This window comes from Pelodiscus sinensis, chromosome 2, assembly GCF_052426305.1.
Source record: "Pelodiscus sinensis isolate ZL-2025 chromosome 2, ASM5242630v1, whole genome shotgun sequence".
NCBI classification, from domain to species: domain Eukaryota; kingdom Metazoa; phylum Chordata; order Testudines; family Trionychidae; genus Pelodiscus; species Pelodiscus sinensis.
This window is the reverse complement of record NC_143053.1, coordinates 932,932-1,208,632: the sequence shown is the minus strand read 5'-3', so window position 1 is coordinate 1,208,632 and position 275,701 is coordinate 932,932. Positions and strand designations below refer to the sequence as shown.

At 66.7% G+C, this 275,701-nt stretch overlaps 1 protein-coding gene across 2 annotated transcripts; it reads left to right on the top strand.

Moving 5' to 3' along the window:
- Positions 1–76,397: 76,397 nt before the first annotated feature.
- On the top strand, positions 76,398–275,480 carry LOC142825942 (microtubule-actin cross-linking factor 1, isoforms 6/7-like). 2 transcript variants are annotated; one of them, XM_075918188.2, is made up of 38 exons: positions 76,398–77,225; positions 81,566–82,141; positions 84,156–84,326; positions 87,585–87,730; positions 99,198–99,357; positions 100,173–100,257; positions 111,374–111,585; positions 132,691–132,810; positions 135,016–135,129; positions 135,267–135,485; positions 140,479–140,682; positions 146,140–146,371; positions 147,546–147,772; positions 147,899–148,021; positions 153,732–153,833; positions 154,148–154,249; positions 154,532–154,678; positions 165,918–166,073; positions 167,333–167,530; positions 169,746–169,874; positions 172,624–172,776; positions 180,293–180,448; positions 183,461–183,646; positions 183,736–183,855; positions 185,026–185,195; positions 196,218–196,377; positions 200,343–200,540; positions 200,914–201,039; positions 207,303–207,446; positions 225,234–225,422; positions 230,885–230,999; positions 237,101–237,264; positions 256,427–256,589; positions 258,898–259,052; positions 264,937–265,011; positions 265,225–265,342; positions 270,802–270,959; positions 271,080–275,480. In XM_075918188.2, the coding sequence occupies exons 2-38, from the start codon at positions 81,635–81,637 to the stop codon at positions 271,320–271,322; spliced, it is 6,147 nt and encodes a 2,048-aa protein (XP_075774303.2). In that variant the 5' UTR covers positions 76,398–77,225; positions 81,566–81,634; the 3' UTR covers positions 271,323–275,480. The 2 variants fall into 2 exon arrangements, with proteins under 2 accessions (XP_075774303.2, XP_075774302.2); XM_075918187.2 differs by lacking the exons at positions 76,398–77,225; positions 81,566–82,141 and having other exon boundaries at positions 82,180–84,326.
- Positions 275,481–275,701: the final 221 nt, after the last annotated feature.

Genomic DNA, 275,701 nt, shown 5'->3' with positions numbered 1-275,701 from the left:
CCCCCTCCCCTGGGTCCCAGCACTGCGGTGCCTCCGCGCCCCCCTCCCCTGGGTCCCAGCACTACGGTGCCTCCTCGCCCCCCTCCCCTGGCTCCCAGCACTGCGGTGCCTCCGCGCTCCCCTCCCCTGGGTCCCAGCACTGCGGTGCCTCCGTGCCCCCCCCCCCGGGCTCCCAGCACTGCGGTGCCTCCGCGCCCCCCTCCCCTGGGCCCAGCACTGCGGTGCCTCCGCGCCCCCTCCCCTGGGTCCCAGCACTGCGGTGCCTCCGTGCCCCCCCCCCCCGGGCTCCCAGCACTGCGGTGCCTCCGCGCCCCCCTCCCCTGGGCCCAGCACTGCGGTGCCTCCGTGCCCCCCCCCCCGGGCTCCCAGCACTGCGGTGCCTCCGCGCCCCCCTCCCCTGGGTCCCAGCACTGCGGTGCCTCCGCGCCCCTCCCCTGGGTCCCAGCACTGCGGTGCCTCCGCGCCCCCCTCCCCTGGGTCCCAGCACTGCGGTGCCTCCGCGCCCACTCCCCTGGGTCCCAGCACTGCGGTGCCTCCGCGCCCCCCTCCCCTGGGTCCCAGCACTGCGGTGCCTCCGCGCCCCCCTCCCCTGGGTCCCAGCACTGCGGTGCCTCCGCGCCCCCTCCCCGGGCTGCCAGCACTGCGGTGCCTCCGCGCCCCCTCCCCCGGGTCCCAGCACTGCGGTGCCTCCGCGCCCCCCCCCGGGCTCCCAGCACTGCGGTGCCTCCGCGCCCCCTCCCCTGGGTCCCAGCACTGCGGTGCCTCCGCGCCCCCTCCCCCGGGGTCCCAGCACTGCGGTGCCTCCGCGCCCCCCCCCCCGGGCTCCCAGCACTGCGGTGCCTCCGCGCCCCCCTCCCCTGGGTCCCAGCACTGCGGTGCCTCCGCGCCCCCTCCCCTGGGTCCCAGCACTGCGGTGCCTCCTCGCCCCCTCCCCTGGGTCCCAGCACTGCGGTGCCTCCGCGCCCCCCTCCCCTGGGTCCCAGCACTGCGGTGCCTCCGCGCCCCCCTCCCCTGGGTCCCAGCACTGCGGTGCCTCCGCGCCCCCTCCCCTGGGTCCCAGCACTGCGGTGCCTCCGCGCCCCCTCCCCTGGGTCCCAGCACTGCGGTGCCTCCGCGCCCACTCCCCCGGGTCCCAGCACTGCGGTGCCTCCGCGCCCCCCTCCCCTGGGTCCCAGCACTGCGGTGCCTCCGCGCCCCCTCCCCTGGGTCCCAGCACTGCGGTGCCTCCGCGCCCCCTCCCCTGGGTCCCAGCACTGCGGTGCCTCCGCGCCCCCTCCCCTGGGTCCCAGCACTGCGGTGCCTCCGCGCCCCCTCCCCTGGGTCCCAGCACTGCGGTGCCTCCGCGCCCCCCTCCCCTGGGTCCCAGCACTTCGGTGCCTCCGCGCCCCCTCCCCTGGGTCCCAGCACTGCGGTGCCTCCGCGCCCCCTCCCCTGGGTCCCAGCACTGCGGTGCCTCCGCGCCCCCTCCCTGGGTCCCAGCACTGCGGTGCCTCCGCGCCCCCTCCCCTGGGTCCCAGCACTGCGGTGCCTCCGCGCCCCCTCCCCTGGGTCCCAGCACTGCGGTGCCTCCGCGCCCCCTCCCCTGGGTCCCAGCACTGCGGTGCCTCCGCGCCCCCCTCCCCTGGGTCCAAGCACTGCGGTGCCTCCGCGCCCCCCTCCCTGGGTCCCAGCACTGCGGTGCCTCCGCCCCCCCTCCCCCGGGCTCCCAGCACTGCGGTTCCTCCGCGCCCCCCTCCCCTGGGCCCAGCACTGCGGTGCCTCCGCGCCCCCCTCCCCTGGGTCCCAGCACTGCGGTGCCTCCGCGCCCACTCCCCTGGGTCCCAGCACTGCGGTGCCTCCGCGCCCCCCTCCCCTGGGTCCCAGCACTGCGGTGCCTCCGCGCCCCCTCCCCGGGCTCCCAGCACTGCGGTGCCTCCGCGCCCCCTCCCCCGAGTCCCAGCACTGCGGTGCCTCCGCGCCCCCCCCCCCCCGGGCTCCCAGCACTGCGGTGCCTCCGCGCCCCCTCCCCTGGGTCCCAGCACTGCGGTGCCTCCGCGCCCCCTCCCCCGGGGTCCCAGCACTGCGGTGCCTCCGCGCCCCCCCCCCCGGGCTCCCAGCACTGCGGTGCCTCCGCGCCCCCCTCCCCTGGGTCCCAGCACTGCGGTGCCTCCGCGCCCCCTCCCCTGGGTTCCAGCACTGCGGTGCCTCCGCGCCCACTCCCCTGGGTCCCAGCACTGCGGTGCCTCCGCGCCCCCTCCCCTGGGTCCCAGCACTGCGGTGCCTCCGCGCCCGCTCCCCTGGGTCCCAGCACTGCGGTGCCTCCGCGCCCCCTCCCCTGGGTCCCAGCACTGCGGTGCCTCCGCGCCCCCCTCCCCTGGCTCCCAGCACTGCGGTGCCTCCGCGCCCCCTCCCCGGGCTCCCAGCACTGCGGTGCCTCCGCGCCCCCCTCCCCTGGGTCCCAGCACTGCGGTGCCTCCGCGCCCCCCTCCCCTGGGTCCCAGCACTGCGGTGCCTCCGCGCCCCCTCCCCTGGGTCCCAGCACTGCGGTGCCTCCGCGCCCCCTTCCCTGGGTCCCAGCACTGCGGTGCCTCCGCGCCCCCCTCCCCTGGGTCCCAGCACTGCGGTGCCTCCGTGCCCCCCCCCCCGGGCTCCCAGCACTGCGGTGCCTCCGCGCCCCCTCCCCTGGGTCCCAGCACTGCGGTGCCTCCGCGCCCCCTCCCCTGGGTCCCAGCACTGCGCTGCCTCCGCGCCCCCTCCCCTGGCTCCCAGCACTGCGGTGCCTCCTCGCCCCCTCCCCCGGGTCCCAGCACTGCGGTGCCTCCGCGCCCCCTCCCCTGGATCCCAGCACTGCGGTGCCTCCGCGCCCCCTCCCCTGGGTCCCAGCACTGCGGTGCCTCCGCGCCCCCTCCCCGGGCTCCCAGCACTGCGGTGCCTCCGCGCCCCCCTCCCCTGGGTCCCAGCACTGCGGTGCCTCCGCGCCCCCTCCCCTGGGTCCCAGCACTGCGCTGCCTCCGCGCCCCCTCCCCTGGCTCCCAGCACTGCGGTGCCTCCTCGCCCCCTCCCCCGGGTCCCAGCACTGCGGTGCCTCCGCGCCCCCTCCCCTGGCTTCCAGCACTGCGGTGCCTCCGCGCCCCCCTCCCCTGGGTCCCAGCACTGCGGTGCCTCCGCCCCCTCCCCTGGCTCCCAGCACTGCGGTGCCTCGGCGCCCCCCTCCCCTGGCTCCCAGCACTGCGGTGCCTCCGCGCCCCCCCGGGCTCCCAGCACTGCGGTGCCTCCGCGCCCCCCCCCCCCGGGCTCCCAGCACTGCGGTGCCTCCGCGCCCCCTCCCCTGGGTCCCAGCACTGCGGTGCCTCCGCGCCCCCTCCCCTGGGTCCCAGCACTGCGGTGCATCCGCGCCCCCCTCCCCTGGGTCCCAGCACTGCGGTGCCTCCGCGCCCCCTCCCCTGGGTCCCAGCACTGCGGTGCCTCCGTGCCCCCTCCCCTGGGTCCCAGCACTGCGGTGCCTCCGCGCCCCCTCCCCTGGGTCCCAGCACTGCGGTGCCTCCGCGCCCCTCCCCTGGGTCCCAGCACTGCGGTGCATCCGCGCCCCCCTCCCCTGGGTCCCAGCACTGCGGTGCCTCCGCGCCCCCTCCCCTGGGTCCCAGCACTGCGGTGCCTCCGCGCCCCCACTCCCCTGGGTCCCAGCACTGCGGTGCCTCCGCGCCCCCCTCCTCTGGCTCCCAGCACTGCGGTGCCTCCGCGCCCCCCCCGGGCTCCCAGCACTGCGGTGCCTCCGCGCCCCCCTCCCCTGGCTCCCAGCACTGCGGTGCCTCCGCGCCCCCCTCCCCTGGGTCCCAGCACTGCGGTGCCTCCGCGCCCCCTCCCCTGGCTCCCAGCACTGCGGTGCCTCCGCGCCCCCCTCCCCTGGCTCCCAGCACTGCGGTGCCTCCGAGCCCCCCTCCCCTGGCTCCCAGCACTGCGGTGCCTCCGCGCCCCCCTCCCCTGGGTCCCAGCACTGCGGTGCCTCTGCACCCCCTCCCTGGGTCCCAGCACTGCGGTGCCTCCGCGCCCCCCTCCCCTGGGTCCCAGCACTGCGGGGTCCCAGCACTGCGGTGCCTCCGCGCCCCCTCCCCCGGGTCCCAGCACTGCGGTGCCTCCGCGCCCCCTCCCTGGGTCCCAGCACTGCGGTGCCTCCGCGCCCCCTCCCCTGGGTCCCAGCACTGCGGTGCCTCCGCGCCCCCCTCCCCGGGTCCCAGCACTGCGGTGCCTCCGCGCCCCCCCCCCCCGGGTCCCAGCACTGCGGTGCCTCCGCGCCCCCTCCCCTGGCTCCCAGCACTGCGGTGCCTCCGCGCCCCCCTCCCCTGGGTCCCAGCACTGCGGTGCCTCCGCGCCCCCCTCCCCGGGTCCCAGCACTGCGGTGCCTCCGCGCCCCCCTCCCCTGGCTCCCAGCACTGCGGTGCCTCCGCGCCCCCCTCCCCTGGGTCCCAGCACTGCGGTGCCTCCGAGCCCCCCTCCCCTGGCTCCCAGCACTGCGGTGCCTCCACGCCCCCTCCCCTGGGTTCCAGCACTGCGGTGCCTCCGCGCCCCCCTCCCCTGGGTCCCAGCACTGCGGTGCCTCCGCGCCCCCTCCCCTGGGTCCCAGCACTGCGGTGCCTCCGCGCCCCCTCCCCTGGGTCCCAGCACTGCGGTGCCTCCGCGCCCCCTCCCCTGGGTCCCAGCACTGCGGTGCCTCGGCGTCCCCCTCCCCTGGGTCCCAGCACTGCGGTGCCTCCTCGCCCCCTCCCCTGGGTCCCAGCACTGCGGTGCCTCCGCGCCCCCCTCCCCTGGGTCCCAGCACTGCGGTGCCTCCGCGCCCCCTCCCCTGGGTCCCAGCACTGCGGTGCCTCCGCGCCCCCTCCCCTGGGTCCCAGCACTGCGGTGCCTCCGCGCCCCCTCCCCTGGCTCCCAGCACTGCGGTGCCTCCGCGTCCCCCTCCCCCGGGTCCCAGCACTGCGGTGCCTCCGCGACCCCTCCCCCGTGTCCCAGCACTGCGGTGCCTCCGCGCCCCCCTCCCCCGGGTCCCAGCACTGCGGTGCCTCCGCGCCCCCTCCCCTGGCTCCCAGCACTGCGGTGCCTCCGCGTCCCCCTCCCCTGGGTCCCAGCACTGCGGTGCCTCCGCGACCCCTCCCCGTGTCCCAGCACTGCGGTGCCTCCGCGCCCCCCCCCCCCCGGGTCCCAGCACTGCGGTGCCTCCGCGCCCCCTCCCCTGGGTCCCAGCACTGCGCTGCCTCCGCGCCCCCTCCCCTGGGTCCCAGCACTGCGGTGCCTCCGCGCCCCCTCCCCTGGGTCCCAGCACTGCGGTGCCTCCGCGCCCCCTCCCCCGGGTCCCAGCACTGCGGTGCCTCCGCGCTCCTCCCCTGGGTCCCAGCACTGCGGTGCCTCCGCGCCCCCTCCCCCGGGTCCCAGCACTGCGGTGCCTCCGCGCCCCCTCCCCTGGGTCCCAGCACTGCGGTGCCTCCGCACCCCCCTCCCCCGGGTCCCAGCACTGCGGTGCCTCCGCGCCCCCTCCCCTGGGTCCCAGCACTGCGCTGCCTCCGCGCCCCCCTCCCCTGGGTCCCAGCACTGCGGTGCCTCCGCGCCCCCTCCCCTGGGTCCCAGCACTGCGGTGCCTCCGCGCCCCCTCCCCTGGGTCCCAGCACTGCGGTGCCTCCGCGCCCCCTCCCCTGGGCCCCAGCACTGCGGTGCCTCCGCGTCCCCTCCCCCGGGTCCCAGCACTGCGGTGCCTCCGCGACCCCTCCCCCGTGTCCCAGCACTGCGGTGCCTCCGCGCCCCCCTCCCCCGGGTCCCAGCACTGCGGTGCCTCCGCGCCCCCTCCCCTGGCTCCCAGCACTGCGGTGCCTCCGCGTCCCCCTCCCCTGGGTCCCAGCACTGCGGTGCCTCCGCGACCCCTCCCCCGTGGTCCCAGCACTGCGGTGCCTCCGCGCCCCCCCCCCGGGTCCCAGCACTGCGGTGCCTCCGCGCCCCCTCCCCTGGGTCCCAGCACTGCGGTGCCTCCGCGCCCCCCTCCCCCGGGTCCCAGCACTGCGGTGCCTCCGCGCTCCTCCCCTGGGTCCCAGCACTGCGGTGCCTCCGCGCCCCCCTCCCCCGGGTCCCAGCACTGCGGTGCCTCCGCGCCCCCTCCCCTGGGTCCCAGCACTGCGCTGCCTCCGCGCCCCCCTCCCCTGGGTCCCAGCACTGCGGTGCCTCCGCGCCCCCTCCCCTGGGTCCCAGCACTGCGGTGCCTCCTCGCCCCCTCCCCTGGCTCCCAGCACTGCGGTGCCTCGGCGCCCCCCTCCCCTGGCTCCCAGCACTGCGGTGCCTCCTCGCCCCCCCCCCGGCTCCCAGCACTGCGGTGCCTCCGCGCCCCCCTCCCCTGGGTCCCAGCACTGCGGTGCCTCCTCGCCCCCCTCCCCTGGGTCCCAGCACTGCGGTGCCTCCGCGCCCCCTCCCCTGGATCCCAGCACTGCGGTGCCTCCGCGCCCCCCTCCCCCGGGTCCCAGCACTGCGGTGCCTCCGCGCCCCCCTCCCCTGGCTCCCAGCACTGCGGTGCCTCCTTGCCCCCCTCCCCCGGGTCCCAGCACTGCGGTGCCTCCGCGCCCCCTCCCCTGGGTCCCAGCACTGCGGTGCCTCCGCGCCCCCTCCCCTGGGTCCCAGCACTGCGGTGCCTCCGCGCCCCGTCCCCGGGTTCCCAGCACTGCGGTGCCTCCGCGTCCCCTCCCCCGGGTCCCAGCACTGCGGTGCCTCCGCGCCCCCTCCCCTGGGTCCCAGCACTGCGGTGCCTCCGCGCCCCCTCCCCCGGGTCCCAGCACTGCGGTGCCTCCGCGCCCCCTCCCCCGGGTCCCAGCACTGCGGTGCCTCCGCGCCCCCTCTCCTGGGTCCCAGCACTGCGGTGCCTCCGCGCCCCCCTCCCCTGGCTCCCAGCACTGCGGTGCCTCCGCGCCCCCCTCCCCTGGGTCCCAGCACTGCGGTTCCTCCTCGCCCCCCTCCCCGGGTCCCAGCACTGCGGTGCCTCCGCGCCCCCTCCCCCGGGTCCCAGCACTGCGGTGCCTCCGCGCCCCCTCCCTGGGCTCCCAGCACTGCGGTGCCTCCGCGTCCCCTCCCCGGGTCCCAGCACTGCGGTGCCTCCGCGCCCCCTCCCCTGGGTCCCAGCACTGCGCTGCCTCCGCGCCCCCCTCCCCTGGGTCCCAGCACTGCGGTGCCTCCGCGCCCCCTCCCCTGGGTCCCAGCACTGCGGTGCCTCCGCGCCCCCTCCCTGGGTCCCAGCACTGCGGTGCCTCCGCGCCCCCCTCCCCTGGCTCCCAGCACTGCGGTGCCTCCTCGCCCCCCTCCCCTGGCTCCCAGCACTGCGGTGCCTCCTCGCCCCCTCCCCTGGCTCCCAGCACTGCGGTGCCTCCTCGCCCCCCTCCCCTGGCTCCCAGCACTGCGGTGCCTCCGCGCCCCCTCCCCTGGGTCCCAGCACTGCGGTGCCTCCGCGCCCCCTCCCCTGGCTTCCAGCACTGCGCTGCCTCCGCGCCCCCCTCCCCTGGGTCCCAGCACTGCGGTGCCTCCGCGCCCCCTCCCCTGGCTCCCAGCACTGCGGTGCCTCCGCGCCCCCCTCCCCTGGGTCCCAGCACTGCGGTGCCTCCGCGCCCCCCCCCCCGGGTCCCAGCACTGCGGTGCCTCCACTCCCCCACGCCCGGGTCCCAGCACTGCGGTGCCTCCGCGCCCCCCCCCCCGGGTCCCAGCACTGCGGTGCCTCCGCGCCCCCTCCCGTGGGTCCCAGCACTGCGGTGCCTCCTCGCCCCCTCCCCCGGGTCCCAGCACTGCGGTGCCTCTGCGCCCCCCTCCCCTGGGTCCCAGCACTGCGGTGCCTCCGCGCCCCCCTCCCCTAGGTCCCAGCACTGCGGTGCCTCCGCGCCCACTCCCCTGGGTCCCAGCACTGCGGTGCCTCCGCGCCCCCTCCCCTGGGTCCCAGCACTGCGGTGCCTCGGCGCCCCCCTCCCCTGGGTCCCAGCACTGCGGTGCCTCCGCGCCCCCCCCCCGGCTCCCAGCACTGCGGTGCCTCCGCGCCCCCCCCCCCCGGGTCCCAGCACTGCGGTGCCTCCGCGCCCCCCCCCCCCGGGTCCCGGCACTGCGGTGCCTCCTCGCCCCCTCCCCTGGGTCCCAGCACTGCGGTGCCTCCGCGCCCCCTCCCCTGGGTCCCAGCACTGCGGTGCCTCCTCGCCCCCTCCCCTGGGTCCCAGCACTGCGGTGCCTCCACGCCCCCTCCCCTGGGTCCCAGCACTGCGGAGCCTCCGCGCCCCCTCCCCTGGGTCCCAGCACTGCGGTGCCTCCGCGCCCCCTCCCCTGGGTCCCAGCACTGCGGTGCCTCCGCGCCCCCTCCCCTGGGTCCCAGCACTGCGGTGCCTCCGCGCCCCCTCCCCTGGGTCCCAGCACTGCGGTGCCTCCGCGTCCCCCTCCCCTGGGTCCCAGCTCTGCGGTGCCTCCGCGCCCCCTCCCCTGGCTCCCAGCACTGCGGTGCCTCCGCGTCCCCCTCCCCTGGGTCCCAGCACTGCGGTGCCTCCTCGCCCCCCTCCCCTGGGTCCCAGCACTGCGGTGCCTCCACGCCCCCCTCTCCTGGGTCCCAGCACTGCGCTGCCTCCGCGCCCCCTCCCCGGGTCCCAGCACTGCGGTGCCTCCGCGCCCCCCTCCCCTGGCTCTCAGCACTGCGGTGCCTCCGCGCCCCCCTCCCCTGGCTCCCAGCACTGCGGTGCCTCCGCGCCCCCTCCCCTGGCTCCCAGCACTGCGGTGCCTCCGCGCCCCCTCCCCTGGCTCCCAGCACTGCGGTGCCTCCGCGCCCCCTCCCCTGGGTCCCAGCACTGCGGTGCCTCCGTGCCCCCCTCCCCTGGGTCCCAGCACTGCGGTGCCTCCGCGCCCCCTCCCCTGGGCCCCCGCACTGCGGTGCCTCCGCGCCCCCCTCCCCCGGGTCCCAGCACTGCGGTGCCTCCGCGCCCCCTCCCCGGGTCCCAGCACTGCGGTGCCTCCGCGCCCCCTCCCCTGGGTCCCAGCACTGCGGTGCCTCCGCGCCCCCTCCCCTGGGTCCCAGCACTGCGGTGCCTCCGTGCCCCCTCCCCTGGGTCCCAGCACTGCGGTGCCTCCGCGCCCCCCTCCCCTGGCTCCCAGCACTGCGGTGCCTCCGCGCCCCCTCCCCTGGCTCCCAGCACTGCGGTGCCTCCGCGCCCCCTCCCCTGGCTCCCAGCACTGCGGTGCCTCCGCGCCCCCTCCCCTGGGTCCCAGCACTGCGGTGCCTCCGTGCCCCCTCCCCTGGGTCCCAGCACTGCGGTGCCTCCGCGCCCCCTCCCCTGGGTCCCAGCACTGCGGTGCCTCCGCGCCCCCCTCCCCCAGGTCCCAGCACTGCGGTGCCTCCGCGCCCCCTCCCCTGGGTCCCAGCACTGCGGTGCCTCCGCGCCCCCTCCCCTGGGTCCCAGCACTGCGGTGCCTCCGTGCCCCCTCCCCTGGGTCCCAGCACTGCGGTGCCTCCGCGCCCCCCTCCCCCGGGTCCCAGCACTGCGGTGCCTCCGCGCCCCCTCCCCTGGGTCCCAGCACTGCGGTGCCTCTGCGCCCCCTCCCCTGGGTCCCAGCACTGCGGTGCCTCCGTGCCCCCTCCCCTGGGTCCCAGCACTGCGGTGCCTCCACGCCCCCTCCCCTGGGTCCCAGCACTGCGGTGCCTCCGCGCCCCCTCCCCTGGGTCCCAGCACTGCGGTGCCTCCGTGCCCCCCTCCCCGGGTCCCAGCACTGCGGTGCCTCCGCGCCCCCTCCCCTGGGTCCCAGCACTGCGGTGCCTCCGCGCCCCCTCCCCTGGGTCCCAGCACTGCGGTGCCTCCGCGCCCCCTCCCCTGGGTCCCAGCACTGCGGTGCCTCCGCGCCCCCTCCCCTGGGTCCCAGCACTGCGGTGCCTCCGCGCCCCTCCCCTGGGTCCCAGCACTGCGGTGCCTCCGTGCCCCCTCCCCTGGGTCCCAGCACTGCGGTGCCTCCGCGCCCCCTCCCCTGGGTCCCAGCACTGCGGTGCCTCCGCGCCCCCTCCCCTGGGTCCCAGCACTGCGGTGCCTCCGCGCCCCCTCCCCTGGGTCCCAGCACTGCGGTGCCTCCACGCCCCCCTCCCCCGGGTCCCAGCACTGCGGTGCCTCCGTGCCCCCTCCCCTGGGTCCCAGCACTGCGGTGCCTCCGCGCCCCCTCCCCTGGGTCCCAGCACTGCGGTGCCTCCACGCCCCCCTCCCCCGGGTCCCAGCACTGCGGTGCCTCCGCGCCCCCTCCCCTGGGTCCCAGCACTGCGGTGCCTCCGCGCCCCCCTCCCCTGGCTCCCAGCACTGCGGTGCCTCCTCGCCCCCCTCCCCTGGGTCCCAGCACTGCGGTGCCTCCGTGCCCCCTCCCCTGGGTCCCAGCACTGCGGTGCCTCCACGCCCCCCTCCCCCGGGTCCCAGCACTGCGGTGCCTCCGCGCCCCCTCCCCTGGGTCCCAGCACTGCGGTGCCTCCGCGCCCCCCTCCCCTGGCTCCCAGCACTGCGGTGCCTCCTCGCCCCCCTCCCCTGGGTCCCAGCACTGCGGTGCCTCCGCGCCCCCCTCCCCTGGCTCCCAGCACTGCGGTGCCTCCTCGCCCCCTCCCCTGGGTCCCAGCACTGCGGTGCCTCCTCGCCCCCCTCCCCTGGGTCCCAGCACTGTGGTGCATCCACGCCCCCCTCTCCTGGGTCCCAGCACTGCGGTGCCTCCGCGCCCCCTCCCCTGGGTCCCAGCACTGCGGTGCCTCCGCGCCCCCCTCCCCTGGGTCCCAGCACTGCGCTGCCTCCGCGCCCCCTCCCCCGGGTCCCAGCACTGCGGTGCCTCCGCGCCCCCTCCCCCGGGTCCCAGCACTGCGGTGCCTCCGCGCCCCTCCCCTGGGTCCCAGCACTGCGGTGCCTCAGCGCCCCCTCCCCTGGCTCCCAGCACTGCGGTGCCTCCGCGCCCCCTCCCCCGGGTCCCAGCACTGCGGTGCCTCCGCGCCCCCTCCCCTGGGTCCCAGCACTGCGGTGCCTCCGCGCCCCCCTCCCCGGGTCCCAGCACTGCGGTGCCTCCGCGCCCCCTCCCCTGGGTCCCAGCACTGCGGTGCCTCCGCGCCCCCCTCCCCTGGGCCCAGCACTGCGGTGCCTCCGCGCCCCCTCCCCCGGGTCCCAGCACTGCGGTGCCTCCGCGCCCCCTCCCCTGGGTCCCAGCACTGCGGTGCCTCCGCGCCCCCCTCCCCTGGGTCCCAGCACTGCGGTGTCTCCTCGCCCCCTCCCCTGGGTCCCAGCACTGCGGTGCCTCCTCGCCCCCCTCCCCTGGGTCCCAGCACTGCGGTGCCTCCGCGCCCCCCTCCCCTGGGTCCCAGCACTGCGGTGCCTCCGAGCCCCCCTCCCCAGGGTCCCAGCACTGCGGTGCCTCCGCGCCCCCTCTCCTGGGTCCCAGCACTGCGGTGCCTCCGCGCCCCCTCCCCCGGGTCCCAGCACTGCGGTGCCTCCGCGCCCCCTCCCCTGGCTCCCAGCACTGCGGTGCCTCCGCGCCCCCTCCCCTGGGTCCCAGCACTGCGGTGCCTCCGCGCCCCCCTCCCCTGGGTCCCAGCACTGCGGTGCCTCCGCGCCCCCTCCCCTGGCTCCCAGCACTGCGGTGCCTCCGCGCCCCCTCCCCTGGGTCCCAGCACTGCGGTGCCTCCGCGCCCCCTCCCCTGGCTCCCAGCACTGCGGTGCCTCCTCGGCCCCCTCCCCTGGGTCCCAGCACTGCGGTGCCTCCTCGCCCCCCTCCCCGGGCTCCCAGCACTGCGGTGCCTCCGCGCCCCCTCCCCTGGGTCCCAGCACTGCGGTGCCTCCGCGCCCCCTCCCCCGGGTCCCAGCACTGCGGTGCCTCCGCGCCCCCTCCCCTGGGTCCCAGCACTGCGGTGCCTCCGCGCCCCCTCCCCCGGGTCCCAGCACTGCGGTGCCTCCGCGCCCCCTCCCCTGGGTCCCAGCACTGCGGTGCCTCCGCGCCCCCCCCGGCCTCCCAGCACTGCGGTGCCTCCTCGCCCCCCTCCCCCGGGTCCCAGCACTGCGGTGCCTCCTCGCCCCCTCCCCCGGGTCCCAGCACTGCGGTGCCTCCGCGCCCCCTCCACTGGCTCCCAGCACTGCGGTGCCTCCGCGCCCCCTCCCCCGGGTCCCAGCACTGCGAGCCTCCACGCCCCCCTCCCCTGGGTCCCAGCACTGCGGTGCCTCCGCGCCCCCCTCCCCTGGGTCCCAGCACTGCGGTGCCTCCGCGCCCCCTCCCCTGGGTCCCAGCACTGCGGTGCCTCCGCGCCCCCCTCCCCTGGGTCCCAGCAGTGCGGTGCCTCCTCGCCCCCTCCCCTGGGTCCCAGCACTGCGGTGCCTCCGCGCCCCCCTCCCCTGGGTCCCAGCACTGCGGTGCCTCCGCGCCCCCCTCCCCTGGGTCCCAGCACTGCGGTGCCTCGGCGCCCCCTCCCCTCGGTCCCAGCACTGCGGTGCCTCCGCGCCCCCTCCCCTGGCTCCCAGCACTGCGGTGCCTCCGCGCCCCCTCCCCTGGCTCCCAGCACTGCGGTGCCTCCGCGCCCCCTCCCCTGGCTCCCAGCACTGCGGTGCCTCCGCGCCCCCCCCCGGCTCCCAGCACTGCGGTGCCTCCGCGCCCCCTTCCCTGGGTCCCAGCACTGCGGTGCCTCCGCGCCCCCTCCCCTGGGTCCCAGCACTGCGGTGCCTCCGCGCCCCCTCCCCCGGCTCCCAGCACTGCGGTGCCTCCGCGCCCCCTCCCCTGGGTCCCAGAACTGCGGTGCCTCCGCGCCCCCCTCCCCTGGGTCCCAGCACTGCGGTGCCTCCGCGCCCCCTCCCCTGGGTCCCAGCACTGCGGTGCCTCCGCGCCCCCTCCCCTGGGTCCCAGCACTGCGGTGCCTCCGCGCCCCCCTCCCCTGGGTCCCAGCACTGCGGTGCCTCCGCGCCCCCTCCCCTGGGTCCCAGCACTGCGGTGCCTCCGCGCCCCCCCCCCGGGTCCCAGCACTGCGGTGCCTCCGCGCCCCCCTCCCCTGGCTCCCAGCACTTCGGTGCCTCCGCGCCCCCCCCCGGCTCCCAGCACTGCGGTGCCTCCGCGCCCCCCCCGGGCTCCCAGCACTGCGGTGCCTCCTCGCCCCCTCCCCCGGGTCCCAGCACTGCGGTGCCTCCGCGCCCCCCCCCCCGGGTCCCAGCACTGCGGTGCCTCCGCGCCCCCCTCCCCGGGTCCCAGCACTGCGGTGCCTCCTCGCCCCCTCCCCTGGGTCCCAGCACTGCGGTGCCTCCGCGCCCCCTCCCCTGGCTCCCAGCACTGCGGTGCCTCCGCGCCCCCTCCCCTGGGTCCCAGCACTGCGGTGCCTCCGCGCCCCCCTCCCCTGGGTCCCAGCACTGCGGTGCCTCCGCGCCCCCTCCCCTGGGTCCCAGCACTGCGGTGCCTCGGCACCCCCCTCCCCCGGGTCCCAGCACTGCGGTGCCTCCACGCCCCCCTCCCCTGGGTCCCAGCACTGCGGTGCCTCCGCGCCCCCCTCCCCTGGGTCCCAGCACTGCGGTGCCTCCTCGCCCCCTCCCCTGGGTCCCAGCACTGCGGTGCCTCCGCGCCCCCTCCCCTGGGTCCCAGCACTGCGGTGCCCCCGCGCCCCCTCCCCTGGCTCCCAGCACTGCGGTGCCTCCGCGCCCCCCTCCCCGGGTCCCAGCACTGCGGTGCCTCCGCGCCCCCCTCCCCTGGGTCCCAGCACTGCGGTGCCTCCGCGCCCCCTCCCCTGGGTCCCAGCACTGCGGTGCCTCCGCGCCCCCCTCCCCTGGGTCCCAGCACTGCGGTGCCTCCGCGCCCCCTCCCCTGGCTCCCAGCACTGCGGTGCCTCCTCGCCCCCCCCCCCTGGGTCCCAGCACTGCGGTGCCTCCGCGCCCCCCCCGGGCTCCCAGCACTGCGGTGCCTCCGCGCCCCCTCCCCTGGGTCCCAGCACTGCGGTGCCTCCGCGCCCCCCTCCCCTGGGTCCCAGCACTGCGGTGCCTCCGCGCCCCCTCCCCTGGGTCCCAGCACTGCGGTGCCTCCGCGCCCCCCTCCCCTGGGTCCCAGCACTGCGGTGCCTCCGCGCCCCCTCCCCTGGGTCCCAGCACTGCGGTGCCTCCGCGCCCCCCTCCCCTGGGTCCCAGCACTGCGGTGCCTCCGCGCCCCCTCCCCTGGGTCCCAGCACTGCGCTGCCTCCGCGCCCCCTCCCCCGGGTCCCAGCACTGCGGTGCCTCCGCGCCCCCTCTCCTGGGTCCCAGCACTGCGGTGCCTCCTCGCCCCCTCCCCTGGGTCCCAGCACTGCGGTGCCTCCGCGCCCCCTCCCCTGGCTCCCAGCACTGCGGTGCCTCCTCGCCCCCTCCCCTGGGTCCCAGCACTGCGGTGCCTCCGCGCCCCCTCCCCTGGGTCCCAGCACTGCGGTGCCTCCGCGCCCCCCTCCCCTGGCTCCCAGCACTGCGGTGCCTCCGCGCCCCCCTCCCCTGGGTCCCAGCAGTGCGGTGCCTCCGCGCCCCCCTCCCCTGGGTCCCAGCACTGCGGTGCCTCCGCGCCCCCCTCCCCTGGCTCCCAGCACTGCGGTGCCTCCTCGCCCCCTCCCCTGGGTCCCAGCACTGCGGTGCCTCCTCGCCCCCCTCCCCTGGGTCCCAGCACTGTGGTGCATCCGCGCCCCCTCCCCTGGGTCCCAGCACTGCGGTGCCTCCGCGCCCCCTCCCCTGGGTCCCAGCACTGCGGTGCCTCCGCGCCCCCCTCCCCTGGGTCCCAGCACTGCGGTGCCTCCGCGCCCCCTCCCCTGGGTCCCAGCACTGCGGTGCCTCCGCGCCCCCTCCCTGGGTCCCAGCACTGCGGTGCCTCCGCGCCCCCCTCCCCTGGCTCCCAGCACTGCGGTGCCTCCTCGCCCCCTCCCCTGGGTCCCAGCACTGCGGTGCCTCCGCGCCCCCCTCCCCTGGGTCCCAGCACTGCGCTGCCTCCGCGCCCCCTCCCCCGGGTCCCAGCACTGCGGTGCCTCCGCGCCCCCTCCCCCGGGTCCCAGCACTGCGGTGCCTCCGCGCCCCCTCCCCTGGGTCCCAGCACTGCGGTGCCTCAGCGCCCCCTCCCCTGGCTCCCAGCACTGCGGTGCCTCCGCGCCCCCTCCCCCGGGTCCCAGCACTGCGGTGCCTCCGCGCCCCCTCCCCTGGGTTCCAGCACTGCGGTGCCTCCGCGCCCCCCTCCCCCGGGTCCCAGCACTGCGGTGCCTCCGCGCCCCCCTCCCCTGGGTCCCAGCACTGCGGTGCCTCCGCGCCCCCCTCCCCTGGGCCCAGCACTGCGGTGCCTCCGCGCCCCCTCCCCCGGGTCCCAGCACTGCGGTGCCTCCGCGCCCCCTCCCTGGGTCCCAGCACTGCGGTGCCTCCGCGCCCCCCTCCCCTGGGTCCCAGCACTGCGGTGTCTCCTCGCCCCCTCCCCTGGGTCCCAGCACTGCGGTGCCTCCTCGCCCCCCTCCCCTGGGTCCCAGCACTGCGGTGCCTCCGCGCCCCCCTCCCCTGGGTCCCAGCACTGCGGTGCCTCCGAGCCCCCCTCCCCAGGGTCCCAGCACTGCGGTGCCTCCGCGCCCCCTCTCCTGGGTCCCAGCACTGCGGTGCCTCCGCGCCCCCTCCCCCGGGTCCCAGCACTGCGGTGCCTCCGCGCCCCCCTCCCCTGGGTCCCAGCACTGCGGTGCCTCCGCGCCCCCTCCCCTGGGTCCCCGCACTGCGGTGCCTCCGCGCCCCCCTCCCCTGGGTCCCAGCACTGCGGTGCCTCCGCGCCCCCTCCCCTGGCTCCCAGCACTGCGGTGCCTCCGCGCCCCCTCCCCTGGGTCCCAGCACTGCGGTGCCTCCGCGCCCCCTCCCCTGGCTCCCAGCACTGCGGTGCCTCCTCGGCCCCCTCCCCTGGGTCCCAGCACTGCGGTGCCTCCTCGCCCCCCTCCCCGGGCTCCCAGCACTGCGGTGCCTCCGCGCCCCCTCCCCTGGGTCCCAGCACTGCGGTGCCTCCGCGCCCCCTCCCCTGGGTCCCAGCACTGCGGTGCCTCCGCGCCCCCTCCCCCGGGTCCCAGCACTGCGGTGCCTCCGCGCCCCCTCCCCTGGGTCCCAGCACTGCGGTGCCTCCGCGCCCCCTCCCCTGGCTCCCAGCACTGCGGTGCCTCCGCGCCCCCTCCCCCGGGTCCCAGCACTGCGGTGCCTCCGCGCCCCCTCCCCCGGGTCCCAGCACTGCGGTGCCTCCGCGCCCCCTCCCCTGGGTCCCAGCACTGCGGTGCCTCCGCGCCCCCCCCGGCCTCCCAGCACTGCGGTGCCTCCTCGCCCCCTCCCCCGGGTCCCAGCACTGCGGTGCCTCCTCGCCCCCTCCCCCGGGTCCCAGCACTGCGGTGCCTCCGCGCCCCCTCCACTGGCTCCCAGCACTGCGGTGCCTCCGCGCCCCCCTCCCCTGGGTCCCAGCACTGCGGTGCCTCCGCGCCCCCCTCCCCCGGGTCCCAGCACTGCGGTGCCTCCGCGCCCCCTCCCCCGGGTCCCAGCACTGCGAGCCTCCACGCCCCCCTCCCCTGGGTCCCAGCACTGCGGTGCCTCCGCGCCCCCCTCCCCTGGGTCCCAGCACTGCGGTGCCTCCGCGCCCCTCCCCTGGGTCCCAGCACTGCGGTGCCTCCGCGCCCCCCTCCCCTGGGTCCCAGCACTGCGGTGCCTCCTCGCCCCCTCCCCTGGGTCCCAGCACTGCGGTGCCTCCGCGCCCCCCTCCCCTGGGTCCCAGCACTGCGGTGCCTCCGCGCCCCCTCCCCTGGGTCCCAGCACTGCGGTGCCTCCGCGCCCCCCTCCCCTCGGTCCCAGCACTGCGGTGCCTCCGCGCCCCCTCCCCTGGCTCCCAGCACTGCGGTGCCTCCGCGCCCCCTCCCCTGGCTCCCAGCACTGCGGTGCCTCCGCGCCCCCTCCCCTGGCTCCCAGCACTGCGGTGCCTCCGCGCCCCCCCCCCGGCTCCCAGCACTGCGGTGCCTCCGCGCCCCCTCCCCTGGGTCCCAGCACTGCGGTGCCTCCGCGCCCCCTCCCCTGGGTCCCAGCACTGCGGTGCCTCCGCGCCCCCTCCCCCGGCTCCCAGCACTGCGGTGCCTCCTCGCCCCCTCCCCTGGGTCCCAGAACTGCGGTGCCTCCGCGCCCCCTCCCCTGGGTCCCAGCACTGCGGTGCCTCCGCGCCCCCTCCCCTGGGTCCCAGCACTGCGGTGCCTCCGCGCCCCCTCCCCCGGCTCCCAGCACTGCGGTGCCTCCGCGCCCCCTCCCCTGGGTCCCAGCACTGCGGTGCCTCCGCGCCCCCTCCCCCGGGCTCCCAGCACTGCGGTGCCTCCGCGCCCCCTCCCCTGGGTCCCAGCACTGCGGTGCCTCCGCGCCCCCTCCCCCGGCTCCCAGCACTGCGGTGCCTCCTCGCCCCCTCCCCTGGGTCCCAGAACTGCGGTGCCTCCGCGCCCCCCTCCCCTGGGTCCCAGCACTGCGGTGCCTCGGCGCCCCCCTCCCCTGGGTCCCAGCACTGCGGTGCCTCCGCGCCCCCTCCCCTGGGTCCCAGCACTGCGGTGCCTCCGCGCCCCCTCCCCTGGGTCCCAGCACTGCGGTGCCTCCGCGGCCCCTCCCCTGAGTCCCAGCACTGCGGTGCCTCCGCGCCCCTCCCCTGGGTCCCAGCACTGCGGTGCCTCCGCGCCCCCTCCCCTGGGTCCCAGCACTGCGGTGCCTCCGCGCCCCCCCCCCGGGTCCCAGCACTGCGGTGCCTCCGCGCCCCCCTCCCCTGGCTCCCAGCACTTCGGTGCCTCCGCGCCCCCTCCCCCGGGTCCCCGCACTGCGGTGCCTCCGCGCCCCCCCGGGCTCCCAGCACTGCGGTGCCTCCTCGCCCCCTCCCCCGGGTCCCAGCACTGCGGTGCCTCCGCGCCCCCCCCCCCGGGTCCCAGCACTGCGGTGCCTCCGCGCCCCCCTCCCCGGGTCCCAGCACTGCGGTGCCTCGGCACCCCCCTCCCCCGGGTCCCAGCACTGCGGTGCCTCCCCGCCCCCCTCCCCTGGGTCCCAGCACTGCGGTGCCTCCGCGCCCCCTCCCCTGGGTCCCAGCACTGCGGTGCCTCCTCGCCCCCCTCCCCTGGGTCCCAGCACTGCGGTGCCTCCGCGCCCCCCTCCCCTGGGTCCCAGCACTGCGGTGCCTCCGCGCCCCCTCCCCTGGCTCCCAGCACTGCGGTGCCTCCGCGCCCCCCTCCCCGGGTCCCAGCACTGCGGTGCCTCCGCGCCCCCTCCCCTGGGTCCCAGCACTGCGGTGCCTCCGCGCCCCCTCCCCTGGGTCCCAGCACTGCGGTGCCTCCGCGCCCCCTCCCCTGGCTCCCAGCACTGCGGTGCCTCCTCGCCCCCCCCCCCTGGGTCCCAGCACTGCGGTGCCTCCGCGCCCCCCCCGGGCTCCCAGCACTGCGGTGCCTCCGCGCCCCCTCCCCTGGGTCCCAGCACTGCGGTGCCTCCGCGCCCCCTCCCCTGGGTCCCAGCACTGCGGTGCCTCCGCGCCCCCCTCCCCTGGGTCCCAGCACTGCGGTGCCTCCGCGCCCCCTCCCCTGGGTCCCAGCACTGCGGTGCCTCCGCGCCCCCCTCCCTGGGTCCCAGCACTGCGGTGCCTCCGCGCGCCCCTCCCCTGGGTCCCAGCACTGCGCTCACTGCGCCCCTCCCCGGGCCCCCTCCCCCCCAGCACTGCGGTCCTCCCGCGCCCCCCTCCCCTGGGTCCCAGCACCGCGGTGCCTCCGCGCCCCCTCCCCTGGGTCCCAGCAGTCCCAGCACTGCGGTGCCTCCGCGCCCCCTCCCCCCTCCCGGCGCCTCCCCTGGCCCCTCCCCCCCAGCACCTGCACTGCGGTGCCTCCGCGCCCCTCCCCCGCCCCTCCCCTTCCCAGCACGGCGGTGCCTCCGCGCCCCTCCCCTGGCTCCCAGCACTGCGGTGCCTCCGCCCCCCCTCCCCTGGCTCCCAGCACTGCGGTGCCTCCGCGCCCCCCCCCGGCTCCCCCAGCACTGCGGTGCCTCCGCGCCCCCTCCCCGGGTCCCAGCACTGCGGTGCCTCCGCGCCCCTCCCCTGTCCCAGCACTGCGGTGCCTCCGCGCCCCCCTCCCTGGGTCCCAGCACTGCGGTGCCTCCGCGCCCCTCCCCCGAGTCCCAGCACTGCGGTGCCTCCACGCCCCCTCCCCTGGGTCCCCAGCCCCTCCTGGCTGCCTCTCCTCCCCGCCCCCTCCCCTGCGGGTCCCAGCCCCAGCGGTGCCTCCGCGCCCCTCCCCTGGGTCCCAGCACCGCGGTGCCTCCGCGCCCCCTCCCCTGGGTCCCCACACTGCGGTGCCTCTCCGCGCCCCTCCCCTGGGTCCCAGCACTGCGGTGCCTCCCCGCCCCCTCCCCTGGGTCCCAGCACTGCGGTGCCTCCGCGCCCCTCCCCTGGCCCCAGCACTGCAGTGCCTCCGCGCCCCTCCCCCGAGTCCCAGCACTGCGGTGCCTCCACGCCCCTCCCCTGGGTCCCAGCACTGCGGTGTGTGCCTCCGCGCCCCTCCCCTGGGTCCCAGCACTGCGGTGCCTCCGCCCCCTCCCTGGCTCCCAGCACTGCAGGTGCCTCCGCGCCCCCTCCCCGGGTCCCAGCACTGCGGTGCCTCCGCGCCCCTCCCCCGGGTCCCAGCACTGCGGTGCCTCCGCGCCCCCTCCCCTGGCTCCCAGCACTGCAGTGCCTCCGCGCCCCTCCCCGGGTCCCAGCACTGCGGTGCCCCCGCGCCCCCTCCCCTGGGTCCCCCCACTGCGGTGCCTCCGCGCCCCCCTCCCCTGGGCCCCAGCACTGCGGTGCCTCCTCGCTCTCCCCTGGGTCCCAGCACTGCGGCGCCTCCGCCCCCTCCACTGGGTCCCAGCACTGCGGTGCCTCCGCGCCCCCTCCCCTGGGTCCCAGCACTGCGGTGCCTCCGCGCCCCTCCCCTGGGTCCCAGCACTGCGGTGCCTCCTCGCCCCCTCCCCTGGGTCCCAGCACTGCGGTGCCTCCGCGCCCCTCCCCTGGGTCCCAGCACTGCGGTGCCTCCGCGCCCCTCCCTGGGTCCCAGCACTGCGGTGCCTCCGCCCTCCTCCCTGGGTCCCAGCACTGCGGTGCCTCCGCGCCCCCTCCCCGGGTCCCAGCACTGCGGTGCCTCGGCGCCCCTCCCTGGGTCCCAGCACTGCGGTGCCTCCGCGCCCCTCCCCTGGGTCCCAGCACTGCGGTGCCTCCGCGCCCCCTCCCCTGGGTCCCAGCACTGCGGTGCCTTCGCGCGCCCCTCCCTGGGTCCCAGCACTGCGGTGCCTCTGCGCCCCTCCCCTGGGTCCCAGCACTGCGGTGCCTCCTCGCCCCCTCCCCTGTCCCAGCACTGCGGTGCCTCCGCGCCCCCTCCCCTGGGTCCCAGCACTGCGGTGCCTCTGCGCCCCCTCCCCTGGGTCCCAGCACTGCGGTGCCTCTGCGCCCCCTCCCCTGGGTCCCAGCACTGCGGTGCCTCCTCGCCCCCCCCCCTGGGTCCCGGTGCCCAGCACTGCGGCCTCCTGCCCCCCTCCCCTGGGTCCCAGCACTGCGCAGACTGCGGTGCCTCCGCGCCCCCTCCCCTGGGTCCCAGCACTGCGGTGCCTCCTCGCGCCCTCCCCTGGGTCCCAGCACTGCGGTGCCTCCGCGCCCCCCCCTGGGTCCCAGCACTGCGGTGCCTCCGCGCCCCCTCCCTGGGTCCCAGCACTGCGGTGCCTCCGCGCCCCCCCCCCGGGTCCCAGCACTGCGGTGCCTCCGCGCGCCCCTCCCCTGGGTCCCAGCACCGCGGTGCCTCCGCGCCCCCTCCCCTGGGTCCCAGCACTGCGGTGCCTCCGCGCCCCCTCCCTGGGTCCCAGCACTGCGGTGCCTCCGCGCCCCCTCCCTGGGTCCCAGCACTGCGGTGCCTCCGCGCCCCCTCCCCTGGGTCCCAGCACTGCGGTGCCTCCCCGCGCCCCCTCCCCCGGTCCCAGCACTGCGGTGCCTCCGCGCCCCCTCCCCGGCTCCCAGCACTGCGGTGCCTCCGCGCCCCTCCCCGTCCCAGCACTGCGGTGCCTCCGCGCCCCCTCCCCTGGGTCCCAGCACTGCGGTGCCTCCGCGCCCCTCCCCGGGGTCCCAGCACTGCGGTGCCTCCGCGCCCCCTCCCCTGGGTCCCAGCACTGCGGTGCCTCCGCGCCCCTCCCCTGGGTCCCAGCACTGCGGTGCCTCCGCGCCCCCTCCCTGGGTCCCAGCACTGCGGTGCCTCCGCGCTCCTCCCCTGGGTCCCAGCACTGCGGTGCCTCCGCGCCCCCTCCCCCCCAGCACTGCGGTGCCTCCGCGCCCTCTGGGTCCCAGCACTGCGGTGCCTCCGCGCCCCCCTCCCCTGGGTCCCAGCACTGCGGTGCCTCCGCGCCCCCTCCCCTGGGTCCCAGCACTGCGGTGCCTCCGCGCCCCCCCTCCCCGGGTCCCAGCACTGCGGTGCCTCCGCGCCCCCCTCCCCTGGGTCCCAGCACTGCGGTGCCTCCGCGCCCCTCCCCTGGGTCCCAGCACTGCGGTGCCTCCTCCCCCCTCCCCTGGCTCCCAGCACTGCGGTGCCTCCTCGCCCCCTCCCCTGGGTCCCAGCACTGCGGTTCCTCCGCGCCCCCTCCCCTGGGTCCCAGCACTGCGGTTCCTCCGCGCCCCCTCCCCTGGGTCCCAGCACTGCGGTGCCTCCTCGCCCCCTCCCCTGGGTCCCAGCACTGCGGTGCCTCCGCGCCCCCTCCCTGGGTCCCAGCACTGCGGTGCCTCCGCGCCCCCCTCCCCAGGGTCCCAGCACTGCGGTGCCTCCTCGCCCCCTCCCCTGGGTCCCAGCACTGCGGTGCCTCCGCGCCCCCTCCCCGGGTCCCAGCACTGCGGTGCCTCAGCGCCCCCTCCCCTGGGTCCCAGCACTGCGGTGCCTCCGCGCCCCTCCCCTGGGTCCCAGCACTGCGGTGCCTCCGCGCCCCTCCCCTGGGTCCCAGCACTGCGGTGCCTCCGCGCCCCTCCCCTGGGTCCCAGCACTACGGTGCCTCCTCGCCCCCCCTCCCCTGGCTCCCAGCACTGCGGTGCCTCCGCGCCCACTCCCCTGGGTCCCAGCACTGCGGTGCCTCCGCGCCCCTCCCCTGGGTCCCAGCACTGCGGTGCCTCCTCGCCCCCTCCCCTGGGTCCCAGCACTGCGGTGCCTCCGCGCCCCTCCCCCGGCTCCCAGCACTGCGGTGCCTCCGCGCCCCTCCCCTGGGTCCCAGCACTGCGGTTCCTCCGCGCCCCCTTCCCTGGGTCCCAGCACTGCGGTGCCTCCGCGCCCCCTCCCTGGGTCCCAGCACTGCGGTGCCTCCGCGCCCCCTCCCCTGGGTCCCAGCACTGCGGTGCCTCCGCGCCCCCTCCCCTGGGTCCCAGCACTGCGGTGCCTCCGCGCCCCCTCCCCGGGTCCCAGCACTGCGGTGCCTCCGCGCCCCTCCCCCGGGTCCCCAGCACTGCGGTGCCTCCGCGCCCCCTCCCCTGGGTCCCAGCACTGCGGTGCCTCTGCGCCCCTCCCCTGGGTCCCAGCACTGCGGTGCCTCCGCGCCCCTCCCCCGGCTCCCAGCACTGCGGTGCCTCCGCGCCCCCCCCTGGGTCCCAGCACTGCGGTGCCTCCGCGCCCCCTCCCCTGGGTCCCAGCACTGCGGTGCCTCCGCGCCCCCCTCCCCCGGGTCCCAGCACTGCGGTGCCTCGCCCCTCCCCTGGGTCCCAGCACTGCGGTGCCTCCGCGCCCCCTCCCCTGGGTCCCAGCACTGCGGTGCCTCTGCGCCCCCTCCCCTGGGTCCCAGCACTGCGGTGCCTCCGCGCCCCCTCCCCTGGGTCCCAGCACTGCGGTGCCTCCGCGCCCCTCCCCTGGGTCCCAGCACTGCGGTGCCTCCGCGTCCCCTCCCCTGGGTCCCAGCACTGCGGTGCCTCCGCGCCCCCCTCCCCTGGGTCCCAGCACTGCGGTGCCTCCGCGCCCCTCCCCTGGGTCCCAGCACTGCGGTGCCCCCGCGCCCCCTCCCCCTGGGTCCCAGCACTGCGGTGCCTCCGCGCCCCCCTCCCCGGGTCCCAGCACTGCGGTGCCTCCGCGCCCCCTCCCTGGGTCCCAGCACTGCGGTGCCTCCGCGCCCCCTCCCCTGGGTCCCAGCACTGCGGTGCCTCCGCGCCCCCCTCCCCTGGGTCCCAGCACTGCGGTGCCTCCGCGCCCCCTCCCCTGGGTCCCAGCACTGCGGTGCCTCGGCGCCCCCCTCCCCTGGGTCCCAGCACTGCGGTGCCCCCCGCGCCCCTCCCCTGGGTCCCAGCACTGCGGTGCCTCCGCGCCCCCTCCCCTGGGTCCCAGCACTGTGGTGCCTCCGCGCCCCCTCCCCTGGGTCCCAGCACTGCGGTGCCTCCGCGCGCCCTCCCCTGGGTCCCAGCACTGCGGTGCCTCCGCGCCCCCTCCCCCTGGGTCCCAGCACTGCGATGCCTCCGCGCCCCCTTCCCTGGCTCCCAGCACTGCGGTGCCTCCGCGCCCCCTCCCCTGGGTCCCAGCACTGCGGTGCCTCCGCGCCCGCTCCCCTGGGTCCCAGCACTGCGGTGCCTCCGCGCCCCCTCCCCCGGGTCCCAGCACTGCGGTGCCTCCGCCCCCCCTCCCTGGGTCCCAGCACTGCGGTGCCTCCGCGCCCCCTCCCCTGGCTCCCAGCACTGCGGTGCCTCCGCGCCCCCTCCCCTGGCTCCCAGCACTGCGGTGCCTCCGCGCCCCCTCCCCGGGTCCCAGCACTGCGGTGCCTCCGCGCCCCCTCCCCGGCTCCCAGCACTGCGGTGCCTCCGCGCCCCCCCCCCCTGGGTCCCAGCACTGCGGTGCCTCCGCGCCCCTCCCCTGGGTCCCAGCACTGCGGTGCCTCCGCGCCCCTCCCCTGGGTCCCAGCACTGCGGTGCCTCCGCGCCCCCCTCCCCTGGCTCCCAGCACTGCGGTGCCTCCGCGCCCCTCCCCTGGGTCCCAGCACTGCGGTGCCTCTGTGACGTACTAGGCCGGGTCTTGGCACCGCTCAGGGCGAATCGCTCAAACCAGGCTCCTCGCAGCCCCCGACTGGAGACCTTCCCAACAGGCCACACTCCAGCCCCACCGAGCGCTCCAGCTGCCAGTCCCAGCAGGAACCTCACGAGCAAAACCCCTCGGACACCCCAGCTCTCCCTGTGCCCCCCCCAGCCCCGGGCCTGACGGGGGGGGTTCTAGAACCCAGTCCCACCTACCCGGACGGGTTCTCCGGGTCCCAAGGAACCAGCCCCAGATCCCCGGTCAGTTCCCACGCTGGATCTTCCCCACGAGATCACGCTGGGCCCGTCCTTTAGCATCCACCCCCTGAGGGGTTATTAACGAGAGAGAGGGAAGGCGGGACTGAGGCTGTGAAGGCGAATCCGTCGCACACACCAGGCACCCAGCTCTGGACGCAGGCTCTCAGCAGAGATGCTACAAGCTGCCGGCTTAGCAGTGTCTGGTGCCCATCCTGTGCCAGGGCGGGTCGGCCTCCTTCCCGCTCGCTGCCCCGCAAGGCTGCACCTGGGATCAGGAGCGAGATTACAGCCGAGACGGAGACGTCCCGGGGGTCTCCCAGACTGGAGCGGGTCACGTGGTGCATGACTCACATGCCGGCAGCCTTGAGATACTGACCGGTCTGCAAGTTCCCAGCCGCCTCCCTCAGGTGTGAATCGGCCTCACCGAGAGCCAGTGTCCCTGGGGCCGGGCTAGTTCGCACAGTCACTGACTGGACAGCCCCTCCCTACAGCAGGGACACCCAGCGCACCAGCCCAGAGCCCGTGTCCGTAGCCCCCAGGCCCCACACCGGCACACGGGCAGACACAATCCGCAGGACGGAAGCTCCCTTTGACCCGCACAGGCCCCGCTTTCCCGGGCTGGGTGGGGAGTGAAAGCTGGGCCAGGCCGGGTTCGGGCAGGCGCCGGGGGGCGCAGCCGCCAGAGCCCCCGGCAGGAGCAGTGAGTTCCGGCTCAGTCCTGGTCCAAAGGGCGCGCCCCCACCCTGGGCTCACTGCACACCCGAGCCAGGACCTTGGGAAGGGGCGATGGCAGCCAGGCAGTGGCCCTGCCAAGCGGAGGCTCTGAGCTGTGAGAAGCCCCCAGCCACTGGTGTCTGCAAGAGCCAACTCCTGCAGCGTCTCCCTGTGGGGCACAGGCCTGCCCCTACTCAGCCCTCTGGGCCAGAGACGTGCACGTTCTCTGCCCCACACCCAGGCAGGCGCAGGCTCCTCCCTGCCCCCCCACCCCACAGGCTGAGCTAGTGTCTCCCCTGCTGCTTGCTGCTGGGGGCCGCTGGGCCGGCCCTGAGCCCAGCCCCGGGACCCGGCAGGGCAGGGGTGAGCTGGGACTGTGGGGCTGGGCTTGCTGCTGGCTGTGTCCGATGCAGCCTTTGTTGGGAACAAGTCTGGACTGCCTCAGTTTACCTTACCGCCTGCCTGGTGCAGGGCAAGGCACGATGCCAGCCAAGTGGGGGCAGGGCGCCTGGGGGCCCCAGGGTGCCAGGGCTCAGGCTGCTTGGCCAGCCCCGCTGCGCTATGAACTGCACCCAGAGCCAGCCCCTGTCAGCCCCCACCCCGCCCTTCAGAGCCAGGCTCACCCCCCACCGCGACTCGCTTGGGGGAAGGGCGTGTTGGGGCCACAGTTCCCTCAACTCCAGCCCCCCACAGCGCCACCTCCCAGCAAGACACCCCTCTGGGCCCAGCCCCTCTCCCCCCATGCCTTTCAGGCCAAATCCCCTCCCCTCTCCCCCCCCATGCCTTTCAGGCCAAATCCCCTCCCCCCCCAATCCCCATGCCTTTCAGGCCAAATCCCCCCCCCCATGCCTTTCAGGCCAAATCCCCCCATGCCTTTCAGGCCAAATCCCCTCCCGCCGCCAATCCCCCCATGCCTTTCAGGCCAAATCCTCTCCCCCCCCCCATGCCTTTCAGGCCAAATCCCCATGCCTTTCAGGCCAAATCCCCCTCCCCCCGCCAATCCCCCCATGCCTTTCAGGCCAAATCCCCTCTCCCCCCCATGCCTTTCAGGCCAAATCCCCTCCCCCCGCCAATCCCCCCCATGCCTTTCAGGCCAAATCCCCTCTCCCCCCATGCCTTTCAAGCCAAATCCTACCCCGCCAAACCCCCCATGCCTTTCAGGCCAAATCCCCTCCCCCCGCCTCCCCCATGCCTTTCAGGCCAAATCCCCCTCCCCGCCAATCCCCCATGCCTTTCAGGCCAAATCCCATCCCCCCATGCCTTTCAAGCCAAATCCCCTCCCCCCCACCAACCCCCCTCCATGCCTTTCAGGCCAAATCCCCTCCCCCAGCCATCCCCCCATGCCTTTCAGGCCAAATCCCCTCCCCCCGCCAATCCCCCCCATGCCTTTCAGGCCAAATCCCCTCCCCCCAGCCAATCCCCCCATGCCTTTCAGGCCAAATCCCCTCCCCCCACCATCCCCCCCATGCCTTTCAGGCCAAATCCCCTCCCCCAGCCAATCCCCCCATGCCTTTCAGGCCAAACCTCCCCACACCAATCCCCCCATGCCTTTCAGGCCAAATCCCTCCTCCACACCAATCCCCCCATGCCTTTCAGGCCAAATCCCCTCCCCCACCCCAATCCCCCCCATGCCTTTCAGGCCAAATCCCCTCCCCCCCACCAACCCCTGCTCCAGGCCAACCTCCCCCCGCCAATCCCCTCCCCATGCCTTTCAGGCCAAATCCCCTCCCCCCAGCCAATCCCCCCCCCCCATGCCTTTCAGGCCAAATCCCCTCCCCCAGCCTCCCCCCCCATGCCTGCCAAATCCCCTCCCCCAGCCAATCCCCCCATGCCTTTCAGGCCAAATCCCCTCCCCCCAGCCAATCCCCCCATGCCTTTCAGGCCAAATCCCCTCCCCCCAGCCAATCCCCCCCCCATGCCTTTCAAGCCAAATCCCCTCCCCAGCCAATCCCCCCATGCCTTTCAGGCCAAATCCCCTCCCCCCAACCAATCCCCCCCCCCCATGCCTTTCAGGCCAAATCCCCTCCCCCAGCCAATCCCTCCCCCCGCCCGCCGCCTTTCAGGCCAAACCTCCCCACACCAATCTTCCTCCCTAGCCCTTCAGGCCAAATCTCCCCCAGCCAGCTTTCGGGCCCCCAAGCACACAAAGTAACACCTGAGCCAGTCCCCACCCCCGTGAGTCCCCTCACAGCCAAACTGTTCCTCCCTCCTCTGGCCCGACCCCAGCCCCACAGCCCTGAGCCCCCCACCCCACAAAGCGGGGGGGCCTAGAATATACACCAGGCGGGCTGGGCACCCCGAGAAGGTCACGTTGTGACAAACGGCTCAGCCCCAGCCTGGGGTCCTCCCTGCACGGCACCCAACCAGCCACAGCGAAAACGTCCAGCTGCCCCCCCGGCCCGCAAGGAGCCTCCCTGACATACCCCAGTGCCCCCCAGCCCCCTTACACAGGGGAGAGGTGATAACCCATCTCCCACCTCCCCTAGGACACCCCAGTGCTCCCTGTGCCCCCCAGTCCCCCCTCACACAGGAGAGGTTCTAACCCATCCCCCACCTCTCCTCAGACACCCCAGTGCTCCCTGTGCCCCCCAGCCCCCCTGACACAGGGGAGAGGTTCTAACCCATCCCCCACCTCCCTCAGACACCCCAGTGCTCCCTGTGCCTCCCCAGCCCCCCTCACACAGGGGAGAGGTGATAACCCATCCCCCACCTCCCCTCAGACACCCCAGCGCTCCCTGTGCCCCCCAGCCCCGCTTACACAGGGGAGAGGTTATAACCCATCCCCCACCGACACCCCAGCTGCACAGAGTGGGTTGGATGAGGCAGGGGAGCGTCATGTGGTTCGGCTTCTGCTTTTGGATGCAAAGGAGCCAGTAACAGCAGCTCAGATACACGCTTGTAAACTTCATTATGCACAGAGCAGTAAAGGAAAGCGGCGCAAGGGGACACAGATCTAGCTGAATACACAGGATAGTTCGTTCAGACAATCATATAACTCCCACACCTAGGGCAATACCCCGGACACTTGATTTTAAGGGTAGAGAGATGCTGCACTTAGTTCTGTACATCACACAGGTTCACCACTACGGGTTTATGATTATCAGATGATTAGATGATTGTCAGAGGGGAGCTCATGGCCTTCTTGTTTCCCCATGTGCAGAGGCGTCCACACTGCATCGGCTGGTAGGCACAGGCACAGCTCCTGCAGTAAGTTAGTGGGGACCCCTGACCCAATGCCTCCCACCGATTGTCTTTCCTACACCTACTTTTATAGCAAAGCAAAACTTGCCGTGGGCAGTCTAGTGCGATCTACCAATTACTTCTGTATTGTGTGTGTGCACACCCTGCTAATCCAACTACACTCTTCATTGAGCGTTCTATGGCTGCATCCGTGATTTTGCTCGTCAGGGCTGTAAGGCCGCAGTACTGGGTTACTCCCAATACTCTTGCCTCGGTGTCTCTATGCCAGTACTCTCAGCGCACTCTTGTTTCACACACTCCTGATTCTCAAAGGTCAACCATTGTCCTGGCCCAAGCGCTTTCATGCACTAGGCTCAAATAAGGCCTAGTTGGCCTTATCAAAAGCCTTGCTTTGATCAAGGTAGCCATCGCTAGTCCAGTCCATACAGGGCCACATACCACAGACATTATTCTGGTCAAGATGGGGTTGTCCAGGCTCCCCTGCAGGGAACAAAAACGAGACGTGGCTGGACGGGGGGGTTGGCAAGGCAGGAAGGGGAGAGGGGACCCAGGTGGACGGGGCGGGTGGGCGAGGCAGGGAGGGGAGAGGGGACCCAGCTGGATGGGGCGGGTGGGCGAGGCAGGGAGGGGAGAGGAGACCCAGCTGGACAGGGCGGGTGGGCGAGGCAGGGAGGGGAGAGGGGACCCAGGTGGACAGGGCGGGTGGGCGAGGCAGGGAGGGGAGAGGGGACCCAGGTGGACGGGGCGGGTGGGCGAGGCAGGGAGGGGAGAGGGGACCCAGCTGGATGGGGCGGGTGGGCGAGGCAGGGAGGGGAGAGGAGACCCAGCTGGACAGGGCGGGTGGGCGAGGCAGGAAGGGGGGAGGGGACCCAGGTGGACAGGGCGGGTGGGCGAGGCAGGGAGGGGGGAGGGGACCCAGGTGGACAGGGCGGGTGGGCGAGGCAGGGAGGGGAGAGGAGACCCAGGTGGACAGGGCGGGTGGGCGAGGCAGGGAGGGGAGAGGAGACCCAGGTGGATGGGGCGGGTGGGCGAGGCAGGGAGGGGAGAGGGGACCCAGGTGGATGGGGCGGGTGGGCGAGGCAGGGAGGAGAGAGGGGACCCAGGTGGATGGGGCGGGTGGGCGAGGCAGGGAGGGGAGAGGGGACCCAGCTGGACAGGGCGGGTGGGCGAGGCAGGGAGGGGAGAGGAGACCCAGCTGGACAGGGCGGGTTGGCGAGGGAGGGAGGGGAGAGGGGACCCAGGTGGACGGGGCGGGTGGGCGAGGCAGGGAGGGGAGAGGGGACCCAGCTGGAAAGGGCGGGTGGGCGAGGCAGGGAGGGGAGAGGGGACCCAGGTGGACGGGGCGGGTGGGCGAGGCAGGGACGGGAGAGGGGACACAGGTGGACGGGGCGGGTGGGCGAGGCAGGGAGGGGAGAGGGGACACAGGTGGACGGGGCGGGTGGGCCAGGCAGGGAGGGGAGAGGGGACACAGGTGGACGGGGCGGGTGGGCGAGGCAGGGAGGGGAGAGGGGACCCAGCTGGATGGGGCGGGTTGGCGAGGCAGGGAGGGAAGAGGGGACCCAGGTGGATGGGGCAGGTTGGCAAGGCAGAGAGGAGAGAGGGGACCCAGCTGGACAGGACGGGTTGGCGAGGGAGGGAGAGGAGAGGGGACCCAGCTGGACAGGGCGGGTTGGCGAAGCAGAGAGGAGAGAGAGGACCCAGATGAACAGGGTGGGTGGGTGAGGCAGGGAGGGGAGAGGGGACCCAGGTGGACGGGGCGGGTTGGTGAGGGAGGGAGGAGAAAGGGGACCCAGGTGGATGGGGCGGGTGGGCGAGGCAGGGACGGGAGAGGGGACCCAGGTGGACGGGGCGGGTGGGCGAGGCAGGGAGGGGAGAGGGGACCCAGGTGGACAGGGCGGGTGGGCGAGGCAGGGAGGGGAGAGGGGACCCAGCTGGACAGGGCGGGTGGGCGAGGCAGGAAGGGGAGAGGAGACCCAGCTGGACAGGGCTGGTAGGCGAGGCAGGGAGGGGAGAGGGGACCCAGGTGGACAGGGCGGGTGGGCGAGGCAGGGAGGGGAGAGGGGACCCAGGTGGACAGGGCGGGTGGGCGAGGCAGGGAGGGGAGAGGGGACCCAGGTGGACAGGGCGGGTGGGCGAGGCAGGGAGGGGAGAGGGGACCCAGGTGGACGGGGTGGGTGGGCGAGGCAGGGAGGGGAGAGGGGACCCAGGTGGACAGGGCGGGTGGGCGAGGCAGGGATGAGAGAGGGGACCCAGCTGGACAGGGCGGGTGGGTGAGGCAGGGAGGGGAGAGGGGACCCAGGTGGACAGGGCGGGTGGGCGAGGGAGGGAGGGGAGAGGGGACCCAGGTGGACAGGGCGGGTGGGCGAGGCAGGGAGGGGAGAGGGGACCCAGGTGGACAGGGCGGGTGGGCGAGGCAGGGATGAGAGAGGGGACCCAGGTGGACAGGGCGGGTGGGCGAGGCAGGGAGGGGAGAGGGGACCCAGGTGGACGGGGTGGGTGGGCGAGGCAGGGATGAGAGAGGGGACCCAGGTGGACAGGGCGGGTGGGTGAGGCAGGGAGGGGAGAGGGGACCCAGGTGGACGGGGTGGGTGGGTGAGGCAGGGATGAGAGAGGGGACCCAGGTGGACAGGGCGGGTGGGCGAGGCAGAGAGGGGAGAGGGGACCCAGCTGGACAGGGCGGGTGGGCGAGGCAGGGAGGGGAGAGGGGACCCAGGTGGACAGGGCGGGTGGGTGAGGCAGGGAGGGGAGAGGGGACCCAGGTGGACGGGGTGGGTGGGTGAGGCAGGGAGGGGAGAGGGGACCCAGGCGGACAGGGCGGGTGGGCGAGGCAGGGAGGGGAGAGGGGACCCAGGTGGACAGGGCGGGTGGGCGAGGCAGGGAGGGGAGAGGGGACCCAGGTGGACAGGGCGGGTGGGCGAGGCAGGGAGGGGAGAGGGGACCCAGGTGGACAGGGCGGGTGGGCGAGGCAGGGAGGGGAGAGGGGACCCAGGTGGACAGGGCGGGTGGGTGAGGCAGGGAGGGGAGAGGGGACCCAGGTGGACAGGGCGGGTGGGCGAGGCATGGATGAGAGAGGGGGCCCAGCTGGACAGGGCGGGGTTCGTAGAGACGGCTGGAGGATGTCATGTGCAGAGGAGGAAGCTGGGAAGGGCCTTGCTCGGGGAGGAGGTGGGCGAGGGACGTAGTGAGACCTAGTAGGGAACATGCTGTGGAGACTGGCGGGAGGGGGGGGCAGGTTCCAGGGAGCTCCATGGAAGATGTAGAACTAGGGGAGCCCGAGAGGGGGAGCAGACTAGGATGAGCGAAGAAAAATAGCAGATTGGGGTAAACGTAGGTATGGTGGAGGCAGGTTTGGGGCGTACCACTGTCAGGGCAGAGCTGGGGAGGTAGCTTTGTGGGGGCAGGAATGGGGGTAGTACTCCGAGGGGAGGACTGGGAGCAGTGTAGCTGTGCGGGGGCAGGAATGGGGGTGGTATTGCGAGGGGAGGGCTGGGAGCAGTGTAGCTTTGTGGGGACAGGAATGGGGGTAATACTGCGAGGGGAGGGCTGAGATCAGTGTAGCTCTGCGGGGGCAGGAATGGGGGTAATACTGCGAGGGGAGGACTGGGAGCGGTGTAGCTGTGCGGGGGCAGGAATGGGGGTAGTACTGCGAGGGGAGGGCTGGGAGCGGTGTAGCTGTGCGGGGGCAGGAATGCGGGTAGTACTGCGAGGGGAGGACTGGGAGCAGTGTAGCTCTGCGGGGGCAGGAATGGGGGTAATACTGCGAGGGGAGGGCTGGGAGCGGTGTAGCTGTGCGGGGGTAGGAATGGGGGTAGTACTGCGAGGGGAGGGCTGGGAGCGGTGTAGCTGTGCGGGGGTAGGAATGGGGGTAGTACTGCGAGGGGAGGACTGGGAGCGGTGTAGCTGTGCGGGGGCAGGAATGGGGGTAGTACTGCGAGGGGAGGGCTGGGAGCAGTGTAGCTGTGCGGGGGAGGAATGGTGGTAGTACTGCGAGGGGAGGGCTGGGAGCAGTGTAGCTCTGCGGGGGCAGGAATGGGGGTAGTACTGCGAGGGGAGGACTGGGAGCAGTGTAGCTCTGCGGGGGCAGGAATGGGGGTAGTACTGCGAGGGGAGGGCTGGGAGCAGTGTAGCTGTGCGGGGGAGGAATGGTGGTAGTACTGCGAGGGGAGGACTGGGAGCAGTGTAGCTGTGCGGGGGCAGGAATGGGGGTAGTACTGCGAGGGGAGGGCTGGGAGCGGTGTAGCTGTGCGGGGGCAGGAATGGGGGTAGTACTGTGAGGGGAGGACTGGGAGCAGTGTAGCTCTGCGGGGGCAGGAATGGGGGTAGTACTGCGAGGGGAGGGCTGGGAGCGCTGTAGCTCTGCGGGGGCAGGAATGGGGGTAGTACTGCGAGGGGAGGGCTGGGAGCAGTGTAGCTCTGCGGGGGCAGGAATGGGGGTAGTACTGCGAGGGGAGGACTGGGAGCGGTGTAGCTCTGCGGGGGCAGGAATGGGGGTAGTACTGCGAGGGGAGGGCTGGGAGCAGTGGAGCTGTGCGGGGGTAGGAATGGGGGTAGTACTGCGAGGGGAGGACTGAGAGCAGTGTAGCTCTGCGGGGGCAGGAATGGGGGTAGTACTGCGAGGGGAGGGCTGGGAGCAGTGTAGCTGTGTGGAGGCAGGAATGGGGGTTGTACTGCGAGGGGAGGGCTGGGAGCAGTGTAGCTCTGCGGGGGCAGGAATGGAGGTAGTACTGTGAGGGGAGGGCTGGGAGCAGTGTAGCTGTGCGGGGGCAGGAATGGGGGTAGTACTGCGAGGGGAGGGCTGGGAGCAGTGTAGCTGTGCGGGGGCAGGAATGGGGGTAGTACTGCGAGGGGAGGGCTGGGAGCAGTGTAGCTTTGTGGGGGCAGGAATGGGGGTAGTACTGCGAGGGGAGGGCTGGGAGCAGTGTAGCTGTGCGGGGGCAGGAATGGGGGTAGTACTGCGAGGGGAGGGCTGGGAGCAGTGTAGCTTTGTGGGGGCAGGAATGGGGGTAGTACTGTGAGGGGAGGGCTGGGAGCAGTGTAGCTGTGCGGGGGCAGGAATGGGGGTAGTACTGCGAGGGGAGGGCTGGGAGCAGTGTAGCTGTGCGGGGGCAGGAATGGGGGTAGTACTGCGAGGGGAGGGCTGGGAGCGGTGTAGCTCTGCGGGGGCAGGAATGGGGGTTGTACTGCGAGGGGAGGGCTGGGAGCAGTGTAGCTGTGCGGGGGAGGAATGGTGGTAGTACTGCGAGGGGAGGGCTGGGAGCAGTGTAGCTCTGCGGGGGCAGGAATGGGGGTAGTACTGCGAGGGGAGGACTGGGAGCAGTGTAGCTCTGCGGGGGCAGGAATGGGGGTAGTACTGCGAGGGGAGGGCTGGGAGCAGTGTAGCTGTGCGGGGGAGGAATGGTGGTAGTACTGCGAGGGGAGGACTGGGAGCAGTGTAGCTGTGCGGGGGCAGGAATGGGGGTAGTACTGCGAGGGGAGGGCTGGGAGCGGTGTAGCTGTGCGGGGGCAGGAATGGGGGTAGTACTGTGAGGGGAGGACTGGGAGCAGTGTAGCTCTGCGGGGGCAGGAATGGGGGTAGTATTGCGAGGGGAGGGCTGGGAGCGGTGTAGCTCTGCGGGGGCAGGAATGGGGGTAGTACTGTGAGGGGAGGACTGGGAGCAGTGTAGCTCTGCGGGAGCAGGAATGGGGGTAGTACTGCGAGGGGAGGGCTGGGAGCAGTGTAGCTGTGCGGGGGTAGGAATGGGGGTTGTACTGCGAGGGGAGGGCTGGGAGCAGTGTAGCTCTGCGGGGGCAGGAATGGGGGTAGTACTGCGAGGGGAGGGCTGGGAGCGGTGTAGCTGTGCGGGGGCAGGAATGGGGGTAGTACTGTGAGGGGAGGACTGGGAGCAGTGTAGCTCTGCGGGGGCAGGAATGGGGGTAGTACTGCGAGGGGAGGGCTGGGAGCGGTGTAGCTCTGCGGGGGCAGGAATGGGGGTAATACTGCGAGGGGAGGGCTGGGAGCGGTGTAGCTGTGCGGGGGTAGGAATGGGGGTAGTACTGCGAGGGGAGGGCTGGGAGCAGTGTAGCTCTGCGGGGGCAGGAATGGGGGTAGTACTGCGAGGGGAGGGCTGGGAGCGGTGTAGCTCTGCGGGGGCAGGAATGGGGGTAGTACTGCGAGGGGAGGGCTGGGAGCAGTGTAGCTCTGCGGGAGCAGGAATGGGGGTAGTACTGCGAGGGGAGGGCTGGGAGCGGTGTAGCCCTGCAGGGGCAGGAAGGGGGGTAGTACTGCGAGGGGAGGGCTGGGAGCGGTGTAGCTGTGCGGGGGTAGGAATGGGGGTAGTACTGCGAGGGGAGGGTGTGACGGCGCGTTGGGGGTTCCCCGTCTCCTGCACCCCGAAATGGCACAAACAGACTGCACCAGCCAGTGGAATTGAGGGTGGTTTATTGCTCCTCCAGCACAGCGCAGCACAGATGTAATCTGGTTACAGGAACTGGGCTAGGATGCCTCAGGCCCCCTTGAGATGGGGGAGACTGGGCCCCTAAACTCCAGCCCCTTCCCCTAGGCTCTCCTCCATGCCCTCCGACAGCCAGCAACCAACTCACTCACTTCCAGCCCTGCCCCCCAGCCAAGGCAGCATTCCACCTTCCTTTGTTCCTCTCCATGGGGGGTGTCTGGCCACTGGTTTGCATAGTGACTCATCCTGTTTTGCTGGGTCGTGGTACCCAGGGCAGCCAGTGGGGGTTCCCCCAGAGCCAGCAGCATAGAAACCAGCCAGGTACCCCCACTACGTCACAGTTCTCCCCCCTCCGAGAGCGAACTGAGCAGGGTCACTCCGCTCGTGACCTAGGGAAGTTCGGGTCCTCTGCGTGGGAACCCGCCCCGGGGACATGGGTGCTCCCCTTGACTCAGGCCGGCCGTGGCAAGGCCCCACATGAGCTGGCTTCCCTCTGTCCACTCGCCGCCCCGCTCCAGGGCGACTGGCACAGGCCTGTCCTCGGGGGTCACACCCACCCTTCCGCTGGCCTTGATCTCTGGCCAGGGTCTCTCGGGCCGGGGCCATGAGCCCAGTGAGCCTTCTCTGGACAGCCAGGGCGGCTTCCACCCCCGAAGCTCCATCCAGGGAGGTCTTCCCCTCCCATAACTCTCTCAGCAAGCCCAGAGGGTCTATCTGGGGTAGAGACCCCCAAGCCGCTTTCCTCCTGTCTTGGGCCTTCCCGCCCCTCTGGCAGGAGTCACAGGACCGGCAGTACCGCTGCACGGCTGTAAAGATTCCCGGCCAATAGAAGTGCTGGAGCAGCCTCAGCCGGGTGCTCCGGATCCCCCGGTGGCCCCCAACGGGGACATCGTGGGCCAAATACAGCAGCTTGAGGCGATACTTTCGGGGGACGACCAGCTGCCGCTCTACCCTCCATGCCCTCGCCTTCCTGGGGGGAAGCCACTCACGGAACAGGAGCCCACGCTCCCGCAGGAATCTCTCCTGGCCACCTCTCCCCCGGGGCTGAGCTGCATGGAGGCCAGCCTGGTCCCTCAGCCTCTGCAAGGAGGGGTCTGCCTGCACCTCAGCCTGGAATTCAGCTGCTGAGGCAGGGATCGGGATCTGTCCCCCACCTCTGCCTAGGTCCGGAGTCCCAGCCTGGCTGGACCCCGTGTCCACTGGGATGGGACCCTGAGGACGCTGCCAGGAGTCCTTCCCTGGACCCACGTTGTCGGCCCCCCGCTGGCTCTGGCTCCGGGTAGGGACTAGAGCCCGCTGGGATCCATGGGGCCACTCCTCTAGGTCATTCCCCATCAGCACCTCGGTGGGCAAGTGCGGGTGCACCCCCACTTCCTTGAGGCCCTCCTTGGCCCCCCATTTCAGATGCACCCTGGCTACAGGCACCTTAAACGGGGACCCGTCTATGCCCTTCAGGGTCAGCTGCGCGTGGGGTAGTATCCGCTCCTGGGCCACTATGTCGGATCGGGCCAGAGTCACCTCCGCCCCCGTGTCCCAGAAGCCCGTCACCTTCCTACCATCCACCTCCAGGGGTATGAGGCACTCGCTCCGCAGGGGCCGTCCTGCCCCCACCCGGTACACGGAGAAATCCGCCTCCTGAGAATCAGACCTCCCAGGGGAGGTGCACTGAGCATCCTTCCCCTCTCTCTGAGCTGAGGTTTGCCTGCCAGCCCCTGCCTCTGGGGCAGCCTGCCCTTCCTCCCGCCCCAGCCAGTTAACCCTGGAAAGTCCCCGGTCCTGGGACCTGGTGCACTGAGCCCTCTTGTGGCCTTTTTGCCCACAGCGCTGGCAAGTTAGGCTTTGGGCTGTCTCTGTCCAGGCCCTGGCTGGTTCTCTGGGGCGCAGACGACCTGTTCCTTGGTCTCGCCCCGTAGTTGACTCCCTCCGTCGCTCAGCCGAGATCCGGTCTCTGCGCGGTTCCCTTTCTCTCCGGGACTCCCGTTCACACCCGGACCGGCTCTCCGTGAACTCATCCGCCAGTCTCCCGGCCTCCTGGGGGTTCTCTGGTCTCCGGTCCTTGAGCCACAGCCTCAGTTTGGGTGGGCACGCTTCATAGAACTGCTCCATCATGACCAGCTTGAGCAGCTCCTCTGCGGTCTGGGCTCCGACTCCAGACACCCACTTGCGGCAGTATTGCGCCAGGCGGGAGGCCAGGTCCACATAGGTCTCCCGTGGCCCTTTCTGTACCCCCCAGAACTTCTTCCTGTACATCTCGGGGGTCAGCCCGAACTTGTGCAGCAGGGCCTCCTTGACTCGGTTGTAATCCCCGGGCTGTAGGTCCTCCAGCTGACTGAGCACTCCGGCCGCCTCCTGGCTCAGTGCGGGGATGAGCTCCTGCAGCCAGTCAGCTGGGGGAACCCGTTGCAGTCCACAGGCCCTCTCAAAGGCACTGAGGAACCCGTCTATGTCACCCATGTCCTTCAATTGGGCCACCACGGGCCTCTCCAAGCATCTGGCAGTCCTGGGACCCTGGGGCCCATCCACACTTGGCGCAGCCGGTGCCCCGCCGGTTCTCCGCTCTGCCATGGCCAGCTCATGCTGCCGCTGCCTCTCTCGATCTTGGCGATCCCTTTCTCGGTCCTCTACTTCCAATTCCTTGATCCGCAGCTGGATCTCCAGCCGCCGCAGCTCTGCTTGGCTGGCCCCTGCCCTAGATGGGCTGCAGCTTGCAGGCCTCCTGGGGGCAGCTGTCTCATCTCTCCTGTGGGTTCCAGCGCTCCTCCCCCTCTCTGAGCCTGACACACTCTCAGGGGGGGTCTGGCTGCTTCCCCTGGGGACAAGATCCTGGCCCTGTGGCTGGTCGTTCTCTTCTAGCTGAGCAATCAGCTGGGCCTTGGTTGCTTTCTGCACAGGCCAGCCCCTCTCTCTGCACAGCCCCACCAGCTCTGCCTTCAAGAGTTGGGCGTAGGCCATCTGCCCGCTGGGCCCCTTGGTGCAGACTCACCAGTCTAGTGCTGCAGCGCCCCACGATTCCCAGGAACCGCTTCGCTCTGTCTCCAGCACGCCTGGCTCCAGGGCTCTTGCTTCTACTGCGCCTTGTCGCTTGCCGCTGGAAGCTCCATCCACGGGGTGCAGTGCATCCCACCCCTGACACCAGTGTGACGGCGCGTTGGGGGTTCCCCGTCTCCTGCACCCCGAAATGGCACAAACAGACTGCACCAGCCAGTGGAATTGAGGGTGGTTTATTGCTCCTCCAGCACAGCGCAGCACAGATGTAATCTGGTTACAGGAACTGGGCTAGGATGCCTCAGGCCCCCTTGAGATGGGGGAGACTGGGCCCCTAAACTCCAGCCCCTTCCCCTAGGCTCTCCTCCATGCCCTCCGACAGCCAGCAACCAACTCACTCACTTCCAGCCCTGCCCCCCAGCCAAGGCAGCATTCCACCTTCCTTTGTTCCTCTCCATGGGGGGTGTCTGGCCACTGGTTTGCATAGTGACTCATCCTGTTTTGCTGGGTCGTGGTACCCACGGCAGCCAGTGGGGGTTCCCCCAGAGCCAGCAGCATAGAAACCAGCCAGGTACCCCCACTACGTCACAGAGGGCTGGGAGCGGTGTAGCTGTGCGGGGGCAGGAATGGGGGTAGTACTGCGAGGGGAGGGCTGGGAGCGGTGTAGCTGTGCGGGGGCAGGAATGGGGGTAGTACTGCGAGGGGAGGGCTGGGAGCAGTGGAGCTGTGCGGGGGCAGGAATGGGGGTAGTACTGCAAGGGGAGGACTGGGAGCGGTGTAGCTCTGCGGGGGCAGGAATGGGGGTAGTACTGCGAGGGGAGGGCTGGGAGCAGTGTAGCTCTGCGGGGGCAGGAATGGGGGTAGTACTGCGAGGGGAGGACTGGGAGCGGTGTAGCTCTGCGGGGGCAGGAATGGGGGTAGTACTGCGAGGGGAGGGCTGGGAGCAGTGTAGCTCTGCGGGGGCAGGAATGGGGGTAGTACTGCGAGGGGAGGGCTGGGAGCAGTGTAGCTCTGCGGGGGCAGGAATGGGGGTAGTACTGCGAGGGGAGGGCTGGGAGCAGTGTAGCTGTGTGGAGGGAGGAATGGGGGTTGTACTGCGAGGGGAGGGCTGGGAGCAGTGTAGCTCTGCGGGGGCAGGAATGGGGGTAGGACTGTGAGGGGAGGGCTGGGAGCAGTGTAGCTGTGCGGGGGCAGGAATGGGGGTTGTACTGCGAGGGGAGGGCTGGGAGCGGTGTAGCTCTGCGGGGGCAGGAATGGGGGTTGTACTGCGAGGGGAGGACTGGGAGCGGTGTAGCTCTGCGGGGGCAGGAATGGGGGTAGTACTGCGAGGGGAGGGCTGGGAGCGGTGTAGCTGTGCGGAGGCAGGAATGGGGGTTGTACTGCGAGGGGAGGGCTGGGAGCAGTGTAGCTCTGCGGGGGCAGGAATGGGGGTAGTACTGCGAGGGGAGGGCTGGGAGCAGTGTAGCTGTGTGGGGGCAGGAATGGGGGTAATACTGCGAGGGGAGGGCTGAGATCAGTGTAGCTCTGCGGGGGCAGGAATGGGGGTAATACTGCGAGGGGAGGACTGGGAGCGGTGTAGCTGTGCGGGGGCAGGAATGGGGGTAGTACTGCGAGGGGAGGGCTGGGAGCGGTGTAGCTGTGCGGGGGCAGGAATGGGGGTAGTACTGCGAGGGGAGGACTGGGAGCAGTGTAGCTCTGCGGGGGCAGGAATGGGGGTAATACTGCGAGGGGAGGGCTGGGAGCGGTGTAGCTGTGCGGGGGTAGGAATGGGGGTAGTACTGCGAGGGGAGGACTGAGAGCAGTGTAGCTCTGCGGCGGCAGGAATGGGGGTAGTACTGCGAGGGGAGGGCTGGGAGCAGTGTAGCTGTGTGGAGGCAGGAATGGGGGTTGTACTGCGAGGGGAGGGCTGGGAGCAGTGTAGCTCTGCGGGGGCAGGAATGGGGGTAGTACTGTGAGAGGAGGGCTGGGAGCAGTGTAGCTCTGCGGGGGCAGGAATGGGGGTAGTACTGCGAGGGGAGGGCTGGGAGCGGTGTAGCTCTGCGGGGGCAGGAATGGGGGTAGTACTGCGAGGGGAGGGCTGGGAGCAGTGTAGCTCTGCGGGAGCAGGAATGGGGGTAGTACTGCGAGGGGAGGGCTGGGAGCGGTGTAGCCCTGCAGCGGCAGGAAGGGGGGTAGTACTGCGAGGGGAGGGCTGGGAGCGGTGTAGCTGTGCGGGGGTAGGAATGGGGGTAGTACTGCGAGGGGAGGGCTGGGAGCGGTGTAGCTGTGCGGGGGCAGGAATGGGGGTAGTACTGCGAGGGGAGGGCTGGGAGCGGTGTAGCTGTGCGGGGGCAGGAATGGAGGTAGTACTGCGAGGGGAGGGCTGGGAGCAGTGGAGCTGTGCGGGGGCAGGAATGGGGGTAGTACTGCAAGGGGAGGACTGGGAGCGGTGTAGCTCTCCGGGGGCAGGAATGGGGGTAGTACTGCGAGGGGAGGGCTGGGAGCAGTGTAGCTCTGCGGGGGCAGGAATGGGGGTAGTACTGCGAGGGGAGGACTGGGAGCGGTGTAGCTCTGCGGGGGCAGGAATGGGGGTAGTACTGCGAGGGGAGGGCTGGGAGCGGTGTAGCTCTGCGGGGGCAGGAATGGGGGTAGTACTGCGAGGGGAGGGCTGGGAGCAGTGGAGCTGTGCGGGGGTAGGAATGGGGGTAGTACTGCGAGGGGAGGACTGAGAGCAGTGTAGCTCTGCGGGGGCAGGAATGGGGGTAGTACTGCGAGGGGAGGGCTGGGAGCAGTGTAGCTGTGTGGAGGCAGGAATGGGGGTTGTACTGCGAGGGGAGGGCTGGGAGCAGTGTAGCTCTGCGGGGGCAGGAATGGGGGTAGTACTGTGAGGGGAGGGCTGGGAGCAGTGTAGCTGTGCGGGGGCAGGAATGGGGGTTGTACTGCGAGGGGAGGGCTGGGAGCGGTGTAGCTCTGCGGGGGCAGGAATGGGGGTTGTACTGCGAGGGGAGGACTGGGAGCGGTGTAGCTCTGCGGGGGCAGGAATGGGGGTAGTACTGCGAGGGGAGGGCTGGGAGCGGTGTAGCTGTGCGGAGGCAGGAATGGGGGTTGTACTGCGAGGGGAGGGCTGGGAGCAGTGTAGCTCTGCGGGGGCAGGAATGGGGGTAGTACTGCGAGGGGAGGGCTGGGAGCAGTGTAGCTGTGCGGGGGCAGGAATGGGGGTAATACTGCGAGGGGAGGGCTGAGATCAGTGTAGCTCTGCGGGGGCAGGAATGGGGGTAATACTGCGAGGGGAGGACTGGGAGCGGTGTAGCTGTGCGGGGGCAGGAATGGGGGTAGTACTGCGAGGGGAGGGCTGGGAGCGGTGTAGCTGTGCGGGGGCAGGAATGGGGGTAGTACTGCGAGGGGAGGACTGGGAGCAGTGTAGCTCTGCGGGGGCAGGAATGGGGGTAATACTGCGAGGGGAGGGCTGGGAGCGGTGTAGCTGTGCGGGGGTAGGAATGGGGGTAGTACTGCGAGGGGAGGGCTGGGAGCGGTGTAGCTCTGCGGGGGTAGGAATGGGGGTAGTACTGCGAGGGGAGGACTGGGAGCGGTGTAGCTGTGCGGGGGTAGGAATGGGGGTAGTACTGCGAGGGGAGGGCTGGGAGCGGTGTAGCTCTGCGGGGGTAGGAATGGGGGTAGTACTGCGAGGGGAGGACTGGGAGCGGTGTAGCTGTGCGGGGGCAGGAATGGGGGTAGTACTGCGAGGGGAGGGCTGGGAGCGGTGTAGCTGTGCGGGAGTAGGAATGGGGGTTGTACTGCGAGGGGAGGGCTGGGAGCAGTGTAGCTCTGCGGGGGCAGGAATGGGGGTAGTACTGCGAGGGGAGGGCTGGGAGCGGTGTAGCTCTGCGGGGGCAGGAATGGGGGTAGTACTGCGAGGGGAGGGCTGGGAGCGGTGTAGCTCTGCGGGGGTAGGAATGGGGGTAGTACTGCGAGGGGAGGGCTGGGAGCGGTGTAGTTGTGCGGGGGCTGGAATGGGGGTAGTACTGCGAGGGGAGGACTGGAAGCAGTGTAGCTCTGCGGGGGCAGGAATGGGGGTAGTACTGCGAGGGGAGGGCTGGGAGCGGTGTAGCTGTGCGGGGGCAGGAATGGGGGTAGTACTGCGAGGGGAGGACTGGAAGCAGTGTAGCTCTGCGGGGGCAGGAATGGGGGTAGTACTGTGAGGGGAGGGCTGGGAGCAGTGTAGCTGTGCGGGGGCAGAAATGGGGGTAGTACAGCGAGGGGAGGGCTGGGAGCAGTGGAGCTGTGCGGGGGCAGGAATGGGGTAGTACTGCGAGGGGAGGACTGGGAGCAGTGTAGCTCTGCGGGGGCAGGAATGGGGGTAGTACTGCGAGGGGAGGGCTGGGAGCGGTGTAGCTCTGCGGGGGCAGGAATGGGGGTAGTACTGCGAGGGGAGGGCTGGGAGCGGTGTAGCTCTGCGGGGGCAGGAATGGGAGTCGTACTGCGAGGGGAGGGCTGGGAGCGGTGTAGTTGTGCGGGGGCTGGAATGGGGGTAGTACTGCGAGGGGAGGACTGGAAGCAGTGTAGCTCTGCGGGGGCAGGAATGGGGGTAGTACTGCGAGGGGAGGGCTGGGAGCGGTGTAGCTGTGCGGGGGCAGGAATGGGGGTAGTACTGCGAGGGGAGGACTGGAAGCAGTGTAGCTCTGCGGGGGCAGGAATGGGGGTTGTACTGCGAGGGGAGGGCTGGGAGCGGTGTAGCTCTGCGGGGGCAGGAATGGGGGTAGTACTGTGAGGGGAGGGCTGGGAGCAGTGTAGCTGTGCGGGGGCAGAAATGGGGGTAGTACAGCGAGGGGAGGGCTGGGAGCAGTGGAGCTGTGCGGGGGCAGGAATGGGGGTAGTACTGCGAGGGGAGGACTGGGAGCAGTGTAGCTGTGCGGGGGTAGGAATGGGGGTAGTACTGTGAGGGGAGGGCTGGGAGCGGTGTAGCTCTGCAGGGGTAGGAATGGGGGTAGTACTGCGAGGGGAGGGCTGGGAGCGGTGTAGCTGTGCGGGGTCAGGAATGGGGGTAGTACTGCGAGGGGAGGGCTGGGAGCGGTGTAGCTGTGCGGGGGCAGGAATGGGGGTAGAACTGCGAGGGGAGGGCTGGGAGCAGTGTAGCTGTGCGGGGGGCAGTAATGGGGGTAGTACTGCGAGGGGAGGGCTGGGAGCGGTGTAGCTCTGCGGGGGCAGGAATGGGGGTAGTACTGCGAGGGGAGGGCTGGGAGCGGTGTAGCTCTGCGGGGGCAGGAATGGGGGTAGTACTGCGAGGGGAGGGCTGGGAGCGGTGTAGCTCTGCGGGGGCAGGAATGGGGGTAGTACTGCGAGGGGAGGACTGGGAGCGGTGTAGCTCTGCGGGGGCAGGAATGGGGGTAGTACTGCGAGGGGAGGGCTGGGAGCGGTGTAGCTGTGCGGGGGCAGGAATGGGGGTAGTACTGCGAGGGGAGGGCTGGGAGCGGTGTAGCTCTGCGGGGGCAGGAATGGGGGTAGTACTGCGAGGGGAGGACTGGGAGCAGTGTAGCTGTGCGGGGGCAGGAATGGGGGTAGTACTGCGAGGGGAGGACTGGGAGCAGTGTAGCTGTGCGGGGGCAGGAATGGGGGTAGTACTGCGAGGGGAGGACTGGGAGCAGTGTAGCTGTGCGGGGGCAGGAATGGGGGTAGTACTGCGAGGGGAGGACTGGGAGCAGTGTAGCTGTGCGGGGGCTGGAATGGGGGTAGTACTGCGAGGGGAGGGCTGGGAGCGGTGTAGCTCTGCGGGGGCTGGAATGGGGGTAGTACTGTGAGGGGAGGACTGGGAGCAGTGGAGCTGTGCGGGGGCAGGAATGGGGGTAGTACTGCGAGGGGAGGGCTGGGAGCGGTGTAGCTGTGCGGGGGCAGGAATGGGGGTAGTACTGCGAGGGGAGGGCTGGGAGCAGTGTAACTCTGCGGGGGTAGGAATGGGGGTAGTACTGCGAGGGGAGGGCTGGGAGCAGTGGAGCTGTGCGGGGGCAGGAATGGGGGTAGTACTGCGAGGGGAGGACTGGGAGCAGTGGAGCTGTGCGGGGGCAGGAATGGGGGTAGTACTGCGAGGGGAGGGCTGGGAGCAGTGTAGCTGTGCGGGGGCTGGAATGGGGGTAGTACTGCGAGGGGAGGGCTGGGAGCAGTGTAGCTGTGCGGGGGCAGGAATGGGGGTAGTACTGCGAGGGGAGGGCTGGGAGCAGTGTAGCTGTGCGGGGGCAGGAATGGGGGTAGTACTGTGAGGGGAGGGCTGGAAGCAGTGGAGCTGTGCGGGGGCAGGAATGGGGGTAGTACTGCGAGGGGAGGACTGGGAGCAGTGGAGCTGTGCGGGAGCAGGAATGGGGGTAGTACTGCGAGGGGAGGACTGGGAGCGGTGTAGCTCTGCGGGGGCTGGAATGGGGGTAGTACTGCGAGGGGAGGGCTGGGAGCAGTGGAGCTGTGCGGGGGCAGGAATGGGGGTAGTACTGCGAGGGGAGGGCTGGGAGCAGTGGAGCTGTGCGGGGGCAGGAATGGGGGTAGTACTGCGAGGGGAGGACTGTGAGCGGTGTAGCTCTGCGGGGGCTGGAATGGGGGTAGTACTGCGAGGGGAGGGCTGGGAGCAGTGTAGCTCTGCGGGGGCTGGAATGGGGGTAGTACTGCGAGGGGAGGGCTGGGAGCGGTGTAGCTCTGCGGGGGCTGGAATGGGGGTAGTACTGCGAGGGGAGGGCTGGGAGCAGTGTAGCTCTGCGGGGGCTGGAATGGGGGTAGTACTGCGAGGGGAGGGCTGGGAGCAGTGTAGCTCTGCGGGGGCTGGAATGGGTGTAGTACTGCGAGGGGAGGGCTGGGAGCAGTGTAGCTCTGCGGGGGCTGGAATGGGGGTAGTACTGTGAGGGGAGGACTGGGAGCAGTGTAGCTGTGCGGGGGCAGGAATGGGGGTAGTACTGCGAGGGGAGGGCTGGGAGCAGTGTAGCTTTGTGGGGGCAGGAATGGGGGTAGTACTGCGAGGGGAGGGCTGGGAGCAGTGTAGCTCTGCGGGGGCTGGAATGGGGGTAGTACTGCGAGGGGAGGGCTGGGAGCAGTGTAGCTGTGCGGGGGAGGAATGGGGGTAGTACTGCGAGGGGAGGGCTGGGAGCGGTGTAGCTCTGCGGGGGCAGGAATGGGGGTAGTACTGCGAGGGGAGGACTGGGAGCAGTGTAGCTCTGCGGGGGCTGGAATGGGGGTAGTACTGCGAGGGGAGGGCTGGGAGCAGTGTAGCTGTGCGGGGGCAGGAATGGGGGTAGTACTGCGAGGGGAGGAGTGGGAGCAGTGTAGCTCTGCAGGGGTAGGAATGGGGGTAGTACTGCGAGGGGAGGGCTGGGAGCAGTGTAGCTCTGCGGGGGCAGGAATGGGGGTAGTACTGCGAGGGGAGGGCTGGGAGCAGTGTAGCTGTGCGGGGGCAGGAATGGGGGTAGTACTGCGAGGGGAGGAGTGGGAGCAGTGTAGCTCTGCAGGGGTAGGAATGGGGGTAGTACTGCGAGGGGAGGGCTGGGAGCGGTGTAGCTCTGCGGGGGAGGAATGGGGGTAGTACTGCGAGGGGAGGGCTGGGAGCAGTGTAGCTGTGCGGGGGCAGGAATGGGGGTAGTACTGCGAGGGGAGGAGTGGGAGCAGTGTAGCTCTGCAGGGGTAGGAATGGGGGTAGTACTGCGAGGGGAGGGCTGGGAGCAGTGGAGCTCTGGGGGGGCAGGAATGGGGGTAGTACTGCGAGGGGAGGGCTGGGAGCAGTGTAGCTGTGCGGGGGCAGGAATGGGGGTAGTACTGCGAGGGGAGGGCTGAAAGCAGTGTAGATCTGCGGGGGTAGGAATGGGGGGTAGTACTGCGAGGGGAGGGCTGGGAGCGGTGTAGCTCTGCGGGGGAGGAATGGGGGTAGTACTGCGAGGGGAGGGCTGGGAGCGGTGTAGCTCTGCGGGGGCAGGAATGGGGGTAGTACTGCGAGGGGAGGGCTGGGAGCAGTGTAGCTCTGCGGGGGCAGGAATGGGGGTAGTACTGCGAGGGGAGGACTGGGAGCGGTGTAGCTCTGCGGGGGCTGGAATGGGGGTAGTACTGTGAGGGGAGGGCTGGGAGCGGTGTAGCTGTGCGGGGGCAGGAATGGGGGTAGTACTGCGAGGGGAGGGCTGGGAGCGGTGTAGCTGTGCGGGGGTAGGAATGGGGGTAGTACTGCAAGGGGAGGACTGGGAGCAGTGTAGCTGTGCGGGGGCAGGAATGGGGGTAGTACTGCGAGGGGAGGGCTGGGAGCGGTGTAGCTCTGCGGGGGCTGGAATGGGGGTAGTACTGTGAGGGGAGGGCTGGGAGCAGTGTAGCTCTGCGGGGGTAGGAATGGGGGTAGTACTGCGAGGGGAGGGCTGGGAGCAGTGTAGCTCTGCAGGGGCTGGAATGGGGGTAGTACTGCGAGGGGAGGGCTGGGAGCGGTGTAGCTGTGCGGGGGCAGGAATGGGGGTAATACTGCGAGGGGAGGGCTGGGAGCGGTGTAGCTGTGCGGGGGCAGGAATGGGGGTAGTACTGCGAGGGGAGGGCTGGGAGCAGTGTAGCTGTGCGGGGGCAGGAATGGGGGTAGTACTGCGAGGGGAGGGCTGGGAGCAGTGTAGCTCTGCGGAGGCTGGAATGGGGGTTGTACTGCGAGGGGAGGGCTGGGAGCAGTGTAGCTCTGCAGGGGCTGGAATGGGGGTAGTACTGCGAGGGGAGGGCTGGGAGCGGTGTAGCTGTGCGGGGGCAGGAATGGGGGTAATACTGCGAGGGGAGGGCTGGGAGCGGTGTAGCTGTGCGGGGGCAGGAATGGGGGTAGTACTGCGAGGGGAGGGCTGGGAGCAGTGTAGCTGTGCGGGGGCAGGAATGGGGGTAGTACTGCGAGGGGAGGGCTGGGAGCAGTGTAGCTCTGCGGAGGCTGGAATGGGGGTTGTACTGCGAGGGGAGGGCTGGGAGCAGTGTAGCTCTGCGGGGGCTGGAATAGGGGTAGTACTGCGAGGGGAGGACTGGGAGCAGTGTAGCTGTGCGGGGGCAGGAATGGGGGTAGTACTGCGAGGGGAGGGCTGGGAGCGGTGTAGCTCTGCGGGGGCTGGAATGGGGGTAGTACTGTGAGGGGAGGGCTGGGAGCAGTGTAGCTCTGCGGGGGTAGGAATGGGGGTAGTACTGCGAGGGGAGGGCTGGGAGCGGTGTAGCTCTGCGGGGGCTGGAATGGGGGTAGTACTGTGAGGGGAGGGCTGGGAGCGGTGTAGCTGTGCGGGGGCAGGAATGGGGGTAATACTGCGAGGGGAGGGCTGGGAGCGGTGTAGCTGTGCGGGGGCAGGAATGGGGGTAGTACTGCGAGGGGAGGGCTGGGAGCAGTGTAGCTCTGCGGGGGCTGGAATGGGGGTTGTACTGCGAGGGGAGGGCTGGGAGCAGTGTAGCTCTGCGGGGGCTGGAATGGGGGTAGTACTGCGAGGGGAGGACTGGGAGCGGTGTAGCTGTGCGGGGGCTGGAATGGGGGTTGTACTGCGAGGGGAGGGCTGGGAGCAGTGTAGCTCTGCGGGGGCTGGAATGGGGGTAGTACTGCGAGGGGAGGGCTGGGAGCAGTGTAGCTCTGCGGGGGCTGGAATGGGGGTTGTACTGCGAGGGGAGGGCTGGGAGCGGTGTAGCTGTGCGGGGGCAGGAATGGGGGTTGTACTGCGAGGGGAGGGCTGGGAGCAGTGTAGCTCTGCGGGGGCTGGAATGGGGGTAGTACTGTGAGGGGAGGGCTGGGAGCAGTGTAGCTCTGCGGGGGCTGGAATGGGGGTAGTACTGCGAGGGGAGGACTGGGAGCGGTGTAGCTGTGCGGGGGCTGGAATGGGGGTAGTACTGCGAGGGGAGGACTGGGAGCGGTGTAGCTCTGCGGGGGCTGGAATGGGGGTAGTACTGCGAGGGGAGGGCTGGGAGCAGTGTAGCTCTGCGGGAGGACCAGCGGGGGTAGCTCTGGAAGGGCAGCACTGGGAGGGGAGGGGCAGGATTTTGTGGGGTGTCAGGGTGTGTCCGTGGATCCTGTCCCTACACCCCCGTCCGCAGTCCGCTGTGACTCTCAGACGGCAGGTAGAAGTGGAGGTTTCTCGGTTCTAGGGTGCCCGTGTAGCCTGGGACCCAGGGCAGGAGCAGTATTCATCTGGGGAGAAGGGTCCCGGATCCTTCGCCCTCCTGTTCCTGCTCTAAGCCCAGACTGCCCCTTCCCCCAGGCCCTCCCGCAGCCTGGGGCAGCCCCCTCGCCCTTCGGCTCCCGTCCCGGCAGGAGTTCTCTGCTGGGTCTGGCCCGCAGGTGTCTGGGCCCCACACATCTGGTGAGTCCTGCCCAGCCTCCCTCTCCGTGCGGAGTGTGCTGCAGAGATACACACACACGCCCCCCACGGAGCACAACACAGCAAAGAGTGGATGTACCTGGAGGGGGTAGCCCTGCGGAGGGCAGGGTGGGAGGGGTAGTGCTGTGCAGCTCAGGTGGGGGGCTGTCTACTTTCGTAGGCCTGTGTTTCTGTCTGGCTGTAGCGTGTTCTGTGGCATGTTCTGTGGCGTGTTCTGTGGCGTGTTCCCAATGATTCGCCGTCGATGTGATTTGGGACCAGACACCTGGGGGGGGCAGACTGAGAAGGTAACAACTCTTGCCCAGGAAGAGAGACAAAGGAGATATCCGGGGGCTGGGAACTAGGCGTTCTCAGCTGGGCTAGGAGGAGTGCGGCGGCTTAGAGCAGGGAAAGAGGGTGAGGAGCCCGGGTGCCCCTTCCCCCAAGGGGAATAAGGCGTCTGCTCTCGGTGCCTGTGCTGTGTCCCCGAGAACCAATAACCCTTCTACTCTACCGGCCGGCAGAGAGTCCCGCCTGGCTGCGGACGGGGTGCAGGGTCGGGGGCTCCCCGATGCGCCGTCCCAGTGGTGGCAGCGGTGGGATACACTGCACCCCGTGGATGGAGCCTCCGGCAGGAAGTGACTGGGGCGCAGTAGAAAGAAGGGGCCTTGCAAGAACAAGCGCGCTGGAGGCAGAGAAGCAGTTCCAGGAAGCAGAGGGGCACGTGGCTTAACCCGAGTGTGGCCGAGAGGGCGTGCCCCCCAGGACGGGCAGTGGTGCTCAGGGACCCTGGCACACGGAGGGGTTCTTCCTGGGAGTCCCGGCGCTGCAGCATCGGCCAGTGAGTCTGGGGTTAACTGGGTGGGGCTGGAGGAGGAGCAGGTTGCCTTCAGCTCAAGGGGAGGAGGCCTCTTGGGGCAGCTCGTCAGGGAGCCCTGACGTTCCAGGGGTTGGAGTCTCCGTGGGGCAGGGTGGCCCCTGCGGAGCGGAGCCTCGTGCCTCTGCAGGTGGGTGGCAGGGAGGTGACAGGCCACTGGGACACGGGGCGGAGGTGACGCTGGCCTGGCCCGAGGTCGTGGCTCCAGACCGCATGGTGCCCAGCGCCCAGCTGAGCCTGAGGGGCATGGACGGGAGCCCGTTCAAGGTGCCCGTAGCCCGGGTGCATCTGAAGTGGGGACTAAGGAGGGCCCCAAGGAAGTGAGGGGTGCACCAGCGCCTGCTTGCTGGGGTGCTAATGGGGGGTGACCTAGAAGACTGGCGGAAGGACCCCACAGTGCTATGGTCGCTACCCATAGCCAGAGCTGGCGAGGGCTCCCTGCAGGGGGCACAAGGCCCCATCCCAGAAGACCATGGGCCCTAGGGGGCTGGGCTCAACAGAGCTGGGACCCCAGTCACAGGCAGTGGGGGGAACAGGTCTCTGGCCCTTTCACATCTGCGGAACTCCAGGCCAAGGTGCAGGCGGATCCCCCCTTGCAGACGCTGAGAGACCGGACTGGCCTCGGTGCAGCTCAGTCCCTGGGGGGGTGGCCAGGAGAGGTTCCTGTGGGAGGGGGGATTCCTGTACCGGGAATGGCTCCCCCCAGAGAAGTTGGGGATGGGGGGGTGTCCAGTGGCAGCTGGTGGTCCCCCAAAGGTATCGCCGCAAGCTGCTGTACCCGGCCCTTGACGTCCTGTTCTCGGGGCCCCAGGGATCCGGCGCCCCCGGCTGAGGCTGCTCCAACACTTCTCCTGGCCGGGGGTATTTGCAGCCGTGCAGCGGCACTGCCGGGCCTGCGACTCCTGCTGGGGGGGGAAGGCCCAAGACGGGAGGAAGCTGCCTTGAGGCACCTGCCCATCCTAGGGGCACTTTTCCAGAGGGTGGCGATGGATCTAGGGGGGCCTATGGGCCGGGCGACCCGGACAGGGGAGAAATACGTCCTGCTGGTGGACTTTCCTACCCGGGGCTGGATTAAGGGGGGTGAGCTGAGCAGCTGCCAGGGGCACCAACCTATGGGGGGTGCCTGATGGCAGCTGTAAGGGGCGCAGTGCGACGGGGGCGGAGCCGCGCATGCGTCTCGCGCCCGCTGCCCGGGGCTCAGAAATGGCTCGAGCCACCCCTGCCACTGCCCCGGGGCCGTGGCCCTGCCCCTAGCGAGCAGACACGGTGGCAGACGCGCCGCTGGCCCTTTTCAGCAGGGGGGTCCCCCAGGAGTCCTCACGGACCAGGGGTCCCACTTCATGTCGGCCCCGCTCCGGTGCTGGTGGGAGACGCACGGGGCCCGGCTCACCTGGACCCCAGCGTATCATCCCCAGACCAACGGGCTGGTGGGGAGCTTCCAGGGGACCCTGAAGCAGATGCTGGAGGCCTCCATGCACCGGCACGACTGGGACGAGTACCTGCCATGGCCAGCTCATGCTGTCGCTGCCTCTCTCCATCCTGGCGGTCCCTTTCTCGATCCTGGCGCTCCTTCTCTCGATCCTGGCGGTCCCTTTCTCGATCTTGGCGCTCCTTCTCTCGGTCCTCTACTTCCAATTCCTTTATCTGCAGCTGGATCTCCAGCCGCCGCAGCTCCGCTGGGCTGGCCCCTGCCCTAGATGGGCTACTTGCAGGCCTCCCGGGAGACGCTGTCTCATCTCTCCGGTGGGTCCCAGCGCTCCTCCCCCTCTCTGAGCCTGACACACTCTCAGGGGGGGTCTGGCTGCTTCCCCTGGGGACAGATTCCTGGCTCTGTGGCTGGTCATTCTCTTCCAGCTGGGCAATCAGCTGGGCCTTGGTTGCTTTCTGCACAGGCAAGCCCCTCTCTCTGCACAGCCCCACCAGCTCTGCCTTCAAGAGTCGGGCGTAGGCCATCTGCCCGCTGGGCCCCTCGGTGCAGACTCACCAGTCTAGTGCTGCAGCGCCCCACGATTCCCAGGAACCGCTTCGCTCTGTCTCCAGCACGCCTGGCTCCAGGGCTCTTGCTTCTACTGCGCCTTGTTGCTCGCTGCTGGGAGCTTCATCCATGGGGTGCAGTGCATCCCACTCCTGACACCAGTGTGACGGCGCATTCGGGTTTTCCCATCTCCTGCACCCCCAAAGTGGCACAGACAGACTCCACCAGCCAGTAGAACAGGGGAGTTTATTGCTTCTCCAGGATACAGCACAGCACAGATGGCATCTGGTTCCAGGGCAGGCCTAGGATGCCTCAGCCCCCTTGAGATGGGGGAGCCTGGGCCCCTAAATCCCAGCCTGTTGCCTAGGCTGCTTCCTCCATGATCCCTGACAGAAACTAACTCCCTCTCTTCCAGCCCTGCCCCCCAGCCAGGGGCAGCTTTCACCCTCCTTTGCTTCTCTCCCTGGGGGGTGGCTGGTCAGACAGGTTTGGATCCCCCTTTGCATAGTGACCCCCCCCCCCCGATGGGCCATGCTACAGACAGCAGAGGTCACCCACAGCCCACTGCCTAGCACAGCAGCCAGCAAGGAACCCCCCTACGCCACACACAGCGTCTGGTCCCCGCCCCTCGCGTTGTTCAGACTCCTCCACCTAGCTCAGGGGTCAGGCGGCTGGGCCGTGCCTGCGGCCCCCCTCACAGCCCACCCCCCTGGGCCCTACACACACACACACACACAGAGTCTCTGCAGGCCGGCACAGGCCAGTAGGGGTCACACAGCACAACACGGCCACCAGGGAATGCCTGACCAGAGCCCAGGGCCACCAGAGTGGACAGCCCCCCCACACTACGTCACAGCACGGAAGGGGGTTCAGGGCCCGTGAGCCCTTCCCCCCAGAGCGTCTGCTCGCAGAGTCTGGCCTCACATGGGTCCTGCGCCGCGCGGTGACCCTTCCCCTCGGCTGGCTGCCTGAGTCGCGTCTGGCTGCGGACGGGGTGCGGGGTTGGGGACCCCCCGACGCGCTGTCACATCCGGGGCACCTGGCACCGGCCACTGACCCCGCCCAGACGCTCCGCTGTTCATCCTTGCTCCAGGCTGGCAGCAGCGAGGGCCCAGCCTGCAGGCTCCAGGCAGGGCTCTGGCTGCTCCGAACCCGGCAGGATGGCAGCACACTCCCGCCGGCGAGGCCACGGACAGGCGAGGGCAGCAGCGAAGCTGAAGTAGGATGGAGATAAGAGGGAGGGTCCCCGGGGCCTTTTGCACCTTCTGCCCCATGGCGGGAATCCCAGGGCTCTCCCTAGGCTGGAGTCTGGCGTCCCATGGGCCGTCCGGTGCCCATGACTGTCCCTGCAGGACTCAGCTCTGTGCAGGGGGGCCCACGGCCCACGGGCTGGTCCGACCCTTCCCAGGAACATCCAGCCAGCCTAGCCGGGTCTCTCCACGGGCCATCGTCAGCTGTGTGTTTCCTGAGGGGCCGGCTCACCCGAAGCGCCGCCCCACGGCCGGCTGGCTGCACGCTGTGTGGGCGTCACCCCAGGCTCGGACGCGCCGCACTCCAGATACAAACGTGGCACAGGCGCGGCTCACAGGTGGGGCCCACGCTCGGCCCAGCCGTCCCCGGGCAGGACCCCTCTCCAGTGCGACAGGCCCTTCTCGGGGAGCCCCTCCCCTCCAGCCCGGGGGCAGGGAGACAGCCCTTTCCCAGGGCCCACTCCAGTGCGGCCACCCTCTCTCGGGGGGCCCCTCACCTGGGGGGCCGCCCCTCCGCCTCCGGGACGGCGCCTCTCAGGGCCTGCAGCCGCCTGCCTCCGCTGTGAGCCCCTCGAGGGGGGCCGCCTCCCCCTGGACCCCTGGGACTCCACTCCCAGAGGGGCTAGCGCGCCCCTGTTCTGCAGCCCGCAGCGACGCCCAGCAGGAGGGCTGAGCCCAGACAGAACACTGCCGATGGCATGTACGAAATCAGGCTTCTCGTGGAAATGCTCCGCTGCTCCGGTCGGGCAGAAGTCCAGTGCAGACAGCCCAGATTTGTTTTGCGCAAAAGCGCGTCGAGATTGGCACGGACGCTTTTCCGCAAAAGGTGCTTTTAACAGAAGAGCATCCGCGCCAGTCCAGACGCAGCCGAGGGGCGATGGAGCTTTGAACACAGCAACAGCCTCCCAGCCCCCACGTCAGTCTGTCCTGCAGCCAGCGGAGTCCTGCCTGCTCTGCCCTCAGCCCCCCAACACAGCCCCCGGCTCCCAGCAGAGCCCCAACAGCCCCTCCCCCACCAGTGTCTTCTCCCAGGTAAGAGGGTCACCTGGGACCCTCCCCCCCCCCACGTCCAATGTTCTCCCCTGGCTGGGACCCGCTGGGCCGGTCACCGGGGTCCCCCCCCTGCAGCCCCTTGGCTGGCGTCTGGCCAGACCCAGCCGTGTCCTCTGAGCAGGACCGGGGGCACCAGGGCGCCAGTTCTGGGCTGTTCTCTGAAACAACAAACCCCGCCCCCTTGTCACTTTAAACCAGTAACATCCGGGCACTGAGCCCCCCTGCATGCAGCCCCCCAAACCCCCCTCCCCCTTGTCACTTTAAACCAGTAACATACGGGCACTGAGCCCCCCTGCATGCAGCCCCCCGAACCCCCAAACCTCCCTCCCCCTTGTCACATTGAACCAGTAACATCCGGGCACTGAGCCCCCCTGCATGCAGCCCCCCAAACCTCCCTCCCCCTTGTCACATTGAACCAGTAACATCCGGGCACTGAGCCCCCCTGCATGCAGCCCCCCAAACCCCCCTCCCCCTTGTCACATTGAACCAGTAACATCCGGGCACTGAGCCCCCCTGCATGCAGCCCCCCAAACCCTCCTCCCCCTTGTCACATTGAACCAGTAACATCCGGGCACTGAGCCCCCCTGCATGCAGCCCCCCAAACCCTCCTCCCCCTTGTCACATTGAACCAGTAACATCCGGGCACTGAGCCCCCCTGCATGCAGCCCCCCGAACCCCGAAACCTCCCTCCCCCTTGTCACTTTAAACCAGTAACATCTGGGCACTGAGCCCCCCTGCATGCAGCCCCCCGAACCCCCAAACCCCCCTCCCCCTTGTCACATTGAACCAGTAACATCCGGGCACTGAGCCCCCCTGCAAGCAGCCCCCCGAACCCCCAAACCTCCCTCCCCCTTGTCACATCGAACCAGTAACATCTGGGCACTGAGCCCCCCTGCATGCAGCCAGCCCCCGAGCCCCCAAACCTCCCTCCCCCTTGTCACTTTAAACCAGTAACATCCGGGCACTGAGCCCCCCTGCATGCAGCCCCCCAAACCCCCCTCCCCCTTGTCACTTTAAACCAGTAACATCCGGGCACTGAGCCCCCCTGCATGCAGCCCCCCTGAGCCCCCAAACCTCCCTCCCCCTTGTCACATCGAACCAGTAACATCCGGGCACTGAGCCCCCCTGCATGCAGCCCCCCAAACCTCCCTCCCCCTTGTCACTTTAAACCAGTAACATCCGGGCACTGAGCCCCCCTGCATGCAGCCCCCCGAACCCCCAAACCTCCCTCCCCCTTGTCACATTGAACCAGTAACATCCGGGCACTGAGCACCCCCCTGCAGCCAGCCCCCCAAACCTCCAAACCTCCCTCCCCCTTGTCACATCAAACCAGTAACATCCGGGCACTGAGCACCCCCCTGCAGCCAGCCCCCCAAACCTCCAAACCTCCCTCCCCCTTGTCACATCGAACCAGTAACATCCGGGCACTGAGCACCCCCCTGCAGCCAGCCCCCCAAACCTCCAAACCTCCCTCCCCCTTGTCACATCGAACCAGTAACATCCGGGCACTGAGCCCCCCAAATCTCCCTCCCCCTTGTCACATCGAACCAGTAACATCCGGGCACTGAGCCCCCCAAATCTCCCTCCCCCTTGTCACATTGAACCAGTAATATAAGGCAGATCACTGAGCGCCCTGTGACAGGTTTTGTCTGGGCATGAGTCTGGGGCCTCTCCAGCGAGCAGGACCCCGGCCCAGCGAGCCCCCTGTCTCGACTGTACGGACCCTAAGGCTGGGCGCGAGCCACCGTCCAGACCTGCCGTTAGGGCGGAAGGTGCTCTGCAAGCCCCCGATTCCCGACTGCTAGTCCCGGGAGCCTCAGTTTACCTTCGCCGACTGTTGGCTTGTTGTTCGTGTCTGCTGTACTTCTCTTTTGCTTCGCCTGCCTGGCTTGCCAGAGGCCTTTCCAGGGCGGCCTGGGGGCTAGGGGGACCCGGGCCCGCCCTCTCCACCGGGTCCCAGCCCGGGGCCCTAAGGGTTCGGGCAAACACCCTCACCCGGCTGACAGGGTCCCACCCTGTAACGTGTCAGCCCACGGCCTCCAAAATGGCCTTGCCCCGGGCTGTTTCCTAGCCACCCTCCTGGTTGCTGCCTCCTCCTCCGGTGCGCCATCCCTTACCTCCTCCTGGGTTCTCCCGGTCTCTCCCCTGGTGAGAGGGTCGTCCGTTGCCACCGCGGAGGGAGGAACTGCCTCGACTGCTTCCCCCTCTCTGGCTGCCTTGGAGGCTGCTTTTGGGCATGTCTGCACTAGCCCCCTAGTTTGAACTCGGGTGGTAATGTAGGCAACCGGAGTTGCAAATGAAGCCCGGGATTTGAATTCCCCAGGCTTCATTTGCATAAAGCCGGGCGCCGCCATTTTTAAATGTCCGCTAGTGTGGACTCCGTGCCACGCGGCTGCACGTGGCACGGACTAGGTAGTTCGGACTAGGCTTCCTATCCACGAGGAGTAACGGTAGTTTGGAATAGGAAGCCTAGTCCGAACTACCTAGTCTGCGCCGCGTGTAGCTGCGGGCACGGAGTCCGCACTAGCGGACATTTAAAAATGGCGGCGCCCGGCGAGATGCAAATGAAGCCCGGGAAATTCCAATCCCAGGCTTCATTTGCAACTCCGGTTGCCTACATTACCAGCCTAGTTCGAACTAGGGGGCTACTGCAGACAGACCCTTTTAGCCTCCCGCCGGAGACTGAGTCCTCGGACCCACGCCCGGCGTCCTGCCGGCGGGGTGTCCGGCTCAGGCCAGTGGCGCGTCCACCCGGCTCTCCTGCGTCAGCCCCCACCGCCCGGTCCCCGGGGACTCGCGGGGCTGCCTTTCCGGGCTGGCTGCCCCTGGCACAGCCCCCCCGCCCGCGGCGATCGCCGGCACAGGCGCTGTCCACCTGTCGGTGCGAGTGCGGGCCACTGCCGGCCCGTCACACGCCCCCTCTGCATGCAGCTCCCCTTTGAACCCCCAAAGATCCCCACTTCCTCCCAAGGACGTGCCTCCAAAGCGCAGCACCCTTCCCAGCCCGTCAGAGCCTTGCCACAGGCCGTGTGCAGGGCAGAGCCGTGGCTGATAGACACGAGTGGTGGCACCGTGATCTGTCTGCGCCGTGTCTCAGCCAGCATGGCAGGGCCCTGACAGCAATACTGGGGGCACCAGCAGCAACGGCTAACTGGGGCAGCCCGTGGCAAGCTAGAGGCATCCCTTGCACAAGCCCCACGCTGCTCTCGGGCGAGCACCAGGCTAGATTTGCACCATGGAGGGGAGGGGGTGTTGTACTTAAAAGGAGCACCCGGGATCTTTTTCAGAGGGCTGAGGCAACAGGCCACATTTATTGATCACACATGGAATAATCAACACTTATCGTATGCATATGAGATACAGATATACGTCACTCACTCACATGCACACGCACACGTGCACACGCGCACACGCGCACACACACACACACACACGCACGCGCACGCATGCACACGCGCACACACACACACACGCACACACGCATGCGCACGCACACACACACATGCACGCATGCACACGCACACGCGCACACACGCATGCGCACACACACACACACGCATGCACACGCACACACACGCATGCGCACACACACACACACACGCATGCACACGCACACGCACTCACACACACACGCACACACACACACAAGCACACTCCGTCTTGCTGTTGTTACCAACGAGTTGCTCCCCTTAACTGCACTGGCCAGGTGAGTTAGATGGGGGAGGGGTGGAGCCGGGCTTCTGCCGATCCGGATCGATGCTCCGGTGGTGACCAGACGAGACCCGGGGTCCTCTGCAAGACACCTCACTTTTCTAGCAGCTTCTGGGTCTGGGTGTGTCCGTCACTTTGTGCTGCTGCTCTCGGGTGCTGTCTGTGCAGCGAGGGGGTTTTCCAAACAAGGTGCCTGCTCTAAATCAGTCTGTCTGCTCTCCTTTCTTCAGCCCATTGACACCTTGGGTCTGGTTCCACCCCGCTTCAGCTGGGGCAGCTGTCTGGAGGGGCTGGGCTCCCGAGTCTTACCCATTCACACCTCGTCATTCCACAGGGCAGTTGAGTAGGGGGGGGGTCTTATTCTTCTCCTAGCAAAAGACATTTTACCACTTTAACTACACGCTCAGTGTTGGACACTTTTCTGTGTCGGGTTCTAATCCAGAGCGACCGGCTCTATGGAGAGGCACATGCTGCACTATATTCCTCCATAGCTTTATCTGCAGGGCGCCAGGGCGAGAGACACGGGACCGTCGCTCGGGCGAGAGACACGGGACCGTCGCTCGGGCGAGAGACACGGGACCGTCGCTCGGGCGAGAGACACGGGACCGTCGCTCGGGCGAGAGCCCCTGGAGAAAGGCTGTGCCTGGCGAGGAGCTGGGGAGGGCTAGGCTGCGTCCAGGGAGGGGAAATGATTTGGCGAGGCAGCCAGGAGCTGTACCCCCGTGATCCGATCCCCGTGGGCAGGGAACACGCCGCTCGCCGGGGGGAGGAGCGAGGTCCGAGCGGGTTAGGAAGAGCCTGCGGGACGGAGGGGTAGGACGAGGGTGGAGAACCCCGCCCTGTTGGGGGTTCGGCGCCGCTGGGGCAGTGCGGCGAGGGGAGGAGCCGAGTGGGACTTGGCAGCGGGGGAAAGGCAGATCAGGGGAGCCGCGGGGCTTGAGGGGCACACGAGGGGCTCTGGCGTGAGGGGAGGCGCTTGGGGGGCGCTGCCCTTGCAGTCCTGTGTTGGCTCTTGGCTGGGCTGCGTTCGGGGGATTCCCGGGGCTCGCCCCAGACGCGTGTCGGCCCCACCCGAGGGCCAGACTGAGAAGAGGAGCCACAGGAGACAGGCGGGGCTGCCCCCTGGCTGGGAACTAGGCCTGGGAGTTGGGGCTGCGGCGGCTGGGCCGGAGGAGCGAGGAGCCTGAGAGCCGGAAAAGGGGCGGAGGGGCCTGGGACCCCCCCCCCCCCCGAGCGGTGAGGCTGCCTGCCCCAGGGGCCTGTGCTGACCAATCAGCCTGCGGCTCTACCTGCCGCCCAGAGTCCCGTCTGGCTGGGGAGGGGGCCGGGCCGGGGACCCGCCGACGCGCCGTCCCAGGGGGCAGGGCAGGGACCCGCCGACGCGCCGTCCCAGGGGGGCAGGGCAGTGCCGGGGACCCGCCGACGCGCCGTCCCATGGGGGCAGGGCAGTGCCGGGGACCCGCCGACGCGCCGTCCCAGGGGGCAGGGCAGGGACCCGCCGACGCGCCGTCCCAGGGGGGCAGGGCAGGGCCGGGGACCCGCCGACGCGCCGTCCCAGGGGGCAGGGCCGGGGACCCGCCGACGCGCCGTCCCAGGGGGGCAGGGCAGGGACCCGCCGACGCGCCGTCCCAGGGGGGCAGGGCAGGGACCCGCCGACGCGCCGTCCCAGGGGGGCAGGGCAGGGACCCGCCGACGCGCCGTCCCAGGGGGCAGGGCAGGGACCCGCCGACGCGCCGTCCCAGGGGGGCAGGGCAGGGCCGGGGACCCGCCGACGCGCCGTACCAGGGGGGCCGGGCCAGGGACCCGCCGACGCGCCGTCCCAGGGGGGCAGGGCAGGGACCCGCTGTGACGGCGCGTTGGGGGTTCCCCGTCTCCTGCACCCCGAAATGGCACAAACAGACTGCACCAGCCAGTGGAATTGAGGGTGGTTTATTGCTCCTCCAGCACAGCGCAGCACAGATGTAATCTGGTTACAGGAACTGGGCTAGGATGCCTCAGGCCCCCTTGAGATGGGGGAGACTGGGCCCCTAAACTCCAGCCCCTTCCCCTAGGCTCTCCTCCATGCCCTCCGACAGCCAGCAACCAACTCACTAACTTCCAGCCCTGCCCCCAAGCCAAGGCAGCATTCCACCTTCCTTTGTTCCTCTCCATGGGGGGTGTCTGGCCACTGGTTTGCATAGTGACTCATCCTGTTTTGCTGGGTCGTGGTACCCACGGCAGCCAGTGGGGGTTCCCCCAGAGCCAGCAGCATAGAAACCAGCCAGGTACCCCCACTACGTCACAGTTCTCCCCCCTCCGAGAGCGAACTGAGCAGGGTCACTCCGCTCGTGACCTGGGGAAGTTCGGGTCCTCTGCATGGGAACCCGCCCCGGGGACATGGGTGCTCCCCTTGACTCAGGCCGGCCGTGGCGAGGCCCCACATGAGCTGGCTTCCCTCTGTCCACTCGCCGCCCCGCTCCGGGGGGACTGGCCCAGGCCTGTCCTCGGGGGTCACACCCACCCTTCCGCTGGCCTTGATCTCTGGCCGGGGTTTCTCGGGCCGGGGCCATGAGCCCAGCGAGCCTTCTCTGGACAGCCAGGGCGGCTTCCACCCCCGATGCTCCATCCAGGGAGGACTTCCCCTCCCATAACTCTCTCAGCCAGCCCAGAGGGTCTATCTGGGGTAGAGACCCCCAAGCCGCTTTCCTCCTGTCTTGGGCCTTCCCGCCCCTCTGGCAGGAGTCACAGGACCGGCAGTACCGCTGCACGGCTGTAAAGATTCCCGGCCAATAGAAGTGCTGGAGCAGCTTCAGCCGGGTGCTCCGGATCCCCCGGTGGCCCCCAACGGGGGAATCGTGGGCCAAATACAGCAGCTTGAGGCGATACTTTCGGGGGACGACCAGCTGCCGCTCTACCCTCCATGCCCTCGCCTTCCTGGGGGGGAGCCACTCACGGAACAGGAGCCCACGCTCACGGAACAGGAGCCCACGCTCCCGCAGGAATCTCTCCTGGCCACCTCTCCCCCGGGGCTGAGCTGCACGGAGGCCAGCCTGGTCCCTCAGCCTCTGCAAGGAGGGGTCTGCCTGCACCTCAGCCTGGAATTCAGCTGCTGAGGCAGGGATCGGGACCTGTCCCCCACCTCTGCCTAGGTCCGGAGTCCCAGCCTGGCTGGACCCCGTGTCCACTGGGATGGGACCCTGAGGACGCTGCCAGGAGTCCTTCCCTGGACCCACGTTGTCAGCCCCCCGCTGGCTCTGGCTCCGGGTAGTGACTAGAGCCCGCTGGGATTCATGGGGCCACTCCTCTAGGTCGTTCCCCATCAGCACCTCGGTGGGCAAGTGCGGGTGCACCCCCACTTCCTTGAGGCCCTCCTTGGCCCCCCATTTCAGATGCACCCTGGCTACAGGCACCTTAAACGGGGACCCGTCTATGCCCTTCAGGGTCAGCTGCGCGTGGGGTAGTATCCGCTCCGGGGCCACTATGTCGGATCGGGCCAGAGTCACCTCCGCCCCCGTGTCCCAGAAGCCCGTCACCTTCCTACCATCCACCTCCAGGGGTATGAGGCACTCGCTCCGCAGGGGCCGTCCTGCCCCCACCCGGTACACGGAGAAATCCGCCTCCTGAGAATCAGACCTCCCAGGGGAGGTGCACTGAGCATCCTTCCCCTCTGAGCTGAGGTTTGCCTGCCAGCCCCTGCCTCTGGGGCAGCCTGCCCTTCCTCCCGCCCCAGCCAGTTAACCCTGGAAAGTCCCCGGTCCTGGGACCTGGTGCACTGAGCCCTCTTGTGGCCTTTTTGCCCACAGCGCTGGCAAGTTAGGCTTTGGGCTGTCTCTGTCCAGGCCCTGGCTGGTTCTCTGGGGCGCAGACGACCTGTTCCTTGGTCTCGCCCCGTAGTTGACTCCCTCCGTCGCTCAGCCGAGATCCGGTCTCTGCGCGGTTCCCTTTCTCTCCGGGACTCCCGTTCACACCCGGACCGGCTCTCCGTGAACTCATCCGCCAGTCTCCCGGCCTCCTGGGGGTTCTCTGGTCTCCGGTCCTTGAGCCACAGCCTCAGTTTGGGTGGGCACGCTGCATAGAACTGCTCCATCATGACCAGCTTGAGCAGCTCCTCTGCAGTCTGGGCTCCGACTCCAGACACCCACTTGCGGCAGTATTGCGCCAGGCGGGAGACCAGATCCACATAGGTCTCCCGTGGCCCTTTCTGTACCCCCCGGAACTTCTTCCTGTACATCTCGGGGGTCAGCCCGAACTTGTGCAGCAGGGCCTCCTTGACTCGGTTGTAATCCCCGGGCTGTAGGTCCTCCAGCTGACTGAGCACTCCGGCCGCCTCCTGGCTCAGTGCGGGGATGAGCTCCTGCAGCCAGTCAGCTGGGGGAACCCGTTGCAGTCCACAGGCCCTCTCAAAGGCACTGAGGAACCCGTCTATGTCACCCATGTCCTTCAATTGGGCCACCACGGGCCTCTCCAAGCATCTGGCAGTCCTGGGACCCTGGGGCCCATCCGCACTTGGCGCAGCCGGTGCCCCGCCGGTTCTCCGCTCTGCCATGGCCAGCTCATGCTGCCGCTGCCTCTCTCGATCTTGGCGATCCCTTTCTCGGTCCTCTACTTCCAATTCCTTGATCCGCAGCTGGATCTCCAGCCGCCGCAGCTCTGCTTGGCTGGCCCCTGCCCTAGATGGGCTGCAGCTTGCAGGCCTCCTGGGGGAAGCTGTCTCATCTCTCCTGTGGGTTCCAGCGCTCCTCCCCCTCTCTGAGCCTGACACACTCTCAGGGGGGGTCTGGCTGCTTCCCCTGGGGACAAGATCCTGGCCCTGTGGCTGGTCGTTCTCTTCTAGCTGAGCAATCAGCTGGGCCTTGGTTGCTTTCTGCACAGGCAAGCCCCTCTCTCTGCACAGCCCCACCAGCTCTGCCTTCAAGAGTTGGGCGTAGGCCATCTGCCCGCTGGGCCCCTCGGTGCAGACTCACCAGTCTAGTGCTGCAGCGCCCCACGATTCCCAGGAACCGCTTCGCTCTGTCTCCAGCACGCCTGGCTCCAGGGCTCTTGCTTCTACTGCGCCTTGTCGCTTGCCGCTGGAAGCTCCATCCACGGGGTGCAGTGCATCCCACCCCTGACACCAGTGTGACGGCGCGTTGGGGGTTCCCCGTCTCCTGCACCCCGAAATGGCACAAACAGACTGCACCAGCCAGTGGAATTGAGGGTGGTTTATTGCTCCTCCAGCACAGCGCAGCACAGATGTAATCTGGTTACAGGAACTGGGCTAGGATGCCTCAGGCCCCCTTGAGATGGGGGAGACTGGGCCCCTAAACTCCAGCCCCTTCCCCTAGGCTCTCCTCCATGCCCTCCGACAGCCAGCAACCAACTCACTAACTTCCAGCCCTGCCCCCAAGCCAAGGCAGCATTCCACCTTCCTTTGTTCCTCTCCATGGGGGGTGTCTGGCCACTGGTTTGCATAGTGACTCATCCTGTTTTGCTGGGTCGTGGTACCCACGGCAGCCAGTGGGGGTTCCCCCAGAGCCAGCAGCATAGAAACCAGCCAGGTACCCCCACTACGTCACACCCGCCGACGCGCCGTCCCAGGGGGCAGGGCAGGGACCCGCCGACGCGCCGTCCCAGGGGGCAGGGCAGGGACCCGCCGACGCGCCGTCCCAGGGGGGCAGGGCCGGGGACCCGCCGACGCGCCGTCCCAGGGGGCAGGGCAGGGACCCGCCGACGCGCCGTCCCAGGGGGCAGGGCAGGGACCCGCCGACGCGCCGTCCCAGGGGGGCCGGGCCGGGGACCCGCCGACGCGCCGTCCCAGGGGGGCCGGGCCGGGGACCCGCCGACGCGCCGTCCCAGGGGGCAGGGCCAGGGACCCGCCGACGCGCCGTCCCAGGGGGGCAGGGCAGGGACGCGCCGTCCCAGGGGGCAGGCCAGGGACCCGCCGACGCGCCGTCCCAGGGGGGCAGGGCAGGGACCCGCCGACGCGCCGTCCCAAGGGGGCAGGGCCGGGACCCGCCGACGCGCCGTCCCAGGGGGGCAGGCCAGGGACCCGCCGACGCGCCGTCCCAGGGGGGCAGGGCAGGGACCCGCCGACGCGCCGTCCCAGGGTGCAGGGCAGGGACCCGCCGACGCGCCGTCCCAGGGGGGCAGGGCCGGGGACCCGCCGACGCGCCGTCCCAGGGGGCAGGGCAGGGACCCGCCGACGCGCCGTCCCAGGGGGCAGGGCAGGGACCCGCCGACGCGCCGTCCCAGGGGGCAGGGCAGGGACCCGCCGACGCGCCGTCCCAGGGGGGCAGGGCAGTGCCGGGGACCCGCCGACGCGCCGTCCCAGGGGGGCCGGGCCAGGGACCCGCCGACGCGCCGTCCCAGGGGGGCAGGGCAGGGCCGGGGACCCGCCGACGCGCCGTCCCAGGGGGCAGGGCAGGGACCCGCCGACGCGCCGTCCCAGGGGGCAGGGCAGGGACCCGCCGACGCGCCGTCCCAGGGGGCAGGGCAGGGACCCGCCGACGCGCCGTCCCAGGGGGGCCGGGCCGGGGACCCGCCGACGCGCCGTCCCAGGGGGCAGGGCAGGGACCCGCCGACGCGCCGTCCCAGGGGGCAGGGCAGGGACCCGCCGACGCGCCGTCCCAGGGGGCAGGGCAGGGACCCGCCGACGCGCCGTCCCAGGGGGGCAGGGCAGGGACCCGCCGACGCGCCGTCCCAGGGGGCAGGGCAGGGACCCGCCGACGCGCCGTCCCAGGGGGCAGGCCAGGGACCCGCCGACGCGCCGTCCCAGGGGGCAGGGCAGGGACCCGCCGACGCGCCGTCCCAGGGGGGCCGGGCAGGGACCCGGCGACGCGCCGTCCCAGGGGGCAGGGCAGGGACCCGCCGACGCGCCGTCCCAGGGGGGCAGGCCAGGGACCCGGCGACGCGCCGTCCCAGGGGGGCAGGGCAGGGCCGGGGACCCGCCGACGCGCCGTCCCAGGGGGCAGGGCCGGGGACCCGCCGACGCGCCGTCCCAGGGGGCAGGGCAGGGACCCGCCGACGCGCCGTCCCAGGGGGGCCGGGCCGGGGACCCGCCGACGCGCCGTCCCAGGGGGCAGGGCAGGGACCCGCCGACGCGCCGTCCCAGGGGGGCAGGCCAGGGACCCGGCGACGCGCCGTCCCAGGGGGCAGGGCAGGGACCCGCCGACGCGCCGTCCCAGGGGGGCAGGGCAGGGACCCGCCGACGCGCCGTCCCAGGGGGGCCGGGCCGGGGACCCGCCGACGCGCCGTCCCAGGGGGCAGGGCCAGGGACCCGCCGACGCGCCGTCCCAGGGGGCAGGGCAGGGACCCGCCGACGCGCCGTCCCAGGGGGCAGGCCAGGGACCCGGCGACGCGCCGTCCCAGGGGGGCAGGGCAGGGCCGGGGACCCGCCGACGCGCCGTCCCAGGGGGGCAGGGCCGGGGACCCGCCGACGCGCCGTCCCAGGGGGGCCGGGCCGGGGACCCGCCGACGCGCCGTCCCAGGGGGCAGGGCCAGGGACCCGCCGACGCGCCGTCCCAGGGGGGCAGGGCCGGGGACCCGCCGACGCGCCGTCCCAGGGGGCAGGGCCAGGGACCCGCCGACGCGCCGTCCCAGGGGGCCGGGCCGGGGACCCGCCGACGCGCCGTCCCAGGGGGGCAGGGCCAGGGACCCGCCGACGCGCCGTCCCAGGGGGCAGGGCCAGGGACCCGCCGACGCGCCGTCCCAGGGGGGCAGGGCAGGGACCCGCCGACGCGCCGTCCCAGGGGGGCCGGGCAGGGACCCGCCGACGCGCCGTCCCAGGGGGCAGGGCAGGGACCCGCCGACGCGCCGTCCCAGGGGGCAGGGCCAGGGACCCGCCGACGCGCCGTCCCAGGGGGCAGGGCAGGGACCCGCCGACGCGCCGTCCCAGGGGGGCAGGCCAGGGACCCGGCGACGCGCCGTCCCAGGGGGGCAGGGCAGGGCCGGGGACCCGCCGACGCGCCGTCCCAGGGGGGCAGGGCCGGGGACCCGCCGACGCGCCGTCCCAGGGGGGCCGGGCCGGGGACCCGCCGACGCGCCGTCCCAGGGGGCAGGGCCGGGGACCCGCCGACGCGCCGTCCCAGGGGGGCAGGGCAGGGACCCGCCGACGCGCCGTCCCAGGGGGCAGGGCAGGGACCCGCCGACGCGCCGTCCCAGGGGGGCAGGGCCGGGGACCCGCCGACGCGCCGTCCCAGGGGGGCCGGGCCGGGGACCCGCCGACGCGCCGTCCCAGGGGGGCAGGGCCAGGGACCCGCCGACGCGCCGTCCCAGGGGGCAGGGCAGGGACCCGCCGACGCGCCGTCCCAGGGGGCAGGGCCGGGGACCCTCCGACGCGCCGTCCCAGGGGGGCAGGGCCAGGGACCGGCCGACGCGCCGTCCCAGGGGGGCAGGGCAGGGCCGGGGACCCGCCGACGCGCCGTCCCAGGGGGGCAGGGCAGGGCCGGGGACCCGCCGACGCGCCGTCCCAGGGGGCAGGGCAGGGACCCGCCGACGCGCCGTCCCAGGGGGCAGGGCAGGGACCCGCCGACGCGCCGTCCCAGGGGGCAGGGCAGGGACCCGCCGACGCGCCGTCCCAGGGGGGCAGGGCAGGGACCCGCCGACGCGCCGTCCCAGGGGGCAGGGCCGGGGACCCGCCGACGCGCCGTCCCAGGGGGCAGGGCAGGGACCCGCCGACGCGCCGTCCCAGGGGGGCAGGCCAGGGACCCGCCGACGCGCCGTCCCAGGGGGCAGGCCAGGGACCCGCCGACGCGCCGTCCCAGGGGGGCAGGGCCGGGGACCCGCCGACGCGCCGTCCCAGGGGGGCAGGGCCGGGGACCCGCCGACGCGCCGTCCCAGGGGGGCAGGGCCGGGGACCCGCCGGCGCGCCGTCCCAGGGGGCAGGCCGGGGACCCGCCGACGCGCCGTCCCAGGGGGGCAGGCCGGGGACCCGCCGACGCGCCGTCCCAGGGGGCAGGGCAGGGCCGGGGACCCGCCGACGCGCCGTCCCAGGGGGGCAGGCCGGGGACCCGCCGACGCGCCGTCCCAGGGGGGCAGGGCAGGGCCGGGGACCCGCCGACGCGCCGTCCCAGGGGGCAGGGCCGGGGACCCGCCGACGCGCCGTCCCAGGGGGCAGGGCCGGGGACCCGCCGACGCGCCGTCCCAGGGGGCAGGGCCGGGGACCCGCCGACGCGCCGTCCCAGGGGGCAGGCCAGGGACCCGCCGACGCGCCGTCCCAGGGGGCAGGGCAGGGCCGGGGACCCGCCGACGCGCCGTCCCAGGGGGCAGGGCAGGGCCGGGGACCCGCCGACGCGCCGTCCCAGGGGGGCAGGGCAGGGGACCCGCCGACGCGCCGTCCCAGGGGGCAGGGCAGGGCCGGGGACCCGCCGACGCGCCGTCCCAGGGGGCAGGGCAGGGCCGGGGACCCGCCGACGCGCTGTCCCAGGGGGCAGGGCCGGGGACCCGCCGACGCGCTGTCCCAGGGGGCAGGGCAGGGACCCGCCGACGCGCCGTCCCAGGGGGGCAGGGCGGGGACCCGCCGACGCGCCGTCCCAGGGGGGCAGGGCAGGGACCCGCCGACGCGCCGTCCCAGGGGGGCAGGGCCGGGGACCCGCCGACGCGCCGTCCCAGGGGGGCCGGGCAGGGACCCGCCGACGCGCCGTCCCAGGGGGGCAGGGCAGGGACCCGCCGACGCGCCGTCCCAGGGGGCAGGGCAGGGACCCGCCGACGCGCCGTCCCAGGGGGGCAGGGCCGGGGACCCGCCGACGCGCCGTCCCAGGGGGCAGGGCAGGGACCCGCCGACGCGCCGTCCCAGGGGGCAGGGCAGGGACCCGCCGACGCGCCGTCCCAGGGGGGCAGGGCAGGGACCCGCCGACGCGCCGTCCCAGGGGGCAGGGCAGGGACCCGCCGACGCGCCGTCCCAGGGGGCAGGGCAGGGACCCGCCGACGCGCCGTCCCAGGGGGCAGGGCAGGGCCGGGGACCCGCCGACGCGCCGTCCCAGGGGGGCAGGGCAGGGCCGGGGACCCGCCGACGCGCCGTCCCAGGGGGCAGGCCAGGGACCCGCCGACGCGCCGTCCCAGGGGGCAGGGCAGGGGACCCGCCGACGCGCCGTCCCAGGGGGCAGGGCAGGGACCCGCCGACGCGCCGTCCCAGGGGGGCAGGGCCGGGGACCCGCCGACGCGCCGTCCCAGGGGGGCAGGGCCGGGGACCCGCCGACGCGCCGTCCCAGGGGGGCAGGGCCGGGGACCCGCCGACGCGCCGTCCCAGGGGGGCAGGGCAGGGACCCGCCGACGCGCCGTCCCAGGGGGGCAGGGCAGGGACAGGCAGCAGCTCCACGAGGCTCGGACTGTTCCCTGGTTGTTGCACATTCGGCTCCTTGCCCCGTTCGCTGAGCCTGGGGTCTTGGTCGCGGAGCCCGGCCCCTGGGCCCCTTGCCGGGGGGCCAAGCCTCTGCGGAGGCACCAGCCGGTCAGAGCTGGGCCTGCAGACGAGGAGACCTGGTGCCCCGGGCTCTGCACTAGTGACAAGTGCGCACGGCCCTGCTCTTGTGGGAGAGCCTCCTGACCCCCGTCCCTCGCAGCCCGGCCCCCCCCGGCCCCCTCGCAGCCCGGCCCCCCCCTCGGCCCCTAGTCTGTGCTCCCGCCCCCTCGCCCGGCCCCCCCTCGGCCCCTAGTCTGTGCTCCTGCTCCCTCGCCCCCCCTCGGCCCCTAGTCTGTGCTCCTGCCCCCTCGCCCGGCCCCCCTCGGCCAGCCCCTAGTCTGTGCTCCTGCTCCCTCGCCCGGACCCCCCCTCGGCCCCTAGTCTGTGCTCCTGCTCCCTCGCCCGGCCCCCCCTCGGCCCCTAGTCTGTGCTCCCGCCCCCTCGCCCGGCCCCCCCTCGGCCCCTAGTCTGTGCTCCCGCCCCCTCGCCCGGCCCCCCCTCGGCCCCTAGTCTGTGCTCCCGCCCCCTCGCCCGGCCCCCCCTCGGCCCCTAGTCTGTGCTCCCGCCCCCTCGCCCGGCCCCCCCTCGGCCCCTAGTCTGTGCTCCCGCCCCCTCGCCCGGCCCCCCCTCGGCCCCTAGTCTGTGCTCCTGCCCCCTCGCCCGGCCGGGCCCAGCCCCCCAACGCCCGGCTGTGACACACGTCGGGGAGCCGCGACCCTGCCCCGTGTCCACAGCCAGGTGTGACTCCGCCGGTCGGTGGACTTGCAGGTTTCCTGCCTCTCGGAGACGTGGCGCCGCGCGCGCTCAACGGTGACACAGGAGCCAGGGCAGAGCCTTAGTCCGCCTGGGATGAGGGGTTCACAGGCCTTTGAACCACCCCCCATACTCTGCTCCCTCCATGCTTCCCCCAGCCACTGGTCCCTGAGCCCCCGGGCAGCTCCGCCTCCTGCGTTGTCCAGCTCCCAGATCCGAGGGGAATCTTTGTCCCCAGGTCCCCAGTGTGAGACTCTGACCCACTGCCCAGGGAGTCCTGCCTGCCTGCCCCCCCCCCCCCCCCCCGCTCACACAGAGAGAGCTGCAAAGGGGGGGAGGAAACTGAGGCAGAGCCACGCACTGTACAGCAGTGACTGTAACAGGCCCCCTCTGTCACACCGGCCTCCCACCTGTGCCCCGAGTCTCCGTGCCTCCTGCTCAGCCTGTCTCCTGCCCCCGCCTGGCTCTTCGGGGAGGCCTGGCTAGCCGTGGGTGTGGCGAGGGGCTGCAGGGCCCGGAGGCTCCCAGCTGGCAGTCTCCCCGACTGGGCCAGTCTCGCCCCGGGCAGAGCAGTGACCGTCCCCTTCCCTGCCGTGTCTTTGCAGGAGCCGTGTGCCGGGGACGATGCCGATGCCGCTGGGAGGAGCCCGGGGACACCCCGGCCGGACGCGGAGGGGCTGGAGAGGTACGGCTCCCTGGGGGCAGGAGGGGCAGCCACGAGCCCTGAGCTGGCACAGGGGAGAGGGCAGGGCTGCCGTGCCCCCCGCCAGGCTGCTTAAAACAGACTCCTGGGGCTCGCCCCTGCCCAGCACAGCCGGGGCCTTATCCCTGGGCCGAGGGGCCAGAAACAGCCTGTCCTGGCGCCAGCAGTCGGGCACGTCAGGGCCCCGCATGCGTCTGGGCACAAGATGGGAGTGGCTGAGCCTGCCTGGTAGCAGCCACCGTAATGCCAGCCTGCCCCTGGACTGTGACGAATGGAGAGTCCTGCCCCCACTTGGGCTCTGCCAGCCTATCCCGGAACGGGCCTGCCCCTCACCCAGCCTCGGGCCCTGCCAGCCTGCCCCAGAACCGGCCTGCCCCTCACCCAGCCTCGGGCCCTGCCAGCCTGCCCCAGAACCGGCCTGCCCCTCACCCAGCCTCGGGCCCTGCCAGCCTGCCCCGGAACAGGCCTGCCCCTCACCCCAGCCTCGGGCCCTGCCAGCCTGCCCCGGAACAGGCCTGCCCCTCACCCCAGCCTCGGGCCCTGCCAGCCTGCCCCGGAACAGGCCTGCCCCTCACCCCAGCCTCGGGCCCTGCCAGCCTGCCCCAGAACCGGACTGCCCCTCACCCAGCCTCAGGCCCTGCCAGCCTGCCCCAGAACCGGCCTGCCCCTCACCCCAGCCTCGGGCCCTGCCAGCCTGCCCCAGAACCAGACTGCCCCTCACCCCAGCCTCGGGTCCTACCAGCCTATCCCGGAACGGGCCTGCCCCTCACCCCAGCCTCGGGCCCTGCCAGCCTGCCCCAGAACCGGACTGCCCCTCACCCCAGCCTCGGGTCCTACCAGCCTATCCCGGAACGGGCCTGCCCCTCACCCCAGCCTCGGGCCCTGCCAGCCTGCCCCAGAACCGGCCTGCCCCTCACCCCAGCCTCGGGCCCTGCCAGCCTGCCCCAGAACCGGCCTGCCCCTCACCCCAGCCTCGGGCCCTACCAGCCTGCCCCAGAACCGGCCTGCCCCTCACCCAGCCTCGGGCCCTGCCAGCCTGCCCCGGAACAGGCCTGCCCCTCACCCCAGCCTCGGGCCCTGCCAGCCTGCCCCGGAACAGGCCTGCCCCTCACCCCAGCCTCGGGCCCTGCCAGCCTGCCCCAGAACCGGCCTGCCCCTCACCCAGCCTCGGGCCCTGCCAGCCTGCCCCGGAACGGGCCTGCCCCTCACCCCAGCCTCGGGCCCTGCCAGCCTGCCCCGGAACCGGCCTGCCCCTCACCCCAGCCTCGGGCCCTGCCAGCCTGCCCCAGAACCGGCCTGCCCCTCACCCCAGCCTCGGGCCCTGCCAGCCTGCCCCGGAACAGGCCTGCCCCTCACCCAGCCTCGGGCCCTGCCAGCCTGCCCCGGAACGGGCCTGCCCCTCACCCCAGCCTTGGGCCCTGCCAGCCTGCCCCAGAACCGGCCTGCCCCTCACCCCAGCCTCGGGCCCTGCCAGCCTGCCCCAGAACAGGCCTGCCCCTCACCCAGCCTCGGGCCCTGCCAGCCTGCCCCGGAACAGGCCTGCCCCTCACCCAGCCTCGGGCCCTGCCAGCCTGCCCCGGAACGGGCCTGCCCCTCACCCCAGCCTCGGGCCCTGCCAGCCTGCCCCGGAACAGGCCTGCCCCTCACCCCAGCCTCGGGCCCTACCAGCCTGCCCCGGAGTGGGCCTGCCCCTCACCCAGCCTCGGGCCCTGCCAGCCTGCCCCGGAGTGGGCCTGCCCCTCACCCAGCCTCGGGCCCTACCAGCCTGCCCCAGAAGGGTCCTGCTTCTGGTCTGTGCATCTTCATCTGGAATAGTGGTAGGAATGTAGCCGTGTAACTCTGGTGTAGCTGAAAGAAAATCCAGCGCTATGTAGCACTATGTCACTATGTAGCGCTATGTCACTATGCAGCACTATGTAGCACTATGCAGCGCTATGCAGCACTATGCAGCACTATGTAGCACTATGCAGCACTATGTAGCCCTATGTCACTATGTAGCGCTATGTAGCACTATGTCACTATGCAGCACTATGTAGCACTATGTCACTATGCAGCACTATGTAGCACTATGTAGCACTATGTCACTATGCAGCACTATGTAGCACTATGTAGCGCTATGCAGCACTGTGTAGCGCTATGTAGCACTATGTCACTATGCAGCACTATGTAGCACTATGTAGCACTATGTCACTATGCAGCACTATGTAGCACTATGTAGCGCTATGCAGCACTATGCAGCACTGTGTAGCGCTATGTAGCACTATGCAGCACTATGTAGCACTATGCAGCACTATGCAGCACTATGCAGCACTGTGTAGCGCTATGGAGCACTATGCAGCACTATGTAGCACTATGTAGCACTATGCAGCACTATGTAGCACTATGCAGCACTATGTAGCACTATGCAGCACTATGCAGCACTATGCAGCGCTATGTAGCACTATGCAGCGCTATGTAGCACTATGCAGCACTATGTAGCCCTATGTCACTATGTAGCGCTATGTAGCCCTATGCAGCGCTATGTAGCACTATGTCACTATGCAGCACTATGTAGCACTATGTAGCACTATGTCACTATGCAGCACTATGTAGCACTATGTAGCGCTATGCAGCACTGTGTAGCGCTATGTAGCACTATGTCACTATGCAGCACTATGTAGCACTATGTAGCACTATGTCACTATGCAGCACTATGTAGCACTATGTAGCGCTATGCAGCACTATGCAGCACTGTGTAGCGCTATGTAGCACTATGCAGCACTATGTAGCACTATGCAGCACTATGCAGCACTATGCAGCACTGTGTAGCGCTATAGAGCACTATGCAGCACTATGTAGCACTATGTAGCACTATGCAGCACTATGTAGCACTATGCAGCACTATGTAGCACTATGCAGCACTATGCAGCACTATGCAGCGCTATGTAGCACTATGCAGCGCTATGTAGCACTATGCAGCACTATGTAGCCCTATGTCACTATGTAGCGCTATGTAGCCCTATGCAGCGCTATGTAGCACTATGTCACTATGCAGCACTATGTAGCACTATGTAGCACTATGTCACTATGCAGCACTATGTAGCACTATGTAGCGCTATGCAGCACTGTGTAGCGCTATGTAGCACTATGTCACTATGCAGCACTATGTAGCACTATGTCACTATGCAGCACTATGTAGCACTATGTAGTGCTATGCAGCACTATGCAGCACTGTGTAGCGCTATGTAGCACTATGCAGCACTATGTAGCACTATGCAGCACTATGCAGCACTGTGTAGCGCTATGGAGCACTATGCAGCACTGTGTAGCGCTATGCAGCACTATGTAGCACTATGTCACTATGCAGCACTATGTAGCACTATGTAGTGCTATGCAGCACTATGCAGCACTGTGTAGCGCTATGTAGCACTATGCAGCACTATGTAGCACTATGCAGCACTATGCAGCACTGTGTAGCGCTATGGAGCACTATGCAGCGCTATGCAGCACTATGCAGCGCTATGTAGCACTATGCAGCGCTATGTAGCACTATGCAGCGCTATGTAGCACTATGTCACTATGCAGCACTATGTAGCACTATGCAGCGCTATGTAGCCCTATGTCACTATGTAGCGCTATGTAGCCCTATGCAGCGCTATGTAGCACTATGTCACTATGCAGCACTATGTAGCACTATGTAGCACTATGTCACTATGCAGCACTATGTAGCACTATGTAGCACTATGTCACTATGCAGCACTATGTAGCACTATGCAGCACTATGGAGCGCTATGTAGCACTATGTAGCACTATGGAGCGCTATGCAGCACTATGCAGCACTATGTAGCACTATGTAGCACTATGCAGCGCTATGCAGCACTATGTAGCGCTATGTCACTATGCAGCACTATGGAGCGCTATGTAGCACTATGCAGCACTATGGAGCGCTATGCAGCACTATGTAGCACTATGCAGCGCTATGCAGCACTATGTAGCGCTATGTCACTATGCAGCACTATGTAGCACTATGTAGCACTATGCAGCACTATGGAGCGCTATGCAGCACTATGTAGCACTATGCAGCGCTATGCAGCACTATGTAGCGCTATGTCACTATGCAGCACTATGGAGCGCTATGTAGCACTATGTAGCACTATGTAGCACTATGCAGCACTATGGAGCGCTATGCAGCACTATGTAGCACTATGTAGCACTATGCAGCACTATGGAGCGCTATGCAGCACTATGGAGCACTATGGAGCACTATGCAGCGCTATGCAGCACTATGTAGCGCTATGTCACTATGCAGCACTATGGAGCACTATGCAGCACTATGGAGCACTATGCAGCACTATGTAGCACTATGCAGCGCTATGCAGCACTATGTAGCGCTATGTCACTATGCAGCACTATGGAGCGCTATGTAGCACTATGTAGCACTATGTAGCACTATGCAGCACTATGGAGCGCTATGCAGCACTATGCAGCACTATGTAGCACTATGTAGCACTATGCAGCACTATGGAGCACTATGTAGCACTATGCAGCGCTATGCAGCACTATGTAGCGCTATGTCACTATGCAGCACTATGGAGCACTATGCAGCACTATGGAGCACTATGCAGCACTATGCAGCGCTATGTAGTTGTTAAAGTGCTACATAGTCCTTTATTTTGTTTCATCTTCATCTGTGCTTAAAGCAACACCCCCGCATTGCTTCCCCTCCCCCGCTGGGCACCCAGGGTACGTCTACACTACATGTCTGTCGGCAGAGGCATGTAGATTTGTTTATTCAGCAAAGGCAAATGAAGCCGGGATTTAAATGATCGCGGCTTCATTTCCATTTCCGTGGCTGCCGCGCTGCTCAGCGGTTGGCCGGCTCGCCGCTAGTCTGGACGCTCCCCCGCCGACATCAAAGCCCTTTGTCTCAGCCCCCTTATTCCTCGTGGGATGTGGTTTCCCGGGGCTGTCGGCAGGGGAGCGTCCAGACTAGCGGCGAGCCGGCCAACCGCTGAGCAGCGCGGCAGCCACGGAAATGGAAATGAAGCCGCGATCATTTAAATCCCGGCTTCATTTCCCTTTGCCTACAACCCTCATCTACGTGCCTCTGCCGACAGGACACAGCCCCAGGGGCCAGGACCCCCGTGCTGCTGCCTCTGCCCCCTCCAGGGCGGGGAGGCTGGTGCCCCCAGCAGGAGAGCTCAGGAGACGCCCGGGGTGGGGCCCTTGGAGAGCCCCCAGCTCCTGTGACCTGCCCCACCCCCTCCTCTGGGCCCTTGGGGCAGCCGGGGGGTGGGAGGGGCTGGCCCGGGAGCCCTGGGCACGGGCCCCACGTGCTGTCTCGCACCAGGGGCTGGAGGAGCAGCGAGTGGCAGGCCTGGCGCCTGGAAGTGCGGGAACAGCTGCTCGCCCTGCGCCGCTGGCTGGACGCCATGGAGAGGGGGCGCCCGGCCCTGCCCCGCCGAGAGCTTGGCCCGCAGGTGAGGCTGGGTGGGGGGCCCTGACTGGCCGCCTGCCGGGGCCCCGTGCCCGAGGGGGCTGCCCTGCCCGGCACCGTCCCAGGGCAGCACCCCCCTGCCCCCACTGGCACTGCACTGGCTTTGGCTGGAGAGTGGGAGAGGGCACGTCCCGCCCCGTGTGCCCCCGCCCTGCCCCCCAGATCCATGTGCCCTGGCCCTGCCCCCCAGATCGCTGTGCCCCCACCCTGCCCCCAGATCTGTGTGCCCCTGCCCTGCCCCACCCCAGATCCCTGTGCCCCCGCCCTGCCCCCAGATCCGTGTGCCCCCGCCCTGCCCCCCATATCGCTGTGCCCCTGCCCTGCCCCCAGATCCGTGTGCCCCCGCCCTGCCCCCCAGATCGCTGTGCCCCCACCCTGCCCCCAGATCTGTGTGCCCCTGCCCCCAGATCCCTGTGCCCCCGCCCTGCCCCCCAGCTCCACATGTCCCTGCCCAGTCTCCCCTCAGCTTAAACCCCCTGCTCAGCACAAGCCCCCCTCCAGCTGGGCCCCCTTGCGCTCACAGCCCCCAAAGTCCCTGTGCCTTGCGAGCTGTGTGGCGTGGGGTGCGGGGAGTTAACATGCGACGCGGCCCCTCTGGCCAGGCTGCCAGGTCCTGCCACCTCTGCCCAGAGCTGCCCAGAGCCCCCCAGAGCTGCCCAGAGCCCCCCAGAGCCCCCCAGAGCTGCCCAGAGCCCCCCAGAGCCGCTGAGCCCAGAGCCGCCCAGAGCCACCGAGCCCAGAGCTGCCCAGAGCCCAGAGCTGCCCAGAGCTGCCCAGAGCCCCCCAGAGCCCCCCAGAGCTGCCCAGAGCCCCCCAGAGCCCCCCAGAGCTGCCCAGAGCCCCCCAGAGCCGCCCAGAGCCACCGAGCCCAGAGCTGCCCAGAGCCCAGAGCTGCCCAGAGCCGCCGGGCCTCCCCTCCCCCAGGGATCTCCCGGCCGCCTTTGTTCCAGGCCTGGCCTCATGCGTCTCCCTCCACACCCATGACAGCACAAACTGAAAGGGCCATTCATCCCGGCCCCCAGCAACCCCCGGCTGCCTGGAGCCTGGCCCAGCCTCCTGCTCCCGCCTCGGCTCCCCCGCCCACGCCAAGGGGTGGAGCCCCTGCCCTGCCCCCTGCCTGCCCCCTGCCCTGCCTCCTTCCCTGCTCTGCCTGCCCCCTGTCCTGCCCTCTGCTCTGCCCCCTTCCCTGCTCTGCCCTGAAAATACCCCTCCAGGGAAGGCAGCCTCTCCTACCCGGCCCAAGTGCCCACCTGTTGCACTGGGCTGCCCACAGCCTGCTGGCCCGGGGGCGCAGGAGCATCCCGCAGAGCAGGGCGGGGGCAGGACGAGGGGCAGAGCCTCAGGGCTGTGCCCATCGGAGCCTGTCAGACTGCCAAGGCCCGGGGGGAAGGGGCAGAGGCTGGGGCCCCCCGTAATGCGGCAGGGAGGGGCTCCCCACGGCGCCCTGTGGCCTGGGGAAGGGCTGGGCCCCTAGCCATGGCCAGAGTGCCCCGGGGCGCTGAGCCAGGCCACGCGAGGGGCCCGAGACCTTCGGACAGCCAGGGCCAGGTGGATGCGTAGGAACGTGTCCCGGCCGCGCCGCGCTGGGGGGGCCTCAGAAGGGGGGGCCCGGAAGAGAGCCCCCCCCACCCTGCCCAGCCACCCCATCAGTGTCCGCTGGGTGCCAGCCAGGCCTCAGCCCCACAAGTGCAGCCAGACCCCCCCTGCCCCACCAGTGTCCGCGGGGTCCCAGCCAAGCCTCAGCCCCCCAAGTGCTGCCAGACCCCCCCTACCCCATCAGTGTCTGCTGGGTCCCAATCAGGCCTCAGCCCCACAAGTGCTGCCAGACCCCCCCTGCCCCACCAGTGTCTGCTGGGTCCCAGCCAGGCCTCAGCCCCACAAGTGCTACCAGACCCCCCCGCCCCATCCGTGTCACCTGGGTCCCAGCCAGGCCTCAGCCCCACAAGTGCTACCAGACCCCCCCCCCCGCCCCATCCGTGTCACCTGGGTCCCAGCCAGGCCTCAGCCCCACAAGTGCTACCAGACCCCCCCCCCCCCGCCCCATCCGTGTCACCTGGGTCCCAGCCAGGCCTCAGCCCCACAAGTGCTACCAGACCCCCCCGCCCCATCCGTGTCACCTGGGTCCCAGCCAGGCCTCAGCCCCACAAGTGCTACCAGACCCCCCCGCCCCATCCGTGTCACCTGGGTCCCAGCCAGGCCTCAGCCCCACAAGTGCTACCAGACCCCCCCCCCCCGCCCCATCCGTGTCACCTGGGTCCCAGCCAGGCCTCAGCCCCACAAGTGCTACCAGACCCCCCCGCCCCATCCGTGTCACCTGGGTCCCAGCCAGGCCTCAGCCCCACAAGTGCTACCAGACCCCCCCCCCCCCGCCCCATCCGTGTCACCTGGGTCCCAGCCAGGCCTCAGCCCCACAAGTGCTACCAGACCCCCCCGCCCCATCCGTGTCACCTGGGTCCCAGCCAGGCCTCAGCCCCACAAGTGCTACCAGACCCCCCCCCCGCCCCATCCGTGTCACCTGGGTCCCAGCCAGGCCTCAGCCCCACAAGTGCTACCAGACCCCCCCGCCCCATCCGTGTCACCTGGGTCCCAGCCAGGCCTCAGCCCCACAAGTGCTACCAGACCCCCCCCACCCCGTCCGTGGGGCCCGGGGCGCTGGCTGCCCAGCGGGACGGCAGCAGCAATGCTATGGGAGAGGAGCCGCGCCCCATGGCCTGTGAGTGGGACGACCTGCCCCCGCCCCCCGCCCGAGGATCGCGGAGAGTCCTGGAGGGTTTCCCGGGTAACAGGCCAGTGGTGAATTAGTGAGCAAAGAGTTAACGGCGCGGGCTTATTGTATTAGTGCGAGCGTGCGGTGGGGCCGGGGGGAGGGGAGGTGGCGAGGGAGGGTCTCCCCCGCCTGCAGACAGAGGCTGCCCTCTGCTCCGGCCCCGCCAGCACCTGCCACCTGCCCCCGGCCCCGGCCCCGCAGCGCAGGGACAGCCGCCGCCCGCGCCGGGACGCAGACGCCGCCAAGTGCCTCCGAAGTGGCGCCGAAGGCCCCGGCATCGCCAGGACCGAGTCTGGGCCGGAGCCGCCGCCCGGGCCTGGCACTGCCCAGGGAGGGCCGGAGGCGGCAGCCGGGGTCCTGGCGGGCAGCGACTCGCCGGCAGGGCCCGGCTGCTCCGAGCCAGGGGCTCTTCCCCGCCCGCGCAGCTCAGGGCCCCGACCCAGGTAAGTGCCCCCCGGCTTGAGGACCTGCGGCCAGCGGAGGGAATGAGCCTGCTAGGGCACAAGCCACGGAGCCCAGCCACCTGCTGCTGCCCCAAGCACAGCGCCGGGCCGGGGGCGCCTGCCGGGGCAGCAGGGGTGTCCGGGCAGTGGGAGGTGCCAGGAGAGGAGCTTGGTGGGCAGGCGGCTGCTTCGGGGGGTGATCAGAGTGGGCGGAAGGTCCTGTGTGCGCATGTATGGCACTATGGCTTCCCGCCCAGGGGAAGTACTCCTAGAAGTGTGTGTTTGTGTGATGGGGTAGGGAATTGTGTGTGTGTATGTGGCATGGTGCACAGTGTAGGGACCCGTGTGAGTGTGTGCACAGTGTGGTGCACTGGGTGGGACTTGTGAGTGTGCACGCAACATGATGCAGAGTGTAGGGACTCATGTGAATGTACGCATGGCATGGTGCAGTGTAGGGACTCGTGTGAGTGCGCGTGGCGCGGTGCACAGTATAGAGGCTCATGTAAGTATGCATGCAGCGTGGTGCACAGTGTAGAGACTCGTGAGTGTGAGTGTGCATGGTGCGGTGCACAGTGTAGAGACTCATGTAAGTATGCATGCAGCGCGGTGCACAGTGTAGAGACTCGTGAGTGTGCATGGTGCGGTGCACAGTGTAAAGACTCGTGTGAGTGTACATGTGGCGCGGTGCACAGTGTAGAGACTTGCGTGAGTGTGCATGCGGCGCAGTACACAGTGTAGAGACTCATGTGAGTGTGAATGGCACGGTGCACAGTGTAGAGACTCGTGAGTGTGAGTGTGCATGGTGCGGTGCACAGTGTAAAGACTTGTGTGAGTGTGAGTGTGCATGGTGCGGTGCACAGTGTAAAGACTCGTGTGAGTGTACATGTGGCGCGGTGCACAGTGTAGAGACTTGCGTGAGTGTGCATGCGGCGCAGTACACAGTGTAGAGACTCATGTGAGTGTGAATGGCACGGTGCACAGTGTAGAGACTCATGTGAGTGTGAATGGCACGGTGCACAGTGTAGAGACTCATGTGAGTGTGAATGGCACGGTGCACAGTGTAGAGACTCGTGTGAGTGGTGCACAGTGTAGAGACTTGTGTGAGTGTGCGTGGTGCAGTGCACAGTGTAGAGACTCGTGTGAGTGTGAATGGTGCAGTGCACAGTGGGCAGACTCTAGTGAGTGTGAATGGCTCAGTGCACAGTGGGCAGACTCGTGTGAGTGTGAGTATGCATGGCGCGGTGCACAGTGTAGAGACGAGTGTGAGTGTGCATGGTGCAGTGCAGTGTTTAGAATCGTGTGAGTGTGCATGGCACGGTGCACAGTGTGGAGACTCGTGTGAGTGTGCATGGCACAGTGCAGTGTAGAGACTCATGTGAGTGTGAATGGCACGGTGCACAGTGTAGAGACTCGTGTGAGTGGTGCACAGTGTAGAGACTTGTGTGAGTGTGCGTGGTGCAGTGCACAGTGTAGAGACTCGTGTGAGTGTGAATGGTGCAGTGCACAGTGGGCAGACTCTAGTGAGTGTGAATTGCACAGTGGGCAGACTCGTGTGAGTGTGAGTATGCATGGCGCGGTGCACAGTGTAGAGACGAGTGTGAGTGTGCATGGTGCAGTGCAGTGTGTAGAATCGTGTGAGTGTGCATGGCACGGTGCACAGTGTGGAGACTCGTGTGAGTGTGCATGGCACAGTGCAGTGTAGAGACTCATGTGAGTGTGTGCGGCACGGTGCACAGTGTAGAGACTCGTGTGAGTGTGTGCGGCATGGTGCACAGTGTGGAGACTCGTGTGATTGCGAATGGCGCAGTGCACAGTGTGGAGACTTGTGTGAGTGCGAATGGCGCAGTGCACAGTGTGGAGACTCGTGTGAGTGTGCATGGCGCGGTGCAGTGTGGAGACTCGTGTGAGTGTGTGTGGCACGGTGCACAGTGTAGAGACTTGTGTGAGTGTGAATGGCACGGTGCACAGTGTAGAGACTCGTGTGAGTGTGAATGGCTCAGTGCACAGTGGGCAGACTCGTGTGAGTGTGAGTATGCATGGCGCGGTGCACAGTGTAGAGACGAGTGTGAGTGTGCATGGTGCAGTGCAGTGTTTAGACTCGTGTGAGTGTGCATGGCGCGGTGCACAGTGTAGAGACGAGTGTGAGTGTGCATGGTGCAGTGCAGTGTGTAGACTCATGTGAGTGTGCATGGCACGATGCAGTGTGGAGACTTGTGTGAGTGTGAATGGTGCGGTGCACAGTGTAGAGACTCGTGAGTGTGTGCGGCACGGTGCGCAGTGTAGAGACTCGTGTGAGTGTTTGCGGCACGGTGCACAGTGTGGAGACTTGTGTGAGTGTGTGCGGCACGGTGCACAGTGTGGAGACTTGTGTGAATGGCGCAGTGCACAGTGTGGAGACTCGTGTGAGTGCGAATGGCGCAGTGGACAGTGTGGAGACTCGTGTGAGTGTGCATGGCGCGGTGCAGTGTGGAGAGTCATGAGAGTGTGTGTGGCACGGTGCACAGTGTGGAGACTCGTGTGAGCGTGAGTGGCGCGGTGCACAGTGTGGGGACTCGTGTGAGCGTGAGTGGCGCGGTGCACAGTGTGGGGACTCGTGTGAGCGTGAATGGCGTGGTGCACAGTGTGGGGACTCGTGTGAGCGTGAGTGGCACGGTGCACAGTGTGGGGACTCGTGTGAGTGTGAGTGGCGCAGTGCACAGTGTGGAGACTCGTGTGGGTGTGAATGGCGCAGCGCACACTGTGGGGACTCGTGTGGGTGTGAGTGGCGCGGTGCACAGTGTGGGGACTCGTGTGAGCGTGAATGGCGTGGTGCACAGTGTGGGGACTCGTGTGGGTGTGAGTGGCGCGGTGCACAGTGTGGGGACTCGTGTGAGCGTGAATGGCGTGGTGCACAGTGTGGGGACTCGTGTGAGCGTGAGTGGCACGGTGCACAGTGTGGAGACTCGTGTGAGTGTGAGTGGCGCGGTGCACAGTGTGGGGACTCGTGTGAGTGTGCATGGCGCGGTGCAGTGTGGGGACTCGTGTGAGTGTGAATGGCGCGGTGCACAGTGTAGGGACTCGTGTGAGTGGCGTGGTGCACAGTGTGGGGACTCGTGTGAGTGTGAGTGGCGCGGTGCACACTGTGGGGACTCGTGTGAGTGTGAATGGCGCGGTGCACAGAGTGGGGACTCGTGTGAGTGTGAGTGGCGCGGTGCACACTGTGGGGACTCGTGTGAGTGTGAGTGGCGCAGTGCACAGTGTGGGGACTCGTGTGAGTGTGAATGGCGCGGTGCACAGAGTGGGGACTCGTGTGAGTGGCGCGGTGCACACTGTGGGGACTCGTGTGAGTGTGAGTGGCGCGGTGCACAGAGTGGGGACTCGTGTGAGTGTGAGTGGCGCGGTGCACAGAGTGGGGACTCGTGTGAGTGGCGCGGTGCACACTGTGGGGACTCGTTTGAGTGTGAGTGGCATGGTGCACACTGTGGGGACTCGTGTGAGTGTGAGTGGCGCGGTGCACACTGTGGGGACTCGTGTGAGTGGCATGGTGCACACTGTGGGGACTCGTGTGAGTGTGCGTGACGTGGTGCAGAACGCCCGGCCAGGTGACTGCTGGGGAAGGGGGGTTTCTAGCAGCAGGTCGGTGTCTGGTGGCACCCGGCGGGTGGGCGGCGACGGGGCCGGCCTCGCTCTCTGGGGCCGCGTCCGGTGATGCTGGGATTTATGGGCAGGGCCCGGCAGGCGGCAGAACGGGGGCTGCTGTCTGGGGCCTGGGGCCTGCGGTGACTCATGGCTCCCCAGGGCCCGAAGAGGCTCGCCCCCTTCGCACCCCCTGGTGCGGCCTTTGTCCGGGCGCTGCAGCCAGATGGCTCTTTTCTCCGGCTCCCTGCCCCGCGTTAATCCAGCGGTACAAAGCCACGCCGGCAGGAAGCAGCTGCCCGGCCGCCTGGTGCCCTGGCCCCCGCCCCCCGTTCCCTCCGTTTGCCTTCCTGTCAGCACGACAAGTGCCGAAGCACTGGCACTGCCCCGAGTGCCCGGCCGGGCCGGAGGTGCCCTGGGGCTGCAACCGGCTCCCCTCCCTGGGAGCTGGGCCCCCGGCCCGGCCCTGGGAGTTGCCCGCAATGTGGGCAGCTGGTCGGGAAGGGAAGGGTCCGGCTGGAAGGGCTGTAGCCCCGCGGGATGGGCCGCAGCCAGGCCACCGTCCCGCCTGGCGGCCTGAGCTGGGCCGGGCTCCCCAGGGGCGGGAATGGCCCCCTCCCGGGGAGGCCGGCTGCAGGCGGGACGCAGGAGCCAGGATGCCTGGGCCCCCGTGGCCCCGCCGGGCCTGCCCCTGCCCGTAACGCGGCTGCCCCCGTCTGTTGTAGGCTGGCTGAGCGGCAGGGCTGACCCTTCCCCCGCCGGCCGGCCCGCGGGCTCCGGGCCCCCCTCTGGCCATGGGCACCTCGCTGAGCAGACCCAGCTGCCTGGGAGAGAAGAGCCCCAAGCCGGAGGAGCTGCTGAGGGACGTGGGGCTCGGCCCCGAGCCCCCGGCGGGGAGGAACAACTGTGAGGCCAGGGCCGGGGCCCCCGACAAGCCCCCGCCGAACCCGGTGGTGATTGAGAACGGCTGGAGCCCGAGCCCCAGCTCGGCTAAGAGCCAACCCAGCAGCCCCCTGCCCAAGCAAAACAACATGGAGGTCAAGGTGCAGAACGGGGGCCGGGGCTGCAGCCCCCTCAAAGCCCCGCTGGCAGCGGCCTGGACCCCCCCGAGAGGCGCCCCCCCCCGGAGCTCGGGCAGCAGCTGGGCCTGGAAGCCCCTGACCACCAGGGAGGTGACGGAGGTGACGGAGGTGACGGAGACCACCGTGACGGAGATTGTGGAAGTGACGGAGTACCCAGGCCGGGAGCCCCTGCTCACCAGGACGGTGAAGCTGCTGACGGAGTGCGCGGGGCGGAGCCAGGTGAATGATGGGCCAGCCTCTCCCAGGCCTGGCTGAGTGCAGGGGACAGCGCAGCGCCCCGAACCTGCACATGGGCCTTGCAGCAGGGCCGGGGTCCTGGCCTCCATCCCCCGGGGGCAGGAGTGGGGACGGGCCAGGCTGTGGTGCCAGGGGTGTGCGTCAGGCGACAGGTCAGGTTGTAGTGTCAGGCGTGTGTGTCCGGGAACCATGCCAGGCTGTGGTGTCAAGCGTGTATGTCAGGCAACGGGCCAGGTTGTGGTGTCAGGCGTGTGTGTCTGGGGGCCATGCCAGGCATGTGTGTCAGGCGGCAGGCCAGGCTGTGATGTCAGGCATGTGGGTCAGGCGTAAGGCGGCAGGCCAGGCTGTGGTGTCAAGCGTGTGTGTCAGGCGGCAGGCCAGGCTGTGGTGTCAAGCGTGTGTGTCAGGCGGCAGGCCAGGCTGTGGTGTCAGGCATGTGTCAGGAGGCAGGCAAGGCTGTGGTGTCAGGCGTGTGTGTCAGGCGGCAGCCCAGGCTGTGGTGCTAGGTGTGTGTGTCAGGCGGCAGCCCAGGCTGTGGTGTCAGGAGTGTGTGTTAAGCGGCAGGCCAGCCTGTGGTGCCAGGCGTGTGTGACAGGCGGCAGGCCAGGCTGTGGTGTCAGGCATGTGTCAGGCGGCAGGCCAGGCTGTGGTGTCAGGTGTGTGTGTCATGCGACAGGCCAGGCTGTGGTGTCAGGTGTGTGTGTCAGGCAACGGGCCAGGCTGTGGTGTCAGGCGTGTGTGTCAGGCAACAGGCCAGGTTGTTGTGTCAGGCGTATGTGTCTGGGGGCCATGCCAGGCTGTGGTGTCAGGCTTGTATGTCAGGCAACGGGCCAGGTTGTGGTGTCAGGCGTGTGTGTCTGGGGGCCATGCCAGGCTGTGGTGTCAGGCGTGTGTGTCAGGCGGCAGGCCAGGCTGTGATGTCAGGCATGTGTGTCAGGCGTAAGGCGGCAGGCCAGGCTGTGATGTCAGGCATGTTTGTCAGGCGTAAGGCGGCAGGCCGGGCTGTGGTGTCAGGTGGCAGGCCAGGCTGTGGTGTCAGGCGTGTGTATCAGGCGGCAGGCCAGGCTGTGGTGTCAGGCGTGTGTGTCAGGCGTAAGGCGGCAGGCCAGGCTGTGGTGTCAAGCGTGTGTGTCAGGTGGCAGCCCAGGCTGTGGTGTCAAGCATGTGTGTCAGGCGGCAAGCCAGGCTGTGGTGTCAGGCGTGTGTGTCAGGCGGCAGGCCAGTCTGTGGAGTCAGGCATGTGTCAGGCGGTAGGCCAGGCTGTGGTGTCAGGCATGTGTCAGGCGGTAGGCCAGGCTGTGGTGCCAGGCGTGTGTGTCAGGCGGCAGGCCAGGCTGTGGTGCCAGGCGTGTGTGTCAGGCGGCAGGCCAGGCTGTGGTGTCAGGCATGTGTCAGGCGGCAGGCCAGGCTGTGGTGCCAGGCGTGTGTGTCAGGCGGCAGGCCAGGCTGTGGTGTCAGGCATGTGTCAGGCGGCAGGCCAGGCTGTGGTGTCAGGCGTGTGTGTCTGGCGGCAGCCCAGGCTATGGTGTCAGGCGTGTGTGTCAGGCGGCAGGCCAGGCTGTGGTGCCAGGCGTGTGTGTCAGGCGGCAGGCCAGGCTGTGGTGTCAGGCATGTGTCAGGCGGCAGGCCAGGCTGTGGTGTCAGGCGTGTGTGTCTGGCGGCAGCCCAGGCTATGGTGTCAGGCGTGTGTGTCAGGCGGCAGGCCAGGCTGTGGTGCCAGGCGTGTGTGTCAGGCGGCAGGACAGGCTGTGGTGCCAGGCGTGTGTGTCAGGCGGCAGGCCAGGTTGTGGTGTCAGGCATGTGTCAGGCGGCAGGCCAGGCTGTGGTGTCAGGCGTGTGTGTCAGGCGGCAGCCCAGGCTATGGTGTCAGGCGTGTGTGTCAGGCGGCAGGCCAGGCTGTGGTCCAGATCCCTCTGCAACGCGGCCGCTGCCTCTACCCTGGGTGCTCTCGGGGGAGATCCCCGGACCCCACGGCACGTCTTTCTCTCCCCACCAGGGTGCCCCGGCGGCTGCCGAGCTCCCGGAAGACTCCCCGCGCACGGAGGCGGCCCAAGGCTTGCTGCAGTCGCTGCTCGCCTGGGTGGGCGACATGGAGGAGCTGGTCGGCAGCCAGAAGCCCCCTTCCTCGGAGGTGAAGGTGGTGAAAGCCCAGCTGCAGGAGCAGAAGGTGAGCGGCCCCCTGGGGTAAGAGGGGCGGGCTGTGGAGAGGGGGGCAGTGCTTCCTGAGTCCCAGGGCAGTTGCCAGGACGTGGCTGAGTGTGGCCACAGCCTGGAGGGTGCTGCCCGCTCCCCAGAGAAGTGACCTCTCGCTCGGCGCCTGGAACAGAACCCAGTGCCTGGCCGTGCATCGGGACCAGCTCTGCCCGCTGCGCCCGCCCTGCCCCTCGGTCTCCTGCCCCCGGGCGCTGAACGGCCTCTGCCCGCTCCGCCCGCCCTGCCCCTCGGTCTCCTGTCCCCGGGCGCTGAACGGCCTCTGCCCGCTGCGCCCGCCCTGCCCCTCGGTCTCCTGCCCCCGGGCGCTGAACAGCCTCTGCCCGCTGCGCCCGCCCTGCCCCTCGGTCTCCTGCCCCCGGGCGCTGAACAGCCTCTGCCCGCTGTGCCCGCCCTGCCCCTCGGTCTCCTGCCCCCGGGCGCTGAACAGCCTCTGCCCGCTGTGCCCACCCTGCCCCTCGGTCTCCTGCCCCCGGGCGCTGAACGGCCTCTGCCCGCTGCGCCCGCCCTGCCTCTCGGTCTCCTGCCCCCGGGCGCTGAACAGCCTCTGCCCGCTGCGCCCGCCCTGCCCCTCGGTCTCCTGCCCCCGGGCGCTGAACGGCCTCTGCCCGCTGCGCCCGCCCTGCCCCTCGGTCTCCTGCCCCCGGGCGCTGAACGGCCTCTGCCCGCTGTGCCCGCCCTGCCCCTCGGTCTCCTGCCCCCGGGCGCTGAACAGCCTCTGCCCGCTGCGCCCGCCCTGCCCCTCGGTCTCCTGCCCCCGGGCGCTGAACAGCCTCTTCCCGCTGTGCCCGCCCTGCCCCTCGGTCTCCTGCCCCCGGGCGCTGAACAGCCTCTGCCCGCTGCGCCCGCCCTGCCTCTCGGTCTCCTGCCCCCGGGCGCTGAACGGCCTCTGCCCGCTGTGCCCACCCTGCCCCTCGGTCTCCTGCCCCCGGGCGCTGAACAGCCTCTGCCCGCTGTGCCCGCCCTGCCCCTCGGTCTCCTGCCCCCGGGCGCTGAACGGCCTCTGCCCGCTGCGCCCGCCCTGCCCCTCGGTCTCCTGCCCCCGGGCGCTGAACGGCCTCTGCCCGCTGTGCCCGCCCTGCCCCTCGGTCTCCTGCCCCCGGGCGCTGAACAGCCTCTGCCCGCTGCGCCCGCCCTGCCCCTCGGTCTCCTGCCCCCGGGCGCTGAACAACCTCTGCCCGCTGCGCCCGCCCTGCCCCTCGGTCTCCTGCCCCCGGGCGCTGAACAACCTCTGCCCGCTGCACCCGCCCTGCCCCTCGGTCTCCTGCCCCCGGGCGCTGAACAACCTCTGCCCGCTGCACCCGCCCTGCCCCTCGGTCTCCTGCCCCATGGTGCTGAACAACCTCTGCCCGCTGCACCCGCCCTGCCCCTCGGTCTCCTGCCCCCGGGCGCTGAACAACCTCTGCCCGCTGCGCCCGCCCTGCCCCTCGGTCTCCTGCCCCATGGTGCTGAACAGCCTCTGCCCGCTGCACCCGCCCTGCCCCTCGGTCTCCTGCCTCATGGTGCTGAACGGCCTCTGCCCGCTGCCCCCGCCCTGCCCCTCGGTCTCCTGCCTCATGGTGCTGAACGGCCTCTGCCCGCTGCCCCCGCCCTGCCCCTCCGGCTCCTGCCCCCGGGCGCTGAACAACCTCTGCCCGCTGCGCCCGCCCTGCCCCTCGGTCTCCTGCCCCCGGGCGCTGAACAACCTCTGCCCGCTGCACCCGCCCTGCCCCTCGGTCTCCTGCCCCCGGGCGCTGAACAACCTCTGCCCGCTGCACCCGCCCTGCCTCTCGGTCTCCTGCCCCCGGGCGCTGAACGGCCTCTGCCCGCTGCGCCCGCCCTGCCTCTCGGTCTCCTGCCCCCGGGCGCTGAACAACCTCTGCCCGCTGCACCCGCCCTGCCCCTCGGTCTCCTGCCCCCGGGCGCTGAACAACCTCTGCCCGCTGCACCCGCCCTGCCCCTCGGTCTCCTGCCCCCGGGCGCTGAACGGCCTCTGCCCGCTGCACCCGCCCTGCCCCTCGGTCTCCTGCCCCCGGGCGCTGAACAGCCTCTGCCCGCTGCGCCCGCCCTGCCCCTCGGTCTCCTGCCCCCGGGCGCTGAACGGCCTCTGCCCGCTGCGCCCGCCCTGCCTCTCGGTCTCCTGCCCCCGGGCGCTGAACAGCCTCTGCCCGCTGTGCCCGCCCTGCCCCTTGGTCTCCTGCCCCCGGGCGCTGAACAGCCTCTGCCCGCTGTGCCCGCCCTGCCCCTCGGTCTCCTGCCCCCGGGCGCTGAACAGCCTCTGCCCGCTGCGCCCGCCCTGCCTCTCGGTCTCCTGCCCCCGGGCGCTGAACAACCTCTGCCCGCTGCACCCGCCCTGCCCCTCGGTCTCCTGCCCCATGGTGCTGAACAACCTCTGCCCGCTGCACCCGCCCTGCCCCTCGGTCTCCTGCCCCCGGGCGCTGAACAACCTCTGCCCGCTGCGCCCGCCCTGCCCCTCGGTCTCCTGCCCCCGGGCGCTGAACAACCTCTGCCCGCTGCACCCGCCCTGCCCCTCGGTCTCCTGCCCCCGGGCGCTGAACAACCTCTGCCCGCTGCACCCGCCCTGCCCCTCGGTCTCCTGCCCCCGGGCGCTGAACAACCTCTGCCCGCTGCGCCCGCCCTGCCCCTCGGTCTCCTGCCCCATGGTGCTGAACAGCCTCTGCCCTCTGCACCCGCCCTGCCCCTCGGTCTCCTGCCCCCGGGCGCTGAACAACCTCTGCCCGCTGCGCCCGCCCTGCCCCTCGGTCTCCTGCCCCATGGTGCTGAACAGCCTCTGCCCGCTGCACCCGCCCTGCCCCTCGGTCTCCTGCCTCATGGTGCTGAACGGCCTCTGCCCGCTGCGCCCGCCCTGCCCCTCGGTCTCCTGCCTCATGGTGCTGAACGGCCTCTGCCCGCTGCCCCCGCCCTGCCCCTCGGTCTCCTGCCTCATGGTGCTGAACGGCCTCTGCCCGCTGCCCCCGCCCTGCCCCTCCGGCTCCTGCCCCCGGGCGCTGAACAACCTCTGCCCGCTGCGCTCACGCTGCAGCCCCGGCTCAGCCTCCTGCCCACCGCCCTGCCTGGCCCTGGCCGGCCGGATCCCTGCCCCGCCCGGGTGTAACAGCTGCTGCGGGGCAGCCTCGTGCTCCTGCGGGTGGCTTTGCGGCCCAAGCTCAGTGCCGGGAGCTGGGCCCAGGACCTGCCTTGGCATCACCAGCTCCCCTCCCTGGTTTCCCACCAGCTCCTGCAACGGCTTCTGGCTGAGCGGAGGCCCTGGGTGGAGCGTGTGCTGCAGGACAGGCAGCTGCCTGGCGAGGGACCGGCGGGCGGGGGCCTCTCACACCTGCAGGAGAAGTGGGAAAAGCTGCTCCAGGAGGCCAACACCAGGTGGGTAGCAGAGCCATGATGTATCGTTGGCCTGGCAGGCCCGTGGGTCCCGCACTGGCCCCTTTCCTGCCCTGGGGGACCAGGCTCGGCAGGGACCTGGCACAGAGGGCCGCACCGTGAACCGGGGCTTTGGGGCTGGAAGTGGCTGCGGAGCCTGTGCCTGGGGCTGGCTTGAGGGGCGCTGGGCACCACCCCAATTCCCTGCAGGCCAGGCAGTCGCGTCTGGTGCTGGGCAGAGCCCCAGCCTAATCCGAACTAGCTAGTCCGTGCCGCGTGTAGCCGCGTGTAGCCGCGTGGCACGGGGTCCCAACTAGCCGGCATTTAAAAATGGCGCTGGCCAGCTTTATGCAAATGAAGCCTGGGAAATTCAAATCCCAGGCTTCATTTGCAACTCGGTATGACTACATTAACCCCCCTAGTTCGAACTAGAGTGGTAGTGTAGACAGACCCAGAGTTAGGCGACTGTGCATTCTGTAAGTTTAGGCAATGACACCTCAGAGACTCAGAGACTCATAGGTCAGAAGGGACCATTCTGATCATCTAGTCTGACCCCCTGCACAGTGCAGGCCACAGAATCTCACCCACCCCTCCTAGAATAATCCTCTCACCTAGATCTCAGATACTGAAGCCTTCAAATACTGTGAAGGCCCCAAGATGCAGAGAATCCTCCAGCTGTGATCTGTGCCCCATGCTACAGAGGAAGGCGAAAAACCTCCAGGGCCTCTGCCAATCTACCCTGGAGGAAAATTCCTTCCCCACCCCAAATATGGCGATCAGCTAAACCCTGAGCATGTGGGAAGACTCATCAGCCAGACACCCAGAAAGTTCTCTATAGTAACTCCTATCATCCCTCCATTGACCTATTCCCACTGATAATGAATGAACAATAAGTTACCAAGATCATGTTATCTCATCAAACCATCCCCTTCATAAACCCATCTAGTTTAATCTTGAAACCAGATAGATCTTTTGCCCCCACTACTTCCCTTGGAAGGCCGTTCCAGAACCTCACTCCTCTAATGGTTAGAAACCTGCGTCTAATCTCAAGTCTAAACTTCCTACTAGCCAGCTTATATCCATTTGTTCTTGTGTCCACATTGGTATTAAGCTTAAATAATTCCTCTCCCTCCCTGGTATTTATCCCTCTAATATATCTAAAAAGTGCAATCATGTCCCCCCTCAGCCTTCTTTTGGTTAAAGTAAACCGGTCAGGCGCCTAGTGCGCCCCCCCAGGTCGGCCGGAGAGCCCCCTCTGCAGTGTCCTTTTATAGACAGGTACAAACAACTGACATCACTTCTCTACGCACCAGGTTACCACCCCCTGTTGCCGAGTTACCACCCCTCACCTTACGGAAGGGGGGCTCGCTCACTACCCTTCATGCCGTCAATCTCGACCTGGTCCTGAACCTAGGTCAGTCTGTGCATTAGTTTTGGGGGAGTCTTTGTACCAAGACGTTTCTTATTAAGATGTTCCGTTACTCCCTTTGGCTCACAGCCTGTACCCAGCGCCTCCCTGTGTCCTTCCATGCTCCACCTAACTTACACAATCGTACAGTTATCAATAGGGCCTCTCTCTTGGCTCCGGTGTTACTGAACCAGACCTTGCTCACTAGATTGCAGGCCTGTTGCTGTTTTCATGTTACAGGCCTTTATTCAGGTCCATGTGACCCACCCTCAACTTACTACAACCACAGATAATAGTTCCGCAATCTCCCACTTGAGTTCTTTCAGATCTCTTGGCTGAATGTCATCTGGTGACGTGTTCCTGTGAAGTTTATCAATTTGTTCCAAAACCTCCTCTAATGACACCTCAATCTGGGACAATTCCTCAGATTTGTCACCTAAAAAGAATGGCCCAGGTTTGGGAATCTCCCCAATACCCTCAGCCGTGAAGACTGGAGCAAAGAATTCATTTAGCGTCGCTACAATGACTGTATCATCTTTGAGGGCTCCTTTAGCATCTCGATCGGCCTGAGCCCATTTGGCGCCCTGGGCCCGGGCACGCGGCGCCACCCCTGGGTGCACGGCGCATGCGCGGGCTAGCCACGGCCACTGGCACGCAGCCCGGAGCCCACCCCTGGGTGCACGGCGCATGCACGGGCTAGCCACGGCCACTGGAACGCAGCCCGGAGCCCACCCCTGGGTGCACGGCGCATGCGCGGGCTAGCCACGGCCACTGGCACGCAGCCCGGAGCCCACCCCTGGGTGCACGGCGCATGCACGGGCTAGCCACGGCCACTGGAACGCAGCCCGGGGCCCACCCCTGGGTGCACGGCGCATGCGCGGGCTAGCCACGGCCACTGGCACGCAGCCCGGAGCCCACCCCTGGGTGCACGGCGCATGCACGGGCTAGCCACGGCCACTGGAACGCAGCCCGGGGCCCACCCCTGGGTGCACGGCGCATGCGCGGGCTAGCCACGGCCACTGGCACGCAGCCCGGGGCCCACCCCTGGGTGCACGGCGCATGCGCGGGCTAGCCACGGCCACTGGCGCAGAGCCCAGGGCCCACCCCTGGGTGCACGGCGCATGCACGGGCTAGCCACGGCCACTGGAACGCAGCCCGGGGCCCACCCCTGGGTGCACGGCGCATGCGCGGGCTAGCCACGGCCACTGGCGCAGAGCCCAGGGCCCACCCCTGGGTGCACGGCGCATGCACGGGCTAGCCACGGCCACTGGAACGCAGCCCGGGGCCCACCCCTGGGTGCACGGCGCATGCGCGGGCTAGCCACGGCCACTGGCACGCAGCCCGGGGCCCACCCCTGGGTGCACGGCGCATGCACGGGCTAGCCACGGCCACTGGCACGCAGCCCGGGGCCCACCCCTGGGTGCACGGCGCATGCGCGGGCTAGCCACGGCCACTGGCGCAGAGCCCAGGGCCCACCCCTGGGTGCACGGCGCATGCACGGGCTAGCCACGGCCACTGGCACGCAGCCCGGGGCCCACCCCTGGGTGCACGGCGCATGCACGGGCTAGCCACGGCCACTGGCACGCAGCCCGGAGCCCACCCCTGGGTGCACGGCGCATGCGCGGGCTAGCCACGGCCACTGGCACGCAGCCCGGAGCCCACCCCTGGGTGCACGGCGCATGCACGGGCTAGCCACGGCCACTGGCACGCAGCCCGGAGCCCACCCCTGGGTGCACGGCGCATGCGCGGGCTAGCCACGGCCACTGGCACGCAGCCCGGAGCCCACCCCTGGGTGCACGGCGCATGCACGGGCTAGCCACGGCCACTGGCACGCAGCCCGGGGCCCACCCCTGGGTGCACGGCGCATGCACGGGCTAGCCACGGCCACTGGAACGCAGCCCGGGGCCCACCCCTGGGTGCACGGCGCATGCGCGGGCTAGCCACGGCCACTGGAACGCAGCCCGGGGCCCACCCCTGGGTGCACGGCGCATGCGCGGGCTAGCCACGGCCACTGGAACGCAGCCCGGAGCCCACCCCTGGGTGCACGGCGCATGCACGGGCTAGCCACGGCCACTGGCACGCAGCCCGGAGCCCACCCCTGGGTGCACGGCGCATGCACGGGCTAGCCACGGCCACTGGAACGCAGCCCGGGGCCCACCCCTGGGTGCACGGCGCATGCGCGGGCTGGCCACGGCCACTGGAACGCAGCCCGGGGCCCACCCCTGGGTGCACGGCGCATGCACGGGCTAGCCACGGCCACTGGCACGCAGCCCGGGGCCCACCCCTGGGTGCACGGCGCATGCACGGGCTAGCCACGGCCACTGGCACGCAGCCCGGGGCCCACCCCTGGGGCGCACAGCGCATGCACGGGCCAGCCACGGCCACTGGCGCAGAGCCCAGGGCCCGCCCGCGGGGCGCACAGTGCATGCGCCGCCCAGCCCGGCCTGGCCAGCGCTGCTGGCACGCGTGCCGGGCCATGCAGGGCCCTGCAGTCTTGGGGGGGAAGGCATTGCTGGCCGGCGCCGCGGGAGCTGGGCGTGCGGCACCTGATGGCAGCTGTAAGGGACGCCGCGCACCCCTTACAGCTGCCATCAGGCGCCCCCCCATCAGTTGGTGCCCTGGGCAGCAGCCCGGCTCGCCCATGCCTCCGTCCGGCCCTGTAACTGGCTTCCTGCTTCTGATGTACTTAGAAAACATTTTGCTGTTACTTTTTGAGTTTTGGGCTTGCTGCTCTTCAAACTCCTTTTTGGCTTTTCTTATTTTATTTTTACACTTAATGTGACAGAGTTTATACTCCTTTCTATTTTCCTCACTAGGATTTAACTTCCCCTTTTTAAATGATGCCTTTATCTCTCACCTCTTCTTTTACTTAGTTGTTAAGCCACGGTGGCACTTTTTTGGTTCTCTTACTGAGTTTTTAATTCGGGGGTATACATTTAAGTTGGGCCTTTGAAAAGTTTCATGCTGCTTGCAGGAATTTTACTTTTGTCACTGTACCATTTAATTTCTGTTTAACTCACCTCCTCGTTTGTTTCAGAGGGTAGCCGAGTTAGTCTGTACAGAATAAACGTAAACAATAAATAGTCTGGTTGCACTTTAAAGACTAACGAAACATGGATCTGGTCATGAGCTTTCGTGGGCACAGCCCGCTTCTTCAGAGGAGCAGAGTGTTGGATGTCCGGAACCAAAGTTAAATAGGGGAGGGGGCAGGGGGAACAGACCAATTCCACAAGCCAAATACACAGGGAAGGGTTGGAACTACAATTCATTCACAAGTTTAATTCACATGCCAATGGTTTGAATCGAGATACCGATGGCTGGGTCATTATCAACCTACCAACCAATGAAGGTGCCAATGGTTCTTTGTCTGTGTAGATTCTGGCGTTAGTACTCCTCCTCTCTCAATGCTAACTAATGGTCCTTCTCTGCTTCCTTCAGCTAGCCAGTCTTTAGATGTTTATAGACTATCAGTTTTGCTTGATACATACCTGCTTGGTTTTCCCTTTGATATTTATATACTCACTGTCTCTTTCCTCCCACCCCCACTTCTTCTCCCCTATTTCACTTTAGTTCTGGACATCCAACACTCCCGTCATCTTCAGAAGGGGGCTGTGCCCACGAAAACTCTTGCTACCATCTACATGTTTTGTTAGGGTATGTCTACACTACCCTCCTAATTCGAACCAGCAGGATAATGTAGGCATACCGCACTTGCAAATGAAGCCCAGGATTTGAATTTCCCGGGCTTCATTTGCATGAAGCCGGCCGGCGCCATTTTTAAATGCCGGCAGTTCGAACCCCGTGCAGCGCGGCTACACGCAGCACGGAGTAGCTAGTTCGGATTAGGCTTCCTAGTTCGAACTAGCTGTACTCCTCGTTCCACGAGGGATAGAGAGTACGCTTATTAAGTATATTGGGATAGAGAGTACGCTTATTAAGTATATTGGGATAGAGAGTACGCTTATTAAGTTTGCAGATGATACCAAACTGGGTGGGGTTGCGACTTCTTTGGAGGATAGGGACATAATTCAAAATGACCTTAGCAAGTTAGAGAAATGGTCAGAGGTAAACAGGATGAGGTTTAATAAAGAGAAATGCAAAGTGCTCCACTTAGGAAGGAACAATCAGTTCCATACATACAAGAAAGGGAGCGACTGTCTAGGAAGGAGCATGGCGGAAAGGGATCTAGGGGTCATAGTGGACCACAAGTTGAATATGAGTCAACAGTGTGATGCTGTTGCAAAAAAAGCAAATATGATTCTAGGTTGTATCAACAGGTGTGTTGTAAGCAAAACTCGTGAAGTCATTTTGCTGCTCTACTCTGCACTAGTTAGGCCTCAGCTAGAGTACTGTGTCCAGTTCTGGGCGCCACATTTCAAGAAAGATGTGGAGAAATTGGAAAGGGTACAGAGAAGAGCGACAAGAATGATTAAAGGTCTAGAGAACATGACCTATGAAGCCAGGCTTCATGAATTGGGCTTGTTTAGTTTGGAAAAAAGAAGATTAAGGGGGGACATGATAGCGGGTTTCAAATATCTAAAAGGGTGTCACAAGGAGGAAGGAGAAAATTTGTTCCTCTTGGTTTCTGAGGACAGGACAAGGAGTAATGGGCTTAAAGTGCAGCAGGGGAGGTTTAGATTGGACATTAGGAAAAAATTCCTAACTGTCAGGGTGGTCAAATATTGGAATAAATTGCCAAGGGAGGTGGTGGAATCTCCCTCTCTGGAGATATTTACGAACAGGTTAGATAGACATCTGTCAGGGATGGTGTAGACGGAGCTTGGTCCTGCCTTGAGGGCGGGGGGCTGGACTCGATGACCTCTCGAGGTCCCTTCCAGTCCTATGATTCTATGATTCTATGATTCTATAAGGTGCTGCACGACTATTTGTTGTTTAAGTTTCTCCTCTTTTGTCTTTCTCCTCTTTCTCCCCTTTCTGAAATGAAATGCCAGTGTCAGGCTGCTGAGGGGTTTTTCCCACCACAGGGATGTTACATTTTATCACATTATGGTCACTATTTCCAAGCGGTCCAGTTATACTTACCTCTTGGACCAGATCCTGCGCTCCACTTAGGACTAAATCCAGAATAGCCTCTCCCCTCGCAGGTTCCAGACCCAGCTGCTCCGAGAAGCAGTCATTTAAGGTATCAAGAAATGTTTTCCCTGCATCCCACCCTGAGGTGACGTGTACCCAGTCAGTATGGGGGTAGTTGAAATCCCCCACTGTGATCAAGTCTTTTATTTTGATCGCCTCTCTCATCTCCCTGGGCATTTCATAGTCACTAGCACTGTCCTTGTCAGGTGAACATAAGAGCGGCCAGACGGGGTCAGACCAAAGGCCCATCCAGCCCAGCGTCCTGTCTGCCCACAGTGGCCAGTGCCAGGTGCCCCCGAGGAAAGAACCAAACAGGTACTGATCAAGCGATCTCCCTCCTGCCATCCATCTCCACCCTCTGACAGACAGACCCTAGGGACACCATCCCTGCCCAGCCTGGCTCACAGCCATTGATGGACGTAACCTCCCTGCATCTATCTAGCTCTTTTTTGAACCCTGTTAAAATCCTGTTCTTCACCACATCCTCTGGCAAGGAGTTCCACAGGTTGACTGCGCACTGAGTGAAGAAAAACTTCCTTTGCTTTGTTTTAAACCTGCTGCCCATTAGTTTCATTTGGTGACCCCTAGTTCTTATATTATGGGAACAAGTAAATAACTTTTCCTTATTTGCTTTCTCCACACCACTCATGATTTTATAGGCCTCTATCATATCCCCTCAGTCTCCTCTTTTCCAAAATGAAAAGTCCCAGTCGCTTTAACCTCTCCTCATATGGGACCCGTTCCAAACCCCTCAGCATTTTAGCTGCCCTTCTCTGAACCTTTTCCAATGCCAGTATCTCTTTTTTGAGATGAGGAGAGCACATCTGTAAGCAGGATTCCAGATGTGGGCGTCCCATGGATTTATATAAGGGCAATAAGATATTCTCTGTCTTATTCTCTATCCCTTTTTTAATGATTCCTAACATCCTATTTGCTTCTTTCACCACCGCTGCAAACTGCGTAGACGTCTTCAGAGAACTATCCACAATGACACCAAGATCTCTTTCCTGATTAGTTGTAGCTAAATTAGCCCCCATCGTATTGTATGTCTAGTTGGGGTTATTTTTCCCGATGTGCATTACTTTACATTTATCCACATTACATTTCATTTACTATTTTGTTGCCCAATCACTCAGTTTGGTGAGAACTTTTGGAAGTTCTTCCCAGTCTGCTTTGGTCTTAAGTCTCTTGAGCAGTTTAGTGTCGTCTGCAAACTTTCCCACCTCACTGTTTACCCCTTTCTCTAGATCATTTATAAGTATGGTAAATAGGATTGGTCCCAGGACTGCCCCTTGGGGAACACCACTAGCTACCCCTCTCCATTCTGAAAATTTACCATTTATTCCAACTCTTTGTTTCCTGTCTTTTAACCAGTTCTCAGTCCATGAAAGGACCTTCCCTCTTAGCCCATGACAACCTAATTTACACAAGAGCCTTTGGTGAGGGACCTTGTCAGAGGCTTTCTAGTAATCTAAGTACACTATATCCACTGGATCCCCCTTGTCCGCATGTTTGTTGACCCCCTCAAACAACTCTAGAAGTTGGTCGATAATATATCCCGACTGCTATATTCTTATTATTGGAGCACGGAATTACTGTCCATAGAGATTCTATGGAACATTTTGGCTCATTTAAGATTTTTACTTCATTTGATTCTACTTTTTCTTTCACGAGCTGTTCTGTCCCTCCAATATATTTAGTACCCTGGCATGACTTTGTCCCATTCATTGTCCTCATCCCACCAAGTTTCCATGTTGCCTATTACATCAATATCCTCCCTTAGAACTAGGCCCTCCAGTTCACCTGGTTTACTATTTAGACTTCTAGCATTTGTGTATAAGCACTTTAAATATTTGTCCCTGTTTATCTGTCTGCCACTCCCTGATGGGTTCGACTCTTTTTCATTTGATTGCGTCTCATCTGATGTGACCCATTCGTCCATCCTCTCCTCCTGACTAGGACACAGAGCATCTCTCTGAACAGACCCTCCCCTAAGAGGTGTTTCTGTCCAGTCCACGTGCTCCTCCGCACCCGTTGGCTTTCCCCCAGCCCTTAGTTTAAAAACTGCTCGACGACCTTTGGAATGTGACATGCCAGCAGTCTGGTTCCATTCTGGTCTTGGTGGAGCCCGTCCTTCCTGTCTAGCCTCCCCCCAGCCCAAAAGTGTCCCCAGTTCCCAAAAAATCTAAACCCCTCCTCCCTACACCATCGTCTCATCCACACATTGAGACTCTGACGCTCTGCCTGCCTGGCCCTGCTCGTGGAACTGGAAGCATTTCCGAGAATGCCACCATAGAGGTCCTGGATTTCAGTCTCTTTCCTAGCAGCCTAAATTTGGCCTCCAGAACCTCTCTCCTACCCTTCCCTATGTCATTGGTACCTACATGTACCACGACCACCGGCTCCTCCCCAGCACTACACAAGTCTATCTAGTTGTCTCGAGAGATCCGCAGCCTTCGCACCAGGCAGGCAAATCACCGTACAGTTCTCCCGGTCATCACAAACCCAACTCTCTCTGTTCCTGTGACGGACCAGGCTGGGTCTGGGCACCGCTGTGGGCGCCTGCTGAGGGCGAATTGCTCAAACCAGGCTCCTCACAGCCCTAGACTGGAGACATTTCCCAAAAAGGCCACAAACTAGCCCCACCGAGCGCTCCAGCTGCCAGTCCCAGCAGGACCCTCACGAGCAAAACCCCTCGGACACCCCAGCTATATCCGTGCCCCACCCAGCCCCAGGCCTGACGGGGGGGTTCTAGAACCCAGTCCCACCTACCCGGACGGGTTCTCCGGGTCCCAAGGAACCAGCCCCAGATCCCCGGTCAGTTCCCACGCTGGATCTTCCCCACGAGATCACGCTGGGCCCGTCCTTTAGCATCCACCCCCTGAGGGGTTATTAACGAGAGAGAGGGAAGGCGGGACTGAGGCTGTGAAGGCGAATCCGTCGCACGCACCAGGCACCCAGCTCTGGACGCAGGCTCTCAGCAGAGATGCTACAAGCTGCCGGCTTAGCAGTCTCTGGTGCCCATCCTGTGCCAGGGCGGGTCGGCCTCCTTCCCGCTCGCTGCCCCGCAAGGCTGCACCTGGGATCAGGAGCGAGATTACAGCCGAGACGGAGACGCCTCCTGGCACGTCTGTGTCTCTGGGGTCTCCCAGACTGGAGCGGGTCACAAGGCCAAGTGACTGGTCTGTTTCACATGTCAGCCGCCATTACGCCCTGGCTGGTTCGCCTGTTCCCAGATGCCTCCCTCAGGTGTGAATCGGCCTCACCGAGAGCCAGTGTCCCTGGGGCCGGGCTAGTTCGCACAGTCACTGACTGGACAGCCCCTCCCTACAGCAGGGACACCCAGCGCACCAGCCCAGAGCCCGTGTCCGTAGCCCCCAGGCCCCACACCGGCACACGGGCAGACACAATCAGCAGGACGGAAGCTCCCTTTGACCCCGCACGGCCCCTTTGGACGGACTTTGGGGCAAACACCCCTGGGGGCCCGGCCCGGATCTGCCTGCTCCCCTTGACATCCAACAACGTGACAGTTTCTCCCGCGGGCCCGGCAGCCGAGTGCTCCCCCGACTGGAATCCCTCTGCAGGGGAGGAAGCCCAGCCGGCCCAGGAGAAGGTGGAGGCCCTGAGGATGAGGTATCTGATCCTGGGGCAGAGCAGTGGGGACATCCAGCACCGGCTGGCGCAGACTCTGGAGGCCTCGTCCCACGTGGACGGGAGCTCCCTCCCCGGAGAGGACCCTCAGTGCGAGAGGAGACCACAACATCCTCTGCAAGGAGGGGCCCGACTGGGATGGTTTCCCTCTGCTCCAGTGAGTGTTCTCCTTCCCTGAGCCTTTCATCGTCCTCCGCAGCCCAGGGGCTGTCTGACTCTGGGTGGGACAGTTCTACAGCGTCCTGGAAAGCCTCATTTGCATACCTCTCGGCCTCCCTCGGCTCCTCCAGTTCAGGCACCCTGGCCTCCAAAGCCCATACGCGTCTGAGGGCCAGGAGCTCCTTGCACCGAATGCGCACACATGCCAGCCGCCCACGGGGCAGGGAATCGTTCATGCCACAGTGGGTGCCATAAACAGAGCCCCCCTCTGCTGCTGGGCTTCTGCCTGCATCCTGTCCTGTAGAGGGTGAGATTCTTGGGGGGGTTTGTCTTTCAGTCCAGGGGGTTGGGTTTAGCTCAGTTTAAAACCAGCCAAGTGTGTCCAGCCCCCCGAGCCCGCACGAAACGCTCTGTTAGCGGCCCTGGTCACGCACTCCTGGCCTTCCTGCTAGCCCCGCCCCCTGGCTAAGGGTTGGCCAATGGACAGAGGGTTCTAGGTTTCAAACCCTCATTAAGAAGCTCCCAGCTGCCAGCTGTTGGGCCTCCAAGCAGACAGACAGACAGACAGACAGACAGACACACACAGTCTCTCTCTCTCTCTCTCTCTCTCTCTCTCTCTCTCTCTCTCTCAGCAGGCAGCATCTTTCAGGCAGCCAGCAGCTTCCCCCCAACACACACACTACAGACAGCCACGTACCCCAAGGGCCCGGTAATCGCTCCTCCTTGGCCTGAGAGCTCCCGCAGGAAACTCCCCGCTAGCTGCCCCTGGTCGCACAGCTCCCTCCTGGGCCCACGCAGCGCCGCCCTCGCCCGGCTCACCCCAGTAGGGTTGCCAGGTGTCTGCTACTTTCTGATTTTTTCCCGGCCAGGAGGTGAAAATCCTGGGCTGTCCGGCTCAATACGGAGGCAGCCTGGCAACCCGGGTGCTTACCGGAGAGCGGCCCGGCCCGGCGCAGGGAGGCAAGACGGCGGGCCTGTTAGGGCCAAAAAGCCTCACCATGTGGTTCTTAAAGGGGCCACGCTTTTTTGGTTTTTGGGGGGGCTTTTTTTGCTTAACAACTCTCGGGTCCTTTTTTTGTTGTGTTTTGTTGGTGTTTTTGGTTTGGTTTTTTCTGAAACCATCTGGCAACCCTACTCCCCAGCCTCCTTTCCCCACAGACACAGCTGCTTGGAGCGGATCCTGCCGGCTGCTCAGCGCTTCCAGGACTCTGTGGAGTCCTTCCAGGAGTGGCTGGCTGCCACGGAGAGGCACCTGGCCCAGCTCTGGCAGGCCAGCAGCTGTGTGAGCCATCTGCAGGCCGCACACCAGCAAATCCAGGTGAGTGGCCTGCTGGACCCCGTAGCAAAGCCAACCCTGCATGGCCGAGGGGAGGCACCAGAGCAGGGACAGGGCCCCTAGTGCAGGGGTCTTCACTTCCATCCACACTGCAATCGCATTCTTCCAGGAAGAAAGCGGGAAGAGCAGAGGGGTTCCCCCGACACCGGTAACCCTCTTTCTACGAGGAAGAAGCCTTGTTCCGAAAGCGCTTTCGCAGCAGGCGCGTGTGGACGGGGAAGAGGGGCGCTCTCACAAGAGGGAGGAGGAAAAAGCCCAGGTGCCCTGGTGGCCGCTCGGTCCGTAGCAATCCCAGCGGAGATGCGAGAGAGCCTCCATTCAGAGAACACTCTGTGGAAAAAGCAGATCCCTTTCTCGTTGCCTGCAGTCTAGACATAGCCTCAGACTGTGGGTTGGGTCGGTGTTCCCTGAAAGCTGGTTGCTGGGGTGGCCCAGCGGGTTAGCAAAGCGCCCACAGCCAGCAGCTTGTGTTTTTCCTGGTGGTGCACAGCCACACGTGCCAGGGTGCACTGAACAAACATTATTCTGCACATGGATGGAAAAGCTCAGAGGGAACATTGGTCGGGACCCTTCCAGGGATCACGAGATTATTACACGGGGGTCGCAAGCTTCCCTCAAACCCTGCTTTGCTGCCAGCGTTTCTACGGCATTGCTGTGTGAAAGGAGCACCCAGCCCCTGCCACAGTGCATGGAGCGGCCCCAGCCCAGAAGCCCAGCCAGGGGGAGGAGTTGGGGGGTGGGGCTGGGGCGGCAGGGCCGAGCGGGGCCTTTGAGTCTCACCTGGAACTTTCCTGCAGGGTCTCTGTGAGGAGATTCGCTCCCGGCTGGGTGACCTGGAGCAAGTGCTGGAGCGGGGCCAGCAGGTGCGGGAGCTTGTGACAGGCAAGTGGCCAAGCAGCTGGCTGCTGAGAAGCGGGAACCGAAACCAACAGGCCCAGACTAACCAGCGGGGGCTCTCTGTCCCCATTCTCCTGTGGGGGGTGGTCAGCTCCCCCGGCCCACGCCCCCATGCCCCACCAGGGGGCGCTCGGACCCCCCGGCCCACACCCCTATGCCCCACCAGGGGGCGCTCGGACCCCCCGGCCCATGCCCTCATGCCCCACCAGGGGGCGCTCGGACCCCCCTGGCCCATGCCCTCATGCCCCACCAGGGGGCACTCTGACCCCCCTGGCCCACACCCCTATGTCCCACCAGGGGGCGCTCGGACCCCCCCGGCCCACGCCCTCATGCCCCACCAGGGGGCGCGCAGACCCCCCGGCCCACACCCCCATGCCCCACCAGGGGGCGCTCAGACCCCCCGGCCCACGTCCTCATGCCCCACCAGGGGGCACTCGGACCCCCCGGCCCACACCCCCATGTCCCACCAGGGGGCGCTCTGACCCCCCTGGCCCATGCCCTCATGCCCCACCAGGGGGCACTCTGACCCCCCGGCCCACACCCCCATGTCCCACCAGGGGGCGCTTGGACCCCCCTGGCCCATGCCCTCATGCCCCACCAGGGGGCGCTCGGACCCCCCGGCCCACACCCCCATGCCCCACCAGGGGGCGCTCAGACCCCCCGGCCCACGTCCTCATGCCCCACCAGGGGGCGCTCGGACCCCCCGGCCCACACCCCCATGCCCCACCAGGGGGCGCTCGGACCCCCCTGGCCCATGCCCTCATGCCCCACCAGGGGGCACTCTGACCCCCCGGCCCACACCCCCATGCCCCACCAGGGGGCGCTTGGACCCCCCTGGCCCATGCCCTCATGCCCCACCAGGGGGCACTCTGACCCCCCGGCCCACACCCCCATGCCCCACCAGGGGGGCGCTCGGACCCCCCGGCCCACGCCCTCATGCCCCACCAGGGGGCGCTCGGACCCCCCGGCCCACACCCCCATGCCCCACCAGGGGGCGCTCAAACCCCCCTGCCCACGCCCTCATGCCCCACCAGGGGGCACTCTGACCCCCCGGCCCACACCCCCATGCCCCACCAGGGGGTGCTCTGATCCCCCGGCCCACACCCCCATGCCCCACCAGGGGGCGCTCTGACCCCCCCGGCCCACACCCCCATGCCCCACCAGGGGGCGCTCTGACCCCCCGGCCCACACCCTCATGCCCCATCAGGGGGCGCTCAGACCCCCCGGCCCACACCCTCATGCCCCATCAGGGGGCGCTCTGACCCCCCGGCCCACACCCCCATGCCCCACCAGGGGGCGCTCGGACCCCCCGGCCCACACCCCCATGCCCCACCAGGGGGCGCTCGGACCCCCCGGCCCACACCCTCATGCCCCATCAGGGGGCGCTGTGAACCCCCGGCCCACACCCCCATGCCCCACCAGGGGGCGCTCTGACCCCCGGCCCATGCCCTCATGCCCCACCAGGGGGCTCTCAGACCCCCCAGCCCACACCCTCATGCCCCATCAGGGGGCGCTCTGACCCCCCGGCCCACACCCTCATGCCCCATCAGGGGGCGCTCTGACCCCCTGGCCCACACCCTCATGCCCCACCAGGGGGCGCTCGGACCCTCCTGGCCCATGCCCTCATGCCCCACCAGGGGGCACTCTGACCCCCCGGCCCATGCCCCCATGCCCCACCAGGGGGCGCTCTGACCCCCCCCCGGCCAATGCCCCCATGACCCACCAGGGGGTGCTCAGCTTCCCCAGCCAACATCCCATTTCCCAGCAGGATGTGCTTGGATCCCTCAGCCAAACTGAGGGCAAGTGTGTAGCCGCGGGCACGGAGTCTGCACTAAGGGGATTTAAAAATGGTGGTGCCTGGCAAGATGTAAATGAAGCCCGGGATATTTAAATCCCGGGCTTCATTTGCAACTTCGAATGCCGACATTAGCCACCCTAGTTCGAACTAGGGTGGCAGTGTAGACAGACCCTCAGAGACCTGATGGGCAGAATCCCCTGGGATGCTAACATGAAGGGGAAAGGAGTCCAGGACAGCTGGCAGTATTTTAAAGAAGCCTTATTGAAGGCACAGAAAGAAACCATCCCAATGTGTAGCAAGAGAGGCAAACATGGTAGGAGACCGGACTGGTTTACAGGGGAAATCCTTGATGAACATAAGCACAAAAAGGAAGCTTACAAAGAGTGGGAACTTGGACAGATGACCAGAGAGGGGTATAAACGTATAGCTCGAGAATGCCGGGGGGTTATCAGGAAGGCGAAAGCGCAAATAAATTGCAACTGGCTAAGGATGTGAAAAATAAAAAGGTTTCTACAGGCATGTTAACAAGAAGAAGGTGATCAGAGAGGGGGTGGGGCCCCTACTGGATGAGAGTCGTGCCCTAGTGACAGAGGATGTGGGGAAAGCTGAAGTACTCAATGCTTTCTTTGCCTCGGTATTCACGGACAAGGTGGGCTCCCAGACTAATGCGCCAAGTGACGCAAGATGGGATGAAGATGGACAGCCCGTGGTGGGTAAAGAACAGGTTAGGAACTATTTAGAAAAGCTAAACATACACAAATCCATGGGTCCAGATTTAATGCATCCGAGGGTACTGAGGGAGTTGACAGATGTCATTGAGGAGCCTTTGGCCATTATCTTTGAAAAGTCGTGGAGATCGGGAGAAATCCCGGATGACTGGAAAAAGGCAAATGTAGTGCCCATCTTCAAAAAAGGGAAGAAGGACGATCCAGGGAACTATAGGCCGGTCAGTCTTACCTCGGTTCCTGGAAAAATCATGGAGGGATCCTCAAGGAATCCATTTTGAGGCACTTGGATAAGAGGAAAGTGATCAGGAATAGTCAGCATGGATTCACCAAGGGCAAGTCGTGCCTGACCAATCTGATTAGCTTCTATGATGAGGTAACTGGCTCTGTGGACGTGGGAAAGTCAGTGGATGTGATATACCTTGACTTTAGCAAGGCTTTTGATACGGTCTCCCACAATATTCTTGCCAGCAAGTTAAGGGAATGTGGATTGGATAAATGGACGGTAAGATGGATAGAAAGATGGCTAGAAGGCCGGGCCCAGCGGGTAGTGATCAACGGCTCGATGTCAGGATGGCGGTCGGTTTCTAGTGGAGTGCCCCAAGGTTCGGTTCCAGGACTGGTTTTGTTCAATATCTTTATTAATGACCTGGATGAGGGGATGGGTTGCACCCTCAGCAAGTTTGCGGATAACACTAAGCTAGGGGGAGAGGTAGATATGCTTGAGGGCAGAGATAGGGTCCAGAGTGACTTAGACAAATTGGAGGATTGAGCCGCAAGAAATCTGATGAGGTTCAACAAGGACAAGTGTAGAGTCCTGCACTTGGGACGGAAGAATCCCGAGAATTGGTACAAGGTGGGGACCAACCGGTTAAGTAGTAGTTCTGCAGAAAAGGACCTGGGGGTTACAGCGGATGAGAAGCTGGATATGAGTCAACAGCGTGCCCTTGTAGCCAAGAAGAAGCTGCCCTTGTAGCCAAGGAGAAGCTGTTCTGGATTTGGTTTTAACAAATAGGGAGGAACTAGTTGAGAACTTGAAAGTGGAAGACAGTATAGGGGACAGTGATCACGAAATAATAGAGTTCATGATCTTAAGGAAAGGTAGAAGGGAGACCAGCACAATTAAGGTAATGGATTTCAGGAAGGCAGATTTTGATAAGCTCAGAGAACTTGTAGGTAAGGTCCCATGGGAAGCAAGACTGAAGGGAAAAACAACTGAGGAGAGTTGGAAGTATTTCAAAGGGACGTTGTTAAGGGCCCAAAAGCAAACAATTCCGCTGTGTAGGAAAGATAGAAAATATGGCAAAAGACCAGCTTGGCTTAACAAGGAGATCTTGCATGATCTCAAAATAAAAAAGGAGTCATATAAAAAATGGAAACTAGGACAACTAACAAAGGATAAATATAGGCAAGCAACACGGGAATGCAGGGGCAAAATTAGAAAGGCAAAGGCACAAAATGAGATCAAACTAGCTACAGGCATAAAGGGAAACAAGAAGACCTTTTATAAATACATTAAAAGCAAGAGGAAGACCAAGGACAGGGTAGGCCCACTGCTTAGTGAGGAGGGAGAAGCAGTAACAGGGAACTTGGAAATGGCGGAGATGCTCAATGACTTCTTTGTTTCGGTCTTCACCGAGAAGTCTGGAGGTGTGCCTAACGTAGTGAATACAAGCAGAGAGAGGGTAAGTTTAGAAGATAGGATACACAAAGAATAAGTTAAAAATCACTTAGGAAAGTTAGATGTCAGCAAGTCACCAGGTCCTGATGAAATGCATCCCAGGATACTCAAGGAGCTGATAGAGGAGGTATCTGAGCCTTTAGCTATGATCTTTGAAAAATCATGGCAGACAGGGGAGATTCCAGAAGACTGGAAAAGGGCAAATATTGTGCCCATCTATAAAAAGGGGAATAAGAACAACCCAGGAAACTATAGACCGGTCAGTTTAACGTCTGTCCCAGGGAAGATAATGGAGCAGGTAATTAAGGAAATCCTATGCAAACACTTGGAAGGTAATAAAGTGATAGGGAATAGCCAGCATGGGTTTGTGAAGAACAAGTCATGCCAAACTAATCTGATAGCTTTCTTTGATAAGATAACGAGCCTTGTAGATAAGGGAGAAGCGGTGGATGTCATATACCTAGACTTTAGTAAGGCATTTGATACGGTCTCGCATGATATTCTTATTGATAAACTAGGCAAATATAACTTAGGGCCACGATAAGGTGGGTGCATAATTGGCTGGATAACCGTAGTCAGAGAGTTGTTGTTAACGGTTCTAAATCCTGCTGGAAAGGGATAACAAGTGGAGTTCCTCAAGGGTCTGTTTTGGGACCCGTACTGTTCAATATCTTCATCAATGATGTAGATATTGGGATAGAGAGTACGCTTATTAAGTTTGCAGATGATACCAAACTGGGTGGGGTTGCAACTTCTTTGGAGGATAGGGACATAATTCAAAATGACCTTAGCAAGTTAGAGAAATGGTCAGAGGTAAACAGGATGAGGTTTAATAAAGAGAAATGCAAAGTGCTCCACTTAGGAAGGAACAATCAGTTCCATACATACAAGATGGGAAGCGACTGTCTAGGAAGGAGCATGGCGGAAAGGGATCTAGGGGTCATAGTGGACCACAAGTTGAATATGAGCCAACAGTGTGATGCTGTTGCAAAAAAAGCAAATATGATTCTAGGTTGTATCAACAGGTGTGTTGTAAGCAAAACTCGTGAAGTCATTCTGCCGCTCTACTCTGCACTAGTTATGCCTCAGCTGGAGTACTGTGTCCAGTTCTGGGTGCCACATTTCAAGAAAGATGTGGAGAAATTGGAAAGGGTCCAGAGAAGAGCGACAAGAATGATTAAAGGTTTAGAGAACATGACCTATGAAGCCAGGCTTCATGAACTGGGCTTGTTTAGTTTGGAAAAAAGAAGATTAAGGGGGGACATGATAGCGGTTTTCAAATATCTAAAAGGGTGTCACAAGGAGGAAGGAGAAAATTTGTTCCTCTTGGTTTCTGAGGACAGGACAAGGCGTAATGGGCTTAAAGTGCAGCAGAGCAGGTTTAGATTGGACATTAGGAAAAAATTCCTAACTGTCAGGGTGATCAAACATTGGAATAAATTGCCAAGGGAGGTGGTGGAATCTCCCTCTCTGGAGATATTTAAGAACAGGTTAGATAGACATCTGTCAGGGATGGTGTAGACGGAGCTTGGTCCTGCCTTGAGGGCGGGGGGCTGGACTCGATGACCTCTCGAGGTCCCTTCCAGTCCTATTATTCTATGATTCTATGATTCTAAGAAGGCTAATGGCATATTAGGTGCATTAGGAGGAGCATTGCCAGCAGATCCAGAGATGTCATTATTCCCCTTTATTCGGCTTTGGTGAGGCCGCATCTGGAGTTTTGTGTCCAGTTCTGGGCCCCCCACTACAAAAAGGATGTGGACACATTGGAGAGGGTCCAGCGGAGGGCGACCAAAATGATTAGGGGGCTGGAGCATATGACTTATGAGGAGAGGCTGAGGGAGTTGGGTCTGTTTAGTCTGCAGAAGCGGAGACTGAGGGGCGATTTGATAGCAGCCTTCAACTTCCTGAAGGGAGGTTCCAAAGAGGAACTAAACATTAAAAAGGTCGTAGAGCAGTTTTTAAACTAAGAGATGGGGGAAAGCCGATTGGTGCAGAGATGCACGTAAATCGGAGGGAGACTTCTCTTAGAGGAGAATCCATTGACAGAGATTCTCTAAGCTGTAGTCAGAAAGAGAGGAGGGGAGAGGGCAAACCATGGGCCAGAGCAGACAAACAACCGCATACAAAGGAATCCAATGCATCGGGGAAGGGCAGACAAATAAGCAGTGGCAAATTTTTAAAGTGCTTGTACACAAATACTAGGAGTCTGACTAATAAGATGGGTGAACTAGAGTACCTTGTATTAAATGAGGAGATTGACATAATAGGCATCACTGAAACCTGGTGGAATGAGGAAAATCTGTGGGACACAATCATACCGGGATATAAAATCTATAGAAAGGATAGAGCAGGATGGGTGGGTGGCGGAGTGGCACTGTATGTGAAAGATAATGTAGAATCAAATGAAATAAAACTATTAAGTGAATCAACATGTTCAATAGAATCGCTATGGATAGTAATTCCATGCTCCAATAATAAGAAATTAGCAGTAGGGATATATTACCGACCACCTGACCAGGACAGCAATACTGACATTGAAATGCTGAGGGAGATTAGAGAGGCTACCAAAATAGAGAACTCTATAATAATGGGGGATTTTAATTACCCCCATATTGACTGGATCCATGTCACCTCAGGAAGAGAAGCGGAGATAAAATTTCTCAATGGCTTAAATGACTGCTTCTTGGAGAAGCTGGTGCAGGAACCCACAAGGGGAGAGGCAATTCTCGATTTAGTCCTGAGTGGAGCGCAGGATCAGGTCCAGGATATAACCGTTACAGGACCGCTTGGGAATAGTGACCATAATATAATAACATTCAACATTCCTGGGGTGAGAAGAACACCTCAGCAGTCCAGCACCCTGGCATTTAATTTCAGAAAGGGGAATTACACAAAAATGAGGAGGTTAGTTAAACAGAAATTAAAAGGCACAGTGACTAGAGCCAAATCCCTGAAAGCTGCATGGAAACTTTTTAAAGACACCACAATAGAGGCCCAACTTAAATGTATACCCCAAATTAAAAAAACATAGCAAGAGACCTAAAAAAGAGTCACCGTGGCTTAACCGCCATGTAAAAGAAGCAGTGAGGGACAAAAAGGTATCTTTTAAGAAGTGGAAGTCCAATCCTAGTGAGATAAATAGAAAGGAACATAAACACTGTCAAATCAAGTGTAAACATGTAATAAGAAAAGCAAAAAAAGATTTTGAGGAACAGCTAGCCAAAAACTCAAAAAGAAATAGCAAAATGTTTTTTAAGTACATTAGAAGCAGGAAGCCTGTTAAAAAACCTGTGGGTCCCCTTGATGATCGAGCTATAAAAGGAGCAATCAAGGACGATAAAGCCATTGCGGAGAAACTAAATGATTTCTTTGCTTCAGTCTTCACGGCTGAGGACGTTGGGGAGATTCCCGAATCTGCACCGTCCTTTGTGGGAGATGAATCTGAGGAACTGTCCTGGATTGAAGTGTCATTAGAGGAGGTTTTAGAACAAATAGAAAAACTTAATGCTAACAAATCTCCGGGACCGGATGGCGTTCATCCAAGGGTTCTAAAAGAACTCAAATGGGAAATTGCTGAGCTATTATCTGTGGTTTGTAGCCTATCCTTTAAATCGGCTTCCGTACCTAATGACTGGAAGGTAGCCAACGTGACACCAATATTTAAAAAGGGCTCTAGAGGCGATCCTGGCAATTACAGACCGGTAAGTCTAACTTCGGTACCGGGCAAATTAGTCGAAACAATAGTAAAGAATAAAATTGTGAAGCATGTAGAAGAACATAATTTGTTGGACAAAAGTCAACATGGTTTCTGTAAAGGGAAATCCTGTCTTACTAATCTATTAGGGTATGTCTGCAGTAGCCCCCTAGTTCGAACTAGGGTGGTAATGTAGGCAACCGGAGTTACAAATGAAGCCCGGGATTTGAATTTCCCGGGCTTCATTTGTATCTCGCTGGGTGCCGCCATTTTTAAATGTCCGCTAGTGTGGACTCCGTTCCGCGTGGCTACATGCGGCACGGATTACGTAGTTTGGACTAGGCTTCCTATTCCGAACTACCGTTACTCCTCGTTTCACGGAATAGGAAGCCTAGTCTGAACTACGTAGTCCGTGCCGTGTGTAGCCGCGCGGCACGGAGTCCGCACTAGCGGACATTTAAAAATGGCGGCGCCCAGCAGGATGCAAATGAAGCCCGGGATTTGAATTTCAAATCCGGTTGCCTACATTACCCCCCTAGTTCGAACTAGGGTGGTAGTGTAGACATACCCTTTGAGTTCTTTGAAGGGGTTAATAAACATGCAGATAAGGGGGATCCAGTAGATATAGTATACTTGGATTTTCAGAAAGCCTTTGACAAGGTCCCTCACCAAAGGCTCTTATGTAAATTACATGGCCATGGGATAAGAGGGAAGGTCCTTTCTTGGATTGAGAACTGGCTAAAAGACAGGAAACAAAGGGATAGAGATGTAGCCGTGTTAGTCTGGGGTAGCTGAAGCAAAATGCAGGACAATGTAGCACTTTAAAGACTAACAAGATGGTTTATTAGATGATGAGCTTTCGTGGGCCAGACCCACTTCCTCAGATCAAATAGTGGAAGAAAGTAGTCACAGCCATATATACCAAAGGATACAATTAAAAAAAATGAACAAATATGAAAAGGACAAATCACATTGCAGAACAGGAGAGGGATGCGGGGGGGGGGGGGGGGAGGAAGGAAGGTAAGTGTCTGTGAATTGACGATATTAGAGGTAGGGAGAGTGGGATGTTTGTGAGTTAATGGTATTAGAGGTGATAATTGGGGAAACTATCTTGGTAATGGGTGAGATAACAAACATTTGAACTAAGTCCTTGTTGGAAAGTGTCGAATTTTAACATGAATGACAGTTCAGAGGATTCCCTTTCAAGTGCAGATGTAAAAGGTCTTTGTAGCAGAATGCAGGTGGTCAAGTCATTGAGAGAGTGTCCTTTCTGGTTAAAATGGCAAGAAACTGTTTTCTCTTTGTGATCTTGTCTGATATCTGTTTTGTGGGCATTAATCCTTTGGCGAAGTGTCTGAGATGTTTGTCCAATGTACATAGCAGACGGACACTTTCGGCACACGATAGCATAGATTATATTTCTGGATGCGCAGGAATATGTGTTCTTGATCTTATAAGATCCTACAAAGACCTTTTACATCTGCACTTGAAAGGGAATCCTCTGAACTGTCATTCATGTTAAAATTCGACATTTTCCAAAAAGGACTCAACAAACATTTGAACTATCTCACCCATTACCAAGATAGCTTCCCCAATTATCACCTGTAATACCATTAACTCACAAACATCCCACTCTCCCTACCTTTAATATCAGCAATTCACAGACACTTACCTTCCTTCCTCCCCCCCCCCCCGCATCCCCCTCCTGTTCTGAAATGTGATTTGTCCTTTTCATATTTGTTCATTTTTTTTAATTGTATCCTTTGGTATATATGGTTGTGACTACTTTCTTCCACTATTTGATCTGAGGAAGTGGGTCTGGCCCCCGGCTGGGCCCACCCAGCCGCTGTGGGGTGCAGGGCTCGCTCTGTCTCGCCCCCGGACAGACCCACCCAGCCACCATAGGGTGCAGGGATCGCTCTGTCTCGCCCCCGGACAGACCCACCCAGCCGCCGTGGGGTGCAGGGCTCGCTCTGTGTCGCCCCCAGATAGACCCACCCAGCCGCCGTGGGGTGCAGGGCTCACTCTGTCTTGCCCCCGGCTGGGCCCACCCAGCCGCCGTGGGGTGCAGGACTCACTCTGTCTTGCCCCTGGCCAGACCCACCCAGCCGCCGTGGGGTGCAGGGCTCGCTCTGTCTTGCCCCTGGCTGGGCCCACCCAGCCGCCGTGGGGTGCAGGGCTCGCTCTGTCTTGCCCCTGGCCAGACCCACCCAGCCGCTGTGGGGTGCAGGGCTCGCTCTGTCTCGCCCCCGGCTGGGCCCACCCAGCCGCCGTGGGGTGCAGGGCTCGCTCTGTCTTGCCCCTGGCTGGGCCCACCCAGCCGCTGTGGGGTGCAGGGCTCGCTCTGTCTTGCCCCTGGCTGGGCCCACCCAGCCGCCGTGGGGTGCAGGGCTCGCTCTGTCTTGCCCCTGGCCAGACCCACCCAGCCGCTGTGGGGTGCAGGGCTCGCTCTGTCTCGCCCCCGGCTGGGCCCACCCAGCCGCCGTGGGGTGCAGGGCTCGCTCTGTCTCGCCCCCGGCCGGGCCCACCCAGCCGCCGTGGGGTGCAGGGCTCGCTCTGTCTCGCCCCCGGCCGGGCCCACCCAGCCACCATGGGGTGCAGGGCTCGCTCTGTCTCACCCCCAGCCCAGCCCTGGCCCGGCCCCAGCGTTCACTCGACACCTCCCTGGCCTGCGTGGCTCAGCCCTGGGGACAAACGCCCCAGTGGGTGCCGCACTGAGCTGCCTGTTCCGATGGAAATGCAGCAGCCACGGGGGCCGTGGAGATGGTCGGACGCGGTGTTGGGGGGTCTGTCCCAGCAGTGCACTGAGGTTCCCAGAAAGCCTGGGACAGGCCCCTCACCACAGGCTCTTGAGCAAACATCTGCCCTGGGGTAGGAGGGAAGGGCCCGGCCTGGGCGGTCCCTGGGAACGACGTGCAGAGAGGTAACTAGCGCCCCCGGCTCCGTCCTGGGACCGGCCCGTTCCACCTGGTTCTCAGGGCTTGCGGAGGGGGTGAACGTCCGGCGGGCACGAAGGGGCGCTCGTCAGGGGCGCTGCTAACAGACCGCTGGAGGGGCCCGCCCAGAGCCAGGCTGGACTCTCCGTCCCCTGCGTCTGAGCCGGAGCGGCTCTTCCCGGCAGCAGCGGTGTGCTCGGCAGGGCGGTGGGTCTCCCGCGGGCCCGGCAGCCGAGTGCTCCCCTGACTGGAATCCCTCTGCAGGGGAGGAAGCCCAGCTGGCCCAGGAGAAGGTGGAGGCCCTGAGGATGAGGTATCTGATCCTGGGGCAGAGCAGCGGGGACATCCAGCACCGGCTGGCGCAGACTCTGGAGGCCTCGTCCCACGTGGACTCTGCCCGGGAGGACCTGGATCTGTGGCTGGGCCGAATGGAGAAGGAGCTGGCCTCCGGGCCCAGCCCCGGCGACAGAGAAAAGGTACCGTGGGCCGGGCCGGGGAGGGGCTCAGGATCGCTCCGGGGCGGGGACTCAGCACGCCCCTCCACCTGCGGGCTCGCCTCTCCTGCGCCCAGCGGCCCCCTGCCCGTCCTGCCAGGCTCCAGCGCCCGCCCCTCGTCTCTCTCGTGCCAGGGCATGTGCAGCAGCTGGGAGAGGGGCCCCGAGCCAGGCCCTGCGGCCAGGGTTCCCTGCAAGTGGGGGGCGGCCCGGCGTCACGGGCCCCGCCAGCCGTGCCCAGGCAGAGGGCTGACAAAGCACCTGAGAGGCTGGGCTGCCCCCACTCGGTGACGCTGCCTGGGGCGACTCCCAGCTGCAGGCGGGGCCGTGATGGCACACGGGGTGGCAGGGAACCGCGCCGCTCGGGCCTGGGAAAGCGGCAGGCCGGCGGGTCTCCGCCCCCCGGCCAGCCTAGCGCAGAGGCGCCTGAACAGCACGCGCTGAGGAGAGACATTTTCAAACCCGCGCCCGGCGCCCTCACAGTGCTGGGCCCTGGTGTGTGAACAACCGTGGGACACGCCAGAGAGCGTTGGCTCACTAGTCACCGCCATGGGGCAGCCCCGGCCGGCTGGGCTGTCTCAGTGCTGCGGGGCGGCGCCCGAGCTAAGCACAGCGATTCTCCTGGCCCTGGACTCCCCGCGCCACGGCGCACGGCCCGGCTGAGGAGCTGGTACGGGATCCAGTTCATGCAGGAGGGGAAGGGGCTGCTGGAACCGGGCCTTGCCGAGCACGGGGAGGAGTTGCTGCCAGTCCCTGGCCTGGGGGAACCGGGCCTTGCCGAGCACAGAGGAGTTGCTGCCAGTCCCTGGCCTGGGGGAACCGGGCCTTGCCGAGCACAGGGAGGAGTTGCTGCCAGTCCCTGGCCTGGTGGAACCGGGCCTTGCCGAGCACAGAGGAGTTGCTGCCAGTCCCTGGCCTGGGGGAACCGGGCCTTGCCGAGCACAGGGAGGAGTTGCTGCCAGTCCCTGGCCTGGTGGAACCGGGCCTTGCCGAGCACGGGGAGGAGTTACTGCCAGTCCCTGGCCTGGTGGAACCGGGCCTCTCCGAGCACGGGGAGGAGTTGCTGCCAGTCCCTGGCCTGGTGGAACCGGGCCTTGCCGAGCACGGGGAGGAGTTACTGCCAGTCCCTGGCCTGGGGGAACCGGGCCTTGCCGAGCACAGAGGAGTTGCTGCCAGTCCCTGGCCTGGTGGAACCGGGCTTTGCCAAGCACGGGGAGGAGTTGCTGCCAGTCTCTGGCCAGGTGGAACGGGGCCTTGCCGAATACAGAGGAGTTGCTGCCAGTCCCTGGCCTGGGGGAACCGGGCTTTGCCAAGCACGGGGAGAAGTTGCTGCCAGTCTCTGGCCAGGTGGAACGGGGCCTTGCCGAATACAGAGGAGTTGCTGCCAGTCCCTGGCCTGGGGGAACCGGGCCTTGCCGAGCACAGAGGAGTTACTGCCAGTCTCTGGCCTGGGGGAACCGGGCCTTGCCGAGCACAGAGGAGTTACTGCCAGTCCCTGGCCTGGGGGAACCGGGCCTTGCCGAGCACAGAGGAGTTACTGCCAGTCTCTGGCCTGGGGGAACCGGGCCTTGCCGAGCACAGAGGAGTTGCTGCCAGTCCCTGGCCTGGGGGAACCAGGCCTTGCCGAGCACAGAGGAGTTGCTGCCAGTCCCTGGCCTGGGGGAACCGGGCCTTGCTGAGCACAGAGGAGTTGCTGCCAGTCCCTGGCCTGGGGGAACCGGGCCTTGCCGAGCACAGAGGAGTTGCTGCCAGTCCCTGGCCTGGGGAAACCAGGCCTTGCCGAGCACAGAGGAGTTGCTGCCAGTCCCTGGCCTGGGGGAACCGGGCCTTGCTGAGCACAGAGGAGTTGCTGCCAGTCCCTGGCCTGGGGGAACCGGGCCTTGCTGAGCACAGAGGAGTTACTGCCAGTCCCTGGCCTGGGGGAACCGGGCCTTGCCGAGCACGGGGAGGAGTTGCTGCCAGTCCCTGGCCTGGAGGAACCGGGCCTTGCCGAGCACAGAGGAGTTACTGCCAGTCCCTGGCCTGGGGGAACCGGGCCTTGCCGAGCACAGAGGAGTTACTGCCAGTCCCTGGCCTGGTGGACTGTGCGCTGCGCGAATAAACTTCCTTTTGTTTGTTTTAAACCTGCTGCCCATTAATTTCATGTGGTGACCCCTTGTTCTTACATTGTGGGAATAAGTACATACTTTTCCCTATTCACTTTTCCCACACCAGTCATGATTATATAGACGTCTATCAGATTCCCACTTAGTCTCCTCTTTTCTAAGCTGAGAAGTCCCAGTCTTTTTAATCTCTTCATATGGGACCCGTTCCAAACCCCTCAGCATTTTTGTTGCCCTTTTCTGAACCTTTTCCCGTGCCGATATCTCTTTTGTAAGGTGAGGCGACCACATCTGTAAGCAGGATTCAAGATGAGGGTGTCCCATGGTTTTATACAGAGGCAGTAAGGGTACGTCTACACTACAGCGCTAGTTCGAACGAACTTAGTTCGAATTACTTAATTCGAACTAAGCTAATTCGAACTAACGCGTCTAGAACTAAAAACTAGTTCGAATTAGCGTTTTGCTAATTCGAACTAGCGTGTCCACATTAAGTGGACCCTGAAGCGGGGTTAAGGACGGCCGGAAGCAGTGCCGGCAGGGCATCAGAGGAGGACTTAGAGCGTGGAGATGCTGCCTCAGGCTATCCGAGGGCTGTGCTTAAAGGGACCCGACCCCCACCCCAGACAGACAGTTCTCACGGGTGCCCCGCTTGAAAACCAGTCCTGGCTTGGAGTGCCCGGAGTACCCACACTGCCATCATCACACCACTCGGCCATCAGCCCGGCTGCACTTGCCGCAGGCTGCCATCTGGGGAGAGGGGGCAATCGGGGGGCTGCAGGAGAGCTTCCATCCCCAGAAGCCCGCAGAGCCAGCCCAGTCCTCCCCATCGGGGGCTCGTACCCCATTCCTCCCTCACCTCCTTCCACTTACCCTTCCCTAGCCCCCCTTCTTATTGATGTACAAAATAAAGATAACGTTTCTTCCAACATTGACTCTGTCTTTATTGAACAAAACTGGGGGAGACTGGGAAAAGGAGGTGGAAGAGGGGAAGAGAGAGGCTGGGAGAGGGGAGGGCAACTAACATGATCAGGGGTTGGGAACAGGTCCCAGATGAAGAGAGGCTACAGAGACTGGGACTGTTCAGCTTAGACAAGAGGAGATGGAGGGGGGACAGGATAGAGGTCTCTAAAAGCAGGAGTTGGGTGGAGAGGGTGCATTCAGAAAAGTTCTTCCTGAGTTCCCATAAAGAAGGACTAGAGGACACCAAAGGAAAGGAATGGGTAGCAGGCTTCAAACTAGTAAGAGACAGTTGTTCTTGACAAAGCAAATAGTTAACCTGCGGAACTCCTTGCTGCAGGAGGCTGTGAAGGCTACAACTAGAACAGAGTTTAAAGGGAAGTGAGATCAAGTCATGGAGGTTGGGTCCATGGAGTAGTCTTAGCCAGGGGGTAGGAGTGGTGTCCCTGCCCAAAGTTTGTGGAAGGCTGGAGAGGGATGGCACGAGACAAATGGCTTGGTCACTGTCTTCGGTCCATCCCCTCCAGGGTCCCTAGTGTTGGCCGCTGTCGGCAGACAGGCTACTGGGCTAGATGGACCTTTGGTCTGACCCAGGACGGCCATTGTAAGCTCAGGGCTCAGGGTCGGGGGTCTCAGTGGACCCCCTTGATTTTCATGCACACCTGCTCCTGGGTGGCCAGGCTGGCAGCTCTCCTGCCCTAGCCGGCCACTTTCCTGTGCCTAGTGCAGAGATCGTGGACAAGGTCCATGATGTCCGCACTAGCCCAGGAAGGTGCCCGCCTCTTGCAGTCCCGGGCAAGCTCCCGGAAGCTGCCAACCTGGTCCCGGGAAGAGGGGGAGGGCTGGGGGACATCGGGTGGGTGGCTCGAGCCGTGCCACGTGCAGGGTCTGCTGGCTGGGTGCTGGCGGGCTTGCACCTGGCACGGGCACCGTAGCCAGCCCGTGCCCCTTTAAGGGCTCCGGGGCCGGGAGGGGGGCAGACGAGTTTCCCTGGTGTTGGCCAGAGTGGCCACCAGGGAAACCTGGGGAGGGCTAGCTTCCCACTAGTTCGAATTAAGGGGCTACACACCCCTTAATTCGAACTAGCTAATTCGAACTAGGCTTAATCCTCGTAAAATATGGTTTTCCTAGTTCGAACTAAGCGCTCCGCTAGTTCGATTCAAATTGGAACTAGCGGAGCGCTAGTGTAGCGCCTATGAATGTTAGTTTGAACTAACGTCCGTTAGTTTGAACTAACATTGTAGTGTAGACATACCCAAAGATATTCTCTGTCTTATTCTCTATCCCTTTTTTAATGACTCCCAATATTCTGTTTGTTTTTTGACTGCTGCTGCACACTGAGTGGATGTTTTCAGAGAACTAGCCACAATGACTCCAAAATCTTTCTCTCTTGAGTAGTTGTAGCTAAATTAGTCCCCATCATATTGTCTGTATAATTGGGATTATGTTTTCCAATGTGCATTACTTTACATTTATCAAGGTTAAATTTCATTTCTCATTTTGGTGCCCAATCACTCAGTTTGGTGAGATCTTTTTGAAGCTCTTCACAGTCTGCTTTGGTCTTAACTACATTGAGCAGTTTGGGATCATTTGCAAATTTTACCACCTTCCTGTTTACCCCTTTTCTTGATCATTTATAAATAAGTTGAAAAGGATTGGTCCCAGGACAGACCCTTGGGGGACCCCACTTGTTACCTCTCTCCACTCGGAAAACCGACCTTTCATTCCTACCCTTGGTTTCCTGTCTTTTAACCAGTTCTCAACCCACAAAAGGACCTTTCCTCTTATTCTATGACAACTTACTTTACTTAAGAGCCTTTGGTGAGGGACCTTGTCAAAGGCTTTCTGGAAATCTAAGTACACTATATCCATTGGATCTCCCTTGTTCACCTGTTTGCTGACCCCCTCAAGAACGCTAGCAGATCAGTAAGGCAGGATTTCCCTTTACAGAAACCATGTTGACTTTCCCCCAACAAATTCTATTCGTCCATGTGTCTGACAATTTTATTCTTCACTATAGTTTCAATGGATTTTGTCCGGTACTGACGTTAGCCTTACCGGTCTGTAATTGCCAGGATCGCCTCTAGAGCCCTTTTTAAATATTGGCATCACGTTAGCTCCCTTCCCGTCGTTAGGTACGGAGGCTGATTTAAAGGAGGTTACAAACCACAGATAACAGCTCAGCAGTGTCCCATTTGAGTTCTTTCAGAACTCTTGGGTGAGGCCGTCTGGTGACTTGTTACTGTCAGTTTATCAGTTTCTTCCAAAACCTCCTCTAATGACACCTCAGTCTGGGACAATTCCTCAGATTTGTCACCTAAAAAGAATGGCTCAGGTTTGGGAATCTCCCCAATATCCTCAGGTGTGAAGACTGGAGCAAAGGATTCATTTAGCGTCTCCACTATGACGTTATCATCTTTGAGTCTCCTTTTATCTTGATCATCCAAGGGCCCCACTGGTTGTTTAGCCGGCTTCCAGCTTCTGATGTACTTAAAAAACAGTTTGCTGTTACTTTTTGAGTTTTTGGCTCGCTGCTCTTCAAACTCCTTTTTGGCTTTTCTTGTTGCATTTTTACGCTTCATTTGACAGCGTCCATGCTCCTTTCTATTCTCCTCACTAGGATTTAACTTTCACTTTTTAAATGACGCCTTTGTATCTCTCACTGCAGCTTTTACTTGCTTGCTAGGCCGCGGTGGCACTCTTTTGGTTCTTACTGAGTGTGATGTAGTGGGGGTACTTGCTGGGCTGTGGTGACTTCTGCTGTCTGGAGCAAGACCCAGCAGGGAAAACCTCATTATGCAAAGGTGTCGCCAAACCTGTTGAACCAGACACCCCCCATGGAGAGGAACAAAGGAAGGGGGATTCTGCCCTGGCTGGGGGGCAGGGCTGGAAGAGTGGGTGTTAGTTGCTGTCTGGGAGCATGGAGGAGACAGCCTAGGGAAAGGGGCTGGACTTTAGGGGCCCAGTCTCCCCCCAACTCAAGGGGGCCTGAGGCATCCTAGCCCAGCTCTGTGACCAGATTACATCTGTGCTGTGCTGTATCCTGGAGAGGCAATAAACTTCCTCTATTCCACCGGCTGGTGCGGTCTGTTTGTGCCATTTCGGGGTGCAGGAGACGGGGGACCCCCAACGCGCCAACACACTGGTGTCAGGAGCGGGATGCACTGCACCCCGTGGATGGAGCTTCCAGCGGCGAGCGACAAGGCGCAGTGAAGCAAGAGCCCTGGAGCCAGGCGTGCTGGAGACAGAGCGAAGCGGTTCCTGGGAATCGTGGGGCGCTGCAGCACTAGACTGGTGAGTCTGCACCAAGGGGACCAGCGGGCAGATGGCCTACGCCCGACTCTTGAAGGCAGAGCTGGTGGGGCTGTGCAGAGAGAGGGGCTTGCCTGTGCGGAAAGCAACCAAGGCCCAGCTGATTGCCCAGCTGGAAGAGAATGACCAGCCACAGGGCCAGGATCTTGTCCCCAGGGGAAGCAGCCAGACCCCCCCGAGAGAGTGTCAGGCTCAGAGAGGGGGAGGAGCGCTGGAACCCACCGGAGAGATGAGACAGCGTCTCCCGGGAGGCCTGCAAGCTGCAGCCCATCTAGGGCAGGGGCCAGCCAAGCAGAGTGACCTGGACAGGGAAGAAATACATCCTGGTGGTGGTGGACTTTGCCACCCGCTATCCCGAGGCCGTGGCCCTGCCCTCTATCGAGGCAGACATGGTGGCAGATGCCCTGCTGACCATTTTCAGCAGGGTGGGGTTTCCCCAGGAGGTTCTCATGCAGGACTGGGACAAGTACCTACCACGCCTGCTGTTTGCATACAGGGAGGTGCCCCAGGAGTCCACGGGGTTCTCGCCGTTCGAGCTGTTATATGGGAGGCGAGTGAGGGGCCCCCTGGACTTATTGAAAGACGAGTGGGAGGGGAAGGTCTCCCCGGAGGGTGAGCCGGTCGTGGAATACGTCCTGACATTCCGGGAAAGACTTGCCGAGCTCAAGGGCCTGGCCAGAGAGAACCTGAGCAGGGCCCAGAGGAAGCAGAAGGTCTGGTACGACCGCAATGCATGGGCCCGCGCCTACGCTACCGGGGACCAGGTGATGGTCCTGATCCCCGTGCGGAAGAACAAGCTGCAAGCCGCCTGGGACGGCCCCTTCAAGGTGGTTAAGCAGCTGAACGAGGTGAACTACGTGGTGGAGCTGACGGGCCGGACGCGCGGCCAGCGGGTATATCATGTTAACATGATGAAGCCGTACTGGGACAGGGAGAACTTGGTGCTGGCCGTGTGTAAGCCCTGGGAGGAGCTGGGGGAGAATCCCCTGGTGGGCCTGTTCCCTGGGACCGGAGAGGACTCTTTACTGGAGTCAATTTCCCTCTCGGACCAGCTCACCCCGGCCCAGCAGGCCAAGATCCGAGAGGTGCTGCGCTCCCACCAGCAGCTGTTCTCCGACAAGCCTGGTCTCACCAACCTGGCTGTCCACCGGGTGCAGACGGGCACTCACCCCCCGGTGCGCTGCTCCCCATTCAGAGTCACGGGGAAGACAGCCCAGGACCTGGAGAGGGAGGTCCAGGACATGTTGGCCCTGGGGTGATCCAGCCATCCTCCAGCCCCTGGGCCTCTCCCGTGGTGCTGGTTCCCAAGAAGGACGGGTCGATCCGGTTCTGCGTGGACTACCAGAAGCTCAACGCCATCACGGTGTCCGACGCCTACCCGATGCCAAGGCCCGACGAGCTCCTGGACAAGCTGGGGGGAGCTCGCTACCTCACCACCCTGGACTTCACCAAGGGCTACTGGCAGGTGCCGCTAGACCAGGAGGCCAGACTGAAATCGGCTTTCATCACGCCACTGGGGCTCTATGAGTTCCTGGTCCTGCCCTTCGGCCTCAAAGGGGCGCCGGCCACCTTCCAGCACCTGGTGGACCAGCTGCTGCGGGGAATGGAGAACTGTGCCCTAGCGTACATCGATGACATCTGCATCTTCAGCCAGGCCTGGGAGGACCACGTGGCCCAGGTCAGCCAGGTACTGGATCGGCTGAGGGAGGCTGGGCTGACCGTAAAGGCTGGGAAGTGCAAGGTTGGAATGGCCGAAGTGTCCTACCTGGGCCATAAGGTGGGGAGCGGCTGCTTGAAGCCAGAGCCGGCCAAGGTGGAGCCATCCGGGACTGGCCTGCACCCCAGACCAAGAAGCAGGTCCAGGCTTTCATTGGGATGGCGGGGTACTACCGGAGGTTTGTGCCCAACTTCAGCTCCATCGCTGCCCCGATCACAGAGCTGTGCAGGAAGGGGAGGCCCGACAGGGTGGTCTGGACGGAGCAGTGCCAGAGGGCTCCTGTGCACTGAAGGAAGCCCTGGCCAAGGCCCCAGTGTTGGTAAATCCAGACTTCGACAAGCCCTTTATCGTGTTTACTGACGCCTCGGACACCGGGCTGGGGGCAGTGCTGATGCAGGCGGACGAGAAAGGGGAACGTCACCCCATCGTGTACCTGAGCAGGAAGCTGCTGCCCCGGGAGCGGAGCTACGCGACCGTAGAGAGGGAATGCCTGGCCATGGTGTGGGCCCTGCAAAAGCTGCAGCCGTACCTGTTTGGCCGGCGTTTCATGGTGTTCACCGACCACTGCCCCCTGGCCTGGCTGCACCAGATGAAAGGGACGAACGCCAAGCTGCTGCGGTGGAGCCTGCTCCTGCAGGACTACGACATGGAAGTGATCCACGGCAAGAGGAGGCCAACATCATCGCCGACGCGCTCTCCCGTGGCGAGGGGCCCGAACTTCCCCAGGTCACGAGCGGAGTGACCCTGCTCAGTTCGCTCTCGGAGGGGGGAGAACTGTGACGTAGTGGGGGTACTTGCTGGGCTGTGGTGACTTCTGCTGTCTGGAGCAAGACCCAGCAGGGAAAACCTTATTATGCAAAGGTGTCGCCAATCCTGTTGAACCAGACACCTCCCATGGAGAGGAACAAAGGAAGGTGGAATGCTGCCCTGGCTTGGGGGCAGGGCTGGAAGAGTGGGTGTTAGTTGCTGTCTGGGAGCATGGAGGAGACAGCCTAGGGGAAGGGGCTGGAGTTTAGGGGCCCAGTCTCCCCCCATCTCAAGGGGGCCTGAGGCGTCCTAGCCCAGCTCTGTGACCAGATTACATCTGTGCTGTGCTGTATCCTGGAGAGGCAATAAACTTCCTCTATTCTACCGGCTGGTGCAGTCTGTTTGTGCCATTTCGGGGTGCAGGAGACGGGGGACCCCAACGCGCCGTCACACTGAGTATTTTAATTTGGGACATACATTTAAGTTGGGCCTCTATTATGGTGTCTTTGAAAAGTTTCCATGCAGCCTGTCACTTTTGTCACTCTACCTTTTAATTTCCGTTTAACTAACTTCCTCATTTTTTGAAGCTTCAGGGGGTAGCTGAGTTAGTCTGTACAGGAAAAAACAATGGTCTGGCAGCACTTAACAAAACATGGAGATGGAATCATGGGCTTTTGTGGGCACAGCCCCAGTCTTCAGCTGACCAGAGTTTTGAAGTTAGGGTGTGCAGACCCACATTTTTTCCTAACGTTTGTGTCGTTCCCCTTTCTGAAATGAAATGCCAGTGTCAGGGGTTTTCCCATCACAGGGATGTTACATTTTATTACATTATGGTCACTATTTCCAAGCAGTTCAGTTCTATTTACCTCTGCGCTCCACTCAGGACTAAATCGAGAATTGCCTCTCCCCTTGTGGGTTCCAGACCCAGCTGCTCCAAGAAGCAGTCATTTAGGGTATCAAGAAACGTTGTCTGTGCATCCTGTCCCGAGTGATGTGTGCCAGTCAGTATGGGGGGAGTCGAAATCCCCCACTGTTACTGAGCTTTTTAATGTGATAGCCTCTCTACTCTCCCTGAGCATTTCACAGTCAAACATGAACACTCAAATTGACTAATTTTCCCCTTTCCCCTTCTCCCCCCCCCTCATTCCACGAGGAGTAACGTAGTTGGAATTAGGATCTTTCATTCGAACTACCTGCTCCGTGCCGCGTGTAGCTGCTGGCACGGAGTTCTGACTAAGGGGGATTTAAAAATGGCGGCGCCTGAGAACATGCAAATGAAGCCTGGGATATTTAAATCCCGGGCTTCATTTGCAACTCCACTTGCCCTAATTACCCTGCCTAGCTCGAACTAACGAGCTAGTGTAGACGGACCCTATGGTGCTGTAGGACTATTCACTGTTTTTTATTTTTTTCCAGTTACAGACTAACTTGGCTGCCCCTCTGAAGCTTTTAAATCAACCCAGCCAGGGCTTGTCAAGCCGGGACTTAAACACCTCTAGGGATGGAGACTCCACCCCCTCCCCAGGGAACCCCTCCCAGCGCTTCCCCACCCGCCTAGGGAAATCGCTTTTCCTAATATCCAACCTAGACCTGCCCCCCCACCACTTGAGACCACTGCTCCTCGTTCTGCCACCCATCACCACTGAGAACAGCCTCTCTCCAGCCTCTTTGGAACCTCCCTTCAGGGAGTTGCAGGCTGCTCTCAAATCCCCCCTCACTCTTCCCTTCTGCAGACTAAACAGACCCAAGTCCCTCAGCCTCTCCTCATAGGTCATGTGCTCCAGCCCCCTAATCATTTTGGTTGCCCTCCGCTGGATCCTCTCCAATGCATCCACATCCTTTGTGTAGTGGGGGGCCCAGAACTGGACACAGTACTCCAGATGTGGCCTCACCAGAGCCCAATAAAGGGGAATAATGACATCTCTGGATCTGCTGGCAATGCTCCTCTTAATGCAACCTAATATGCCATTAGCCTTCTTGGCTACAAGGGTGCCCTGGTGACTCATCTCCAGCTTCTCATCCACTGGAACCCCCAGGTCCTTTCTGCAGAACTGCTACTTAGCCAGTCGGTCCTCAGCCTGTACCAATGCTTAGAATGCTTCCATCCCAAGCAGGGCCGAATTAAGTGGGGGGGGAGGGGGCTACCCAGGCAGCTGCCCAGGGCGCCAGTCTATGGGGGGGCGCCTGATGGCAGCTGTAAGGGGCGCCGTGCGCCCGGCCACGCAGCGCCCCTTAGAGCTGCAATCAGGCGCTGTGTGCCCAGGCCAGGGGCCATGAGGCACCCCTTAGAGATGCAATCAGGCGCTGTGTGCCCGGGGCCAGAGGCCATGAGGCACCCCTTAGAGCTGCAATCAGGCGCTGTGTGCCCGGGGCCAGGGGCCATGAGGCACCCCTTAGAGCTGCAATCAGGCGCTGTGTGCCCGGGGCCAGGGGCCATGAGGCACCCCTTAGAGCTGCAATCAGGCGCTGTGTGCCCGGGGCCAGGGGCCATGAGGCACCCCTTAGAGCTGCAATCAGGCGCTGTGTGCCCAGGCCAGGGGCCATGAGACACCCCTTAGAGCTGCAATCAGGCGCTGTGTGCCCGGGGCCAGGGGCCATGAGACACCCCTTAGAGCTGCAATCAGGCGCTGTGTGCCCGGGCCAGGGGCCATGAGGCACCCCTTAGAGCTGCAATCAGGCGCTGTGTGCCCGGGCCAGGGGCCATGAGGCACCCCTTAGAGCTGCAATCAGGCGCTGTGTGCCCGGGGCCAGGGGCCATGAGGCACCCCTTAGAGCTGCAATCAGGCGCTGTGTGCCCGGGCCAGGGGCCATGAGGCACCCCTTAGAGCTGCAATCAGGCGCTGTGTGCCCGGGGCCAGGGGCCATGAGGCACCCCTTAGAGCTGCAATCAGGCGCTGTGTGCCCGGGGCCAGGAGCCATGAGGCACCCCTTAGAGCTGCAATCAGGCGCTGTGTGCCCGGGGCCAGGGGCCATGAGGCACCCCTTAGAGCTGCAATCAGGCGCTGTGTGCCCGGGCCAGGGGCCATGAGGCACCCCTTAGAGCTGCAATCAGGCGCTGTGTGCCCGGGGCCAGGGGCCATGAGGCACCCCTTAGAGCTGCAATGAGGCGCTGTGTGCCCGGGGCCAGGGGCCATGAGGCACCCCTTAGAGCTGCAATCAGGCGCTGTGCCTGGGCCAGGGGCCATGAGGCACCCCTTAGAGCTGCAATCAGGCGCTGTGTGCCCGGGGCCAGGGGCCATGAGACACCCCTTAGAGCTGCAATCAGGCGCTGTGTGCCCGGGGCCAGGGGCCATGAGGCACCCCTTAGAGCTGCAATCAGGCGCTGTGTGCCCGGGCCAGGGGCCATGAGGCACCCCTTAGAGCTGCAATCAGGCGCTGTGTGCCCGGGCCAGGGGCCATGAGGCACCCCTTAGAGCTGCAATCAGGCGCTGTGTGCCCGGGGCCAGGGGCCATGAGGCACCCCTTAGAGCTGCAATCAGGCGCTGTGCCCGGGCCAGGGGCCATGAGGCACCCCTTAGAGCTGCAATCAGGCGCTGTGTGCCCGGGCCAGGGGCCATGAGGCACCCCTTAGAGCTGCAATCAGGCGCTGTGTGCCCGGGGCCAGGGGCCATGAGGCACCCCTTAGAGCTGCAATCAGGCGCTGTGTGCCCGGGGCCAGGGGCCATGAGGCACCCCTTAGAGCTGCAATCAGGCGCTGTGTGCCCGGGGCCAGGGGCCATGAGGCACCCCTTAGAGCTGCAATCAGGCGCTGTGTGCCCGGGGCCAGGGGCCATGAGGCACCCCTTAGAGCTGCAATCAGGCGCTGTGTGCCCGGGGCCAGGGGCCATGAGACACCCCTTAGAGCTGCAATCAGGCGCTGTGTGCCCGGGGCCAGGGGCCATGAGGCACCCCTTAGAGCTGCAATCAGGCGCTGTGTGCCCGGGGCCAGGGGCCATGAGACACCCCTTAGAGCTGCAATCAGGCGCTGTGTGCCCAGGCCAGGGGCCATGAGGCACCCCTTAGAGCTGCAATCAGGCGCTGTGTGCCCGGGCCAGGGGCCATGAGGCACCCCTTAGAGCTGCAATCAGGCGCTGTGTGCCCAGGCCAGGGGCCATGAGGCACCCCTTAGAGCTGCAATCAGGCGCTGTGTGCCAGGGCCAGGGGCCATGAGGCACCCCTTAGAGCTGCAATCAGGCGCTGTGTGCCCGGGCCAGGGGCCATGAGGCACCCCTTAGAGCTGCAATCAGGCGCTGTGTGCCCGAGCCAGGGGCCATGAGGCACCCCTTAGAGCTGCAATCAGGCGCTGTGTGCCCGGGCCAGGGGCCATGAGGCACCCCTTAGAGCTGCAATCAGGCGCTGTGTGCCCGGGGCCAGGGGCCATGAGGCACCCCTTAGAGCTGCAATCAGGCGCTGTGTGCCCGGGCCAGGGGCCATGAGGCACCCCTTAGAGCTGCAATCAGGCGCTGTGTGCCCGGGCCAGGGGCCATGAGACACCCCTTAGAGCTGCAATCAGGCGCTGTGTGCCCAGGCCAGGGGCCATGAGGCACCCCTTAGAGCTGCAATCAGGCGCTGTGTGCCCAGGCCAGGGGCCATGAGGCACCCCTTAGAGCTGCAATCAGGCGCTGTGTGCCCGGAGCCAGGGGCCATGAGGCACTGTGACGGCGCGTTGGGGGTTCCCCGTCTCCTGCACCCCGAAATGGCACAAACAGACTGCACCAGCCAGTGGAATTGAGGGTGGTTTATTGCTCCTCCAGCACAGCGCAGCACAGATGTAATCTGGTTACAGGAACTGGGGCTAAGAGGCCTCAGTGCCCCCCCTTGAGATAGGGGAGTCCCAGACCCCTCCCCAGCTCCTTATCCTCTGCCTTCCAGACCGGAACTCACAAACCCTCTCCCAGCCCTGCCCCCCAGCCAGGGCAGCATTCCACCTTCCTTTTGTTCCTCTCCATGGGGGGTGTCTGGCCACTGGTTCAACAAGTTTGGCATTACCTTGGCCTAGTGAGGTTTTCCCTGCTGGGTCTTGCTCCAGACAGCAGAGGTCACCACAGCCCAGCAAGTACCCCCACTACGTCACAGTTCTCCCCCCTCCGAGAGCGAACTGAGCAGGGTCACTCCGCTCGTGACCTGGGGAAGTTCGGGCCCCCCCACGGGACAGCGCGTCGGCGATGATGTTGGCCTCCCCTTGCCGTGGATCACTTCCATGTCGTAGTCCTGCAGGAGCAGGCTCCACCGCAGCAGCTTGGCGTTCGTCCCTTTCATCTGGTGTAGCCAGGCCAGGGGGCAGTGGTCGGTGAACACCGTGAAACGCCGGCCAAACAGGTACGGCTGCAGCTTTTGCAGGGCCCACACCATGGCCAGGCATTCCCTCTCTACGGTCGCGTAGCTCCGCTCCCGGGGCAGCAGCTTCCTGCTCAGGTACACGATGGGGTGACGTTCCCCTTTCTCGTCCACCTGCATCAGTACCGCCCCCAGCCCGGTGTCCGAGGCGTCAGTAAACACGATAAAGGGCTTGTCGAAGTCTGGGTTTACCAGCACTGGGGCCTTGACCAGGGCTCCCTTCAGTGCACAGAGAGCCCTCTGGCACTGCTCCGTCCAGACCACCCTGTCGGGCCTCCCCTTCCTGCACAGCTCTGTGATCGGGGCAGCGATGGAGCTGAAGTTGGGCACAAACCTCCGGTAGTACCCCGCCATCCCAATGAAAGCCTGGACCTGCTTCTTGGTCTGGGGCACAGGCCAGTCCCGGATGGCCTCCACTTTGGCCGGCTCTGGCTTCAAGCAGCCGCTCCCCACCTTATGGCCCAGGTAGGACACTTCGGCCATTCCAACCTTGCACTTCCCAGCCTTTACGGTCAGCCCGGCCTCCCTCAGCCGATCCAGTACCTGGCTGACCTGGGCCACGTGGTCCTCCCAGGACTGGCTGAAGACGCAGATGTCATCGATGTACGCTAGGGCACAGTTCTCCATTCCCCGCAGCAGCTGGTCCACCAGGCGCTGGAAGGTGGCCGGCGCCCCTTTGAGGCCAAAGGGTAGGACCAGGAACTCATAGAGCCCCAGTGGCGTGATGAAAGCCGATTTCAGTCTGGCCTCCTGGTCTAGCGGCACCTGCCAGTAGCCCTTGGTTAGGTCCAGGGTGGTGAGATAGCGAGCTCCCCCCAGCTTGTCCAGGAGCTCGTCGGGCCTTGGCATCGGGTAGGTGTCGGACACCGTGATGGCGTTGAGCTTCCGGTAGTCCACGCAGAACCGGATCGACCCGTCCTTCTTGGGAACCAGCACCACGGGAGAGGCCCAGGGGCTGGAGGATGGCTGGATCACCCCCAGGGCCAACATGTCCTGGACCTCTCTCTCCAGGTCCTGGGCTGTTTTCCCTGTGACCCTGAATGGGGAGCAGTGCACCGGGGGGTGAGTGCCCGTCTGCACCCGGTGGACAGCCAGGTTGGTGAGACCCGGCTTGTTGGAGAACAGCTGCTGGTGGGAGCGCAGCACCTCCCGGATCTCGGCCTGCTGGGCCGGGGTGAGCTGGTCCGAGAGGGAAATTGACTCCAGCGAAGAGTCCTCTCCGGTCCCAGGGAACAGGCCCACCAGGGGATCCTCCCCCTGCTCCTCCCAGGGCTTACACACGGCCAGCACCAAGTTCTCCCTGTCCCAGTACGGCTTCATCATGTTAACATGATACACCCGCTGGCCGCGCGTCCGGCCCGTCAGCTCCACCACGTAGTTCACCTCGTTCAGCTGCTTAACCACCTTGAAGGGGCCGTCCCAGGCGGCTTGCAGCTTGTTCTTCCGCACGGGGATCAGGACCATCACCTGGTCCCCGGTAGCATAGGCGCGGGCCCGTGCATTGCGGTCGTACCAGACCTTCTGCTTCCTCTGGGCCCTGCTCAGGTTCTCTCTGGCCAGGCCCATGAGCTCGGCAAGTCTTTCCCGGAATGTCAGGACGTATTCCACGACCGGCTCACCCTCCGGGGAGACCTTCCCCTCCCACTCGTCTTTCAATAAGTCCAGGGGGCCCCTCACTCGCCTCCCATATAACAGCTCGAACGGCGAGAACCCCGTGGACTCCTGGGGCACTTCCCTGTACGCAAACAGCAGGTGGGGTAGGTACTTGTCCCAGTCCTGCGGGTGTTTGTGCATAAAGGTCCGTAGCATCTGCTTCAGAGTCCCATTGAACCGCTCCGCCAACCCGTTGGTCTGGGGGTGATACGCCGAGGCCCAGGTGTGTTGCACCCCACTCTTCTCCCACAAGCACCGGAGCAGGGCCGACATGAAGTTGGATCCCTGGTCCTTGAGAACCTCCTGGGGAAACCCCACCCTGCTGAAAATGGTCAGCAGTGCGTCTGCCACCGTGTCTGCCTCGATGGAGGGCAGGGCCACGGCCTCGGGGTAGCGGGTGGCGAAGTCCACCACCACCAGGATGTATTTCTTCCCTGTCCGGGTCGCTCTGTTGAAGGGCCCCACAATATCCATCGCCACCTTCTGGAAAGGCTCCTCTATGATGGGCAGGGGTCTCAATGCAGCTTTCTTCCTGTCTTGGGCCTTCCCCACTCGTTGGCAGGAGTCGCAGGACCAGCAGTACCGCTGGACAGCTGCAAACATCCCCGGCCAATAGAAGTTTTGGAGCAGCCTCAGCCGCGTGCGCCGGATCCCCTGGTGTCCCGAGAACGGGATGTCATGGGCCAGGTGTAGCAGCTTGCGGCGATACCTTTGGGGAACCACCAGCTGCCGCTGGAGCCCCCACTTGCCTACCGTCCCGGGGGAAAGCCATTCCCGGTACAGAAATCCCCTCTCCCACTGGAACTTCTCCTGGCAATCTCCTCCTAGGGGTTGAGCGGCACCCAGGTCAGCCCGGTCCCTCAGGGCCTGCAAGGAGGGATCCACTCGCACCTCCGCCTGGAATTCAGCGGCTGGGGCTGGGACAGGGCCGTGGTTCCCCCCACTGCCTAGGTCCAACTCTAGGTCTGCTGGGACGGGGCCCTGGGCCCCCTGTTGGGGAACCTCCTCGAGTTCCGGGCCGCAAGCCCCTCGCTTGCTCTGGCTACGGGTGGTGACCAGCGTCCTGTGGGGTCCGTCTGGCCACTCCTCTAGGTCATTGCCCATTAGCACGTCGGTGGGCAAGTGCGGGTGCACCCACACTTCCTTGGGGCCCTCCTTGGCCTCCCATTTCAGATGCACCCTGGCTACGGGTACCTTAAAGGGGGTGCCGCCTATGCCCCTCAGTGTCAGCTGAGTGTCGGGTAGCATACGGTCTGGGGCCACTATGTCGGGCCGGGCCAGCGTCACCTCCGCCCCCGTGTCCCAGAAACCCGTCACCTTCCTGCCATCCACCTCCAGGGGTACGAGGCAGTCCCTCCGTAGGGGCCGCCCCGCCCCCACCCGGTGCATGGATAAATCTGTCTCCCGAGGGTCAGACCTCCCAGGGGAGGTGCACTGAGCATCCTTCCCCCCTCCCCGAGCGGAGGTTTGCCGGCCAGCCCCTGCCACTAGGGCAGCCGGCCCTTCCTTCCGCCCCAGCCAGTTAACCCTGGAATGTCCCAGGTCATGGGACCTGTTCTTGCGCCTGGTGCATTGAGCCCTCTTGTGGCCTCGTTGCCCACAGCGATGGCAAGTTAGGTTCTGTGGGCCCATTCGGGTCGGCTCTGCCCGGGCCCTGGCTGGTTTTCTGGGGTATCGATGACTGGTCCTGGTCCCTGGGGCTCGCCTCGGAGGTGTCTCTCTCCGTTGCTCCGCCGAGAACCGGTCTCTGCGCGATTCTCTTTCTCTCCGGGACTCCCGTTCACCCCCGGACCGGCTCTCCGTGAACTCATCCGCCAGTCTCCCGGCCTCCTGGGGGTTCTCTGGTCTCCGGTCCTTGAGCCACAGCCTCAGTTTGGGTGGGCACGCTTCATAGAACTGCTCCATCATGACCAGCTTGAGCAGCTCCTCTGCGGTCTGGGCTCCGACTCCAGACACCCACTTGCGGCAGTATTGCGCCAGGCGGGAGGCCAGGTCCACATAGGTCTCCCGTGGCCCTTTCTGTACCCCCCGGAACTTCTTCCTGTACATCTCGGGGGTCAGTCCGAACTTGTGCAGCAGGGCCTCCTTGACTCGGTTGTAATCCCCTGGCTGTAGGTCCTCCAGCTGACTGAGCACTCCGGCCGCCTCCTGGTTCAGTGCGGGGATGAACTCCTGTAGCCAGTCAGCTGGGGGAACCCGTTGCAGTCCACAGGCCCTCTCAAAGGAGCTGAGGAACCCGTCTATGTCGCCCACATCCTTCAATTGGGCCACCGTGAGCCTCTCCAAGCGCCTGGCAGCCCCAGGACCCTGAGGCCCATCCACTCTTGGCGCAGCCGGGGCCCCGCAGGTTCTCCGCTCTGCCATGGCCAGCTCATGCTGCCGCTGCCTCTCTCGATCTTGGCGCTCCTTCTCTCGGTCCTGGCGGTCCTTCTCTCGGTCCTGTACTTCCAATTCCTTCATCCGCAGCTGGATCTCCAGCCGCCGCAGCTCCGCTGGGCTGGCCCCTGCCCTAGATGGGCTACGGCTTGCAGGCCTCCCGGGAGACGCTGTCTCATCCCTCCGGTGGGTTCCAGCGCTCCTCCCCCTCTCTGAGCCTGACACATTCTCAGGGGGGGGTCTGGCTGCTTCCCCTGGGGACAAGATCCTGGCCCCGTGGCTGGTCATTCTCTTCCAGCTGGGTAATCAGCTGGGCCTTGGTTGCTTTCCGCACAGGCAAGCCCCTCTCTCTGCACAGTCCCACCAGCTCTGCCTTCAAGAGTCGGGCGTAGGCCATCTGCCCGCTGGGCCCCTCGGTGCAGACTCACCAGTCTAGTGCTGCAGCGCCCCACGATTCCAGGGAACCGCTTCGCTCTGCCTCAAGCATGCCTGGCTCCAGGGCTCTTGCTTCTACAGTGCCTTGTCGCTTGCTGCTGGGAGCTTCATCCACGGGGTGCAGTGCATCCCGCTCCTGACACCAGTGTGACGGCACGTTGGGGGTTCCCCGTCTCCTGCACCCCGAAATGGCACAAACAGACTGCACCAGCCAGTGGAATTGAGGGTGGTTTATTGCTCCCCCAGCATAGCGCAGCACAGATGTAATCTGGTTACAGGAACTGGGGCTAAGAGGCCTCAGTGCCCCCCCTTGAGATAGGGGAGTCCCAGACCCCTCCCCAGCTCCTTATCCTCTGCCTTCCAGACTGGAACTCACAAACCCTCTCCCAGCCCTGCCCCCCAGCCAGGGCAGCATTCCACCTTCCTTTTGTTCCTCTCCATGGGGGGTGTCTGGCCACTGGTTCAACAAGTTTGGCATTACCTTGGCCTAGTGAGGTTTTCCCTGCTGGGTCTTGCTCCAGACAGCAGGGGACACCACATCCCAGCAAGTACCCCCACTACGTCACAGGCACCCCTTAGAGCTGCAATCAGGCGCTGTGTGCCCGGGGCCAGGGGCCATGAGGCACCCCTTTGAGCTGCAATCAGGCGCTGTGTGCCCGGTGCCAGGGGCCATGAGGCACCCCTTAGAGCTGCAATCAGGCGCTGTGTGCCCGGGCCAGGGGCCATGAGGCACCCCTTAGAGCTGCAATCAGGCGCTGTGTGCCCGGGCCAGGGGCCATGAGGCACCCCTTAGAGCTGCAATCAGGCGCTGTGTGCCCGGGGCCAGGGGCCATGAGACACCCCTTAGAGCTGCAATCAGGCGCTGTGTGCCCGGGGCCAGGGGCCATGAGGCACCCCTTAGAGCTGCAATCAGGCGCTGTGTGCCCGGGCCAGGGGCCATGAGGCACCCCTTAGAGCTGCAATCAGGCGCTGTGTGCCCAGGCCAGGGGCCATGAGGCACCCCTTAGAGCTGCAATCAGGCGCTGTGTGCCCAGGCCAGGGGCCATGAGGCACCCCTTAGAGCTGCAATCAGGCGCTGTGTGCCCAGGCCAGGGGCCATGAGGCACCCCTTAGAGCTGCAATCAGGCGCTGTGTGCCCAGGCCAGGGGCCATGAGGCACCCCTTAGAGCTGCAATCAGGCGCTGTGTGCCCAGGCCAGGGGCCATGAGGCACCCCTTAGAGCTGCAATCGGTCACCACACACCCGATTGCAGCTGTAAGGTGCGCAGTGTGCTGGGGGGTGGGGCCGTGCATGCTCCGTGCGCCCGGGGGCGGATCCGTGCATGCGTCGTGCGCCTGCTGACCAGGGCGCAGGAATGGCTTGAGACAAATGCCAGGCAGAGACAATGAGGAAAAGGGCAGGAGGGGAGGTGTCAGAGGGAGGGGGGACAGGGTGATGCTGGGGGAGGAGAGGGGAAGGGCATTGGGGGGCTTGAGGGGAAGGGGGAGGTGCTGGGAGAAGGCTTGAAAGAAGGGGTGGGCATGAGGAAGGCAGGGATGGAGCAAGATGTGTGAGGGCACAGAGGGGCATGAGGGGAATGGGGCAGAGAGTGGTGAGGGGGTGGGCATCAGGGAAAAAGAAGGCAAAAGGGGCAGGGGAAGTGAGGGAAGGGGGAGCACCAGGAGGGTGCAGGGCTAAGGGAAGGTGCAGGTGCCAGGGGATACTGGGGGTGAAGCAGAAGGGCAGACACCTGCAGGGGAGGGACCAGCACCGGAGGAGAGAGGCAGGGCAGGTGTGTAGAGGGAGGTGTTAGGAGAGGGGATGAGGAGGGTAGTTCACATGATCAGCGTGGGGCTACTGGAGGAGTGTGCACAGGGGGGAGAGAGGGGCTGGTGGAGGGGGGCAGGTCTCAGGAAGGCTGAGGAGGGTGAGGAGTTGGGGGGCAGCAGGCACCAGGGGAGATATGGAGCAAGGGGAGACATGGCAGCAGAAGGAAAAGGCCGTGGTTTATGAGATATTTATTAATAACAGTGGCGCATCCAAACAAGCCACATGAACTCAGTGCTGGTGCACAACACAAAATTCATTCTGCTCATGGGAGGAAACTCTTAGAGGGAACCTTTCCCCCAGCCCCTCCGCCCCTGAGTTAATGTCACACACGGTGGGTTAATGCAACTGCAGGATAGTTGCATGAGGGGGGTTTTGGGGGCCCACACTAATCCCTATTGGTAGGAGGATGGTGGGAAAAGTCCTTGGGGGGGGTCACATGACACCTTTTACTTCTGGTCATGTGTCCATCTTGCCCCGAGAGTGTTACCTCTAGAGGTGTGGCCAATGGGGGCTAGGGGCGTGGTTAACAGGGGTCATGCGCCCTCCTGGAGTCCGGCTTTCACCAGGCGAGGGGAGGGCTCAGCGCATGGGGCGGGGGGCTCTGGGCCCTGCTAGGCTCCCCTCCCCTGTCTCGAGCCTCTGACCTGTGCGGCTCTGTCTCAGCTCGAGCAGGTCCTGGCCGCCGAACATGCCCACCTGGCCAGTCTCAGCCAGCGCCTGGAGTCCCTCAGGCAGGTCCAGCTGCAGGCCCAGACCATCTGCTCGCAGCTCTCTGCCCAGCAGGTAGGGACGCCAGCCCAGCCCCCGCCTGCCCCCGCCAAATGCTCAGGGATCCGCACGGCCCCAGGCATCCCCCGGGCACACAGCAGGAGCCACGCACACGGCCACACATACACACACGGACGGGGCGTGCCCATTGTGACACGCACACCCCAGCACTGACTCGCCTGGCCCACGCACTGAGCCACGTGGCCTGTGCCCCCCCCCACACGGACATGCCAAACGAGAACCCCCCCAGCACTGACTCGCCTGCTCCCACACACTGAGCCACGTGGCCTGTGCCCCCCACACACGGACATGCCAAATGAGACCCCCCCCCAGCACTGACTCGCCTGCTCCCACGCACTGAGCCACGTGGCCTGTGCCCCCCACACACGGACATGCCAAACGAGACCCCCCCCAGCACTGACTCGCCTGCTCCCACGCACTGAGCCACGTGGCCTGTGCCCCCACACACACAGACACGCCAAATGAGACCCCCCCAGCACTGACTCGCCTGGTCCACGCACTGAGCCACGTGGCCTGAGCCCCCCACACACAGACATGCCAAACGAGACCCCCCCCAGCACTGACTCGCCTGGCCCACGCACTGAGCAACGTGGCCTGTGCCCCCCACACACGGACATGCCAAACGAGACCCCCCCCAGCACTGACTCGCCTGCGCCCACGCACTGAGCCACGTGGCCTGTGCCCCCCACACACGGACATGCCAAACGAGACCCCCCCCAGCACTGACTCGCCTGCGCCCACGCACTGAGCCACGTGGCCTGTGCCCCCCACACACGGACATGCCAAACGAGACCCCCCCCAGCACTGACTCGCCTGGCCCACGCACTGAGCCACGTGGCCTGTGCCCCCACACACGGACATGCCAAACGAGACCCCACCAGCACAGACTCGCCTGCGCCCACGCACTGAGCCACGTGACCTGTGCCCCCCACACACACGGACACGCCAAACGAGACCCCCCCCCAGCACTGACTCGCCTGCGCCCACGCACTGAGCCATGTGGCCTGTGCCCCCACACACGGACACGTCAAACGAGACCCCCCCCAGCACTGACTCGCCTGGCCCACGCACTGAGCCACGTGGCCTGTGCCCCCCACACACGGACATGCCAAATGAGACCCCCCCCAGCACTGACTCGCCTGGCCCACGCACTGAGCCACGTGGTCTGTGCCCCCCACACACGGACATGCCAAATTAGACCCCTCCCAGCACTGACTCACCTGCGCCCACGCACTGAGCCACGTGGCCTGTGCCCCCACACACGGACACGTCAAACGAGACCCCCCCCAGCACTGACTCGCCTGGCCCACGCACTGAGCCACGTGGCCTGTGCCCCCCCCACACGGACATGCCAAACGAGACCCCCCCCAGCACTGACTCGCCTTCGCCCAAGCACTGAGCCACGTGGCCTGTGCCCCCACACACGGACATGCCAAACGAGACCCCCCCCCAGCACTGACTCGCCTGCGCCCACGCACTGAGCCACGTGGCCTGTGCCCCCACACACGGACATGCCAAACGAGACCCCCCCCAGCACTGACTCGCCTGGCCCACGCACTGAGCCATGTGGCCCGTGCCCCCACACACGGACATGCCAAATGAGACCCCCCCCCCCAGCACTGACTCGCCTGGTCCACGCACTGAGCCACGTGGCCCGTGCCCCCACACACGGACATGCCAAATGAGACCCCCCCCAGCACTGACTCGCCTGCGCCCACGCACTGAGCCACGTGGCCTGTGCCCCCCACACACGGACACGCCAAATGAGACCCCCCCAGCACTGACTCGCCTGCGCCCATGCACTGACGATGCCCGCGTGCAGAGCTCCCTGGGTCTGGGAGGGCACGGATGCCCAGGAGCTGTGTCGCCCCAGTTTGGCCTGCCTGGCGGGAGGGGAATTGAGCAAGGTCCTGGTGGGTGAGGTGGCAGGAGGCCGGGGTCGAGGGCAGGCCGGGGTCACTGCATTGTCACAGAAGCTGAGCAGGGATCTGGGGCCCAGCCCAGCCGGGCTAAGGGGGCTGGACACTCTTGTGTACCCCCCAGAGGTGCATTTGGGGGTCCAGTGGGGGCGGCTGGCTTCCCCCTCCCTTGCAGAGCCCCTTCTGCTGCAGCCCTGCTCTGGCCTGCTGTGTTGGGCCTGGGGGCCCCCATGGGCCAGCGCGGGTGCATGGTTTGTGCTAACGCCCGTCTCCCTTTCAGCTCCTCTCAGCTGAGATCCTGCACCACCGTAGCTTGGCGGAGCGCCTGCTGGGGGTCTCGGAGGTGCTACTCCACGCCTCACCCCCGTCCCCGCCCGGCCAGGAGCTGCCGCAGGTGAGACGCTGGCCGCAGGGGCCCCTGCAGGGCTGCCCGACATGCTGCTGTCCCTGGCGGTTGCAGGGACAAGCTGCGCGCTGGTCCCCAGGCTAGGCAGAGCCTGGCCCTGTCCTGTGAGCTGTTTCTCTGCCCAGGCGGCAGCGCGGGCCCTGGAGGAGCGAGCAGAGCGGTTGTGCCTGGAGAGCGCAGCCTGCGGCCTGCAGCTGGAGCGCACCCAGGCCCTGCTCAGCCAGTTCGCACAGGCCCACAAGGAGCTCGCGCCCTGGCTGGAGGAGACCCGGCTGGTGGCTGCCCAGCTCTCCCCGGACGCCATCCGCTGGGAGGCCTTCCGGGAGCAGCAGGACGAGCTGCAGGTGAGCGGGGCTGGAGCCCGAGGACGGGGTGCGGGGCAGGGGTCCGATCTGGCCAGTGGCTCCAGCATGCAGAGCAAAGGGGCGGCCGGTCGCTGCCCTGCCCCGAGTGCCGGGCGGTGCCGGCCTGCTGGGAACTGCCCCGAAGGAGCTGGGCGCCCGGCAGGGCGGGCCAGGGCAAGCGTCCCAGGCTGGCTGGGGGTGAGGAGCCGGGCTCAGGGCTGCCCCGTGTGTGAGCCCCGGAGGTGGATCCGGGCTGATGTCTTACTGCAGAGGCTGGGCCAGGCAGGCGCCCAGGTTCGCAGGGTGACCAAGGAGACAGGTGTCAGGGGCATTGGAGGAGGAAAAGGCAAGAGGCTCTCAGCCTCCCTCCGGCTCGCTGGGGACTGCGGCTCAGCAAGGGACGGACTCCTGGGCAGGGGCGACCCGAGGCGGGACGTGCGATCAACGCAGTGACATCATCATCAGGCGCCCCGGCGTAACGGGATCGGTGCCCCCGCCTGCACGGCCATCAACGCAGTGACGTCATGATCGGGTGCCCCAGCAGAACGCGATCGGTGCCCCCGCCTGCACGGCCGACAACGGAGTGATGTCATCATCGGGTGCCCCGGCGGAACGCGATCGGCGCCCCCGCCTGCACGGCCATCAACGCAGTGACGTCATGATCGGGTGCCCCAGCAGAACGCGATCGGTGCCCCCGCCTGCACGGCCGACAACGCAGTGACGTCATCATCGGGTGCCCCGGCGGAACGCGATCGGCGCCCCCGCCTGCACGGCCATCAACGCAGTGACGTCATGATCGGGTGCCCCAGCAGAACGCGATCGGTGCCCCCGCCTGCACGGCCGACAACGGAGTGATGTCATCATCGGGTGCCCCGGCGGAACGCGATCGGCGCCCCCGCCTGCACGGCCGTCAACGCAGTGACGTCATCATCGGGCACCCCGGCGGAACGGGATCGGCGCCCCCGCCTGCACGGCCATCAACGCAGTGACGTCATCATCGGGCGCCCCGGCGGAACGGGATTGGCGCCCCCGCCTGCACGGCCATCAACGCAGTGACGTCATCATCGGGCGCCCCGGCGGAACGGGATCGGTGCCCCCGCCTGCACGGCCGTCAACGCAGTGACGTCATGATCGGGTGCCCCAGCAGAACGCGATCGGTGCCCCCGCCTGCACGGCCATCAACGCAGTGACATCATGATCGGGTGCCCCAGCAGAACGCGATCGGTGCCCCCGCCTGCACGGCCGATAATGGAGTGATGTCATCATCGGGCGCCCCGGCGGAACGTGATCGGTGCCCCCGCCTGCACGGCCGTCAACGCAGTGACGTCATCATCGGGCGCCCCGGCGGAACGCGATCGGTGCCCCCGCCTGCACGGCCGTCAACGCAGTGACGTCATCATCGGGCACCCCGGCGGAACGGGATCGGCGCCCCCGCCTGCACGGCCAGCAACGCAGTGACGTCATCATCGGGCGCCCCGGCGGAACGCGATCGGTGCCCCCGCCGGCACGGCCATCAACGCAGTGACGTCATCATCGGGCGCCCCGGCGGAACGCGATCGGTGCCCCCGCCGGCACGGCCATCAACGCAGTGACGTCATCATCGGGCGCCCCGGCGGAACGCGATCGGTGCCCCCGCCGGCACGGCCATCAACGCAGTGACGTCATCATCGGGCGTCCCGGCGGAACGCGATCGGTGCCCCCGCCTGCACGGCCATCAACGCAGTGACGTCATCATCGGGCGCCCCGGCGGAACGCGATCGGCGCCCCCGCCTGCACGGCCATCAACGCAGTGACGTCATCATCGGGCGCCCCGGCGGAACGGGATCGGTGCCCCCGCCGGCACGGCCTACAACACAGTGACGTCATCATCGGGCGCCCCGACGGAACGCGATCGGTGCCCCCGCCTGCACAGCTGTCAACAGTGACATCATCATCGGGCGCCCCGACGGAATGGGATCGGCGCCCCCGCCTGCACGGCCAACAACGGAGTGACGTCATCATCGGGCGCCCCGGGTGCCCCTGCCTGCATGGCCGGCAATGGAGTGATGTCATCAGTGGGCGCCGCGGCAGAACGGGATCGGCGCCCCCGCCTGCCCGGCTGACAACGGAGTGATGTCATCATCGGGCCCCCCCAGCCGAATGCGATTTGTTCCCCCCGCCTGCACGGCTGCCAATGCAGTAACGTCATCATCGGGCGCCCCGTTGAAGGCGACTGCCGAGTCGGCCTGTAGTCACGGGTCGACCCTGCCAGGGAGGGAGGAGCTGTGGGGATCAGCTGGCTGAGGAGCAGGGAAGATGGGGGCTCTGCGCCCAGGGCAGTGATGGGCAGGGACCCCAGAACATGGGGCAATGGGGTGGGCAGAGGGCCCGGGGCCCAAGCTAAGAATGGCGCTCCCCTCATTCCCATGCTGCTCTGCCACCCTCGTACTGGTACCCCGCACCCCTGTGCCCTTATACCGGGGGGTATTTACCCCTCCAGGGCCCTTGTACTGGGTATTTACCCCCTGCACTCCAGCCCTCACCCCCAAACCCATCCCAGTGCCTGCATCCCCAGCTAGAGCCGTCACCCCTCTGCATCCCAACCCCTTGGCTAGCCCAAAGCCTCTCACACTCTGAGCCCCTTAGAGCCACCCCCCCGCTCAGAGCCCCATCCTGCCCCCCAACCCCTGAGTCCTCACTCCCTCCTGCTTCCCCAGCCTGCAGAGGAGGGGTGGGGGAGGGGGAGGATGGAGTGAGTGGGGCAGAGCCTCAGAGAGGGGAGCAGGGGCTCAGGGCAGGTGGAGAGCAGGGTATTTGGTTTGTTGCAGAAAGCTGGCAGCCCTAGTTCTCTACCTCCTCCCCCCTCCACCGCAGAGTCTGTGGGGGCTCTGGCGGAGCACCGGCCCCTGATGGGTCTCCCGCCCCCCCGCAGTGTCTCTGGGGTCCCTGGCGGAGCACCGGCCCCTGATGGGTCTCCCGCCCCCCCGCAGTGTCTCTGGGGTCCCTGGCGGAGCACCGGACCCTGACAGGTCTCCTGGCCCCCCGCAGTGTCTCTGGGGTCCCTGGCGGAGCACCGGCCCCTGATGGGTCTCCGGGCCCCCCGCAGTGTCTCTGGGGTCCCTGGCGGAGCACCGGCCCCTGACAGGTCTCCTGGCCCCCCGCAGTGTCTCTGGGGTCCCTGGCGGAGCACCGGCCCCTGATGGGTCTCCCGCCCCCCCGCAGTGTCTCTGGGGTCCCTGGCGGAGCACCGGCCCCTGATGGGTCTCCGGGCCCCCCGCAGTGTCTCTGGGGTCCCTGGCGGAGCACCGGCCCCTGATGGGTCTCCTGGCCCCCCGCAGTGTCTCTGGGGTCCCTGGCAGAGCACCGGACCCTGATGGGTCTCCCGCCCCCCCGCAGTGTCTCTGGGGTCCCTGGCGGAGCACCGGCCCCTGATGGGTCTCCGGGCCCCCCGCAGTGTCTCTGGGGTCCCTGGCAGAGCACCGGCCCCTGATGGGTCTCCCGCCCCCCGCAGTGTCTCTGGGGTCCCTGGCGGAGCACCGGCCCCTGATGGGTCTCCCGCCCCCCGCAGTGTCTCTGGGGTCCCTGGCGGAGCACCGGCCCCTGATGGGTCTCCCGCCCCCCCGCAGTGTCTCTGGGGTCCCTGGCGGAGCACCGGCCCCTGATGGGTCTCCCGCCCCCCGCAGTGTCTCTGGGGTCCCTGGCAGAGCACCGGACCCTGACAGGTCTCCCGCCCCCCCGCAGTGTCTCTGGGGTCCCTGGCGGAGCACCGGCCCCTGATGGGTCTCCCGCCCCCCCGCAGTGTCTCTGGGGTCCCTGGCGGAGCACCGGCCCCTGATGGGTCTCCCGCCCCCCCGCAGTGTCTCTGGGGTCCCTGGCGGAGCACCGGACCCTGACAGGTCTCCTGCCCCCCCACAGTGTCTCTGGGGTCCCTGGCGGAGCACCGGCCCCTGATGGGTCTCCCGCCCCCCCCCCCCCGCAGAGTCTCTGGGGTCCCTGGCAGAGCACCGGCCCCTGATGGGTCTCCCGCCCCCCCCCCCCCCGCAGAGTCTCTGGGGTCCCTGGCAGAGCACCGGCCCCTGATGGGTCTCCCGCCCCCCCGCAGTGTCTCTGGGGTCCCTGGCAGAGCACCGGCCCCTGATGGGTCTCCCGCCCCCCCCCCCCCCCGCAGTGTCTCTGGGGTCCCTGGCAGAGCACCGGACCCTGACAGGTCTCCTGCCCCCCCCCCCCCCCCGCCGCAGTGTCTCCGGGGTCCCTGGCGGAGCACCGGACCCTGACAGGTCTCCCGCCCCCCCGCAGTGTCTCTGGGGTCCCTGGCGGAGCACCGGCCCCTGATGGGTCTCCCGCCCCCCCGCAGTGTCTCCGGGGTCCCTGGCGGAGCACCGGACCCTGACAGGTCTCCTGGCCCCCCGCAGTGTCTCTGGGGTCCCTGGCAGAGCACCGGCCCCTGATGGGTCTCCCGCCCCCCCGCAGTGTCTCTGGGGTCCCTGGCGGAGCACCGGCCCCTGATGGGTCTCCTGGCCCCCCGCAGTGTCTCTGGGGTCCCTGGCGGAGCACCAGCCCCTGATGGGTCTCCCGCCCCCCCCCCCCCCGCAGAGTCTCTGGGGTCCCTGGCGGAGCACCGGCCCCTGATGGGTCTCCTGCCCCCCCGCAGTGTCTCTGGGGTCCCTGGCGGAGCACCGGCCCCTGATGGGTCTCCTGGCCCCCCGCAGTGTCTCTGGGGTCCCTGGCGGAGCACCAGCCCCTGATGGGTCTCCCGCCCCCCGCAGTGTCTCTGGGGTCCCTGGCGGAGCACCGGACCCTGACAGGTCTCCTGGCCCCCCGCAGTGTCTCTGGGGTCCCTAGCGGAGCACCGGACCCTGATGGGTCTCCCGCCCCCCCCCCCCCCCGCAGAGTCTCTGGGGTCCCTGGCGGAGCACCGGACCCTGATGGGTCTCCCGCCCCCCCGCAGTGTCTCTGGGGTCCCTGGCGGAGCACCGGACCCTGACAGGTCTCCTGCCCCCCCCCCCCGCCGCAGTGTCTCCGGGAGGCCCTGGCGGAGCACCAGCCCCTGATGGGGAAGCTGCAGCGCGTCTCTGCCCAGCTGGTGGAGCTGAGCCCAGAGCAGGGGGCCCCGTTCCAGCAGCGCTGCCGGGTGGCGCAGGAGCAGTTCAGCAGCCTCCACGAACAACTGCACCAGGCGGCCTTGGTGCTGGAAGACGCCGCTCCCCGCTACAGCCAGGTACGTGGCCCCCTCAGCCCAACTCACCGCGGGCCCGGCGAGACGCCGCCGAGATTCTCGGACAGGCTCAGTGCACGGAGACAGGCGCTGAGCAGCCCGGAGGGGTCCCCAACACAGGACGCAGGACCAGCTGCACCAAGTGCGTCAGCCGCCACCCTGGCCAGCAAATCCCCTCGACACCCCAGCGCCCTGTGCCCCCCAGTCCCCCTTACACAGGGGAGAGGTGATAACCCATCCCCCACCTCCCCTCAGATACCCCAGCGCCCTGTGCCCCCCAGTCCCCTTACACAGGGGAGAGGTGATAACCCATCCCCCACCTCCCCTCAGACACCCCAGTGCTCCCTGTGCCCCCCAGTCCCCCTTACACAGGGGAGAGGTGATAACCCATCCCCCACCTCCCCTCAGACACCCCAGTGCTCCCTGTGCCCCCCAGCCCCCCTTACACAGGGGAGAGGTGATAACCCATCCCCCACCTCCCCTCAGACACCCCAGTGCTCCCTGTGCCCCCCAGCCTCCCCTTACACAGGGGGGAGGTGATAACCCATCCCCCACCTTCCCTCAGACACCCCAGTGCTCCCTGTGCCCTTCAGCCCCCCCTCACACAGGGGAGAGGTGATAACCCATCCCCCACCTCCCCTCAGACACCCCAGTGCTCCCTGTGCCCCCCTTACACAGGGGAGAGGTGATAACCCATCCCCCACCTCCCCTCAGACACGCCAGTGCTCCCTGTGCCCCCCAGCCCCCTTACACAGGGGAGAGGTTATAACCCATCCCCCACCTCCCCTCAGACACCCCAGTGCTCCCTGTGCCCCCCAGCCCTCCTTACACAGGGGAGAGGTGATAACCCATCCCCCACCTCCCCTCAGACACCCCAGTGCTCCCTGTGCCCCCCAGCCTCCCCTTACACAGGGGGGAGGTGATAACCCATCCCCCACCTCCCCTCAGACACCCCAGTGCTCCCTGTGCCCTTCAGCCCCCCCTCACACAGGGGAGAGGTGATAACCCATCCCCCACCTCCCCTCAGACACCCCAGTGCTCCCTGTGCCCTTCAGCCCCCCCTCACACAGGGGAGAGGTTATAACCCATCCCCCACCTCCCCTCAGACACCCCAGTGCTCCCTGTGCCCCCCAGCCCCCCTTACACAGGGGAGAGGTGATAACCCATCCCCCCCACTTCCCCTCAGACACCCCAGTGCTCCCTGTGCCCCCCAGCTCCCCCTCACACAGGGGAGAGGTTATAACCCATCCCCCCCACTTCCCCTCAGACACCCCAGTGCTCCCTGTGCCCCCCAGCCCCCTCACACAGGGGAGAGGTTATAACCCATCCCCCACCTCCCCACAGATACCCCAGTGCTCCCTGTGTCCCCCCAGCCCCACCTGACACAGGGGAGAGGTGATAACCCATCCCCCACCTGCCCTCAGACACCCCAGTGCTCCCTGTGCTCCCCCAGCCCCATCTGCAGTGGTGCATCAAAGGGGCAGTGTAACACGGAGCCCAGGATCAGCTGGAGTGCCCCGCTGACCCCAGACTCCATGTTGCGCTGCCCCGCTGATCCCTGGCTCCGCGTTGCGCTGCCCCTTTGCAGTGCTGGAGCGGCGCTTGCAAGGGGCAGTGCTACGCGGCGCTGGGGATCAGCGGGGTGCTCCAGCTCGTCCCTGGGAGGGCCGTTAAAGACGAGTCGACTACCCAAGAAGCCAATGTCATCGGGAAGCCAGTTGACTAGCGGGCTAGTCGACCCCCCCTTGCGCCTCTCCCTGGATGGGGAGTTTAGTGCTTCTCTTGCCTCCCTACTCTGCTAGTTACAGGGTTGCTCCGTTGTCTAGGCTTTGCCGTGGAATTCCTTGGCTAGGCAGAGGTTTCCTTTTCTTGTTACCATCCCCCTTTCCTCAGGGACATTTTCTAACATTTATGAGTTCTAAAATTGACCTCATGGATCTGCTGGTATCCACGTTCAAGCTTCGGCTGTCCCTTAACAGGCTCCCCCGGCTTGACTCATGCACCTGCTCCTCGTGAGCTTTTAAAATGCATGTGTCCGAGTTCGCCGTTCCCCAGCCAGACCCTAACCCCATCCCGTTCCATAGGGACAGCTGAGGCGCCCGGGTCCCGCTGCCAGGGGGGAGCCCAGGATCAGCTGTGAGGCGGCTGCCCCTTTGAAACGCCGCCTCTGCCTGCACGGTTCAGAGGGGCAGCGGAGCCCCGGGAGTCCGCAGCTGGTCCTGGGCTCCGCGTTGCACGGCCACAGCGGCACTTCAAAGGGGCAGTGCAGCATTAATGCCTCCAATGAATGTATTAAAAATTAATCCTGCCCTGCGCTAATTGCAGGCCTCAATGCATGTCAAGTGACAGTCCTAATTAGTACCACTCCTGGTAATGATGAGAGGTGCTGAAAACCTCTACTGGAAAAATTCCACTCAACCCAAATGACCGGCCACGGTCCCAGGTCAGTTTATAACTTAGGGTATGTCTACACTACCCCGCTAGTTCGAACTAGCGGGGTAATGTATGCATACCGCACTTGCTAATGAAGCCCGGGATTTGAATTTCCCGGGCTTCATTAGCATAAGCGGGGAGCCGCCATTTTTAAATCCCCGCTGCTTCGAACCCCGTGTAGCGCGGCTACACGGGGCTCGAACTAGGTAGTTCAGACTAGGGTCCTATTCCGAACTACCGTTACTCCTCGTGAAACGAGGAGTACCGGTAGTTCGGAATAGGCACCCTAGTCCGAACTACCTAGTTCGAGCCCCGTGTAGCCGCGCTACACGGGGTTCGAAGCAGCGGGGATTTAAAAATGGCGGCTCCCCGCTTATGCTAATGAAGCCCGGGAAATTCAAATCCCGGGCTTCATTAGCAAGTGCGGTATGCATACATTACCCTCCTAGTTCGAACTAGGAGGGTAGTGTAGACATACCCTTAGATCTTACTCAGACATCCTGCTGATGGGCAGCCCTTTAAAATCTAAATTGTGGAGAGAAGGGAGGGGGAGGAGAGGAGAGGGAAAGAGGGGGAGGGAGGAGAGGGAAGGACAAGAGCGGGAAGAAGGGGGAGGGAGGAGAGGGAAGGAGAAGAGAGGCAAGGAGAAGGAAGGAGGGAAGGAGAGGAGAGGGAAGGAGGGGGAGGGAGGAGAGGGAAGGAGAAGAGAGGGAAGGAGAAGGAAGGAGGGAAGGAGAGGAGAGGGAAGGAGGGGGAGGGAGGGAGGGAAGGAGAAGAGAGGGAAGGAGAGGAGAGGGAAGGAGAGAGAGGGGGAGGGGGAGGGAGGAGAGGGAAGGAGAAGAGAGGGAAGAAGGGGGAGGGAAGGAGAGGAGAAGAGAGGGAAGGAGGGGGAGGTAGGGAAGGACAGGGAAGGAGGGGGAAGGAGGGAAGGAGAAGAGAAGAGAGGGAAGGGGGGAGGGAGGGAGGGAAGGAGAGGAGAAGAGGGAAGGAGAGGAGAAGAGAGGGAAGGAGGGAAAGAGAGGAGAGGAGAGGGTAGGAGAAGAGGGAAGAAGGGGGAGAGAGGGAAGGAGAGAAGAGAGGGGAGGGAGGGAAGGAAAGGAGGAGAGGGAAGGAGAAGGTTAAATTTGTGAAAGGACTCCAATTCACACAGCAGTTGCTACGTTCTTGGTTCAGGCTGTTCGCACCTCGCCCATGCGGAGGGATCCCTCTGTCCTGCACAGACACGTGTCCCAGGGTGCAGTGGGGAGTCCCACAGCCACCCCCTGGCCCGGCAGGACATGGGGCTTTGCAGGCGGACGCCAGGCCCACGTCCCAGGCCAGGGCTTGCAGGAAAGTCCCGTCAGTGCAGCTGGTGCCTCCCGGGCTCCACTCTCCGTGGAATGTCTCCGGACGGGCCACGCGGCCCCACCAGGCTGGCTGCTCTGGGGTCCCTGCAGGAGCTTCCAGTGGCAGACGGACACGGCCCGTGGTCAGATCGTCAGTCCAAACATGGCACCTGCCCTCCTCTGGTCTGTTCACAGCCAGCCGGTCCAACCGTCTCTGCCCGCGATCCCTGCACAGCGTGTGGGGGGTCCCCGACCCAGCACCCCCATGTGCAGCCAGGCGGGACTCTCAGGCGGCAGGTAGAAGAGAAGGTCTGTTGGCTCCCAGGGTATGTCTACACTACAGAGTTAGTTCGAACTAACGTCCGTTAGTTTGAACTAACTTTCATAGGCTCTACACTAGCGCTCCGCTAGTTCGAACTTAATTCGAACTAACGGAGCGCTTAGTTCGAACTAGGAAAACCTCATTTTACGAGGATTAAGCCTAGTTCGAATTAGCTTAGTTCGAATTAACTAATTCGAACTAAGTTAATTCGAATTAGCGCTGCAGTGTAGACGTACCCCCAGGGACACAGCATAGAACAGACTTGCTGTTACAGGAACCAGGAGCCGCCAGCCCGGCCTGTCTCAGGGGAAAGGGGGAGCCAGGGCCCTGCCCCCCAATCCAGCTAGACTCCCTGCATCCTAAGCCAGTGGAGACTCTTGCCCAGCTCTGCAGACAGCCCCGCCCCCTCCTGTGTCCAGCTTCCCAGGCGAAAGGTGTCCCCTGGCTGCATCTCCCACCTGGACCCAGGCTACGAAGCAGCCTGAGCCGTGGTGTAGTGCTGGGCTGGGCAGCCTCCCTCGTGGAATGAGGAGTAACAGTAGTTCGAACTAGGAAGCCTAGTCCGAACTACCTAGTTCGTGCCCCGTGTAGCCGCGCTGCACGGGGTTCGAACCAGCGGGGTTTTAAAAATGGCGGCTCCCCGCTTATGCAAATGAAGCCCGGGAAATTCAAATCCCAGGCTTCATTTGCAAGTGCGGTATGCCTACATTACCCTCCTAGTGCGAACTAGGAGGGTAGTGTAGACATACCCTGAGAGTCACAGCCAGCACTCCCATCCCCTGCCGGGCACCAGTGCAGTGCTCAGGGAAACTGAGGCACACACCCGGTGTCACTACAGAGCAGCCAAGACGGTCGGACACGTGCAACGTGACACAGTCCCCGCTCCGTCAGCAGCGCTGGCAAGACTGGTCAGTGGAGCGCAGGGGCTGCAGCAGTGACCTGTGAGGTCCAACAAGATCACAGCCTGCCTGCGAGCTGGGCCAGCAGCCCAGACCCCCACCCACCACGCCCAGGCCTGCTGTGCCCTGCCTGTGGCCCCTGTGCAGGTGGTGGGTCAGAGCAGACCTTGCCCTGTCTCCAGGATCCCAGCCAGCCCCACACCATGGGTGGTGAAGGATGGGCTGGCTGGGACTACCGCTCGATGCCCAGGGAGGGATCCCGGGTGCCGGCCCTAGGGGTGCCACTGATGGGCACCCGGGTGCTCCCCAGCCCACATGAGACCCTGCTCATGTAGCCACCTTGCTTGGGGGCGCTGGGCTGGGCTACACTCAAGCTGCACCCCGGCTCTCAGCCAGCCCCAGCCCCATTAGGCAGCCAGAGCGCTGGGGGCTCTTCCCTTGGGCCCCGAGGAAGCCCCGGTTGGCTGCGTGTCTCCTACAGCTCATGGAGCGCATGGACTTGCTGCTGGAGAGCCTGGAGCGGCTCCAGAGCCGGGTGCAGGACCCCCCCGTGGTCCGGGGCGACGTGGCGCAGCTGCGGGAGCAAATCTGTGAGAACAGCCTGGTGCTGGGCGAGCTGGAGAAGCTGGGTGCAGCGCTGGAGACCGTGCGCAGCCAGGGGGCCGAGCTGCTGGGCAGCGTGCAGACAGCTGGCGCCAGCGCCGCAGCGGAAGGTACCGGGGTCACTGCCCTGCCAGGCTCTGCCTGGGAAACAGGCTCTCAGCTCCAGCAACCGCCCCAGTGTTGGGCAGTGCCCCAGGGCTGGGGAGGGGGGGGGTGCTGGATGGTACCCTGGGACTGGAGGGGTGTTAGGCAGTGTCCCAGGGCTGGGGGGGGTGCTGGGCAGTGCCCCGGGGTTGGGGGGGGTGCTGGGCGGTGCCCCGGGGCTGGGGGGGTGCTGGGCAGTGCCCCGGGGCTGGGGGGGGTGCTGGGCGGTGTCCCGGGGCCTGGAGGGGAGTGCTGGGCGGTGTCCTGGGGCTGGGGGTGCCCTGGGGCTGGGAGGGGGGTGCTGGGCGGTGTCCCGGGGCTGGGGGGGTGCTGGGCGGTGCCCCGGGGCCGGGGGGGTGCTGGGCGGTGCCCCGGGGCCGGGGGGGGTGCTGGGCGGTGCCCCGGGGCCGGGGAGGGTGCTGGGGGGTGCCCCGGGGCTGGGGGGGGGGTGCTGGGGGATGTCCCAGGGCTGGGGGGGTGCTGGGCGGTGTCCCAGGGTTGGCGGGGGGTGCTGGGCGGTTCCCCGGGGCTGGGGGGGTGCTGCGCGGTGTCCCGGGGCTGGGGGGGTGCTGGGCGGTGCCCCGGGGCTGGGATGGGGGTTCTGGGGGGTGTCCCGGGGCTGGCGGGGTGCTGGGTGGTGCCCCGGGGCCGGGAGGGGGGTGCTGGGCAGTGTCCTGGGGCTGGGGGGGTGCTGGGCGGTGTCCCGGGGCCGGGGGGGGGTGCTGGGCGGTGCCCTGGGGCCGGGGAGGGTGCTGGGGGGTGCCCTGGGGTTGGGGGGGGTGCTGGGGGGTTTCCCAGGGCTGGGGGGGGTGCTGGGCGGTGTCCCGGGGCCAGTGGGGGACTGGGCGGTGCACCGGGGCCGGGGGGGGGGTGTGCTGGGGGGTGCCTCGGGGCCGGGAGGGGTGCTGGGGGGTGCCCCAGGGCTGGGGGGGTGCTGGGGGGTGTCCCAGGGCTGGGGGGGGTGCTGGGCGGTGTCCCGGGCCCGGTGGGGGGCTGGGCGGTGCACCGGGCCCGGTGGGGGGCTGGGCGATGCCCCGGGGCTGGGGGCGCCACTGCGTTGCAGGGTGCTGGGTGCCCGCAGGGTGCTGGCGTTCGGCTGGGGCTCTCTCCAGCCCCTCATGCCCCTCTCCGGCCCTGCAGCGATCCAGGAGCGCACAGAGCAGCTGCAGAGCCGATGGAGCTGCCTGTGCGGGCAGGGGGAGGAGAGGGGCCGCTGGCTCAGGGGTCTGCTGGCGCTGGCCGACCGGTTCTGGCAGGGGCTCGCCGAGCTGGCCGTCACGCTCACCGACACCCAGCAGATGGTGCTGGGCTCGGAGGAAGGCGGCTCTGAGCCCGACGGCATCCGTGCGACGCTCTGCGCCATGCAGGTACCGAGTGGCCTGGGGCTGGGCGGGGGGCAGGGTGCCACGGTCCCTTCCCCTGAGCCGAGCCGCCAGAGCCCGGGCGCGGGCAGGGCTGAGCTGCACTGGGTGCCCATTGCCACGTGCCCGCAGGCGCTGCGGGAGGAGATCGACGCGCTGCAGGGAGAGCTGGACGCGCTCGGCAGCCTGGGCGTGGAGCTGATGGCGGCCTGCGGAGACCCGGACAAGCCAGACGTCACCAAGAGCCTGGACGATGTGAGGGGTGTGACGGGGCCCTGGGGGGGCAGGCCTGGGGCCCCTGAAGGGTGGGCTGGGGAGAAGGCCCCTTGGAGCATGTGAGGGGACCACTGTGGGGTTAAATGGGCAGGAATCCTGGGGGTGGAGCTCCCTGTGGGGGGGAGCGAATGGAGCTCCAGGGGGAAGACTTCCTGGGCCCTTCTGGGGCCTGGATCCCCATGGGACAGAAGTCGTGGGGCTCCCATGGGGCGGAATGGGAAGGGGTTTCCTCTAGGAGGAACAGATGGAATTCTGTGGGGTGACGCTGGTGGGGCCCCAAGGGACAGGGTGGGTGGGGCTCAGGGAGAAAGTTCAGTGTCTCAGTGGCTGGGGTCCCTGTGGGGCAGAGTGGACAGGGCTGTGTGGGGCAGTCACTGGGGCTCCAGGGGGTCATCACCAGGTCACTGGGGCTCCGGGGGGCTGTCGCTGGGGCTCGGGGAGGCCGTCAGCAGGTCACTGGGGCTCGGGGGGGCCGTCAGCAGGTCACTGGGGCTCAGGGGGGCCATCAGCAGGTCACTGGGGCTCCGGGGGGCTGTCACTGGGGCTCGGGGAGGCCGTCAGCAGGTCACTGGGGCTCAGGGGGGCCATCAGCAGGTCACTGGGGCTCCGGGGGGCTGTCGCTGGGGCTTGGGGAGGCTGTCAGCAGGTCACTGGGGCTCGGGGGGGCCGTCAGCAGGTCACTGGGGCTCAGGGGGGCCATCAGCAGGTCACTGGGGCTCCGGGGGGCTGTCGCTGGGGCTCGGGGAGGCTGTCAGCAGATCACTGGGGCTCAGGGGGGGGCCGTCAGCAGGTCACTGGGGCTCAGGGGGGCTGTCCTGGGGCTCGGGGGGGCCGTCAGCAGGTTGCTGGGGCTCAGGGGGGCTGTCGCTGGGGCTCGGGGAGGCCGTCAGCAGGTCACTGGGGCTCGGGGGGGCTGTCAGCAGGTCACTGGGGCTCAGGGGGGCCATCAGCAGATCACTGGGGCTCGGGGGGGGCCGTCAGCAGGTCACTGGGGCTCAGGGGGGCTGTCCTGGGGCTCGGGGGGGCCGTCAGCAGGTTGCTGGGGCTCAGGGGGGCTGTCGCTGGGGCTCGGGGGGGCCGTCAGCAGGTCACTGGGGCTCAGGGGGGCTGTCCTGGGGCTCGGGGGGGCCGTCAGCAGGTTGCTGGGGCTCAGGGGGGCTGTCGCTGGGGCTCGGGGAGGCTGTCAGCAGGTCACTGGGGCTCGGGGGGCCGTCAGCAGGTCACTGGGGCTCCGGGGGGCTGTCGCTGGGGCTCGGGGAGGCTGTCAGCAGGTCACTGGGGCTCGGGGGGGCCGTCAGCAGGTCACTGGGGCTCCGGGGGGCTGTCGCTGGGGCTCGGGGGGGCCGTCAGCAGGTCACTGGGGCTCGGGGGGCCGTCAGCAGGTCACTGGGGCTCAGGGGGGCTGTCCTGGGGCTCAGGGGGGCCATCAGCAGGTCACTGGGGCTCGGGGGGGCCGTCAGCAGGTAGCTGGGGCTCAGGGGGGCTGTCCTGGGGCTCGGGGAGGCCATCAGCAGGTCACTGGGGCTCGGGGGGGCCGTCAGCAGGTCGCTGGGGCTCAGGGGGGCTGTCGCTGGGGCTCGGGGAGGCCATCAGCAGGTTGCTGGGGCTCGGGGGGGCCGTCAGCAGGTTGCTGGGGCTCGGGGGGGCCGTCAGCAGGTCACTGGGGCTCAGGGGGCTGTCCTGGGGCTCGGGGGGGCCGTCAGCAGGTCACTGGGGCTCAGGGGGGCTGTCCTGGGGTTCGGGGAGGCCATCAGCAGGTCACTGGGGCTCGGGGGGGCCGTCAGCAGGTCGCTGGGGCTCAGGGGGGCTGTCGCTGGGGCTCGGGGAGGCCATCAGCAGGTCACTGGGGCTCGGGGGGGCCGGTCAGCAGGTCGCTGGGGCTCAGGGGGGCCGTCAGCAGGTCGCTGGGGCTCGGGGGGGCCGTCAGCAGGTAGCTGGGGCTCAGGGGGGCCGTCAGCAGGTCACTGGGGCTCGGGGGGGCCGTCAGCAGGTAGCTGGGGCTCAGGGGGGCCGTCAGCAGGTCACTGGGGCTCGGGGGGCCGTCAGCAGGTAGCTGGGGCTCAGGGGGGCCGTCAGCAGGTCACTGGGGCTCGGGGGGGCCGTCAGCAGGTCGCTGGGGCTCAGGGGGGCTGTCGCTGGGGCTCGGGGAGGCCATCAGCAGGTTGCTGGGGCTCGGGGGGGCCGTCAGCAGGTTGCTGGGGCTCGGGGGGGCCGTCAGCAGGTCACTGGGGCTCGGGGGGCCGTCAGCAGGTTGCTGGGGCTCAGGGGGGCCGTCAGCAGGTCACTGGGGCTCAGGGGGACTGTCCTGGGGCTCGGGGGGCCGTCAGCAGGTCGCTGGGGCTCAGGGGGGCCATCAGCAGGTCACTGGGTCTCAGGGGGGCTGTCGCTGGGGCTCGGGGAGGCCATCAGCAGGTCACTGGGGCTCGGGGGGGCCGGTCAGCAGGTCGCTGGGGCTCAGGGGGGCCGTCAGCAGGTCGCTGGGGCTCGGGGGGGCCGTCAGCAGGTAGCTGGGGCTCAGGGGGGCCGTCAGCAGGTCACTGGGGCTCAGGGGGACTGTCCTGGGGCTCGGGGGGGGGGCCGTCAGCAGGTTGCTGGGGCTCAGGGGGGCTGTCCTGGGGCTCGGGGGGCCGTCAGCAGGTCACTGGGGCTCAGGGGGGCCATCAGCAGGTCACTGGGGCTCCGGGGGGCTGTCGCTGGGGCTCGGGGAGGCTGTCAGCAGATCACTGGGGCTCAGGGGGGGGCCGTCAGCAGGTCACTGGGGCTCAGGGGGGCTGTCCTGGGGCTCGGGGGGGCCGTCAGCAGGTTGCTGGGGCTCAGGGGGGCTGTCGCTGGGGCTCGGGGAGGCCGTCAGCAGGTCACTGGGGCTCGGGGGGGCTGTCAGCAGGTCACTGGGGCTCAGGGGGGCCATCAGCAGATCACTGGGGCTCGGGGGGGCCGTCAGCAGGTCACTGGGGCTCAGGGGGGCTGTCCTGGGGCTCGGGGGGGCCGTCAGCAGGTTGCTGGGGCTCAGGGGGGCTGTCGCTGGGGCTCGGGGAGGCTGTCAGCAGGTCACTGGGGCTCGGGGGGCCGTCAGCAGGTCACTGGGGCTCCGGGGGGCTGTCGCTGGGGCTCGGGGAGGCTGTCAGCAGGTCACTGGGGCTCGGGGGGGCCGTCAGCAGGTCACTGGGGCTCCGGGGGGCTGTCGCTGGGGCTCGGGGGGCCGTCAGCAGGTCACTGGGGCTCGGGGGGCCGTCAGCAGGTCACTGGGGCTCAGGGGGGCTGTCCTGGGGCTCAGGGGGGCCATCAGCAGGTCACTGGGGCTCGGGGGGGCCGTCAGCAGGTAGCTGGGGCTCAGGGGGGCTGTCCTGGGGCTCGGGGAGGCCATCAGCAGGTCACTGGGGCTCAGGGGGGCTGTCCTGGGGCTCGGGGAGGCCGTCAGCAGGTCACTGGGGCTCGGGGGGCCGTCAGCAGGTCACTGGGGCTCCGGGGGGCTGTCGCTGGGGCTCGGGGAGGCTGTCAGCAGATCACTGGGGCTCGGGGGGCCGTCAGCAGGTCACTGGGGCTCAGGGGGGCTGTCCTGGGGCTCGGGGGGGCCGTCAGCAGGTTGCTGGGGCTCAGGGGGGCTGTCGCTGGGGCTCGGGGAGGCCGTCAGCAGGTCACTGGGGCTCGGGGGGGCTGTCAGCAGGTCACTGGGGCTCAGGGGGGCCATCAGCAGATCACTGGGGCTCGGGGGGGCCGTCAGCAGGTCACTGGGGCTCAGGGGGGCTGTCCTGGGGCTCGGGGGGGCCGTCAGCAGGTTGCTGGGGCTCAGGGGGGCTGTCGCTGGGGCTCGGGGAGGCTGTCAGCAGGTCACTGGGGCTCGGGGGGCCGTCAGCAGGTCACTGGGGCTCCGGGGGGCTGTCGCTGGGGCTCGGGGAGGCTGTCAGCAGGTCACTGGGGCTCGGGGGGCCGTCAGCAGGTCACTGGGGCTCCGGGGGGCTGTCGCTGGGGCTCGGGGAGCCGTCAGCAGGTCACTGGGGCTCGGGGGGCCGTCAGCAGGTCACTGGGGCTCAGGGGGGCTGTCCTGGGGCTCAGGGGGGCCATCAGCAGGTCACTGGGGCTCGGGGGGCCGTCAGCAGGTCGCTGGGGCTCAGGGGGCTGTCCTGGGGCTCGGGGGGCCGTCAGGTCGCTGGGGCTCGGGGGGGCCGTCAGCAGGTCACTGGGGCTCAGGGGGGCCGTCAGCAGGTCACTGGGTCTCAGGGGGGCCATCAGCAGGTCACTGGGGCTCGGGGGGGCCGTCAGCAGGTCGCTGGGGCTCAGGGGGCTGTCCTGGGGCTCGGGGAGGCCATCAGCAGGTCACTGGGGCTCGGGGGGGCCGTCAGCAGGTCGCTGGGGCTCAGGGGGGCCATCAGCAGGTCACTGGGTCTCAGGGGGGCTGTCGCTGGGGCTCGGGGAGGCCATCAGCAGGTTGCTGGGGCTCGGGGGGGCCGTCAGCAGGTCACTGGGGCTCGGGGGGCCGTCAGCAGGTTGCTGGGGCTCAGGGGGGCCGTCAGCAGGTCACTGGGGCTCAGGGGGACTGTCCTGGGGCTCGGGGGGCCCGTCAGCAGGTAGCTGGGGCTCAGGGGGGCCGTCAGCAGGTCACTGGGGCTCAGGGGGACTGTCCTGGGGCTCGGGGGGGGGGGCCGTCAGCAGGTTGCTGGGGCTCAGGGGGCTGTCCTGGGGCTCGGGGGGCCGTCAGCAGGTCGCTGGGGCTCAGGGGGGCCATCAGCAGGTCACTGGGTCTCAGGGGGGCTGTCGCTGGGGCTCGGGGAGGCCATCAGCAGGTCACTGGGGCTCGGGGGGCCGTCAGCAGGTCGCTGGGGCTCAGGGGGGCCATCAGCAGGTCACTGGGGCTCAGGGGGGCCGTCAGCAGGTCACTGGGGCTCAGGGGGACTGTCCTGGGGCTCGGGGGGGCCGTCAGCAGGTAGCTGGGGCTCAGGGGGGCCGTCAGCAAGTCACTGGGGCTCAGGAGGACTGTCCTGGGGCTCGGGGGGGGCCGTCAGCAGGTAGCTGGGGCTCAGGGGGCTGTCCTGGGGCTCGGGGGGCCGTCAGCAGGTCACTGGGGCTCAGGGGGGCTGTCCTGGGGCTCGGGGGGGCCGTCAGCAGGTCACTGGGGCTCAGGGGTGCTGTCCTGGGGCTCGGGGAGGCCATCTGCAGGTCACTGGGGCTCGGGGGGGCCGTCAGCAGGTCACTGGGGCTCCGGGGGGCTGTCGCTGGGGCTCGGGGAGGCTGTCAGCAGGTCACTGGGGCTCGGGGGGGCCGTCAGCAGGTCACTGGGGTTCAGGGGGGCCGTCAGCAGGTCACTGGGGCTCCGGGGGGCTGTCGCTGGGGCTCGGGGAGGCTGTCAGCAGATCACTGGGGCTCAGGGGGGGGCCGTTAGCAGGTCACTGGGGCTCAGGGGGGCTGTCCTGGGGCTCGGGGGGCCGTCAGCAGGTTGCTGGGGCTCAGGGGGCTGTCCTGGGGCTCGGGGGGGCCGTCAGCAGGTCACTGGGGCTCAGGGGGGCTGTCCTGGGGCTCGGGGGGCCGTCAGCAGGTCGCTGGGGCTCAGGGGGGCTGTCCTGGGGCTCGGGGGGCCGTCAGCAGGTTGCTGGGGCTCAGGGGGCTGTCCTGGGGCTCGGGGGGCCGTCGCTGGGCTCCGGGGGGCAGTGCAAGGCTGATCGTGGCGCTGCTCCCCCGCTCTGTGGCCCTGCAGCTGTACGCGTCCTGGCACAGCCTGAGCAGGGTGTGGACGGAGCGGCAGGACCGCCTGCAGGAGCAGCTCCAGGCCGTGCTGCACTACCAGGAGGCCATGCAGGTGAGGGGCTGGGCGCTGGGCGGGGAGGGAAGCCCAGGTCTGCAGGGAGCAGCCAGAAGGGCCCCACTCCTTTGCCTTGCTCGCCCGAGCGCCCAGGCCTGTCAGGCGGGGAGGGGACCTGAGGAGGGGCAGGACTCTCCGTCCCTGGGGGCGCAGGCGGCCTGCCTTGGTGCGGCCCTGGCTGTCAAGGCTGAGGCGGGTGGGTCTTGCCCTGGTCTTGGGCCGGACCCGATGTCTCCTGACCGCCCTGGGACTCTGAGTGCGAGGGCATGCGCCCTCTGGGCCCCTAACCGCTGTCCCTGCCTCCTCCCCAGAGACTCTGTGACTGGCTGGCCACGGCGGAGCTGCGCATGGCGGAGGAGTTCCTGGTTGGGGGGGACCTGGAGCTGGTGAGGCAGCAGCTGGCAGAGCTGAAGGTGGGAAATGCTCCAGCTGGGCCCGGATGTGCTGGCATGGCAGGTGGCTGCCGGCACCGCGTCTCACCTCTCCGGGGAGCCAGTGCTGCACACGCAAGGCTGTCTGCTCCCTGGCACCTGGAGCCTGGCGGGGGTGGGGCTGAGGAGCTGCTCCGGGGGAGGTGCGGGGGTGCCAGAGGAGATGGGGGTGCAGAATCCCAGACCGCGAGCTCGGGGGGCCAAGCCGGGGCCATGGAGCGGCAGTGCCGGGAGCTGCCAGCAGCTCTGGTCCTGTCCCAGCAGGAGTTCAAGAGGGAGCTGTACCAGTGCAAGGTAGAAGTGGAGAGCCTGCGGCACCACGGTGGGGCTGTGGACAGAGGCCCCCCAGCTCTGCTCAGTGACTTCCGGCAGCGCTGGGACCGCCTGGAGGAGGAGACGGTGGGCCGCCAGGTAGGGCTCTTCTGGCCCCTCAGTCACAAGTGTCACTGGCCGGGCCCAGGCTGGGCGGGGTCCCTCGGTCTGGTCACCGGGCCCAGGCTGGGCGGGGTCCCTCGGTCTGGTCACGGGGCCCAGGCTGGGCGGGGTCCCTCGGTCTGGTCACCGGGCCCAGGCTGGGCGGGGTCCCTCGGTCTGGTCACGGGGCCCAGGCTGGGCGGAATCCCTCGGTCTGGTCACGGGGCCCAGGCTGGGCGGGGTCCCTCGGTCTGGTCACGGGGCCCAGGCTGGGCGGGGTCCCTCGGTCTGGTCACGGGGCCCAGGCTGGGCGGGGTCCCTAGGTCTGGTCACGGGGCCCAGGCTGGGCGGGGTCCCTCAGTCTGGTCACGGGGCCCAGGCTGGGCGGGGTCCCTCGGTCTGGTCACTGGGCCCAGGCTGGGCGGGGTCCCTCGGTCTGGTCACTGGGCCCAGGCTGGGCGGGGTCCCTCGGTCTGGTCACTGGGCCCAGGCTGGGCGGAATCCCTCGGTCTGGTCACGGGGCCCAGGCTGGGCGGGGTCCCTAGGTCTGGTCACGGGGCCCAGGCTGGGCGGGGTCCCTCGGTCTGGTCACGGGGCCCAGGCTGGGCGGGGTCCCTAGGTCTGGTCACGGGGCCCAGGCTGGGCGGGGTCCCTAGGTCTGGTCACGGGGCCCAGGCTAGGCGGGGTCCCTAGGTCTGGTCACGGGGCCCAGGCTGGGCGAGGTCCCTCGGTCTGGTCACGGGGCCCAGGCTGGGCGGGGTCCCTAGGTCTGGTCACTGGGCCCAGGCTAGGCGGGGTCCCTAGGTCTGGTCACGGGGCCCAGGCTGGGCGAGGTCCCTCGGTCTGGTCATGGGGCCCAGGCTGGGCGGGGTCCCTCGGTCTGGTCACGGGGCCCAGGCTGGGCGGAATCCCTCGGTCTGGTCACGGGGCCCAGGCTGGGCGGGGTCCCTCGGTCTGGTCACCGGGCCCAGGCTGGGCGGGGTCCCTCGGTCTGGTCACGGGGCCCAGGCTGGGCGGAATCCCTCGGTCTGGTCACGGGGCCCAGGCTGGGCGGGGTCCCTCGGTCTGGTCACGGGGCCCAGGCTGGGCGGGGTCCCTCGGTCTGGTCACCGGGCCCAGGCTGGGCGGGGTCCCTCGGTCTGGTCACGGGGCCCAGGCTGGGCGGAATCCCTCGGTCTGGTCACGGGGCCCAGGCTGGGCGGGGTCCCTCGGTCTGGTCACGGGGCCCAGGCTGGGCGGGGTCCCTCGGTCTGGTCACGGGGCCCAGGCTGGGCGGGGTCCCTCGGTCTGGTCACGGGGCCCAGGCTGGGCGGGGTCCCTCGGTCTGGTCACGGGGCCCAGGCTGGGCGGGGTCCCTCGGTCTGGTCACGGGTCCCAGGCTGGGCGGGGTCCCTCGGTCTGGTCACCGGGCCCAGGCTGGGCGGGGTCCCTCGGTCTGGTCACGGGGCCCAGGCTGGGCGAGGTCCCTCGGTCTGGTCACGGGGCCCAGGCTGGGCGGGGTCCCTCGGTCTGGTCACGGGGCCCAGGATGGGCGGGGTCCCTAGGTCTGGTCACGGGGCCCAGGCTGGGCGGGGTCCCTCGGTCTGGTCACGGGGCCCAGGCTGGGCGGGGTCCCTCGGTCTGGTCACGGGGCCCAGGCTGGGCGGGGTCCCTCGGTCTGGTCACGGGGCCCAGGCTGGGCGGGGTCCCTCGGTCTGGTCACGGGGCCCAGGCTGGGCGGGGTCCCTAGGTCTGGTCACGGGGCCCAGGCTGGGCGGGGTCCCTCGGTCTGGTCACGGGGCCCAGGCTGGGCGGGGTCCCTCGGTCTGGTCACCGGGCCCAGGCTGGGCGGGGTCCCTCGGTCTGGTCACGGGGCCCAGGCTGGGCGGGGTCCCTCGGTCTGGTCACGGGGCCCAGGCTGGGCGGGGTCCCTCGGTCTGGTCACTGGGCCCAGGCTGGGCGGGGTCCCTCGGTCTGGTCACCGGGCCCAGGCTGGGCGGGGTCCCTCGGTCTGGTCACGGGGACCAGGCTGGGCGAGGTCCCTCGGTCTGGTCACGGGGCCCAGGCTGGGCGGGGTCCCTCGGTCTGGTCACCGGGCCCAGGCTGGGCGGGGTCCCTCGGTCTGGTCACGGGGCCCAGGCTGGGCGGGGTCCCTCGGTCTGGTCACGGGGCCCAGGCTGGGCGGGGTCCCTCGGTCTGGTCACGGGGCCCAGGCTGGGCGGGGTCCCTCGGTCTGGTCACGGGGCCCAGGCTGGGCGGGGTCCCTCGGTCTGGTCACGGGGCCCAGGCTGGGCGGGGTCCCTCGGTCTGGTCACCGGGCCCAGGCTGGGCAGGGTCCCTAGGTCTGGTCACCGGGCCCAGGCTGGGCGAGGTCCCTCAGTCTGGTCACCGGGCCCAGGCTGGGCAGGGTCCCTAGGTCTGGTCACGGGGCCCAGGCTGGGTGAGGTCCCTCGGTCTGGTCACGGGGCCCAGGCTGGGCGAGGTCCCTCAGTCTGGTCACGGGGCCCAGGCTGGGCGGGGTCCCTAGGTCTGGTCACGGGGCCCAGGCTGGGCGGGGTCCCTCGGTCTGGTCACCGGGCCCAGGCTGGGTGAGGTCCCTCAGTCTGGTCACGGGGCCCAGGCTGGGCAGGGTCCCTAGGTCTGGTCACGGGGCCCAGGCTGGGCGAGGTCCCTAGGTCTGGTCACGGGGCCCAGGATGGGCGGGGTCCCTCGGTCTGGTCATGGGGCCCAGGCTGGGCGGGGTCCCTAGGTCTGGTCATGGGGCCCAGGCTGGGCGGGGTCCCTCGGTCTGGTCACGGGGCCCAGGCTGGGCGGAATCCCTAGGTCTGGTCACGGGGCCCAGGCTGGGCGGGGTCCCTCGGTCTGGTCACGGGGCCCAGGCTGGGCGGGGTCCCTCGGTCTGGTCACGGGGCCCAGGCTGGGCGGGGTCCCTCGGTCTGGTCACGGGGCCCAGGCTGGGCGGGGTCCCTCGGTCTGGTCACGGGGCCCAGGCTGGGCGGGGTCCCTCGGTCTGGTCACCGGGCCCAGGCTGGGCAGGGTCCCTAGGTCTGGTCACCGGGCCCAGGCTGGGCGAGGTCCCTCAGTCTGGTCACCGGGCCCAGGCTGGGCAGGGTCCCTAGGTCTGGTCACCGGGCCCAGGCTGGGCGGGGTCCCTAGGTCTGGTCATGGGGCCCAGGCTGGGCGGGGTCCCTAGGTCTGGTCACGGGGCCCAGGCTGGGCGAGGTCCCTAGGTCTGGTCACGGGGCCCAGGCTGGGCGGGGTCCCTCGGTCTGGTCACCGGGCCCAGGCTGGGCGGGGTCCCTAGGTCTGGTCACGGGGCCCAGGCTGGGCGGGGTCCCTCGGTCTGGTCACGGGGCCCAGGCTGGGCGGAATCCCTAGGTCTGGTCACCGGGCCCAGGCTGGGCGGGGTCCCTCGGTCTGGTCACCGGGCCCAGGCTGGGCGGGGTCCCTAGGTCTGGTCACGGGGCCCAGGCTGGGCAGGGTCCCTAGGTCTGGTCACGGGGACCAGGCTGGGCGGGGTCCCTCGGTCTGGTCACGGGGCCCAGGCTGGGCGGGGTCCCTCGGTCTGGTCACGGGGCCCAGGCTGGGCGGGGTCCCTCGGTCTGGTCATGGGGCCCAGGCTGGGCGGGGTCCCTAGGTCTGGTCACGGGGCCCAGGCTGGGCGAGGTCCCTCGGTCTGGTCACGGGGCCCAGGCTGGGCGGGGTCCCTAGGTCTGGTCACGGGGCCCAGGCTGGGCGGGGTCCCTCGGTCTGGTCACGGGGCCCAGGCTGGGCGGGGTCCCTCGGTCTGGTCACGGGGCCCAGGCTGGGCGGGGTCCCTAGGTCTGGTCACGGGGCCCAGCCTGGGCAGGGTCCCTAGGTCTGGTCACGGGGCCCAGGCTGGGCGGGGTCCCTAGGTCTGGTCACGGGGCCCAGCCTGGGCAGGGTCCCTAGGTCTGGTCACGGGGCCCAGGCTGGGCAGGGTCCCTCGGTCTGGTCACGGGGCCCAGGCTGGGCGGGGTCCCTAGGTCTGGTCACGGGGCCCAGGATGGGCGGGGTCCCTAGGTCTGGTCATGGGGCCCAGGCTGGGCGGGGTCCCTCGGTCTGGTCACGGGGCCCAGGCTGGGCGGAATCCCTAGGTCTGGTCACGGGGCCCAGGCTGGGCGGGGTCCCTCGGTCTGGTCACCGGGCCCAGGCTGGGCGGGGTCCCTCGGTCTGGTCACGGGGCCCAGGCTGGGCAGGGTCCCTAGGTCTGGTCACCGGGCCCAGGCTGGGCGGGGTCCCTCGGTCTGGTCACGGGGCCCAGGCTGGGCGGGGTCCCTCAGTCTGGTCACGGGGCCCAGGCTGGGCGGGATCCCTCGGTCTGGTCACGGGGCCCAGGATGGGCGGGGTCCCTAGGTCTGGTCACCGGGCCCAGGATGGGCAGGGTCCCTAGGTCTGGTCACGGGGCCCAGGATGGGCGGGGTCCCTAGGTCTGGTCACCGGGCCCAGGATGGGCAGGGTCCCTAGGTCTGGTCACCGGGCCCAGGCTGGGCGGGGTCCCTCGGTCTGGTCACGGGGCCCAGGATGGGCAGGGTCCCTAGGTCTGGTCACGGGGCCCAGGATGGGCAGGGTCCCTAGGTCTGGTCACCGGGCCCAGGCTGGGCGGGGTCCCTCGGTCTGGTCACGGGGCCCAGGCTGGGCAGGGTCCCTCGGTCTGGTCACCGGGCCCAGGCTGGGCGGGGTCCCTCGGTCTGGTCACGGGGCCCAGGATGGGCGGGGTCCCTAGGTCTGGTCACGGGGCCCAGGATGGGCGGGGTCCCTAGGTCTGGTCATGGGGCCCAGGCTGGGCGGGGTCCCTAGGTCTGGTCACGGGGCCCAGGCTGGGCGGGGTCCCTCGGTCTGGTCACCGGGCCCAGGCTGGGCAGGGTCCCTAGGTCTGGTCACGGGGCCCAGGATGGGCGGGGTCCCTCGGTCTGGTCATGGGGCCCAGGCTGGGCGGGGTCCCTAGGTCTGGTCACGGGGCCCAGGCTGGGCGGGGTCCCTCGGTCTGGTCACGGGGCCCAGGCTGGGCGGGGTCCCTCGGTCTGGTCACGGGGCCCAGGCTGGGCGAGGTCCCTCGGTCTGGTCACGGGGCCCAGGCTGGGCGGGGTCCCTCGGTCTGGTCACGGGGCCCAGGCTGGGCGAGGTCCCTCGGTCTGGTCACGGGGCCCAGGCTGGGCGGGGTCCCTCGGTCTGGTCACGGGGCCCAGGCTGGGCGGGGTCCCTCGGTCTGGTCACGGGGCCCAGGCTGGGCGGGGTCCCTCGGTCTGGTCACGGGGCCCAGGCTGGGCGGGGTCCCTCGGTCTGGTCACCGGGCCCAGGCTGGGCGGGGTCCCTAGGTCTGGTCACCGGGCCCAGGCTGGGCGGGGTCCCTCGGTCTGGTCACGGGGCCCAGGCTGGGCGGGGTCCCTCGGTCTGGTCACCGGGCCCAGGCTGGGCGGGGTCCCTCGGTCTGGTCACGGGGCCCAGGCTGGGCGGGGTCCCTCGGTCTGGTCACCGGGCCCAGGCTGGGCGGGGTCCCTCGGTCTGGTCACGGGGCCCAGGCTGGGCGAGGTCCCTCGGTCTGGTCACGGGGCCCAGGCTGGGCGGGGTCCCTCGGTCTGGTCACCGGGCCCAGGCTGGGCGGGGTCCCTCGGTCTGGTCACGGGGCCCAGGCTGGGCGGGGTCCCTCGGTCTGGTCACTGGGCCCAGGCTGGGCGGGGTCCCTCGGTCTGGTCACGGGGCCCAGGCTGGGCGGGGTCCCTCGGTCTGGTCACGGGGCCCAGGCTGGGCGGGGTCCCTCGGTCTGGTCACGGGGCCCAGGCTGGGCGGGGTCCCTCGGTCTGGTCACCGGGCCCAGGCTGGGCGGGGTCCCTAGGTCTGGTCACGGGGCCCAGGCTGGGCGGGGTCCCTCGGTCTGGTCACGGGGCCCAGGCTGGGCGGGGTCCCTCGGTCTGGTCACGGGGCCCAGGCTGGGCGGGGTCCCTCGGTCTGGTCACGGGGCCCAGGCTGGGCGGGGTCCCTCGGTCTGGTCACCGGGCCCAGGCTGGGCGGGGTCCCTAGGTCTGGTCACGGGGCCCAGGCTGGGCGGGGTCCCTCGGTCTGGTCACCGGGCCCAGGCTGGGCGGGATCCCTCGGTCTGGTCACGGGGCCCAGGCTGGGCGGGGTCCCTCGGTCTGGTCACCGGGCCCAGGCTGGGCGGGGTCCCTCAGTCTGGTCACGGGGCCCAGGCTGGGCGGGGTCCCTCGGTCTGGTCACGGGGCCCAGGCTGGGCGGGGTCCCTCGGTCTGGTCACGGGGCCCAGGCTGCGCGGGGTCCCTCGGTCTGGTCACGGGGCCCAGGCTGGGCGAGGTCCCTCAGTCTGGTCACGGGGCCCAGGCTGGGCGGGGTCCCTCAGTCTGGTCACGGGGCCCAGGCTGGGCGAGGTCCCTCAGTCTGGTCACGGGGCCCAGGCTGGGCGGGATCCCTCGGTCTGGTCACGGGGCCCAGGCTGGGCGGGATCCCTCGGTCTGGTCACGGGGCCCAGGCTGGGCGGGATCCCTCGGTCTGGTCACCGGGCCCAGGCTGGGCGGGGTCCCTCGGTCTGGTCACCGGGCCCAGGCTGGGCGGGGTCCCTAGGTCTGGTCACGGGGCCCAGGCTGGGCGAGGTCCCTCGGTCTGGTCACGGGGCCCAGGCTGGGCAGGGTCCCTAGGTCTGGTCACGGGGCCCAGGCTGGGCGGGGTCCCTCGGTCTGGTCACGGGGCCCAGGCTGGGCGAGGTCCCTCAGTCTGGTCACGGGGCCCAGGCTGGGCAGGGTCCCTAGGTCTGGTCACGGGGCCCAGGCTGGGCGGGGTCCCTCGGTCTGGTCACGGGGCCCAGGCTGGGCGGGGTCCCTCGGTCTGGTCACGGGGCCCAGGCTGGGCGGGGTCCCTAGGTCTGGTCACGGGGCCCAGCCTGGGCAGGGTCCCTAGGTCTGGTCACTGGGCCCAGGCTGGGCGGGGTCCCTCGGTCTGGTCACGGGGCCCAGGCTGGGCGGGGTCCCTCGGTCTGGTCACGGGGCCCAGGCTGGGCGGGGTCCCTCGGTCTGGTCACGGGGCCCAGGCTGGGCGGGGTCCCTCGGTCTGGTCACGGGGCCCAGGCTGGGCGGGGTCCCTCGGTCTGGTCACGGGGCCCAGGCTGGGCGAGGTCCCTCGGTCTGGTCATGGGGCCCAAGCTGGGCGGGGTCCCTCGGTCTGGTCATGGGGCCCAGGCTGGGCAGGGTCCCTAGGTCTGGTCATGGGGCCCAGGCTGGGCGAGGTCCCTCGGTCTGGTCATGGGGCCCAAGCTGGGCGGGGTCCCTCGGTCTGGTCACGGGGCCCAGGCTAGGCGGGGTCCCTCGGTCTGGTCACGGGGCCCAGGCTGGGCGGAATCCCTAGGTCTGGTCACGGGGCCCAGGCTGGGCGGGGTCCCTAGGTCTGGTCACGGGGACCAGGCTGGGCGGGGTCCCTCGGTCTGGTCACGGGGCCCAGGCTGGGCGGGGTCCCTCGGTCTGGTCACGGGGCCCAGGCTGGGCGGGGTCCCTCGGTCTGGTCACGGGGCCCAGGCTGGGCGGGGTCCCTAGGTCTGGTCACTGGGCCCAGGCTGGGCGGGGTCCCTCGGTCTGGTCACGGGGCCCAGGCTGGGCGGGGTCCCTCGGTCTGGTCACGGGGCCCAGGCTGGGCGGGGTCCCTCGGTCTGGTCACGGGGCCCAGCCTGGGCAGGGTCCCTAGGTCTGGTCACTGGGCCCAGGCTGGGCGGGGTCCCTCGGTCTGGTCACGGGGCCCAGGCTGGGCGGGGTCCCTAGGTCTGGTCATGGGGCCCAGGCTGGGTGGGGTCCCTAGGTCTGGTCACGGGGCCCAGGCTGGGCGGGGTCCCTAGGTCTGGTCATGGGGCCCAGGCTGGGCGGGGTCCCTCGGTCTGGTCACGGGGCCCAGGCTGGGTGGGGTCCCTCGGTCTGGTCACGGGGACCAGGCTGGGCGGGGTCCCTAGGTCTGGTCACGGGGACCAGGCTGGGCGGGGTCCCTCGGTCTGGTCACGGGGCCCAGGCTGGGCGGGGTCCCTCGGTCTGGTCACGGGGCCCAGGCTGGGCGGGGTCCCTAGGTCTGGTCACGGGGCCCAGGCTGGGTGGGGTCCCTAGGTCTGGTCACGGGGCCCAGGCTGGGCGGGGTCCCTAGGTCTGGTCACGGGGCCCAGGCTGGGCGGGGTCCCTAGGTCTGGTCACGGGGCCCAGGCTGGGTGGGGTCCCTAGGTCTGGTCATGGGGCCCAGGCTGGGCGGGGTCCCTCGGTCTGGTCACGGGGCCCAGGCTGGGTGGGGTCCCTCGGTCTGGTCACGGGGACCAGGCTGGGCGGGGTCCCTAGGTCTGGTCACGGGGACCAGGCTGGGCGGGGTCCCTCGGTCTGGTCACGGGGCCCAGGCTGGGCGGGGTCCCTCGGTCTGGTCACGGGGCCCAGGCTGGGCGGGGTCCCTCGGTCTGGTCACGGGGCCCAGGCTGGGTGGGGTCCCTAGGTCTGGTCATGGGGCCCAGGCTGGGCGGGGTCCCTAGGTCTGGTCACGGGGCCCAGGCTGGGTGGGTGTAATACAACAGGCGGGCTGGGCACCGCTGAGAGGGTCAAGTCAGGGCAAGCTGCTCAGACCAGGGCTACTTAGAGCCCCAGCCTAGATCCTCCCTATAAGGCTATCAGAGTCCTCCCTATAAGAGCACTTCCGAAAAAAGGCGTTCTTCCTCGTAAAATGAGGGTTTCCGCGGTCGAAAAAACTGCCAAGTTCTTTTGATTGACTTTCGAAAGAACGTGGCAGCTGTCTAGATGCAGGGGAAGTTTTTTCGAAAAAATGCTGTAGTCTAGACACACCCTAAGGCACCAAACCAGCTGCACCGAGCACGTCAGCCACCACTCTGGCCAGCAAGGAGCCTCCTCAGCAAATCTCCTCGACACCCCAGCGCTCCCTGCGCCCCCCCCCAGCCCCACCTTACAAAAGAGAGAGGTTATAACCCATCCCCCACCTCCCCTCAGACACCCCAGCACTCCCTGCGCCCCCCCAGCCCCACCTTACACAAGGGAGAGGTTATAACCCATCCCCCACCTCCCCTCAGACACCCCAGCACTCCCTGCGCCCCCCCCCCAGCCCCACCTTACACAAGGGAGAGGTTATAACCCATCCCCCACCTCCCTCAGACACCCCAGCGCTCCCTGCGCCCCCCCAGCCTCACCTTACAAAAGGGAGAGGTTATAACCCATCCCCCACCTCCCCTCAGACACCCCAGCACTCCCTGCGCCCCCCCAGCCCCACCTTACACAAGGGAGAGGTTATAACCCATCCCCCACCTCCCCTCAGACACCCCAGCACTCCCTGCGCCCCCCCCCCCCAGCCCCACCTTACACAAGGGAGAGGTTATAACCCATCCCCCCTCCCCTCACACACCCCAGTGTTCCCTGCGCCTCCCCAGCCCCACCTTACACAAGGGAGAGGTTATAACCCATCCCCCACCTCCCCTCAGACACCCCAGCACTCCCTGCGCCTCCCCAGCCCCACCTTACACAAGGGAGAGGTTATAACCCATCCCCCACCTCCCCTCAGACATCCCAGCGCTCCCTGCGCCTCCCCAGCCCCACCTTACACAAGGGAGAGGTTATAACCCATCCCCCACCTCCCTCAGACACCCCAGTGCTCCCTGTGCCCCCCCCAGTCCTCACACAGGGGAGAGGTTGTAACCCATCCCCCACCCATCCAAGAAAGAAGGAAGGAAGTCGGAATGGCTAAAGGAATCTCCTACGCCAGCGGCACAGGCCCTGCAGGTCCTGGCTTGGGGGTGGCAGAGACGGAGCAGCCTACCGGCTTAGGTCCAGTCTCGGGGGCACGTCCGCAGCTGGGATGGGCCCTTCAGTCCTCTCGGCGCTTCGGTTCCCAGCACAGACCCTGCGGGGAGGCGAGGAGCCGGACTGAGGGGCGAGGGGGGATTCCTGGGCCCTCTTCGTACCCTCGCCCACACGGAGGGATCCCTCTGTCCTGCACAGACACGTGTCCCAGGGTGCCGTGGGGAGTCCCACGGCCGCCCCCTGGCCCGGCAGGACTCGGGGCTGTGCAGGCAGATGCCAGGCCCACGTCCCAGGCCAGGGCTTGCAGGAAAGTCCCTTCAGTGCCGCTGGTGCCTCCCGGGCTCCACTCTCCGTGGAATGTCTCTGGACGGGCTTTAAAAAATCCGGAAGGGGATTTAAAAATGGCGCCTGCCCGGGAACATGCAAATGAAGCCCAGGATATTTAAATCCTGGGCTTCATTTGCAAGTTAGAATGCCTACATTAGCCACCCTAGTTCGAACTAGGGGGCTAGTGTAGACATACCGTTATAGCCCTAGCCTTCACAGCCTCCTCTGGCAGGGTATGTCTACACTACCACTCTAGTTCGAACTAGGGTGGTTAATGTAGGCAACCGGAGTTGCAAATGAAGCCCGGGATTTGAATTTCCCAGGCTTCATTTGCATCTTGCCGGGTGCCGCCATTTTTAAATGTCCACTAGTTCAGACTCCATGCCCGCGGCTACACGCGGTACGAACTAGGTAGTTCGGATTACGCTTCCTATTCCGAACTACCGGTACACTTCGTTCCACGAGCTAGATAGTTTGGAATGGCTTGCTAGTCCGAACTATCTAGCCCGTGCCGCGTGTAGCCGCGCGGCACGGGGTTCGAACAAGCCGGCTTTTAAAAATGGCGCCGGACGGCTTATGCAAATAAAGCCCGGGAAATTCAAATCCCGGGCTTCATTTGCACGTTCGGTATGCATACATTACCCCGCTAGTTTGCACTAGCGGGGTAGTGTAGACATACCCTCTGGGATTAAGAGCTGAGCTGAGCACCAAGAGGGAGCGTGCTGCATGCCCCTTTTATAGCGCTTCATGGTCTCTTCCAAGTTGGAGAGTCACATGGCCAGTGGCCAGGAGTGTCTTTGGCCTCCAGAGGTCCATTGTTCCGGGGAGCTTTGCTCATTAGCACGTCCATGGGCTGAGCATTCCTCGCCTATTGCTCTGCCTCAGACAGAGAAGTTTCCCGTATTCACACAGAGTACGTATCCCTAGCTATGCACACAGACATTATACAATCACATGAATGGAATATACAGACTCCGTGGCACATGGCCCCTTTGTACCAACTTCTGGGGCTACCCCCCCCCCATGGGCGCAGCAGTGACCTGGCTGCTCCCCATACGATCCAGTAACGTGACAGGCTGCGGCAGGGATCTGTGGGGCCGTGTTGCAGCCAGTCACACCGCCCCTCCTGTTCCCAGCACCAGCTGGAAGCGGCACTGCTGGGCTTGGGGCAGTTCCAGACCCAGCTGGAGGAGCTGGCACACTGGCTTTCCCGCACGGCGGAGCAGCTGCAGGACTGGAGCCCGCCGGGCCTGGACCTGCAGAGCTGTGAGATTGAGCTGGCCAAGCACAAGGTAAGGGGCAGGCGGAGCTTGGGGCTAAGCCATCTCCCGGAGTTCCCATGGCTAGTGGCCAACTGTCATGGCTCCTTCCCCACTCTGGCACGATAAACGCAGACGTGGGGGCCAGCAAAAGTCCCCCAAAACTTCTCTACCAGGCTTTGGTAGAAAACTTCCCCCCAAAATCTTAACAACCTAGATTTGGGGGATAAAATCTCCACTGCCACCACCCAAGTACTGATACAAAAATCGGGGGGAGAATCACTTGGGAAATCTCACCCCTAACGTGCAACCCAGGACACAACCATTAACCAACCCAGGTTCGTAAGAAGGAAAGAGAAAGAACTTTTACTCTCCCCACAACGTTCCCTTGCAAGGACACTGACTAGATGGAACAGTAACAAATAACACAGTCGTGGAGGAGACGTTTACCACGGGCCAGGAGCTGAGTTACCACGGAGAGCAAAACCCATTTTGAAATGCACAGAGCTGATCCCATTTCCCCAACCATAAAACAATAAAACCAAACGGACTGATCTCAACTTTACCCCCCTTGCAGACAGGGAAGCATCTGTTCTTAGAGGGAGACGTCCTGACCCGGCGGACTGCCCAGGACAAAGGAAGGAAAACCCAACAATTCCTTTGTCCCGCTTTGAAATTCCTACCTGCATTCCTATTGGCTGAAACGACCTGTTAAGTGAGGGCTATCGTTAACCCCTTAGTCCCCTGGCTGCTGGCATGATCCTGACACCAATGGTTCCCACATTGTGGCTAGCTCCTTCCGAACCCTGGAGATGTGTCCTCAGGCCCAGCCCTGGATTGCCGCAGTAGATGGAGAGATGCCTGTCCTGGAGTCCCAGGCGTCTCCGCACGTCCCCAGAGGAATTCCCTTGCCTGTGGGAGCCCTTCCCAGGACCCACTCTCTCTGGAGTTGGCCCTTTGGCCCCATCTCCCACCTCTGGGAAACTGAGGCACACGCATGCTCTTGCAAAGCACAAAGGAAATCCCTCCATCGTCCCAGTGGCCCACACCGAGGGCTGGCTAGGAGAGCCGAGGGAGGCCTGTTGGTGCCAGGTGCCAGGGCCGTGCCGCCGGGCCTGGGCAAGGAACCCCAGTGCCGAAGGGGAGCGGTGGGGGTCCCTCCTGCAGAGCACTGCACAGCCCACTGAGCAGGGCAGCCATAGCTCCTGGGGCTGCTGTCAGGGCAGTGCTCATGTGGACGGGGGCTGGGTGGGCAGAGGGGCGGACCCTACCCAGGCTCCACCTTCCCACAGGTGCTGAGAAACGACGTCATGTCCCATGCCCGGACCGTCCAGGCTGTGAACGAGGCCGGGCAGGGGCTGCTGCTCTGCAGCCTGGGGGACGCCCCGGACACCCTGCGGTGCAGTCTGCAGCAGCTCAACCAGCGCTGGGACTTCGTGCGGAGCCAGACCGAGAGCCGCCAGCTGGAGCTGGAGAACAACCTCAGCCAGGTGCACGGACCCACGTGGCAGGGCCAGCCCCTACCCAGGCCCCACACTAGCCACAGCCACAGCCAGCTGGGAGAGCTCCCTGGGCCAGCACCTCCCCAGATCCCATGCTAGCCACGGCCATGGCCAGCTGGGAGAGCTCCCTGGGCCAGCCCCTACCCAGGCCCCACACTAGCCACAGCCACAGCCAGCTGGGAGAGCTCCCAGGGCCAGCACCTCCCCAGATCCCATGCTAGCCACGGCCATGGCCAGCTGGGAGAGCTCCCTGGGCCAGCACCTCCCCAGATCCCATGCTAGCCACGGCCACGGCCAGCTGGGGGAGCTCCCAGGGCCAGCACCTCCCCAGACCCCACGCTAGCCACGGCCACGGCCAGCTGGGAGAGCTCCCAGGGCCAGCACCTCCCCAGATCCCATGCTAGCCACGGCCATGGCCAGCTGGGAGAGCTCCCTGGGCCAGCACCTCCCCAGGCCCCATGCTAGCCACGGCCATGGCCAGCTGGGAGAGCTCCCAGGGCCAGCACCTCCCCAGCCCCCTCACTAGCCACAGCCACAGCCAGCTGGGAGAGCTCCCAGGGCCAGCCCCTCCCCAGATCCCATGCTAGCCACGGCCACGGCCAGCTGGGAGAGCTCCCAGGGCCAGCACCTCCCCAGATCCCATGCTAGCCACGGCCATGGCCAGCTGGGAGAGCTCCCTGGGCCAGCACCTCCCCAGGCCCCATGCTAGCCACTGCCATGGCCAGCTGGGAGAGCTCCCTGGGCCAGCACCTCCCCAGATCCCATGCTAGCCACGGCCATGGCCAGCTGGGAGAGCTCCCTGGGCCAGCACCTCCCCAGATCCCATTCTAGCCACTGCCATGGCCAGCTGGGAGAGCTCCCTGGGCCAGCACCTCCCCAGATCCCATGCTAGCCACGGCCATGGCCAGCTGGGAGAGCTCCCAGGGCCAGCACCTCCCCAGATCCCATGCTAGCCACGGCCATGGCCAGCTGGGAGAGCTCCCTGGGCCAGCACCTCCCCAGATCCCATGCTAGCCACGGCCACGGCCAGCTGGGAGAGCTCCCTGGGCCAGCACCTCCCCAGATCCCATGCTAGCCACGGCCATGGCCAGCTGGGAGAGCTCCCTGGGCCAGCACCTCCCCAGATCCCATGCTAGCCACGGCCACGGCCAGCTGGGAGAGCTCCCAGGGCCAGCACCTCCCCAGGCCCCTCACTAGCCACGGCCACGGCCAGCTGGGAGAGCTCCCAGGGCCAGCCCCTCCCCAGATCCCATGCTAGCCACGGCCACGGCCAGCTGGGAGAGCTCCCTGGGCCAGCACCTCCCCAGATCCCATGCTAGCCACGGCCATGACCAGCTGGGAGAGCTCCCAGGGCCAGCACCTCCCCAGATCCTATGCTAGCCACGGCCATGGCCAGCTGGGAGAGCTCCCAGGGCCAGCACCTCCCCAGATCCCATGCTAGCCACGGCCATGACCAGCTGGGAGAGCTCCCAGGGCCAGCCCCATCCCATACCCCACGCTAGCCACGGCCACGGCCAGCTGGGAGAGCTCCCAGGGCCAGCACCTCCCCAGACCCCACTCTAGTCACGGCCAGGGCCAGCCCCTTCCTAGACCCCACACTAATCACGGCCACGGCCAGCTGGGGGAGCTCCCAGAGCCAGCACCTCCCCAGACCCCACGCTAGCCATGGCCAGGGCCAGCTGGGAGAGCTCCCAGGGCCAGCCCCTTCCTAGACCCCACACTAACCACGGCCACGGCCAGCTGGGAGAGCTCCCAGAGCCAGCACCTCCCCAGACCCCACGCTAGCCACGGCCAGGGCCAGCTGGGAGAGCTCCCAGGGCCAGCCCCTTCCTAGACCCCACACTAACCACGGCCACAGCCAGCTGGGGGAGCTCCCAGGGTCAGCCCCTCCCCAGGCTCCATGCTAGCCACAGCCACGGCCAGCGGGGAGAGCTCCCAGGGCCAGCCCCTCCCCAGGCCTCATGCTGGCCACAGCCACGGTGAGCCAGGAGATCCTGTGGCGCATTGGGACTTTGGGGGGGAACCAGCCAGCCCGTGGCAGGAACCCGCAGCACATGGGGATGTTGCGGGGGGAGCTGGCCGGCTGGGCTATGGCAGGAACCTATGGGACACGGCCAGGGAGCTGGCTGGCCCGCACTCTGCCGGGCTGTAGGGCCGGTCCCACGCAGCCCCGGGCCGGCTGCTCACTCTGTCCCTCCCGCAGGTGCAGGACGTGACGCTGGAGATCATGGATCTGCAGCAGTGGCTGGAGCATGTGGAGCTGCGGCTCTTCTTCTCCACGCCCGCCTGGGACCACCCTGAGACCACCAAGGAGAAGCTGGCAGCGCACCTGGTGAGCCCTCCCTGCCAGACCCAAGCAACCCCGCAGCACCTCTGCCCCAGCCCCCCCGCCACGCCTGCCCCAGCCCCCCGCCACGCCTGCCCCAGCCCCCCGCCACGCCTGCCCTAGTCCCCCATCTGCCCCAGCCCCCCGCCACGCCTGCCCCAGCCCCCCGCCACGCCTGCCCTAGTCCCCCATCTGCCCCAGCCCCCCGCCACGCCTGCCCCAGCCCCCCGCCACGCCTGCCCCAGCCCCCCGCCACGCCTGCCCTAGTCCCCCATCTGCCCCAGCCCCCCGCCACGCCTGCCCCAGCCCCCCGCCACACCTGCCCTAGTCCCCCATCTGCCCCAGCCCCCCCGCCACGCCTGCCCTAGTCCCCCATCTGCCCCAGCCCCCCGCCACGCCTGCCCTAGTCCCCCATCTGCCCCAGCCCCCCGCCACGCCTGCCCCAGCCCCCCGCCACGCCTGCCCTAGCCCCTCGTCTGCCCGAGCCCCCCGCCATGCCTGCCCCAGCCCCCGTCTGCCCGAGCCCCCCGCCACGTCTGCCCCAGCCCCCGTCTACCCCAGCCCCCCCGCCATGCCTGCCCTAGCCCCCCCGCCACGTCTGCCCCAGCCCCCGTCTGCCCGAGCCCCCCGCCACGTCTGCCCCAGCCCCCGTCTACCCCAGCCCCCCGCCATGCCTGCCCTAGTCCCCCGTCTGCCCTAGCCCCTCGTCTGCCCCAGCCCCCCCGCCACGCCTGCCCTAGTCCCCCGTCTGCCCGAGCCCCCTGCCACGCCTGCCCTAGCCCCCCGCCACGTCTGCCCCAGCCCCCGTCTACCCCAGCCCCCCGCCATGCCTGCCCTAGTCCCCCGTCTGCCCTAGCCCCTCGTCTGCCCCAGCCCCCCCGCCACGCCTGCCCTAGTCCCCCGTCTGCCCGAGCCCCCTGCCACGCCTGCCCTAGCCCCCCCGCCACGTCTGCCCCAGCCCCCGTCTACCCCAGCCCCCCCGCCACGCCTGCCCTAGCCCCCCGTCTGCCCGAGCCCCCCGCCACGCCTGCCTCAGCCCCCCGTCTGCCCCAGCCCCCCGCCACGCCTGCCCTAGTCCCCCGTCTGCCCGAGCCCCCTGCCACGCCTGCCCTAGCCCCCCGTCTGCTCCAGCCCCCCGCCACGCCTGCCCCAGCCCTCGTCTGCCCCAGGCCCCCCGCCACGCCTGCCCCAGCCCCCCGTCTGCCCCAGCGTCACTGCCATGCCTGCCCTAGCCCCCCGTCTGCCTCAGCCCCCCACCACGTCTGCCCCAGCCCCCCGTCTACCTCAGCCCCCCGCCATGCCTGCCCTAGTCCCCCGTCTGCTCCAGCCCCCCGCCACGCCTGCCCTAGCCCCCCGCCACGCCTGCCCCAGCCCCCGTCTGCCCCAGCTCCCCTGCCACGCCTGCCCCAGTCCCCCATCTGCCCCAGCCCCCTGCCATGCCTGTCCCAGCCCCCCCGCCACGCCTGCCCTAGTCCCCCGTCTGCCCGAGCCCCCTGCCACGCCTGCCCTAGCCCCCCCGCCACGTCTGCCCCAGCCCCCGTCTACCCCAGCCCCCCCGCCACGCCTGCCCTAGCCCCCCGTCTGCCCGAGCCCCCCGCCACGCCTGCCCCAGCCCCCCGTCTGCCCCAGCCCCCCGCCACGCCTGCCCTAGTCCCCCGTCTGCCCGAGCCCCCTGCCACGCCTGCCCTAGCCCCCCGTCTGCTCCAGCCCCCCGCCACGCCTGCCCCAGCCCTCGTCTGCCCCAGGCCCCCCGCCACGCCTGCCCCAGCCCCCCGTCTGCCCCAGCGTCACTGCCATGCCTGCCCTAGCCCCCCGTCTGCCTCAGCCCCCCACCACGTCTGCCCCAGCCCCCCGTCTACCTCAGCCCCCCGCCATGCCTGCCCTAGTCCCCCGTCTGCTCCAGCCCCCCGCCACGCCTGCCCTAGCCCCCCGCCACGCCTGCCCCAGCCCCCGTCTGCCCCAGCTCCCCTGCCACGCCTGCCCCAGTCCCCCGTCTGCCCCAGCCCCCTGCCATGCCTGTCCCAGCCCCCCCGCCATGCCTGCCCCTGCCCGTCTGCCCCAGCTTCCCTGCCACACCTGCCCCAGACCCCCCATCTGCCCCAGCACCCCACCATGCCTCCCCCAGCCCTTTTCTGCCCCAGCACTCCATTTGTCTTCCCCAGCCCCCCGTCTGCCCCAGCTCCCCTGCCATGCCTGTCCCAGCCCCACATTTGCCCCAGCCCCCTGTCTGCCCTAGCCCCCCACCACAGCTGCCCAAGTTCCCCCCCACATCTGTCCTAGCCCTGCTGCAACATCTCCCCCATCCCCCCACAGCATGTCTGCCCCAGCCCCTCATCTGCCCCAGCTCCCCTGCCATGCTTACTCCAGCCCCCTTCTCCTCCAGCCCCCCAGCCTCTTGCCTGCCCCAGCCTCCGTCTGCCCCAGGTCCCCAGCTCCTGTCTGCCCCAGCACCCCTGCCACACCTGCCCCAGCCCTCCGTCTGCCCCAGCACCCCTGCCACACCTGCCCCAGCCCTCCGTCTGCCCCAGCACCCCTGCCACACCTGCCCTAGCCCCCCGTCTGCCTCAGCTCATCTGCCCCAGCACCCCATTTGTCTTCCCCAGCCCCCTGCCTGCCCAAGTTCCCACCCATGCCTGTCCTAGCCCTGCAGCAACATCTGCCCCATTCCCCCACAGCATGTCTGCCCCCAGCCCCCCTTGTCTGCCCCAGCCCCCACAGCAAAGCCAGGCCAGCACTGCCCGGGCTGCCTCCGCAGGAGCTGGGCAAGGAGCTAGAGAGCAAGCAGCAGGCGTATAACAGCGTGAGGGACCGGCTGCAGCGCCTGCCCCGGGCCTGCAGCACTGAGCACAGCCTGCACCTCCTGGAGCAGAAATGGGAGAGCGTCCACAGCCAGGTCCAGGAGAGGAAGGTGTGTGGGGGGGGGCTGGGGTTGTGTGTGCGTGTGTCCCATGGGCTGGCACTGAGAGTGCGTGTGTCTCCTGGGGGCTGGGAGTGTGTGTGCGCTGTGCCGTGGGGGGGGCGTCTGCTCTGTAACCCGGCGTCCCCGCCTGGCTGCGCTGTGTGATTCCCACGGACTCCCCCACGTGTGGATTGGCCCAGCCCCCTCGGCCCAGCCTGGGCAGGGAACAAGGCTCTTCCCAGGGGGAGACAAAGGGGGGGAGGGGGAGACGGACACCTGCTGGGGGGCAGGCCTGGGAGCGGGGCAGGTGGTTGGGGAAAACATGGAGAGAAGAGGCTGAGCTGAGCCCTGGGAGTTCGGGGCCCTGTGGACCCCACCCCAAGGGCTCTGAGGCTGCCTGCCCCTCACTCCAGCGTCCATCGCGAGCCCAGGCCGGGCTGTGTCTCTGAGAAGCAAGAAACTCTCTGTTCCACTGGCTGGCGGAGTCGCATCTTTCGCGGGGTTAGGGGCCACCGACGCGCCGTCTCGTGCATGTGTGTGCATTTGCCTCCCCAGCTTGTCTGCCCCAGCTCCCCCGTGCCATGGACTGTGTGTGACCCCACTGGCTGCAATGCTGTGTGCACCCACATGCACATGTCTTGTGCTCCCACAGGTTTTTTTGAGTGTGTGTGTCCCTGAGGGCTGGGCTAGGGACTCATGCACGCGGGGTACTTCCATTGGCTGGGATTGCAAATCTGTCTGTCCCCCTGGCTGGAAGGAGAGTGTTGCAGGCTGTAGCAGGCACAGTTCTCCGTTCCCTGGATGGAAAGACAGAAATTTTAGACTGTAGAAGGCACAGCTAGTCGGATCCCTCGTTGAAAGGAGGGCGGTATAGGCTGTAGCAGGCACAGCTGATTGGTTCCCTGGTTCGAAGGAGGGCAGTGTAGCCTGTAGAAGGCACAGCCGATCAGTTCCCTGGCTGGAAGGAGGGTGGTTTGGGCTGTGGCAGGCACAGCCGGTCAGTTCCCTGGCTGGAAGGAGGGTGGTGTAGGTTGTAGCAGGTATAGCTGGTTGGTTCCCTGGCAGTAAGGAGGGTGGTATAGACTGTAGCAGGCACAGCCATTCAGTTGCCTGGTGGGAAGGAGGTTGGTGTAGGATGTAGCCGGTACAGCTGGCAGGGTCTCTGGCTGGAAGGAGGGCATTTTGGGCTGTAGCAGGCACAGCTGGTTGGTTCCCTGGCTGGAAGGAGGGTGATGTAGGTTGTAGCAGGCACAGCCGGTCAGTTCCCTGGCTGGAAGGAGGGTGGTTTGGGCTGTAGCAGGCACAGCCGGTCAGTTCCCTGGCTGGAAGGAGGGTGGTTTGGGCTGTAGCAGGCACAGCCGGTCAGTTCCCTGGCTGAAAGGAGGGCAGTGTAGACTGTAGCAGGCACAGCTAGTCAGTTCCCTGGCTGTAAGGAGGGTGGTGTAGACTGTAGTAGCCACGGCCGGTCGGGTTTGGTTTGGGCTGTATCAGGCACAGCCATTCAGTTCCCTGGCTGTAAGGAGGGTGGTGTAGGTTGTAGAAGGCACAGCCGGTCGGTTTTCTGGCTGGAAGTAGGGCTGTAGAAGGCACAGCTGGTTGGTTCCCTGGTTGGAAGGAGGGCGGTGTAGGTTGTAGAAGGCACAGCCGGTCAGTTCCCTGGCTGTAAGGAGGGCGGTTTAGGCTGTAGCAGGCGCAGCCAGTGCCAGATCCCTGGGTGAAAGGGGCCGGTTTAGGCTGTAGCAGGTGCAGCCAGTGCCAGATCCCTGGGTGAAAGGGGCCGGTTTAGGCTGTAGCAGGTACAGCCAGTGCCAGATCCCTGGGTGAAAGGGGGTGGTTTAGGCTGTAGCAGGCACAGCCAGTGCCGGATCCCTGGGTGAAAGGGGCCGGTTTAGGCTGTAGCAGGCGCAGCCAGTGCCAGATCCCTGGGTAAAAGGGGGCGGTTTAGGCTGTAGCAGGCGCAGCCAGTGCCAGATCCCTGGGTGAAAGGGGCCGGTTTAGGCTGTAGCAGGTACAGCCAGTGCCAGATCCCTGGGTGAAAGGGGGCGGTTTAGGCTGTAGCAGGTACAGCCAGTGCCAGATCCCTGAGTGAAAGGGGGCGGTTTAGGCTGTAGCAGGTACAGCCGGTGCCAGATCCCTGAGTGAAAGGGGGCGGTTTAGGCTGTAGCAGGTACAGCCAGTGTCAGATCCCTGGGTGAAAGGGGCCGGTTTAGGCTGTAGCAGGCACAGCCAGTGCCAGATCCCTGGGTGAAAGGGGCCGGTTTAGGCTGTAGCAGGCACAGCCAGTGCCAGATCCCTGGGTGAAAGGGGCCGGTTTCGGCTGTAGCAGGTGCAGCCAGTGCCAGATCCAAGGGTGAAAGGGGCCGGTTTAGGCTGTAGCAGGTACAGCCAGTGTCAGATCCCTGGGTGAAAGGGGCCGGTTTAGGCTGTAGCAGGTACAGCCAGTGTCAGATCCCTGGGTGAAAGGGGCCGGTTTAGGCTGTAGCAGGTACAGCCAGTGCCAGATCCTTGGGTGAAAGGGGGTGGTTTAGGCTGTAGCAGGCACAGCCAGTGCCAGATCCCTGAGTGAAAGGGGGCGGTTTAGGCTGTAGCAGGTACAGCCAGTGTCAGATCCCTGGGTGAAAGGGGCCGGTTAGGCTGTAGCAGGCGCAGCCAGTGCCAGATCCCTGGGTGAAAGGGGCCGGTTTAGGCTGTAGCAGGTACAGCCAGTGTCAGATCCCTGGGTGAAAGGGGCCGGTTTAGGCTGTAGCAGGTACAGCCAGTGCCAGATCCCTGGGTGAAAGGGGCCGGTTTAGGCTGTAGCAGGCGCAGCCAGTGTCAGATCCCTGGGTGAAAGGGGGAGGTTTAGGCTGTAGCAGGCGCAGCCAGTGTCAGATCCCTGGGTGAAAGGGGCCGGTTTAGGCTGTAGCAGGCATAGACGGTGTCAGATCCCTGGGTGAAAGGGGCCGGTTTAGGCTGTAGCAGGCGCAGCCAGTGCCAGATCCCTGGGTGAAAGGGGGTGGTTTAGGCTGTAGCAGGCGCAGCCGGTGTCAGATCCCTGGGTGAAAGGGGCCGGTTTAGGCTGTAGCAGGCGCAGCCGGTGTCAGATCCCTGGGTGAAAGGGGCCGGTTTAGGCTGTAGCAGGCGCAGACAGTGTCAGATCCCTGGGTGAAAGGGGCCGGTTTAGGCTGTAGAAGGCGCAGCCGGTGTCAGATCCCTGGGTGAAAGGGGCCGGTTTAGGCTGTAGCAGGTACAGCCAGTGCCAGATCCCTGGGTGAAAGGGGGCGGTTTAGGCTGTAGCAGGTACAGCCAGTGCCAGATCCCTGGGTGAAAGGGGGCGGTTTAGGCTGTAGCAGGCACAGCCAGTGCCAGATCCCTGGGTGAAAGGGGCCGGTTTAGGCTGTAGCAGGTACAGCCAGTGCCAGATCCCTGGGTGAAAGGGGCCGGTTTAGGCTGTAGCAGGTACAGCCAGTGCCAGATCCCTGGGTGAAAGGGGGCGGTTTAGGCTGTAGCAGGTACAGCCAGTGCCAGATCCCTGGGTGAAAGGGGGCGGTTTAGGCTGTAGCAGGCACAGCCAGTGCCAGATCCCTGGGTGAAAGGGGCCGGTTTAGGCTGTAGCAGGTACAGCCAGTGCCAGATCCCTGGGTGAAAGGGGCCGGTTTAGGCTGTAGCAGGTACAGCCAGTGCCAGATCCCTGGGTGAAAGGGGGCGGTTTAGGCTGTAGCAGGTACAGCCAGTGCCAGATCCCTGGGTGAAAGGGGCTGGTTTAGGCTGTAGCAGGTACAGCCAGTGCCAGATCCCTGGGTGAAAGGGGCCGGTTTAGGCTGTAGCAGGTACAGCCGGTGCCAGATCCCTGGGTGAAAGGGGGCGGTTTAGGCTGTAGCAGGCGCAGCCGGTGCCAGATCCCTGGGTGAAAGGGGGCGGTTTAGGCTGTAGCAGGTACAGCCGGTGCCAGATCCCTGGGTGAAAGGGGGCGGTTTAGGCTGTAGCAGGTACAGCCGGTGCCAGATCCCTGGGTGGGGCTTCATGTCCACTGCAGGGTTCTTGCAGAAGAAGCATTTTCCACAAGAGTTTTTGCGCAAAAGTGCGTCCAGACCTCAAAGTGCATCTCCAAAGGGATGTGCTCTTGCGCAAGAAAGCTCCAATGGCCATTGTGACGGCGCCTCGGGGTTTTCCCGTCTCCTGCAGCCCCGTAGTGGCCCGGACAGACTCCCCCAGCCAGTAGAACAGGGGAGTTTATTGCCTCTCCAGGGTACAGCCCAGCACAGATGGAATCTGGTTCCAGGGCAGGCCTAGGATGCCTCAGCCCCCTTGAGATGGGGGAGCCTGGGCCTCTAAATCCTTCATGATTCCGGCCCAAGACTGTCCCTTCCCCCGCATGCTCACTTCCTTTTCCATCCCTTCCCTTAACCGGTAGAACCAGTTTGGTCACTGTCATGGGGGCTCTTAAGGTACCCTCCCCCCCCCCCTTCCCGGTGGACAGTGCTTACACACAGAGGCCAGTAGGGGTCACCCACAGCTCAAGGTACTGACACTACATCACACCTGCCTTTTTGAAACCTTGTTTCAGCAAGACCAGGCTAACACGGCTACATCTCTATTACCTGCCTTTTTGTGCAAGAGCTGTAGCAAAAGCCCTCTGCTCTGTTGATTTTCTTGTGCAAAAGCATGCTTGAGATGTGGATGCTCTGCCAGTTTTTGCACAAAAAACGTGTAGGCTACATCTACACTGGCACCCTTTTCCGGAAATGCTTAAAACGGAACAGTTTTCCGTTATAAGTATTTCCGGAAAAGCGCATCTACATTGGCAGGATGCTTTTCCGCAAAAGCACTTTTTCCGGAAAAGCGTCCGTGCCAATGTAGACGCGCTTTTCCGCAAAAAAGCCCCAATCGTCATTTTCGCGATCGGGGCTTTTTTGCGGAAAAGACTACTGTGCTGTCTACACTGGCCCTTTTCCGGAACAGTTTTTCCGGAAAAGGACTTTTGCCCGAACGGGAGCAGCATAGTTTTTCCGGAAAAACAATGACGATTTTACATTAGATCATCATTGCTTTTCCGGAAAAGCAAGCAGCCAGTGTAGACAGCTCGCAGCTTATTCTGGAAAAGCGGCTGCTTTTCCAGATTAAGTGGCCCAGTGTAGACACAGCCGTAGTGTAGACATTGTCTCTCTGGGGGGGAGTAGTTTAGGCTGTGGCAAGAACCGTCAGTTGGCTTTCTGGCTGGAAGGGGGGTGCTTTAGGCTGTGGCAGGCACAGTCGGTAGGTTCCCTGGCTGGAAGGGGGAGTAGATTAGGCTATAGCAGGCACAGTTGGTCAGATCCCTGGCTGGAAGGGGAGCAGTTTAGGCTGTAGCAGGCACAGCCAATCAGTTCTCTGGCTGTGTGGGGGACTAGTTTTAGGTTGTAGCAGGCACAGTCAGTTGGTTGCCTTGCTGGAAGAGGAGGGGACGCTTTAGGCTGTAGCAGGCAGACCTGATGAGCTACCTCGGTGGAAGGGGGCAGTTTAGGTTGTAGCAGGCACAGCCAATCAGTTCCCTTTCTAGGTGGGGGAGTAGTTTGGGCTGTAACAGTCACAGTCAGTTGGTTTCCTGGCTGGAAGGGGGACACTTTAGGCTGTAGCAGGCACAGCCGGGGTCAGATCCCTGTGTGGAGGGGGGCGGTGTAGGCTGTAGCAGGCACAGCCGGGGTCAGATCCCTGTGTGGAGGGGGGGCGGTGTAGGCTGTAGCAGGCACAGCCGGGGTCAGATCTCTGTGTGGAGGGGGGTGGTTTAGGCTGTAGCAGGCACAGCGAGTGAGATCCCTGTGTCCCTGTGTGGAGGGGAGTGGTTTAGGCTGTAGCAGGCACAGCGAGTGAGATCCCTGTGTCCCTGTGTGGAGGGGGGCGGTTTAGGCTGTAGCAGGCAAAGCGGGTGAGATTCCTGTGTCCCTGTGTGGAGGGGGGCGGTTTAGGCTGTAGCAGGCAAAGCGGGTGAGATTCCTGTGTCCCTGTGTGGAGGGGGGCGGTTTAGGCTGTAGCAGGCACAGCGAGTGAGATCCCTGTGTCCCTGTGTGGAGGGGGGCGGTTTAGGCTGTAGCAGGCAAAGCGGGTGAGATTCCTGTGTCCCTGTGTGGAGGGGGGCGGTTTAGGCTGTAGCAGGCAAAGCGGGTGAGATTCCTGTGTCCCTGTGTGGAGGGGGGCGGTTTAGGCTGTAGCAGGCAAAGCGGGTGAGATCCCTGTGTCCCTGTGTGGAGGGGGGCGGTTTAGGCTGTAGCAGGCAAAGCGGGTGAGATTCCTGTGTCCCTGTGTGGAGGGGGGCGGTTTAGGCTGTAGCAGGCACAGCGAGTGAGATCCCTGTGTCCCTGTGTGGAGGGGGGCGGTTTAGGCTGTAGCAGGCACAGCGAGTGAGATTCCTGTGTCCCTGTGTGGAGGGGGGCGGTTTAGGCTGTAGCAGGCAAAGCGGGTGAGATTCCTGTGTCCCTGTGTGGAGGGGGGCGGTTTAGGCTGTAGCAGGCAAAGCGGGTGAGATTCCTGTGTCCCTGTGTGGAGGGGGCGGTTTAGGCTGTAGCAGGCACGGCCGGGGTCAGATCCCTGTGTGGAGGGGGGCGGTTTAGGCTGTAGCAGGCACGGCCGGGGTCAGATCCCTGTGTGGAGGGGGGCGGTTTAGACTGTAGCAGGCACAGCGAGTGAGATCCCTGTGTCTCTGGGTGGTGGGGGGCGGTTTAGGCTGTAGCAGGCACAGCGAGTGAGATCCCTGTGTCTCTGGGTGGTGGGGGGCGGTTTAGGCTGTAGCAGGCACAGCGAGTGAGATCCCTGTGTCCCTGTGTGGAGGGGGGCGGTTTAGGCTGTAGCAGGCACAGCCGGGGTCAGATCTCTGTGTGGAGGGGGGTGGTTTAGGCTGTAGCAGGCACGGCCGGGGTCAGATCCCTGTGTGGAGGGGGGCGGTTTAGACTGTAGCAGGCACAGCCGGGGTCAGATCTCTGTGTGGAGGGGGGCGGTTTAGGCTGTAGCAGGCACGGCCGGGGTCAGATCCCTGTGTGGAGGGGGGCGGTTTAGACTGTAGCAGGCACAGCGAGTGAGATCCCTGTGTCTCTGGGTGGTGGGGGGCGGTTTAGGCTGTAGCAGGCACAGCGAGTGAGATCCCTGTGTCCCTGTGTGGAGGGGGGTGGTTTAGGCTGTAGCAGGCACAGCCGGGGTCAGATCTCTGTGTGGAGGGGGGTGGTTTAGACTGTAGCAGGCACAGCGAGTGAGATCCCTGTGTCTCTGGGTGGTGGGGGGTGGTTTAGGCTGTAGCAGGCACAGCGAGTGAGATCCCTGTGTCTCTGGGTGGTGGGGGGTGGTTTAGGCTGTAGCAGGCACAGCGAGTGAGATCCCTGTGTCCCTGTGTGGAGGGGGGCGGTTTAGGCTGTAGCAGGCACAGCGAGTGAGATCCCTGTGTCCCTGTGTGGAGGGGGGCAGTTTAGGCTGTAGCAGGCACTGCTGGTCGGATCCCTGTGTGGCTGGCGCCTGGCTCATCGCCATTGCCGGCTCTCCCCGTAGGCCCATGTCTTTAACCGCGGCTTCTCTCCTCTAGGAGCATCTGGCCGAGGGGCTGAGGCTGACCTCTGAGTTCCACGGCACGGCGCAGGAGCTGCTGCAGTGGCTGGGGCAGACGGAGGGGAGCCTGAGTGCCCCGGAGCCGCCCAGCTTCGTGGTGGAGACTGTCCTCAGGCAGATCCAGGAGCACAAGGTGAGTGTGGCAGGCCCAGCGGCTTTCCCTGTCCCTTGGTCCCTGTGCTGGCAGGGCCGTGACCCCTCGCGTAAGGCAGGACCCACCCGCCTCTGAGCAGAGCCCTGGCCGGCCGCGCTGCCACGCAGTCCCCAGAGAGCACCTGGCTGCCGGGCGGAGGCACCCTCTAGGGCCAGGCTCGCAGGGCCCCGCTTCCTCGCTGACGGCCGGGCTGAAGGGCCCTCTGGAGCAACCTGCTCTGGTGCCTGACCGAGGGCCCTGGTCTCCTCTGGCCGTGCCAGTGCGATTTTCCAGAGCCCCCAGACAGGGCCTGGCCCCAGTGCTGCCTCTCCGGGCTCGCGCTGGGCAAGACCTGAGCGGCCCCGCCAGGAGCCTCGTCCATGCAGGAGCCTCCTGCGCACTCTCGCTGCTGGGAACCGCGCGCTGGCACTGACCCCTGTGCGGGAGGCCAGTGCTGGGAGGGGGCAGGAGGCTCCCCAGATGCTGGCAGTGCAGGCAGGGGGCTGTAATATAACCGGCGGCCTGGACACAGCTGAGAGGGGCAGATCAGGGGGTCTGTCTACACTACCCCCCTAGTTTGAACTAGCGGGGTAATGTATGAATACCGAACTTGCTAATGAAGCCCGGGATTTGAATTTCCCGGGCTTCATTAGCATAAAGCCGGCGCCGCCATTTTTAAAAGCCGGCTAGTGCGAACCCCGAGCCACGCGGCTACACGCAGCACGGACTAGATAGTGGAACGAGGCGTACAGATAGTTCGGATTAGAAGCCTAGTCCGAACTACCTAGTCCGTGCCGCGTGTAGCCGCGCGGCACGGGGTTCGCACTAGCCGGCTTTTAAAAATGGCGGCGCCGGCTTTATGCTAATGAAGCCTGGGAAATTCAAATCCCGGGCTTCATTAGCAAGTTCGGTATGCCTACATTACCACCCTAGTTCGAACTAGCGGGGTAGTGTAGAAATACCCAGGGTGAATTGCTCAGAGCCAGGGCGACTGAGAGCCCCAGCTGGGGACCTTCCCGATAGGTGCCCAACCTGTAAGAGCACGTCAGCCACCACACGTGCCAGCAGGGAACCTCCCCAGCACATCCCCATAGGCACCCAGCATTCCCTGTGCCCCCCAGCCCCCCTGACACAGGGGAGAGGTTATAACCCATCCCCCACCTGCCCTCAGACACCCCAGTGCTCCCTGTGGCCCCCCAGCCCCCTTACACAGGGGAGAGGTTATAACCCATCCCCCACCTCCCCTCAGACACCCCAGTGCTCCCTGTGCCCCCCAGCCCCACCTCATACAGGGGAGAGGTTATAACCCATCCCCCACCACCCTCAGACACCCCAGTGCTCCCTGTGCCCCCCAGCCCCCTTACACAGGGGAGAGGTTATAACCCATCCCCCACCTCCCCTCAGACACCCCAGTGTTCCCTGTGCCCCCCAGCCCCCCTTACACAGGGGAGAGGTGATAACCCATCCCCCTACTCCCCTCAGACACCCCAGTGCTCCCTGTGCCCCCCAACCCCCCTTACACAGGGGAGAGGTGATAACCCATCCCCCTCCTCCCCTCAGACACCCCAGTGCTCCCTGTGCCCCCCCAGCCCCCTTACACAGGGGAGAGGTGATAACCCATCCCCCACCTCCCCTCAGACACCCCAGTGCTCCCTGTGCCCCCCAACCCCCCTTACACAGGGGAGAGGTTATAACCCATCCTCCACCTCCCCTCAGACACCCCAGTGCTCCCTGTGCCCCCAGCCCCCCTTACACAGGGGAGAGGTGATAACCCATCCCCCACCTCCCCCCACACACCCCAGTGCTCCCTGTGCCCCCCAGCCCCTCCTCACACAGGGGAGAGGTTATAACCCATCCCCCCACCAGCCCTCAGGCACCCCAGTGCTCCCTGTGCCCCCCCAGCCCCGCTTACACAGGGGAGAGGTTATAACCCATCCCCCACCTCCCCTCAGACTCTCCCCGTCCCAAAGGACCAGCCCCAGTCCCAGGGCGATTCCTGCCTTGGCTCTTACCCGAAGAGCTCACCGGGCCCGTCCTGTGGCATCTCCCAGGGCAAGGCTTGTTAGGAAAGGAAAGAGCGTTGAGCGACACTGGTAGAGGAAACAAGGGTGCTTGGCCCAGTCGAACGTTCCTGGTGCAGGTGGAGCCCCAGCCCTGGTGCGGTCACTGCCCACGCTGACCCTGAGGCCAGTCGCAGTGAGAGACGCACGGGGGAGCTCTGCAGCCTGGCCGGGAGCCAGCTGCGTTTCAGCTCGAGCAGGGGATGCTCCTGCCAGGTCCCAGGGTCAGATCCGCCTGGTGGTGTTTGAACTGCTCGTTAAAGTCTCTGGTACATCGTGTGGCCGATGGGTCATCGCGTCCGGCCTCCCAGTTCATAGCACAGACGCTCCTGAATGAGGAGCCCCCGGGCCCTTTTCCCCCGGTGAGGGAATCCCGTTGCTCTGGCCGTGGGACGGTACCTCCCAAGGTGGAGCTGGTCCCGTGGGCAGGACTTGGCAGCAGCCCTGCCCCCGTGCTGGTCTGAACGTTCACAGCAGAGTTCCTCCGAGGCAGACGGGCCCCGCTCCAGGTGCATTGTCAGTCAAGTGCTGCTGTTGCTGGCCCGTAGCGGGCAAGGCCCGTTGCTCTCTCCCCGCAGTAAACTCCTGCAGCACAAGTCCGGAGCCTTGTGTCACACACCAACCCACAGGGCTTGGAGCGGCACAAGCAGAGCCCATGGCCGACAGAGCCTCCGTGGCCCCTTTGCGCACACGCAGCCCAGCAGAATCCCGTAATGAGATGGGCCAGGCTCCCGGTGTGAGGGGAGCGCCCAGCTGCTCTCACTTGGTCCCTTGCAGGCCCGGCCCAGCGGGTTCACCGGCGCTTTATTCACCACGCCCTGTGGCCACGCTGGGGTGGAGCAGGGCGTTTCTCCCACCAGCCTGTTCCTCTGTGTGCCCGGTGCCGGGTGGGTGCAGCCCACAGGATCTCAGGGCCCTGTGGCCACGCTGGCTAGCTGTGGCTTGCTTGCAGGTGCTGCTGCAGGAGGTGGGATCCCGTGGGGAACAGCTCTCCCGCCTGGAGGAGGTGAGCCGGAAGCAGCACTGCACCGTGGTGCAGAGCCTGGTGCTGGCCGCCAAGGAGCGGGTGGCCAAGGTGCTGCAGCGCACGGGGGAGCGAGGGGCTGCGCTGGAGGAGGCTCGCAAGCGCGCCAAGCAGGTACTGGGCCAGGCCACCCCAGGGAGCCGTCGCCGGGGGCCTCCCACGCTCCCGGCTGCCCCGCTGACGCTCCTCTCGCTCACTCCCAGTTCAGTGAGTCCCGGCAGCTGCTCCTGGCCTGGATGGACGAGGTGGAACCGACTCTGGAGGTGCCCAGCGACGCCGCCATGAGCCAGGAGGAGCTCAAGTGCCAGCTGGCTGAGCACAAGGTGCGGCCCCGCAGCTCTCAGGACGCGTCTTCATCCCAGGCAGAGGGCCCAGCCTCTGGGACACCCTGGGGGGTGGGTGCTCCGTCCCGGGCTGGCCGGCAGAGGGCCCAGCCTCTGGGACACCCTGGGGGGTGGGTGCTCTGTCCCGGGCTGGCCGGCAGAGGGCCCAGCCTCTGGGACACCCTGGGGGGTGGGTGCTCTGTCCCGGGCTGGCCGGCAGAGGGCCCAGCCTCTGGGACACCCTGGGGGGTGGGTGCTCTGTCCCGGGCTGGCCGGCAGAGGGCCCAGCCTCTGGGACACCCTGGGGGGTGGGTGCTCCGTCCCGGGCTGGCCGGCAGAGGGCCCAGCCTCTGGGACACCCTGGGGGGTGGGTGCTCTGTCCCGGGCTGGCCGGCAGAGGGCCCAGCCTCTGGGACACCCTGGGGGGTGGGTGCTCTGTCCCGGGCTGGCCGGCAGAGGGCCCAGCCTCTGGGACACCCTGGGGGGTGGGTGCTCCGTCCCGGGCTGGCCGGCAGAGGGCCCAGCCTCTGGGACACCCTGTGGGGTGGGTGCTCCGTCCCGGGCTGGCCGGCAGAGGGCCCAGCCTCTGGGACACCCTGGGGGGTGGGTGCTCTGTCCCGGGCTGGCCGGCAGAGGGCCCAGCCTCTGGGACACCCTGTGGGGTGGGTGCTCCGTCCCGGGCTGGCCGGCAGAGGGCCCAGCCTCTGGGACACCCTGGGGGGTGGGTGCTCTGTCCCGGGCTGGCCGGCAGAGGGCCCAGCCTCTGGGACACCCTGGGGGGTGCCTTGGGCTCTCCCTGCCATGGCCCTGCACAGAGCACGGGGGCCCTGCACCCATCTCTGCTCTCAGCAGGACCAGGCAGCCCTGGGGCTGGGTGGAGCTGGGAGGTAGCCGAGGTGACCCCGCCTGGCAGGTGCTAGGCTCTGGGGCTGCTCTGGGCAGCCATGGCGGGGGAGGGCCTGTCTGGGAATCGGGAACCTTCTCCCTGCAGGTGCCAGACCCCACAGGGCCCACTCCTCCTCCAGGGCTGGCCTCACCGCCTCCTTCCTTCCCCACAGCCCCTGCTAGCCTCCCCACCCCCACCCCGCCCTCCCAGTCCCAGCCACTGCTCTCTGGGCCCTGCCCTGCTGGTCTCCAGGGCTGCCCCCGACTCACCCTCTGTGGCTGCAGGAGTTCCAGAGGCTGCTGCGCGCCAAGCGTCCCGTGTATGAGGCCACGCTGCGCAGCGGGCGCCTGCTGCGGGAGAAGACCCTGCTGGCCGAGGACGTGCAGCCGCTGGAGGAGCTGCTGGGCGAGCTGAAGGAGCGCTGGGAGGACGTGTGTGACCGGGCGGTGGAGAGGTGAGGCTGGAGTTCTGCCCTTGTCCTGCTGGCTCTGCCTTAGGGATGCCTGCACCCCATCCCCTCTGGCCTGGGAGCCCCGTCTCCTCCGCCGCCCCGGGGATCTGTGGGTTCGTGCCAAGGCTCAGAAGAGTTCCAGCTGGGGTCCTCCCTGTGCGGCGCCAGGCCGGGCAATCTGGGCTCTGGGTCGAGCCAGGCCCTGAGTCCGACATTGGACCTGCCCGGAGGGGGCTGGACACAGTCGAACCTGCAGGTCGCCCCGTTCAGAGGGAACTGGCGGAGGTACATGTCCCACAGGAACCTGCCTGGTGTCTCCACCTGCCCGGCACCCGCAGGCCGAGCGGCAGAGTCGGCTAAAAGGGGGTGTCCGGCCCTTGGTGAGGTCTGCGGGGCAGCCGGGGGGACGCTCTGGCCGGCAGGTCAGCCCCAGAGCCTGGTGCTTGGTCCCTGGTTCCCACGGGCCAGACGCGACCTTTGGTTGGGCTGTTCTCCCCGCCAGGGAGGTGCAGGATCTGGGGGCTCATCTCGCAGGGCCGGGCTGAGGAGACGCTGAGCGAGGGAGACGGGATGTGAGGGGCGGAGGGGGCAGGAGGTAGCCGGAGAGGCAGGGAGCGGCGCAGGCCTCTTTGGGGTGCTGGTGGCGGGTGTCCCCCGGAGGCCAGGCGCTGGCCGGCACGGAGCCATGGCTTTCGGGCCTTGCCGGGACAAGGGCCTAGCACCGGAGCATGAGCGCCCTGGTGTCTGCTCAGCGCAATGAGCCCTTCGGGCAGTGTCACATCCCCCCCCAGCCAGGTCCGATCCACGGGGCAGCGCTGTCCCCCCTCCAAGCCAGGACCGATCCACGGGACAGTGTCACATCCCCCCCCAGCCAGGTCCGAACCATGGGGCAGTAACATCCCCCCCTAGCCAGGTCCGATCCACGGGGCAGTGTCACATCCCCCCCAGCCAGGTCCGATCCACAGGGCAGTGTCACATCCCCCCCCAGCCAGGTCCGATCCACGGGGCAGTGTCACATCCCACCCCAGCCAGGTCCGATCTACGGGGCAGTGTCACATCCCTCCCCAGCCAGGTCCGATCCACGGGGCAGTGTCACATCCCCCCCCAGCCAGGTCCGATCCACCGGGCAGTGTCACATCCCCCCCCAGCCAGGTCCGATCCACGGGGCAGTGTCACATCCCACCCCAGCCAGGTCTGATCCACAGGGCAGTGTCACATCCCACCCCAGCCAGGTCCGATCTACGGGGCAGTGTCACATCCCTCCCCAGCCAGGTCCGATCCACGGGGCAGTGTCACATCCCCCTGTGACGGCGCGTTGGGGGTTCCCCGTCTCCTGCACCCCGAAATGGCACAAACAGACTGCACCAGCCAGTGGAATTGAGGGTGGTTTATTGCTCCTCCAGCACAGCGCAGCACAGATGTAGTCTGGTCACAGGAACTGGGCTAGGATGCCTCAGGCCCCCTTGAGATGGGGGAGACTGGGCCCCTAAACTCCAGCCCCTTCTCCTAGGCTCTCCTCCATGCCCTCCGACAGCCAGCAACCAACTCCCTCACTTCCAGCCCTGCCCCCCAGCCAAGGCAGCATTCACCTTCCTTTGTTCCTCTCCATGGGGGGTGTCTGGCCACTGGTTTGCATAGTGACTCATCCTGTTTTGCTGGGTCGTGGTACCCACGGCAGCCAGTGGGGGATCCCCCAGAGCCAGCAGCATAGAAACCAGCCAGGTACCCCCACTACGTCACAGTTCTCCCCCCTCCGAGAGCGAACTGAGCAGGGTCACTCCGCTCGTGACCTAGGGAAGTTCGGGTCCTCTGCGTGGGAACCCGCCCTGGGGACATGGGTGCTCCCCTTGACTCGGGCCGGCCGTGGCGAGGCCCCACATGAATTGGCTTCCCTCTGTCCACTCGCCGCCCCGCTCCAGGGCGACTGGCACAGGCCTGTCCTCGGGGTCACACCCACCCTTCCGCTGGCCTTGATCTCTGGCCAGGGTCTCTCGGGCTGGGGCCATGAGCCCAGCGAGCCTTCTCTGGACAGCCAGGGCGGCTTCCACCCCCGATGCTCCATCCAGGGAGGACTTCCCCTCCCATAACTCTCTCAGCAAGCCCAGAGGGTCTATCTGGGGTAGAGACCCCCAAGCCGCCTTCCTCCTGTCTTGGGCCTTCCCGCCCCTCTGGCAGGAGTCACAGGACCGGCAGTACCGCTGCACGGCTGTAAAGATTCCCGGCCAATAGAAGTGCTGGAGCAGCGTCAGCCGGGTGCTCCGGATCCCCCGGTGGCCCCCAACGGGGACATCGTGGGCCAAATACAGCAGCTTGAGGCGATACTTTCGGGGGACGACCAGCTGCCGTTCTACCCTCCATGCCCTCGCCTTCCTGGGGGGGAGCCACTCACGGAACAGGAGCCCACGCTCCCGCAGGAATCTCTCCTGGCCACCTCTCCCCCGGGGCTGAGCTGCATGGAGGCCAGCCTGGTCCCTCAGCCTCTGCAAGGAGGGGTCTGCCTGCACCTCAGCCTGGAATTCAGCTGCTGAGGCAGGGATCGGGACCTGTCCCCCACCTCTGCCTAGGTCCGGAGTCCCAGCCTGGCTGGACCCCGTGTCCACTGGGATGGGACCCTGAGGATGCTGCCAGGAGTCCTTCCCTGGACCCACGTTGTCAGCCCCCCGCTGGCTCTGGCTCCAGGTAGTGACTAGAGCCCGCTGGGATTCATGGGGCCACTCCTCTAGGTCATTCCCCATCAGCACCTCGGTGGGCAAGTGCGGGTGCACCCCCACTTCCTTGAGGCCTTCCTTCGCCCCCCATTTCAGATGCACCCGGGCTACAGGCACCTTAAACGGGGACCCATCTATGCCCTTCAGGGTCAGCTGCGCGTGGGGTAGTATCCGCTCCGGGGCCACTATGTCGGATCGGGCCAGAGTCACCTCTGCCCCCGTGTCCCAGAAGCCCGTCACCTTCCTACCATCCACCTCCAGGGGTATGAGGCACTCGCTCCGCAGGGGCCGTCCTGCCCCCACCCGGTACACGGAGAAATCCGCCTCCTGAGAATCAGACCTCCCAGGGGAGGTGCACTGAGCATCCTTCCCCTCTCTCTGAGCTGAGGTTTGCCTGCCAGCCCCTGCCTCTGGGGCAGCCTGCCCTTCCTCCCGCCCCAGCCAGTTAACCCTGGAAAGTCCCCGGTCCTGGGACCTGGTGCACTGAGCCCTCTTGTGGCCTTTTTGCCCACAGCGATGGCAAGTTAGGCTTTGGGCTGTCTCTGTCCAGGCCCTGGCTGGTTCTCTGGGGCGCAGACGACCTGTTCCTTGGTCTCGCCCCGTAGTTGACTCCCTCCATCGCTCAGCCGAGATCCGATCTCTGCGCGGTTCCCTCTCTCTCCGGGACTCCCGTTCACACCCGGACCGGCTCTCCGTGAACTCATCCGCCAGTCTCCCGGCCTCCTGGGGGTTCTCTGGTCTCCGGTCCTTGAGCCACAGCCTCAGTTTGGGTGGGCACGCTTCATAGAACTGCTCCATCATGACCAGCTTGAGCAGCTCCTCTGCGGTCTGGGCTCCGGCTCCAGACACCCACTTGCGGCAGTATTGCGCCAGGCGGGAGGCCAGGTCCACATAGGTCTCCCGTGGCCCTTTCTGTACCCCCCGGAACTTCTTCCTGTACATCTCGGGGGTCAGCCCGAACTTGTGCAGCAGGGCCTCCTTGACTCGGTTGTAATCCCCTGGCTGTAGGTCCTCCAGCTGACTGAGCACTCCGGCCGCCTCCTGGTTCAGTGCGGGGATGAGCTCCTGCAGCCAGTCAGCTGGGGGGACCCGTTGCAGTCCACAGGCCCTCTCAAAGGCACTGAGGAACCCGTCTATGTCGCCCACGTCCTTCAATTGGGCCACCACGAGCCTCTCCAAGCGTCTGGCAGTCCTGGGACCTTGGGGCTCATCCGCACTTGGCGCAGCCGGTGCCCCGCCGGTTCTCCGCTCTGCCATGGCCAGCTCATGCTGCCGCTGCCTCTCTCGATCTTGGCGCTCCTTCTCTCGATCTTGGCGCTCCCTCTCTCGGTCCTGGCGCTCCTTCTCTCGGTCCTCTACTTCCAATTCCCTGATCCGCAGCTGGATCTCCAGGCGCCGCAGCTCCGCTGGGCTGGCCCCTGCCCTAGATGGGCTACTTGCAGGCCTCCCGGGAGACGCTGTCTCATCTCTCCGTTGGGTTCCAGCGCTCCTCCCCCTCTCTGAGCCTGACACACTCTCAGGGGGGGTCTGGCTGCTTCCCCTGGGGACAAGATCCTGGCCCTGTGGCTGGTCATTATCTTCCAGCTGGGCAATCAGCTGGGCCTTGGTTGCTTTCTGCACAGGCAAGCCCCTCTCTCTGCACAGCCCCACCAGCTCTGCCTTCAAGAGTCGGGCGTAGGCCATCTGCCCGCTGGGCCCCTCGGTGCAGACTCACCAGTCTAGTGCTGCAGCGCCCCACGATTCCCAGGAACCGCTTCGCTCTGTCTCCAGCACGCCTGGCTCCAGGGCTCTTGCTTCTACTGCGCCTTGTCGCTTGCCGCTGGAAGCTCCATCCACGGGGTGCAGTGCATCCCGCTCCTGACACCAGTGTGACGGCGCGTTGGGGGTTCCCCGTCTCCTGCACCCCGAAATGGCACAAACAGACTGCACCAGCCAGTGGAATTCAGGGTGGTTTATTGCTCCTCCAGCACAGCGCAGCACAGATGTAGTCTGGTCACAGGAACTGGGCTAGGATGCCTCAGGCCCCCTTGAGATGGGGGAGACTGGGCCCCTAAACTCCAGCCCCTTCTCCTAGGCTCTCCTCCATGCCCTCCGACAGCCAGCAACCAACTCCCTCACTTCCAGCCCTGCCCCCCAGCCAAGGCAGCATTCACCTTCCTTTGTTCCTCTCCATGGGGGGTGTCTGGCCACTGGTTTGCATAGTGACTCATCCTGTTTTGCTGGGTCGTGGTACCCACGGCAGCCAGTGGGGGATCCCCCAGAGCCAGCAGCATAGAAACCAGCCAGGTACCCCCACTACGTCACACCCCCCCAGCCAGGTCCGATCCACGGGGCAGTGTCACATCCCACCCCAGCCAGGTCCGATCCACGGGGCAGTGTCACATCCCCCCCAGCCAGGTCCGATCCACGGGGCAGTGTCACATCCCACCCCAGCCAGGTCCGATCCACGGGGCAGTGTCACATCCCCCCCAGCCAGGTCCGATCCACGGGGCAGTGTCACATCCCCCCCCAGCCAGGTCCGATCCACGGGGCAGTGTCACATCCCCCCCCAGCCAGGTCCGATCCACGGGGCAGTGTCACATCCCCCCCAGCCAGGTCCGATCCATGGGGCAGTGTCACATCCCCCCCCAGCCAGGTCCGATCCACGGGGCAGTGTCACATCCCACCCCAGCCAGGTCCGATCCACGGGGCAGTGTCACATCCCCCCCCAGCCAGGTCTGATCCACGGGGAGGGTCACATCCCCCCCCAGCCAGGTCCGATCCACGGGGCAGTGTCACATCCCCCCCCAGCCAGGTCCGATCCACGGGGCAGTGTCACATCCCCCCCAGCCAGGTCCGATCCACGGGGCAGTGTCACATCCCCCCCAGCCAGGTCCGATCCACGGGGCAGTGTCACATCCCCCCCCAGCCAGGTCCGATCCACGGGGCAGTGTCACATCCCCCCCCAGCCAGGTCCGATCCACGGGGCAGTGTCACATCCCCCCCCAGCCAGGTCCGATCCACGGGGCAGTGTCACATCCCCCCCAGCCAGGTCCGATCCACGGGGCAGTGTCACATCCCCCCCAGCCAGGTCCGATCCACGGGGCAGTGTCACATCCCCCCCAGCCAGGTCCGATCCACGGGGCAGTGTCACATCCCACCCCAGCCAGGTCCGATCCACGGGGCAGTGTCACATCCCCCCCCAGCCAGGTCCGATCCACAGGGCAGTGTCACATCCCCCCCCAGCCAGGTCCGATCTACGGGGCAGTGTCACATCCCCCCCAGCCAGGTCCGATCCACGGGGCAGTGTCACATCCCACCCCAGCCAGGTCCGATCCACAGGGCAGTGTCACATCCCACCCCAGCCAGGTCCGATCCACAGGGCAGTGTCACATCCCCCCCAGCCAGGTCCGATCCACGGGGCAGTGTCACATCCCCCCCAGCCAGGTCCGATCCACGGGGAGTGTCACATCCCACCCCAGCCAGGTCTGATCCACGGGGAGTGTCACATCCCACCCCAGCCAGGTCCGATCCACGGGGCAGTGTCACATCCCCCCCAGCCAGGTCCGATCCACAGGGCAGTGTCACATCCCCCCCAGCCAGGTCCGATCCACGGGGCAGTGTCACATCCCACCCCAGCCAGGTCCGATCCACAGGGCAGTGTCACATCCCCCCCAGCCAGGTCCGATCCACGGGGCAGTGTCACATCCCACCCCAGCCAGGTCCGATCCACGGGACAGTGTCACATCCCCCCCAGCCAGGTCCGATCCACGGGGCAGTGTCACATCCCACCCCAGCCAGGTCCGATCCACGGGGCAGTGTCACATCCCACCCCAGCCAGGTCCGATCCACGGGGCAGTGTCACATCCCACCCCAGCCAGGTCCGATCCACGGGGCAGTGTCACATCCCCCCCAGCCAGGTCCGATCCACGGGGCAGTGTCACATCCCCCCCCAGCCAGGTCCGATCCACGGGGCAGTGTCACATCCCCCCCCAGCCAGGTCCGATCCACGGGGCAGTGTCACATCCCCCCCCAGCCAGGTCCGATCCACGGGGCAGTGTCACATCCCCCCCCAGCCAGGTCCGATCCACGGGGAGTGTCACATCCCCCCCCAGCCAGGTCCGATCCACGGGGCAGTGTCACATCCCACCCCAGCCAGGTCCGATCCACGGGGCAGTGTCACATCCCCCCCCAGCCAGGTCCGATCCACGGGGAGTGTCACATCCCCCCCCAGCCAGGTCCGATCCACGGGGCAGTGTCACATCCCACCCCAGCCAGGTCCGATCCACAGGGCAGTGTCACATCCCCCCCAGCCAGGTCCGATCCACGGGGCAGTGTCACATCCCACCCCAGCCAGGTCCGATCCACGGGACAGTGTCACATCCCCCCCAGCCAGGTCCGATCCACGGGGCAGTGTCACATCCCACCCCAGCCAGGTCCGATCCACGGGGCAGTGTCACATCCCACCCCAGCCAGGTCCGATCCACGGGGCAGTGTCACATCCCACCCCAGCCAGGTCCGATCCACGGGGCAGTGTCACATCCCCCCCAGCCAGGTCCGATCCACGGGGCAGTGTCACATCCCCCCCCAGCCAGGTCCGATCCACGGGGCAGTGTCACATCCCCCCCCAGCCAGGTCCGATCCACGGGGCAGTGTCACATCCCCCCCCAGCCAGGTCCGATCCACGGGGCAGTGTCACATCCCCCCCCAGCCAGGTCCGATCTACGGGGCAGTGTCACATCCCCCCCAGCCAGGTCCGATCCACGGGGCAGTGTCACATCCCACCCCAGCCAGGTCCGATCCACGGGGCAGTGTCACATCCCCCCCCAGCCAGGTCCGATCCACGGGGCAGTGTCACATCCCCCCCCAGCCAGGTCCGATCCACGGGGCAGTGTCACATCCCCCCCCAGCCAGGTCCGATCCACGGGGCAGTGTCACATCCCACCCCAGCCAGGTCCGATCCACGGGGCAGTGTCACATCCCCCCCCAGCCAGGTCCGATCTACGGGGCAGTGTCACATCCCCCCCAGCCAGGTCCGATCCACGGGGCAGTGTCACATCCCACCCCAGCCAGGTCCGATCCACGGGGCAGTGTCACATCCCCCCCCAGCCAGGTCCGATCTACGGGGCAGTGTCACATCCCACCCCAGCCAGGTCTGATCCACGGGGCAGTGTCACATCCCCCCAGACAGGTCCGATCCACGGGGAGTGTCACATCCCACCCCAGCCAGGTCCGATCCACGGGGAGTGTCACATCCCACCCCAGCCAGGTCCGATCCACGGGGAGTGTCACATCCCACCCCAGCCAGGTCCGATCTACGGGGCAGTGTCACATCCCTCCCAGCCAGGTCCGATCCACGGGGAGTGTCACATCCCACCCCAGCCAGGTCCGATCCACGGGGAGTGTCACATCCCACCCCAGCCAGGTCTGATCCACGGGGCAGTGTCACATCCCCCCAGACAGGTCCGATCCACGGGGCAGTGTCACATCCCCCCCCAGCCAGGTCCGATCCACGGGGCAGTGTCACATCCCCCCCCAGCCAGGTCCGATCTACGGGGCAGTGTCACATCCCACCCCAGCCAGGTCTGATCCACGGGGCAGTGTCACATCCCCCCAGACAGGTCCGATCCACGGGGAGTGTCACATCCCACCCCAGCCAGGTCCGATCCACGGGGAGTGTCACATCCCACCCCAGCCAGGTCCGATCCACGGGGAGTGTCACATCCCACCCCAGCCAGGTCCGATCTACGGGGCAGTGTCACATCCCTCCCAGCCAGGTCCGATCCACGGGGAGTGTCACATCCCACCCCAGCCAGGTCCGATCCACGGGGAGTGTCACATCCCACCCCAGCCAGGTCTGATCCACGGGGCAGTGTCACATCCCCCCCCAGCCAGGTCCGATCCACGGGGCAGTGTCACATCCCCCCCCAGCCAGGTCCGATCCACGGGGCAGTGTCACATCCCCCCCCAGCCAGGTCCGATCCACGGGGCAGTGTCACATGCCACCCCAGCCAGGTCCGATCCACGGGGCAGTGTCACATCCCCCCCCAGCCAGGTCCGATCTACGGGGCAGTGTCACATCCCCCCCAGCCAGGTCCGATCCACGGGGCAGTGTCACATCCCACCCCAGCCAGGTCCGATCCACGGGGCAGTGTCACATCCCCCCCCAGCCAGGTCCGATCTACGGGGCAGTGTCACATCCCCCCCAGCCAGGTCCGATCCACGGGGCAGTGTCACATCCCACCCCAGCCAGGTCCGATCCACGGGGCAGTGTCACATCCCCCCCAGCCAGGTCCGATCTACGGGGCAGTGTCACATCCCTCCCAGCCAGGTCCGATCCACGGGGAGTGTCACATCCCACCCCAGCCAGGTCCGATCCACGGGGAGTGTCACATCCCACCCCAGCCAGGTCTGATCCACGGGGCAGTGTCACATCCCCCCAGACAGGTCCGATCCACGGGGCAGTGTCACATCCCCCCCCAGCCAGGTCCGATCCACGGGGCAGTGTCACATCCCCCCCCAGCCAGGTCTGATCCCCTTTAAGAGCCCCCAGCTGCATTTGGTTGAGCAAAAGAAAAAGGGGGGTTAGGGCTGCCCCTTTAAGAGACGTGGTTACAGGCTGTTTGGCCACATCAGTCTTCCCCTGGTCACCACCATTTTGAATGGCGACTCCGGATGGCTCCCCTACCCTGGTGAGCACAGGGAGCTGGGGGCGGGGGCCATTTTCTGGGGCACTTGTTTGTTTGCCGTCCGTGGGTCGGTTTGGGTTCACGTGGGGCTCGACGCGCGGCCCGCGGGCGGGCTCCTTTGAACATGGCCCCACTGGGAACACGCTCCATGACGGTGAGGCGTCTCCCAGGCAGGCTGAGCACTGAGAGACGCAAGCGGACGGGCTGGCTGGAACAGGCAGGTACAGGGTGTTGGTGGTTTTAGCCCTCAGGGAGGAGGTGCCGGGGCATTGTGGGAAGTGCTTCGTATTCATACCCATGAGTGTAAAAGAAGCGATTTACATATATTTGCATATGTATTTGCATGTATATTCAAGCACACTTACGTTGCACCCCTCGGCATGTGCGGTGAGTTTCAATGTGCCCCCTGGGGCTTCCAAAGTTGAGTAGCCCTGGTCTAGATGGTGTTTGCTGTGGGGGCGTGTCGGGCCCCCCCCATCCTGCACCCCGTCCGCAGCAAGATGAGACTCCGCCAGCCAGTAGCACAGGGGGGTTTATCGCTTCTCCAGGATACAGCCCAGCACGGACGTGACGTGGACATAAGGAGTCAGGGGCAGCCCTGGGCCCCTTAGGGTGGGGTCCACAGGCCCTGAATCCTCAGTGCTCAGCTTAGTCCCTTCTCTTCATGTTTCCCAGCCAAGACTGCCCCGCTCCCAGGCCCTGCCCCCAGCCAGGTGGCATCTCCACCCCCCTCCCTTAGGGTACGTCTACACTACAGCGCTAGTTCGAACTAACTTAGTTCGAATTAGTTAATTCGAACTAAGCTAGTTCGAACTAACTTTGTAGTGTAGACATACCCCTGGTCTCTCCCCCTGGGAAGAGCCTTGTTCCCTGCCCAGGCTGGGCCGAGGGGTCTGGGCCAATGCACACATGGGGGAGTCCGTGGGAATCCACATCACAGCGCAAGGGGTGTGACGTAGTGGGGGTACCTTGCTGGTTGCTAGGCTTGGGCTGTGGGTGACCCCCACTGGCAGCACCACAGCCCAGCCGAGTAGCTGATGGGACAGGGAGGTAACCTGTTCGACCAGTTACCCCCCAGGGAGAGGAAGGTGGGATGCCGCCCCTGGCTGCGGGGCAGGGCTGGAAGGGACGGTCTGGAGGTTGCTGTCTGGGAAGCAGGGGAGGAGGAGCTAGGGAGGGGGCTGGGATTGTAGGGCCCAGCCACCCCCCATCTCAAGGGGGGCACTGAGGCCTCTTAGCCCCAGTTCCTGTAACCAGATTCCATCTGTGCTGGGCTGTATCCTGGAGAAGCAATAAACTCCCCTGTTCTACTGGCTGGGGGAGTCTGTCCGTGCCACTCCGGGGGTGCAGGAGACGGGGGACCCCGACGCGCCGTCACAGGGGGACCCCGGGTTACAGAGCAGACAGCCCCCCACTGTCACACTGGGTCCTGTGGTGAGGGCAGGGGCTGGACCTGATGATCTCACGAGGTCCCTTCCAGTTCTAGGAGTCTATAAACAGCATCAGTGAATCATCAGCTCCCAGTAGACAGGTCGCTTGGCCCCCTTTGCACAAGACTTTACACTAGCATAGGACAGCGGTTACAACAGTGTCTTCTACGTTCACACCAGTAGCCCAGCCCCCTACCCACGGTGCCTGTTTCCTTCCAGGCAGCACATGCTGGAGGAGAGCCTGCTGTTCTCAGGCAAGTTCACGGACGCGCTGCAGGCCCTGCTGGACTGGCTGTACCGGGCTGAGCCGCAGCTGGGTGAGGAGGTGCCGGTTGGAGGGGACCGTGACCTAGTCAGTGACCTCCTGGACAAGCACAAGGTCCGTATTCCCCTGGAGCTACGCCCGATTCTGCCAGCCACATTCTCCCCCTCTCCAGTGTGTACAGTCACCCCAGGGTGTCACGGGTGCGAGGAGTCTCTGGGTCCTGCACCCCCGTCCGCAGCCAGGCGGGACTCTCAGGCGGCAGGTAGAAGAGAAGGGTTATTGGCTCCCAGGGGCACAGCGTAGCTCAGACTTGTTGTTAACTCAGGGACCAGAAAGCAGCCAGTGCCCTACGACCTGGGGAGAAGGGCCCCTGGGCCCTGTTCCCCCTCCCTGCATCCTGAGCCAGTGGAGACTAGCTCTGGCTCTCAGCCCTGCAGGCAGCCCGGCCTCCCTTTGTCCAGCTTCCCAGGCAAAAGCCAGCATCTCCCCCTGGGCTCAGGTTACGAGGCAGCCTGAGCCATGGGGCGCATGCCTTCCCTGCAGTGCCCAGGGAAACTGAGGCACGCACACAGCGTGACCACAGAGCAGCCTAGGACTGTGGGAGTCACACGCAACCATCATTCTGACCCCTGCTTCGTCACACACAACACGTCATTCCGACCCCCGCTTTGTCACACACAGCCGTCATTCCGACCCCCGCTTCGTCACACACAACCATCATTCCGACCCCCGCTTCGTCACACACAGCCGTCATTCCGACCGCCGCTTCGTCACACACAGCCATCATTCCGACCCCCGCTTCGTCACACACAGCCGTCATTCCGACCGCCGCTTCGTCACACACAACCCGTCATTCCGACCCCCGCTTCGTCACACACAGCCGTCATTCCGACCGCCGCTTCGTCACACACAGCCGTCATTCCGACCGCCGCTTCGTCACACACAGCCGTCATTCCGACCCCCGCTTTGTCACACACAGCCGTCATTCCGACCGCCGCTTCGTCACACACAGCCGTCATTCCGACCCCCGCTTTGTCACACACAGCTGTCATTCCGACCGCCGCTTCGTCACACACAACCCATCATTCCGACCCCAGCTTCGTCACACACAGCCGTCATTCCGACCCCCGCTTCTTCACACACAGCCGTCATTCCGACCCCCGCTTCTTCACACACAACCCGTCATTCCAACCCCCGCTTTGTCACACACAACCATCATTCCGACCCCCGCTTCGTCACACACAGCCGTCATTCCGACCCCCGCTTCGTCACACACAGCCGTCATTCCGACCCCCGCTTTGTCACACAGAGCCATCATTCCGACCCCCGCTTCGTCACACACAGCCATCATTCCGACCCCCACTTCGTCACACACAGCCGTCATTCCGACCCCTAGTTCGTCACACACAGCCGTCATTCCGACCCCCTCTTCGTCACACACAACCCGTCATTCCGACCCCCGCTTCGTCACACACAGCCGTCATTCTGACCGCCGCTTCGTCACACACAACCCATCATTCCGACCCCAGCTTTGTCACACACAGCCGTCATTCCGACCCCCGCTTCTTCACACACAACCCGTCATTCCGACCCCCGCTTTGTCACACACAACCATCATTCCGACCCCCGCTTCGTCACACACAGCCGTCATTCCGACCCCTAGTTCGTCACACACAGCCGTCATTCCGACCCCCTCTTCGTCACACACAACCCGTCATTCCGACCCCCGCTTCGTCACACACAGCCGTCATTCCGACCCCCGCTTCGTCACACACAGCCGTCATTCCGACCTCCGCTTCGTCACACACAGCCGTCATTCCGACCCCCGCTTCGTCACACACAGCCGTCATTCCGACCCCTAGTTCGTCACACACAGCTGTCATTCCGACCCCCGCTTCGTCACACACAGCCGTCATTCCGACCCCCGCTTCGTCACACACAGCCGTCATTCCGACCGCCGCTTCGTCACACACAGCCGTCATTCCGACCGCCGCTTCGTCACACACAACCCATCATTCCGACCCCAGCTTCGTCACACACAGCCGTCATTCCGACCCCCGCTTCTTCACACACAGCCGTCATTCCGACCCCCGCTTCTTCACACACAACCCGTCATTCCGACCCCCGCTTTGTCACACACAACCATCATTCCGACCCCCGCTTCGTCACACACAGCCGTCATTCCGACCCCTAGTTCGTCACACACAGCCGTCATTCCGACCCCCTCTTCGTCACACAAAACCCGTCATTCCGACCCCCGCTTCGTCACACACAGCCATCATTCCGACCCCCGCTTCGTCACACACAGCCGTCATTCCGACCCCCGCTTCGTCACACACAGCCGTCATTCCGACCTCTAGTTTGTCACACACAGCCGTCATTCCGACCCCCGCTTCGTCACACACAGCCGTCATTCCGACCCCCGCTTCTTCACACACAACCCGTCATTCCGATCCCCGCTTTGTCACACACAGCTGTCATTCCGACCCCCGCTTCGTCACACACAGCTGTGGTTGCGATCCCCGCTTCTTCACACACAGCCATCATTCCGACCCCCGCTTCTTCACACACAACCTGTCATTCCGACCCCCGCTTCGTCACACGCAGCCGTCATTCCGACCCCTAGTTCGTCACACACAGCCGTCATTCCGACCCCCGCGTCATCACACACAACCCGTCATTCCGATCCCCGCTTTGTCACACACAGCCGTCATTCCGACCCCTAGTTCGTCACACACAGCCGTCATTCCGACCCCCGCTTCTTCACACACAACCCGTCATTCCGACCCCCGCTTCTTCACACACAACCCGTCATTCCAACCCCCGCTTCGTCACACACAGCCGTCATTCCGACCCCTGCTTTGTCACACACAGCCGTCATTCCGACCCCCGCTTCTTCACACACAGCCGTCATTCCGACCCCCGCTTCTTCACACACAACCCGTCATTCCAACCCCCGCTTCGTCACACACAGCCGTCATTCCGACCCCCGCTTTGTCACACACAGCCGTCATTCCGACCCCTGCTTCGTCACACACAACCGTCATTCCGACCCCCGCTTTGTCACACACAGTCATCATTCCGACCCCCGCTTCGTCACACACAGCCGTCATTCCGACCCCCGCTTCGTCACACACAGCCGTCATTCCAACCCCTAGTTCGTCACACACAGCCGTCATTCCGACCCCCGCTTCTTCACACACAACCCGTCATTCCGACCCCCGCTTTGTCACACACAGCCGTCATTCCGACCCCCGCTTCTTCACACACAACCCGTCATTCCGACCCCCGCTTCGTCACACACAGCCGTCATTCCGACCCCCGCTTTGTCACACACAGCCGTCATTCTGACCCCCGCTTCTTCACACACAACCCGTCATTCCGACCCCCGCTTCTTCACACACAACCCGTCATTCCGACCCCCGCTTTGTCACACACAGCCGTCATTCCGACCCCCGCTTCTTCACACACAACCCGTCATTCCGACCCCCGCTTCGTCACACACAGCCGTCATTCCGACCCCCGCTTTGTCACACACAGCCGTCATTCTGACCCCCGCTTCTTCACACACAACCCGTCATTCCGACCCCCGCTTCGTCACACACAACCCGTCATTCCGACCCCCGCTTTGTCACACACAGCCGTCATTCCGACCCCCGCTTCGTCACACACAGCCGTCATTCCGACCCCCGCTTTGTCACACACAGCCGTCATTCCGACCCCCGCTTCGTCACACACAGCCGTCATTCCGACCCCCGCTTTGTCACACACAACCCGTCATTCCGACCCCCGCTTTGTCACACACAGCCGTCATTCCGACCCCCGCTTTGTCACACAGGGCCGCGTGGCTGATGCCCGCTGGGGCGGGAGTATCTCACCCAGACGTGCTGCTGCTCTGGCTCCCTGGCACCTGCCCTTGCTTTGTCTCTCACCAGCAGCTGGGCCCCTGCTGGGCAGAGCACCAGGGTAGGGAGACCCCGCCCAGTGCCAAGCCAGGGCCCAGGGCAGGCAGGGTCTCCCTGCAGTTGCTCCCCACCCCCGGCGGATCCCGCCCTGGCCTCACCCCTCTCCCACCGCAGGGCTTCCAGAAGGAGCTGGGCAAGCGAGCCAGCTGCATTAAGATGCTGAGGCGCTCGGTGCGGGACCTGACGCGGGGCAGCAGCAGCCTGGATGCCCAGTGGCTGCAGAAGCAAATGCAGGAGCTGAGCAGCCGCTGGGACCTAATCTGCAAACTCTCCGTCACCAAGCAGGCCCGGCTGGAGGCGTCCTTGCAGCAGGTGAGAGCAGGGAGGGAGGGAGGGCAGACGCTGGGGCCACGGGGCGCAGACTAGTGGGGGGCAGGCTCCCCGCTCTGCCATTGGCTCACCCTCGCTTGCTCACATTTCCAGGGCTAGCACAGGGGGTGGGGTTCCAGGGGGTGAGGGCTCCAGCTGGGGGAGTGGGCAGTGGGGTGTGGCACGAGATGGGGGTTGGGAAGGAGGGGGATCAGGGCAGGGCTTGGGGGAGCCCCCTTGGCTGCCCCGAGCTGAGGAGCTGAGGGGCACGTGGCTGGAATGGCCCAGCCAGCTTTGCTGAGCGGTGCTGCCAGGCTCCGGCTCTGAGCTGAGCTCGACCCTCATCCGCTCTCTGCCCACCCGGTCTCCTGTGCAGGCCGAGGAGTTCCACAGCCTGGTGCGTGCACTGCTGGAGCACCTGGCCGAGTCGGAGACAACCCTCAGGCGCTGCGTCTACCCCGACGAGGAGGCGGCCATGAGTGAATGGCAGAGCCAGCTGCAAGTGAGTGTCCCCTTTGGCCGGGAGCCCCTTCAGCCCGGCTCAATAGCCCCCTCAGCCCGGCTTCATAGCCCTTCAGCCCGGCTCAATAGCCCCCTCAGCCCAGCTTAATAGCCCCTTCAGCCCGGCTCAATACCCCTTCAGCCCACTTCAATAGCCCCTCATCCTGGAGCGCATTCAGCGCAGCTCAATAGCCCCTCAACCTAGAGCGCCTTCAGAGCAGCTCAATAGCCCCTCAGCTTGGAGCCCCTTCAGCCCAGCTCAATAGCCCCTCAACCTGGAGCGCCTTCAGCGCAGCTCAATAGCCCCTCAGCCTGGAGCTCCTCAGCCTGGCTCAAGAGCTCATTCAGCGCGGCTCAATAGCCCCTCAGCCTGGAGCTCCTCAGCCCGGCTCAATAGCCCCTCAGCCTGGAGCCCCTCAGCCCGGCTCAATAGCCCCTCAGCTTGGATCCCCTTCAGCCCGGCTCAATAGCCCTTCAGCCCAGCTCAATAGCCCCTAATCCTGCAGCCCCTTCAGCGTGGCTCAATATCCCCTCAGCCTGGAGCCCCTTCAACCCTGCTCAATAGCCCCTCAGTATGGAGCCCCGTCAGCCCGGCTCAATAGCCCCTCAGCCTGGAGCCCCTTCAGCGCGGCTCAATAGCCCCTCAGCCTGGAGCCCCTCAGCCCGGCACAATAGCCCCATCAGCACAGCTAAATAGCCCCTCAGCCTGGAGCCCCTTCAGCGTGGCTCAATAGCACCTCAGCCTGGAGCCCCTCAGCCCGGCTCAATAGCCCCTCAGCCTGGAGCCCCTTCAGCCAGGCTCAATAGCCTCTCAGCTTGGAGCCCTGTCAGCCCGGCTCAATAGCCCTTCAGCCCAGCTCAATAGCCCCTCAGCTTGGAGCCCTGTCAGCCCGGCTCAATAGCCCTTCAGCCCAGCTCAATAGACCCTCAGCTTGGAGCCCCGTCAGCCCGGCTTAATAGCCCTTCAGCCCAGCTCAATAGCCCCTTCAGTGCGGCTCAATAGCCCCTCAGCCTGGAACCCCTTCAGCGCGGCTCAATAGCCCCTCAGCCTGGAGCCCCTCAGCCCCGCATGGCAGCTATTCACTCGGAGCCCCATCAACCTGGCTCAGTGTCCCCTCAGCCTAGAATCCTAGAACACTAGGACTGGAAGGGACCTCGAGAGTCATCGAGTCCAGTCCCCTGCCCTGCCCTCACAGCAGGACCCAGCGCCATCTAGACCATCCCTGCCAGGTGTCTGTCCAACCTGCTCTTCAATATCTCCAGAGATGGAGACTCCACAACCTCCCTGGGCAACTTATTCCAGTGTTTCACCAGCTTGATAGGCAGGAAGTTTTCCCTAATGTCCAACCTGAACCTCCCTTGCTGTAATTTAAGCCCATTGCTTCTTGTCCTGTCCTCGGAGGCCAAGGAGAACAATTTTTCTCCCTCCTCCTTGTGACACCCTTTGGGGATGTCTCCAGTAGCCCCCTAGTTCGAACCAGAGAGGCTAATGTCGGCATTCGAAGTTGCAAGTGAAGCAAGGGATTTAAATATCCCGGGCTTCATTTGCATGTTCCCGTCCGGGCGACATTTTAAAATCCCCTTCGTCCAAAATAACTGTCCGCAGCTACACGCAGCCGTCAGACGTCAACTCCAACTAAGTCCTTAGCGCGAGTTAACTCGTGGAGTGGGGTGCAACTGTTAACTCGCGCTAAGGACTTAGTTGGAGTTGACGTCTGACGGCTGCGTGTAGCTGCGGACAGTTATTTTGGACGAAGGGGATTTTAAAATGTCGCCCGGACGGGAACATGCAAATGAAGCCCGGGATATTTAAATCCCTTGCTTCACTTGCAACTTCGAATGCCGACATTAGCCTCTCTGGTTCGAACTAGGGGGCTACTGGAGACATCCCCTTTTAGATACCTGAAAACTGCTCCCATGTCCCCGCTCAATATTCTGCTTTCTAAACTAAACAAGGCCGATTCCCTCAGCCTCCCCTCCTAGCTCCTGCTTTCTAAAACTTTCATCATTCTTGTTGCTCTTCTCTGGACCTTCTCCAATTTCTTCACATCTTTCTGTCCCCTTGGCCTGGAGCCCCCCAGCCCGGCTCCCCATCCCCTTGGCCTGGAGTCCCCCCAGCCCGGCTCTGTGTCCCCTTGGCCTGGAGCCCCTCAGCCCGGCTCCCCATCCCCTTGGCCTGGAGCCCCTCAGCCCGGCTCCCCATCCCCTTGGCCTGGAGCCCCCCAGCCCGGCTCTGTGTCCCCTTGGCCTGGAGCCCCTCAGCCCAGCTCCCCATCCCCTTGGCCTGGAGCCCCCCAGCCCGGCTCCCCATCCCCTTGGCCTGGAGCCCCCCAGCCCGGCTCTGTGTCCCCTTGGCCTGGAGCCCCCCAGCCCAGCTCCCCATCCCCTTGGCCTGGAGCCCCCCAGCCCGGCTCCCCGTCCCCTTGGCCTGGAGCCCCCCAGCCCGGCTCTGTGTCCCCTTGGCCTGGAGCCCCCCAGCCCAGCTCCCCATCCCCTTGGCCTGGAGCCCCCCAGCCCGGCTCCCCATCCCCTTGGCCTGGAGCCCCCCAGCCCGGCTCTGCGTCCCCTTGGCCTGGAGCCCCCCAGCCCAGCTCCCCATCCCCTTGGCCTGGAGCCCCCCAGCCCGGCTCCCCATCCCCTTGGCCTGGAGCCCCCCAGCCCGGCTCTGCGTCCCCTTGGCCTGGAGCCCCCCAGCCCGGCTCCCCATCCCCTTGGCCTGGAGCCCCCCAGCCCGGCTCTGCGTCCCCTTGGCCTGGAGCCCCCCAGCCCGGCTCCCCATCCCCTTGGCCTGGAGCCCCTCAGCCCGGCTCTGTGTCCCCTTGGCCTGGAGCCCCCCAGCCCGGCTCTGCGTCCCCTTGGCCTGGAGCCCCCCAGCCCGGCTCCCCATCCCCTTGGCCTGGAGCCCCTCAGCCCGGCTCTGTGTCCCCTTGGCCTGGAGCCCCCCAGCCCGGCTCTGTGTCCCCTTGGCCTGGAGCCCCTCAGCCCGGCTCCCCATCCCCTTGGCCTGGAGTCCCCCCAGCCCGGCTCTGTGTCCCCTTGGCCTGGAGCCCCCCAGCCCAGCTCCCCATCCCCTTGGCCTGGAGCCCCCCAGCCCGGCTCCCCGTCCCCTTGGCCTGGAGCCCCCCAGCCCGGCTCTGTGTCCCCTTGGCCTGGAGCCCCCCAGCCCAGCTCTGTGTCCCCTTGGCCTGGAGCCCCCCCAGCCCAGCTCTGTGTCCCCTTGGCCTGGAGCCCCCCAGCCCAGCTCCCCATCCCCTTGGCCTGGAGCCCCCCAGCCCGGCTCCCCATCCCCTTGGCCTGGAGCCCCCCAGCCCGGCTCTGCGTCCCCTTGGCCTGGAGCCCCCCAGCCCAGCTCCCCATCCCCTTGGCCTGGAGCCCCCCAGCCCGGCTCCCCATCCCCTTGGCCTGGAGCCCCCCAGCCCGGCTCTGCGTCCCCTTGGCCTGGAGCCCCCCAGCCCGGCTCCCCATCCCCTTGGCCTGGAGCCCCCCAGCCCGGCTCTGCGTCCCCTTGGCCTGGAGCCCCCCAGCCCGGCTCCCCATCCCCTTGGCCTGGAGCCCCTCAGCCCGGCTCTGTGTCCCCTTGGCCTGGAGCCCCCCAGCCCGGCTCTGTGTCCCCTTGGCCTGGAGCCCCCCAGCCCGGCTCCCCATCCCCTTGGCCTGGAGCCCCCCAGCCCGGCTCCCCGTCCCCTTGGCCTGGAGCCCCCCAGCCCGGCTCTGTGTCCCCTTGGCCTGGAGCCCCCCAGCCCGGCTCCCCATCCCCTTGGCCTGGAGCCCCCCAGCCCGGCTCTGTGTCCCCTTGGCCTGGAGCCCCTCAGCCCGGCTCCCCATCCCCTTGGCCTGGAGTCCCCCCAGCCCGGCTCCCCATCCCCTTGGCCTGGAGCCCCCCAGCCCGGCTCCCCATCCCCTTGGCCTGGAGCCCCCCAGCCCAGCTCCCCATCCCCTTGGCCTGGAGTCCCCCAGCCCGGCTCCCCGTCCCCTTGGCCTGGAGCCCCCCAGCCCGGCTCCCCATCCCCTTGGCCTGGAGCCCCCCAGCCCGGCTCCCCGTCCCCTTGGCCTGGAGCCCCCCAGCCCGGCTCCCCGTCCCCTTGGCCTGGAGCCCCCCAGCCCGGCTCCCCATCCCCTTGGCCTGGAGCCCCCCAGCCCGGCTCCCCATCCCCTTGGCCTGGAGCCCCCCAGCCCAGCTCTGTGTCCCCTTGGCCTGGAGTCCCCCCAGCCCAGCTCTGTGTCCCCTTGACCTGGAGCCCCCCCAGCCCGGCTCTGTGTCCCCTTAGCCTGGAGTCCCCCCAGCCCAGCTCTGTGTCCCCTTGACCTGGAGTCCCCCCAGCCCAGCTCTGTGTCCCCTTGACCTGGAGGGAGCTCCAGCCCAGCTCTGTGTCCCCTTAGCCTGGAGTCCCCCCAGCCCAGCTCTGTGTCCCCTTGACCTGGAGCTCCCTCCAGCCCAGCTCTGTGTCCCCTTGACCTGGAGTCCCCCCAGCCCGGCTCTGTGTCCCCTTGGCCTGGAGTCCCCCCAGCCCGGCTCCCCGTCCCCTTGGCCTGGAGCCCCCCAGCCCGGCTCCCCGTCCCCTTGGCCTGGAGCCCCCCAGCCCGGCTCCCCATCCCCTTGGCCTGGAGCCCCCCAGCCCGGCTCCCCATCCCCTTGGCCTGGAGCCCCCCAGCCCAGCTCTGTGTCCCCTTGGCCTGGAGTCCCCCCAACCCAGCTCTGTGTCCCCTTGACCTGGAGTCCCCCCAGCCCAGCTCTGTGTCCCCTTGACCTGGAGTCCCCCCAGCCCGGCTCTGTGTCCCCTTGACCTGGAGTCCCCCCAGCCCAGCTCTGTGTCCCCTTGACCTGGAGCTCCCTCCAGCCCAGCTCTGTGTCCCCTTGACCTGGAGTCCCCCCAGCCCGGCTCTGTGTCCCCTTGGCCTGGAGTCCCCCCAGCCCGGCTCTGTGTCCCCTTGACCTGGAGTCCCCCCAGCCCAGCTCTGTGTCCCCTTGACCTGGAGTCCCCCAGCCCGGCTCTGTGTCCCCTTGACCTGGAGTCCCCCAGCCCGGCTCTGTGTCCCCTTGACCTGGAGTCCCCCCAGCCCAGCTCTGTGTCCCCTTGACCTGGAGTCCCCCCAGCCCAGCTCTGTGTCCCCTTGACCTGGAGCTCCCTCCAGCCCAGCTCTGTGTCCCCTTGACCTGGAGTCCCCCCAGCCCAGCTCTGTGTCCCCTTGACCTGGAGTCCCCCCAGCCCAGCTCTGTGTCCCCTTGACCTGGAGTCCCCCCAGCCCAGCTCTGTGTCCCCTTGGCCTGGAGTCCCCCCAGCCCGGCTCTGTGTCCCCTTGACCTGGAGTCCCTCCAGCCCAGCTCTGTGTCCCCTTAGCCTGGAGCTCCCTCCAGCCCAGCTCTGTGTCCCCTTGACCTGGAGTCCCCCCAGCCCAGCTCTGTGTCCCCTTGACCTGGAGTCCCCCCAGCCCAGCTCTGTGTCCCCTTGACCTGGAGCTCCCTCCAGCCCAGCTCTGTGTCCCCTTAGCCTGGAGTCCCCTCAGCCCGGCTCTGTGTCCCCTTGACCTGGAGCTCCCTCCAGCCCGGCTCTGTGTCCCCTTGACCTGGAGCTCCCTCCAGCCCGGCTCTGTGTCCCCTTGACCTGGAGTCCCCCCAACCCAGCTCTGTGTCCCCTTGACCTGGAGCCCCCCAGCCCGGCTCTGTGTCCCCTTGACCTGGAGTCCCCCCAGCCCAGCTCTGTGTCCCCTTGACCTGGAGTCCCCCCAACCCAGCTCTGTGTCCCCTTGACCTGGAGTCCCCCCAGCCCAGCTCTGTGTCCCCTTGGCCTGGAGTCCCCCCAGCCCGGCTCTGTGTCCCCTTGACCTGGAGTCCCCCCAACCCAGCTCTGTGTCCCCTTGACCTGGAGCCCCCCAGCCCGGCTCTGTGTCCCCTTGACCTGGAGTCCCCCCAGCCCAGCTCTGTGTCCCCTTGACCTGGAGTCCCCCCAGCCCAGCTCTGTGTCCCCTTGACCTGGAGTCCCCCCAGCCCGGCTCTGTGTCCCCTTGACCTGGAGCTCCCCAGCCCAGCTCTGTGTCCCCTTGACCTGGAGCCCCCCAGCCCAGCTCTGTGTCCCCTTGACCTGGAGTCCCCCCAGCCCGGCTCTGTGTCCCCTTGACCTGGAGCTCCCTCCAGCCCAGCTCTGTGTCCCCTTAGCCTGGAGCTCCCTCCAGCCCAGCTCTGTGTCCCCTTAGCCTGGAGCTCCCTCCAGGGCTGGCAGCTCTTGGGTGTGCTGTGGAGCTGAGCTGCCCTTGTGTCTGGAGCAGGAGCTGACGAAGACCCTACAGTGCCAGCAGCTGGAGCTGGAGTGCATCATGTCGCTGGGCGAGGAGATCCTGGCCGCCTGCCACCCCGACTCCGTTGTCACCATCAAGTCCTGGGTCACCGTGGCCAAGAGCCGTTACCAGGAGGTGAGAGTGAGCAGAGCCCCCCGTGCCAGGACAGGCAAAGCCACGGGCACCCGCCAGCCTCCCAGGGCTCAGGCAGGGATCCAGACACTGCCCCGGCCCAGCACCTGGGGCTGGACACCTGCATCGTCCCTTTGCCCTTGGCCTCAGCTCCCCTCCCAGGCTTTCCCTGACTCGAGTGCCCGCCCTGCCCCCTTAGCGCCCGCCCTGCCCCCTCAGCGCCCACCCTGCCCCCTTAGCGCCCGCCCTGCCCCCTCAGCGCCCGCCCTGCCCCCTCAGCGCCCGCCCTGCCCCCTCAGCCCCCGCCCTCCCAATCAGCCCCCGCCCTGCCCCCTCAGTGCCCGCCCTGCCCCGTCAGCACCCGCGCTGCCCCTCAGCCCCCGCCCTCCCAATCAGCCCCCGCCCTGCCCCCTCAGCCCCCGCCCTGCCCCGTCAGCACCCACGCTCCCCCTCAGCGCCCGCCCTGCCCTCTCAGCGCCCGCCCTGCCCCCTCAGTGCCCGCCCTGCCCCCTCAGCCCCCGCCCTGCCCCCTCAGCCCCCGCCCTGCCCCCTCAGCGCCCGCCCTGCCCCCTCAGCCCCCGCCCTGCCCCCTCAGTGCCCGCCCTACCCCCTCAGCGCCCGCCCTGCCCCCTCAGTGCCCGCCCTGCCCCGTCAGCACCCGCGCTCCCCCTCAGCGCCCGCCCTGCCCTCTCAGCGCCCGCCCTGCCCCCTCAGTGCCCGCCCTGCCCCCTCAGCCCCCGCCCTGCCCCCTCAGTGCCCGCCCTGCCCCCTAAGCACCCGCCCTGCCCCCTTAGTGCCCGCCCTGCCCCCTCAGCGCCCGCCCTGCCCCCTCAGCCCCCGCCCTGCTCCCTCAACCCCCGCCCTGCCCCCTCAGACCTCTCCCTGCCCCCTCAGTGCCCGCCCTGCCCCCTCAGCCCCCGCCCTGCCCCCTCAGCCCCCGCCCTGCTCCCTCAACCCCCGCCCTGCCCCTCAGCCCCCGCCCTGCCCTCTCAGCCTCCGCCCTGCCCCCTCAGTGCCCGCCCTGCCCCCTCAGCCCCCGCCCTGCCCCCTCAGTGCCCGCCCTGCCCCCTAAGCACCCGCCCTGCCCCCTCAGCCCCCGCCCTGCCCCCTTAGCGCCCGCCCTGCCCCCTCAGCGCCCGCCCTGCCCCCTTAGCGCCCGCCCTGCCCCCTCAGCCCACGCCCTGCCCCCTTAGCGCCCGCCCTGCCCCCTCAGCGCCCGCCCTGGCCCCTCAGCCCTCGCCCTGCCCCCTCAGCGCCCGCCCTGCCCCCTCAGCCCCCGCCCTGCCCCCTCAGTGCCCGCCCTGCCCCCTCAGCGCCCGCCCTCCCAATCAGCCCCCGCCCTGCCCCCTCAGCCCCCGCCCTGCCCCCTCAGCGCCCGCCCTGCCCCCTCAGTGCCCGCGCTCCCCCTCAGCCCCCGCCCTGCCCCCTCAGCGCCCGCCCTGCCCCCTCAGTGCCCGCCCTGCCCTCTCAGCACCCGCCCTGCCCCCTCAGCGCCCGCCCTGCCCCCTCAGCGCCCGCCCTGCCCCCTCAGCCCCCGCCCTGCCCCCTCAGCGCCCGCCCTGCCCCCTCAGTGCCCGCCCTGCCCCCTAAGCACCCGCCCTGCCCTCTCAGCCCCCGCCCTGCCCCCTCAGCACCCGCCCTGCCCCCTCAGCACCCACCCTGCCCTCTCAGCGCCCGCGCTGCCCCCTCAGTGCCCGCCCTGCCCCCTCAGCACCCGCCCTGCCCCCTCAGCGCCCGCCCTGCCCTCTTAGCACCCGCCCTGCCCCCTCAGCACCCGCCCTGCCCCCTCAGCACCCACCCTGCCCTCTCAGCGCCCGCGCTGCCCCCTCAGTGCCCGCCCTGCCCCCTCAGCGCCCGCCCTGCCCTCTTAGCACCCGCCCTGCCCCCTCAGCACCCGCCCTGCCCCCTCAGCACCCGCCCTGCCCTCTCAGCCCCCGCCCTGCCCCCTCAGTGCCCGCCCTGCCCCCTCAGCCCCCACCCTGCCCCCTCAGCGCCCGCCCTGCCCTCTCAGCACCCGCCCTGCCCCCTCAGCGCCCGCCCTGCCCCCTCAGCACCCGCCCTGCCCCCTCAGCGCCCGCCCTGCCCCCTCAGCACCCGCCCTGCCCTCTCAGCCCCCGCCCTGCCCCCTCAGCGTCCGCCCTGCCCCCTCAGCGCCCACCCTGCCCCCTCAGCGCCCGCCCTGCCCCCTCAGCCCCCGCCCTGCCCCCTCAGCGCCCGCCCTGCCCCCTCAGCGCCCGCCCTGCCCCCTAAGCACCCGCCCTGCCCTCTCAGCCCCCGCCCTGCCCCCTCAGCACCCGCCCTGCCCCCTCAGCACCCACCCTGCCCTCTCAGCGCCCGCGCTGCCCCCTCAGTGCCCGCCCTGCCCCCTCAGCACCCGCCCTGCCCCCTCAGCGCCCGCCCTGCCCTCTTAGCACCCGCCCTGCCCCCTCAGCACCCGCCCTGCCCTCTCAGCCCCCGCCCTGCCCCCTCAGTGCCCGCCCTGCCCCCTCAGCCCCCACCCTGCCCCCTCAGCGCCCGCCCTGCCCTCTTAGCACCCGCCCTGCCCTCTCAGCCCCCGCCCTGCCCCCTCAGCCCCCGCCCTGCCCCCTCAGCGCCCGCCCTGCCCCCTCAGCACCCGCCCTGCCCCCTCAGCGCCCGCCCTGCCCCCTCAGCACCCGCCCTGCCCCCTCAGTGCCCGCCCTGCCCCCTCAGCGCCCGCCCTGCCCCCTCAGCACCCGCCCTGCCCCCTCAGCCCCCGCCCTGCCCCCTCAGCGTCCGCCCTGCCCCCTCAGCACCCGCCCTGCCCCCTCAGCGCCCACCCTGCCCCCTTAGCGCCCGCCCTGCCCCCTCAGCGCCCGCCCTGCCCCCTCAGCCCCCGCCCTGCCCCCTCAGCGCCCGCCCTGCCCCCTCAGCCCCCGCCCTGCCCCCTCAGCGTCCGCCCTGCCCCCTCAGCCCCCCGCCCTGCCCTCTCAGCCCCCGCCCTGCCCCCTCAGCACCCGCCCTGCCCCCTAAGCACCCGCCCTGCCCTCTCAGCCCCCGCCCTGCCCCCTCAGCACCCGCCCTGCCCCCTCAGCACCCACCCTGCCCTCTCAGCGCCCGCGCTGCCCCCTCAGTGCCCGCCCTGCCCCCTCAGCACCCGCCCTGCCCCCTCAGCGCCCGCCCTGCCCTCTTAGCACCCGCCCTGCCCCCTCAGCACCCGCCCTGCCCTCTCAGCCCCCGCCCTGCCCCCTCAGTGCCCGCCCTGCCCCCTCAGCCCCCACCCTGCCCCCTCAGCGCCCGCCCTGCCCTCTTAGCACCCGCCCTGCCCCCTCAGCACCCGCCCTGCCCTCTCAGCACCCGCCCTGCCCCCTCAGCCCCCGCCCTGCCCCCTCAGCGCCCGCCCTGCCCCCTCAGCACCTGCCCTGCCCCCTCAGTGCCCGCCCTGCCCCCTCAGCGCCCGCCCTGCCCCCTCAGCACCCGCCCTGCCCTCTCAGCCCCCGCCCTGCCCCCTCAGCCCCCGCCCTGCCCCCTTAGCGCCCGCCCTGCCCCCTCAGCGCCCGCCCTGGCCCCTCAGCCCTCGCCCTGCCCCCTCAGCGCCCGCCCTGCCCCCTCAGCCCCCGCCCTGCCCCCTCAGCGCCCGCCCTCCCAATCAGCCCCCGCCCTGCCCCCTCAGCCCCCGCCCTTCCCCCTCAGCGCCCGCCCTGCCCCCTCAGTGCCCGCGCTCCCCCTCAGCCCCCGCCCTGCCCCCTCAGCGCCCGCCCTGCCCCCTCAGCGCCCGCCCTGCCCCCTCAGCACCCGCCCTGCCCTCTTAGCACCCGCCCTGCCCCCTCAGCGCCCGCCCTGCCCCCTCAGCACCCGCCCTGCCCTCTCAGCCCCCGCCCTGCCCCCTCAGTGCCCGCCCTGCCCCCTCAGCACCCGCCCTGCCCTCTCAGCACCCGCTCTGCCCTCTCAGCCCCCGCCCTGCCCCCTCAGCCCCCGCCCTGCCCCCTCAGCGTCCGCCCTGCCCCCTCACGGGCCTGGGGCCGGGCTTCAGCAGGGGTTCCCATGGTCAGTAGCCTCTGGATCGGGCTCCAGCCTCAGGCCGTTGGGCTGCTCGATGGCACCAGGCACATCGGGACAGAACAGACCCGACAGACTCAGAAAAGCCCAGCCCCTCCTGCCAGGGCTGCGGTCCCAGCTGGCTTGGCCATGAGTTCTGAGGCCAGCGGCAACTCCCGGCTTGCCAAGCAAGCAGCAGGGGCTGCCCCAGCAGGGTGGCTGGTGGGTGGCAGAGCAGGCCTGCTGCTGTGTCTCCCTTGGACCCAGGGGCCACCCCGGCTGGGTCTGTCTAGGCCTATTTGAAACCTCTAGGGGCGTGTCTAGACGAAGCGGAACGGTCAAAAGAGGATATGCAAATTCTCCAGGAATTTGAATATCTTCTTCCGATCACACTTTCGAAAGTGAAAGTAATTAAGACACGGCTTTTTCGGTGAACCGCCTCCTTCATCGAATAGCCGGTTTTCCTCAAAAAAGCTCTGCTTTCGAGAGTGTGATCGGAATCTGCATATCTACATCCAACCGTTCCCTGTAGTCTAGATGAGCCCTAGGAGTGGGCGGGCATCAGCCTGTACTTACTCCTGGCGCCGCGTGTGGCGGCTTTCGCCAGGGCCCGGAGGAGGGGGACGAGTCTGGCGACTGTGGGGCAGCGGAGGGGGGCGTAAGGAAAAGGCTGAGAGGAAAGTGCAGCCGGAGCCCCGGTCAGAGGCTGTGGAGGCGCCGGAGCAGGGCGAGCCTGGCGCATTCCAGACACGCGTGCGCCCGGTTCTCCCTTCGCCGCAGCAGGGGCGGGCGCCGGGGACAGGGGGAGCCGCGTCCGTGCTCACAGCCGATGGGATCAGGGTGGAGGAGACGCTGGCCCATCGGGGCTCCCCACCCCCCACGGGGCTGAGAGGGTCCCACTCGGTGTCGGGGCGGGACACGAGGGGGAGGAAACGCAGCGGGCGGCGCACGAGCGTGTACAGATGGTCCCTGGGCGGGGTTCGGAGACAGACCGGCTGCAGATCTGGCAGCCGGCTGGAAGTCTGGGGGTGGGGCGGCCGGGGGTGGGGCGGCCCAGCCCCCCCTCTTCCCCGTCGTAGTCCAGGAGGTCTCTGCCAGGATCAGCCTCCGGCTCCGCGGGAGACCCCGCCGCCTGCACGCACACGGCTGGGTTGTGGCGCAGGGGCCCCATGAGGAGGTCTGCTCCCTGGGACCGGGTCGCCGAGAACAGCTTCCCGGTCTGGAGGAGTCTCGCAGAGGCCCTGGGGTGGAGGAAAAGGGCTGCCGGTCGGATCGGGGCCTCGGAGGTGGCGGAGGAAGGTGCACCAACGCGCTCCATGCCAGATTCCCTGCACCATCCAGGAGTCTGCGGGGCCTGGAGGCGGCGGAGGAAGGCGCACCAACGCGCTCCATGCCAGATTCCCTGCACCATCCAGGAGTCTGCAGGGCCTGGAGGTGGCGGAGGAAGGCGCACCAACGCGCTCCATGCCAGATTCCCTGCACCATCCAGGAGTCTGCGGGGCCTGGAGGTGGCGGAGGAAGGCGCACCAACGCGCTCCATGCCAGATTCCCTGCACCATCCAGGAGTCTGCGGGGCCTGGAGGTGGCGGAGGAAGGCGCACCAACGCGCTCCATGCCAGATTCCCTGCACCATCCAGGAGTCTCTGCGGGGCCTGGAGGCGGCGGAGGAAGGCGCACCAACGCGCTCCATGCCAGATTCCCTGCACCATCCAGGAGTCTCTGCGGGGCCTGGAGGCGGCGGAGGAAGGCGCACCAACGCGCTCCATGCCAGATTCCCTGCACCATCCAGGAGTCTCTGCGGGGCCTGGAGGTGGCGGAGGAAGGCGCACCAACGCGCTCCATGCCAGATTCCCTGCACCATCCAGGAGTCTGCAGGGCCTGGAGGCGGCGGAGGAAGGCGCACCAACGCGCTCCATGCCAGATTCCCTGCACCATCCAGGAGTCTCTGCAGGGCCTGGAGGTGGCGGAGGAAGGCGCACCAACGCGCTCCATGCCAGATTCCCTGCACCATCCAGGAGTCTGCAGGGCCTGGAGGTGGCGGAGGAAGGTGCACCAACGCGCTCCATGCCAGATTCCCTGCACCATCCAGGAGTCTGCGGGGCCTGGAGGTGGCGGAGGAAGGCGCACCAACGCGCTCCATGCCAGATTCCCTGCACCATCCAGGAGTCTGCGGGGCCTGGAGGTGGCGGAGGAAGGCGCACCAACGCGCTCCATGCCAGATTCCCTGCACCATCCAGGAGTCTCTGCGGGGCCTGGAGGCGGCGGAGGAAGGCGCACCAACGCGCTCCATGCCAGATTCCCTGCACCATCCAGGAGTCTCTGCGGGGCCTGGAGGCGGCGGAGGAAGGCGCACCAACGCGCTCCATGCCAGATTCCCTGCACCATCCAGGAGTCTCTGCGGGGCCTGGAGGTGGCGGAGGAAGGCGCACCAACGCGCTCCATGCCAGATTCCCTGCACCATCCAGGAGTCTGCAGGGCCTGGAGGTGGCGGAGGAAGGCGCACCAACGCGCTCCATGCCAGATTCCCTGCACCATCCAGGAGTCTGCGGGGCCTGGAGGTGGCAGAGGAAGGCGCACCAACGCGCTCCATGCCAGATTCCCTGCACCATCCAGGAGTCTGCGGGGCCTGGAGGTGGCGGAGGAAGGCGCACCAACGCGCTCCATGCCAGATTCCCTGCACCATCCAGGAGTCTGCGGGGCCTGGAGGTGGCGGAGGAAGGCGCACCAACGCGCTCCATGCCAGATTCCCTGCACCATCCAGGAGTCTGCGGGGCCTGGAGGTGGCGGAGGAAGGCGCACCAACGCGCTCCATGCCAGATTCCCTGCACCATCCAGGAGTCTGCGGGGCCTGGAGGTGGCGGAGGAAGGCGCACCAACACGCTCCATGCCAGATTCCCTGCACCATCCAGGAGTCTGCGGGGCCTGGAGGTGGCAGAGGAAGGCGCACCAACGTGCTCCATGCCAGATTCCCTGCACCATCCAGGAGTCTGCGGGGCCTGGAGGTGGCGGAGGAAGGCGCACCAACGCGCTCCATGCCAGATTCCCTGCACCATCCAGGAGTCTGCGGGGCCTGGAGGTGGCGGAGGAAGGCGCACCAACGCGCTCCATGCCAGATTCCCTGCACCATCCAGGAGTCTGCAGGGCCTGGAGGCGGCGGAGGAAGGCGCACCAACGCGCTCCATGCCAGATTCCCTGCACCATCCAGGAGTCTGCAGGGCCTGGAGGTGGCGGAGGAAGGCGCACCAACGCGCTCCATGCCAGATTCCCTGCACCATCCAGGAGTCTACAGGGCCTGGAGGCGGCGGAGGAAGGCGCACCAACGCGCTCCATGCCGGATTCCCTGCACCATCCAGGAGTCTGCAGGGCCTGGAGGTGGCGGAGGAAGGCGCACCAACGCGCTCCATGCCAGATTCCCTGCACCATCCAGGAGTCTCTGCAGGGCCTGGAGGTGGCGGAGGAAGGCGCACCAACGCGCTCCATGCCAGATTCCCTGCACCATCCAGGAGTCTCTGCAGGGCCTGGAGGTGGCGGAGGAAGGCGCACCAACGCGCTCCATGCCAGATTCCCTGCACCATCCAGGAGTCTCTGCAGGGCCTGGAGGTGGCGGAGGAAGGCGCACCAACGCGCTCCATGCCAGATTCCCTGCACCATCCAGGAGTCTGCAGGGCCTGGAGGTGGCGGAGGAGGGCGCACCAACGCGCTCCATGCCAGATTCCCTGCACCATCCAGGAGTCTGCAGGGCCTGGAGGTGGTGGAGGAAGGCGCACCAACGCGCTCCATGCCAGATTCCCTGCACCATCCAGGAGTCTGCAGGGCCTGGAGGTGGCGGAGGAAGGCGCACCAACGCGCTCCATGCCAGATTCCCTGCACCATCCAGGAGTCTCTGCAGGGCCTGGAGGTGGCGGAGGAAGGCGCACCAACGCGCTCCATGCCAGATTCCCTGCACCATCCAGGAGTCTCTGCGGGGCCTGGAGGTGGCGGAGGAAGGCGCACCAACGCGCTCCATGCCAGATTCCCTGCACCATCCAGGAGTCTCTGCGGGGCCTGGAGGTGGCGGAGGAAGGCGCACCAACGCGCTCCATGCCAGATTCCCTGCACCATCCAGGAGTCTGCAGGGCCTGGAGGTGGCGGAGGAAGGCGCACCAACGCGCTCCATGCCAGATTCCCTGCACCATCCAGGAGTCTGCGGGGCCTGGAGGTGGCAGAGGAAGGCGCACCAACGCGCTCCATGCCAGATTCCCTGCACCATCCAGGAGTCTGCGGGGCCTGGAGGTGGCGGAGGAAGGCGCACCAACGCGCTCCATGCCAGATTCCCTGCACCATCCAGGAGTCTGCGGGGCCTGGAGGTGGCGGAGGAAGGCGCACCAACGCGCTCCATGCCAGATTCCCTGCACCATCCAGGAGTCTGCGGGGCCTGGAGGTGGCGGAGGAAGGCGCACCAACGCGCTCCATGCCAGATTCCCTGCACCATCCAGGAGTCTGCGGGGCCTGGAGGTGGCGGAGGAAGGCGCACCAACACGCTCCATGCCAGATTCCCTGCACCATCCAGGAGTCTGCGGGGCCTGGAGGTGGCAGAGGAAGGCGCACCAACGTGCTCCATGCCAGATTCCCTGCACCATCCAGGAGTCTGCGGGGCCTGGAGGTGGCGGAGGAAGGCGCACCAACGCGCTCCATGCCAGATTCCCTGCACCATCCAGGAGTCTGCGGGGCCTGGAGGTGGCGGAGGAAGGCGCACCAACGCGCTCCATGCCAGATTCCCTGCACCATCCAGGAGTCTGCAGGGCCTGGAGGCGGCGGAGGAAGGCGCACCAACGCGCTCCATGCCAGATTCCCTGCACCATCCAGGAGTCTGCAGGGCCTGGAGGTGGCGGAGGAAGGCGCACCAACGCGCTCCATGCCAGATTCCCTGCACCATCCAGGAGTCTACAGGGCCTGGAGGCGGCGGAGGAAGGCGCACCAACGCGCTCCATGCCGGATTCCCTGCACCATCCAGGAGTCTGCAGGGCCTGGAGGTGGCGGAGGAAGGCGCACCAACGCGCTCCATGCCAGATTCCCTGCACCATCCAGGAGTCTGCGGGGCCTGGAGGCGGTGGAGGAAGGCGCACCAACGCGCTCCATGCCAGATTCCCTGCACCATCCAGGAGTCTGCGGGGCCTGGAGGCGGCGGAGGAAGGCGCACCAACGCGCTCCATGCCAGATTCCCTGCACCATCCAGGAGTCTGCGGGGCCTGGAGGTGGCGGAGGAAGGCGCACCAACGCGCTCCATGCCAGATTCCCTGCACCATCCAGGAGTCTGCGGGGCCTGGAGGTGGCGGAGGAAGGCGCACCAACGCGCTCCATGCCAGATTCCCTGCACCATCCAGGAGTCTCTGCGGGGCCTGGAGGCGGCGGAGGAAGGCGCACCAACGCGCTCCATGCCAGATTCCCTGCACCATCCAGGAGTCTCTGCGGGGCCTGGAGGCGGCGGAGGAAGGCGCACCAACGCGCTCCATGCCAGATTCCCTGCACCATCCAGGAGTCTCTGCGGGGCCTGGAGGTGGCGGAGGAAGGCGCACCAACGCGCTCCATGCCAGATTCCCTGCACCATCCAGGAGTCTGCGGGGCCTGGAGGTGGCAGAGGAAGGCGCACCAACGCGCTCCATGCCAGATTCCCTGCACCATCCAGGAGTCTGCGGGGCCTGGAGGTGGCGGAGGAAGGCGCACCAACGCGCTCCATGCCAGATTCCCTGCACCATCCAGGAGTCTGCGGGGCCTGGAGGTGGCGGAGGAAGGCGCACCAACGCGCTCCATGCCAGATTCCCTGCACCATCCAGGAGTCTGCGGGGCCTGGAGGTGGCGGAGGAAGGCGCACCAACGCGCTCCATGCCAGATTCCCTGCACCATCCAGGAGTCTGCGGGGCCTGGAGGTGGCGGAGGAAGGCGCACCAACGCGCTCCATGCCAGATTCCCTGCACCATCCAGGAGTCTGCGGGGCCTGGAGGTGGCGGAGGAAGGCGCACCAACGCGCTCCATGCCAGATTCCCTGCACCATCCAGGAGTCTGCGGGGCCTGGAGGTGGCGGAGGAAGGCGCACCAACGCGCTCCATGCCAGATTCCCTGCACCATCCAGGAGTCTGCGGGGCCTGGAGGTGGCGGAGGAAGGCGCACCAACGCGCTCCATGCCAGATTCCCTGCACCATCCAGGAGTCTCTGCAGGGCCTGGAGGCGGCGGAGGAAGGCGCACCAACGCACTCCATGCCAGATTCCCTGCACCATCCAGGAGTCTGCGGGGCCTGGAGGCGGCGGAGGAGGGCGCACCAACACGCTCCATGCCAGATTCCCTGCACCATCCAGGAGTCTGCGGGGCCTGGAGGTGGCAGAGGAAGGCGCACCAACGTGCTCCATGCCAGATTCCCTGCACCATCCAGGAGTCTGCGGGGCCTGGAGGTGGCGGAGGAAGGCGCACCAACGCGCTCCATGCCAGATTCCCTGCACCATCCAGGAGTCTGCGGGGCCTGGAGGTGGCGGAGGAAGGCGCACCAACGCGCTCCATGCCAGATTCCCTGCACCATCCAGGAGTCTGCAGGGCCTGGAGGCGGCGGAGGAAGGCGCACCAACGCGCTCCATGCCAGATTCCCTGCACCATCCAGGAGTCTGCAGGGCCTGGAGGTGGCGGAGGAAGGCGCACCAACGCGCTCCATGCCAGATTCCCTGCACCATCCAGGAGTCTACAGGGCCTGGAGGCGGCGGAGGAAGGCGCACCAACGCGCTCCATGCCGGATTCCCTGCACCATCCAGGAGTCTGCAGGGCCTGGAGGTGGCGGAGGAAGGCGCACCAACGCGCTCCATGCCAGATTCCCTGCACCATCCAGGAGTCTACAGGGCCTGGAGGCGGCGGAGGAAGGCGCACCAACGCGCTCCATGCCGGATTCCCTGCACCATCCAGGAGTCTGCAGGGCCTGGAGGTGGCGGAGGAAGGCGCACCAACGCGCTCCATGCCAGATTCCCTGCACCATCCAGGAGTCTGCAGGGCCTGGAGGCGGCGGAGGAAGGCGCACCAACGCGCTCCATGCCAGATTCCCTGCACCATCCAGGAGTCTCTGCGGGGCCTGGAGGCGGCGGAGGAAGGCGCACCAACGCGCTCCATGCCAGATTCCCTGCACCATCCAGGAGTCTCTGCGGGGCCTGGAGGTGGCGGAGGAAGGCGCACCAACGCGCTCCATGCCAGATTCCCTGCACCATCCAGGAGTCTGCGGGGCCTGGAGGTGGCAGAGGAAGGCGCACCAACGCGCTCCATGCCAGATTCCCTGCACCATCCAGGAGTCTGCGGGGCCTGGAGGTGGCGGAGGAAGGCGCACCAACGCGCTCCATGCCAGATTCCCTGCACCATCCAGGAGTCTGCGGGGCCTGGAGGTGGCGGAGGAAGGCGCACCAACGCGCTCCATGCCAGATTCCCTGCACCATCCAGGAGTCTGCGGGGCCTGGAGGTGGCGGAGGAAGGCGCACCAACGCGCTCCATGCCAGATTCCCTGCACCATCCAGGAGTCTGCGGGGCCTGGAGGTGGCGGAGGAAGGCGCACCAACACGCTCCATGCCAGATTCCCTGCACCATCCAGGAGTCTGCGGGGCCTGGAGGTGGCAGAGGAAGGCGCACCAACGCGCTCCATGCCAGATTCCCTGCACCATCCAGGAGTCTGCGGGGCCTGGAGGTGGCGGAGGAAGGCGCACCAACGCGCTCCATGCCAGATTCCCTGCACCATCCAGGAGTCTGCGGGGCCTGGAGGTGGCGGAGGAAGGCGCACCAACGCGCTCCATGCCAGATTCCCTGCACCATCCAGGAGTCTGCAGGGCCTGGAGGCGGCGGAGGAAGGCGCACCAACGCGCTCCATGCCAGATTCCCTGCACCATCCAGGAGTCTGCAGGGCCTGGAGGTGGCGGAGGAAGGCGCACCAACGCGCTCCATGCCAGATTCCCTGCACCATCCAGGAGTCTACAGGGCCTGGAGGCGGCGGAGGAAGGCGCACCAACGCGCTCCATGCCGGATTCCCTGCACCATCCAGGAGTCTGCAGGGCCTGGAGGTGGCGGAGGAAGGCGCACCAACACGCTCCATGCCAGATTCCCTGCACCATCCAGGAGTCTGCGGGGCCTGGAGGTGGCGGAGGAAGGCGCACCAACGCGCTCCATGCCAGATTCCCTGCACCATCCAGGAGTCTGCGGGGCCTGGAGGTGGCGGAGGAAGGCGCACCAACGCGCTCCATGCCAGATTCCCTGCACCATCCAGGAGTCTCTGCAGGGCCTGGAGGTGGCGGAGGAAGGCGCACCAACGCGCTCCATGCCAGATTCCCTGCACCATCCAGGAGTCTGCGGGGCCTGGAGGCGGCGGAGGAAGGCGCACCAACACGCTCCATGCCAGATTCCCTGCACCATCCAGGAGTCTGCGGGGCCTGGAGGTGGCGGAGGAAGGCGCACCAACGCGCTCCATGCCAGATTCCCTGCACCATCCACGAGTCTCTGCAGGGCCTGGAGGTGGCGGAGGAAGGCGCACCAACGCGCTCCATGCCAGATTCCCTGCACCATCCAGGAGTCTGCGGGGCCTGGAGGCGGCGGAGGAAGGCGCACCAACGCGCTCCATGCCAGATTCCCTGCACCATCCAGGAGTCTGCGGGGCCTGGAGGTGGCGGAGGAAGGCGCACCAACGCGCTCCATGCCAGATTCCCTGCACCATCCAGGAGTCTCTGCAGGGCCTGGAGGTGGCAGAGGAAGGCGCACCAACGCGCTCCATGCCAGATTCCCTGCACCATCCAGGAGTCTCTGCAGGGCCTGGAGGTGGCGGAGGAAGGCGCACCAACGCGCTCCATGCCAGATTCCCTGCACCATCCAGGAGTCTCTGCAGGGCCTGGAGGTGGCGGAGGAAGGCGCACCAACGCGCTCCATGCCAGATTCCCTGCACCATCCAGGAGTCTCTGCAGGGCCTCGGAGGTGGCGGAGGAAGGCGCACCAACACGCTCCATGCCAGATTCCCTGCACCATCCAGGAGTCTGCGGGGCCTGGAGGTGGCGGAGGAAGGCGCACCAACGCGCTCCATGCCAGATTCCCTGCACCATCCAGGAGTCTGCAGGGCCTGGAGGTGGCGGAGGAAGGCGCACCAACGCGCTCCATGCCAGATTCCCTGCACCATCCAGGAGTCTGCAGGGCCTGGAGGTGGCGGAGGAAGGCGCACCAACGCGCTCCATGCCAGATTCCCTGCACTATCCAGGAGTCTCTGCAGGGCCTCGGAGGTGGCGGAGGAAGGCGCACCAACGCGCTCCATGCCAGATTCCCTGCACTATCCAGGAGTCTCTGCAGGGCCTCGGAGGTGGCGGAGGAAGGCGCACCAACGCGCTCCATGCCAGATTCCCTGCACCATCCAGGAGTCTGCAGGGCCTGGAGGTGGCGGAGGAAGGCGCACCAACGCGCTCCATGCCAGATTCCCTGCACTATCCAGGAGTCTCTGCAGGGCCTCGGAGGTGGCGGAGGAAGGCGCACCAACGCGCTCCATGCCAGATTCCCTGCACCATCCAGGAGTCTGCAGGGCCTGGAGGTGGCGGAGGAAGGCGCACCAACGCGCTCCATGCCAGATTCCCTGCACTATCCAGGAGTCTCTGCAGGGCCTCGGAGGTGGCGGAGGAAGGCGCACCAACGCGCTCCATGCCAGATTCCCTGCACCATCCAGGAGTCTGCAGGGCCTGGAGGTGGCGGAGGAAGGCGCACCAACGCGCTCCATGCCAGATTCCCTGCACCATCCAGGAGTCTACAGGGCCTGGAGGCGGCGGAGGAAGGCGCACCAACGCGCTCCATGCCGGATTCCCTGCACCATCCAGGAGTCTGCAGGGCCTGGAGGTGGCGGAGGAAGGCGCACCAACGCGCTCCATGCCAGATTCCCTGCACCATCCAGGAGTCTGCGGGGCCTGGAGGTGGCGGAGGAAGGCGCACCAACACGCTCCATGCCAGATTCCCTGCACCATCCAGGAGTCTGCGGGGCCTGGAGGTGGCGGAGGAAGGCGCACCAACGCGCTCCATGCCAGATTCCCTGCACCATCCAGGAGTCTGCGGGGCCTGGAGGTGGCGGAGGAAGGCGCACCAACGCGCTCCATGCCAGATTCCCTGCACCATCCACGAGTCTCTGCGGGGCCTGGAGGTGGTGGAGGAAGGCGCACCAACGCGCTCCATGCCAGATTCCCTGCACCATCCAGGAGTCTGTGGGGCCTGGAGGCGGCGGAGGAAGGCGCACCAACGCGCTCCATGCCAGATTCCCTGCACCATCCAGGAGTCTGCGGGGCCTGGAGGTGGCGGAGGAAGGCGCACCAACGCGCTCCATGCCAGATTCCCTGCACCATCCAGGAGTCTCTGCAGGGCCTGGAGGTGGCGGAGGAAGGCGCACCAACGCGCTCCATGCCAGATTCCCTGCACCATCCAGGAGTCTCTGCAGGGCCTGGAGGTGGCGGAGGAAGGTGCACCAACACGCTCCATGCCAGATTCCCTGCACCATCCAGGAGTCTGCAGGGCCTGGAGGTGGCGGAGGAAGGCGCACCAACGCGCTCCATGCCAGATTCCCTGCACCATCCACGAGTCTGCGGGGCCTGGAGGTGGCAGAGGAAGGCGCACCAACGCGCTCCATGCCAGATTCCCTGCACCATCCAGGAGTCTCTGCAGGGCCTCGGAGGTGGCGGAGGAAGGCGCACCAACACGCTCCATGCCAGATTCCCTGCACCATCCAGGAGTCTGCGGGGCCTGGAGGTGGCGGAGGAAGGCGCACCAACGCGCTCCATGCCAGATTCCCTGCACCATCCAGGAGTCTGCAGGGCCTGGAGGTGGCGGAGGAAGGCGCACCAACGCGCTCCATGCCAGATTCCCTGCACCATCCAGGAGTCTGCAGGGCCTGGAGGTGGCGGAGGAAGGCGCACCAACGCGCTCCATGCCAGATTCCCTGCACTATCCAGGAGTCTCTGCAGGGCCTCGGAGGTGGCGGAGGAAGGCGCACCAACGCGCTCCATGCCAGATTCCCTGCACTATCCAGGAGTCTCTGCAGGGCCTCGGAGGTGGCGGAGGAAGGCGCACCAACGCGCTCCATGCCAGATTCCCTGCACCATCCAGGAGTCTGCAGGGCCTGGAGGTGGCGGAGGAAGGCGCACCAACGCGCTCCATGCCAGATTCCCTGCACTATCCAGGAGTCTCTGCAGGGCCTCGGAGGTGGCGGAGGAAGGCGCACCAACGCGCTCCATGCCAGATTCCCTGCACCATCCAGGAGTCTCTGCAGGGCCTGGAGGCGCGAGGTCCACACCTGGCTGCACATGCAGTCCAGGCCCTGGCCCTCTCCTCCGGGGGAGACACAGGACCCCTGCGGAGACCCAGCGCAGTTCTGACCAGGAGAGCTCCAGGGCTGGCCTCTGGAGCTTGGCCAGGACACTGGGGCTGGGCGCAGGGTGTTGAGCTGGTGCCAGAGCATGTACAGGACCAGTTGGTTCAGCACCAGCCCTCCCGCAGGGAGAGAAACTGGAGCAGTCTTCCCCGTCTCTGTAGCCGCTCACCCACCCTGGCCTCCAAACCCTTCCTGTTCTCCAGCGGGGAGGGATGCATGGTGGATAGAAAGATGCCCAGATAGAGCAGCAGACCCGTGCTCCACCTGATGGCCTGAAGTGTGGGTGGGAGGGAGCCTGCCTGCCACCCGTCCCCGACCACCAGGCCCGAGCTCTCGACCCAGTTGACCTGGGCGGAGGAGGCCGCCAAGTAGACGGCTTGGCAGGCCTCCATCTGACCAGTTCACCTGGGTCCTGGATCACGAGGAGCACGTCATTGGCATATGCCAACAGGACCAGCTGCATGTGGTGGACCAGGCCGGGTCTGGGCACCACTGAGGGCGTCCGCTCAGGGCGAATTGCTCAAACCCAGGGCTCCTCACAGCCCCCAACTGGAGACCTCTCCAAACAGGTCACAAATCGGTCATACCGAGCGCTTCAGCTGCCAGTCCGGCCAGCAAGTAACCTCATGAGCAAAACCCCTCGGACACCCCAGCTCTCCCTGTGTCACAATCAGCCCCGGGCCTTACACACACACACCCAACCTGACCTACCCCAAATGGGTTCTCCTGGTCCCAAAGAACCCGCCACAACTCCCTGGTCAATTTATACTTTAGATTTTTACCCACAAGATCACGCTGGGCCAGTCCTTTGGCATCTACAACCTAAAGGGTTATTAACAAGAGAGAGGGAAGGCGGGACTGAGGCTGTGAAGGCGAATCCGTCGCACGCACCAGGCACCCAGCTCTGGACGCAGGCTCTCAGCAGAGATGCTACAAGCTGCCGGCTTAGCAGTCTCTGGTGCCCATCCTGTGCCAGGGCGGGTCGGCCTCCTTCCCGCTCGCTGCCCCCGCAAGGCTGCACATGGGATCAGGAGCGAGATTGGAGGCAAGATGGAGTCCACCTCATGGCATTTTATATTCATTCCTGGTGTCTCCCAAGCTGGAGCAGGTCATATGCTCAAGTGACCTGTCTGTGTTTCACATGTCAGCCGCCATTACGCCCTGGCTGGTTCGCATGTTTCCAGACGCCTCCCTCAGGTGTGAATCGGCCTCTCCGAGAGCCAGTGTCCCTGGGGCCGGGCTAGTTCGCAGTCACTGACTGGACAGCCCCTCCCTACAGCAGGCCGTGCAGGCCCATTGCTCTGTGTCAGGCAGACACCCACCGCACCAGCCCAGAGCCCATGTCCATAGCCCCCCAGACAGACATCACATGAGTAGCAGACACAGAATCAGTAGAAGAGAAGCTTCCATTTGACACCTCTCATGGCCCCTTTGTGCAGATTTTGGGGCAAACACCCCGATGGGCGCAGCAGAGATGTGTCTGCTTGCCTTAAAATCCAATAACGTGATGCCGCAGCCCTGGCTCTCGGAGCACCAACCTCGTCAACCTCTGACGGAGGAGACAGAGGAAGGGTTCGATCGCCAGAGCGTACAGCTGGCCTGACAGCAGATACCCCTGACGTACTCCGCACCCAAAGATAACTGGCTCAGTCAGGGTCCAGCTGAGCCTGACCAAACACTCGGCGAGGGTGTGCGGCACCCAGAGAAAACCCAAAGCCGAAGGCCTGCAGAGTGCCCAGGAGATCCCCGTGGTCCACCCTGTCGAACGCCTTCTCCTGGTCCAGGGACAGGAGGGCGAACAGCAGATTGTCCCTACACCCAAGCTCCAAGAGATCCCGGCCTAAGTACAGCTTATCGAAGATGCTACAGCCCGGGACAGTGTAGGTCTGGTCGGGGTGGATCACGTCCCCCCGCAGGGACTGCAGTTGCAGCGAGATGGCTTTCGCTACGACCTTGTAGTCTGTGCTGAGGGTCTGTCTGGGAGAGCGGCAGGGGCTGCACTGGCAGGGTGGCTGGTGGGTGGCAGAGCAGGCCTGCTGTTGTGTTTCCCTTGGACCCAGGGGCCACCCCAGCATGGTCTGTCTGGCAGAGCGCCCAGGGGCTGATGGGTGGCAGAGGAGGCCTGCTGCTGTGTCTCCCTTCAGCACAAGGGGAGGAACCTGAGTGGTGCCCACCCACGTCCGAGCCTGCCAGGCCCCCTACCTGAGCCTGTTGCAGCCCTGGCCATGAGGCAGCCAAATGGCCCCAGGACACAGCATGGCAGCGACAAAGAGCCTTATGGGCCCCAGTGCTGCAGCGTGTCACCCTGTGCCCGTGGGCCCTGCTCTGGGTCCCTGAGTGCCCCATGCCCTGCGCCCGCAGGCCTGTTTGTGCCATACGTGCTCCCCGTCGCCTCCCATCACTGCCATGTGCGCAGGTGCTGAGCTGGGCCCAGCAGCAGGAGGAGCGGCTGCAGGCCCAGAAAGCCAGGCTGGCCGCAGAGCGGGAGGAGATGGGCCGGCTCGTCGACTGGATCGCAGCTGCCGAAGAGTCGCTGAGCCTGAGGGACCAGGAGACGCTGCCCGAGGACGCCCAGCAGCTGGAGGAGCTCAGCTCCCAGCACACGGTACTGGGGTTGCGGCCGGTTCCGCCCCCGAGCCACCGCCTCTGCTGTCCCCGCCCCCTCCTCCGTCCCTGCCCCCGCCGCTGACCCCAGCCCCCTCTGCCATCCCCCCCTGCTGTCCCTACCCTCTCTGCTGTCCCCGCCCCCTTCTCTGGGCCCGCCCCCTCTGCCGTTCCCCCTCTTCCTCCCTGCTCCCCCTGCCGCCCCGGCCCCCTCCGCCATCCCCCCCTCTGCCATCCCCTCCTGCTGTCCCTACCCTCTCTGCTGTCCCCGCCCCCTTCTCTGGGCCCGCCCCCTCTGCCGTTCCCCCTCTTCCTCCCTGCTCCCCCTGCCGCCCCGGCCCCCTCCGCCATCCCCCCCCTGCCATCCCCGGCCTCTATGCCATCACCCCTCCGCCATCCCCCCCTCTGCCATCCCCGGCCTCTATGCCATCACCCCTCTGCCATCCCCCCCTCTGCCGCTCCCGGCCCCCTCCGCCATCCCCCCCTCTGCCGCTCCCGGCCCCCTCCTCCATCCCCCCTCTGCCGCTCCCGGCCCCCTCCTCCATCCCCCCCCTGCCATCCCCGGCCTCTATGCCATCACCCCTCTGCCATCCCCCCCTCTGCCGCTCCCGGCCCCCTCCGCCATCCCCCCCTCTGCCGCTCCCGGCCCCCTCCTCCATCCCCCCCCTGCCATCCCCGGCCTCTATGCCATCACCCCTCTGCCATCCCCCCCTCTGCCGCTCCCGGCCCCCTCCGCCATCTCCCCTCTGCCGCTCCCGGCCCCCTCCTCCATCCCCCCTCTGGCGCTCCCGGCCCCCTCCTCCATCCCCCCTCTGGCGCCCCTGACCCCCTCCGCCATCCCCCCCGCCATCCCCGGCCTCTATGCCATCACCTCTCTGCCGCTCCCGGTCCCCTCCGCCATCCCCTCCTCTGTCTTCCCGACGGCATCCACCATCCACCCTCTGACGCGCCCGGCCCCCTCCGCCATCCCCCCCTGCCGTTCCCGGCCCCCTCCGCCATCCTCCCCTCTGCCATCCCCGGCCTCTCTGCCATCACCCCTCTGCCATCCCCTCTCTGACACCCCTGGCCCCCTCCGCCTTCCCCCCTCTGCCGTTCCCGGCCCCCTCCGCCATCCCCCCCTCTGCCGTTCCCGGTCCCCTCCACCATCCCCCCCTCTGCCGCTCCCGGCCCCCTCCCCCATCCCCCCTCTGGCGCCCCTGACCCCCTCCGCCTTCCCCCCCCGCCATCCCCGGCCTCTCTGCCATCACCTCTCTGCCATCCCCTCTGACGCCCCTGGCCCCCTCCGCCATCCCCCCCTCTGCCGCTCCCGGCCCCCTCCGCCATCCCCCTCTGGCGCCCCTGGCCCCCTCCGCCATCCCCCCCTCTGCCGCTCCCGGCCCCCTCCGCCATCCCCCTCTGGCGCCCCTGGCCCCCTCCGCCATCCCCCCCTCTGCCGCTCCCGGCCCCCTCCGCCATCCCCCTCTGGCGCCCCTGGCCCCCTCCGCCATCCCCCCCTCTGTCGTTCCTGGCCCCCTCTGCCATCCCCCCCTCCGCCATCCCCCCTCTGCCGTCCTCGGCTCCTTCCACCATCCCCCCTGTGCCACCCACGGCCTCTCCGCCATCCCCCGCTCTGCTGTTCCCGGCCCCCTCCACCAACCCCCCTCTGCCGCCCTCGGCTCCTTCCACCATCCCCCTGTGCCACCCACGGCCTCTCCGCCATCACCTCTGCCGCTCCCGGTCCCCTCTGCCATCCCCCCCTCTGTCTTCCCGACCCCCTCCGCCATCCACCCTCTGAAGCGCCCGGCCCCCTCCACCATCCCCCCCTCTGCCGTTCCCGGCCCCCTCCGCCATCCACCCTCTGACGCGCCCGGCCCCCTCCACCATCCCCCCCTCTGCCGTTCCCGGCCCCCTCCGCCATCCACCCTCTGACGCGCCCGGCCCCCTCCGCCATCCCCCCCCTGCCGTTCCCGGCCCCCTCCGCCATCCACCCTCTGACGCGCCCGGCCCCTCCACCATCCCCCCCTCTGCCGTTCCCGGCCCCCTCCGCCATCCACCCTCTGACGCACCCGGCCCCCTCCGCCATCCCCCCCTCTGCCGTTCCCGGCCCCCCTCCGCCATCCACCCTCTGACGCACCCGGCCCCCTCCGCCATCCCCCCCTCTGCCGTTCCCGGCCCCCTCCGCCATCCACCCTCTGACGCACCTGGCCCCCTCCACCATCCCCCCCTCTGCCATTCCCGGCCCCCTCCGCCATCCACCCTCTGACGCACCCGGCCCCCTCCGCCATCCCCCCCTCTGCCGTTCCCGGCCCCCTCTGCCATCCCCCCCTCTGCCGTTCCCGGCCCCCTCCACCATCCCCCTGCCGTTCCCGGCCCCCTCCGCCATCCCCCCCTCTGCCATTCCTGGCCCCCTCTGCCATCCCCCCCTCCGCCATCCCCCCTCTGCCGTCCTCGGCTCCTTCCACCATCCCCCCTGTGCCACCCACGGCCTCTCCGCCATCCCCCGCTCTGCCGTTCCCGGCCCCCTCCACCATCCACCCCTCTGCCGTTCCCGGCCCCCTCCACCATCCACCCTCTGACGCACCCGGCCCCCTCCGCCATCCACCCTCTGACGCACCCGGCCCTCTCCGCCATCCCCCCCTCTGACGCGCCCGGCCCCCTCCGCCATCCACCCTCTGACGCACCCGGCCCCCTCCGCCATCCCCCCCTCTGCCGTTCCCGGCCCCCTCCTCCATCCCCCCTCTGACGCACCCGGCCCTCTCCGCCATCCCCCCCTCTGCCGTTCCCGGCCCCCTCCGCCATCCACCCTCTGACGCACCCGGCCCCCTCCGCCATCCACCCTCTGACGCACCCGGCCCCCTCCGCCATCCACCCTCTGACGCACCCGGCCCTCTCCGCCATCCCCCCCTCTGACGCGCCCGGCCCCCTCCGCCATCCACCCTCTGACGCACCCGGCCCCCTCCGCCATCCCCCCCTCTGCCGTTCCCGGCCCCCTCCTCCATCCCCCCTCTGACGCACCCGGCCCTCTCCGCCATCCCCCCCTCTGCCGTTCCCGGCCCCCTCCGCCATCCACCCTCTGACGCACCCGGCCCCCTCCGCCATCCACCCTCTGACGCACCCGGCCCTCTCCGCCATCCCCCCCTCTGCCGTTCCCGGCCCCCTCCGCCATCCACCCTCTGACGCACCCGGCCCCCTCCGCCATCCACCCTCTGACGCACCCGGCCCTCTCCGCCATCCCCCCCTCTGCCGTTCCCGGCCCCCTCTGCCATCCACCCTCTGACGCACCCGGCCCCCTCCGCCATCCCCCCCTCTGACGCACCCGGCCCCCTCCACCATCCCCCCCTCTTCCATCCCCGCCCCCTTCTGCCGTCCACTTCTGCCGTCTCCAGCCACCTCTGCTGTCTCCCCTCTGCCATCTCTGGCCTCCTGCCATCCCTCCTCTGCCTTCATCTGCTGTCCCCAACTCCCTCCACCATGCCCCCCTCTGCCACTCCTGGCCCCCTCTGCTTTCCCCTCTCTGCTGTCTCTGGCCCCCTCCACCATCCCCCCTCTGCCGTCCCCCCTCTGCTGTCCCCTCTCTGCTGTCTCTGGCCCCCTCCACCATCCCCCCTCTGCCATCCTCCCTCTGCTGTCCCCTCTCTGCTGTCTCTGGCCCCCTCCACCATCCCCCCTCTGCCGTCCCCCCTCTGTTGTCCCCTCTCTGCTGTCTCTGGCCCCCTCCACCATCCCCCCTCTGCCGTCCCCCTCTGCTGTCCCCTCTCTGCTGTCTCTGGCCCCCTCCACTGGCCCCCCTCTGCCATCCTCCCTCTGCTGCCCCGGCCCCCTCTGCCGTCCCCCTCTGCTGTCCCCTCTCTGCTGTCTCTGGCCCCCTCCACCATCCCCCCTCTGCCGTCCCCCCTCTGCTGCCCCGGCCCCCTCTGCCGTCCCCCTCTGCTGTCCCCTCTCTGCTGTCTCTGGCCCCCTCCACTGGCCCCCCTCTGCCGTCCCCAACCCCTCTGCCATTCCCCTGTCTACCAGCCCCCCCCATTCCCCTGTGCCAGCCTTCTTCTGCCACCACCTCTGCCCCACCCCTCCTCTGCAATCCCCCTCTGCCAGCCTTCCTCTTCGGCTGCTCCCTCCTCTTCCCCCGCCATCCTCCCTGCTGCCCCCTCTCCCCAGCCAGCACATCGCTGCCTCTGTCCCTCTCCCAGCCCCGCTCGGCCTCAGGTCAGCTCAGCAGCGATGTTCTTTGAAGCGGCTGCTTTATGGCCCGTTGTGGGCAGGGTGTGAGAGTGTGACCCGCACTCCTGCTGGGGGGGGGGGGACACTGTCCCAGCCTGGCCCTGTGTGACGGCGCGTTGGGGGTCCCCCCATCTCCTGCACCCCCGAAATGGCACGAACAGACTCCACCAGCCAGTAGAATAGAGGTGGGTTATTGCTTCTCCAGGATACAGCACAGCACAGATGGAATCTGGTTCCAGGGCAGGCCTGGGATGCCTCAGCCCCCCTTGAGATGGGGCAGGGGTCTCGGTTCTAAACCCCCCAGCCTTTGCTGAGGCTGCTTCCTCCATGCTCCCAGACAGAAACTAACTCCCTCTCCTCCAGCCCTGCCCCCAGCCAGGGCAGCATCCCCCTTCCTTTGTCCCTCTCCATGGGGGGTGGCTGGTCAGACAGGTTGAGAGATCCCTTTGCATAATGACTCATCCTGTTTTGCTGGGTCGTGGTGTGACGTAGTGGGGGTACTTGCTGGGCTGTGGTGACCCCTGCTGTCTGGAGCAAGACCCAGCAGGGAAAACCTCGCTAGGCAGAGGTAATGCCAAACTGGTTGAACCAGTGGCCAGACACCCCCCATGGAGCGGAACAAAGGAAGGTGAATGCGGCCCTGGCTGGGGGGCAGGGCTGGAAGTGGGTTGGTTGGTTGCTGGCTGTCTGTGAGGATGGATGAGACAGCCTAGGGAGAGGAGCTGGAGTTTTAGGGGCCCAGTCTCCCCCATCTCAAGGGGGCCTGAGGCCTCCTAGCCCAGTTCCTGTAACCAGATTACATCTGTGCTGCGCTGTGCTGGAGGAGCAATAAACCACCCTCAATTCCACTGGCTGGTGCAGTCTGTTTGTGCCATTTCGGGGTGCAGGAGACGGGGAACCCCCAACGCGCCGTCACACGTGGTACCCACGGCAGCCAGTGGGGGTTCCCCCAGAGCCAGCAGCATAGAAACCAGCCAGGTCCCCCCCTACGTCACACCCTGACACCCCTCAGAGAGGGGTCGCTCTGCGCCCTGAGCTGGGAGCCAGCTGGCTGGTCGGGCTCCTGGGCCAAGAGCCCAGGTTCAGTTCTGCCTGCCCCAGCAGCCAGCCTGCTCCCAGGCAGCATCCCCAGGGTTCGCCCTAGCCCTGGCCACCCTGCTTTCTACGGGGCCATGCCCTCCAGCCCCCGGGTGGGGTGTGTGCACCATGGGGACTGGGCTGGGAGCAGCCTGGGCCCTGCCCCCCTCATGGCTTCCTCCTGCCCAGGAGTTCATGGAGGAGCTGAACCACAAGCAGCCGGACGTGGAGAAGGTCACCAAGAGCTGCCAGCGCAAGCTGCCCTCTGCGCTGGGCATGCCAGGCACCCGCAGGCTGGCTGCAGGTGAGCGCACCCGCCTCCTGCCCCTGCCCCGGTAGGCCCCTGGATCAGCCCCCAGCCTCCCTCACCGCCCCCTGGATCCGCCCCCAGCCTCCTGGATCCGCCCAGCCTCCCTCACCACCCCCTGGATCCGCCCCCAGCCTCCCTCACCACCCCCTGGATCCGCCCCCAGCCTCCTGGATCCGCCCAGCCTCCCTCACCACCCCCTGGATCCGCCCCCAGCCTCCTGGATCCGCCCAGCCTCCCTCACCGCCCCCTGGATCCGCCCCCAGCCTCCTGGATCCGCCCAGCCTCCCTCACCACCCCCTGGATCCGCCCCCAGCCTCCTGGATCCGCCCAGCCTCCCTCACCGCCCCCTGGATCCGCCCCCAGCCTCCTGGATCCGCCCAGCCTCCCTCACCACCCCCTGGATCCGCCCCCAGCCTCCCTCACCACCCCCTGGATCCGCCCCCAGCCTCCTGGATCCGCCCAGCCTCCCTCACCACCCCCTGGATCCGCCCCCAGCCTCCTGGATCCGCCCAGCCTCCCTCACCGCCCCCTGGATCCGCCCCCAGCCTCCTGGATCCGCCCAGCCTCCCTCACCGCCCCCTAGATCTGCCCCCACCCCCCAAGATCCCCCCAGGCTCCCTCACCGCCCCCTGGATCTGCCCCCACCCCCCCAAGATCCCCCCAGCCTCCCTCACCGCCCCCTGGATCCGCCCCCAGCCTCCTGGGTCCGCCGAGCCTCCCTCACCGCCCCCTGGATCCGCCCCCAGCCTCCTGGATCCGCCCAGCCTCCCTCACCGCCCCCTGGATCCGCCCAGCCTCCCTCACCACCCCCTGGATCTGCCCCCACCCCCCAAGATCCCCCCAGCCTCCTGGATCCGCCCAGCCTCCCTCACCACCCCCTGGATCCACCCAGCCTCCCTCACCGCCCCCTGGATCCGCCCCCAGCCTCCTGGATCCGCCCAGCCTCCCTCACCACCCCCTGGATCTGCCCCCACCCCCCAAGATCCCCCCAGCCTCCCTCACCGCCCCCTGGATCCGCCCAGCCTCCCTCACCGCCCCCTAGATCTGCCCCCACCCCCCAAGATCCCCCCAGCCTCCCTCACCGCCCCCTGGATCCCCCCAGCCTCCCTCACCACCCCCTGGATCCGCCCCCAGCCTCCTGGATCCGCCCAGCCTCCCTCACCGCCCCCTGGATCTGCCCCCATCCCCCAAGATCCCCCCAGCCTCCCTCACCGCCCCCTGGATCCGCCCCCAGCCTCCTGGATCCGCCCAGCCTCCCTCACCGCCCCCTGGATCCGCCCCCAGCCTCCTGGATCCCCCCAGCCTCCCTCACCGCCCCCTGGATCCGCCCAGCCTCCCTCACCGCCCCCTAGATCTGTCCCCACCCCCCAAGATCCCCCCAGCCTCCCTCACCGCCCCCTGGATCTGCCCCCACCCCCAAGATCCCCCCAGCCTCCCTCACCGCCCCCTGGATCTGCCCCCACCCCCCAAGATCCCCCCAGCCTCCCTCACCGCCCCCTGGATCCGCCCAGCCTCCCTCACAGCCCCCTGGATCTGCCCCCACCCCCCAAGATCCCCCCAGCCTCCCTCACCGCCCCCTGGATCCGCCCAGCCTCCCTCACTGCCCCCTAGATCTGCCCCCACCCCCCAAGATACCCCCAGCCTCCCTCACCGCCCCCTGGATCCGCCCAGCCTCCCTCACTGCCCCCTGGATCTGCCCCCACCCCCCAAGATCCCCCCAGCCTCCCTCACCGCCCCCTGGATCCGCCCCCAGCCTCCTGGATCCGCCCCCTGGATCCGCCCAGCCTCCCTCACCGCCCCCTGGATCCGCCCAGCCTCCTGGATCCACCCAGCCTCCCTCACCGCCCCCTGGATCCGCCCAGCCTCCTGGATCCGCCCAGCCTCCCTCACCGCCCCCTGGATCTGCCCCCACCCCCCAAGATCCCCCCAGCCTCCCTCACCGCCCCCTGGATCTGCCCCCACCCCCAAGATCCCCCCAGCCTCCCTCACCGCCCCCTGGATCCGCCCAGCCTCCTGGATCCGCCCAGCCTCCCTCACCGCCCCCTGGATTCGCCCAGCCTCCCTCACTGCCCCCTGGATCTGCCCCCACCCCCAAGATCCCCCCAGCCTCCCTCACCGCCCCCTGGATCCGCCCAGCCTCCCTCACCGCCCCCTGGATCCGCCCAGCCTCCTGGATCCACCCAGCCTCCCTCACCGCCCCCTGGATCCGCCCAGCCTCCTGGATCCGCCCAGCCTCCCTCACTGCCCCCTGGATCTGCCCCCACCCCCCAAGATCCCCCCAGCCTCCCTCACCGCCCCCTGGATCCGCCCCCAGCCTCCTGGATCCGCCCCCTGGATCCGCCCCCACCCCCCAAGATCCCCCCAGCCTCCCTCACCACCCCCTGGATCCGCCCAGCCTCCCTCACCGCCCCCTGGATCCGCCCCCACCCCCCAAGATCCCCCCAGCCTCCCTCACCGCCCCCTGGATCCGCCCCCAGCCTCCTTGATCCGCCCCCTGGATCCACCCCCACCCCCCAAGATCCCCCCAGCCTCCCTCACCGCCCCCTGGATCCGCCCAGCCTCCCTCACCGCCCCCTGGATCCGCCCCCACGCCCCAAGATCCCCCCAGCCTCCCTCACCGCCCCCTGGATCCGCCCAGCCTCCCTCACCGCCCCCTGGATCTGCCCCCACCCCCCAAGATCCCCCCAGCCTCCCTCACCGCCCCCTGGATCCGCCCCCAGCCTCCTGGATCCGCCGAGCCTCCCTCACCGCCCCCTGGATCCGCCCCCAGCCTCCTGGATCCGCCCAGCCTCCCTCACCGCCCCCTGGATCCGCCCAGCCTCCCTCACCACCCCCTGGATCTGCCCCCACCCCCCAAGATCCCCCCAGCCTCCTGGATCCGCCCAGCCTCCCTCACCACCCCCTGGATCCACCCAGCCTCCCTCACCGCCCCCTGGATCCGCCCCCAGCCTCCTGGATCCGCCCAGCCTCCCTCACCACCCCCTGGATCTGCCCCCACCCCCCAAGATCCCCCCAGCCTCCCTCACCGCCCCCTGGATCCGCCCAGCCTCCCTCACCGCCCCCTAGATCTGCCCCCACCCCCCAAGATCCCCCCAGCCTCCCTCACCGCCCCCTGGATCCCCCCAGCCTCCCTCACCACCCCCTGGATCCGCCCCCAGCCTCCTGGATCCGCCCAGCCTCCCTCACCGCCCCCTGGATCTGCCCCCATCCCCCAAGATCCCCCCAGCCTCCCTCACCGCCCCCTGGATCCGCCCCCAGCCTCCTGGATCCGCCCAGCCTCCCTCACCGCCCCCTGGATCCGCCCCCAGCCTCCTGGATCCCCCCAGCCTCCCTCACCGCCCCCTGGATCCGCCCAGCCTCCCTCACCGCCCCCTAGATCTGTCCCCACCCCCCAAGATCCCCCCAGCCTCCCTCACCGCCCCCTGGATCTGCCCCCACCCCCAAGATCCCCCCAGCCTCCCTCACCGCCCCCTGGATCTGCCCCCACCCCCCAAGATCCCCCCAGCCTCCCTCACCGCCCCCTGGATCCGCCCAGCCTCCCTCACAGCCCCCTGGATCTGCCCCCACCCCCCAAGATCCCCCCAGCCTCCCTCACCGCCCCCTGGATCCGCCCAGCCTCCCTCACTGCCCCCTAGATCTGCCCCCACCCCCCAAGATACCCCCAGCCTCCCTCACCGCCCCCTGGATCCGCCCAGCCTCCCTCACTGCCCCCTGGATCTGCCCCCACCCCCCAAGATCCCCCCAGCCTCCCTCACCGCCCCCTGGATCCGCCCCCAGCCTCCTGGATCCGCCCCCTGGATCCGCCCAGCCTCCCTCACCGCCCCCTGGATCCGCCCAGCCTCCTGGATCCACCCAGCCTCCCTCACCGCCCCCTGGATCCGCCCAGCCTCCTGGATCCGCCCAGCCTCCCTCACCGCCCCCTGGATCTGCCCCCACCCCCCAAGATCCCCCCAGCCTCCCTCACCGCCCCCTGGATCTGCCCCCACCCCCAAGATCCCCCCAGCCTCCCTCACCGCCCCCTGGATCCGCCCAGCCTCCTGGATCCGCCCAGCCTCCCTCACCGCCCCCTGGATTCGCCCAGCCTCCCTCACTGCCCCCTGGATCTGCCCCCACCCCCAAGATCCCCCCAGCCTCCCTCACCGCCCCCTGGATCCGCCCAGCCTCCCTCACCGCCCCCTGGATCCGCCCAGCCTCCTGGATCCACCCAGCCTCCCTCACCGCCCCCTGGATCCGCCCAGCCTCCTGGATCCGCCCAGCCTCCCTCACTGCCCCCTGGATCTGCCCCCACCCCCCAAGATCCCCCCAGCCTCCCTCACCGCCCCCTGGATCCGCCCCCAGCCTCCTGGATCCGCCCCCTGGATCCGCCCCCACCCCCCAAGATCCCCCCAGCCTCCCTCACCACCCCCTGGATCCGCCCAGCCTCCCTCACCGCCCCCTGGATCCGCCCCCACCCCCCAAGATCCCCCCAGCCTCCCTCACCGCCCCCTGGATCCGCCCCCAGCCTCCTTGATCCGCCCCCTGGATCCACCCCCACCCCCCAAGATCCCCCCAGCCTCCCTCACCGCCCCCTGGATCCGCCCAGCCTCCCTCACCGCCCCCTGGATCCGCCCCCACCCCCCAAGATCCCCCCAGCCTCCCTCACCGCCCCCTGGATCCGCCCAGCCTCCCTCACCGCCCCCTGGATCTGCCCCCACCCCCCAAGATCCCCCCAGCCTCCCTCACCGCCCCCTGGATCCGCCCAGCCTCCCTCACCGCCCCCTGGATCTGCCCCCACCCCCTCAAGATCCCCCCAGCCTCCCTCACCGCCCCCTGGATCCGCCCAGCCTCCCTCACCGCCCCCTGGATCCGCCCAGCCTCCTGGATCCACCCAGCCTCCCTCACCGCCCCCTGGATCCGCCCAGCCTCCTGGATCCGCCCAGCCTCCCTCACCGCCCCCTGGATCCGCCCAGCCTCCCTCACTGCCCCCTGGATCTGCCCCCACCCCCCAAGATCCCCCCAGCCTCCCTCACCGCCCCCTGGATCCGCCCCCAGCCTCCTGGATCCGCCCCCTGGATCCGCCCCCACCCCCCAAGATCCCCCCAGCCTCCCTCACCGACCCCTGGATCCGCCCAGCCTCCCTCACCGCCCCCTGGATCCGCCCCCACCCCCCAAGATCCCCCCAGCCTCCCTCACCGCCCCCTGGATCCGCCCAGCCTCCCTCACCGCCCCCTGGATCTGCCCCCACCCCCCAAGGTCCCCCCAGCCTCCCTCACCGCCCCCTGGATCCGCCCCCACCCCCCAAGATCCCCCCAGCCTCCCTCACCGCCCCCTGGATCCGCCCAGCCTCCCTCACTGCCCCCTGGATCTGCCCCCACCCCCCTGGATTCCCCCAGCCTCTCTCACCACCACCCCTGGATCTGCCCCTGCCCCCCTGGATCTGCCCCCAGCCCCATGGATCTGCCCCCAGCCTCCTGTATCCACTCCCAGCCTCCTGGATCCGCCTCCTGGATCCGCCCAGCCTCCTTCCCCGCCCCCTAGATGTGCCCCCACCCTCCTGGATCCCCCCAGCCTCCCTCACCACCCCCTGGATCTACCCCCACCCCCATGAATCGACCCAGCCCCTCTCACGCCCCCTGAATCTGCCCCCACCTCCCTGGGTCCACCCAGCCTCTCTCACCACCCCCCTGGATCTGCCCCCACCCCTCTGGATCCACCCAGCCCCTCTCACGCCCCCTGGATCTGCCCCCACCCCTCTGGATCCACCCAGCCCCTCTCACACACCCCTGGATCTGCCCCCACCCCCCTGGATCCCCCCAGCCTCCCTCACCGCCCCCTGGATCCCCCCAGCCCCCTGGATTCCCTCAGCCCCTCTCACACACCCCTGGATCTGCCCCCACCCCCCTGGATCCACCCAGCCCCTCTCACGCCCCCTGAATCTGCCCCCACCCCCCTGGATTCCCTCAGCCCCTCTCACCACCCCCCTGGATCTGCCCCCACCCCCCTGGATCCACCCAGCCCCTCTCACGTCCCCTGGATCCACCAAGACCTTCTCATGTCCCCCCGGGATGCCCCAGCCCCCTGGATCCGCCCTGGTGCTGAGGCCCATCTCTTGGCAGTTGCAGGGCGACGCAGCGCTGCGAGACCCCCCCGCTCTGCTCCCCAGGCGCCTCTTGTCGACCCGGAGCCCCAGAGCCCCCTCCTGCACCGCTGGCAGCAGCTGTGGCTCCGGGCCCTGGACCGGCAGTACCGGCTGCAGAGCGCCCAGCAGCGCCTGCGTGAGGTAGGGCAGGGGGTGGGCTCCGACGCAGGGGAAGCAGGCCCGGCTGGGAGCCGGAGTGACCCTGAGCCTGGTAACTGAGCCCAGGCAGGCAGAGCCCAGAACGCAGGCAGTGCGGCCCAGGGGTGTGTCTGTCGTGGCAGCCTCACCAGCCCCCCACACTGGCAGGCCAGGTGGCCCCAGGTCCACTCTGTGCCCTGCTCCCAGGCAGCGGTGAAAGGGTATAACCCATCCCCCCCCTCCCCTCAGACACCCCAGTGCTCCCTGCGCCCCCCAGCCCCCTTACACAGGGGAGAGGTTATAACCCATCCCCCACCTCCCCTCGGACACCCCAGTGCTCCCTGTGCCCCCAGCCCCCCTTACACAGGGGAGAGGTTATAACCCATCCCCCACCTCCCCTCGGACACCCCAGTGCTCCCTGTGCCCCCAGCCCCCTTACACAGGGGAGAGGTTATAACCCATCCCCCACCTCCCCTCAGACACCCCAGTGCTCCCTGTGCCCCCCAGCCCCCCTCACACAGGGGAGAGGTTATAACCCATCCCCCACCTCCCCTCAGACACCCCAGTGCTCCCTGTGCCCCCAGCCCCCTCACACAGGGGAGAGGTTATAACCCATCCCCCCTCCCCTCAGACACCCCAGTGCTCCCTGTGCCCCCCAGCCCCCCTCACACAGGGGAGAGGTTATAACCCATCCCCCACCTCCCCTCAGACACCCCAGTGCTCCCTGTGCCCCCAGCCCACCTCACACAGTGGGGAGGTGATAACCCATCCCCCACCTCCCCTCAGACACCCCAGTGCTCCCTGTGCCCCCCAGCCCCCTTAAACAGGGGAGAGGTTATAACCCATCCCCCACCTCCCCTCAGACACCCCAGTGCTCCCTGTGCCCCCAGCCCCCCTTACACAGGGGAGAGGTTATAACCCATCCCCCCCTCCCCTCAGACACCCCAGTGCTCCCTGAGCCCCCCCAGCCCCCCTTACACAGGGGAGAGGTGATAACCCATCCCCCACCTCCCCTCAGACACCCCAGTGCTCCCTGTGCCCCCCAACCCCCCTTACACAGGGGAGAGGTTATAACCCATCCCCCACCTCCCCTCAGACACCCCAGTGCTCCCTGTGCCCCCCAGCCCCCCTCACACAGGGGAGAGGTTATAACCCATCCCCCACCTCCCCTCAGACACCCCAGTGCTCCCTGAGCCCCCCCAGCCCCCTTACACAGGGGAGAGGTTATAACCCATCCCCCACCTCCCCTCAGACACCCCAGTGCTCCCTGTGCCCCCCAGCCCCCCTTACACAGGGGAGAGGTTATAACCCATCCCCCACCTCCCCTCAGACACCCCAGTGCTCCCTGTGCCCCCCAGCCCCCCTTACACAGGGGAGAGGTCATAACCCATCCCCACCTCCCCTCAGACACCCCAGTGCTCCCTGTGCCCCCCCAGCCCCCTCACACAGGGGAGAGGTTATAACCCATCCCCCACCTCCCCTCAGACACCCCAGTGCTCCCTGTGCCCCCCAGCCCCCCTCACACAGGGGAGAGGTTACAACCCATCCCCCACCTCCCCTCAGACACCCCAGTGCTCCCTGTGCCCCCAGCCCCCCTCACACAGGGGAGAGGTCATAACCCATCCCCACCTCCCCTCAGACACCCCAGTGCTCCCTGTGCCCCCCCCAGCCCCCCTTACACAGGGGAGAGGTTACAACCCATCCCCCACCTCCCCTCAGACACCCCAGTGCTCCCTGTGCCCCCCAGCCCCCCTTACACAGGGGAGAGGTCATAACCCATCCCCCACCTCCCCTCAGACACCCCAGTGCTCCCTGTGCCCCCCAGCCCCCTCACACAGGGGAGAGGTTATAACCCATCCCCCACCTCCCCTCAGACACCCCAGTGCTCCCTGTGCCCCCCAGCCCCCCTCACACAGGGGAGAGGTTATAACCCATCCCCCACCTCCCCTCAGACACCCCAGTGCTCCCTGTGCCCCCCAGCACCCTTACACAGGGGAGAGGTTATAACCCATCCCCCACCTCCCCTCAGACACCCCAGTGCTCCCTGTGCCCCCCAGCCCCCCTTACACAGGGGAGAGGTTATAACCCATCCCCCACCTCCCCTCAGACACCCCAGTGCTCCCTGTGCCCCCCAGCCCCCCTCACACAGGGGAGAGGTTATAACCCATCCCCCACCTCCCCTCAGACACCCCAGTGCTCCCTGTGCCCCCCAGCCCCCCTCACACAGGGGAGAGGTGATAACCCCTCCCCCACCTCCCCTCGGACACCCCAGCGCTCCCTGTGCCCCCCAGCCCCCCTTACACAGGGGAGAGGTGATAACCCCTCCCCCACCTCCCCTCGGACACCCCAGCGCTCCCTGTGCCCCCCAGCCCCCCTTACACAGGGGAGAGGTTATAACCCATCCCCCACCTCCCCTCAGACACCCCAGTGCTCCCTGTGCCCCCCAGCCCCCCTCACACAGGGGAGAGGTTATAACCCATCCCCCACCTCCCCCCAGACACCCCAGTGCTCCCTGTGCCCCCCAGCCCCCCTTACACAGGGGAGAGGTTATAACCCATCCCCCACCTCCCCTCAGACACCCCAGTGCTCCCTGTGCCCCCCAGCCCCCCTCACACAGGGGAGAGGTTATAACCCATCCCCCACCTCCCCTCAGACACCCCAGTGCTCCCTGTGCCCCCCAGCCCCCCTCACACAGGGGAGAGGTTATAACCCATCCCCCACCTCCCCTCAGACACCCCAGTGCTCCCTGTGCCTCCCCAGCCCCCCTTACACAGGGGAGAGGTGATAACCCCTCCCCCACCTCCCCTCGGACACCCCAGCGCTCCCTGTGCCCCCCAGCCCCCCCTTACACAGGGGAGAGGTTATAACCCATCCCCCACCTCCCCTCAGACACCCCAGTGCTCCCTGTGCCCCCTAGCCCCACCTCACACAGGGGAGAGGTTATAACCCATCCCCCACCTCCCCTCAGACACCCCAGTGCTCCCTGTGCCCCCCCAGCCCCCCCTCACACAGGGGAGAGGTTATAACCCATCCCCACCTCCCCTCAGACACCCCAGTGCTCCCTGTGCCCCCTAGCCCCCCCTCACACAGGGGAGAGGTTATAACCCATCCCCCACCTCCCCTCAGACACCCCAGTGCTCCCTGTGCCCCCCCAGCCCCCCCTCACACAGGGGAGAGGTTATAACCCATCCCCCACCTCCCCTCAGACACCCCAGTGCTCCCTGTGCCCCCTAGCCCCCCCTCACACAGGGGAGAGGTTATAACCCATCCCCCACCTCCCCTCAGACACCCCAGTGCTCCCTGTGCCCCCCCAGCCTCCCCTCACACAGGGGAGAGGTTATAACCCATCCCCCACCTCCCCTCAGACACCCCAGTGCTCCCTGTGCCCCCTAGCCCCCCCTCACACAGGGGAGAGGTTATAACCCATCCCCCACCTCCCCTCAGACACCCCAGTGCTCCCTGTGCCCCCCAGCCCCCACTCACACAGGGGAGAGGTTATAACCCATCCCCCACCTCCCCTCAGACACCCCAGTGCTCCCTGTGCCCCCCAGCCCCCTTACACAGGGGAGAGGTTATAATCCATCCCCCACCTCCCCTCAGACACCCCAGTGCTCCCTGTGCCCCCCAGCCCCTCCTTACACAGGGGAGAGGTTATAACCCATCCCCCACCTCCCCTCAGACACCCCAGTGCTCCCTGTGCCCCCCAGCCCCCTTACACAGGGGAGAGGTTATAACCCATCCCCCACCTCCCCTCAGACACCCCAGTGCTCCCTGTGCCCCCCAGCCCCCCTCACACAGGGGAGAGGTTCTAACCCATCCCCCACCTCCCCTCAGATACCCCAGTGCTCCCTGTGCCCCCTAGCCCCCCCTCACACAGGGGAGAGGTTATAACCCATCCCCCACCTCCCCTCAGACACCCCAGTGCTCCCTGTGCCCCCCCAGCCCCCCCTCACACAGGGGAGAGGTTATAACCCATCCCCCACCTCCCCTCAGACACCCCAGTGCTCCCTGTGCCCCCCAGCCCCCTTACACAGGGGAGAGGTTATAACCCATCCCCCACCTCCCCTCAGACACCCCAGTACTCCCTGTGCCCCCCAGCCCCCTTACACAGGGGAGAGGTTATAACCCATCCGCCCACCTCCCCTCAGACACCCCAGTGCTCCCTGTGCCCCCCAGCCGCCCCTTACACAGGGGAGAGGTTATAACCCATCCGCCCACCTCCCCTCAGACACCCCAGTGCTCCCTGTGCCCCCCAGCCCCCTTACACAGGGGAGAGGTTATAACCCATCCCCCACCTCCCCTCAGACACCCCAGTGCTCCCTGTGCCCCCCAGCCCCCTTACACAGGGGAGAGGTTATAACCCATCCCCCACCTCCCCTCAGACACCCCAGTGCTCCCTCTGCCCCCCAGCCCCCTTACACAGGGGAGAGGTTATAACCCATCCGCCACCTCCCCTCAGACACCCCAGTGCTCCCTGTGCCCCCCAGGCCCCCTTACACAGGGGAGAGGTTATAACCCATCCCCCACCTCCCCTCAGACACCCCAGTGCTCCCTGTGCCCCCCAGCCCCCTTACACAGGGGAGAGGTGATAACCCATCCCCCACCTCCCCTCAGACACACCAGTGCTCCCTGTGCCCCCCAGTCCCCTTACACAGGGGAGAGGTTCTAACCCATCCCCCACCTCCCCTCAGACACCCCAGTGCTCCCTGTGCCCCCCAGCCCCCCTCACACAGGGGAGAGGTGATAACCCATCCCCCACCTCCCCTCAGACACCCCAGTGCTCCCTGTGCCCCCCAGCCCCCCTGACACAGGGGAGAGGTGATAACCCATCCCCCACCTCCCCTCAGACACCACAGTGCTCCCTGTGCCCCCCAGCCCCCCTTACACAGGGGAGAGGTTATAACCCATCCCCCACCTACCCTCACACACCCCAGTGCTCCCTGTGCCCCCCAGCCCCCCTTACACAGGGGAGAGGTGATAACCCATCCCCCACCTCCCCTCAGACACGCCAGTGCTCCCTGTGCCCCCCAGCCCCCCTTACACAGGGGAGAGGTGATAACCCATCCGCCACCTCCCCTCAGACACCCCAGTGCTCCCTGTGCCCCCCAGCCCCCCTTACACAGGGGAGAGGTTATAACCCATCCCCCACCTCCCCTCGGACACCCCAGTGCTCCCTGTGCCCCCCCAGCCCCCCCTCACACAGGGGAGAGGTTATAACCCATCCCCCACCTCCCCTCGGACACCCCAGTGCTCCCTGTGCCCCCCCAGCCTCCCCTCACACAGGGGAGAGGTTATAACCCATCCCCCACCTCCCCTCAGACACCCCAGTGCTCCCTGTGCCCCCCAGCCCCCCTTACACAGGGGAGAGGTTATAACCCATCCCCCACCTCCCCTCAGACACCCCAGTGCTCCCTGTGCCCCCCAGCCCCCCTCACACAGGGGAGAGGTTATAACCCATCCCCCACCTCCCCTCAGACACCCCAGTGCTCCCTGTGCCCCCCAGCCCCCCCTTACACAGGGGAGAGGTTATAACCCATCCCCCACCTCCCCTCAGACACCCCAGTGCTCCCTGTGCCCCCCAGCCCCCCTTACACAGGGGAGAGGTTATAACCCATCCCCCACCTCCCCTCGGACACCCCAGTGCTCCCTGTGCCCCCCAGCCTCCCCTCACACAGGGGAGAGGTTATAACCCATCCCCCACCTCCCCTCAGACACCCCAGTGCTCCCTGTGCCCCCCAGCCCCCTTACACAGGGGAGAGGTTATAACCCATCCCCCACCTCCCCTCAGACACCCCAGTGCTCCCTGTGCCCCCCAGCCCCCCTCACACAGGGGAGAGGTTATAACCCATCCCCCACCTCCCCTCAGACACCCCAGTGCTCCCTGTGCCCCCCAGCCCCCCCTTACACAGGGGAGAGGTTATAACCCATCCCCCACCTCCCCTCAGACACCCCAGTGCTCCCTGTGTCCCCCAGCCACCCCTTACACAGGGGAGAGGTTATAACCCATCCCCCACCTCCCCTCAGACACCCCAGTGCTCCCTGTGTCCCCCAGCCCCCCCTCACACAGGGGAGAGGTTATAACCCATCCCCCACCTCCCCTCAGACACCCCAGTGCTCCCTGTGCCCCCCAGCCCCCCTTACACAGGGGAGAGGTGATAACCCATCCGCCACCTCCCCTCAGACACCCCAGTGCTCCCTGTGCCCCCCAGCCCCCCTTACACAGGGGAGAGGTTATAACCCATCCCCCACCTCCCCTCGGACACCCCAGTGCTCCCTGTGCCCCCCCAGCCTCCCCTCACACAGGGGAGAGGTTATAACCCATCCCCCACCTCCCCTCAGACACCCCAGTGCTCCCTGTGCCCCCCAGCCCCCCTTACACAGGGGAGAGGTTATAACCCATCCCCCACCTCCCCTCAGACACCCCAGTGCTCCCTGTACCCCCCAGCCCCCCTCACACAGGGGAGAGGTTATAACCCATCCCCCACCTCCCCTCAGACACCCCAGTGCTCCCTGTGCCCCCCGGCCCCCCTTACACAGGGGAGAGGTTATAACCCATCCCCCACCTCCCCTCAGACACCCCAGTGCTCCCTGTGTCCCCCAGCCCCCCCTTACACAGGGGAGAGGTTATAACCCATCCCCCACCTCCCCTCAGACACCCCAGTGCTCCCTGTGTCCCCCAGCCCCCCCTCACACAGGGGAGAGGTTATAACCCATCCCCCACCTCCCCTCAGACACCCCAGTGCTCCCTGTGCCCCCCAGCCCCCCTTACACAGGGGAGAGGTTATAACCCATCCCCCACCTCCCCTCAGACACCCCAGTGCTCCCTGTGCCCCCCAGCCCCCCTTACACAGGGGAGAGGTTATAACCCATCTGCCCACCTCCCCTCAGACACCCCAGTGCTCCCTGTGCCCCCCCAACCCCCCTTACACAGGGGAGAGGTTATAACCCATCCCCCACCTCCCCTCAGACACCCCAGTGCTCCCTGTGCCCCTCCAGCCCCCCTTACACAGGGGAGAGGTTATAACCCATCCCCCACCTCCCCTCAGACACCCCTGTGCTCCCTGTGCCCCCCAGCCCCCCCTTACACAGGGGAGAGGTTATAACCCATCCCCCCCTCCCCTCAGACACCCCAGTGCGCCCTGTGCCCCCCAGCCCCCCTTACACAGGGGAGAGGTTCTAACCCATCCGCCCACCTCCCCTTAGACACCCCTGTGCCCTCCAGCCCCCCAGCCCCCCCTTACACAGGGGAGACGTTATAACCCATCCCCCACCTCCCCTCAGACACCCCAGTGCTCCCTGTGCCCCCCAGCCCCCCTTACACAGGGGAGAGGTTCTAACCCATCCGCCCACCTCCCCTCAGACACCCCAGTGTTCCCTGTGCCCCCCAGCCCCCCCTTACACAGGGGAGAGGTTATAACCCATCCGCCCACCTCCCCTCAGACACCCCAGTGCTCCCTGTGCCCCCCAGACCCCCTTACACAGGGGAGAGGTTCTAACCCATCCCCCCACCTCCCCTCACACACCCCTGTGCTCCCTGTGCCCCCCCAGCCCCCTTACACAGGGGAGAGGTTATAACCCATCCCCCACCTGCCCTCAGACACCCCAGTGCTCCCTGTTCCCCCCAGCCCCCCTTACACAGGGGAGAGGTTATAACCCATCCCCCACCTCCCTCAGACACCCCAGTGCTCCCTGTGCCCCCCAGCCCCCCTTACACAGGGGAGAGGTTATAACCCATCCCCCACCTGCCCTCAGACACCCCAGTGCTCCCTGTTCCCCCCAGCCCCCCTTACACAGGGGAGAGGTTATAACCCATCCCCCACCTCCCTCAGACACCCCAGTGCTCCCTGTGCCCCCCAGCCCCCCTTACACAGGGGAGAGGATATAACCCATCCCCCACCTCCCCTCAGACACCCCAGTGTTCCCTGTGCCCCCCAGCCCCCCTTACACAGGGGAGAGGTTATAACCCATCCCCCACCTGCCCTCAGACACCCCAGTGCTCCCTGTTCCCCCCAGCCCCCCTTACACAGGGGAGAGGTTATAACCCATCCCCCACCTCCCTCAGACACCCCAGTGCTCCCTGTGCCCCCCAGCCCCCCTTACACTGGGGAGAGGTTATAACCCATCCCCCACCTCCCCTCAGACACCCCAGTGTTCCCTGTGCCCCCCAGCCCCCCTTACACAGGGGAGAGGTTATAACCCATCCGCCCACCTCCCCTCAGACACCCCAGTGCTCCCTGTGCCCCCCAGCCCCCCCTTACACAGGGGAGAGGTTCTAACCCATCCCCCACCTCCCCTCAGACACCCCAGTGCTCCCTGTGCCCCCAGCCCCCTCACACAGGGGAGAGGTTATAACCCATCCCCCACCTCCCCTCAGACACCCCAGTGCTCCCTGTGCCCCCCAGCCCCCCTTACACAGGGGAGAGGTTATAACCCATCCCCCACCTCCCTCAGACACCCCAGTGCTCCCTGTGCCCCCCAGCCCCCCTTACACTGGGGAGAGGTTATAACCCATCCCCCACCTCCCCTCAGACACCCCAGTGCTCCCTGTGCCCCCCAGCCCCCCCCTTACACAGGGGAGAGGTTATAACCCATCCCCCACCTCCCCTCAGACACCCCAGTGCTCCCTGTGCCCCCCAGCCGCCCCTTACACAGGGGAGAGGTTATAACCCATCCCCCACCTCCCCTCAGACACCCCAGTGCTCCCTGTGCCCCCCCAGCCCCCCTTACACAGGGGAGAGGTTATAACCCATCCCCCACCTCCCCTCAGACACCCCAGTGCTCCCTGTGCCCCCAGCCCCCTCACACAGGGGAGAGGTTATAACCCATCCCCCACCTCCCCTCAGACACCCCAGTGCTCCCTGTGCCCCCCAACCCCCTCACACAGGGGAGAGGTTATAACCCATCCCCCACCTCCCCTCAGACACCCCAGTGCTCCCTGTGCCCCCCAACCCCCTCACACAGGGGAGAGGTTATAACCCATCCCCCAACTCCCCTCACACACCCCAGTGCTCCCTGTGCCCCCCAGCCCCCCCTCACACAGGGGAGAGGTGATAACCCATCCCCCACCTCCCCTCAGACACCCCAGTGCTCCCTGTGCCCCCCCAACCCCCCTTACACAGGGGAGAGGTTATAACCCATCCCCCACCTCCCCTCAGACACCCCAGTGCTCCCTGTGCCCCTCCAGCCCCCCTTACACAGGGGAGAGGTTATAACCCATCCCCCACCTCCCCTCAGACACCCCAGTGCTCCCTGTGCCCCCCAGCCCCCCCTTACACAGGGGAGAGGTTATAACCCATCCCCCCCTCCCCTCAGACACCCCAGTGCGCCCTGTGCCCCCCAGCCCCCCTTACACAGGGGAGAGGTTCTAACCCATCCGCCCACCTCCCCTCAGACACCCCTGTGCCCTCCAGCCCCCCAGCCCCCCCTTACACAGGGGAGAGGTTATAACCCATCCCCCACCTCCCCTCAGACACCCCAGTGCTCCCTGTGCCCCCCAGCCCCCCTTACACAGGGGAGAGGTTCTAACCCATCTGCCCACCTCCCCTCAGACACCCCAGTGTTCCCTGTGCCCCCCAGCCCCCCCTTACACAGGGGAGAGGTTATAACCCATCCGCCCACCTCCCCTCAGACACCCCAGTGCTCCCTGTGCCCCCCAGCCCTCCCTTACACAGGGGAGAGGTTATAACCCATCCCCCACCTCCCCTCAGACACCCCAGTGTTCCCTGTGCCCCCCCAGCCCCCCTCACACAGGGGAGAGGTTATAACCCATCCCCCACCTCCCCTCAGACACCCCAGTGCTCCCTGTGCCCCCCAGCCCCCCTTACACAGGGGAGAGGTTATAACCCATCCCCCACCTGCCCTCAGACACCCCAGTGCTCCCTGTTCCCCCCAGCCCCCCTTACACAGGGGAGAGGTTATAACCCATCCCCCACCTCCCTCAGACACCCCAGTGCTCCCTGTGCCCCCCAGCCCCCCTTACACAGGGGAGAGGTTATAACCCATCCCCCACCTCCCTCAGACACCCCAGTGCTCCCTGTGCCCCCCAGCCCCCCTTACACTGGGGAGAGGTTATAACCCATCCCCCACCTCCCCTCAGACACCCCAGTGCTCCCTGTGCCCCCCAGCCGCCCCTTACACAGGGGAGAGGTTATAACCCATCCCCCACCTCCCCTCAGACACCCCAGTGCTCCCTGTGCCCCCAGCCCCCTCACACAGGGGAGAGGTTATAACCCATCCCCCAACTCCCCTCAGACACCCCAGTGCTCCCTGTGCCCCCCAGCCCCCCCTCACACAGGGGAGAGGTTATAACCCATCCCCCACCTCCCCTCAGACACCCCAGTGCTCCCTGTGCCCCCCCAGCCCCCCTTACACAGGGGAGAGGTGATAACCCATCCCCCACCTCCCCTCACACACCCCAGCTCTCCCTGTGCCCCCCCAGCCCCGGGCCTGACGGGGGCGGGGGGTTCTAGAACCCAGTCCCACCTACCCGGACGGGTTCTCCGGGTCCCAAGGAACCAGCCCCAGATCCCCGGTCAGTTCCCACGCTGGATCTTCCCCACGAGATCACGCTGGGCCCGTCCTTTAGCATCCACCCCCTGAGGGGTTATTAACGAGAGAGCGGGAAGGCGGGACTGAGGCTGTGAAGGCGAATCCGTCGCACGCACCAGGCACCCAGCTCTGGACGCAGGCTCTCAGCAGAGATGCTACAAACTGCCAGCTTAGCAGTCTCTGGTGCCCATCCTGTGCCAGGGCGGGTCGGCCTCCTTCCCGCTCGCTGCCCCCGCAAGGCTGCACATGGGATCAGGAGCGAGATTACAGCCGAGACGGAGACGCCTCCTGGTGCTTTATATCCCTTTTATCTCCCAACCTGGAGCTGGTCACATGATCAAGTGACCGGTCTGTGTCCCATGCCAGCCGCCATTTTGCCCAGTCCGGTCTGCAGGGTCCCAGACGCCTCCCTCAGGTGTGCAGGGGCCTCTCCGAGAGCCAGTGTCCCTGGGGCCGGGCTAGTTCGCACAGTCACTGACTGGACAGCCCCTCCCTACAGCAGGCCGTGCAGGCCCATTGCTCTGTGTCAGGCAGAGAGCTGTTACAGCACAAGCACAGGGCCCATATCCAGAACTCCGCACTCAGACATCACACAGGTACATGAGCAGCATGTCTAGAATCAGTAGGGCGTGAGCTTTCCTTTGACACCTCACATGGCCACTTTGTACAGACTTTGGGGCAAATGCCCCCCTATGGGCGCAGCAGTGACCTGTCTGCTCCCTTGAAAATTCAATAACGTGACTCACGACCCCAGCATGGCCCCAGCACGGCCTCAGCGTGGTCCCAGTGCAGCCCCAGTACGGCCCCAGCACAGCCCCAGTATGGCCCCAGCACAGCCCCAGTACAGTCCCAGCATGGCCCCAGTGCGGCCCCAGCATGGCCCCAGTACGGCCTCAGCATGGCCTCAGCGTGGCCCCAGCACGGCCCCAGTACTGCCCCAGCACGGCCTCAGCGTTGCCCCAGTGCAGCCTCAGCGTGGCCCCAGTACGGCCCCAGCACGGCCCCAGTACAGTCCCAGCATGGCCCCAGTACGGTCCCAGCATGGTCCCAGCATGGCCCCAGTACAGCCTCAACATGGCCCCAGCATGGCCCCAGTACAGCCTCAACATGGCCCCAGTACGGTCCCAGCACAGCCCCAGTACGGTCCCAGCATGGCCCCAGTGCAACCTCAGCGTGGCCCCAGTACGGCCCCAGCCCAGCCCCAGCCTGACCCCGGTGTTCACTCGACCCCTCCCTGGCCTGCGTGGCTCAGCCCGGGGGGCAAACGCCCCAGTGGGCTCCGCACTGATTGACCTGTGTGACGACGCGTTGGGGGTCCCCCGTCTCCTGCACCCCCGAACAGACTCCACCAGCCAGTAGAATAGGGGTGGTTTATTGCTTCCCCAGTACACAGACAGCACAGATGTCATCAGGTTACAGGGCAGGCCTAGGATGCCTCAGCCCCCCTTGATATGGGGGGGGTCTCGGCTTCTAAACCCCCCAGCCTGTTGCTGAGGCTGCCTCCTCCATGCTCCCAGACAGAAACTAACTCCCTCTCCTCCAGCCCTGCCCCCCGGCCAGGGCAGCATTCACCTTCCTTTGTCCCTCTCCATGGGGGGTAGCTGGTCGGGGTTGAGAGATCCCTTTGCATAATGCCCCATCCCTGTCCTTCTGGGCTGTGGTACCGGCGGCAGCCAGTGGGGTTACCACAGACCCATAGAAACCAGCAAGTTCCCCCCCACTATGTCACAACCTGCCGTAACATCACGGCTCCTCCCCTTCCCGTGTGGGGGGCTCAGGCCTGCCCCGACATGTGTGGGGCGTTCACTGGGGAAGGAGCCATGCGCAGGTTTCCTCTGGCGCTGCAGGTGAAGGTGCCTCCGTGAAATGGTCTCGGGGGGGGGGAGGCACTGTACAGCCCTGCACCATGCTGCACTCGGGGGGGGGTCACACCCCTGAGGGGGAGCCTGACCGCTCAGTAACTTGCCCAGTGTGCCCGCCCTGGGGGGCACTGGTAACATTCACCAGTCCCTGCCCCCGGCCCGTGCCCATTCACCCCTCCATGGCACATGCCCACCCAGCCGCCGTGGGGTGCAGGGCTCGCTCTGTCTCGCCCCCGGCCGGGCCCACCCAGCTGCCGTGGGGTGCAGGGCTGTGACGACGCGTTGGGGTCCCCCGTCTCCTGCACCTCGAAATGGCACGAACAGACTCCACCAGCCAGTAGAATGGAGGTAGTTTATTGCTTCTCCAGGATATAGCACAGCACAGATGTAATCTGGTTACAGGAACTGGGGCTAAGAGGCCTCAGTGCCCCCTTGAGATGGGGGAGTCCCAGCCCCCCTCCCCAGCTCCTTCTCCCCTGCTTTCCAGACAGGAACTAACCCACTCTCCTCCAGCCCTGCCCCCAGCCAGGGCAGCATCCACCTTCCTTTGTTTCTCCCCATGGGGGGTGGCTGGTCCGACCAGTTTGGAGCCACCTTTGCATAATGACTCCCCCCTTCCCTGCTGGGCCGTGCTCCAGACAGCAGGGGTCACCACAGCCCAGCAAGTACCCCCACTACGTCACAGTTCTCCCCCCTCCGAGAGCGAACTGAGCAGGGTCACTCCGCTCGTGACCTGGGGAAGTTCGGGCCCCTCGCTACAGGACAGCGCGTCGGCGATGATGTTGGCGCTTCCCTTGACGTGGGTCACTTCCATGTCGTAGTCCTGCAGGAGCAGGCTCCACCGCAGCAGCTTGGTGTTGGTCCCCTTCATCTGGTGCAGCTGGGTCAGGGGGCAGGAGTCGGTTACACCGTGAAACGCCGGCCAAACAGGTACGGCTGCAGCTTTTGCAGGGCCCACACCATGGCCAGGCATTCCCTCTCCACGGTCGCGTAGCTCCGCTCCCGGGGCAGCAGCTTCCTGCTCAGGTACACGATGGGGTGACGTTCCCCTTTCTCGTCCGCCTGCATCAGCACCGCCCCCAGCCCGGTGTCCGAGGCGTCAGTAAACACGATAAAGGGCTTGTCGAAGTCTGGATTTACCAGCACTGGGGCCTTGGCCAGGGCTTCCTTCAGTGCACAGGAGCCCCCCGCACTGCTCCGTCCAGACCACCCTGTCGGGCCTCCCCTTCCTGCACAGCTCTGTGATCGGGGCAGCGATGGAGCTGAAGTTGGGTACAAACCTCCGGTAGTACCCCGCTGTGATGTAGTGGGGGTACCTGGCTGGTTTCTATGCTGCTGGCTCTGGGGTAACCCCCACTGGCTGCAGTTGGGAACACGGCCCAGCAAAACAGGATGAGTCATTATGCAAAGGGTCTCAACCTGTCTGACCAGCCACTCCCCATGGAGAGAAACAAAGGAAGGGGGATGCTGCCCTGGCTGGGGGGCAGGGCTGGAGGAGAGTGAGTTAGTTTTCTGTCTGGGAGCATGGAGGAAGCAGCCTCAGCAATGGCTGGGGGGTTTAGAAGCCGAGACCCCTCATATCAAGGGGGGCTGAGGCATCCTAGGCCTGCCTTGTAACCTGATGACATCTGTGCTGTGCTGTGTACTGGGGAAGCAATAAACCACCCCTATTCTACTGGCTGGTGGAGTCTGTTCGTGCCATTTCGGGGGTGCAGGAGACGGGGGACCCCCAACGTGCCATCACACCCGCCATCCCAAAGAAAGCCTGGACCAGCTTCTTGGTCTGGGGCACAGGCCAGTCTCGGATGGCCTCCACTTTGGCCGGCTCTGGCTTCAAGCAGCCGCTCCCCACCTTATGGCCCAGGTAGGACACTTCGGCCATTCCAACCTTGCACTTCCCAGCATTTACGGTCAGCCCAGCCTCCCTCAGCCGATCCAGTACCTGGCTGACCTGGGCCACGTGGTCCTCCCAGGCCTGGCTGGAGATGCAGGTATCATCGATGTACGCTAGGGCACAGTTCTCCATTCCCCACAGCAGCTGGTCCACCAGGCGCTGGAACGTGGCCGGCGCCCCTTTGAGGCCGAAGGGCAGGACCAGGAACTCATAGAGCCCCAGTGGCGTGATGAAAGCCGATTTCAGTCTGGCCTCCTGGTCTAGCGGCACCTGCCAGTAGAGCCTTGGTGAGGTCCAGGGTCGTGAGGTAACCAGCTCCCCCCAGCTTGTCCAGGAGCTCATCGGGCCTTGGCATCGGGTAGGCATCGGACACAGTGATGGCATTGAGCTTCCGGTAGTCCACACAGAACCGGATCGACCCGTCCTTCTTGGGAACAAGCACCACCGGAGAGGCCCAGGGGCTGGAGGACGGCTGGATCACCCCCAGGGCCAACATGTCCTGGACCTCTCTCTCCAGGTCCTGGGCTGTCTTCCCCGTGACCCTGAATGGGGAGCAGCACACCGGGGGGTGAGTGCCCGTCTGCACCCAGTGGACAGCCAGGCTGGTGAGACCAGGCTTGTCGGGGAACAGCTGCTGGTGGGAGCGCAGTACCTCTCGGATCTCGGCCTGCTGGGCCGGGGTGAGCTGGTCCGAGAGGGAAATTGACTCCAGTAAAGAGTCCTCTCCGGTCCCAGGGAACAGGCCCACCAGGGGATCCTCCCCCAGCTCCTCCCAGGGCTTACACACGGCCAGCACCAAGTTCTCCCTGTCCCAGTACGGCTTCATCATGTTAACATGATATACCTGCTGGCCGCGTGTCCGGCCCGTCAGCTCCACCACGTAGTTCACCTCGTTCAGCTGCTTAATCACCTTGAAGGGGCCGTCCCAGGCGGCTTGCAGCTTGTTCTTCCGCACGGGGATCAGGACCATCACCTGGTCCCCGGTAGCGTAGGTGCGGGCCCGTGCATTGCTGTCGTACCAGACCTTCTGCTTCCTCTGGGCCCTGCTCAGGTTCTCTCTGGCCAGGCCCATGAGCTCGGCGAGTCTTTCCCGGAACGTCAGGACGTAATCCACGACCGGCTCACCCTCCGGGGAGACCTTCCCCTCCCACTCGTCTCTCAGTAAGTCCAGGGGGCCCCTCACTCGCCTCCCATATAGCAGCTCGAACGGCGAGAACCCCGTGGACTCCTAGGGCACTTCCCTGTACGCAAACAGCAGGTGGGGTAGGTACTTGTCCCAGTCCTGCGGGTGTTTGTGCATAAAGGTCCGTAGCATCTGCTTCAGAGTCCCATTGAACCGCTCCGCCAACCCGTTGGTCTGGGGGTGATACGCCGAGGCCCAGGTGTGTTGCACCCCACTCTTCTCCCACAAGCACCGGAGCAGGGCCGACATGAAGTTGGATCCCTGAAAATGGTCAGCAGGGCATCTGCCTCGATGGAGGGCAGGGCCACGGCCTCGGGGTAGCGGGTGGCAAAGTCCACCACCACCAGGATGTATTTCTTCCCCGTCCGGGTCGCTCTGTTAAAGGGCCCCACAATATCCATCGCCACCTTCTGGAAAGGCTCCTCTATGATGGGCAGGGGTCTCAACGCAGCTTTCCTCCTGTCTTGGGCCTTCCCCACTCGCTGGCAGGAGTCGCAGGACCGGCAGTACCGCTGGACAGCTGCAAACATCCCCAGCCAGTAGAAGTTTTGGAGCAGCCTCAGCCGGACGGGATGTCATGGGCCAGGTGTAGCAGCTTGCGGCGATACCTTTGGGGGACCACCAGCTGCCGCTGGAGCCCCCACGCCCCTACCTTCCTGGGGGGAAGCCATTCCCGGTACAGAAATCCCCTTTCCCACCGGAACTTCTGGCAATCTCCTCCTAGGGTTTGAGCTGCACCCAGATCCCTCAGGGCCTCCAGAGAGGGATCCGCCTGCACCTCAGCCTGGAATTCAGCAGCTGGGGCTGGGACAGGGCCATGGTTTCCCCCACTGCCTAAGTCCAACTCTAGGTCTGCTGGGACGGGGCCCTGGGCCCCCTGTTGGGGGACCTCCTCGAGTTCCGGGTCACCAGCCCCTCGCTTGCTCTGGCTACGGGTGGTGACCAGCGTCCTGTGGGGTCCGTCTGGCCACTCCTCCAGGTCACTCCCCATCAGCACCTCGGTGGGCAAGTGCGGGTGCACCCCCACTTCCTTGGGGCCCTCCTTGGCCTCCCACTTCAGATGCACCCTGGCTACAGGTACCTTAAAGGGGGTGCCGCCTATGCCCCTCAGTGTCAGCTGAGTGTCGGGTAGCATACGGTCTGGGGCCACTATGTCGGGTCGGGCCTGCGTCACCTCCGCCCCCATGTCCCAGAAACCCGTCACCTTCCTACCATCCATCTCCAGGGGTACGAGGCAGTCCCTCCGCAGGGGCCTCCCTGCCCCCACCTGGTGCACGGAGAAATCCGCCTCCCGAGGGTCAGACTTCCCAGGGGAGGTGCACCGAGCATCCTTCCCCCCACTCTGAGCTGAGGTTTGCCGGCCAGCCCCTGCCTCTGGGGCAGCCTGCCCTTCCTCCCGCCCCAGCCAGTTAACCCTGGAAAGTCCCAGGTCATGGGACCTGTTCTTGCGCCTGGTGCATTGAGCCCTCTTGTAGCCTCGTTGCCCACAGCGATGGCAAGTTAGGTTCTGTGGGCCCATTCGGGTCGGCTCTGCCTGGGTCCTGGCTGGTTTTCTAGGTCACCGATGACTGGTCCTGGTCCCTGGGGCTCGCCTCAGAGGTGCCTCTCTCCGTCGCTCAGCTGAGAACCGGTCTCTGCGCAATTCTCTTTCTCTCCGGGACTCCCGTTCACACCCGGACCGGCTCTCCGTGAACTCATCCTCCAGTCTCCCGGCCTCCTGGGGGTTCTCTGGTCTCCGGTCCTTGAGCCACAGCCTCAGTTTGGGTGGGCACGCTTCATAGAGCTGCTCCATCATAACCAGCTTAAGCAGCTCCTCTGTGGTCTGGGCTCCGACTCCAGACACCCACTTGCGGCTGTATTGCGCCAGGCGGGAGGCCAGGTCCACATTGGTCTCCCGTGGTCCTTTCTGTACCCCCCGGAACTTCTTCCTGTACATCTCGGGGGTCAGCCCGAACTTGTGCAGCAGGGCCTCCTTGACTCGGTTGTAATCCCCTGGCTGTAGGTCCTCCAGCTGACCGAGCACTCCGGCCACCTCCTGGCTCAGTGCGGGGACGAGCTCCTGTAGCCAGTCAGCTGGGGGGACCCGTTACAGTTCACAAGCCCTCTCAAAGGAGCTGAGGAACCCGTCTATGTCGCCCATGTCCTTCAATTGGGCCACCGTGAGCCTCTCCAAGCGCCTGGCAGCCCCGGGACCCTGGGGCCCATCCGCATTCAGTGTAGCCGGGACCCCGCTGGTTCTCCGCTCTGCCATGGCCAACTCATGCTGTCGCTGCCTCTCTCGATCTTGGCGCTCCTTCTCTCGATCTTGGCGCTCCTTCTCTCGGTCCTGGCGGTCCCTCTCTCGATCTTCTACCTCCAATTCCTTCATCCGCAGCTGGATCTCCAGCCGCCGCAGCTCTGCTCGGCTGGCCCCTGCCCTAGATGGGCTACGGCTTGCAGGCTTCCGGGGGGAAGCTGTCTCATCTCTCCGGTGGGTTCCAGCGCTCCTTCCCCTCTTAGAGCCTGACACGCTCTCAGGAGGGGTCTGGCTGCTTCCCCTGGGGACAAGATCCTGGCCCCGTGGCTAGTCATTTTCTTCTAATTGGGCAATCAGCTGGGCCTTGGTTGCTTTCTGCACAGGCAAGCCCCTCTCTCTGCACAGCTTCACCAGCTCTGCCTTCAAGAGTCGGGTGTAGGCCATCTGCCTGCTGGTCCCCTCGGTGCAGACTCACCAGTCTAGTGCTGCAGCGCCCCACGATTACCAGGAACCGCTTCGCTCTGATTCCAGCATGCCTGGCTCCAGGGCTCTTGCTTCTACTGTGCCTTGTCGCTCGCCGCTGGAAGCTCCATCCACGGGGTGCAGTGCATTCCACTCCTGACACCAGTGTGACGGCGCGTTGGGGGTCCCCCGTCTCCTGCACCCCTGGAATGGCACGAACAGACTCCACCAGCCAGTAGAATGGAGGGAGTTTATTGCTTCTCCAGGATATAGCACAGCACAGATGTAATCTGGTTACAGGAACTGGGGCTAAGAGGCCTCAGTGCCCCCTTGAGATGGGGGAGTCCCAGCCCCCTCCCCAGCTCCTTCTCCCCTGTTTTCCAGACAGGAACTAACTCACTCTCCTCCAGCCCTGCCCCCCAGCCAGGGCAGCATTCCACCTTCCTTTGTTCCTCTCCATGGGGGGTGGCTGGTCGGACCAGTTTGGAGCCACCTTTGCATAATGACTCCCCCCTTCCCTGCTGGGTCTTGCTACAGACAGCAGAGGTTGCCACAGCCCTAGCAAGGCACCCCCACTACCTCACAAGGGCTCCCTCTGTCCTCACCCCCGGCCAGACCCACCCAGCTGCCATGGGGTACAGGGCTCACTCTGTCCTCTCCCCCGGCCAGACCCACCCAGCTGCCGGGAGGTGCAGGGATCGCTCTGTCCTCGCCCCCGGCTGGGCCCACCCAGCCGCCGTGGAGTGCAGGGATCGCTCTGTCTCGCCCCCGGCCAGACCCACCCAGCTGCCGTGGGGTGCAGGGATTGCTCTGCCTCGCCCCCGGCCAGACCCACCCAGCCACCGTAGGGTGCAGGGCTCGCTCTGCTTCGCCCCCGGCCAGACCCACCCAGCTGCCGTGGGGTTCAGGGCTCGCTCTGTCTCGCCCCTGCCCATCCAAGCCCCTCTCCCCAGTTCATTCCTGGTGTCCCTGTCTCTGAGGTGGAGGAGTTTGCGCACTTTGACTTCGGCGTCTGGAGGAAGCGGTACATGGAGTGGATCAGCCACAGGAAATCCCGGGTCCTGGATGTTTTCCGAAGCATCGACCGGGACCAGGATGGGCGGATCAGTCAGCAGGAGTTTATCCAGAGTGTCCTCTCCTCCAGTGAGCAGGGGTGTTGGGCCGAGAGTGGGGGGTCCCTCTGGCGTCTGCGGAGCCATGCGCCCTTCCCCGACCTGTGCGGAGCCCCGCGCCCTTCCCCGACCTGTGCGGAGCCCCGCACCCTTCCCCGCCCTGTGCGGAGCCCCGCGCCCTTCCCCGACCTGTGCTGACCCCCGTGCCCTTCCCCGACCTGTGCGGAGCCCCGCGCCCTTCCCCGACCTGTGCTGACCCCCGTGCCCTTCCCTGACCTGTGCGGAGCCTCGCGCCCTTCCCCGCCCTGTGCGGAGCCCCGCGCCCTTCCCCGACCTGTGCTGACCCCCGTGCCCTTCCCTGACCTGTGCGGAGCCCTGCGCCCTTCCCCGACCTGTGCGGGGCCCCGCGCCCTTCCCCGACCTGTGCGGAGCCTCGCGCCCTTCCCCGACCTGTGCGGAGCCCCGCGCCCTTCCCCGACCTGTGCGGAGCCTCGCGCCCTTCCCAGACCTGTGCGGAGCCCCGTGCCCTTCCCCGACCTGTGCGGAGCCCCGCGCCCTTCCCCGACCTGTGCTGACCCCCGCGCCCTTCCCCGACCTGTGCTGACCCCCGTGCCCTTCCCCGACCTGTGCCGAGCCCCGCGCCCTTCCCCGACCTGTGCTGACCCCCGTGCCCTTCCCCGACCTGTGCGGAGCCCTGCGCCCTTCCCCGACCTGTGCGGAGCCCCGCGCCCTTCCCCGACCTGTGCGGAGCCCCGCGCCCTTCCCCGACCTGTGCGGAGCCCCGCGCCCTTCCCCGACCTGTGCGGAGCCTCGCGCCCTTCCCCGACCTGTGCGGAGCCCCGCGCCCTTCCCCGACCTGTGCTGAGCCCCGCGCCCTTCCCCGACCTGTGCGGAGCCTCGCGCCCTTCCCCGACCTGTGCGGAGCCCCGCGCCCTTCCCCGACCTGTGCTGAGCCCCGCGCCCTTCCCAGACCTGTGCTGAGCCCCGTGCCCTTCCCCGACCTGTGCGGAGCCCCGCGCCCTTCCCCGACCTGTGCGGAGCCCCGTGCCCTTCCCTGGCCTGTGCGGAGCCCCGTGCCCTTCCCTGGCCTGTGCGGAGCCCCGTGCCCTTCCCCGACGTGTGCGGAGCCCCGCGCCCTTCCCCGACCTGTGCTGACCCCCGCGCCCTTCCCCGACCTGTGCGGAGCCTCGCGCCCTTCCCCGCCCTGTGCGGAGCCCCGCGCCCTTCCCCGACCTGTGCGGAGCCCCGTGCCCTTCCCCGACCTGTGCGGAGCCCTGCGCCCTTCCCCGACCTGTGCTGAGCCCCGCGCCCTTCCCCGACCTGTGCTGACCCCCGTGCCCTTCCCCGCCCTGTGCGGAGCCCCGCGCCCTTCCCTGACCTGTGCTGAGCCCCGCGCCCTTCCCCGACCTGTGCGGAGCCCCGCGCCCTTCCCCGACCTGTGCTGAGCCCCGCGCCCTTCCCCGACCTGTGCGGAGCCCCGCGCCCTTCCCCGACCTGTGCCGAGCCCCGCGCCCTTCCCCGACCTGTGCCGAGCCCCGCGCCCTTCCCTGACCTGTGCCGAGCCCCGCGCCCTTCCCTGACCTGTGCTGAGCCCCGCGCCCTTCCCCTCCCTGTGCCGAGCCCCGCGCCCTTCCCCTCCCTGTGCCGAGCCCCGCGCCCTTCCCCTCCCTGTGCCGAGCCCCGCGCCCTTCCCCTCCCTGTGCGGAGCCCCGCGCCCTTCCCCTCCCTGTGCGGAGCCCCGCGCCCTTCCCCTCCCTGTGCGGAGCCCCGCGCCCTTCCCCGCCCTGTGCGGAGCCCCGCGCCCTTCCCCGACCTGTGCCGAGCCCCGCCCCCTTCCCCGACCTGCGCGGAGCCCCGCGCCCTTCCCCGACCTGCGCGGAGCCCCGCGCCCTTCCCCGACCTGCGCGGAGCCCCGCGCCCTTCCCCGACCTGCGCGGAGCCCTGCACCCTTCCCCGGCCTGTGCGTAGCCTCGCGCTCTTCCCCGACCTGTGCTGAGCCGCGCACCTTTCCCTGACCTGTGCCGAGCCCCGCGCCCTTCCCCGACCTGTGCTGAGCCCCGCTCCGGTTGGCCTGGCTGCTGCAAACTGCGTACGCCATGCATCCCCTGGTCCCCATGGTGACGATGCGGTGGCTGGGGGTCACGGGTGGGAGCAACGCTGGCCGGCATTCGGGGACTAGTGGGGTCCGACCTTTGTGCAAGGAACAGAGTAATGTGCAAGCACACGGGCGCAGGGGCAGAGTCCCGCACAAGGGGATCTCTCCCTCGGGTTGGGGCTGGCCTGCCGAGCCCCGGCTGCAGGGGCAGGAGGGGCTCTCTGACTGCCCACTTCCCCCCCAGAGTTCCCCACTAATGTCCTGGAGATGAGCGCCGTGGCCAGTATCTTTGACATGAACGGTGACGGCTTCATCGACTACTGTGAGTTCGTCAGCGCCCTGCACCCCAGCCGGGACCCGCTGCGGAGGGCCGCCGACGCCGACCAGATCCAGGCCGAGGTACCCAGAGCGCAGGACCGGCGGCTCAGGGGCAGGGAGGGCCCGGGAGCTGGAGCGGCGAGCACTGGCTGCTACTGCCAAGGGGGATGGGCAGCGCGCGGGAGCCAGAGCCATGGCCTGGGCTATTGCGGCGCCAGGCAGGGCAGAGGGCAGCCCAGACAGCCCCTAGAGCAGGGCCTGTGACAGGACTTCAGCCTGATCAGCGCTGGAGACTCCACCCTGCCCTGAGTCCCCCGTGCAGTCCCCCCCCAGGAGCAATGCAGCCTGACTCCTGCCTGCATGTCTCGGGCTTCAGCGCCCAGGATCCAGGGGCCCTTCCTCCACCACCCACTATGGAGCCTTTGCCCGGAGCAGGCGCTCGCAGGCGGTTCCACGCCGCAGGCGCTCCGTATGCCAGGCCAGCCCCCCGGAGACACTGGCTTTGCCAGGCCGTTCCTAAGGCCTCCGCTTCTCCCCAGCTAACGCGCGGCTGTGGAAGGGGCCGGGGCTGGCGTCACCGGGCAGGAGTCCCCACGACAGGTCGTCTGTGCCTCCCTCGGCCAGCGGTCAGCGGGGTGCACATGGCACCAGGCCTCTGGCAGGCGGGGGCAACGCGGGAGCTCCGGGGACACTCCTGAGACAATCTGTTCAGGGCGACTTGCTCAGAGCCGGGGCTACTTCCAGCCCAGGACTGGGGTCCTCCCCGTACGGCACGAAACCAGCCACACTGGCTAATGCAAAGTCACACGAGCAATCCCCTCAGACACCCCAGTGCTCCCTGTGCCCCCCAGCCCCCTTACACAGGGGAGAGGTGATAACCCATCTCCCACCTCCCCTCAGACACCCCAGTGCTCCCTGTGCCCCCCCAGCCCCCCTTACACAGGGGAGAGGTGATAACCCATCCCCCACCTCCCCTCAGACACCCCAGTGCTCCCTGTGCCCCTCCAGCCCCCCTTACACAGGGGAGAGGTGATAACCCATCCCCCACCTCCCCTCAGACACCCCAGTGCTCCCTGTGCCCCTCCAGCCCCCCTTACACAGGGGAGAGGTGATAACCCATCCCCCACCTCCCCTCAGTCACCCCAGTGCTCCCTGTGCCCCCCAGCCCTCCTTACACAGGGGAGAGGTGATAACCCATCCCCCACCTCCCCTCAGACACCCCAGTGCTCCCTGTGCCCCCCCAGCCCCCCTTACACAGGGGAGAGGTGATAACCCATCCCCCACCTCCCCTCAGACACCCCAGTGCTCCCTGTGCCCCTCCAGCCCCCCTTACACAGGGGAGAGGTGATAACCCATCCCCCACCTCCCCTCAGACACCCCAGTGTTCCCTGTGCCCCCCAGCCGCCCTTACACAGGGGAGAGGTTATAACCCATCCCCCACCTCCCCTCAGACACCCCAGTGCTCCCTGTGCCCCCCAGCCCCCCTCACACAGGGGAGAGGTTATAACCCATCCCCCACCTCCCCTCAGACACCTCAGTGCTCCCTGTGCCCCCCAGCCCCCCCTTACACAGGGGAGAGGTTATAACCCATCCCCCACCTCCCCTCAGACACCCCAGTGCTCCCTGTGCCCCCCCAGCCACCCTTACACAGGGGAGAGGTGATAACCCATCCCCCACCTCCCCTCACACACCCCAGTGCTCCCTGTGCCCCCCCAGCCTCCCTTACACAGGGGAGAGGTGATAACCCATCCCCCACCTCCCCTCAGACACCCCAGTGTTCCCTGTGCCCCCCAGCCCCCCTTACACAGGGGAGAGGTGATAACCCATCCCCCACCTCCCCTCACACACCCCAGTGCTCCCTGTGCCCCCCCAGCCTCCCTTACACAGGGGAGAGGTGATAACCCATCCCCCACCTCCCCTCACACACCCCAGTGTTCCCTGTGCCCCAGAAGTGAGTAGCTAAAATAAAGACAAAGATGGAGGGACCCCCAGAGCCCTCTTTATCCCCTTCCCCATGTGGAGGGAATCCCATTCTTTTCACTGGGCGCAGGTACCTCCCAAGATGGAGTTTGTCACATGAGCAATTCAGCTGAGCATAGAAACATAGAACACTAGACCTGGAAGAGACCTTGCGAGATCATCAAGTCCAGCCCCTGCCCTCACACGACACGGAGTAGGTAGTTGGAATTAGGATCTCTAATTCGAACTACCTACTCCATGCTGCATGTAGCTGTGGGCACGGAGTTCAGACTAAGGGGGATTTAAAAATGGCGGCGCCCGAGAACATGCAAATGAAGCCTGGGATATTTAAATCCCGGGATTCATTTGCAACTCCAATTGCCCTCATTTGCTTACCTAGCTCGAAAGAACAAACTAGTGTAGACATACCCTAATAGACATCTGTCCAACCTGCTCTTCAATATCTCCAGGGACGGAGATTCCACAACCTCCTTAGGCAATTTATTCCAGTGTCTGACCACCCTGACAGGCAGGAACTTTTTCCTAATGTCCAACCTGAACCTCCCTTGCTGCAGTTTAAGCCCATTGCTGCTTGTCCTGTCCTCAGAGGCCAAGGGGAACAAGTTTTCTCCCTCCTTGTAACACCCTTTTAGATACTTGAAAACCGCTCTCATGTCCCCTCTCAGTCTTCTCTTTTCTAAACTACACAAGCCCAGTTCTTTCAGCCTCCCCTCATAGGTCATGTTCTCTAGACCTTTCATCATTTTTGTTGCTCTTCTCTGGACCCTCTCCAGTTTCTCCACGTCTTTCTTGAAATGTGATGCCCAGAACTGGACACAAGACTCCAGCTGAGGCCTAACCAGCGCAGAGCAGAGCGGAAGAATGACTTCTCGTGTCTTGCTCACAACACTCCAGTTAATGCAGCCCAGAATCACATTTGCTTTTTTTGCAACAGTGTCACATTGCTGAGAAATATTCAGCTTGTGGTCCACTATAACCCCTAGATCCCTTTCTGCTGTACTGCTTCCTAGACAGTCACTTCCCATTCTGTGTGTGTGAAATGGATTGTTCCTTCCTAAGTGGAGCACTTTGCATTTGTCCTTATTAATCTTCATCCTGTTTACCTCAGACCCCTTCTCCAGTTTGTCCCGATCATTTTGAATTATGACCCTGTCCTCCAGAGCACTCGCAATCCTCCTGGCTTGGGATCATCTGCAAACTTAATAAGCATCCTCTCTATGCCTTCATCCAAACCGTCCCACAACAGACCCCTGTGGAACTTCTCTTGTTCTGTCCTTTCAGCATGTGAACCATTAATAACTGCACTCTGAGTACAGTTATCCAGCCAGTTATGCACCCACCTTATAGTAGCCCCGTCTACGTTGTATTTCCCTGGTTTATTGATAAGAAGATCATGCGAGACCGTATCAAACTCCTTACTAAAGTCTAGGTATACCACAGCTACTGCTTCTCCTTTATCCACAAGACTGTTATCCTGTCAAAGAAAGCAATCAGATTAGTATGACATGATTTGTTCTTTACTAGACCATGCTGGCTGTTACCTGTCACCTTATTTTCTTCCAGGTGTTTGCAGATGATTTCCTTAATTACTTGCTCCATTATCTTCCCTGACACAGAAGTTAAACTGACTGGTCTGTAGTTTCCTGGGTTGTTCTAATTCCCCTTTTTATAGGTGGCCTCATCCACCTCTTCTGCCTGGGTAGATGGCCTGTAGTAGACCCCGTAGCATGACATCATCCTTGTTTCTTTATCCCTTTTAATCTAATCCAGAGATTCTCAACAAATCTGTCTCCTACATCCAGCTCCATCTCAGTTCAAGTGTGTACATTTGTAATATATAAGGCAACACCACCTCTGTTTTTCCCCGCCTCTCCTTTGTGAGCAAGCTGAACCCTTTATACCAACATTCCTGTCGTGTGTATTATCCTACCATGTCTGTGTGAGACCAACTGTCATAGTTGTGTTTATTTATTAGCACTTCAAGTTCTTCCTGCCTGTTCCTCACGCTCCTTGCATTTTATACAGACATCTAAGGGTATGTCTACACTACCACCCTAGTTTGAACTCGGGTGGTAATGTAGGCAACCGGAGTTGCAAATGAAGCCTGGGATTTGAATTTTCCGGGCTTCATTTGCATCTCGCCAGGCGCCGCCATTTTTAAATGTCCGCTAGTGCGGACTCCATGCCCGTGGCTACACACGGCGCAGACTAGGTAGTTCAGACTAGGCTTCCTATTCCAAACTACCGTTACTCCTCGTGGAACGAAATGTACCGGTAGTTCGGAATAGGAAGCCTAGTCCGAACTACCTAGTTCATGCCGCATGTAGCTGTGGGCACGGAGTCCGAACTAGCGGACATTTAAAAATGGTGGCGCCTGGCGAGATGCAAATGAATCCCAGGAAATTCAAATCCCAGGCTTCATTTGCAACTCCGGTTGCCTACATTACCACCCGAGTTCAAACTAGGGTGGTAGTGTAGACATACCCTTAGATACTGATTTGATTTTGCCCCTCTCTCCTATTATAGCCTATGCTCCCTCCCTTTTCCAACCCGTCCAAGCGTGACTCCGGCTTTGTCTACACTACAGAGTTTTTCCGGGATACCTCTGCCGTGTTCAGGAGTGCGTCCGCTTTTTTGGATCAGTTTCTGAAAAAGCAGGCGTGTTCTTTCAGCAGCCCTGTATTCCTCATTTTGTGAGGAATAAGGGCTCTTCTGAAAGAGGAGGTTTTCCCCTCGTTTGGCCCCGTGTAGATGGCCAAATGTCGGAGAAGCCTCTTCCAAAAAAAGAATCGGAAAAAGAACTGAAGTGTAGACACAGCCTCCGCAGCCGCCCTGGCTCACATGCTGGCCTGAACATTCACAGCAACTGTGGATTCACACCACTCAAGGTGCATTGTCAATCAAGTGCTGCTAGTCACTGACTAGCCACCCTTCCACGTGTGGGGGGGGGGGAGGGCAGGGAAGCCTGTTGCTGTCTCCCAGAAGCAAACCTGTGAAATACAAGTCCAGAGCCAACACTCATCACTTCACACACAGAAATGACACGTGCACACGAGCAAAGTAAACAACCATCTGCTTTCCATGGACACCTCACTTGGCCCACTTTGTGCAACATTTGGTGCAAACCTAGAACAGTGGTTGCAACAGTATTTTGTATGTTCACACCAGAATCCAATAACATCACAGGTTCAGATGAGGGGGCAGGGAGGGGCGACTCCAGACGTTAGAGTGGAAAAGAGCAGGCCCAGGTATGGAGGCAGGGCGGAGCGGGTCCAGGTGTGGGGTGCCCCAGCATGTGGGGGGGTCCCCGACCCTGCACCCCCGTCCGCAGCCAGACAGGACTCTCGGGCGGCAGGTAGAACAGCAGGTTGATTGGTTCCCAGGGACACGCGCAGCGCGGGAGCGATGTTCCACAGGGACCCAGAGCAGGCAGCCTCATTCCTCTGGGGGAGAAGGGGGCCCGGGCCCTTCTACCGTTTTCCTGCCCTAAGCCCCTTCTCACCTCCTAGCCCGGAGGAGACTGACCCATCCCCCAGGCCCTACTGCCCAGCTGGTGTCAGCGCCACCTGCCCTTTGTCCTCCTGCTGTCCCCGGTCTCAGGACAGGACATGCCTCCCCAGTGAGTCACACCCAGCCCCCCCCATGCAACTAGTGCTGCAGTGCCCAGGGGAAACTGAGGCGCACGCACACACTGTAAATATAACAACAGAGTGAACACAGGACTGCAACAGTGGACAACACCCGCGCTGCGTCACACCGGGTGACAGCCACAGCCGACCTGCCCCATCTGGCTGCTGGGCTGTGGGGGCTCTGGCATGGGCCGGCTAGAGCTGGCCTCTGCGATGGCCCCTCCAGGGCTGGGCAGCTCGCGGGCCCCTGTAGGTGGGTGCTCCGGGGGGCGTAGGAGGGCAGATGCTGTCGCCAGGGCTCTCCAGGCTGCCAGCCAGGGCCTGCTGGCCCAGCCCTAACCCGTGTGCTGTTCCAGGTCAACCGGCAGGTGGCCCAATGCAACTGTGCCAAGCGCTTCCAGGTGGAGCAGATCAGCGCCAACCGGTACCGGGTAAGTGCCAGGCCCAGCCCCCGGCTCCCACCTGCCCTGGGTGAGCCGGGACGGCTGGACCCTGGCGTGGCTCTGCCGGCTCGGCCGCCTGGGCCCATGAGCATGGCCAGCCCTGTCCCCGAGCCCGGCCCCTCTGCCGGGAGCCCGCAGCGGCTCTGCCCTGCCGGCTGCAGGGTCCCGCGCCTCACCGGCTGCCCCATCTCTGCCCTGCAGTTCGGCGAGTCGCAGCAGCTGCGCATGGTGCGGATCCTGCGCAGCACCCTGATGGTGAGAGTGGGCGGGGGCTGGATCGCGCTCGACGAGTTCCTGGTGAAGAACGACCCCTGCAGAGGTAGGGGAGCAGGCCGGGTGGGCCGGCTCCCTAGCTCCAGGGAGCAGAGGGGCTGCGGAGTCCCTGGGCACAGAGAGCCCTGCTCAGCTGCCCGGAGCCTCCTCACTGGAGCCCTGCCCCCCAGGGAGACCCTCGCCTGCCCCAGGGCCCCTCGCCCGCCCCACGGCCCCACTGCCCCACTCCAGACCCTCGCCTGCCCCACGGCCCCACTGCCCCACTCCAGACCCTCGCCTGCCCCAGGGCCCCTCGCCCGCTCCACGGCCCCACTACCCCACTCCAGACCCTCGCCTGCCCCAGGGCCCCTCGCCTGCCCCACTGCCCCACTGCCCCACTCCAGACCCTCGCCTGCCCCAGGGCCCCTTGCCCGCCCCACGGCCCCACTGCCCCACTCCAGACCCTCGCCTGCCCCAGGGCCCCTCGCCCGCTCCACGGCCCCACTGCCCCACTCCAGACCCTCGCCTGCCCCAGGGCCCCTCGCCTGCCTCACGGCCCCACTGCCCCACTCCAGACCCTCGCCTGCCCCAGAGCCCCTCGCCTGCCCCACGGCCCCACTGCCCCACTCCAGACCCTCGCCCACCCCACTGCCCCACTCCAGACCCTCGCCCGCTCCACGGCCCCACTGCCCCACTCCAGACCCTCGCCTGCCCCAGGGCCCCTCGCCCGCCCCACTGCCCCACTGCCCCACTCCAGACCCTCGCCTGCCCCAGGGCCCCTCGCCCGCCCCACTGCCCCACTGCCCCACTCCAGACTCTCGCCCGCCCCACGGCCCCACTGCCCCACTCCAGACCCTCGCCTGCCCCAGGGCCCCTCGCCCGCCCCATGGCCCCACTGCCCCACTCCAGACCCTCGCCTGCCCCAGGGCCCCTCGCCCGCCCTACGGCCCCACTGCCCCACTCCAGACCCTCGCCTGCCCCACGGCCCCACTGCCCCACTCCAGACCCTCGCCTGCCCCAGGGCCCCTCGCCCGCTCCACGGCCCCACTACCCCACTCCAGACCCTCGCCTGCCCCAGGGCCCCTCGCCTGCCCCACTGCCCCACTCCAGACCCTCGCCTGCCCCAGGGCCCCTTGCCCGCCCCACGGCCCCACTGCCCCACTCCAGACCCTCGCCTGCCCCACGGCCCCACTGCCCCACTCCAGACCCTCGCCTGCCCCAGGGCCCCTCGCCTGCTCCACGGCCCCACTGCCCCACTCCAGACCCTCGCCTGCCCCAGGGCCCCTCGCCTGCCTCACGGCCCCACTGCCCCACTCCAGACCCTCGCCTGCCCCAGAGCCCCTCGCCTGCCCCACGGCCCCACTGCCCCACTCCAGACCCTCGCCCACCCCACTGCCCCACTCCAGACCCTCGCCCGCTCCACGGCCCCACTGCCCCACTCCAGACCCTCGCCTGCCCCAGGGCCCCTCGCCCGCCCCACTGCCCCACTGCCCCACTCCAGACTCTCGCCCGCCCCACGGCCCCACTGCCCCACGGCCCCACTGCCCCACTGCCCCACTCCAGACTCTCGCCCGCCCCACGGCCCCACTGCCCCACTCCAGACCCTCGCCTGCCCCAGGGCCCCTCGCCCGCCCCATGGCCCCACTGCCCCACTCCAGACCCTCGCCTGCCCCAGGGCCCCTCGCCCGCTCCACGGCCCCACTGCCCCACTCCAGACCCTCGCCTGCCCCAGGGCCCCTCGCCTGCCCCACGGCCCCACTGCCCCACTCCAGACCCTCGCCTGCCCCAGGGCCCCTCGCCTGCCCCACGGCCCCACTGCCCCACTCCAGACCCTCGCCTGCCCCAGGGCCCCTCGCCCGCCCCACGGCCCCACTGCCCCACTCCAGACCCTCGCCTGCCCCACGGCCCCACTGCCCCACTCCAGACCCTCGCCCACCCCACTGCCCCACTCCAGACCCTCGCCCGCTCCACGGCCCCACTGCCCCACTCCAGACCCTCGCCTGCCCCAGGGCCCCTCGCCCGCCCCACTGCCCCACTGCCCCACTCCAGACTCTCGCCCGCCCCACGGCCCCACTGCCCCACGGCCCCACTGCCCCACTGCCCCACTCCAGACTCTCGCCCGCCCCACGGCCCCACTGCCCCACTCCAGACCCTCGCCTGCCCCAGGGCCCCTCGCCCGCCCCATGGCCCCACTGCCCCACTCCAGACCCTCGCCTGCCCCAGGGCCCCTCGCCCGCTCCACGGCCCCACTGCCCCACTCCAGACCCTCGCCTGCCCCAGGGCCCCTCGCCTGCCCCACGGCCCCACTGCCCCACTCCAGACCCTCGCCTGCCCCAGGGCCCCTCGCCTGCCCCACGGCCCCACTGCCCCACTCCAGACCCTCGCCTGCCCCAGGGCCCCTCGCCCGCCCCACGGCCCCACTGCCCCACTCCAGACCCTCGCCTGCCCCAGGGCCCCTCGCCTGCCCCAGGGCCCCTCGCCTGCCCCACGGCCCCACTCCAGACCCTCGCCCACCCCACTGCCCCACTCCAGACCCTCGCCTGCCCCAGGGCCCCTCGCCTGCCCCACAGCCCCACTGCCCCACTCCAGACCCTCGCCCGCTCCACGGCCCCACTGCCCCACTCCAGACCCTCGCCCGCTCCACGGCCCCTCTGCCCCACTCCAGACCCTCGCCCGCTCCACGGCCCCTCTGCCCCACTCCAGACCCTCGCCCGCCCCACGGCCCCTCTGCCCCACTCCAGACCCTCACCTGCCCCAGGGCCTCTCGCCTGCCCCACTGCTAACCCACAGCTTGTCCTGCCCAGTCCCCAGCCTAGCAGACCTGCTTGCAGGACTGAACCCCCAGGGAGCAGCAGGGGAGGGGGCTGGCTGAGCAGCTGCCTGCCCTTTGCTGTGCCAGCCTGCAGGGGTCGCCCCAGCTGCAGGATGGGAAGGGAGCGAGTGGGGGGCAGATACCTCAGGGGGCTGACGAACCCCAGCTGCCCCTCCACAAACTCACATGGCATCTGTAGCCAAACTAGCAACCAAGCCAAGGAGCTCTAGTGCCCCCGCCTCTGCTCTAACCACTAGGCTCCACGCCCTTCCCTGGCACAGAACCCAGGACTCCTGGCTCCCAGCTCCCCTTTCATCCAGCTCTAACCATTAGCCATCACTTCCTAACCCAATCTGTGGCACAAAACCCAGGACTCCTGGCTCCCAGCTCCCCTTTCATCCAGCTCTAACCATTAGCCATCACTTCCTAACCCAATCTGTGGCACAGAACCCAGGACTCCTGGCTCCCAGCTCCCCTTTCATCCAGCTCTAACCATTAGCCATCACTTCCTAACCCAATCTGTGGCACAGAACCCAGGACTCCTGGCTCCCAGCTCCCCTTTCATCCAGCTCTAACCATTAGCCATCACTTCCTAACCCAATCTGTGGCACAGAACCCAGGACTCCTGGCTCCCAGCTCCCCTTTCATCCAGCTCTAACCATTAGCCATCACTTCCTAATCCAATCTGTGGCACAGAACCCAGGACTCCTAGTTCCCCCGCTCCATATGCCCTCTACTCTAACCACTAGGCCCCACTTCCTATCCTAGGCACAGAACTCAGGAATCCCCCTGCTCCAACCACTCCCCCCCCAGGCACAGAGCCCAGGAGCCCTGGCTCCCAGCCCCTCCTGTATTCCCTCTGCTCCAACCACTACACCCCACTCCCCCCCCCAGGCACAGAGCCCAGGATCCCTGGCTCCCAGCCCCTCCTGTATTCCCTCTGCTCTAACCACTACACCCCACTCCCTTCCCAGGCACAGAGCCCAGGATCCCTGGCTCCCAGCCCCTCCTGTATTCCCTCTGCTCTAACCACTACACCCCACTCCCTTCCCAGGCACAGAGCCCAGAAGCCCTGGCTCCCAGCCCCTCCTGTATTCCCTCTGCTCCAACCACTACACCCCACTCCCTTCCCAGGCACAGAGCCCAGGAGCCCTGGCTCCCAGACCCTCCTGTATTCCCTCTGCTCTAACCACTACACCCCACTCCCCCCCCCCAGGCACAGAGCCCAGAAGCCCTGGCTCCCAGCCCCTCCTGTATTCCCTCTGCTCCAACCACTACACCCCACTCCCCCCCAGGCACAGAGCCCAGGAGCCCTGGCTCCCAGCCCCTCCTGTATTCCCTCTGCTCTAACCACTACACCCCACTCCCTTCCCAGGCACAGAGCCCAGGATCCCTGGCTCCCAGCCCCTCCTGTATTCCCTCTGCTCCAACCACTACACCCCACTCCCTTCCCAGGCACAGAGCCCAGAAGCCCTGGCTCCCAGCCCCTCCTGTATTCCCTCTGCTCTAACCACTACACCCCACTCCCTTCCCAGGCACAGAGCCCAGAAGCCCTGGCTCCCAGCCCCTCCTGTATTCCCTCTGCTCTAACCACTACACCCCACTCCCCCCCAGGCACAGAGCCCAGAAGCCCTGGCTCCCAGCCCCTCCTGTATTCCCTCTGCCCCAACCACTACACCCCACTCCCCCCCAGGCACAGAGCCCAGGAGCCCTGGCTCCCAGCCCCGCCTGTATTCCCTCTGCTCTAACCACTACACCCCACTCCCTTCCCAGGCACAGAGCCCAGAAGCCCTGGCTCCCAGCCCCTCCTGTATTCCCTCTGCTCTAACCACTACACCCCACTCCCCCCCAGGCACAGAGCCCAGAAGCCCTGGCTCCCAGCCCCTCCTGTATTCCCTCTGCCCCAACCACTACACCCCACTCCCCCCCAGGCACAGAGCCCAGGAGCCCTGGCTCCCAGCCCCGCCTGTATTCCCTCTGCTATAACCACTACACCCCACTCCCCCCAGGCACAGAGTCCAGGAGCCCTGGCTCCCAGCCCCTCCTGTATTCCCTCTGCTCTAACCACTACACCCCACTCCTCCCCCAGGCACAGAGCCCAGAAGCCCTGGCTCCCAGCCCCTCCTGCATTCCCTCTGCTCTAACCACTACACCCCACTCCCTTCCCAGGCACAGAGCCCAGAAGCCCTGGCTCCCAGCCCCTCCTGCATTCCCTCTGCTCTAACCACTACACCCCACTCCCTTCCCAGGCACAGAGCCCAGAAGCCCTGGCTCCCAGCCCCTCCTGTATTCCCTCTGCTCCAACCACTACACCCCACTCCTCCCCCAGGCACAGAGCCCAGGAGCCCTGGCTCCCAGACCCTCCTGTATTCCCTCTGCTCTAACCACTACACCCCACTGCCCCCCCCCCAGGCACAGAGCCCAGGAGCCCTGGCTCCCAGCCCCTCCTGTATTCCCTCTGCTCTAACCACTACACCCCACTCCTCCCCCAGGCACAGAGCCCAGGATCCCTGGCTCCCAGCCCCGCATTCTACCCCCTCGACCTTGCTGGCTCGTGAACGCTGCAGCCCAAATCTAGGCGAGCTGGCTGCCAGAAATGATCTGCGCGGCTGTTGCTGCCCAGAGCTAGCCCGGGGGAGGCCTGCAGGCCCCTGCCCATGGGCTCCAGGCGGCCGGCCTGCCTGCCTGCTGCTCACCTCTTGTCTCCCGAGCAGTGAAGGGACGCACCAACGTGAAGATCAATGAGAAATACCTGTCGCCAGACGCCTGCGGGGCCAGCAGCCTGTCCAAAGGGCTGTCTCCCAGCCGCTCCAACTCCAGCCTCAGCCTCTACAGCAGCGCCTCGGCCCCCAGCAGCCCACTGGCCAGGAAGGTAGGCACCTCTGGGGGCAGGGGGACCCACGGCAGCCTGTGCCCAGGGTACCCCCGGCCCAGGCCTGCAGCGGGTCCCTCCCTGCCGACATGGGGAGCAACCACCTGTCTCTGCCCCCAGGCTGTCCTGCGGCGGACGCGCTCCGGAGACCGGTGCCCCCGGCCCCGCAGCTCCCTCCTGGCGGACGGGGCTGAGCCGAGCTTCTCTGCGCGCCCCAGGGAGAGCCCAGAACCGGACGCCTGCAGCCTGGCCCAGGAGAACTTCCTGGGAGACCAGGCGTCCCAGCCCGCGGCCAGCGCTGCTCGTGGGTCAGGCCTTCTCTCTGCCTTGCCTCCAGAGACCCTCGAAGACCCCCCTGCCTGAGAGCTGCAGACCGCCTGCCTGCCCCCGGACTGGCAAGCGCCTGCCCCGCTCAGGTGTGCTCGCCCCAGGGCCATGGGCTGGAGAGGATGGAAGAACCAGGCCAGACCCTGCAGCAGAGAGCTGTGTGTGTGTCCCTGCGCGTGTACCTGGAGGGGTGTGCATGTCCCTGCGCGTGTACCTGGGGGGTGTGTGTGTGTCCCTGCGCGTGTACCTGGAGGGGTGTGCATGTCCCTGCGCGTGTACCTGGGGGGTGTGTGTGTCCCTGCGCGTGTACCTGGGGGGTGTGTGTGTGTCCCTGCGCGTGTACCTGGAGGGGTGTGCATGTCCCTGAGCGTGAACCTGGGGGGTGTGCATGTCCCTGCGCGTGTACCTGGGGGGGGTGTGTGTGTCCCTGCGCGTGTACCTGGGGGGTGTGTGTGTGTCCCTGCGCGTGTACCTGGAGGGGTGTGCATGTCCCTGAGCGTGTACCTGGGGGGGGGTGTCCCTGCGCGTGTACCTGGAGGGGTGTGCATGTCCCTGAGCGTGAACCTGGGGGGGGGGTGTCCCTGCGCGTGTACCTGGAGGAGTGTGCATGTCCCTGAGCGTGAACCTGGGGGGGGGGGGGTGTCCCTGCGCGTGTACCTGGAGGGGTGTGCATGTCCCTGCGCGTGTACCTGGGGGGTGTGCATGTCCCTGCGCGTGTACCTGGAGGAGTGTGCATGTCCCTGCGCGTGTACCTGGGGGGTGTGCGTGTCCCTGCGCGTGTACCTGGGGTGTGTGTGTGTGTCCCTGCGCGTGTACCTGGAGGGGTGTGCATGTCCCTGAGCGTGAACCTGGGGGGTGTGCATGTCCCTGCGCGTGTACCTGGGGGGTGTGTGTGTGTCCCTGCGCGTGTACCTGGAGGAGTGTGCATGTCCCTGAGCGTGTACCTGGGGGGTGTGCATGTCCCTGCGCGTGTACCTGGGGGGTGTGTGTGTGTCCCTGCGCGTGTACCTGGAGGGGTGTGCATGTCCCTGAGCGTGTACCTGGGGGGGGGGTGTCCCTGCGCGTGTACCTGGAGGGGTGTGCATGTCCCTGAGCATGTCCCTGGAGGGGTGTGTGTGTCCCTGCGTGTGTACCTGGAGGGGTGTGCATGTCCCTGAGCGTGTACCTGGAGGGGTGTGTGTGTGTCCCTGCGTGTGTACCTAGAGGGGTGTGCATGTCCCTGAGCGTGTACCTGGGGGGGGTGTCCCTGCGCGTGTACCTGGAGGGGTGTGCATGTCCCTGAGCATGTCCCTGGAGGGGTGTGTGTGTCCCTGCGTGTGTACCTGGAGGGGTGTGCATGTCCCTGAGCGTGTACCTGGAGGGGTGTGTGTGTGTCCCTGCGTGTGTACCTAGAGGGGTGTGCATGTCCCTGAGCGTGTACCTGGGGGGGGTGTCCCTGCGCGTGTACCTGGAGGGGTGTGCATGTCCCTGAGCGTGTACCTGGAGGGGTGTGTGTGTGTCCCTGCGTGTGTACCTGGAGGGGTGTGCATGTCCCTGTGCGTGTACCTGGAGGGGTGTGCGTGTCCCTGCGTGTGTACCTGGAGGGGTGTGCGTGTGTACCTGCGTGTGTACCTGGAGGTGTGTGCATGTCCCTGCATGTGTACCTCAATGGGCGTGTGTGTGTACCTGGAGAGGCAAGTGTGTCCCTGCATGTGTACCTGGAGGGGCGTGTGTGTACCTGCGTGTGTACCTCAATGGGTGCGTGTTTGTACCTGCATGTGTACCTGGTGGACATGCGTGTCCCTGCGTGTGTACCTCAACTGGCGTGTGTGTGTACCTTCATGTGTACCTGGAGGGGCATGCATGTCCCTGCCTGTGTACCTGGAGGGGCGTGCATGTTCCTGCGTGTGTACCTGGAGGAGTGTGTGTGTTCTTGTGTGTGTACCTCGAGGGGGGGGGTGTCCCTGCATGTGTACCTTTGGGAGGGTAACTGCACATGTACCGCAGGGGGGTTACCTGCGTGTGTACTTCAAGGTGTGTGTGTCCTTGAGGATGTACCTGCATGTGTACCTTGAGATGTTTGTGTCCCTGTGGGTGTATCTCAGGTGTGTGTGTGTCCCTGTGTGCACCTTGGGGGTTATCTGTATGTGTACGGTGACGCCGAGTCGGGGTTCCCCCAAATCCTGCAGCGAGAACAGACTCCGCCAGCCGGTAGAACGGGGGTTACTGCCTCTCCAGGACACAGCCCAGCACAGACGGGACGAGGGTACAGAGGCAGGGCCAGGAGCCTCAGCCCCCTCGGGGTGGGTCCATCGCCCCCTAGACCTCCAGCCCTGTTTAGGCTGAGTCCTTCATGTTCCCCAGCCAGCAACTCGAAGCCTCCGCCCGGGAATCCCGTTATCTCCTCCGGCTGGGCCCAGGTGTCCGGGCCAATCCACACGTGGGTGAGTCAGGGTATGTCTACACTACCCTCCTAATTCCGAAATAGGAGGGTAATGTAGTCATACCGCAATTCCTCATTCCACGAGGAGTACAGCTAGTTCGGATTAGAAGCCTAATCCGAACTAGCTACTCCGTGCCGCGTGTAGCCGCGCAGCACGGGGTTCGAACTGCCGGCATTTAAAAATGGCGCCGGCCGGCTTTATGCAAATGAAGCCCGGGAAATTCAAATCCCGGGCTTCATTTGCAATTGCGGTATGACTACATTACCCTCCTATTTCGAATTAGGAGGGTAGTGTAGACATACCCTCAGTGGGAAGCACAGCCCAGTGCAGGGGGACCCCGGGTCGCAGAGCAGACCCCCCCCGCTCCGCCGCTTGTACCTCTGGGGGGGTGTCCCGCAGTGTGTACGTTGGGTGGATGTGCATTTGTCTGCGTGAGCACCATAGGTGGGGATGTCTTTGTGTGTAGCTCAGGGAGCTGCACCTGCATCACAGACTTGTGTGTGTGTGTGTGTGTGTGTCGCTGCATGTGTACCTCGGGTGTGCATGTGCCTGGGTGTGTACCTGGGTGGGTCTGTGTGTACCTGTTTGCATACATTAGGGGGGTGCACGTGCCTGTGTATGTACTTCAGGGAGGAGGTGTATCCTGTGTGTACCTCAGCGTGTGTGTGTGTACCTCTCTGTGTACCTCAGCGTGTGTGTGTACCTCTGCGTGTACCTCAGCGTGTGTGTACCTCAGAGTGTGCGTGTGTACCTCTGCATGTACCTCAGCGTGTGTGTACCTCAGCGTGTGCGTGTGTACCTCAGCGTGTACCTCAGCGTGTGTGTACCTCAGCGTGTGCGTGTGTACCTCAGCGTGTACCTCAGCGTGTGTGTACCTGCATGTGTACCTTGGGGGAAGGTGCATGTACACATGCTCTGCTGCAGGCTCTGTCCATCCCCCACTTGTCCCGCACAAAGGGCTCTGCTGTGTCCATCTGTCCGTCTGCTGGGCCTGGCGCCAGGAGCTATGCAAACCTCCCTGTGGACACCCCAGACTGTGCCCCGTGCGGGCAGTTGGGAACCACCCCGGCGCTGCAGGAGATGACTCAGGGTGATGACAGAGGCACCCCCAGCCCCCTGCACCAGGAGCTAGCCTGGGCCCCCACCCGGCCCTGAAGTGTCTGAGCTCAGCAGCCATAGCTTGGGTGCAAGGGTGTCATGGGGTGTGGGGGAGACGCCGGGCCCTGCCCCCCACTGGCAGCCAGGCGGGACTCTCAGGCGGCAGGTAGAAGAGAAGGTCTGTGGGTCCCAGGGACACGGCGTAGCCCAGACTTGTGACAGGAACCAGGAGCTGCCAGCCCGGCCCGTCTGGGGAATGAGGGGCCCAGAGCCAGGGCCCTGCCCCCTCGCTGCCCCCCAAGCCAGCTCGGCTTCCCTCTCCCTGAGCCAGATGAAAACTGACTCCCACTCCCAGCCCCCAGGCAGCCCCGCCCCCTCCTTTGTCCTGCTTCCCCGCCCCAGGTGTAATCTGCTGTCACCTGGGCCTCAGGCCTGTGAGCGGCTGAACATACCCCCCAGCAAGTCACACCCAGCCCCCCTCATGCAGATAGTGCTGCAGTGCCCAGGGAAACTGAGGCGCAGGAGAGCACACACACACACACACACACACACACACACTGTTACTCCAGAACAGCGGAGGGGACACACACACACACACACACACACACCCTGTTACTCCAGAACAGCGGAGGGGACACACACACACACACACACACACACACACACACACACACACACAGTTACTCCAGAACAGCGGAGGGGACACACACACGCACGCGCGCACACACACACACACACACCCGTTACTCCAGAACAGCGGAGGACACACACACACACACACACAGACACACAGTTACTCCAGAACAGCGGAGGGGACACACACACACACACACACACACACACAGTTACTCCAGAACAGCGGAGGGGACACACACACACACACACACACCGTTA

Excerpts from the sequence above, each read along its gene's own strand:
- LOC142825942 (XM_075918187.2), top strand. The coding sequence starts at position 83,322 with ATGTGTGTCAGGCGGCAAGCCAGGCTGTGGTGTCAGGCGTGTGTGTCA. Across the intron at positions 154,679-165,917 it reads AGGAGACGGTGGGCCGCCAG|CACCAGCTGGAAGCGGCACT; the intron begins GTAGGGCTCTTC and ends TCCTGTTCCCAG. Across the intron at positions 225,423-230,884 it reads AGCTCAGCTCCCAGCACACG|GAGTTCATGGAGGAGCTGAA; the intron begins GTACTGGGGTTG and ends CCTCCTGCCCAG.